The sequence below is a fragment of the Pseudorca crassidens genome, chromosome 1, assembly GCF_039906515.1.
Source record: "Pseudorca crassidens isolate mPseCra1 chromosome 1, mPseCra1.hap1, whole genome shotgun sequence".
Taxonomy (NCBI): domain Eukaryota; kingdom Metazoa; phylum Chordata; class Mammalia; order Artiodactyla; family Delphinidae; genus Pseudorca; species Pseudorca crassidens.
Genome location: NC_090296.1, coordinates 43,437,444 through 43,725,801, shown reverse-complemented (window position 1 = coordinate 43,725,801; position 288,358 = coordinate 43,437,444). Strand labels below are relative to the sequence as shown.

At 40.8% G+C, this 288,358-nt stretch overlaps 2 protein-coding genes and 1 non-coding gene across 7 annotated transcripts; 1 reads left to right on the top strand and 2 right to left on the bottom strand.

Moving 5' to 3' along the window:
- Positions 1-79,262: 79,262 nt before the first annotated feature.
- Positions 79,263-215,931, bottom strand: ARMH4 (armadillo like helical domain containing 4). Of its 3 annotated transcripts, XM_067734660.1 has the most exons (8): positions 215,815-215,931; positions 204,937-206,329; positions 196,058-196,312; positions 193,711-193,920; positions 168,120-168,335; positions 87,214-87,245; positions 80,243-80,377; positions 79,263-79,999 (listed from the first exon to the last, which is right to left on the bottom strand). In XM_067734660.1, exons 2-8 carry the CDS (start codon positions 206,270-206,272, stop codon positions 79,931-79,933), a joined length of 2,253 nt encoding a protein of 750 aa, XP_067590761.1. In that variant the 5' UTR covers positions 206,273-206,329; positions 215,815-215,931; the 3' UTR covers positions 79,263-79,930. The 3 variants fall into 3 exon arrangements, with proteins under 3 accessions (XP_067590761.1, XP_067590764.1, XP_067590769.1); XM_067734663.1 differs by lacking the exon at positions 87,214-87,245; XM_067734668.1 differs by lacking the exon at positions 168,120-168,335.
- Positions 215,932-256,207: 40,276 nt separating this feature from the next.
- Positions 256,208-280,854, top strand: ACTR10 (actin related protein 10). Of its 3 annotated transcripts, none has more exons than XM_067734653.1 (13): positions 256,208-256,384; positions 258,520-258,592; positions 260,484-260,566; positions 261,820-261,928; positions 263,568-263,675; positions 265,913-265,980; positions 266,250-266,293; positions 270,543-270,578; positions 274,216-274,295; positions 274,375-274,448; positions 276,992-277,073; positions 278,516-278,717; positions 280,027-280,854. In XM_067734653.1, exons 1-13 carry the CDS (start codon positions 256,308-256,310, stop codon positions 280,206-280,208), a joined length of 1,218 nt encoding a protein of 405 aa, XP_067590754.1. In that variant the 5' UTR covers positions 256,208-256,307; the 3' UTR covers positions 280,209-280,854. The 3 variants fall into 3 exon arrangements, with proteins under 3 accessions (XP_067590754.1, XP_067590750.1, XP_067590758.1); XM_067734649.1 differs by having other exon boundaries at positions 256,209-256,384; positions 266,250-266,329; XM_067734657.1 differs by lacking the exons at positions 260,484-260,566; positions 261,820-261,928 and having other exon boundaries at positions 256,209-256,384; positions 266,250-266,329.
- A 4,531-nt stretch (positions 280,855-285,385) lies between these two features.
- On the bottom strand, positions 285,386-285,458 carry TRNAK-CUU (transfer RNA lysine (anticodon CUU)). The gene has a single exon. It is a non-coding gene; the product is annotated as a tRNA-Lys (tRNA).
- Between the last annotated feature and the right edge of the window lie 2,900 nt (positions 285,459-288,358).

Here is a 288,358-nt window from a genome sequence, read left to right as displayed (position 1 = left end):
TGGCTACAATTATGGACAGCATATAATAAAATGTGTCACACTCACAGCTGAATAGAAATCATGGATATAGATTAAACAGAAGCTCTGCGTTTCTGAGGCAATACAGATTTCATCCTCTCTACCATGGGAAAATGACATTCCCCCATTTCCCTGCTGGTATCGACCTCAGAAGGTCAATGAAGCAAAGTTCTTTCCTATTACTTTTGGAGTTTCGTGCAGTACGTTTGGTATTTCATTCAAAGACCCCACAGATTGTTAGGTTCCCTACAGCACAGAGCCCCTAAGCTGTGAGGAGAATAAAGCTAGTTACTTGGTCTCCTTGTTTAATCAGTGAGATACCTTTCCCTCTTGTATGCTGCGTCTTCTCTTACTAAAAATAAGAGAACAACACTGATGCCAGTCGGTTGAGTGGCTAAGTCAGCCAAGAAGGGTTTGACAGAAGATTCCTTTCTGCTCTGGCACAACGCCATTTATTTGAAAAGGTAGCTGGAGAGCATCTCTTCATTGAAATCAATGCAGATTGCTTAACACAGATATTGACAAAATGAAATAAAACCAAATGGGAAAAAAAACTTGGGGATTTTAGACCTAGATAATCAATCTACATCCATATTTTTAAGCACACATATTTGAATTTTTTTACACAAATGCTGCTAAAACCTTCCTTTTAAAATTGCATTAAGGACAAAGCACAACATGAATCAGGAAGAAATTGCAGCAATTATCTCTCCTTGAGTGCACCTGAAGCAAGAAATAAAGTCTTGGCATGAAAAGATAATTAAAACACCTTAACAATTTGAGCAGAATAGGTCTGTTTAAAGAACATGATATTTTGCCCCAGTCACTAGGGGTTTACCCTCACTCTTCATCTATATTATTTTTTTATTTCTATAAATTTAAAGCAAAGTCCACTTGCATGAATTATGAGGGTCACTGATTCATTCTGACCAAAAAATCAACAAAGAAGATGAATTTAATGGGTGGGAGCTTTCATGGCCAAGTCCCAAGTGAGCCAGGCTCCATGCTTTGAGGCTTTAGGGTGCCCTTATTAACCAATTTTCAGGGAGGCTCAAGCCTATAAAAAAAAACCTTCCTTCCTTCCTGCTTTTCCCTTAGGAAGGCCTTTTCTTTTTCCCACCCGAGACACACAGTAGTCTTGACCCCCAACTTCACAGGCCGGTCCGTCTGCCAGAATGCAAACATTCGCCTGGGCAAGATTTTCCTAACAGGGACATCCATCCTCCATCTGCTTTCACTGCCCGGCCAGGGTCACACTCACACACTGCATGAAGAATCTTGGCACACAGTTACACTAGAAATGAGAAGATTCCCGAGACATGGAAATTATTATCATATCATCTCTTACCAGACACTGCAGTGACGCTTTTCTTTGCTTAAATCACCACGTCTGCACAGAAACCGAGCCGGATCCTCCCGGGATCTCTGTTGCCCTCTAGTTAGTTGTTGGATGTGTTTGATCACTGCGAGCAACTCTTAAGCAATGAAAATGCTGTTCAAGCACCGCAGCAGAAAAACACAAGCTGGTCTCAATTTTCTCTCGGGGTCAATATCTTTCAGGTGGGCTTTTCCCAGTTTCAGCCCTCCCTCCATAGATTGTTGTGGAGTGCTGGGGAAGAACATGTTGCTACAACTCCCCTAACTCCTGCCTCTGCCACGGGGGCCTGAGGAAGATTGTATCAGTGGCAGGCTGGCCTCTAGACCCTGAGGCGACAGGTGGGGATATTTCCCCTGCCATTCTCTCCCTCACGCACTCTGAAGTCACACTGGCCTCCTTTCTGTTCCTCAGACACCCAAAGCTCATTCCCACCTCATGGCCTTTGGAACGCCCTGCCCCCAGCTGGTCTCATGACCGGCTTCTCTGGTTCCTTGGATCTCGGCTCAGACGGCATCTCCTCAGGGAGGCTTTCCTTGCTCACCCATCTAAACAAGCAATCCCCACTTCTTGGGTTAAGTATCCCAGAAGCAAACTCTGAGACGCGGGTTCACATACAGGTGATTTGTTAGGGATGCACCGCCTGGGGAAACCAGTGAGGGAGGGGCAGGGACACAGGATGAGACATCAGAACAAGCCAGCCGAGGGTGTGAATTGAGGCAGAGTCCCGGCCTCAGCCTGATCCCACAGGAGCTCTGGTGTCCATTAGGCCTGAGAGTTTGCCTGGACTCATTGCAAGGGAGCTGGGCTTGCACACCCCTGCACCGGTCAGTCATTGGGTAAAGCTGGCTGGAGAAGAGTCCTATGAACAGAAACGCCCAGCACTCCTAGCTCTTGCGCCTGCCTACGAAGTGACTCCAGAAACACAAAGGCAGACCTTTGAAGAGAGTCCCGCGTGCGGGCTGTGTGAGGGCAAATGCTCAGAAGCAGGGCATGGGCACACAGACCCAGCAAATGCGCCGACGGCATCCACTCACCCTCCAACCCCACCATTCTCAAATACACAGCCTTGCTTTATTTTCTTAAGTGCCCTTAGCGCTATCTGAGATTCTCTTGTTTATAAACATGTTTACTTACTGTCTGTCTTCCCAGCGAGAAAACGGTCTCCATGAGAACAAAGATCCATCTGTCTTGTTCACTGCCCACCCCCAGGGGTAGAACCAGTGCCTGGAACACAGAGGATGCTCAACAAATATTTGTTGAATAAATGAATGAACCAGGCTGACACACTCTGACATGCTACACAACAGCCTGGGACCCAGAGGAGGCACTAACCCTTGGACTCTGTCCTGGAAGTCAGAGGGAAACTGTGATAGAGTGAAATAAGCACAGGATCTGGAGTCCATAAACTTGGCTTTAGTAGCCATGTGAACTCAGGCAAGTGAGGCCGCTATGCCTCCTTGGCCCCAGTTTTCTCAGGTGTATAGTAAAGGCGAGTGTCTACAGACTTAACTACAAAGATATTCGTCACACTGTTGTTTATTACAGCTAATCATTGGAAAGAGCCTGAACATTCAACGCTGGGAGATTAATCATACCCACACAATAAAATACAAAAGAAACCACAGAAATGATGCCATGAAAATACTATTTAATGACATGCAAAGATTTCCAAAATATATTATTAGGTGACAAAACAGTGCCCTCCAAAACAGTATATACAGTACAACTTTATCTTAATGTATTTTATGTGTTTGTTTCAACATACATTAAAAACTAGAAGAATATACATTCAAATATTTATAGTGGAGTGAGTGGAGAGATTATGGGTTATTTTTACTTCCTCCTTTCATCTTGTCTATGTTTTCTGAACTTTTCAAAGTAAAGTATATTACTTTTGTAAGTGGAGAAAGTTATTTTTTAATTGCTTTTTTATAATACCAAAATAATCTCCAAGCACTGTTCCAACCTTGTTTATTCTTAGGAGAACAGTTTGTGATGCTGTGGAAAGAACACGAGACAGGTTCTAGTTCACCCTCTGATCCCTGTTAACCAAGTTGCAGGGGGAAGGGTGATGGGGAGGGTGGACAGTGGTTAGGAAACTTTGAAACATGCATCTCTCTGGGTTCAGCTTCCTCATCTGTAAAATCAGCACGTCTAACAGATGTTGCCTTCAGAACACGAAGATGTACATTGCATAAAAGAGCAAGCAGTACACATGTTATGTCCCACAGTTCATGCTCCCGGCATAGAGGGACTACTGGCTCTTTGGATTTGAACTTAGTCATTCTGGCTGACTCTGTTACAGTAAGTACATAGTAAGAACTCCTGGTCAGAAGGACCCCATAGGATGAGGCATTCTAAGCACGTGTCACCTGCTTGAACACAGCAGTAAAATGTTTGTTGTCCCCTAATGGGGCCAGGTCCTCCCTAAAAGCTCCCTCATGGGTAACCAATAGCAGAGCTGTTGCTCTTACTTGATCAATTTGTGACTGAGAGTTGAGTGCAGAAAGTCTGAGGCTGATAATTAATCACCTCTTTTTCTTCTCTGACTTCTGAACCAACTAAGAAAGAGACAGAAAAATAATGGAGGATCAACTTGTCAGTCTGATTACTCACCAGCTTGATGACTGATACGGAGAAGAGAACTGGGGTCTGGAGTCACAACTGGGCTTTGAATCCTTTTCCCTGAGCATTGAATTACCAACCCCTAATCACAGAGACACAGTGCCCCAAGGGGAGCAGTCTACAGGAAGGAGCGGCAAGACGTGCTTCCGAAAGAGAAGAGGGAGACTTGGCCCACGATTCACACCCACTTGCCAGTCTCAACAACCATATAGGATTGGGGAGGAGTGAGTGAGGGTGATAGAGAGAAGGTCAGAACTTACCTTTCCATTATTTTCCTTCTTGGAGTCAGATGTTCCTTCTTGAAATAGAATGTAATCTCCCCAAGGATTTCTCTATTTTGTTCACTGCTGAGTCCCAAGTCCATAGATCTCAGTAAATACCCACTGAAGAATGAACGAATAGAAACATGAGAACTAGGGAATAGGATTTTCCCTAACAGTAAGTTCTTTGAAATTATTTCTACAGCTCAACGAGCTATCCATTTGTTCAGTTGAAAGTACTAGATATAAAAGAGCGGCATTGTCTGTCCTTGTTGAAGGGGGTTTTGGTGGCTTAAAAGAGTGGTCAAAGCACCCAGTACACACACTGAGGGGTCTTGGAAAGACTGTAGGAAGAAGCTCATTTCACCCCCAAGCCATTAAACTGGGTTCTACTTCAGGATTAGGCAAAAGATAACAAGTTATCATATCTTCCAGACCCCACTTTTCTCATTCACAAAATGGCCCCTACTAGTTTTACCTTTCTTAGAGTCTAGATAACAAAGACTAAGAATGGGTATTCGTAGAGTGGTGTACCTATCCAATCAGTTCTAGGGTTCATATCCTTACAGTTCAGGTGGTGTCCTATTTATTGTTATTACTAATACTTTACCATGCCCATATATACTGTTTCTTCCAGGGATTTAAACCAACTGAACAAATTTCTGTACAATCATAATAATTACTAATTCATTCCTGTATTCCAAATGCTTTGCGCTAGTTTCACGAAGAAAAAAAATCCAATCTAAAATTAGGATTTTGATTTTGAAAGTAATGATATTAAAGCCAATTCTTAATATCAAAAACTGATTTAGAAATAAGTTTGAATTAAATCAGCAGTATGTGTACTTGGAAAAAATGTGGAGAACTATGAAAGCACCTCTGCAAAGATTTGTATATTAAGTTTCAATTTTGTTCTTTACTGTATCTCTGAATTACAGACATGCTGAATGCAGACCTCAATTTCAAAGGACCATTTTTAAACTTAAAGAACATGACCATGAAACTACCAGCTAGAAGTAGGCATGGATCAGATGTATTTTTCTTTATAAAGGCTGTTACAGCCAGACAACGGGGATGAGGCTACAGAGACAGAGTTTAAAGCTCTTATAGAATACAGGCATATTTATAATGGTGTCCTCCAAGTTAATATTCTAAATCAGTTGGAAAACATCCTGCGATGTGACTTTTATGACCCAGAAAATAGCTCCCATCTCTAACCCTTCTGCAAAAACTGACAGCTCCGTTGGTTCAGATCTTCTTTCATTACATTAGACCAGTGTCTCTCAGTTAGGGGGGGATTTTGAGTCTCTCCTTCCCCAGGGGACATTTGGCAATGTCTGGGATATTTTTTGGTTTTTAGAAATAGGGGAGGGTGTGCTCCTGGCATCTGGAATAGAGGCCAAGGATGTTGTTAAGCATCCTACAATGCACAGGACAGTCCCCTACAACAAAGAATTATCTTTCCCGACGTGTCAATAATGCCATGATTGGCAAACTCTGCACTAGACTCTTTTTTTAATAATTTTTTTAAATTAATTAGATTATTTATTCATTTATTTTTGGCTGCGTTGGGTCTTCGTTGCTGCACGTGGGCTTTCTCTAGTCGCGGCAAGCCGGGGCTACTCTTCGTTGCGGTGTGTGGGCTTTTCATTGCGGTGGCTTCTCTGTTGCGGAGCACGGGCTCTAGGTGCGCAGGGTTCAGTAGCTGTGGCACGCAGGCTCAGTAGTTGTGGCTCACGGGCTTAGTTGCTCCGTGGCATGTGGGATCTTCCCGGACCAGGGCTTGAACCCGTGTCCCCTGAATTGGCAGGTGGATTCTTAACCACTGCACCACCAGGGAAGCCCTGCACTACACTCTTAATATTGAGCAATCTTCTGGATCTCTGCTGTGGAATGACTATGGGGAGATCCATGGAAGAAATACGTCTTCTGTTGAGCCTTAAAAAGATGGGCGTGATTTGGGTAAGTGGAGGGCCATTCCAGGAGGAAATTTCAATGGAGAAAAGGGGGTCCATATGCAGGCACATACTTGAAATGTTGAAGGAACACTGTTCAAGCCATCCTATCTTAAACGGAGAGCCCATATTGAGATATGATGAGACATGACACAGTGATGCTGGATTTGGGAAGACCTTAAGTGTATAACATTAAAGAATTGAGCTCTACCATTATATTTAGTAGTGTAAAATTGACACCTCTAAAGTAGGAAATGAATATATATTTTACCCACTTTCGAAATGCAGCTGCCCTGAACCAGGTCCAGGAAATTCAGAATGTGTAGTCCAGTTTAGATTTGAAAAGACAGAAAGGTCACTTACTAGTTTATCATAAATAACCAAATATACGAGCCCAAATGATAGTAGTGATGGCAGAATTAAAAGAAAGGGACAAGAAAAAAAGGAGATATCACAAAGAATGAAAGATCTGGCTCTTCCTCTGAGAGTTTGGTGACATGGTAAATGAAGGAATTCGGAGATGGGAAGCTGGGACTCTGAGAACCAGGAATATACTGAAGCTGAAGGTCTGGGCAGGAGCGGGGGTCAACAACCAGACAGGTGATAAAGGGTAAAGAAGTGCATCTGAGTCAGAAATCAGAGAAATGCATCATCACGTCAGATTCTAGCTAGGCAGACAGCAATAAATTATCGTCTCCCCAACATCACATGCACATTCTTCCTTCGGAACCTTTTCCCATTAAATTCTCATCTGTAATGCTCTCTCCCCTCTCTCTCCACTTCCCAATAAGACCCACCTTGGAGGCCAGCTAAAGAAAGACACATCTTTCGTATTGATGCTCTCCTTGTCACCGCAGAGCAAGAATACAGAAGATGGTCCAATATTCAATCTTGCATGGTACAAAAAGACATCAGCCTGAGGAGACACGAATATTTACAGATGAGAGATACAGCCTAGAACACTGTAGAGCAGGCAGGGGCAGAAATCCAGCAGCCAAACAGTTCAATACTAAGAAAACCCAGATGCCAAAGACAGGCAGCCAGGGAACTCTCAAGCTGACAGAGGGGAAAACAAAAGGGTACAATAGGAGGTCATGTTTAGTGACAAAGAGGGGAAAAAATGTCAAGGGGAGTGTGGTGAACAGTCCAGTGGGATGCTGTGGTCTGCTTGAGAACATGACCTGCAGAGTCAGACAGACGAGGCTCAGAGTCAGCTCCCTGGTCCACTTACTGTGAGATCACCAGCACCTCACTTAACTTTCCAGAGCCTGTTTGCTGCATTGTAAAACGGAGAAAAATATGTCCGCTCACGGGACTGTTGTGGTTACATAAGATGACTGATGAGATGAGATGTGACTAAATGAAATCAAATGATACATATGCAGTTGGAAAAATGTTTCAAATTTATTAAGGTGATTTTCTCTTTTGCCTTTGATGACACAGCCTTTGTCCTAATCCACCGCTTCTCAAATTTTGATGTTCACACTTACCACCTGAAGATTTTGTTAAAGTGCAGATTCTGGTTCAGTGGAACTGGGTAGAGTCTACGTTACACACTCCTGACAAACTCTGCTAGAGATGCTGCTGCTGCATAGGTCACACTTTAGCAGCAAGGCTGCAGGGTGCCCGAGGCATTCGACTGATGGGGATTTGTTGCAGGTGAAGGTTTGTGACAGAAGGGATGCAAAAGTAAGACTGAGATAATACTCAACTTCTGTTCTTCAAAACTAGGACTCTGCAATAAGACCGTAGATGTGTAAGCAGGTTCAGGACTAGACCCTAGTTTTATGTAAATGGCGTCCAGATTAAAGAGGAAGGGGAGACAGCCAACTTCATTCCAGGACCAGAGGACTGTGGGAAGAGGAAGCTGGAGGGGAGTAGCAGAGCAAAGTGGGGAGATGCATGCTTCAGGACTCCTCTCTCCGGGCTTTACCCCAGAGAGGAAGAGGTGCATCCAATGAATGAGGGTAGTACTGAGGGAAAGATTTAGCTTTCCCAAGCTGCTCTGGAATTCCATGTTGCTTTGGTAGGTTTCTACGACAGCTGAGATCCTGCCTTGGAAGCTATCCAGGGAGGATCTCCATGACAGTGGTGAAAGACTCCAAAGCCGACCTCCTGAGCTGGGACCAAATGGGGGTTACAGCAGATCTCAAAGGAGTTTCTCAATCAGCTAGACTGGAGGGAGACTAAGCCAGCCAGGGAAAAGGACCACAGGCTGCCCAGGGCAAGAGAGAACAGCCACGGACTTTAGCCACCTACGTCACCAGATCAAACAGGTGGACAAGGGACATTGGCCAGGAGGCCAGAAGAGAAAAGGACATTCCCTGTAAGGACCCTGGTTCTTCCATGTTGCCCTGGGGTTACGGAAAGCTGCCCCTCCCTGCATATCCCTAGAAAAGAAGCAGCAGAGAGAGGTTCTCTGAGAAGCTGAGCATTTTAATCCAACAAGGACTCCATGCTACCTAAGGGAACTATTTAATTGGACGAAGTCTGAGATTGATTTGGACAGTTATATCATTTGAGTTGGGGCTTGAAAAGAAGGCCAAACTTCTTAGAGATAAAATAAAGATATTACATTTTTCTCTAAACAACCAAGTTATACAGTGAGTTAAATTTACAACCACACTACAAATATATAAAGTACTTAGCAACGTGTCTGCCATATAGAAAGTGATCAATAAACGGTAACTAGGTTAAACAGGTTAAGTAAGAACTAAGAAAAGGCCACTGGATCTGCCAGTTAAGAAGCTATCATTCCTTTTTGAGAGAGCAGTTTCAGCAAAGGATGGGGATGAAAAGTGGCCACAGAGGATGCTCATTCTGACCATGAAAGCCATGATGGCCAACATTCTACAACACTCAGCACAGCTTTCATTTTACGTAGAGACCAGAAGGGGTGTGAATTGAGTAAAGATGAAGCTGACCTTCCCAGGTCAAGGCTCAAGATTATCATCCACTGAGTGGAAGTAACCCTCAAGGGAGTTTAAATCCTATTTCCGGAAATTGGCTCCAAAGCAATTTTCTTGATGAAATGGGTTTTTTGCTAAGTGTGAGATGGCAGATAAATATGAAAAAATGTTACGTATTCCAAAGCGATAGCCAAGAATTCTACCTTTAAAAACAATCCTTAAAAGATTAGTTCATTCTACTTACCCCACAATTGTGGTTTTAAAGACGAGGCTTGCACCACCCCACAGTCTTGATTTTCTCAAAGCTCTCTCATCTTTCTTATCTCAGATAAAGGCTGCTTTCGCACATGCTCCCAGGCATAGAGGTTTTCTGATGACCAGTCCATAGTTCTGCTACCTCTCCCTGAGCGGTGCAGGTCATTTATTCATCAGCAGAGTAGTCACTCCTAGAGAAATTGTGAAATAGGGAGGCTGGTCTTACCACCACACTTATCTCTCTGGGATCATGCAAGCTCATTTTGCCATCTTTCCAACCTCACCAATACACAAGGCCCTCAGTCCATCCCATGATTGCCTAGGTGCCTCCTCTCCCAAATTCTCTTACACAACTGCTCCCCTTCCCCAAACTCAAACCGCGCCCAAGCCTGCCCTTATCTTTCTTTTCTTTCTCCTCCTCTCAAAATTGACTAGTCCTTTGTTCTGTGATCTCAGGTCCCACTCCCTTCCAGGGACAAGCTGATAATGTCTTTCAGATGACCTGGCATCATTATTCCTAAGTAGCTTTGGTTACCTTGTCAAAATACATAATATCACATGAAAAGATGCTGAGCTTGATTATTCATTAGGAAAATGCAAATCAAAACCACAGTGAGATACCACCTCATACCTACTAAGATGATTATCATCAAAAATGTGGAAAATAACAAGGATAACAAGTGGTGGCGAGGATGTAGAGATTGGAACCCTTGTACATTGCTGCTAGGAATCTAAAATGTTACAGCTGCTGTGCAAAAACAGTTTGGCGGCTCTTCAAAAATTTAAACATAGAATTACAATATGACTCAGCAATTCCACTCCTAAATATATAACCAAAAGAATTGAAACTAGGTACTCAAACTAGTACTTGTACACAAATATTCAAAGAAACAATATTTACAATAGCTGAAAGGTGGAAACACCCAAATGTCCACCAACAAATGGATAAACAAATTGTGTTAAATCCATACAATAGAATACTGTTCAGCTGTTAAAAAAAAAAACGTGAAGCACTGATACAGGCTACAACAATGTGGATGAACCTTGGAAACATTACACTAAGTCAAAGAAGCCAGACACAAAACTCACATATTGTATGATTTCATTGGTATGAAATATTCAGAATAGGTAAATAGAGACAGACTGCAGAGGGGAGTCTGGGGGAAAAGCAGAGTAAGGAGTAACTGCTTAATGACATGAGGTTTTACTTTGGAGCGACAGAAGTGTTTTAGAACTTGATAGAGGTAATGGTTACACAATACTGTGTATGTACTAAACACCACTGGATTGTTCACTTTAAAATGGTTAATTTTTGAGTTATTTGTAGTGAGGTGGATGGACCTAGAGTCTGCCATACAGAGTGAGGTAAGTCAGAAAGAGAAAAACAAATACCGTATGCTAACACATATATATATGAAATCTAAAAAAAAAAAAAAAATGGTCATGAAGAACCTAGGGGCAAGATGGGAATAAAGACACAGACCTACTAGAGAATGGACTTGAGGATATGGGGAGGGGGAAGGGTAAGCTGGGACAAAGTGAGAGAGTGGCATGGACATATATACACTACCAAACGTAAGGTAGATAGCTAGTGGGAAGCAGCCACATAGCACAGGGAGATCAGCTCGGTGCTTTGTGACCACCTAGAGGGGTGGGATAGGGAGAGTGGGAGGGAGGGAGATGCAAGAGGGAAGAGATATGGCGACATATGTATATGTATAACTGATTCACTTTGTTATAAAGCAGAAACTAACACACCATTGTAAAGCAATTATACTCCAATAAAGATGTTTAAAAAAATAAATAAATAAAATGGTTAATTTTACATTAGGTGAATTTCACCTCGATTTGTTTAAAAATGCTCATGTGAGCTTAAGACCATTAAAATGTAACCCAGAGCGAGAATACACGGCCTATAAACATCTTGAGAATAGAGGTTATATCTCATATGATAATTTTTTTTTTTAATACGCTGAGGCACTCTCGTCTATATTGCTTCTTTTTGCCTTGCAGAAAGAATTACCATGCCCTCAGTTCCTGCTGCAGCCGCCAACAGTTTTTGCATACCACTGACAATATTAAAGACACCACGTACGGGAACTGAGTGCCATTTTCAAGTTACCTAACTGTCGTCTATACAGCTGCTATTTACTGAAGACTTCGGCAAAGAGCAGTGGGATTCTCACCCTATTCCTGATGTGATTTTTAATTTCCCGCTATTCTCCAATCTCCTTTCATCAAGTCCATTCCTCCCATGCACGAGTTTGTACCCTTTCCAAAAGGAGAGACCTGATGTCACGTGCTGTGATAGCTATGATTTTTCCTGCTCCTGTATTTCTTTCTTTCTCTGTTGTAGCTAATAGCTTCACCGCATGGTGCTTCAGCCTGGCAAACAGCAGTGCCTGTTCCAGTGAGCTTCCTCTCTGTCCCGCTCACGCTGCCCTGGGTTACTGTAGTTTGCCATAATGCAGCAGGATTCTTCCCCATCCTGCCACTTCCCCGGCTCCTCTTCTTTCCCCACTGCCTCTGCACATCCCAGAGTTGGGTGTCCCAGCCCCAGTGTCTGTACGCACCATAGACAGACCCAGATGAGCTTCTTCCCTAACATTAACTACCAATGCTGGTTTTGATTCTTAAATCTTGGGAACGTGCCAGATTTGCTGAAGGATATTGGGGACGTGAATATCCCCAGTGGTTCTTCCTGTCATGGAGTCCTTGGTAGCAACTCCCTTCTTCCTTCCCTCTGGGCCTTACTTCCCTTCTGAGAGGGAACTGACGATAGGTTCATAAACACCTGGTTTCTTTCTACTCTCCTGGACACACCGATGGGCAAGTCAACAGGCAGCTACCACACTCACGATGGCTCCAGCACATGACTCAGCACATTTCCTCTGATGCACAGCTCACTCCCCTTCCCAGATGAGCTCAAGGTACATTGTCCTCTGCACAGACATCCCCCAAGCTCCGCACCAGTTTCTGTCTCACTCTTGTGGTGGCTGCAAAGTCAACACTGTTTTTGTTCCTCCAGAGTCATCCCTCTGTCGCCAAGTACCAGGCTACCAATGCTCGTTCTTCTACCTCTACTGAAGCAAGTATTCGATTTCTACCAAGAAAACGTGAACACAAATATTCCCAGATATCCATAACCACAAACAAAGCCTCTTATCAGTGTCCTCTCACATGCATACATATGAGTTAACCCAGTAATTTCTCCCACGTTGAAAATATAGCTTTTCTTCCTGAATAGTCCTATCAAGCTCTCCCATTCTTGACAAACTTTTACGTATTTCTTGTTTCCTAATAAAAAGTATCCAAACTTTCCCCCATCCCCACTGCTTGCATTTCCCTCACTCCTCTCTTCTTAATCAGGGCTGCCTACCTTCTCATCTCACATTCATTATTTACTCTCCAAAACTGTGCTTTTTGAGGCTTTTACAACACACCACCCAGCTAAGGTGGCCACTTGCTGAAAGCCATGCATCTACAAATAGGTCATGAGTTCATGAATTTCCAGAGAGAACAGTCCAGAGACCATAAAGCTACTATTTCTGCTTTGAGTGAATGAATTGTGAATTCCCACTGTGATACAAAAGGATGATTAAGAGGCAGCTGTTGTCATCACGGTCCCTTTAGTAGGTGAGAAAACTGGGTTCAGATAAATGAAGTGCATTGTCCAGATGTTCAGAGCTGATAAATGGCCGACTGGACCTCAACCCCCAGGCTGTGGACATAACCATGATGCCAACCTGCCATTATAGCCAAGTTTTCCTGCCCCAATTGCAGCCTCACCAACAAGGCTGTCGCTAGTAATTTGGCTTCCTTTCTGGCTTTCCTCAAGGTTTAGAATCTACTAAGCAGCCAAAAAGAATATTGGACTACATTTGACCACTACATTTCTCTCTCTGAATTAACAAACTGGCATCTTCTAAATTAAAGGAACAGAAAGTCGATTTATCCTAATCTTTAAAACTTTTCCAAAGTATTTCTGCCCATTGACATCCAAGACAAATGAGTTTTACTTCAAAGTCTCTTTTTTTAATTTAATTTTATTTATTTTTTTATACAGCAGGTTCTTATTAGTTATCCAATTTATACATTAGTGCGTATATGTCAAAGTCTCACCATATTCCAAAGCTCTTTTTGTATGTGTTCTAGTAATTCCTCGCTGCAATATGGTATTTAGTCATTCCTCGTTACACTGCTGTATACATTGGAGTAATGAACGCTGGGTACCACAGCAGCTCTGAATTACAAAGGCTTATTTCTCTCACATAGGATGGTATGATGCAGAGCCCACCTGCTCTCCATCCTGTAGCTACTACATCTGGAATTTGTGACCTTCGAGCTCACCACATGCATATATTTAAGGACCAGGCCTCAGAGCAGCTTGAATCATTTCCAACAATATTCCATTGGCCAGAACCTAATAACCGGACCCCCAAACATACAAGGGAGGCAGGAAAATGTACAGAAGCACATGGATATTTGAGTACAGACTCTGCTATAACACTTCATTTATGTTGAGCACAGAAAATTGAAAGATACAAGGAAAGAATAAAAAAGAAAAAATCTCTAATCTTAAATCTCATTCACTGAGACTGTTAAATTTTCCAGGCATTTGTATATTTATATATAGATACAGATATATAAAGGATAGAGAGAGAGAAAGAGAGATGGTATCACATCAAACACAAGCTCTTTTTTTTAAACATCTTTATTGGAGTATAATTGCTTTACAATGGTGTGTTAGTTTCTGCTTTATCACAAAGTGAATCAGCTATACATATACATATATACCCATATCTCCTCCCTCTTGCATCTCCCTCCCACCCTCCCAATCCCACCCCTCTAGATGGTCACCAAGCACGGAGCTGATCTCCCTGTGCTATGCGACTGCTTCCACTAGCTATCTATTTTACATTTGGTAGTGTATATATGCCCATGCCACTCTCTCACTTCGTCCCAGCTTACCCTTCCCCCTCCCCGTGTCCTCAAGTCCATTCTCTATGTTTACATCTTTATTCCTGTCCTGCCCCTAGGTTCTTCAGAACCATTTTTTTTTTTTTTAAGATTCCATGTATATGTGTTAGCATATGGTATTTGTTTCTCTCTTTCTGACTTACTGCACTGTATGACAGACTCTAGGTCCATCCACCTCACTACAAATAACTCAATTTCATTTCTTTTTATGGTTGAGTATATTCCATTGTATATATGTGCCACATCTTCTTTATCCATTCATCTGTTGATGGACACTTAGGTTGCATCCATGTCCTGGCTATTGTAAATAGAGCTGCAATGAACATTGTGGTACATGACTCTTTTTGAATTATGGCTTTCTCAGGGTATATGACCAATAGTGGGATTGCTGGGTCGTATGGTAGTTCTATTTGTAGTTTTTTAAGGAACCTCCATACTGTTCTCCATAGTGGCTGTATCAATTTACATTCCCACCAACAGTGCAAGAGGGTTCCCTTTTCTCCATACCCTCTCCAGCATTTATTGTTTCTAGATTTTTTGATGATGGCCATTCTGACGGGTGTGAGGTGATACCTCATTGTAGTTTTGATCTGCATTTCTCTAATGATTAATGATGTTGAGCATTCTTTCATGTGTTTGTTGGCAATCTGTATATCTTCTTTGGAGAAATGTTTATTTAGACCTTCTGCCTGTTTTTGGATTGGGTTGTTTTTTTGATATTGGGCTGCATGAGCTGCTTGTAAATTTTGGAGATTAATCCTTTGTCAGTTGCTTCATTTGGAAATATTTTCTCCCATTCTGAGGGTTGTCTTTTGGTCTTGTTTATGGTTTCCTTTGCTGTGCAAAAGCTTTGAAGTTTCATTAGGTCCCATTTGTTTATTTTTTATTTCCATTTCTCTAGGAGGTGGGTCAAAAAGGATCTTGCTGTGATTTATGTCATAGAGAAACACACGCTTTTGGATAGTTTGATATCATCCCACAGGTCTGTGAGGCTTTGTTCAATGGAGCAATATATATATTGGTAGGAGAAATGTTTTCTTAAAAAAAACAGGCTATGTTTATATATATATATATATATCCATATGGGATATTGATAAAATAGGCTGTTTTTTAACAAAACATCTCCCATATCAACGTATACATCAACATCACTCCATCAAAATTATTTATTTATTTTTGGCTGCGTTGGGTCTTCGTTGCTGCACACGGGCTTTCTCTAGCTGTGGTGAGCAGGGGCTACTCTTTGTTGTGGTGCGTGGGCTTCTCATTGCGGTGGCTTCTCTTGTGGCAGAGCACAGGCTCTAGGCACACGGGCTTCAGTAGTTGTGGCACACTGGCTTAGTTGCTCCACAGCATGTGGGATATTCCCAGACTAGGGCTTGAACCCGTTTCCCCTGCATTAGGCAGGTGGATTCTTAACCACTGTGCCACCAGGGAAGCCCCAAAATTCTTAATTACCATATAACCTTCCATTTTATAGTTATCCCATAATTTGTTTAAGCATTTCCCTGTTATTTCCCATTTAAATTTTTGCCAATTTTTTTTTTTTTTACTGTTATGGACGATACTGTATAAGCATCCTTATAAATACACACACCTTTGGGAACTTGTTACATTAGGTTAAGCCCCTAGAAACAGAACTGCTTGGCCAAAATATATTTAGGTTTAGATGCTCATTATACATATTGCTGAACAACCCCATACAAAAGTTATACTGATTTACACTCCTTTATAACTTTTAAATCATTTCAACCTGTTATGGTCCTATGCTCTATGAATGTTTTGTGACTTTGTGACAATGGCTTCTATCTTGTTATTATTCAACACTGTAATGTTAAAATGTTACTGACAGCATCCTTCAGTCAAACACTCATGGATGGCTGCAATGGAATAGCCCTGCTACATCCTACCTCTCTCACTGATTACAACTCAACACTGGATGAATACAGGAAACTATTACCTGGGAACTCTGGAAAGTAAACCAGAACAGGCATATTGGGGAGGGAAGTCAAAATTTAAAGAATGATCAGTATAGTGGTGAGTTTCTTAGTTTTGGGGGGTTTTATTCTCCTTTATCTCCTGGTTTTGACCTGAAGTCAGGCTGAATTGGGGAATCGAGGAGTAGGCGCAGACAGCAAAACTCCTGAGAGGAACCCATTTTCCTGGTCAGAGGATAGAGAAATGGGTCCTGTGAGAGCTACAGAATGTGAGGGGAATCCCTATCTCTTGAACTTATTTTTTCTCTTCCAACCCTGCCAAGACCAGCCTGCTGCAGGGATGGTGGTGGCCTCAGTGCAGCGCCTAAAATCTCTAAGGAAAACCTGACTCTGTGGAGAGTAAAATCAGCAAACAGGGCATCTGTGTGCAAGGAGTGTGAGTGGGATTCTCCTTGCTATTTTTTCTCTCTTTTACTTCCGCACATCACCTGCAAAGGCGGGCCACGTCATACAGAAGTGCATAACAGCATGGGAGACTCAGACTCTGAGAGAACCCCATCCTCTGGCCATAGGAATTGGGAAAAGAGATGTCAGAAGCCAGAGAGGAGAGAACTGAAGAACGGGATGCCCTGCTTTTGTTTATAGACCAGCACAAAGCACTGGCTCCCCACCATGCAGCATGTGTGAGGGACACTCATAAAGAAGCAGAGTACAGACTCTAAGAACTAAACTACGATATAAACCACCACCCAAGTCCCAGACTAACCCCTGAGTGGCCCAAGCAAGAGGCAGACTCAAACAGCAGAGTTAAGGTTTTGAAAACTAAACTGACATTACTCCCAATAAAAAGAGCAAAGGAAATATGAACAATTCTCCAAGGAAAAGATAATCAGCAGATGTCATCCTGAGCAACTATTATAACTCTTCTCCATGAGGTAGAGGTAAACACTCTTGAACTGAATGTGAAGATAGATTTCTCAGCAGAGATATGGAAATGATTTCTTAATGGAGAATTGCAAACGAAAAATATGCTATCAGAAGAAAAAAAAATGCACTGGGTGTATTTTTAAGTGACAGAGGAAATGACAGAGGAAAAAGTCAGTAAACTTAAAAATGGATCGATTGAAATTATCTTATTGGGAGAACAGAGAAGAAAAATTTGAGGAAAAAAGAAAAGAAAAGAAAAGAAAACATTAACAAAGCCTCATGGACCTGTGGAATGCTATCAAATGGTCCAGTATGCCTATCGTACTCCCTGAAGGAGAGAAGGCACTGATGCAGAAAAATATTTGAAGTAGTAATGTCTAAAAAATCTCCAAATTTGGCAAAGGCACATATTAAAACCACAGTGATATACAATTGATCTTCATTACTCATAGATTCTGTATGTGCAAATTTACTGACTCACTAAAATTTATTTGTAACCCTCAAACCAAAATTCACAACGCTTTCACGGTCATTCATGGACATGCACAGAACAGCGAAAATTTTGAGCCTCCCGCAGTGCTCATCGCCAGCTGAGATCAACCTCTTAGAGGAAAACATAGGCAGAACACTCTATGACATAAATCACAGCAAGATCCTTTTTGACCCACCTCCTAGAGAAATGGAAATAAAAACAAAAATAAACAAATGGGACCTAATGAAACTTAAAAGCTTTTGCACAGCAAAGGAAACCATAAACAAGACCAAAAGACAACCCTCAGAATGGGAGAAAATATTTCCAAATGAAGCAACTGACAAAGGATTAATCTCCAAAATTTACAAGCAGCTCATGCAGCTCAATATCAAAAAAACAAACAACCCAATCCAAAAATGGGCAGAAGACCTAAATAGACATTTCTCCAAAGAAGATATACAGACTGCCAACAAACACATGAAAGAATGCTCAGTATCACTAATCATTAGAGAAATGCAAATCAAAACTACAATAAGGTATCATCTCACACCATCAGAATGGCCATCATCAAAAAATCTAGAAACAATAAATGCTGGAGAGGGTATGGAGAAAAGGGAACACTCTTGCACTGTTGGTGGGAATGTAAATTGATACAGCCACTATGGAGAACAGTATGGAGGTTCCTTAAAAAACTAAAAATAGAACTACCATATGACCCAGCAATCCCACTACTGGGCATATACCCTGAGAAAACCATAATTCAAAAAGAGTCATGTACCAAAATGTTCATTGTAGCTCTATTTACAATAGCCAGGACATGGAAGCAACCTAGGTGTCCATCATCGGATGAATGGATAAAGAAGATGTGGCACATATATACAATGGAATATCACTAAGCCATAAAAAGAAACGAAATTGAGATATTTGTAGTGAGGTGGATGGACCTAGAGTCTGTCATACAGAGTGAAGTCAGAAAGAGAAAAACAAATACCGTACGCTAACACATATATATTGAATCTAAGAAAAAAAAGAAAAAAAATAGTCATGAAGAACCTAGGGGTAAGACGGGAATAAAGACACAGACCTACTAGAGAATGGCCTTGAGGATATGGGGAGGGGGAAGGGTAAACTGTGACAAAGTGAGAGTGGCATGGACATATATACACTACCAAACATAAAATAGATAGCTAGTGGGAGGCAGCCACATAGCACAGGGAGATCAGCTCAGTGCTTTGTGACCACCTAGAGGGGTGGGATAGGGAGGGTGGGAGGGAGGGAGATGCAAGAGGTAAGAGATATGGAAACATATGTATATGTATAACTGATTCACTTTGTTATAAAGCAGAAACTAACACACCATTGTAAAGCAATTATACTCCAATAAAGATGTTAAAATACAAAACAAAACAAAAACAGGAATAATATTCATAAATAAATTTTTTAAAAAAAGAAAAGGTGACTCTGTGCACGCTCATTTCAAGCCTCATGCAGAAGTGGCCAGAGGACTAGCCGGTTGGGGGCAGTGCAGTATACAGCAGGAAGTTCTGGCTCTGGGGCCAGCTGGACAGGGTTTGTATCCCAACCTAGCCTGTACCTGTTAGTGAGGTAGCCTCAAGGAAGTTACTTAACACCCCTGAATCTCCCATTCCCTTTTGTAAAAAAGGGAGGGAAGAAGGGAGGGAGGGAGAATCTACCAGGATGAGTTATTTTTCAGATTTAAGATTAAAACCTATGTAATATATATGTACGTATTTCTCCTAGGACCAATGGTTCAATATCTGCTAATTCATTATTTGCAGTGACTTCATAGAATTTAACTACTGTGAATAAGGAGAATCAACTGTATTAGTCACAAAAAGGAATGAAGTATATGTTACAGTGTGGATGAACCTTGAAAACATTATGCTCAGTGAAAGGAGCCAGTCAAAATGTATATATGGTTCTATTTATATGAAATGTCTAAAATAGGCAAACTCATGGAGACAGCAAGTAGATTAGTGGTTTTCAGGACCTGTAGGTAGAGGGGAGTAGGAAGTGACTAATAGGTATGGGGTTTCTTTCTGGGGTGATGAAAATGTTCCAGAACTAGATAAAGGTGATGGTTTCTTACTTTTGAATAAAAACCACTGAATTCTACACTTTAAAAGGATGTTTTGTGGTATGTGAATTATATCTCAATTTTTAAAACACAATGGTATTCCTCTACACAGCTATTAGAATACCTAAAATTTAAAAATTAAAAAAAAAAGGAAGTGCCAAGTGTTGACAAGGATGTGGAGGAATTGGAACTCTCATATACTACTGGTGCAACCAATTTGGAAAATAGCTTGGTAGTATTCTGTAAAGTTAAACATACACCTAACATACAACTAAGCAGTCCCACTCCTAGGTTCATCAAAGTGAAACTAAAAGCTATGTTCACACAAAAACCTATATGTGAAGGTTTATGGCAGCTTTATTTGTAATCGCAATAATCTGGAAACATTCCAAGTGACCCTCAACTGGGAAATGGATAAAAAAAAATTGTGGTATACAGAGCTAGAACAAATAATCTTAAATTTTATATGGAACCACAGAAGACCCAGAATTGTCAAAGCAATCCTGAGGAAAAAGAACAAAGCTGGAGGCATAACCCTCCCAGACTTCAGACAATACTGCAAAGCTATAGTAATCAAAACAAGGTGGTATTGGCACACAAACAGATATGTAGATCAATGGGATGGAGTAGAAAGTCCAGAAATAAACCCACACACCTACAGTCAACTAATCTTTGACAAAGGAGGCAAGAATATACAATGGAGAAAAGACAGTCCCTTCAGCAAGTGGTGCTTGGATAGCTGGACAGAACTTCAATGAAGTTCGAACACTCCCTCACACCATACACAAAAATAAACTCAAAATGGCTTAAAGATTTAAATGTATGACATGACACCATAAAACTTCTCAAAAAGAACATAGGCAAAACACTCTCTGATGTAAATTGTAGCAATATTTTCTTAGATCAGTCTCCCAAGGTGAAAGAAATAAAAGCAAAAATAAACAAATGGGACCTAATCAAATTTATAAGCTTTTGCACAGCAAAGGAAGCCATAAACAAAACAAAGAGACAACTTACGAAATGGGAGAAAATATTTGCAAACGATGCAACCGACAAGAGACTAATATCCAAAATATACAAACAGCTCATACAACTCAAAAGAAAAACAAAACCAACCCAATCCAAAAAAAGGATGAGAAGAAAGGAGATGGGCAGGAGGAGAATAGCTACCATTTAATGACCACCTACTCTGTGCTGAGCTCTGACCTATGCACTTTATAAACAATATTTTAGTATTTTCTATGGCATATGTGCTGCTGGTTGTAACCCTGGGTCATTTTAAAGATACAGAAAAAAACTGTTTTACTTTAAGAATCATGAATTTTTAGTTAGAGTATATTTATGGCTTTTCATTCATGGTGGTAATATAGTTTCCTTTTTAAAATATTTATTTTTCTTTAGGTCAACCTATGGCAAATCTTAACTAGCAAAAATCATAAAGGCATGAAGTTTAGGAAATCCAGTATTATCTCTTTAGATCTCAAAATCACCCAGCGTGAGGAAGGCAGAATTAGACCCAGGTTACAGAAGAGGAAACTGAGGTTCCAAGAGGTCAAGTAACGCTCTCAAATCACACAACTACCGATAGAGTCAGAATTTAATATGAGCTCTGTCTGACTACAAAATATATGGCCCTGTCAGGTGACCTTTTCACCCAAGGCCCCCCCCAGCCATGACAGATGTGATCACATTTGTGGTAGAAAGCCATGAGGTACACTGTGTGAAGATTTAAAACACTGACTTGAGTCAGCCCTTACCACCCACCAGTCCTATGACCTTGGACAGGTAACTTACCTTCCCTAAGCTTCATTTTCCTTATCTGAAAGTGGGGTTGCTAATACCTGCCTGGTACATCTGTGATGAGGATTTGTTATTAAGAGCTTATAAAGTGCCTGGTACATACAAGGTGCTCCATAAATGTTACTTACGACTGCTATTGTTACTAACATTAATAAGACTATTCCAGGCTATTAGACGGAGGCTATGGACATTCCTGGTCATGCCAGGCTTAGAAAATGAGCTGGGCTGAGGCTCCATCTTGGAAGAGGACCTCAGGGACTCCTGCTGAGAGCAGCTGGGAAAAGCCGGATCTGACCAGGAGTCCTTCAGGCACTACCCAGAGACAGGAGAGTATGGCCAGGGCTCTGGAGCCAGTCTGCCTGGGATGAGTTATTTAACTTTTTTGTTCCTCAGTTTCCTCATCTGTGAAATAGTAGTAATAACAACACAGCTGACCCTTAAACAACATGGTTCCAACTGCACAGGTCCACTTATGCTCGGATTTTTTTCACTAAATACGTACTATGGTACAGCATGATCCGCAGGTGTATGAACCTGCAGGTACAGAACCACAGATATGGAGGAACCCCGAACACAAAGAGCTGTAAATTACCCTCAGACTCTAAGTTATACACAGACTTGCAGCTGTGGCAGGTGGGGGGATCAGCACCTCTAACCCTCGCATTGTTCAAAGGTCAACTGTAGTTACCTCATGAGATTATATATATTAACTGTGTTGACCCAAATAAAGAGGTAAACTGAGGCAAGCTCAAAAAGATAAGTTTATTCAGGAATAGCAGAGGAATTGCAACTTGGGACAAGCAAACAGTGGCAAGCTACAAGCAAGTCCGTTGAGGGTTTGGGGCAAGTTGTATTGATGGGCAGGGGATGTGAAGAGGGAAGAGTTCAGTTAGAGTCAGTTAAAATCAAAAACAAAGCAGACCAGCCTTGAAAACTTCCCACACAGACAAAATCGATCCAGTCACACAAAACTCAATTCAGCCCACATTGTGAGACCAGCCCAATCTGGGTTACTTCCTGTTCAGGCATCTGGTAAAACTCCCCAAGGTTGATATGAGACAACTTCTGATCAACCCCTCCCCCATCATCCAAGAAAATTCTGACACTATCAGTTTTCTGTAACTCAGGCATTTATGGGAAATCAGTCACTTAGTCCTTAAATGTTATATTCCCAAGGGCACATGTGTGAGATTCTCCACTTGATATCCCCGGTTCTATTTTAGACTGAAATTCTTTCACAACTGCAAGTTAATAGGCAGCACATGGTAAAGAGTTATGTGTTAGCTATTTTTACCAGGTCCTCTTTTTGCTCTGCAGAAGCTGGCGGTTTGGGCAATGGTGTCTGCTCAGAGGACCCTGGTGCTGGACCAAGACTTCAGTGCCCGAAGACCCCCTTGATATCCGTTGCAGGCATAGCTGATCCTGGTCAGCCGTAATAACACTGCCCCAAGAAGCACCAACAGCCTTGGGGCTCACTGAGATGCCACCAGACAAAGGACTCTGCATCCGGCCTTCATGTCCAGAAAGACATTTCTTACGTCCCCTTTGGTTCCCTCCCCTTTTCAGGAGACCCACCTTCTGAAAAATGTTTGACCCCAAACATTCCTTAATTACTCCAAGTCTCTCTGTCTTTTCTTCCCCCCTATCATTCTGCCGATGTCTATCCAGGAATACTTAAGAATGCTCAAATATGAGAAACAATGAACACAAACTGAATCAAAAAACCTTGAGTAGAGCTTCCGGGACGATGGCAGAAGAGTAAGACGCGGAGATCACCTTTCTCCCCACAGATACACCAGAAATACATCTACACGTGGAACAACTCCTACAGAACACCTACTGAATGCTGGCAGAAGACCTCAGACCTCCCAAAACGCAAGAAAACCCCCACGTACCTGGGTAGGGCAAAAGAAAAAAGAATAAACAGAGACAAAAGAATAGGGACGGGACCTGCACCAGTGGGAGGGAGCTGTGAAGGAGGAAAGATTACCACAAACTAGGAAGCCCCTTCGCGGGCGGAGACTGCGGGTGGCGGAGGGGGAAAGCTTCGGAGCCACGGAGAAGAGCGCAGAAACAGGGGTGCGGAGGGCAAAGCGGAGAGATTCCCGCACAGAGGATCAGGGCCGACCGGCACTCACGAGCCCGAGAGGCTTGTCTGCTCACCCGCCGGGGCGGGCGGGGCTGGGAGCTGAGGCTCGAGCTTCAGAAGTCGCATTCCAGGGAGAGGCCTGGGGTTGGCGGCGTGAACACAGCCTGAAGGGCTAGCCGGGAGGGAGTCCGGGGAAAAGTCTGGACCTGCCGAAGAGGCAAGAGACTTTTTCTTACCTCTTTGTTTCCTGGTGCACGAGGAGAGGGGATTAAGAGCGCTGCTTGAAGGAGCTCCAGAGACGGGCGCGAGCCGCAGCCAAAAGCGCGGACCCCACAGACGGGCATGAGACGCTAAGGCTGCTGCTGCCGCCACCAAGAAGCCTGTGTGCGAGCACAGGTCACTATCCACACACCCCTTCCGGGGAGCCTGTGCAGCCCGCCACTGCCAGGGTCCCGGGATCCAGGGACAACTCCCCCGGGAGAACGCACGGCGCGCCTCAGGCTGGTGTAACGTCACGCAGGCCGCTGCCGCCGCAGGCCCGCCCCGCACTCCAAGCCCCTCCCTGCCCCTGGCCTGAGTGAGCCAGAGCCCCCGAGTCAGCGGCTCCTTTAACCCCATCCTGTCTGAGCAAAGAACACACGCACTCCAGCGACCTACACGCAGAGGCGGGGCCAAATCCAAAGCTGAGCCCTGGGAGCTGTGAGAACAAAGAAGAGAAAGGGAAATCTCTCCCAGCAGCCTCAGAAACAGCGGATTAAAGCTCCACAATCAACTTGATGTACCCTGCATCTGTGGAATACATGAATAGACAACGAATCATCCCAAATTGAGGAGGTGGACTTTGAGAGCAAGATTTATGATTTTTTCCCCTTTTCCTGTTTTCGTGAGTGTGCATGTGTATGCCTCTGTGTGAGATTTTGTCTGTATAGCTTTGCTTCCACCATTTGTCCTACGGTTCTATCCGTCCGTTTTTTGTTTGTTGGTTTATTTTTTTCCTTAATAATTATTTTTTTATTTTAATAACTTTATTATATTTTATCTTACTTTATTTTACTTTATCTCCTTTCTTTCTTTCTTTTTTCCTTCCTTCCCTCCTTCCTTCATTCCTTCCTCCCTCCCTCACTCCGTCCCTCCCTCCCTCCTTTCTTTCTTTCTTTCTACTTCTACTAATTCTTTATTCTACTTTTTCTGCCTTTTACTCTGAGCTGTGTGGATGAAAGGCTCTTGGTGCTGCTGCCAGGAGTCAGTGCTGTGCCTCTCAGGTGGGAGAGCCAACTTCAGGGCACTGCTCCACAAGAGACCTCCCAGCTCCACATAATATCAAACGGTGAAAATCTCCCAGAGATCTCCATCTCAACACCAACACCCAGCTTCACTCAATGACCAGCAAGCTACAGTGCTGGACATCTTATGCCAAACAACTAGCAAGACAGGAACACAACCCCACACATTAGCAGAGAGGCTGCCTAAAATCATAATAAGTCCACAGACACCCCAAAACACACCACCAGACATGGTCCTGCCCACCACACCAGAAAGACAAGATCCAGCCTCATCCACCAGAACACAGGCACTAGTCCCCTACACCAGGAAGCCTACACAACCCACTGAAACAACCTTAGCCACTGGGGGCAGACACCAAAAACAACGGGAACTACGAACCTGCAGCCTGCAAAAAGGAGACCCCAAACACAGTAAGATAAGCAAAATGAGAAGACAGAGAAACACACAGCAGATGAAGGAGCAAGGCAAAAACCCACCAGACCTAATAAATGAAGAGGAAATAGGCAGTCTACCTGAAAAAGAATTCAGAATAATGATAGTAAAGATGATCCAAAATCTTGGAAATAGAATAGACAAAATGCAAGAAACATTTAACAAGGACCTAGAAGAGCTAAAGATGAAACAAACAATGATGAACAACACAATAAATGAAATTAAAAATACTCTAGAAGGGATCAATAGCAGAATAACTGAGGCAGAAGAACGGATAAGTGACCTGGAAGATAAAATAGTGGAAATAACTACTGCAGAGAAGAATAAAGAAAAAAGAATGAAAAGAACTGAAGACAATCTCAGAGACCTCTGGGACAACATTAAATGCACCAACATTCAAATTATAGGGGTTCCAGAAGAAGAAGAGAAAAAGAAACGGACTGAGAAAATATTTGAAGAGATTATAGTTGAAAACTTCCCTAATATGGGAAAGGAAATAGTTAACCAAGTCCAGGAAGAACAGAGAGTCCCATACAGGATAAATCCAAGGAGAAATACACCAAGACACATATTAATCAAACTGTCAAAAATTAAATACAAAGAAAATATATTAAAAGCAGCAAGGGAAAAACAACAAATAACTCACAAGGGAATCCCCATAAGGTTAACAGCTGAAAAATCAGCAGAAACTCTGCAAACCAGAGGGGACTGGCAGGACATATTTAAAGTGGTGAAGGAGAAAAACCTGCAACCAAGATTACTCTACCAAGCAAGGATCTCATTCAGATTTGATGGAGAAATTAAAACCTTTACAGACAAGCAAAAGCTAAGAGAATTCAGCACCACCAAACCAGCTTTACAACAAATGCTAAAGGAACTTCTCTAGGCAAGAAACACAAGATAAGGAAAAGACCCACAACAATGAACCCAAAACAATTATGAAAATGGGAATAGGAACATACATATCGATAATTACCTTAAATGTAAATGGACTAAATGCTCCAACCAAAATACACAGATTGGCTGAACAGATGCAAAAACAAGACCCATATATTTGCTGTCTACAAGAGACCCACTTCAAACCTAGAGATACATACAGACTGAAAGTAAGGGGATGGAAAAAGATATTTCATGCAAATGGAAACCAAAAGAAAGCTGGAGTAGCAATTCTCATATCAGACAAAAAAGACTTTAAAATAAAAACTATTACAAGAGACAAAGAAGGACACTACATAATGATCAAGGGATTGATCCAAGAAGATATAACAATTGTAAATATTTATGTACCCAACGTAGGAGCACCTCAATACATAAGGCAAATACTAACAGCCATAAAAGGGGAAATCGACAGTAACACAATCATAGTAGGGGATGTTAACACCCCACTTTCACCAATGGACAGATCATCCAAAATGAAAATAAATAAGGAAACACAAGCTTTAAATGATACGTTAAACAAGATGGACTTAATTGATATTTATAGGACGTTCCATCCAAAAACAACAGAATACACTTTCTTCTCAAGTGCTCATGGAACATTCTCCAGGATAGATCATATCTTGGGTCACAAGTCAAGCCTTGGTAAATTTAAGAAAATTGAAATTGTTTCAAGTATCTTTTCCGACCACAATGCTATGAGACTGGATATCAATTACAGGAAAAGATCTGTAAAAAATACAAACACATGGAGGCTAAACAATACACTACTTAATAACGAAGTGATCACTGAAGAGATCAAAGAGGAAATCAAAAAATACCTAGAAACAAATGACAATGGAGACACGATGACCCAAAATCTATGGGATGGACCAAAACCAGTTCTAAGAGGGAAGTTTATAGCAATATAATCCTACCTTAAGAAACAGGAAACATCTCGAATAAACAACCTAACCTTGCACCTAAAGCAATTAGAGAAAGAAGAACAAAAAAACCCCAAAGTTAGCAGAAGGAAAGAAATCATAAAAATCAGATCAGAAATAAATGAAAAAGAAATGAAGGAAACAATAGCAAAGATCAATAAAACTAAAAGCTGGTTCTCTGAGAAGATAAACAAAATTGATAAACCATTAGCCAGACTCATCAAGAAAAAAAGGGAGAAGATTCAAATCAATAGAAATGAAAAAGGAGAAGTAACTGACACTGCAGAAATACAAAAGAGCATGAGAGATTACTATAAGCAACTCTATGCCAATAAAATGGACAACCTGGAAGAAATGGACAAATTCTTAGAAAGGCACAACCTGCCAAGACTGAATCAGGAAGAAATAGAAAATATGAACAGACCAATCACAAGCACTGAATTTGAAACTGTGATTAAAAATCTTCCAACAAACAAAAGCCCAGGACCACATGGCTTCACAGGCGAATTCTATCAAACATTTAGAGAAGAGCTAACACCTATCCTTCTCAAACTCTTCCAAAATATAGCAGAGGGAGGAACACTCCCGAACTCACTCTACGAGGCCACCATCACCTTGATACCAAAACCAGACAAGGATGTCACAAAGAAAACTACAGGCCAATATCACTGATGAACATACATGCAAAAATCCTCAACAAAATACTAGCAAACAGAATCCAACAGCACATTAAAAGGGTCATACACCATGATCAAGTGGGGTTTATTCCAGGAATGCAAGGATTCTTCAATATACGCAAAACAATCAATGTGATACACCATATTAACAAATTGAAGGAGAAAAACCATATGATCATCTCAAAAGACGCAGAGAAAGCTTTCTACAAAATTCAACACCCATTTATGATAAAAACCCTCCAGAAAGTAGGCATACAGTGAACTTTCCTCAACATAATAAAGGCCATATATGACAAACCCACAGGCAACATCATCCTCAATGGTGAACAACTGAAAGTATTTCCACTAAGATCAGGAACAAGACAAGATTGCCCACTCTCACCACTCTTATTCAACATAGTTTTGGAAGTTTTAGCCACAGCAATCAGAGAAGAAAAGGAAATAAAAGGAATCCAAATTGGAAAAGAAGAAGTAAAGCTGTCACCGTTTGCAGATGACAGGATACTATACAGAGAGAATCCTAAAGATGCTACCAGAAAACTACTAGAGCTAATCAATGAATTTGGTAAAGTAGCAGGATAAAAAATTAATGCACAGAAATCTCTAGCATTCCTATACACTAATGATAAAAAAATCTGAAAGTGAAATCAAGAAAACACTCCCATTTACCACTGCAACAAAAAGAATAAAATATCTAGGAATAAACCTACCTAAGGAGACAAAAGACCTATATGCAGAAAATTATAAGAAACTGATGAAAAAAATTAAAGATGATAAAAATAGATGGAGAGATATACCATGTTCTTGGATTGGAAGAATCAACATTGTGAAAATGACTCTACTACCCAAAGCAATCTACAGATTCAATGCAATCCCTATCAAACTACCACGGGTATTTTTCACAGAACTAGAACAAAAAATTTCACAATTTGTATGGAAACACAAAAGACCCCGAATAGCCAAAATAATCCTGAGAACGAAAAATGGAGCTGGGGGAATCAGGCTTCCTGACTTCATACTATACTACAAAGCTACAGTAATCAAGACAGTATGGTGCCAGCACAAAAACAAAAAGATAGATCAATGGAACAGGATAGAAAGCCCAGAGATAAACCCACGCACATATGGTCACCTTATCTTTGATAAAGGAGGCAGGGATGTACAGTGGAGAAAGGACAGCCTCTTCAATAAGTGGTGCTGGGAAAACTGGACAGGTACATGTAAAAGTATGAGATTAGATCACTCCCTAACACCATACACAAAAATAAGCTCAAAATGGATTAAAGACCTAAATGTAAGGCCAGAAACTATCAAACTCTTAGAGGAAAACATAGGCAGAAGACTCTATGACATAAATCACAGCAAGATCCTTTTTGACCCACCTCCTAGAGAAATGGAAATAAAAACAAAAATAAACAAATGGGACCTAATGAAACTTAAAAGCTTTTGCACAGCAAAGGAAACCATAAACAAGACCAAAAGACAACCTGCAGAATGGGAGAAAATATTTGCAAATGAAGCAACCGACAAAGGATTAATCTCCAAAATTTGTAAGCAGCTCATGCAGCTCAAAAACAAACAACCCAATCCAAAAATGGGCAGAAGACCTAAACAGACATTTCTCCAAAGAAGATATACAGACTGCCAACAAACACATGAAAGAATACTCAACTTCATTAATCATTAGAGAAATGCAAATCAAAACTACAATAAGGTATCATCTCACACCATCAGAATGGCCATCATCAAAAAATCTAGAAACAATAAATGCTGGAGAGGGTGTGGAGAAAAGGGAACCCTCTTGCACTGTTGGTGGGAATGTAAATTGATACAGCCACTGTGGAGAACAGTATGGAGGTTCCTTAAAAAACTAAAAATAGACCTAGCATATGACCCAGCAATCCCACTACTGGGCATATACTCTGAGAAAACCATTCAAAAAGAGTCATGTACCAAAATGTTCATTGCAGCTCTATTTACAATAGCCCAGAGATGGAAACAACCTAAGTGTTCATCATCAGATGAATGGGTAAAGATGATGTGGCACATATATACAATGGAATATTACTAAGCCATAAAAAGAAACGAAATTGAGCTATTTGTAATGAGGTGGATAGACCTAGAGTCTGTCATACAGAGTGAAGTAGGTCAGAAAGAGAAAGACAAATACCGTATGCTAACACATATATATGGAATTTAAGAAAAAAAATGTCATGAAGAACCTAGGTGTAAGACAGGAATAAAGACACAGACCTACTAGAGAATGGCCTTGAGGATATGGGGAGGGGGAAGGTTAAGCTGTGACAAAGCGAGAGAGAGGCATGGACATATATGCACTACCAAACGTAAGGTAGATAGCTAGTGGGAAGCAGCCGCACAGCACAGGGAGATCAGCTCGGTGCTTTGTGACCGCCTGGAGGGGTGGGATAGGGAGGGTGGGAGGGAGGGAGACGCAAGAGGTAAGAGATATGGGAACATATGTGTATGTATAACTGATTCACTTTGTTATAAAGCAGAAACTAACACACCATTGTAAAGCAATTATACTCCAATAAAGATGTAAAAAAAAAAAAAAACACCTTGAGTAGTCCTACCAGCCACCCGAAACAGGAAGTGAGAAAAGGATCAAAGACACTGGCAGGAGAAGTAACTTTATTTAGGGTGGCCTGATTCCTAGAGGGAACTGGGAGATTTACCCTCTTCTAATTCTAGCAGTTCTCCCGGTTGGTAGGCAGATGATCTACAATAGAAGAAATCTAGGAACACCTGGGTTGGAGATAGGGAGTGCTGGGAAGAATTAGGTCGACCATCAAGGAGATGGTCCAGGGTCGCCCACAGCTCCTGACGTGAGCTCAGTCTCACCTCCGCCCTCCTGGTCCTCCACCATGAACAAGTATATAAATGAACTGGGGGGGTCCCTGGAGATATACTGCAGGCCTTTCTGTAGGACCCTGAGCAAGCGTGAAGAGTGGGTCTTCCCTCCAGCTGGGAATTAGCGTGGGTGGAGGCGAGGTGGGGCTGCAGTCCCGACACAGACTCGGCCGTGAGACGCCTTGAGCAGATGAGTCAGCTGCATCTGTCTCCCATTCGGAAACAGACACTCAATTTGCTGGCTGCTGGCACTTGGGCTGGGCCCTGGGCCCCATACTTAGTGAGCTGTGGGTACCAGTCTGGTTTCTCTGTAACTCATAAAAATCTGCATCAAGACTAAATACCATCTCTAGGAAAGCAAATTATTTTTCATTATTTGTTGGCTTACTGGTGGGGCATTGAGTCCCAGAAGAACAGCGAGGACATCCAGAGGAGAAAGAGGAAATTCCTGGCAGGCTGCATTGTAGAGAACAGAGCAGAGCCACAAAGTAAACAGGTCCCAAGGAGAGAGTGCTGAAATTAACTGGCTGTTCCGTGACACCTTGGGGCAACTGACACTCCTTGGGACTTTTCCTCTCTCCAACAATTCTTCTCCCCACTCTAGTCTGGCCTCCTCATGTCAGCCAGAGACATGGTTTAAACACTAAAACTAGATTTGATCATGTCCCTTACCTACTTAAACCTCTCAGGGCTCTTGGATAAGAGTACAAGGTTCTCACCATGTCTATCAGCCCCAATCTCCAGCGTCGGCTTCCAGTGTGCTCCTCTTGCCCGTCACTCTTTGTCTAACCACACTGGCTTTCTCCCACAGAAGGTGCTGCCCCAGGATCTTTGCACGTACATGCTGCTCTCTCCAGTTGGAATGCTTCCGCATGTTTGTCAGGTTAATTCCTTTGCCTTCTTCCTATCTCAGTTCTCCCTGCCTCACATTCTCCTGTTCAAATACCCTCATCGCTCCCTGTGTGTTTCTTTCTCAGCTCTTACCGGTGTTGTACATAATTATCAGTGTATCTGTTTAACATCCGCCTTCCTCCAGGGCCCTGTAAGTTCCATTAGAGCAGAGACTTGAACACAGATGCCTGAACAGCAGATGCCCAGCACAGGTAGATGCTTAAGAAATATTTCTGAGGAAATAACTAATAAAGGAATGAATGGATTGATCGATCCACCAAAAGAGATGGCAGGACTTGTTTCTGGTTGTACAGCTGGAATCCAAACTCAGTCCTGTTTAAGCCAAAGCTCATGCCCTGAACAACTATATTTTTTACTAGCAGTTTAAAAATTCTTTGAATTTATGACTTTATTCTCACATTCCAAGGTTCTCCAACAAGAAGAAAAATTATATCATAGAGTTAGTAGAAAAGCATCAAGTGGGCCAAGTGTCCAGGGTTACAAGAGGCTGGAGGTCTGGGTGGCCTGTTGGGATGACAAGGAAGGGAGGAGAACCAAATGGAGACCACTTCCTGAGGATGTGGCCTGACTTAGGGCTCTGGGGGCAGCTCTAAGCCCAGGTCAGTCCGTGCAGAAGGCCCTGTGGGGCTCTGGTCAGCACACGAGTGGCTGGGTCCCAGACTCCCATCCCTGCCCCATCTATAGGAAAGGGAGCCCATTCCTGCCACCTGACCAAACTGTCTAACCCTATCTGACTCCTGGATGCCTGTGATGTACTGGGCATCCCCTGGAGGAAAGCAAAATGTACACAGTCCTAGGCAGCAGCCCCAGGGACTAGAGAGTCATTAGATCAGTTGTTGATTAAAAAGCAAGAGGAAACTTGGGAATCACCTAGCAGTGCTTCTCTGTAAAAAGAAAACTTCTGTGCTGGTCTGTCTCCCAGGAGAAATTTTAGAAAAAGCTCCACCCATCCCTTCTAGATACACACCTCCCTACCCTCCCTCTGCTGCTGCAACCTGTGTAAAATCTCAGTTTCAATTGCTCTTCTGTTCTTGTTTATATGTTGCAATCCTGCAGCAGGCTACATGCCAGAGGCTGAGGGAGCAGAAACACACGGGGCAGTCTTTTTTGCCCACTAAGTAGGAAGAAAAAGGGAAGGAACGCATATACTTTCCAGTGCTGTGTGGACTGCTGCGTGCTGCCGGGTGATCCAAGTTGCACGAATCCCAAAGGAGAACAGAAGGGAATTGCTCTGAGTCCACTCCTTGCTCTGGACCTTCTCACTTGGGTGAATGATGTTCTGCAGAAGCCCTGCCATCTTTTCAAGTTAAAACTCAGGATTAACTCCTAGCCTTGTTTGTTTTGGGCGGTATGGATTCTTCCAGCCCCTCCATGGGGATGATGGCTGCTGGACAAGGGAGCCAGTCCAGCCTACAGCTGGTCAGCTGTTCAACTCTTCTCTTGCTCCCCACACGTGGCTTGCTGGCCTCTAACACTGACTTACCCGGGGCAAGACTGGCCAACGCGGATGGAGCACAGATGGAGCCTTGAGCGCCAGTACAGGGCAGGGGGCGTGCCCTCCTCTAGAGCCTTTTGCTCAGAGCTCCTCCACTCAGTGGTCCAGCAGCAGCTTCTTGAGAGCAGCCCCTGAGGCTGGAGACTCACTGGACAAAGGGAATGAAGGGACACAGGCTCAGTAGCGGGTCCCTCAGTGCTGCTTCCTAAAAGGCAGAAAAAAGCAAGCTGTCACCAAACAGAAATGAGCCATCTGACTTCTACCAAGCGAGTCAGCCTGTCAGTAGTCAGCATTCACAGAGGGCTCACAGCAGACACACAACCCCTGGGCACCTGGAAAAAGATAAACAGCCCATGGCCCATCTTGAGGGTAGTGGGCTGCCCACCCGCCCAACCCCTAGAATTTTCGTTCTAGCTCCTCCTTAATATACAGCATTGTTGTGCAGGAGCCATTGTACTTGAGTATTTACTAGGACAGGCAGATTTGGAGGGAGATCTCTTCTCCTCACTTGAAAGAGTTGAATTACTGACTTGGTATATGTAAATCTCAGAGACAGAGCTTTGGGAGGAGAGAGGAAGTGAAGGGGTCCCGGTGGGTGGATGGGTCCCATTTTTAACAATCTACTAACCTCCCACAGCCACCAGTGTGTCCAGCTTCTCTGCAAAAGTAACGAGGAGGAGAAGAGCAGAGGGGGACAGAGGCGAGCAAAAGATGCACCTTGATTGTGGCTTGAATCTCTCCCCCAGGAAGAGAGATTCTAGAACTTTGGGAAAATCAAAGAAAAATGAAGTAGAAAACAAACTAGAAGAGCAAAACTTTGTACAAACATATTCATCAAAAATGACAATGAAGGGCTTCCCTGGTGGCACAGTGGTTAAGAATCTGCCTGCCAGTGCAGGGAACATGGGTTCGAGCCCTCGTCCGGGAAGATCACACATGCCGCCGAGCAACTAAGCCCGTGCGCCACAACTACTGAGCCTGTGCTCTAGAGCCCGCAAGCCACAACTACTCAGCCCGCTTGCCACAACTACTGAAACCTGCGCGCCTAGAGCCTGTGCTCCACAACAAGAGAAGCCACCGCAATGAGAAGTCCGCGCACCACAACGAAGAGTAACCCCCACTCTCTGCAACTAGAGGAAGCCCGCCCGCAGCAACAAAGACCCAACACAGCCAAAAATAAATAAAATAAATTTTTTAAAAAACAGCAATGAAAATGCAAGACCCCAGTTTAGGAAAAATGAGTTACAGCTATAAGCACAGTGAAGGATTTGAATATGTTTCTCATACTGTGACTATCTCTCATTCCATCTGGACAAATATATTCTTTATATTTGACAGATGATGTTCTCCTATAATTAGTTTTTTCACTGACCATCAATAAGTCAAACAAATTTAGACTGTTTCAAAGGTATCATGTTGGTCAGATGTAGATCGTGATAGAGTTTGAATATTAGATCATAATGCTATTAACTTTTTTCTTAAAATAAGTGACTAAATGCATTAACAATTTATTAATAAAAAATCAAAGCTCTGGCAGAAAAACTAGAACCTATACTTTTTTTTTAAATAGATCTTTATTGGAATATAATTGCTTCACAATACTCTGTTGTACAACAGAGTGAATCAGCCAAATGCATACATATATCCCCATATCCCCTCCCTCTTGAGCCTCCCTCCCACACTCCCTATCCCACCCCTCTAGGCCATCGCAAAGCACCGAGCTGATCTCCCCGTGCTATGCTGCTGCTTCCCATTAGCTAGCTATTTTACATTTGGTGGAGGACCTATACTTCTACACATGTGAAAACAACTTTTCTAAGTAGCCTAATCATTAAGCAAACACCAAACTTGGAAGTTTGTCATGGAGTCAAGAAGGTTAAAATGGTGATTTTCAAGTTCTTTTCTTCCTATATCTGACCTCACTATACCTAGCCTACCATTTTCCTAGGGGAAAGGAGCCTTCTCTATTCTCGCTGGAGGAAGCACTTGTATAGAATTCCACATGTTGGTGCAGAAACACAGCACGGGATGCGTGTTAAAGGCTGCTGGGTTGGGAAGGCAGAGGGGTCTAGAATCACAGGCAACCACAGAAATGAAATTACAGGCCAGGGAGCAGGTCAGGGTTACTGTCGTTGGACAGGGGTCTTTGTATAGACATTCTCAGCAGGTATGTTGGGATAAGAGGGAGTCACCAGGCTTCCATGTGCCTCCAGGTATCTCTTAAACTTGTCTTCCATAATGAATAATGTTTCCTGGGGAAAAAAATCACTATTTTAGATTAAGGTGCTATGGCCCCAAGAGGCCTCAAGAGGTGCATTAGTTTCCTTTTGCTGCTGTAACAAATTATCACAAACCCAGTGGCTTATACCAATATAAACTTATTATTTTACAGTTCTATGTGTCAGGAGTTTGACAAGGATCTCACTGGATTAAAATCAAGATGTCAGCAGAGTTGCATTCCCATCTGGAGGCGCCAGGAGAGAATCCATTCCCTTGCTTTTTCCAGCTTCTAGAAGCTGCCCACGCTCCTTGGCTAGTGGTCCCCTCCCTCCATCTTCAAAGCCAGCAATGGCAGTTTGAGTCCTTCTTACATTGCATCACTCTGATCTCCTCTTCCACCTCACTCTTCTACTTTTAAGGACGCTTGTGATTACACTGAGGTCACATGGAAATCCAGGATAATCTCCCTGTCTTAAGGTTCGTTGATTAGCAACCTTAATTCCACCCACAACCTTAATTCCCACTTGCCATGAAACATAACGTAACAGGTTTTAGAGATTGAGACATAGGTGTCTTTGGCAGGAAGGAGGGCATTATTCTGGCGACCACACCTAACACACAGATTTGTTACCTAGGATAGATAATAATAAATTAAATTACAAAATAAGTTAGCTGTCACCCAGAAGAATGCATGAACTTGAGCTCCTGAAGATGAAGCCAGGTACATTTTAATGAAAAAGTTCATCTCATTGAGTACATAAAGGGCTGCAAGTTCTAATGGGGACCTTATGCTTAGTGTGAGGATGTGAGAAATAAAACAGAGTCAGTCTATAGACCTACTTGCCCTGTTCTTTATTTCATTTTTTAAGGATGCACAAAGATTCTTAACCTGGAGACACTTGAACCACCCACTCCAAAGGCTCTCAGTACCTTGGCAACCTGGTTTCCTTCCCCCCAGAATGGTATCCTTTTACTTCCTAATCTCTGGGCAGATGAAGAAGAAAAAGGATATAGGACCAGGGCAGGCCTTGAAACTAACACTTAGCAGCAGCAGTAACTATCAATGGGGCTCCAGCAATGCTTCTCAATGTATAGCCCATAATCTACTTGCGTCAGAATCCTCTGACCCTCGGTTTGGGAATGGGATCCAGGAATCTGCATTGTATTTATTTATTTTTTCATGGAAAGGCATTTTATTTTAGATATAGCAGAGTGTATATATCAATCCAAAACTCCTAATCTATCCCTCCCCCTGCCTTCCCCTCTGGTAACCTTAAATTCATTTTCTAAGTCTGTGAGCCTGTTTCTGTTTTGTAAATAAGTTCATTTGTATCATAGGAATCTGCATTTTAAAGAGATCTTTGGAGGTTCTGATGCAAACTAAAGCTTGACAGCCACTATTTTAAAAGTTCCCAGATCTATGTGTAGCCTCTCCCAAACTCTTAGCAGCATCCATAAATTATTTGCCTAATCAACGTTCTATCCCTACTGTGATTCTCAGACATATATTTTCATCAGTTTGTTCTCCCGCCTGGAGAGAAAAGCAGAGAGAGCATAATATTTCAGTGTAGGTATATGGTCTATAACTGAGAATTTGCCAATATATCTTAAATGTTAACCAAGACGAAAACTGATTGATGCATAATTCATTAGTGGAACTAGCAGACCAAAATGTTTTTCATAATTTAACAAATGACATAAACTATTAAAAATTGTAAAAGAGACAGTGTTGATTTATGCAGATTGATCCTGGCTGTGAATAAATATAGTACAAAAGGAAAATAATATTGTATCTCTCTGCCAAACTACTAATAACAAGCAACTTATCTGGGGAATGGAAAACACACTTCCTCGAAATTGAAAAAATTTAAAACAGTTCTAAAGGGGAAAACAAAGCAGAAGTCTGAGAGCAAATTTCAGATTGGTGTTTTTCATTAACAATTAAAATAAATAAATGTTAACAGCAGTCTGAATTATTACCCTAAATTAAAAAGAAGAAAATTTCAGTTTTATTAAGATAATATTTTCATATGTAACAATCTTTTCCTTTCTTCACTTTGAATTTCAAATGTGAATTATTTTTGTAATCCATAATCAACCCACTAGGTGACTTTCTCTGAGAGAAGACAAATAGGTTGTCTTAGTAATTTTTAACTATGTAAGTATTACCAAGTAAATCTATCATGTAAAAATTAAAATAACATTACTACCCACCTCCTAGAGTAATGGAAATAAAAACAAAAATAAACAAATGGGACCTAATGAAACTTCAAAGCTTTTGCACAGCAAAGGAAACCATAAACAAGACCAAAAGACAACCCTCAGAATGGGAGAAAATATTTGCAAATGAATCAATGGACAAAGGACTAATCTCCAAAATATATAAACAGCTCATGCAGCTCAAAATTAAAAAGACAAACAACTCTATCAAAAAATGGGCAGAAGACCTAAACAGACATTTCTCCAAAGAAGACATACAGATGGCCAAGAGGCACATGAAAAGCTGCTCAACATCACTAATTATTAGAGAAATGCAAATCAAAACTACAATGATGTATCACCTCAGACAGGTTAGAATGGGAATCATCAGAAAATCTACAAACAACAAATGCTGGAGAGGGTGTGGGGAAAAGGGAACCCTCTTGCACTGTTGGTGGGAATGTAAATTGATACAGCCACTATGGAGAACAGTATTGAAGTTCCTTAAAAAACTAAAAATAGAACTACCATATGACCCAGCAATCCCACTACTGGGCATATACCCAGAGAAAACCATAATTCAAAAAGATACGTGCACCCCAATGTTCATTGCAGCACTATTTACAATAGCCAGGTCATGGAAGCAACCTAGATGCCCATCAACAGATGAATGGATAAAGAAGATGTGGTACGTATATACAATGGAATATATCTCAGCCATTAAAAGGAATGAAATTGGGTCATTTGTAGAGACGTGGATGGACCTAGAGACTGTCATACAGAGTGAAGTAAGTCAGAAACAGAAAAACAAATATCGTATATTAATGCATGTATGTGGAATCTAGAAAACTGGTACAGATGAACCGGTTTGCAAGGCAGACACAGAGACACAGATGTAGAGAACAAACAAATGGACACCAAGGGGGGAAATGGGGGGGGTGTGGTGGGGGGGAGGGTAGGATGAATTGGAAGATTGGGATTGACATGTATACACTGATATATGTAAAATAGATAACTAATAAGAACCTGCTGTATAAAAAAATAGATGTAATTAAAAAATAATAATATTAGTGAAAAAGCTAAAGTCCCCTTTGACCACATCCCCAGGTAATCCAGTTCCTCCTTCCTCTCTCCAGAGATGAGCACTGATATCAGTTTGCAGTGTATTCTTCCAGATCTTGTTCTTTGTGTTTACATGCATGTACATGGACCCATGAAAAGCATTCAGAATTGTTTTGAGCATTTTTACATAAATAGTATCATACTGGATACATTCTTCTACAAGTTGATTTTTTTTCACCAGCTGTGCCTTAGAGCACTCTTCCCATGTTTAGTAGTAGGAGCTTTGTGCCAATTGTTGTTCCAAATACTGATACATATTCTCTAATTTAATCCTCACAGCAACCCCTTGAAGTGGGTACTATTATCATCATCTCACAAACTGAAGCACAGAGGTGAAGAAACAAGCTTCCACAGTCACACAGCTTGTAGTTGATGTAGAGTTAAAAATTATAGCCCCAAATATTTTACATTACTCTTGACCAAAATTAAGTTGAGACAAGAAAACATCAGCTTCTCAACATTACTAATTATTAGAGAAATGCAAATCAAAACTACAATGAGGTATCACCACACACAAGTCAGAATGGCCATCATCAAAAAGTCTACAAATAATAAATGCTGGAGAGGGTGTGGAGAAAAAGGAACCCTCTTGCACTGTTGGTGGGAATGTAAACTGACACAACCACTATGGAGAACAGTATGGAGGTTCCTTAAAAAACTAAAAATAGAACTACCAGAGGACCCAGCAATCCCACTACTGGGCATACATCTGGAGAAAACCACACTTCGAAAAGATACTTGTACCCCAATGTTCATTGCAGTATTATTTATGATCGCCAAGATATAGAAGCAACCTAAATGTCCATCCACAGATGAATGGATAAAGAAGATGTGGTACATATATACAATGGAATATTACTCAGCCATAGAAAAGAATGAAATAATGCCATTTGCAACAACATGGGTGGACTTAGAGATTATCATACTAACTAAAGTAAGCCAGAGAAAGACAAATATTATATGATATCACTTATATGTGGAATCTAAAAAAATGATACAAATGAACTTATTTACAAAACAGAAACAGAGTCACAGACTTAGAAAACAAACCTGTGGTTACCAAAGGGAAAAGGTGGGGGAGAGGGATAAATTAGGATGTTGGGATTAACATATACACACTCTATATATAAAACAGATAATCAGCAAGGACCTACTGTATAGCACAGGGAACTATACTCAATACTCTGTAATAACCTATATGGGAAAAGAATCTGAAAAAGAATAGAAATATGAATATGTATAACTATATCACTTTGCTGTACACCAGAAACTAACACAATATTGTAAATCAACTATACTCCAATATAAAATTAAAAATTTTTTTAAAAAAGACAACATCAGCTTCAATAGCAGGAGCCTTCAGATGAAAGTGCTTTCTGAATACAATGCAATGAATTAACAATTAGACTTTTTTTTTGCTAGGTAGGAAGGAAGGTTAGTAAATATTTAAATTCCAGTCATCATAAAGGTGAAATAAATCTATAATTATTTTCAATATTGACAGCATGCATTTTAAATTGTTAGTCTGTTTGTTATAAAAGGCAAAGAGCTTTAATAAAGCCAAGGACTTTGACTTATAACCTTGAGATCATGAATGCTTATTAAATATAAAAATACACATTTGTCAGAATGTTTATTATAGAAACTGTCACCCTGACCTCATGATGATTTTCCCACTGACTCTGACTCCATTGATCTGGTTCTAATGAACTCAACGAGTGCAGACCCACTTTAAATTAGGAGCATAGCTACAGGCATCCTTCCATTTAAAAATTTATTTTATGAGTAAAATAAAATGACTCCAACATATTAAATTAAAATCACAATGCAGAGTCTTCATTGTCTTCAACGTTGAAGAGCTGTTTCCAAACACAGACAGTCTGACTCCAGAGCTAAAACTCTTAACCACTACACAATGACACAATGATATCTACCTCACTCTTTTTACTTGTTGTGTAATATACCACGGAATGAATTACCAGTTTATTTGACCACTCACCTACTAGTAGTCATTGACGTGGTTTCTAATACTTTGTAATTCATAATAGTGCTGGAAGTACAGTGTGCCCTTTTTTTTTTTTTTTTTTTTTTTGCGTTACACGGGCCTCTCACTGCTGCGGCCTCTCCCGCTGCGGAGCACAGGCTCCAGACGCGCAGGCCCAGCGGCCATGGCTCACGGGCCCAGCCACTCCGCGGCATGTGGGATCTTCCCGGACCGGGGCACGAACCCGTGTCCCCTGCATCGGCAGGCGGACTCTCAACCGCGCCACCAGGGAAGCCCCAGTGTGCCCAGTTTTCTACATGCCTCCTTGTGCTGCTACACAAGTATTTCTCCAGAGCTGTGGTCCTCCACGTGTGGTCCCCAGACCAGTGTAATTGCCATCAGCTGGAATTTATTAGAACTGCAGTCTCAGGTATGACCCCGTGCATTCTGAATCAGAAACTCTGGGGCTGAAGCCTGGCAATCTGTGTTTTACACTTAAAATTGAGAATCGTCTCACTAGAGATACAGATAGCACAACTGCTGGAACACAGGAAACCCCTTATTTGAATGTCAAAAATTAAACCTCCCCAAAGAAGCAAATGTAAAGATGAAATGTCAGAAACATTAGGATTTTAATCTGACTTTTTGGGAATCTCTTCCCGGAGTTAGGACTCCATTAAACTTATCTTAAAAAGAAAAAATCAAGACTGGGGCTTCCCTGGTGGCGCAGTGGTTGGGAGTCTGCCTGCCAATGCAGGGGACACGGGTTCAAGCCCTGGTTCGGGAAGATCCCACATGCCATGGAGCAACTAAGCCCATGCACCACAACTACTGAGCCTGCATGCTACAACTACTGAAGCCCAAGCCCCTAGAGCCCGTGCTTCGCAGCAAGAGAGGCCACCACAATGAGAAGCCCAGACACCGCAGCAAAGAGTAGCCCCCGCTCACCACAACTGGAGAAAGCCCAAGCACAGCAATGAAGACCCAACACAGCCAAAAATTAATTAATTAATTAATTTTACAAAAATAAATAAATGTAGCATGGTATCATGGATGGAATCCTGGAACAGAAAAAGGACATTAGGTAAAAACTAAGGAAACCCGAATGAACGGGTGGAGTTTCGTTAATAGTACTGTACCTGTGTTGGTTCCTTAGTTGTGAAAAACATATTGTGGAAATGTCAGACGTGAAAAATAGGAGAAACTGGGTCAGGGGCACATGGCAACTCTGTACTACCTTCACAACTTCTCTGTAAATTTAAAACTATTCTAAAATAAAAGTTTATATTTAAAAATAAAATTTTTTTAAAATCAAGACTAATTTCAGAACTCAAATATGTTATCTAACAAAGCATGGAATTAGAAAAGTAAATTTGAAATTAAAATTTATATTCAAAAATTCATATAATGATAAGACGATCTAGAAAGATTATATTCTGAGAAGGTCTGACACATGAAGAGAAATAGCCCACAAAAGTTAAACATCTTTTCCAAGTTCACTGGACTGGTTAGAAGCACAGTGATGATGAGAGCTTTGAACCTTAGCCCTAGACCAGCACGCCAGACATTGTATCACTCAGTATCATGCTTTAATCAAAGAGACTCCTTAAGAAAGATTTTACCACAAACTTAGAAAAACTTAATATGTAGATTATCCTGAAAATAATTTAGAAAGGAATAAAAACTGGTGCTTATTCTAGAAGAATGACACCAAAACCAAATGATTCCCATATAAGGAAGATGTTACCCAAAAAGTACCCAAGTAAAGCTAATCATGAACCTCCTCAATGAGATTCTCGCTGTCTTATAATTTTGACAGTTTTGATTGCAAAATTAAATGTTTATTGATGTGTAATATTATAAACGAAAGGAAAATTCTAAAATGTACCTACATCTCTAATACACTTTCTTCGCATTTCTGTGCAATCTACCAATCCCTATACATATACATTTATTTTTATCAAGTTGCAATTCAGGGCACACAAGTGTTCTGCATTTTTTTATCTTAAAATATTTGGTAAGCATTCTTCCATATGTCAATGTTACTAATATTCATAGTTGATTTATAGCTGTCCAGTAGCCTATGACATATGCCATAATTTACTTGGACATATTTTTGGATCTGTAACTGGTCTCATATTTGTTTTATATTGTAAACAATGCTACAATAAAGTTCTTACATATATTTTCCTTTCCACTTTTGAATTATTTCCTTTGGCTAAATTCCAAAGAACAGACTATAGAGTTCTGAGCATGGATATATTTATGGTTCTTGACCTGAAATACCAAACCCACTCCTCAATGTTTCAGCAGAATTTTCACTGGAACCCCAACAAAAGTTTCACACCAAGTACTCATTCCGGGGGGGTGGGGGGAAATTAAATCAGGTTAGTGTTATGGGTCTAATTTAAATGGGCTAATATTCATAGTTTTCCTTATTTGAAGCCTGGTTTCTTTTAAACTAAAAGAAACTTTTAGACTAAAATGCCAAGTAATATTATAATTTTAGACTAAAAGAAACCAGACTTCAAATAAGGAAAATTACAACTATTAGCCCATTTAAACTAAGCCCCAAACACTAACCTGGATTCACGCTCTCAATTATTTACATTTCACTGGAGCTCAATACCAAGACTCCTTCTTAGCAACGTAAGAAAATATAAATATAAAATGGATATACAATATCTGACTTTAAGAGCTTATAAAGTAGTATAAAATTTGATTAATTTACTTGGAAAAGCTTCATTTCTCAATTTTTCCACCTGCTAAATGGGAGGAAACATATTTACCTATCTTGGAGAGGGAATGTAAATAAAAATGAGATGAGACTGGTAAGTAAATACTCTTACTTTATTAAAATGCAGACTGATTACTTTTAAGAAATTTAAGTCTAATTTCTACAAAGAAGACATACAGATGGCCAATAGGCACATGAAAAGATGTTCAACATCAAATTATTAGAGAAATGCAAATCAAAACTACAATGAGGTATCATCTCACTCTGGTCAGAATGGCCATCATTAAAAAGTCTACAAATAATAAATGCTGGAGAGGATGTGGAGAAAAGGGAACCCTCCTACACTGTTGGTGGGAATGTAAATTGGTACAACCACTATGGAGAATAGTATGGAGGTTCCTCAGAAAACAAAAAATAAAACTACCATATGATCCAGCAATCCCACTCCTGGGCATATATCCTGAGAAAACTCTAGTTCAAAAAGATACATACACCCCAATATTCATAGCAGCACTATTTACAATAGTCAAGACCTAGAAGTAACCTTATGTCCATTAACAGATGAATTGATAAAGATGTGGTATATATATATATATACACATATATATATATGTGTATGTATACCCAATGGAATACTACTCAGCCATAAAAAAGCATGAAATAATGCAATTTGCAACAACATGGATAGACCTATAGATTATCATATTAAGTGAAGTAAGTCAGACAGAGTAAGACAAATATCATATGATATCACTTAAATGCAGAAACTAAAATATGATACAAATGAACTTATTTACAAAACAGAAACAGTCCACAGACATAGAAAACAAATTTATGGTTACCAAACGGGAAAGGCAGGGACGGATAAATTAGGAGTTTGGGATTGACAGATACACACCACTGTATATAAAATAGATAAACAACAAGGAACTATTGTATAGCACAAGGAACTCTATTCAATATCTTGTAATAACCTATAATGGAAAAGAATGTATATATATATAACTGAATCACTTTGCTATACACCAGAAACTAACACAACATTGTAAATCAACTATACTTCAATGGGGACTTCCCTGGCGGTCCAGTGGTAAAGAATCCACCTTACAATGCAGGGAATATGGGTTCGATCCCTGGTCAGGGAACTAAGATCCCACATGCCACGGGGCAACTAAGCACACGAGTAGCAACTACTGAGCTCACACGCCTCAACTAGAGCCCGCATGCTGCAAACTACAGAGCCCATGTGCTCTGGAGCCCATGCACCACAACTAGAGAGAGAAAACCCGCATGCCACAACTAGAGAGAAGCCTGCGACCCACAACAGAACATCCCACGTGCCGCAACTAAGATCCGACGCAGCCTAAAATTTAAAAAAGAAGATCAAATATAACCGGAAGCCATGGAATTGCCATCAGTGACAGGATGGTGGTCAGGTTCTGAGGTCAGGTTGCTTCTTTTTTTTTCCCCCCCATAGGAAAAGCCCATTTTTATTACAGAATAACTTTAAATAAAATAAATTTAATGCATATCCAATTTTATAGGGGCTCCTGGTGAGTCAAAATCTTTCATCTGAGAAGAAAGATATGTTTTACACTATGACTCTTGCTTTCTCTTCAAGGAGCCCCCAAAATATGTTGTCCAGCTTGCGCAAATACTAAAATAAGTCCTGAACTGACTTAAGGAACCATTGCGTAAAATGTATTCTGTATCTTACATCATTGCCTCCATGTTCAAAGCTTAAAAGACGGACTCTTACAACGGACTCACAGACATAGAGAACAGACTTGTGGTTCCCAAGGGAGGGCTATGTGGGAGGAATGGAGTGGGAGGTTGGGGCCAGCAGATGCAAACTAGTGTATAAAGAATGGATAAACAGCAAGGTCCTACTGTATTGCACAGGGAACTGTATTCAATATCCTAGGATAAACCATATGAAAAAGAATATTTTTAAAAAACGAATGTATATACATATATGTATAACTGCATCACTTTGCTGTACACATGAAACTAATACAACATTGTAAAATCAACTACACTTCAATAAGAATTAGAAAATGTAAAATTAAACAAGAGGGAATCCTAGGGAAGCTGAGGCTTACGCCCCTGGGAGTTAAGACACCCTGTTTTGCTCTCTTGCTGCAGCTCCTGTCCCCACTGTCCTGAGCAGCCAGTTTGGACAGCGTCTGGTGGTGGTGGCAGGGGAGCTGATGGTCAGTGTGGGCATGGATAGCCTCCTTCTCACAGAAGGTCTACCACGTGTATGTCGCCATTGGTATCATCTCCGGTAAGTGTTTCTCCTGTGCTCACACGTTCTCCAGAGACTTAGTTTCTAGAACAACGGAGGGGAAGGAGGGAATCAACTCCAAAGTGTATTTCTTTCTCCTTTTCTCTTTTTTCTTTAAAATTAATAATGCCCCAGATCAACGGTTAGGTTGTTTCTTTTTAAAATAGCTGAAGCTGGTTCATATTACTTGCAATCCAAAGAGTCCTAAGTTAGAAAAGGTCTAAATGTAGAAGTCTATCATTAGGGATCATGAAACTATTCCGGCAGTTCTCACAGGCTGCAAGGCCAGGAAATGAGTATGGTCCAGCTGGCTGTCAAAAGCTGGGACTTCAAATAGCCAACAGGTGTTACAAATTGAAATGCTGACCTAGACCAAGTTCAGGCCTCCCTCAGAAACAATCTTCCAGAACCAGAAAGGGCCTGGGTTCAGGCTGACAGTCATATATTCTGGAGGGATTTATCTCCAGAGTGAAGTTCATCATTTACTTATTCAACAAATATTTTTTATGTACCTTGTATGAATCAGACCCTGTGTTAGGTGCTGGTAGTAAAATGGTGAACAAGACAGAAAAACAGCCTCTGTGTTCATGGAGCCTGTATTCTAGTGAAGGAAAAACAAAAAAAAAGTAGTTGGGAGGGATAAATTGGGAGATTGGGATTGACATATACACACTACTATATGTAAAATAGATAACTAATAAGGACCTACTGTATAGCACAGGGAACTCTACTCAATACTCGTTAGTGGCCTATATGGGAAAGAAGAGTGGATATATGTATATGTAAAACTGAATCACTTTGCTGTACACCTGAGACTAACACAACATTGTAAATCAACTACACTCCAATAAAAATTTTTTAAAATAAGGAAATAAAGAAAGTAAAATTGTGGTTAAGTGCTAAGAAAAAATAAACAAGAAGCTAAGATGGAAAAACAATGGGAGAATCTGTTTTAACTATGATGGTTAGGGAGGCCCTGGCTGAGAAGCTGGAAGCTAAACTGAGAACTGAAGGTCACGAAGGGACAATTCTGTGAAGGTCAGCAAGGAACATTTCAGGCAAAGGGAACAGCATGAGGTAGAAAAGAGCTCGATGTGTTCCAGAAACTGGTGCAAGGCCCTGGTTGGATTATAATGAAAGAGGGGGTCAAGGTGCATCAGACGTAACGAAATAGGCAGAAGCCAGATCATGTAGCAGTTTGTAGATCATGGAAGGAATTTATATTTTATTCTAAATATAAAGAAAGGATATTGAGGGTGTTTAGCTAAAGAGTGACATTTTTAAGCAGATTGGTGTTACGTGGAAAGAGATTGGAAGGAAATAGAAGCAGGGAGTTCTGTTAGGAGGCTATAGCAGTGGTCCAGATAGGGGATAATGGTTTGGACAAAGAATGTGGCAGCAGAGATGGAAAGACGTGGAGAGATTCAAGTCAAATTTTGGAGATGAACTATAAGAATATTCTGTAATTAAATAGTAAGTAGCTTTAAAAGCATGGAGAAGAGAGGACCACCTCCAAGCATTGTGTTGAAGTAGAAAGGAGGCTTAACACCTTCTCATTTTACAGAAAAGGAACAGAGGCCCAAAGGATTGCAATGATTTGTTCCCAGGTACTTGGCTGATCAATAGCAGAGCCAGGGGGCTTCCCTGGTGGCGCAGTGGTTGAGAGTCCGCCTGCCGATGCAGGGGACACGGGTTCGTGCCCCGGTCCGGGAAGATCCCACATGCCGCGGAGCGGCTGGGCCCGTGAGCCATGGCCGCTGAGCCTGCGCGTCCAGAGCCTGTGCTCCGCCACGGGAGAGGCCACAGCAGAGCCAGGATCCAATCGCAGTGTCGTGGCCTTCAGCCTAGTGGTCTCATTTCCCTCCCTTCTCCCAGAGCAGCCAAAGCACCCTCGGGGCCCCAAGCAGGGGAGTCAGAGCAGGGTGCTTGCAGAATGCCACATTCATGGCACGTATCATCCTCTCCATCCTCATACCTCTGGATGCCCTGGTCGTGGGGAGGCCTAATGGGTCCCTGCCCACCACTGTAGACAAAATCAGAGCACTCAGTTTTTGACATGGACATGGAATACAATGATGATGGTGATGACCAACTTTAGTTCCTTTAACTTAACGCTTTGCACATACCAGGTCATTTAAATGCTTACAACCACAATTTGAGATAGATACTATTATTACACTTATTCCCACATCAGTAAAACAAGACACAGCGAAGCTAAATGAGCTGTTCCCTAAGCCACAAGCAGATCACGCATTGTCCCTCGGGCTGTCCAGCTCCCACACCCAGCCCTGAACTGGGGAGGCTTCAGGCTTCTTGTTGCTCTCACAGCATCTGTTCTGTTTTACTCATATTACCTGCTGTGTAGTGGTGATATTTTCCTTTTTAGCTACATGCCAGGAAGTTTTCAGTGGGTGATTATATGGGAATAATTAGTCTTTATGTAAGCACTGCCTTGCAGGATATGAAAGACATAACTTGCAGGCAGCCAGAGAACCCAGGAGGATGCTTGTAATCACCAGGTTTCATTCTCTCCAGGAGTCATTATGGAGTTCAACCACAAATCACTACTTCAATAGGGTTTACACACCTTAGCTTCTTCTCAAAATTATAATAGCAATTTTCTAGGGAAAGATTATGGATGAAGGGGCAGACATCCTGTGGTTCTCTTTCCATGCTGGAGGTTTCTCATCAGGAGTGGAAGTCAGATGCCATTTCCTCGGGAATCAATGTCGTGGTCTAGCCAGAGCCCTCAGAGCCACGGGACACTGGGGCTGGGAGGGACCTTACAGAGTCTTAATTTCTTAACTCAGGCTCTTTTGTTTATATATAACAGGAGCTGACTTCAAACCACCTAAAGCAGAAAAGGAGATTGGGGCATTTCATGGCCCCAAGAAAGGAAGTGCAAGCAGGCCTCAAGTAGGACTAATGCCTGGAAGTGAAAGTTATCAGCATTCTCTCCTCTTGTTCACCAGAAGCTCAGTGGTGAACGGAATTACAAAGGTAACAGCAAATCTTCAAAATATGTGTGCACAAACTTCCCCAAAACCCTCACTACCTCACCATCCCCCACTATCACCTCTGCCACTCTTCAAGCCTGGAGACTACTCTGGTTGCCTACTGCTGTGTAACAACTACTCCCAAAAGTTAGTGGCTTAAAACATCAATCATCTTATTAAATTTCATGATTTCATGGGTTGGGAGTCCAGGCAGGACTCAGATGAGTAATTCTTCCTTTCCATGTGGTTTCAGTGGAGGTCACTTGGTGGTAGCCAGCCAGCAGGTGGGCTTGCGTAAGGGCCCGAGTCAGCTCCACTCAAAGGTCTGGCGTCTTGGTAGTGTTGGCTGGAAGGCTGACCTCAGCTGAGACTGTCAGCTGAGCACCTACCCATGGCCTCTCCGGCATGGTAAACTTGAAGAAGTCAAATTTCTTACATGGCAGCTCAGGGCTCCCCAGAAACCCAGGTGAAAGCTGCAAGGCTTCTTTTGATCCAGTCTCAGAAGTCTCAGAGCAACACTGCTACCACATTGTATAGTGAAACAAGCCAGCTCGAATTCAAGGAGGAGCGAATTAGATTCCACCTCTCAATAGGATTATTAATTAATTTGTGGCCTTCTTCAATCTCCCACAGACAGGTTGCTAGGCAAGCTTCCACAATACTTAAATAGTTACTGCTTGCTTAGATCCAAGGGGTAAGATGAATGAGAAGTGGAAACAAACATCTGATCAGTGGTTTAGGGGTACTCAGCAGATGTGCTGTGATGTGTCTTCTCCTCTAGGTGGCTCAGGTGAGAGACCTGGCGCCCATCAATCCTGCTCAGTTCACCAGCGGGAAGCAGGTTTGAAGAAATGATGAGGAGGGGCTTCCCTGGTGGCGCAGTGGTTAAGAATCCTCCTGCCAACGCAGGGGACACGGGTTCAAACCCCGGTCCAGGAAGATCCCACATGCCGCAGAGCAACTAAGCCCGTGCACCACAAGTACTGAGCCTGCGCTCTAGAGCCCACAAGCCACAGCTACTGAGCCCTCATGCTGCAACTACTGAAGCCTGCATGCCTAGAGCCCGTGCTCTGCAACAAGAGAAGCCACTGCAATGAGAAGCCCACACACCGCAACGAAGAGTAGCCCCCGCTCGCCGCAACTAGAGAAAGCCTGTGCACAGCAACGAAGACCCAACACAGCCAAAAATAAATAAATAAAATAAATTTTAAAAAAAGAAGTGATGAGGGAAGGATTATATGTAAAGAGAAGATAAGAATATTATACCTACTTCCTAGGGTTGTGAAGACTGAATAGATTTATATATGCAAAGTGCATAGAACAGTGCCTGGCACACAGTACACTCCCTATTAAAATTCTTCATCATCATCACTACGCATGATGAGCCACAGGAAAACACTTCCTCACCTCAGCTGGACATCAAAATTTAAGTCCTCAGAGGCTAATTTTTCAGGATTATAATAGAAAGCAAAGGAAGAGAAAGAAATGTGGTTTACAACATTTGACTCCATTTGTATGCAAATTATCAATGGTCATACATCCAGGATTCTCAAAGTTATTGTTTTATTTTAACGTGTTATCTAAGCTCTCAGGTGCCTGTCCCTACATGAATCACAGAAATGATCATATCACATAAAAAGTTGGTGATGACTGTGACCATTTTGTGACACTGACCACTTTTCTTTCAGTTCCCAGAGTCCAGGCTTCCCCTCTACCAGCCATCAACAGCTAGGGCTGGCCTGATGTCAAACCTTATCTCCGTCAGTAAGATGAAGTTTCTGCTTCTAAGAAAGTGAACTTACTGGGCTCCATCTTTAGGTTTTCAAGGCCTCACAACCTCCCAGGTGCCTTGGCATCGATATTCATTTCTATTAAAAAGACCACTGGTGTGAAAAAGCTTGTGTAGTACTTTTATGTAACTCAGGGGACACTGATGTGGCAGCACACCTGGAGCTGAGTCTAGTATGCTACTAGGATGGTTCCTTGAAGCTTGGACGGAATAATGACCTCCAGAAAATGAGGAAATGCCTTGGCACAGTGCTGATAGGATCAGAAGCCTCGGGAAAGTGGGGAACAATATATTACATGAGACCTGAAAACCCACCAATTGACTATAACCCAGGACAGCCCAGAGACACTCCCTTCATTAAGACAACAAAGAATGCATTGCTGAGAGGGACCCTGAAATATTTGAAAAGCTTGGTTTAGCTGTCCTCTGAAGGTCACTATTAAAAATGGGAGAGGGCTTCCCTGGTGGCGCAGTGGTTGAGAGTCCACCTGCCGATGCAGGCGACACGGGTTCGGCCCCGGTCCGGGAGGATCCCACATGCCGCGGAGCGGCTGGGCCCGTGAGCCATGGCCACTGAGCCTGTGCGTCCGGAGCCTGTGCTCCGCAACGGGAGAGGCCACAGCAATGAGAGGCCTGCGTACCGCAAAAAAAAAAAAAGGAGAATCTACCATTGAGCTGGACTCCATAGAGCAAGTAGAACTAAGAGGATTATGGAATGGCAAATGGCAGTGCTTAATTATCAGAGGCAAGACGGGTGTAATTATTATACTGGCCAGCAAGACTTGGAGTGGCAGTCGGGATGCCTTGAACACCAGGTATCTGTAGCAATCATAGTGTTGCAAGGAGTGCTGATAAATGGAGAGCAGACCAGAGTACTACTTAACTTCCATAACCAATAAAATGAAAGACCCAGAGAGCAGAAACCTGTGTAAGTTGCAATAAGGCAAAACCATGGTCCCTCACCTATTTTCTAAATCTAAATCAGTATAGAAGCCCAGGACCGATGGATTTAAGAGGAGGCTAGGTCCAGTTGAGGAAGGTATCAACAGCAACACTGTGAGTATAGAAAATATTTCCCCAAACCTACCCTCAAAGGTGCATGCGTCCATTTGCTAGGGTAACTATATACTGGGGAAAGAGGAATATCTAGGTCTGTGCTACCTGAAATGCAATCACATTCCTATAGATAGAGCAGGGATAGAGGGTGTATGGAGGCCAGAAGATAGATGGAATTTTATTTGTAATGTATAATTGGGATTGATATTCTTAATAGCTGGCAGAACTTCATATTGATTCCCTGACCTGTGGAATTAGAGCCAGAATGATAGGAAGAGTTATATGAGTGCTTATTCCTACACCTAGCCAAGATAATAAACCAGAAGCAATGTCACATCTCAGGTGGAACTGCAGAACTTAGAACCATCGCCAAAGACTTAAAGCATGTAGGAGTGTCGATCCCCATCAAGTCACCTGACTGTCCCCAGCAAAAACCAGGTAGGTCACGACAGAGGACAGCAGACTACCACAAACTTAACAGGGTGATGACCCAAATTTCAGCTGCTGTATCAGACATAGTATTTCACTAGAACAGATCAACACAGCCTCTGGCATTTGGTATATGGCCATTGATCTGGCAAGTATATTCTTCTCAATTGTTATCAGGAAGGAAGATCAAAAGATGTTCTTTTTTTTTTTTACATCTTTATTGGAGTATAAGTGCTTTACAATGGTGTGTTAGTTTCTGCTTTATAACAAAGTGAATCAGCTATGCATATACATATAGCCCCATATCTCCTCCCTCTTGTGTCTCCTTCCCACCCTCCCTATCCTACCCATCCAGGTGGTCACAAAGCACCAAGCTGAGCTCCCTGTGCTATGCGGTTGCTTCCCACTAGCTATCTATTTTACGTTTGGTAGCGTATATATGTCCATCTCACTCTCTCACTTTGTCACAGCTTACCCTAACATGAGAAGGAAGAGCAGGGCTTCCCTGGTGGCGCAGTGGTTGAGAGTCCGCCTGCCGATGCAGGGGACGCGGGTTCGTGCCCCGGTCTGGGAAGATCCCACATGCCGCGGAACGGCTGGGCCCATGAGCCATGGCCACTGAGCCTGCGCGTTCGGAGCCTGTGCTCCGTAATGGGAGAGCCCACGACAGTGAGAGGCCCGCGTACCGCCAAAAAAAAAAAAAAAAAAACCTTTGAGTTGAGTTAAATTAAGGAAGGAAAGTTTGGAAAGGGGGGCTATAGAAAGTTAGACATGAGTATCAGAGGGGATCAGAGGGAGTTATGGAATCTAACTTAAGTTTGAAGATCCCAGGATAGCTGATTTGTGCTTTGATTCCTGTTCAGAATTTTGAAAGGTAGCTGTATCATGGATGTGTCCTTTCCATAAGTGCATGGGGTGGAGGCAATAGAAATAGACCCAGGGATAACACAGATATTGGAATTAGCCAACAAGAACTTTAAAGTAGGCACGTATCTGATATACTTATACTTTGGAACAGTGGCAAATAGCTTAGCCAGTTGTTCAGAAACTAGAAAGGGGTGAGACTGAGAGATAAGAGACAACGAAGTTCATAGAAAAGGCATGTGGATAAACCTATGGAAGTGTACAGATCTTTGTATTTCTCACTAATGCCCATTGGAGAGCACCATTTCTGGAGACACATGCTCCATGCTGGCAGGGATGAGTTCTCTGTGGGGTCAAAAAGACAGCTTCCCTCACCAAGGCTGGTCTGCTATTCACCATTAGAAGCTGACCTGCTAGCAAAAATGCCTGACACAGAGCCCTCTATAAGGCAGCATCCACTTAGCAGACTTGAGAGCCTCTTAGTTGCATGGGACCACTTCTACCCTAAAAGTGGCTGTGATTTGCCCATAGTAGAATTGACATACTCTGGATAGGGGTTTGCCCTCCTACCCACAGTCCCTTTGCTAACCCTACCAACCAAATATTTACAGTATGTCTGCACAACATTGCCTCAGATCAAGAACCCCAAACTTATGATAAAGAAGTCAGGCTGGGACTTCCCTGGTGGCACAGTGGTTAAGAATCCGCCTGCCAATGCAGGGGACACAGGTTCGGTCCCTGGCCCGGGAAGATCCCACATGCCGTGGAGCAACTAAGCCTGTGTGCCACAACGACTGAGCCTGCGCTCTAGAGCCCACGAGCCACAACTACTGAGCCCACGTGCCACAACGACTGAAGCCCATGTGCCTAGAGCCTGCGCTCCACAGCAAGAGAAGCCACAGCAATGAGAAGCCCGTGCACCGCAACAAAGAGTAGCCCCCGCTCGCCGCAACTAGAGAAAGCCTGCGCAGAGCCATGAAGACTTAACACAGCCAAAAATAAATAAATAAATAAGTAAAATTAAAAAAAAAAAAGAAGTCAGGCTAATGTGTACATGGCCATGGGATCTTCTGGTCTTACCACCACCTATTACAACGATATAATGGCTTGTTTGAGCTGAGCTAAGGCATCAGCTCAGGGGCACTCTCCTGTGGGGCTGGAGCAATGCCATCCAAAATGCTGCCTATGTGTCAAACCAATGGTTGACATAATAGCTAGAATACACAGGTAGAGGAATTAAGAAATAGAAATCGTGTGGCCTCTTTTACCACATTTGTAACCGAGCAGGACCCTATGAGGCCTTCCCAGAAGAGACCCTCACCCATGTCCTCCACTGGCCTTTTGTCTGTGGAAAAATTTAGCCAAAGAATAAATTTAATCAGAGAAGTGAAAAATGCAGAAAGAAAGGAAAACAGTCAAGCAAGACAAAAGAATAATACTTTAGCCATTAAACAAAGTCAAGGACCTTTAGTTCTTCCTCAAGGACTATAGATAATATTCTGAGCCATGTCCTTTGAGCTGATTTGCAGGTACTGAAATCCCCACCAGGTGGAAGAAGTTAACTGTATGCTGCCCACAAGCACCCAGACCCCAGATGGGTTGAAACAGAGGTTGATGAAGCTGATTCCCACTTACCTCACCCCCAGCCCACCAGAAGAATGTCCTCGAGCTGATCACACCCTGCTCCTTGAACACTGTAAGACCCCTCACTACCCCCTCCAGGCTGGGACACAGTTTTGAGGGCCTTAGCCCACTGTGGCCCCCTTTGCCTGGCAAAGCAATAACACTCTTCTTTTCTACTTCACCCAGAACTCTCTCTCTCCGTGATTCTATCAGCACTCGTGAACAGAGGCTGAGTTTCGGCAACATATTCACAGTGACCCATTTATAGAATTTGCATTTCCTCACCCTGTAAACCTAGGTTCTTCTAAAATGTACATCCTGATTCCCTGGGTTGGAAATGAGGAGACACAGTCAAGTTCCTCTGACTTTGAACCTGAGACTACCTCTTGGTCATTTTAGGCTCCTCCTGCCTGTGGATTAACAGACGAAGAAAGGAGATACTCTACTGGTGGAGATAATTAACCCTGATTACCGTGAAGAGCAAGGATTTCTACCATACTATGGGAGCATGTAGGGGTATGTCTGGAATCTAGAAGATTCACCAGAGAATCTCCTGTAGCGTTAATCAACTATGATATTGTGAATGGACAATTACAAAAACCATGGCTGGACAAGGGTAAATCAGATAAGAGCTCAATTCCTCAGGGATGAATGTCTGGGTTATCCCACCAGGTAAGCAACCTATACCAAAAAAAAAATATGATACAAATGAACTTATATACAAAACAGAGATAGACACACAGACATAGAAAACAAAGTTATGGTTACCAAAGAGGAAAGCGGGGTAAGGAATAAATTAGGAGTTTGGGATTAACATATATACACTACAATATATAAAGTAGATAACCAACAAGGGCCTACTGTATAGCACAGGGACTATACTCAAAATTTTATAATAATCTATCAGAGAAAAGAATCTGAAAAAAATAGGTATATATGTATGTATAACCGAATCCATTTGCTATACACCTGAAACTAACACAACATTGTAAATCAACTATACTTCAATTAAAAAATAAAATAAAATAGAAAAAGAAAGAAAATAGTAAATGTCACAAGTCAGGGTTGTAGTTGTTTTTCCAGAGAGCTGGCTGATAAATGTTTATCAACACATTAATGCTTTCTTTCTGTCCTTCTTCACTCTCTCTGTGCCTTACATCTGCTTCCTCCAATTCCATTACCAAATAATCTACTTGCACATGAGCCTTTGTATCAGGCTCTGCTTTCACAAGCGTCTCGGCTAAGACAAATATCTACCTCATAGTGTTGTTAGGAGATTTAAATAGGATCGTATTATAATATGACGATGGGGCTTCCCTGGTGGCGCAGTGGTTGAGAGTCCGCCTGCCGATGCAGGGGTTACCGGTTCGTGACCCGGTCCGGGAGGATCCCGCATGCCACGGAGCAGCTGGGCCCGTGAGCCATGGCCGCTGGGCCTGCGCGTCTGGAGCCTGTGCTCCGCAATGGGTGAGGCCACAACAGTGAGAGGTCCGCATACCGCAAAAAAAAAAAAAAAAATGTGGTATAATATGACGATGGCCAAGACTGAACAGCCTAGACCTAGAAAAATGTGCCCACCTTAGATGGTTTTACTTTCCTCATTGTCTCTTAAGGACCATGAGACAAAAATACTTGGAAATTCAACTGCCAGACAGACTGAGGCAGGACAGGTGGGTGTTAGGATAGAAGAAGGACTTCCTCCAGTCTGGTGCCTGGACAGGGTGACTTGGAGAGTTTGAGAGACAAATGTTCTGGCAGTGTCCTACAGAGGAAGGCTGGGCTTGCAGCATCTCTGGGCTGTTAGACTGTTCTATCCTTCTGGCTCCTCTGTTAAGTACTATGAAGCTTGAACTCCACCCCAACCCAGGAGTGGCCCAAAGAACCTGAGCTGATTCTTTGGTCCTGATGGAGGGCTAATTTTCAAGCATAGCATGTGACTGACTTTGAAACCCCTTCTGACTTTTTTTTCCGTGTTATGTAGGCATATGCCTCAGGAAAATGGCTAGATGCGTATGTGTATATGTATGTGTTTTTAGGCTGAGTAAGCAAACTATATCCCTAAAGTTGCGTTGTCCAAAATGGTAGCCACTAGCCACATGTGACAATTTAAATTTAAATTAACTAAAATGAAATAAAATGTTAAATTCAGTTCCATAGTCAACTAGCCACCTTTTAAGGGCTCAGTAGGAAGTAATTACAGGAGAAGTGACATCGAATCATCAAAATGGTGAAGATGATGTGAGTTGATGGATATTTTAACAATCCTTATTAAACCTAGCAGTAATCATCTTTGATATGTATGTGTATTAAATCATAACATTGCACACCTTAAATTCACAAAATGTTGCACATCAATTATCTCTCAAAGCCGGGGAGAAAAAGAAAAAGAAGTAATCAAGTGCTCAACAACCACACAGAGAGAGAATACTTCCATCATCACAAAATTATCTTGTACGGTGCTGTGAAAGAGCTGTAGCACTTGGAACCCAGGTGTAGGGCATCAGGGAACAAACAAAGCTGAATGTATCAATGGGGAAGAGGTCTCTCCTCTCTATTCCCTGCACTTGGAACGCTGTTAACCAACCTCTGAACTCCCTTCTCCCACTGAAGCCCGGGAGAACTGCCCTGGCCCTCGGGACCACCAGCGACACCTTGTGGCAGCAAAAGCAACAACCGTTAAAAAGATACCCTCTCCCTGGGGACCTGAATTGAGTTTCTGGTTTTCTGTCCTCTGAGCACATGTAACCAGAACCAGCCCATTATGCCTGAGAGAGATTATACATGTATTATCACTTCCCATGAGTGGTGACTATGCTAAATTTTTCACATGTATCTTCTCGTCTAATCAGAACAAGAACCTTATGAGGTGAATGTTTTTGGTATTATTCCCATTTTAGAGATGAGGTAGCTGAGGCTCAGGGAGACTGATTAATCTGAAGTCATTAGTGGTGGGACTGGGAAGAAGGCTGCTCTTGTGCTAGTCGATTGGATTTTCTAATCATGTAATTTGAGTATTAAAAGGAATGTGAAGGAACAAAAAAGGAATGTGACCATATTTATCCCCAAAATGGCACCATTGGATATAGCATGTACAAATACAGGGCACAGGAGGGATATTGCACGTGTAAGTTTTCTTTCTCCAAGCCTTCGTCTTCCAGGGGGTCTGCTTTCTCATTAAACTTTTATTATCCTCAGCAGTAAATCAGTCTTCCCTGTTCACAGACTCCTATCCTCAAATGAATGCATTCAAAGACTATACTTCAGCAAGACTGTACATTATAGGAAATAAATTCCATTAAATTTGAAATCATAAGTTTGCTACCAAGTTATATTACACCGTATTTATGAGAGTCAAAGCCTATCAGTGCTAGGTTCATACGGCAGCCATTTCAGAGCCTTTTTACAAATGTATAACAAAGGAACAAAATTATAGCATTACCTGCAAAGGTTTTTCAAGGTCTCCAACTGCCAATTTTTTTTTTTTTTTTTTTTTTTTTTGCAACTCAGACATTGACTTCTGTTGCATGTCGAGTGTGCTTTTTGTGAGTTTCCACCACCTGTCAATCATTGAGTCCTTAATTAGGGCTCTTCCAAGGAGACTCTGACATCCCAGAGAGTGATGCTTCCACATGGCTCCTTGCCCTCTTTCCCAAATCAAACGCCGCGTCAGCAGACACGGTCAAAAGAGAAGCTTGCTACTTCTTGGAAGATGTTTTAAAGGGCAGATTTTTTAAGTGTGGGCGGGGGAAGTGGAGTGTGCGTTGGGAATGTTGAGTCGTCGGAAGCAGGGCAGTAGAAGCATGGGGCGCCTGAGAAAATGGCTTCCAGAGCCCCACTCCAGCCAGCAGCCGCTAAATGTTGTTCTGATGATTTTGTGAGGGTAAAAAAATGATAGGTGTTGCCTCCTGGGAAGTTGATGCTCAGCAAAAACAGAGCCGGACGCTGCTCAAAGGGCTTCCAGGCACCAGCTGGGTCTACAGCTACTCAGCTTCCCAACTTTCCTGACGAACCAGCATTTTTGTTTTGGGCAAGGACTGTTCCAAGTAGCCTCTGACTCAGAAAAGCCAACGAGAGCCAAGGGGAGGGATGTGAACAGAAGCAGAGGGCAGATGGAGCTAGCCAGATCGTGAGAGAGAATTGTCTGTAGTGGGAAGGACGTGGTGCTAGGACTCGATGCAGCCTGCTTTCTCATTTGAATGATTCCCTTGTTTCTGGAGGACACAGTGGATACTGGAAAAGTCAAAGCAGTGGGTACCACCCCAGAGATGTGTGATCCTCACCCCAACAAGTCTTTTTAGAACGTTAACTCAACCAGCCCTTTCTCTCTCTCTCTCCATTTGTGGGAAATAGATGAGTGCCAACCTTCATCCCAGCGCTGTTCAACAACTCCATTGCCTGCATTGCTGTGGCCCTGCTGCTCCCAGGATTGGGAGGGGAGGGACAGGAGTCTTCCTGTCTCGGCATCACTGTGGCTGCCACCTCTTTGCCACTGCCTCTGATCTTCACGCTCACAGATATTTCTCCCCTTGACAGGCTTTTTCCCACCAAATGTGACAATTCTCTCAGTCAATTTTAGATGTCCTAGAATCTTATTGGGGTCCTCAAAAACTAGGGTGACCATATCATTTGTGCCAAATTATTTATGCTTTTGAGGGTGAGGGGGCACTATTAATTAGTATGCCAGGGCAACAGGCGTAAACTGGGAATGTCTCAGACAAACCGACAGACATTCATCCTTGACTAAAAGAGTCCCTTTGAAGTGTGAGGTTTATAACCACCTCTGTGGGGACGCTAGGAGGGACAATGTATGGGACACCGCTTTGGGGTGCACACTTTGTCTGCTTTGGTGAGCTTCATTCTGAGCCCAGAAGCTTAGCCTAGTTCATCCGGGTGGCAGGGTGATTCCCTACCATCCTGGAACTGTCTTCCTCTCCTCTGAGGAAATAGGAGGCCTTCGCCTTCCTGCCTTTGTCCAAGAGCCTATCCCTATCTGGGACCTTTCACCCCAGGGTCCCCTCTCCTTTCTCAGGGGGCCCAGCAACCCCCCAGGCAGGTAGCTCTCTGGTGGGCACGATTCCTACTGCTGGAACCACTGCCCCAGCTGCAGGGTGGCCCTGATTTCCAGATCCAGAAGGGGGTTACAAGATTTGTCACTTCTCGGTGGGAGAGTCAGGCTGGGAGACACAGTATGAGAGAACAGATTCCCAGGAGAGCTTGATTTTAAAGAGATGACAGGATCTGATTTTTTTTAAACTTATTTTACTGAAGTATAGTTATTTGCAATTTAATTAAATTTCCTAATTTCTGCTCTACAGAAAAGTGATTCAGTTATACATATATATGATTTTTCATATTCTTCTCCATTATGGTTTATCACAGGATATTGAATGTAGTTCCCTGTGCTATACCATAGGACCTTGTTGTTTATCCAAGGATCTGATATTTAGATCAGAAGCTTCTGGGCCCTATTTCTGGGAAAGGCAAAGAGCAAGAAGACTGAGTAGAAGAGAGTAAAATTAAAGTTTATACATAAAACAAAACAAATGAGAGAAATGCCAATCAGTGAAACACCTGACCCTAGAAATATACAGGTTTCTTTTCAACTTTTCTGATAATGGAGATGAGAGAGGGTGGGGGTCTAGCAGAGGACTTACCAATTTTTCTTGACGTGGGGAATTAAAAGTCTACAAGCGTTATTTCCAAAATGTAATGAAGCAAGAATTCAAAATGGAATTTCTTGCCATGGTTTCAGCTATATAAAAACCATCTAGTCATAGGAGCAAGAACCAGAAGGGAACAAGAAAAGTGAAATATTCAGATTATAGGAGTGAGGGGAGGGTGAAGGTGGCTTTCTCTATTTCCTTTCTTCCTATTATAGCAGCTATAACATTAAGAATAATTCAACTGAATGCAGCGGTCACAGGCCTTACAGCAGAGGCTCCTGGCTCCTCCTGGGTAGGAGCTCAGCTGCAGGAGCATATTTCCCAGCCAAGTGAGAGCCAGAGGGTAGGGCTGGGTCTTGGGGAGACACCCTGGCCGTGTGATAGGAACACAACCAGAGCATCCCCAGTATGCGACCAGACACAGACCCACCCACTCCTGCCCACCAAAGCCGAACCAGCTTCCTGTCTCTCTCGGGCCATCACACCAGCCAGGAAGGACTGAACCCTCAGTGACCTATTTCCTTCCAGGACCCAGGCAGAGCCAGAGTGACTTCATCTTACATTGGGAGACAAGGTTGATCAGTCAAAGCCTTCTCTGGCTGAATCTTACTGACGTTGACAAATCTATTTCTTGATTCATGCTACATCTTGAGTCAAACTCTAGTCACTATCCGAACGCTGGCCTTGATTCTATTTTGAGCGTGAAGACAGTAGCTGAAATTTCGGTGACCTTTTCCATGTAAACCCAAGTAGAATTTGTGGGCTCGGAAAGGGTTTGTGCACTTCATAGACATCTATGTACTTTAGGTTCTTCAAAAATAGAGATAATAAGTAATAGCTCACATTTTTAAGTACTTACTGTGTACCAGGGACCATGATAAGCAATTCCTTACATGGTCTTATTTACTGGCTCCCTAGGATGTCATGTCCTCCCTGCTTCATCTGCTCCAACTCCTACACAACTACCAACTGATGAGCTCTGGGAAGAAGGGACAATAATTATCCCCACTTTGCAGATGAGGAAAGAGAAGCTTAGATTAAGAAATTTGCCCAGGGTCACATTCAGTACTGGGAACCAGGTCTTTGGACTCCAAAACCTGCACTCATAACCAACATACTTATATGCCTTGAGGGAAATAAATGACCTGTGGTCAATCAGCAGCATGTTTAAAGTTTTCTTTTTTAATTGTTTATTCTAAATCTGAAAGGAACCAAGAGATGATTGTTGTACATCTCCTTTCTTTAAAGAGAAAACTGTTGGAACTTCTCTGGTGGTCTAGTGGGTAAGAATCCATGCTCCCAATGCAGGGGGCCTGGGTTCGATCCCTGGTTGGGGAGCTAGATCCCACATGCATGCCACAACTAAGAGCCCGCATGCTGCAACTAAGACCCGGTGCAGCCTAAATAAATAATTTTTTTTTTTTAATGTGGAAACTGTCATCTCTGGGTCCCTGAATTAGTTCAGGACCAAAAGAATAAGGTACTGTGATTGGACGGGCGAGGTTCTGGGTCTGCTGGTGGCGGGGGTGGAGGAAGATTCCACAGACCCACAGTTTGTCTTATGTTTGTCCATGAGACAAACGTGCTGGGCAGCCCCAAGCCATAGCCACCTGAATCTGCAGTTTTGGCCAGTTCCAGACTCTCCATGAACACACCACTTCATCCTTCCTTGGGGAAGCAAAGTGATTGTCTATCCCCACCCCTGGGACTGCTCACCCCAGAGAGCTCGAGTCTATAAATAAAGCTGGTCACCTCCACCAGACAGGCTAAGCCTTCATCTAGCTTGACATATTGAATGTCAGCAAGGATGAAAGAAGGGTGAGGAAGAAGAGAGGGCTGCTGCCACTCCTCTGACTCAGCGCATTACTCACCAACAGTGACTAAGTGGCTACCTGTGCTCTGACAGAAGCCTACCTAGCTTATTCTGCAACCAGGAGCCTTCTTGACCTAGAGGGTGAAGCCTCTTGGAATGAGGATTACAGTCCCCAAAAGCAGTGTCCCTTCCTTGCAGCCTAAGTGGTTACCTTTAATGGAATAATAACAATAGCTAACAACAGTGGAGCATGTGCTGTGGGCCAGACACCATGCTCCGAGTTTACCCAAGCAGGAACCTATGGGACCTTCCTGGGACAGATCCCACCCCCATATCCTCTGCTGTAGTTCCTCTCTGAAGTACCTAGATAAGAGTATCTCATGCATATTTCCTGAGTTTTTCAGATGCTAAAAAACACCATCAAATGGAAGAAATTAACTACTTGATGATCATGAGCATCTGGGGCCTAAGGACTGATCATGTGAACCACCCTGTTACCTCGACACCAGCCAGTCAGAGACGTGTGCACGTGCTGATCACATACCCTGCAACCTCCCTCCCTCACCTCGCCTTTAAAAATGCTTTGCTGAAACCCTTCGAAGAGTTTGGGGTTTTGGGGGGGGCATGAGCCACCCGTTCTCCTTGCATGGCCCTGTAATAAACCTTTCTCTGCTCCAAACTCCAACGTTTCAGTATTTTTTGGCCTCATGTGCACTGGGCACATGAATTTGTGTTCAGTAACACAAGCCCTACATGTACCATCTCATGTAATATTTACAATGACCCTGGGAGGTAAGTGTCCTTACTATTAGCATCCCATTCTACAGATGAGAACATTAAGGCTTACTGAAGCTGGACCAGTAATACTGTTTGACTCTCCATACCTGTTCTGCTCCCTGCTCTGCACTGATTTGTCTGGCCTCTGTGACTGCATCAACAGGGCCTTTTTCCCCTGTGGTTCCAGTTGAGTTGGACCAATGGCAGGCACTGAACTGAGACAGGAAACCAGCAGAAGGGAGGTGTGGGCATTTATCCCCCCTCCTCATTCCTGCTGGACTAGCTTTGGCAGTGGCCCCTGGACCACAGCTCTGGTCCGGTGGTGTGGGCCCCACCCTAATATGGCCCCCCCAGGTTCAGGTAACTCTGTTCCTTTCTCTTCTCCCTTCTGGCAGGAAGTTGACCATGGCTCCCCCTGCTGTTAGCCCCTGGGGGCTTCACCATCCATCCCTGGTTACCTGAACCTTCCTCAACCTGGGGTTGGTGGAGGGGCAGAGGGGAGGGTGGCTCTCTTTGTTAAACTCTCTTCAGTTCAGTTCTTTGAGTGTACCAGCTCCTTCCTGCCAGGGCCCTAGCTGAGGCAGACACTGAATTTCTTGCTCAAGTTAGCACAGCTCAATATGGTAAAGCTGGGATTAGGAATCCTGGCAGTCTGACTCCAGAACCCACATGGTAAATCACTATCTACATTGGTGAAAGCACCAAATAAGGCTACCAGTGACAGGAGAAAGAGAGTCCAGATCCTGATTTCCAATCCTTTGTCCTTTGCCAGATGCTGCCATTTAGACAAATATGGTTCATAGTCAGAGCTATGTACTGGGCCTTGCTTTCTCCCTAGACTATCAAGGTCACCCCAATTTCTCAGAATGGGCAGGGCCACTGAGAATGACCTGTCCAGAGGCCTAAGAACCTAACAGCGGAAGCCTTTCTCTCACCCAGGCCAGGCCCATCCTCCCACTTGTCACCCAGCCGTTAGCCAAACTCGATCACCCCTGTGGGAGCTGGATGAGTTACAGCATACCACCTGCCCCTCTGTGGTCCTCCCCCTGTTCCACACCCTGTGGAAGTCAAGTCCAAATCACCTCCAAGGCTCTGGTGAGTCCCATTGTCTCCCTAGCTCTGAACTCTGCCTGCAGCTGAAATAACTCACTTTATGCCTCCACGCTCCATCATAGAGCCCAGTTGGTGTTCTGGGTCACGCTAACCTAAACATGAAACTTGTTATAGCTAAAACTGGCCAGACCAGCTCGGTCTCCATCACCTTATGCTTCACTTGCACGTCTTCTTTCCATATGTTTTTCTTTTCTTTCATTAATGATTCCTTTGCACCTTATTGCTTAAAGTAAATCACTTGTTAGTTAAAGCTATGTCAGGCACCTGGTGTTTTTCCCCTTTGAATCACTCCCTAACACTCCTTTTCTTTGTAAGCACTGTTCATTCCACAGAGAAGATCACAGTACGATAACCCCGGAGACCACCAGAGCCCATCTCTGGACCTCTCGACACCAGCCTTGATGGTTTTGAAATGTTCCAGGAGCAGAGAAGAATGTAGACCCCACTCCTGCCCCGATCCTTATCAAGAACCCTGTCTTGAGCTTGTAACACTACAAGTTTTACTCACTGAACCCTTTCAGGGAGGACACAGTCTTGAGGGCACTAGCCTGCCGTGGCCTCCTTTGCTTGTCAAAGAGATAAAGCCACTCTTGTCTCCGTGACTTTGATCTGGTGCCGTTGTACAGGGTCCGAGATTTCAGTAGATTTCACTTAGTCCTGGGTTTGATTTTCACAAACACTTTTCAAAAGGCATGTGTATGTTTAATAGACTTTCCACTGAAATAACAAACAACTGCAACTAAGCGTTAAACATGCTTGTCTTTAAAAGACCTTTGGACACTCTCCCGCCATGGATTTGTCACTGGCTGCTTCTCCCCACACGGAACCCAACTGTCTACTGTCTTGCCCTCTTCTCACTGCCTTTTCCTCATCTTTTCAAGAATAAAAAGCAGGGCAGTTTGGTTTTCTTTGCTGCTTTGGCGCCTGCACCCGCTTCAACAGAGAGTAGATTTTGAACGCATTTCCTTTAACAAAGCTCTCCCTGCATAAGAAAAATTCTGGGAACAGCTGCTAACTCAATAGTCACTGTGTCACACACCAAGGTAGATGGTCACCTCCATAATGCAGCTAGAAGCTGCCTCACCTGCACTGTGCAGACAAGAAGTCTGGGGGAAAGATACATATGGTTTCACTTCCAGCAAAGAGAGTCAATGGTGAAGCATCTAAAGGCACAAAGCACCGTAGGGGGTAAAGGGCCCAGAATTCAGCCTAAAGACTTTTGGGGGGCCTCTCTTTTCCATTAACTGGGTGTAATCAGGCCAGTGATGTCATCTTTCTGAGCTTTCATTCCTAGTAAACTTGAGAACCATCTACTAAAGCAGTGGTTCTCAGAGTGAGGTTCCTAGACCAGCAGCATCACCCGGAAACCTGTTAGACATGCAAATACTCAGACCCCACCCAGACCTCCTGAATGAGAAAGTCTGGGAGTGGGGGCCCCTGTGCTTTAAGAAGTCCCCCGGTGATTCTGATACAGGCTCAAGTTCGAGAACTCTTGTGTTAAATCAACTTTCTACCATCTGATGTAAAAGCATTTTTCTGGACCATAGATTCCTAGCCCTGGATGCACTGTAGAATCTTCAAGAACGTTTTAAAGATACTGGTGGACAGCACCTAACCCAGACCAATGAAAGCAGAACCTCGGAGGATAGGGCTGGGGCGGGTTAGCTCCAGCCAAGTTTAGAAACACAATGCTAAACTCCAGGTAGCTATTCAAATATGAAGTGTCGTTATTGTGATGTTTTTCTCCCAAGCCTGTGGCCTTTACAGCTAATGGTCTTGTCTTCTAGTCAGGAAGAGGGTCGGGGGAGAGGGGAACAGTCGTATTTGAAAGTGATGGAATATTTTATAGTATCTGAAACTGATCCATGACTGACCACTTCTAAGGCATGTGACTTAGGCATGAAATAGAGGTTGGCATTTTCTACACGATAATTTTAAAGAAACATGTAGAGGTCTAAAATCAGCTGAGTCAAGCATATACTTACCTCAGCATCCTGTTCTTGATTAATAAATCTGGAGGAAAAGAAGCTCCTTTGAAATGAGCCATATTGAAAGAAATATCCTTATAGACCACGCCAAGGTGAGCTCCTGCTTGCCTGTCGTTACAACCATGTCAAAATTGCTGAGTGCAGCTTCTGTCTGTCCCCTCCCACTGCAAGCAGACAAGATATGTGTTTGAGAACTATCTCAAACTTTCCACTCTCTCGCCTCTTCTCTCTTCCCTCCACTGCCTCTTCTCTCTGGTCACCAACTGGCTGGGGGACTCAGGCTAGCCACGCCATCTTTCTGAGCTTTCACGTCTTCATCTACTAAATCAGTGAGTCTCAAACTGCAGGCCCCAGACCAACAGAATCAGCATCACCTGGAAACTTGTTAGAAGTGCAGAGGCTCAGGCCCCAGCAGACCTACTGAATCTGAAACTCAGGGGGCGGGACTCAGCTGTCTGTGATTTAAGAAGCCCTCAGGTGATTCTCAAGCATAGGTTAAGAACTATTGTTCCCTAACTTCCAGTTATAAGTCCTGCGGATAGCTTGTACAGCACTGTGACTCTAGTTAACAATACTACATTGTGTATTTGAAAGTTGCTAAGAGAGTAGATCTGAAAAGTTCTTATCACAAGAAAAAATTGTAACTATGTGTGGTGATGGTTATTAACCAAACTTATTGTGGTGATCATTTTGCAATAGGTACATATTGCAAATCATTACGTTGTACAGCTAAAACTAATACAATGTTATTTGTCAATTATTAAAAAAAGAACTATTGTTCTCTACTGGTGGTTGCCAAGGGGGAGGGTGTTGGGGGAGGGGGAGTGGTAGGTTGGAGTTAGCAGATGTAAGCTTTTATATATGGAATAGATAAACAACAAGGTCCTACTGTGTAGCACAGAGAACTATATTCAATATCCTATGATAAACCATAATGAAAAAGAATATTTAGAAAAGAATGTATATATATATATATATATATAACTGAATCACTTTGTTGTACAGCAGTAATTAACACAACATTGTAAATCAACTATACTTCAATTTAAAATTTTTTAACTTAAAAAAAAAAAAGATTGTTCTCAAATATTGTTATGACGTTCTTCTCTCACAAACTTCCTTGTATGACATCATTTGATGGCCAGTTTTCTTGCCAGATGTCCAAAGCCCTCACACTCTCTTTACTCCCCTTCCCTGAAACATGCAAAGTTCTTAAGCTGTTTGCCCCTCTTCTCTCTGCCATGATTGCTCTTCCCAGTGGCTTCTTCACATCTCTCAGGTGACAGCACTCTACAAAATAAGGGCATTATTACCATATATTATTATTTTATTTGCATATTTTAATCTATCTCTTCCCTAAAATGGGAGCTCATGAAGTAGGGACCATATCTATTCGATTTGCTGTATCCCCAGAATTTATCTTACTGTGGCCAGCATGGCCAGAACTGTCCAATAGAACGTTCTGTGATGATGAAAATGTTCTACATCCACTCTGGCCAATACGGTAGCCACTAGATACATGTGGCTACTTGGGCACTTGAATAAGGCTAGTATGCCTGAGAAACTGAATTTTAATTTAATTTTTATTAATTTAAATTTAAATAGCCATGTGTGGCTACTCCTAAACATAGTAAACAGCATAGTTCTAGGCACTCAAAAAAAGTGAAAGTGTATTTCTTTTTTTTTTTTTTTTTTTTTTTTTGCGGTACGCAGGCCTCTCACTGTTGTGGCCTCTCCGGTTGCGGAGCACAGGCTCCGGACACGCAGGCTCAGCGGCCATGGCTCACGGGCCCAGCCGCTCCGCGGCATGTGGGATCTTCCCGGACCAGGGCATGAACCCGTGTCCCCCGCATCGGCAGATGGACTCTCAACCACTGCGCCACCAGGGAAGCCCTCATTTTCATTTTTGAATGAATGAATGAAAATGTATTTCATTCATCCATGGATGAATGAATCCCGTATCAAAAGCACTAAGAATGCTATTTTTTTTAATTTGCCACTATTGGTAAAAATATATTCATTGACTTTGACTCATACAACTACCTTGCCTGCCAAAAACTTGCTTTTTACTCTAGGTAGGAACTATCCTTTCCATTCCAATGAAATTATTCTCAAGTTATCACCAGTGATCTAGTAAAAACTTTTAGCCGGGAATGGGAAGAAAAATGTAGAAACTAGGTATGTTAAGTTGGCCTTGAATGTAAAATTGAATTATTCCTTTCATAGGCGCTTTGGGGTGTAGAGACCAAAAGAAATAATCAGTGGTCTCTTCCTACCTCTGATGGACTCTGCTTAGAGCCCTCACAAGGCTGCCTATAAACTCGAGAACAGCTGAGGACAGAGGAAATTGGGTCTGTCCTCTGTCAGAGGAGATATGAATGGAAGGAATACAATCAAAAGTATTTGTATTACAACTCATCTTACAAAGTCACTTAACCTCTCTGAGTCTCAGCTTCCTGCTGTATAAAATGGAGATAATAATGCCCAACTCACATGACTGTGTCAAACACTTGGCATGCAGAATGCATTAGTTCTCTTCTTTCACGGCCAAAACTTTAACAAGTCCAAGAGAGTTCTCTCTAGTGGAAAGGTTTTTTTCTCTCTCAAATATCCCCGCCTTCTGTACTTTTTGAACATGGCCTTCATTGAAGCTTATCCTGACCCTGTTTTTACTGTTCCTTTGTCTTCAAGACTCTTAGGTACATAATTTTACACTTTGGGGAATATTCATCATTATTTTGGTTAGTACAGGCTGGTTTGACATACTGTAAAATCCCCTTTATCAGATGTACTGGAATATACCCACACCCGAAATAAACTTCCTTTTCTTTAAAATAAAGGAGTTAAGCTAAAAATGAGATTCAAGGACTCTTCCAGCTCTAAAATCACTATATCCTCTGGTTACAGAGTTTCTGACAAGGATGCATGTGGCCTAAATATGTCATCTTCATTATTAGAGATATCATAATACTAAATTGGGTTCTGATGTCCTGAAATACTCCTGCAGTTTAATACCAGATCACAGTGTGTTTTCTTGCTTTGTACCCCCAACTCGTCTACTCTCTCTCTCTCACTGTCTTTTTTTTTTAATAAATTTATTTATTTTTGGCTGCTTTGGGTCTTTGTTGCTGCACACAGGCTTTCTCTAGTTGTGGTGAGCGGGGGCTACTCTTCGTTGCGGTTGCAGACTTCTCATTTTGGTGGCTTCTCTTGTTGTGGAGCACGGGCTCTAGGGCGCGTGGGCTTCAGTAGTTGTGGCACGCAGGCTCAGTAGTTGTGGCGCATGGTCTTAGTTGCTTAGTTGCTCCGCAGCATGTGGGATCTTCCTGGACCAGGGCTCGAACCCATGTCCCCTGCATTGGCAGGCGGATTCTTAACTACTGGGCCATCAGGGAAGTCCCTCTCTCTCACTGTCTTAATCTGGGTTTTCCCCAAAACAGAAACTGAGACAAAGCCCTCGATGAAGTAGTTAGTTTGAAAATGTGATCTCAGGGAACAGGAGTATAGGTGGAGGATAGAAGAGTGAAAGAGGGAAAGGATTAGCCGGGACGCATCATCAGGTTGGCCACTGTTATGGGTGACTAGCTCCCACTCCCACCTGATTTCTGAGGAGCCTTATAAATTGCAACTCCAAACTGTCTGCCTGTGAGAGGAAAAGGAAAGCATTTTTCCATCCATCCCCCTTTGACTGGCCAAGGGTGGCCTCACACATGTCAACTCCCTCCTACCTGTGAGTTGCACATGCCTGAGCGCTGATCTGGTTCCCATGGTGTGGTGTCAGGACACTCTGGTATGAGATAAATGAGAGGCTCACAGCACGAGGCTGGTCTCTGTCAGGCTGCACCACACAAAGCTGCCTGAAGCCTGCACAGAACTGGTGACCACAGTGGTGGCAGGAGCAAGAGGATTTGGAGCGTTGCCCAGGAGGTGTCTGACGCCATCCATTTCTTGCACTTTGTTGTGCCCCCGTCCTTTTATATTCCCTGTGTCATAGATAGTCCCCTTCAAGCTGGCCGCCAGCCACAATCTCTGCAAAAACATTGCTGCTGTTGCATCTGATCCCAAGACCATAATAATCTTCTTCATCTTCCCCCTCCATCACCCATTCAGACTTCTCTCACCCTTGGCCAGCATCTTGGCGGGTCTAGGTTGCTCGCTTGGAGGGTGACCTTGAGTATCAGAATTTCAGCAGAATACACAGGTGAGAGACTCCTGAAACACTCCCATAGAGGCATCTCTTAATCTTTCACAACATTCCCTGTGTTGATAATGGACTGACCTGAGCCTGTCATTTTCTTCATTTTCTTTTTCTAAAGCTTCCAAAGTAGTCTAAAATCCCAGCCACCTCAATTCTTAAAGTTACCAGAGCTCCCATACTGCTTAAGGACCACAACTACCACACAACTCAATACTTTGCCTCTGCCTTCACCCCATCCCAATCCACCATGGGTCTTAATAATTGAGACGCTGCTGGCCAGGTATCACCACTCCACCTCCCACCAACAATGGGGTCCTTATTACCTCTGACCAGTGAGCCCGCCTCAAAATTCCTGTCCCAACTATGGCAGCCTGGGTTCCCCGAAAGCAGAGCCTGAGACAAAGTATTGCGTGCAGATCGAGTGAAACAGGGAAGGAAGAAAGCCAATACAAGGATGAGTTTTCAAGGTGCACTGCAATGGACAACGGGTGATCCCTCCTAAGGAAGATTCTGAGGAGTTTCATGAAATGAACCTGAGAACCTGCTACATGAACAACAAATGGTGAGAGCATTTAGCCATTGGCTTCCATCCCCACTGATTAAGACCTACCAGGTTAGCCTTTCTGCATTTCCAGGCTGTACATGTGTGAATGCCAAGCAAGGCCCCAGAGTAATCCATTCCATGATATCAGAGCAAACCTGAGGTGCTGGCAGGTTGTACCTGCTCACACTGGTGGACATCTCTGCAGAACTGATGCTGCTGCAGTGGCTGGAATAAGAGCTGGGATTTGGAGTGGTACCACGGGTGTCTGATACACTCTCTCCAGGATGTCCTTAGGTCCCAGTTTGCCCAGGACCAGCCCAGTTTATGTCTGTTGTCCCATCATAACTATTAATAGTTTCCCCTTTCAGTCTCTTATGTGTCCCAGTTTAGACATAAGGATATGCTCACTTAGAGCTCCCTCCCTCCTCTCTCTCCCTCCCTCTTTCTCTCTCTCTCTCTCTCTCTCTCTCTCACACACACACACTTTGAAAAACCCAAGGAAATAATTTCCACTATAATAATAATTGATATAAAAATACTAATTAAATTCAAAAGACTTGACCTGAATCAACCTTGAATCAATAAGTGTGTTTTTTTCCCAATATTTCTCACAATACTACATATTATCTACACTCATGGTCTTACTGTCTAATTATAAAAGCTTACCATTCTGCTTCAGTGGCAAAGGCAAAGAGAGAAAAGCCTTCTCTAATCCCTCTGGGCACAAGAATATGACACTTGCCCACCAGCATTTGCTTATGGAGATTTCTCTTCTTTCAACTATGTTTTCATTTATATCATATGGAAGTGTCTTGAGGTAACTGGGCAGTCATTGACAATGACATAGACAATGACATGACATAGACAATGACATGCCAAAATGACAATGACATGCCAAATAAATGTTAATGAGAAAAAAAACAGCTTGTTCCTTCAACTACAGCTGGAGGATTTTCACGAGCTCTTTTCTTTGTCTTTAGTCCTTTTAAAACAACCGTGAGAAATTGTAGCTATAGGGAGGCAACAAGATAGCATGTAAATTATAAAAGCATGTCTATATAACATATCATAACTACATATAAAAAATATTGGAAAAATATAGACTAAAATGTTAACAATGGTTATCTCTGGTGGTGAGACTGAAGTGATCATTATTTTCTTCTTATGCTTTTCTGCATTTCCTCAATTCTACATTGTTGCCTTGAGCCCTCCAGAACCGAGCCTTGTGTTAATACAGCAACCGTGAAAAACTTGCTTTATTTTTCCTGTGCTAAAGAAGATATACTACTTGATGATCATCCATGACAACTGTCAAAAGGTCACAGAAATACTCAGAAGGGACATGGAACCTGCATTGTTCATGAGATTCTTCAGGCTGCATATCCAAATCCCAGCATCATCTTCACATGGTCCAGCCTTGAGAGAAGCTTCTTGGTTTTGTTTTCAAGAAAAACAAGATCCTAGGGGAGCAGGGCAGGGGTGGGTGGGGAATTGGATAAAGGCGGTGGAAAGGTACAAACTTCAGTTATAAGATAAATAAATACTGGAGATGTATTGTATAATATAACTATAGTTAACCCTGCTGTGTGGTATACGTGAAAGTTGCTAAGAGAGTAGAGCCTAAAATTTCTCATCCCAAGGAAAAAGAAATGTTGTTAACTATATGAGGAAATGGACCAAACTTGGGGTAATCATTTGGCAGTATATGTATGTCAAGTCATTATACTGTACACCTTAAACATATACAGAGCTGTGTGTCAACTATATGTCAATAAAAGTAGAAAAAAAAGATTAGAAAGCAGTTCCATTAAGTGTATAAAATTAGTTATTATGAATAATAAATGATTTCATTGCCTAAAAAAAAGAGAGGGGCTTCCCTGGTGGCGCAGTGGTTGGGAGTCCGCCTGCCGATGCAGGGGACGTGGGTTCGTGCCCCGGTCCGGGAGGATCCCACATGCCATGGAGCGGCTGGGCCCGTGAGCCATGTCCGCTGAGCCTGCGCGTCCGGAGCCTGTGCTCCGCAACGGAAGAGGCCACAACAGTGAGAGGCCCGCAAAAAAAAAAAAAAAAAAAAAGAGAGAGAGAGAGAGAAACAAGATCCTGAGTTTTGGTCTTCATATCAAAGAATAAGAAACTCTCATGTTAGTCTTTACAAGGAAAGGGAGTCAGTCAGATCCCAGATAATAACCATACATGGGACGTACCCAAAGTAACATAATCACCTAAAGGGATTTGGAGGGTTTTCCCAAATGTTTAATTAAGTTTTACTAAATTCAAAGTTCTTTACTTGGAACCTACTATTAAAAGTTACAAAGAATGACCACATATGTACACACATTTTGTAGAAAGTTAAAGCTGCCTACACAATTTTTTTTTTCCCACACATTTTTTGCAGACTTGTAGGTTATTTTTCTCAGGCTGCATCTGCTGGGATAACACAGGGTCCGTTTCTCTGGAAGGTGGGACACTGGACTCCAAGATATCTACAGGGCCTCAGAAATGCCAGGACCCTGGTCAGCTTCAACCATTGTCTTTTCTCTCATCCCTAAAATTCTAACGAACCCCCAAGTTCCACTGCTTCCCCACCCTGAACACCTCTGGAACCCATCCTCCCCCTTCCACGTTCACTCCTGCAGCCTTGGTCCAGGCCACGGTCATCTCTCACCTGCATTGGTTCACCAGCCCTTGACCCTAACCTTGCCAGTCTAGCCTTCCCAGGAACTCAACCCTGATCATATCACTTCTCAGCAAAATACCCTTCCATGGGCTTCCCTGGTGGTGCAGTGGTTGAGAATCCACCTGCTGGTGCAGGGGACACGGGTTCAAGCCCTGGTCCGGAAGATCCCACATGCCGCGGAGCAACTAAGCCCATGCGCCACAACTACTGAGCCCACGTGCCACAACTACTGAAGCCCGCATGCCTGGAGCCCGTGAGCCGCAACAAAAGAAGCCACCGCGGTGAGAGGCCCACGCGCCACAGCAAAGAGTAGCCCCCGCTCGCCGCAACTAGGGAAAGCCCGCGTGTAGCAGCGGAGACCCAACAGAGCCCTAAATAAATAAATTAATTAATTAATTAAAAAATACCCTTCCATGACTTTCTAAATACCCTCAGAATAAAGTCCTAATTCCTTGGCATGACCTAGCAGACCCTTCAGGATCAACCTCATATTTTACAGTGTATGTTCCCACACCACCAACCCCAGCCCTCACTTCCCTAGTGTCCCCAGCACTCCAGCCATACTTAACTACTCCATCTCTCACTGCTGGCTTTTGCACACATGGTTCTCCTGGCTGGAGCATTCATCCCATTTTCCCCTTTACCTGACTAACCCCTACTCCACCCTCTAGCCTCAAGTTTGATGCTACCGGTTCTGGAGAAACATCTCTAACCTTGGCAGGGTTAGATGCTACTTTTCTGGATCCCATGTGTCTCTCTGATGAAATGGCCCATTTACTTCCTCTCCCACTAGTCCATAACTCTTTCTGGACTTTTCATGGACTGTGTCTTACTATCCTTGTTCCCCCAGCTCTTCACACACTGCCAGACACAAATAAAGGCATTCAGTAAATACTGATTCCATAAGAAGCAATAACATCACAGGGCTCTTGGTTTACCAAATATAGACTCTCTAACCATCCTCACTCCCCTTGACACAGACCTTTGGGATTTGATCAGTTCCATAAAGAACCATTTCAGATTTCTTCTCCTTTCCTTTATCTCTTACACAAAGAAAGAAATAAGGAAAACTGATCATTGGAGGTTTTGTTATCAAGATTCCTTTTTGGAAAAGGCTTGAATCAGCTGGTATCCAAATATCTTTCTGTTTTGGAAGACTGTGCTTATACTTTCCAACATGTATATTTTGGTCTATCTGTTCATGAAAAAGTCTGAAACTTTACAAACTCTACGGCTGTGCTGTGAGGCATAAAATTGGAGAAACATCTCTAACGCAATTGGTTCCTTCATATCACTGTGAATTAGGAAGAAAATATTGAGATGCACAGGACACTGGTTAATAAAAACCCAGTTTTCTGACCTGATACCAGGTTCAGATTTTTAAGACCAGAGCAACTGACCTCTCTGCCCACCTCAAAGGCAATAAAATCATCCAAGAGAGTGTTCCATTTGCCTTCCATTCTGCTTGCTCTCTGTTCCCTTACCTGTGAAACATGAGAAAAAAAGAGGATTTCCCCCCCTGCAATTAATTCTTCTGTTTCGACCCCTCAGTTCCTCCATCCTTATCCCACAAAAGATTCACTTCTCAGCAAAATCTGTCTTGAACTTTGGACCTGGAGACTACAATATTAGGGTGAGAATTTATACACTATATTGTAAATTATTAATGGTTATTTGTTTATTGCTCCTGCTGCTTTTTGAAGAGGGAAAGCTATTAAGATCTTTGCTTTACTCAGTGGACTATTTGAGAGGTTTTTAACCCCAATATTTCAGGTGTGTTTTTAAGCAAAGTAGAACAAAGGAGTATGTGATCTGTTTCTTTGTTCTTTTGCTGCTGTTGACTGGGGAAAATTTTTCTTCCTTCCTTTCTTCTTTTTTCCTTCCTCCCTTTCTCTCTTATCCTACATACACATAATAGAAAGTTGAGCTAATTAATAGGGAGTTAGATACCCAAAATAGGATAATGCCCATGCATTTATACAGCTAACAGTGGCTTACACAATAAATGCCGATGATTCTTTCCGCGTGTAGAATTTAAGCCACAGAATTATGTCTCCAGCTATGCTGACTGCCAAAGCTGATAATTATCAAAGCAAATAATTAGATGTCTCTCCTCGGTCCACCCCCAGCTTATCAGTCTAATGGCTGCCTCCCCAAAAGAGGTATGTATGTTATGGGAGGTGCTAAGTGTACAAATAAGGGGCTTTTAGTAAAAGTCAACACTATTATTTTGTTTTCAAATTATTTCCTATTCCTAGAAATTCATATTCAGTCATTCACACTTTGCATAATTAAGAAAGATACTTAACTGAGCTTAAGCTTGTTGAAAGTAACCAAGCTCCTTTCATCTCGCTGAACTTGGATTTCAATTCCCTCCCATCCATGTCCGCTCTACCTAGGGCATGGAGAGGATGGAGACCTATAGATTCATGTGGATTTATGGCCCCTTCCCCTGCTAATGGTCTACCTCATTTGCATTCTTCTCCTCACTTGTCTTTATCATTTTCCCAAGCAACGGTGCATTCAGAACTTCAGCCTCCTCTAGCACTTTCTAATGTTTTGTGCCATTTTTATACCTGCTTTGTATTATGATTTTTCTTCCATCTTCTTCTGCCCATAGTTATTCACTTGTAACTGTATCTTCACATACTCTAAAAAGCAGAGTAGTTTGGTTTCTTTCTTTTGGCCATGCCGCACAGCTTATGGGATCTTAGGTCCCCATCTAGGGATAAAACCCATGCCCCCAGCAGTGGAAGAGCAGAGTCCTAACCACTGGACCCCCGGGGAACTCCTGAGATTTTTTTCCTTCAGTTTTAAACCTACCTTTGCAGATTTCCTTGTAGTCAGAACAAAGCCTATGTTGCCAAAAGGCCACGCAGCTGAAACCTTGTGCCAAATAATATATCCTGTTCCCAAAAGCTGCTTTTTGGCATCTGGTAGAAACATTATTATTTATATCCACAGAAATCACGATGCCTGTGGAGGATTTGATGCTTCTCCCCCAACTCGTGGATGTGACCTCACTAAAGGCTTTCATCTGGGCTCCACGTGAAGAAGGTATCTTCATGGAGAGAAGCACCCGGCATCTCCCTATGACAGTTTGACTTTGAAGTCTTAGCCTTTTTTAAAAAAAATAAATAATGAAATAACCAGTTTCAGTTTAGGAAGGTGAAAAATTTGGGAGACAGGTGATGGTGAGAGTTGCACAGCAATGTGAATGTACTTAGTGCCACTGGACTGTTCAGTTAAATAGGGTTTAAATAGCACGTTTTATATTATGTGACTTTTACCACAACAAAAAAATTTTTTTAAAAAAAGAACCAGCTTTTATTGACCATGCTAAATCTTACTTTCAATATGTTCTAAAACTGTGCTTTAAAATTTTTCCCCACATTTTTGACCCGTGTAAGAGATACAGGTACTTTAAGAAAATGTTTCTGCAAGACCGCATCTGAGGCAGTTTATGAGCTGAAGCAAGGCTAAAGCACTGCTAAGGGAATCTGTTTCCCTGGGATACTAATTAACTCCAAATATTGCATATAAATTAAGCCAGCAGCTACTGAAAGAAGCAACTTACAGGAGAGGAAAAACTGAAGAGGCTTAAAAGAAAGGTACTGTCTTCTGATTAGAGAAAGACATCAGGGGCACAGAAGGAACCCTTCTCTAGCTGTTCCAGCATTCCACCCTTTCTCTAGAAGCTTCTGCCGTTTTCTCTTTCCTCTTGTTTTCCTTTCTCCACTATGGCAGCTGTGATTGATTGGATAGCTGACTGGGAAAAGGGTCTCTCCCCAGGGGCCTGCTCTCCCTGTCTCCCTAAATAAGGAAAAGCTGTTCTCTGCATAGAGCTCTCCTAGCTGTGTTCTCAAACTTGCCTGGACAGGAGACTCCCAAGCTCCTGCCCTGGAGATCCTGATTCTGTGGGTCTGAGAAGGGGCCTTGGAATATGTATGCTTAACAAGCATCCCAAGCAATGCTTTGGGGCCACAGAGTTTGGGAACTACTGCCTACCCCCCTGAGAATAAGACACAGACCCTGCCCCTGCAGTGGGACACCTGCCGTTCTGATGGGATCAGTTCAGTTCAGAGCGGAAGGAGTTAGCAACTGAAGCTGCAGCTATCAGCACCGCCAGCTTAAATATTTAAGGTTAGTCGTTAGAATAGAGTTGACTGTATGTCTGTCATCGGTGACTTTATTATACTATAGTTTGAAGGTTACCTATTAACCATGGTCTAGTTAAAACCACAGACTAAGAGTAGCCTGAGGTGTTAGTGGCCATGAGTATCATCTACATGATGCTGCATGAAGCGGCCTATTGTGTTTTCCCTGCAAACAGCTTGTCAAGAACACAAAGGCAGTAATGCTACATTGTGCTCACCTCCTCCTAACCTTAGAAACACTTACAGCAAGGGGCTGCTCTTGGAAAGGGCAAACGTACCCTATGCAGTATCAGGATGTCTCTACTCATGAAATTACAAATTTCTGGAGAGTCATGATTCTGAGTTCTATTTTTAAAAGCTGACTCTGAGCTTGTGTGTCGATTGCTCATGTCTATTTGACTGTACAGAGCTTTTCATTTGTCTTGATCAATTTCACCCATTTGCCTATATCTCTTGGCAAAAAGAAATAAAATTACTTGATGAAAACATTCCTGTAAGCCAGCTATCCTTCAAGAATGAATTCAAGAAAGAGTTCTCTATTAGTTCCCTAGAGGTGATACTTAAAGTTATGTGATTATAAGGAAATAGCTGATGTGGGAGAGGAAAAGAATTTGTGTGCATAAGAGAGAAATTAGTAAGACGTCGTTCATTTACCAAAGACAGAAACTTGTATGACATGTTCCTGGACCAAGAAGCTATTTCCTTAGAACTCTGGTTTTAAAGAAAGACTCTGAAATGTTATTGGTTCCTCCAAAGTATGTGGAAAGGGCATTGAGCTGAAGATAGGGGTGCGTGGTTTTGAGTCCATGGGTCTAGTCCTCATTCTTCCTGGGTATACTTTTGGATAATCATTTCACTTCTCTGCTTCAGCTCTGTCTTCAGTCAAATGGGAGAATAAAAACATACCTCCTGGGCTTCCCTGGTGGCGCAGTGGTTGAGAGTCCGCCTGCCGATGCTAGGGAACACGGGTTCGTGCCCCGGTCCGGGAGGATCCCACATGCCATGGAGCGGCTGGGCCCGTGAGCCATGGCCGCTGAGCCTGCGCGTCCGGAGCCTGTACTCCGCAACAGGAGAGGCCACAACAGTGAGAGGCCCGCGTACCGCAAAAAAGAAAAACAAAAACATACCTCGTACGTCACACAGTAGCTATTAGAAACAACTGTGCAGCTTGCCTTGAACACAGCAGAGCAGGTTCCAATAAATGGGAACAAGTTCTCCATAGCGTAAAGCACCATGGACAGTATTATTAGTAACCTTTATTCTTCCACGCAAACGAGCCAAGCCTTTACCCAAAAACTCTACTTCCTGAAAGTCCCAAATACCTAGATGCAAAAGACAGGGCAAGGAATTACATTCCAAGGGAAATGAGAAATGATCTAACACAGTCCAGCATCGCCCAAAGTGAGATGCCCTGAGACAGGCTGGTTTGTTCATAAGTTCCGTCATGTGCCAGGACTCTAGCCCCCGAGTCTGCTCCTACCACAGAATGTGTTTTTTCTAATAAAGCCAAACGAGGACCCATGGCAGCCCAATCATTGCATGGCCAAGACCACAGATGCAGAAAAGCAACATTTTGAATAATTCAGAATGGTAGCCACACAAGCACGGAGCCAAGTGGCAGAGATAGATGCTCTGGGAGCTTATCTATCCTCCTTTTCCTCTTGATTTCTTCCTCATTTCTTCTTGACAAAGTGAATGATACACATAAAGGACGTCTCTTAATGATAAACATGTAAGAATCTATTGACAGGTCTTTTGGACTCAATTACACTATTTAAGAAAGCAAGCTTACATTAAGACCGAGAGTCAATTTAATGCATTATTTCTAGTGCATTTTTTCTTTGCCAAGAATAAGAGGGAAGGGGAAAAATAATAAAAACCAGGAGACAAGTACATAATGTAAGGTACAAACAAATCTATATATATCCTAATGTGCTGAGAGGTCTTCTTGATGAAAAGATTTCACTCCGAGTTGCTGCTAGTTTTGATGCAAATGTAGTATGTGGCATGGCCCACGAGCCTAGGGATTCAAGTAGGTAGAGCAGTCATCACAAGTTCTTCTTTGTTAAGATTTCTATTTCAGAGTCGAGAGTGCCTTGGCAGCAATACTTGTTATACTTCAGCGCACGTAGTCCAAACCAAGGACAAGACAATGTCGAAAAATACAAAATATTTACCTAACCTAGCAACTCCTACTGAACACACGTATGCTGCATATTTACGAGTTGTAGCCCGTAGTTGTGGAAAGTTCACTACAGAATAAAAACAAATACTGCAAATTACAGTTCATATACAGCATGCCTTTTCTGCTCAGTACACGAAAAATCTACTCCCCAGCAGATAATGAAACTGATGGCCTGACAGCCCCAGCATGGCAGAATGTTGTCCTCTTTTTTTTTGCCCCCAAATAAAAAATAAAATCATAAGATCGTTGACTCTTCCAATTAAATTCCAGTCCAATTCAAAATTCATCTTCAGAGCTGTCAGCTAAGAGCATCACTCGATCTTGCATGCTGTTGAATTCTCTCTGCTGGGGAAAGAAAACAGAGAAGCATTAAACTCCTTCTGCCGCAGAGCAAAGCTGAGGAACAGGCCCCCTTTAAAAGACACGTGAACAAACCAAGCCGAGGCAGCAGCTGCAGCAGCTCATCAGAACCACTGGGCACATCAGTCCCATTCATGCATCATTAGGCCCCGTGTGCTTTATTAAGCAAATTAGAAAAGCGAAGGATGTTCGGAAACTGATTAGGTTTTGCTGTTGTTGATTCCATACCTTTCTTTTATGCCTTTTGAAGCCATTTCGCCTTCGGCGATTCATAACCTTAATGCTGTAGAGCGCTCCCAAGATGAACAAGGCTCCAGCTATCCCAACCCCCACGGGCACCAGCATCCCAGACATATAGCCAGCCTGCACGGGAAAAGAAACACACATTAGGATGCTAAACAGACTGCCGCCCTGGGTTTCTCAGCTCTGCTGGAGGGCAGCAGGTTTTTAGACACTTTGAAATCTCCTGTCTGCTTTGTTATAAAATAGCACCTGGAATAAAGTTACTTTTTAGAGAGAAGGCAACAGAGAGAGAGATGTGCCTATTTTGGGATATTTCAAATACGCAGAAGAAGTACTGAATAAATCAGCCAGACCTAGTGGCACCTCCAGCCACTTGCTTCTGCACATTTGTCAACACCAGGTTTTGGTGACAGAAATATAATTTGTATTAAAGATGGATGAAGTAAGCCTCTGAGAATGCCAGGACTATTAAAATGCTATAAATTGGAAACAGCAGTCTGAGTCAAGCTCCAGGGGGAGTTGAAGTGCCCAATGGAACACTGTGCTTCTAAGAGGGCAGAAGGAGGGCCTTGACTTTGGTAGTCCCTGTCTCACAATCTTAGCTGCGTCACAGTAAGAAAGGAAAGAGGGATGTGCTTGTATGGGAGTGAAAAGTGAGAGTTTCTGGAGACAGCAGGGAAGAGAAGGACCTGCAAAGGAAAGAGGAAGTATGTTAGGTGTTGGAGCCCAGGCAAAAAAGACAAGGATGAGGAGAGAGTTGCACAGAATGTGGATGGCTTTGTTTATATGAAAGAAAATATCTGCCCAGTGGACAAGGCCAAAGTTGAAGGTTGGGAGGGAATTCTGAATGTCCCCAGCCCCAAAGAAAGAAAGTGGCAGAGAGGGGCACAAAGATCACTGCTAACAACACTGGTACTTCCAAAAGAGCCTGGAGGTTTCAAACGCATGTGGGTCTCCGACATCCCCAAGGTGTTACTATGGATACTTCAGTCCTAAGAGAGCAGCGTGATCTCCACACATCCCTGGGCTTGAGTAAGTAGCTCAGGACCAACCCAAGTTCAAGGTAAGGCCATCACCCTAAGGGTACTCCCTGCATCTTGGCCAATAAGACACCTAAGGGATAGAGGTGGATGAATAACCAGAGCCTTTCATAGAGGAACACGACACTGGTTTACCTTCCACGATGGCCCCTTCTAGAAGGCTACCCAGAAAAAAACCATAAACAATTATCAATTTTAAAAGTACTATAATAAGTACTTTTGATAGACATTATTTTGTGGGGGAAAAACCATGAGTCTGTTCACTTATTTGACTATTTCTAAAAATTTTAATATAGCAAAAACTATTTCCAGTATCTTTCAGAATGAGGCCCAAACAGAGAAGGACAAAAAATAAAAGTTTTCTAACAAGTGTCGAAGTAAGCAGGCTATGATGCTTTCCCCACATTTCTAGAATTAATCAAAGGGACAAGACCTTACAAAACTGCAGCATCCTCTTGTACAAAGCCAGCTCGTTCACTGGTTTTGTTTTTCAGAATCTTGAGTTAGAGACGAATGTGGAATTTTTTCCATTAATTTGAGAACATAGCATTGTTCCTCAGCATACTAAGTGTTTTTCCCCAAGAAACAAAGCTCAGTCATTTTCCAACAAATTAATATGCTTTACAGAAACCCAAACTTTCTTCTAGATCTACGAAAGGCTTATAAAAGTCTGTAATTTTCCATTGCTCTCACCAGAGCTATGAATTTCTTTTTACATCACCATTCCCAGTGCATGGAAATATACATATATGTTGATGTATGATAATTTTAAGCACAGTAGATTAGATTTTACAGAGCTTTACATTCAAAGGATGATATTTGAACTTTTGGAAGCTCAACTTGATCAACCTCTGAGTGGGTCTCCTCACACTATGTAACTCAACCCCACACCAAAATATGAATATTACAAAATGTGTCACTTTTTGCATGTTTCTTATTTACACATTGAGGCTTCCCGTTTCGAGAGCTTTAAATCATGTAGACTTCACAAAAATTCAATTAATCTCTCTCCTCTCTTTATTCCTCGTGTGTGTGTGTGTGTGTGTGTGTGTGTGTGTGTGTGTGTGTGTCATCTGCCTGTGCCTTGAAATTACAAGTACATTACAAGATGGGAATAAAGCAACCTACTCTCTTCAAATATAATTTAACCATCCCTCATACGAAACTGACTAATTGAAAATAAGCTCTGTTTTTAGAATTGCCCATGACTTGTTTCCTGTAGAAATGAAAACAAATAAGACACGTACATATTAAGTTATAAATTCTGCCTAGCACCTTTTCTCTGTTCAGAATTATTGGACATGCACATTCCTCCACACGTAACTTGCCGAGAAGAACACAACTGTATCTGTGCATATTCCAACCCAGAATGCATAACCTGAATCTAATCATGAGGAAATGTCCAATAAACCTAAACAGAATATTCTATTTTTTAAAGCACTGTATTCTTTAAAATATATCAGAGTCATGAAAGACAAAAGATGGTTATGCAAATGGTCCACATTAAAGAAAACTAAAGAATCCTGACAACTAAATGTGTTACATGACCCTAGACTAGATCCTGTAACGGAGGAGAAAAATGAATTTATAAAGGAGATTTGGGGTCTGTTAACCAAAAGACTGAAATCTAGGTGCCAGAACAAAGTATGATATCTATGTTAAATGTACTCAAGCTGATAACTGTATTATGGTTTGCTAACAGAATATTCGTATTCATAGGAAATACACACTGAAGTATTTGGTGTAAAAGGACCATGATGTACGCGGCTTTCCTCAAACGGCTCAGAAAAAAGGAGCAGAGGTAGAAATGGGGTAACGTGGGAAGAATAAGTGCATCTGGAGAAAAGGAACAGGGGTATTCTTTGTACTATCCTTATTCTTGTATCTTTTCTGTAAATTTGAAATTATTTCCAAATAAAGTTTGAAAATTAAAAAATGGATTGTTAAGATAAAATTTACTAGATATAGCTTTTTTGTTGTTGTTGTTTGGTTGGTTTTGGTTTGTTTGCTTTGTTTTATATTTATGAGAAAGGTATCCTTCCTTCTCAGGATACTGTATTTGTTCAGAAACACTGGTTTTCAAGAAAACGATAAGAAAACCATATGATACACTGTACTGCCTAAAGTCTGCTGAATTCAGTACCCTTATGATGTTTATTCAACAGTGGTTCTCAACCTGAACATGCATCAGAATCACCTTCAAGACTTGTCAAAACACAGATTGTTGGACCCCTTTTCCCGAGTTTCTGATTCAGTAGGTCTAGTGAGGGACCTGAGATTTTGTATTTCTAACAAGCTCCCAGGTAATGCAATGCTACTGGTGCAGACTATACATGAGAATGGCTGTTATGGAATATAGGCTGGATCATCCATTTTCTGCATTATTTCCTAAAGCTAGAAGAAATAGAACGACCCTGGTGATATAACAACAGGGCTGGCCTGTATTATACAACTAAAATGTTGATGCATCTTCAATTTTGAGAAACAATATAGATGTTGAAAAAATACATCAGTAGGTAGCCAGGTAAGGATTTGTCAAACAAGCATCACTAACTTGGACACTTAAACAGGAAGAAGGTTAATGATGGAATGAGTATAGGGACTGTCCCTTGATAGCCATTCGCCCCTTCTTCTAGAGCAATAGAACCTTCCATCTGGGCTGGGCACAGAATAACGATTACTTCTCCCTTCCTTCTATGCAGCTGGATGTGACCATGTGATAAGCCTCACTAAGGAGACGATACATTAGTGACACGTGCAACTTCCAGAGCATGCTCTTCAAGGGGGGAGCAGAGTCTTTACCCACCCCCCCTTTAAGAATGGCAGAGTGCCTTTATCTTCCCTTTTAAAGGGGGAGGGATATCTTAGCCTCCCTTTTTCTTCCTTCCTTCTGGCTAGAGTATAGACCTAATTGCCATCCAGGACCACGAGATGACCTTGAGAATAAAGGTCACAAGTCATGGAGCATCAAACAGAAGGAGGCTGAGCCTTCAATGTTGCTCCTCACTAACCCCTGATTGCTACCTCCAGACTCACAAATGAGAGACAAACAAAGTTCTCTCTTGGTTAAGCCATTGTCATTGGTGGGGGGGGGGGGGTTGTCTGTCACTCACAGCTGATCTTAATCCTAACTAATATAGGAAGACTAAACAATAACAACAAAGAGAATAATTCAGAACTTTTTAGAACACCTACCACCCTTTCTAGAGTCCAGCTAACTAACAGGGAAACCAATATCAGGACCAATTAAATGAAGCTAAACTGAGAAGATGTTCTGGGTTGACTGAAGAGCCAGTTAAATATGTAGTTTAGCTTTCAGTTCTAAGGGGCTCTGTGACTTTCAACAAAACGGCAATAGTTTCACTCTCAAATAGTTTCTGAAGATAATGACTCACGAGACTTTTATAGATGATCGCTAGCTAGCTAGACATATGAAGAGAAAGAGGGAGAGGGGGAAGAGAGGAAGCGAAAGGAAGGAGGGAGAGAGAGAGAGGAAGATATGTATACCTATATTATATATGTATGTGTGTGTGTGTGTGTGTGTGTACACACGTATGATTGTATGTATCAAGTAAGTGTATAATATTTCACTCCCAGAGGGAGGCGACTGATTAGACTGAGTCCCTCCAAGAAAAACTCAAAATATGAAGGCAAGTACAGCAACATGGATGGACCTAAAGATTATCATATGAAGTAAGTCAGAGAAAGACGAATAATATATGATATCACTTACATGTGGAATCTAAAAAAAAAATGATACAAATGAACTTATTTACAAAACAGAAATAGACTCACAGACATAGAAAACAAATTTATAGTTACCAAAGGAGGTAGCGGGGGGAGGGGGAAGGATAAATTAGGAGTTTGGGATTAACATATACACACTACTATATATAAAATAGATAATCAACAAGAACCTACTGTATAGCACAAGGAACTCTAGTCAGCATTCTGTAATAACCTATATGGGAAAAGAATCTGAAAAAGAATAGAGATCTATATATATGTATAACTGAATCACTTTGCTGTATACCTGAAACTAATACAACATTGTAAATTAACTACAATTTAAAAAATGGTTAAATTAAAAAAAAAAATGAAGACAAAGCATAAAGCAAGTCAACCCGGTGGGAGTTTCAACTATTTTTCTTCCAATTTTTTAAAACTAAAACATAACTGAAAAAATGCTACAGAATAAAATGAAAAGAGGGCTGGAAAAACTTCAGAATAGTCCAGAAAACTGAGGCCATACATAAAATTATTTCTCTTGGTGAAATGGAGCAGGGAGAGGGTGCCAGGTCTTTGAGACAAGAAGGAATGGTCCACAAGAAGAGAAAATACAGCCTTTCTCCAAAGCTACACAGATTTCTAAATGGAGTGGTGAAGCTATATATACATACAGGTAAGAAACTTTGCAACAGCCAACTTCAAAACAGGCTACATGCCAACATTTGTTTTCTTAAGTCTATTTTTTGTCCATTTTTGTAATTCAGAAGGATATTTTCTATAGAAACAATGATATACGGACTCCTAGATTAAACTACCAGAGCCTATTTACTTTTCATTGTATTATATTTTCCCCTGAAAAATAACAAGAAGCATTATGAATGTAAATATATTCAGTTCTAAACTTTTGCGCTTCTCTTACCCCAAATCTTGCTCAGTCCTCTGATTACACCTCCCTTAGACAACTGGACCCACTGTAGATACCAAAATGGCCTCCACTGATGTCAACAGGCTTAAAATTCTTCAACGTCACTTTTAATACATATGGACATAAAATAATCTCATTCTCAAAAACTATATAGGCTAAATTTTACTGAGAAGCAGAAAAATAATAGTGAGAAGAATTAATATAATTATACAATTTTAATTGTAGTTGAATGTTTTCTTTTATCCTTTAGCATTAAACTGTAGCAAAATAAATATTAATCATTCAAATATGGGGGAACTGACCTCAAATAATAAAAAAAGATATGAGATACCATCAACAGATGTATATTCTAAGAAAGGCGAATTGGAAGTAACTCCTATCTGGCAGTTGAAACGATTTCCATTTAACTAAACCCCCAGTGAAATCTGAGCTGGCTTATAGTAATTGGATCTGACACAGACTACAGCAAGGAGTTCAGAATTCCACCAATATTTTTATGAGTAATTCCAGTTTGAAATTACAAGGTACCAAAAATGAAACCTTAGAGAGTGTTGAAAATTAAAAGAAAATGAAAAATATAAACCTGGAAGGAAGTTAATATTGTCAGTCACAAATGTTGATGGCAGAATTAATGCAAGAGAGGAAAATATTTCTCTATAGTTGGCCATTCCAGATAGGTCAGCTCATCACTCAGCAGTGGCACTATGATAGACTACATAAAAGTGAGCCTAAGGAGAGTACTTAGGTGTTCAGGTGTTTTTAATGCCACCTCCCACTATGGTTTAAGGATGCCCTTTTCATCACAAAGTTTTATTCTTAAATCAAGTCCATCAATTTATGTCCTTGGGTCACAAAAATCAATGCCTTCCAAAATCCAAGGTATTTCTTCCTCATATAGGAAGATCAGGTTTAAAAGATCCTTGCATTGGGACATGAACTGCACACTAGAATGGGATTACACTCCTGCAATTCCCTAAAAGGAACTCCACCTTGACATGTAAATGGGGTTACTCAGTTGTACATACCAGGAATTACATTCCATAAGTATGAATGGCACTCCAAAGAATAAGGCATCCCTTGTATTATACAGACCTTAAAGGGAAGACCTCCTTTCTTGCTGGGCACCTGGAAGTGGCCCTGTATCTTTGCATAGATTACCATAATCAGAATAATGAAATAAAGCTCCATTACTCTCAAGATCTTGTGCTTGACAAAGCCATGCCCTCTAAGATAAATGCAAAGGAAGAAAATACTTCTCTTACCTTGTCTTTTAGTTTTTCCATCCAGCTTCTCACTACAGAAAATAAGAAAAGAAAATGTAAATAGCCACCTTTCTACTTATAGTTCATTGTGTTAAATTCATTTGGTAACTTACTTATATTTCATATATTAAGTTAATTTGATACAATGAAGGTATTATTGTATGAAATACAATAATACATAATGAAATACAGTGAATGGGTCAACAGTATTAACATAATGACAGCGATAGTCTTATTTTTATTCTCATTCATTTAAAAATACAAAAAAAAAAAGAGCACAAACATATCCCTCACATAACATTAAAGGAACAGAGAATATTTTTGCTTGCTAAATGTATTTTCTATTATTTTGGGGGAGGTCTGGGAGAAGAGAGAGGAAAACACCTTCAGAATACCAAGTTTACTTCTAACCTGACATTTTCTCCTTTTTTTTTTTTAATTTTTTTTTTTTTTTTTTGACCCACTGGGCCCTTGGCAGTGAAAGCGTAGAGTCTTCACCAGTGGACCGCCAGGGAATTCACATTTTTCTCCTTACCTTTATTTCTCATCTTTCTCAGTTTTTAAGCTCAGTGGGAATTCTGCACTTGAATCAGTGTCAGAGAGCAAAGGTAGGAATGTGCACTGGGCAGGCCAGGGCTACTCAGCTCTTACTAAAAGTAGTCAATATTTTAGGCTCTGCAGGCTGTACAATCTCTGTCACAACTACTCAACTCTGCTGTTGCACTGAGAAAGCAGCCATAGACAGTAGCACATAAGCAAGTGCGTTTGGCTCTGTTCCAATACACTTTATGTATGGACACCAACATCTGAATTTCATGTGATTTTTTTATGTCACAAATATTTTTCTTTCGATTTTTTTCAACCAAACAAAAAATTGGAAAACATTCCAATGGGCCGTATAAGAACAGGCAGCAGGCCAGATGTGGTCACAGCCTGTTGACCCCAGGCATAGACATATTTTACTCAAGAAGCTGGTGTCTCCATTTACTATCTGACTTTAGTAATAACATATCTGACAACAGTGATGACAGCTAACGTGTGTACGGCTTTACCCCTTACAGAGCATGTTCGTATGTACTGCATCATTTGATAGGCAAACCAATGACAAACATGAGAGTCAGGTAAGATGATGCTCAGGGGAAAGAAGAGGAAACTGAGACTCAGAAAAACTAATAGCATTGCCACGGTTAACCAGGGAGGAAAGAGCCACTGGAACTCCAACCACCATCTGATTAACAACCTACAGGAATAAGGCTTCCCAATTACCCATTTCTTTTGGTGATACCACTGCTGTTTTGCTCTCTCAGGTTGAAGATGTGGAGATAGATACCTTTGGCTCTTCTATCTCCTTCAGTCCCCAGCCTCAATCTCTCATGTCAAGACCTTGGAGGACAAATCTCAGATTTGTCCTCCCCTCATAGCTCCTTCTGTCTCAACTGGGATTCAGGCAAAGACGGTGGTGCTCAATCAGAATAAAATAAGAGTCAAGGGAAGGGTAAAGTAAGAAAGTGCAGGCCCCTCAAGAACTAAGCCATGGATCAGTGATTCTGGGAGTGGTTCCATGGAGAAGTGAGGTCAACCACTGATTCACTGAGTGACTTTGGAGAAATTAGCAAACCTCTTGGATGCTCAGTTTCCTCATATGTGAAATGAAGATGGTAATACTTGTCTTATGAGATGGCTGTGAAGATTAGAAATAACATGTGCAAAGTGTCTAGTACAGAACTTAGTGTAGAAAACCAAAATAAGAAACCTGGAATAGGAAGGGGAAAAGAAAGACACGTGAAATATGAGTATTGTGTTAACATGGCTCAACTAAGCCCAAGATATAAAGTTAAAGTCAAGCAAGAGAATGCTTCCAACTCATTCATTCGTTCAACAATATTTACAGTGCACAGTGTGTTGGCCAGTCACTGTGCTCAACACCGTATCAGTAGAAGATATGGGGACCTAATTCCAGTGAGAAAAGGTTAGGACATCAGGTCTATAAGACATGGATGACAAGCAGCAACATAGGGACTGAGAGAGTGAGGGACAGAGCAGGAGAGCCAATTACTGGGGCACACAGCAGAATGCCAACCTCAGAAGCAAGATGTCCAGAATCAGGGAATCAGCTGGATATTACGTAAAGAGCAAAGCAAAAGAGAGGTGGGAGCAGGAATGCTGGTGTGAGGACATCATGGAGGAGGTGAGCAGGGGCCGGCTGACTACCTGTCGACGGCAGCCCAGGGGTAGATTGGAGAAGAGGGAAAGGAGGCACAGATGGCGCCAAGGTCTGAGGCACTGATAGGTTTTCCAACTGTAGAAAATTCATTGCCAAGAGAAACGTTTTAACTTAAGCCTTATCGAGCCAGATCTCATTGACAATCTGTCCAGATCTTAGGTGCTTAAAGTAAATTTCCAAGTCCTGCTTTGGGTGCTTCTTAAGGCAGTCATTCTTCACTGGGGGAGGGAAGGCATATTAGCATGGGATGTGCATATGTGCACAGGTAATCTGAAAGAGCACATTCGATGGATCTAGTTCTGTAGTTTATAATAGGAACTACAGAAAGAGAGCTGGGCAAACTCTACTTGGCTAGTGAGAGGGGTGATACACTAGAGATAGTGAGACAGTGTTTGTGGGGACATGGGTCTAAACAAGGTTGAGAAAAAACTGCTCTTCAGAGTATGTGAGCTTGGCTGTGTTTCTCCAATTAAGAACATGCGTCCCCAATAAAGATGTTAAAAAAAAAAAAAAAAAAAGAACGTGCGACCACTAAGGATCACACCTTGTGCTTCTCAGGCATCCACCAGGGTTCTTGACACGGTATTAGGCAATAAATATTTTTTCCTTCTTTCAGCAAATATATATTGCTTTTCAATGAGTTCACAACTTTTGAGTAAACACGATTTTCTTTCATGAAGATTCTATAAACTGTTTTCAGCAAAATGTTCAAGGTGGTGTAAAAATAAATCTAACACAATGATGGTTTTGAAACTTAATAGAAATCAATAAGGAAATACAAAAGCTAGAAGAGAGAATATTGAAAAGATATTTAATAAAAAGAAAAGATGATTCTTTATGAAGAGGAGAACCAAAAACTGCAGTTTCTTTCTCTTTTCAATAGAGAGACATCACACTGATGAAAGGGGTATGAATTGACACAACTTTTTGGAACTGCATGGAGAATTTGCAATTGATATCAAAAGCTTTTTAAAAAGTTTAAAATTTTTATCAAAAGTTCCAGTTGTAGAAGCAATGTACCTTAAACAATTAATCATGGATACGCATAAAAAATTTTATTTCAATGCTGTTCACTGAATGGAACAGCAGGAATGGTTTAAACACTTTCAAAAGGAAACAAAACCTTAGGCTATGCCTACAGAGTGAAATATTATACAAAAATGTAAATTATTTAAAGAAAAATAGTGACATGGTGTTCGCATAATATATTACAAATGGAAAAAACATAAAGTATGTATAATGTGAGTCCATGTGTGGATAAAAATGTTATGTGTGTAATTGAAATGATGTACTTCAAAATGTTAACTGAAGTCATCAGTGGGTTGTAGAATTATGGATGACTTTTATTCCCTATACAGTACTTTTAGGATTTTCCAAATTATTTCTAATTTTTAGTACTTGTAACATTTAAAAAACATATCTTACCCCCCAAAACCCCTACAAAATTCTGTAAACATTTGCAACTGGTGGTTAATGGTAGATTGCCATAGTGGGGAACATGAGAATGTGAGGCCCTTCCACTTGGTTAATTCCTCAGCCCACAGCTACAGATTCATTCTAATCCTACTGGTTCTGGTTTGTTTTCTTTCTTGAAATTTTACTGATGCAAGTCTGAAAGTGTAGCAATATAATCATGCCTGTGGTCTCCTTCTGTACAGAGAGAGGTAAATGTGGGCAAAAAAGTAGACAGGGATTATTAAAAGCAAAAAAAGTAGACAAGGATCATTAAAAGCAAGTTCTCCATTATGCTCACCAGTGTCCTCTTCTGTACAGGAGTTCCAGGAGCAGCAATTAGCCCTCTCCTAGCTTATCTACTAGAAAACAGGGAGGAGGGGGAGAGTAAAAAAGAAATTGCAGATAAAACATTTCCATGTATCTTGTCAATTATAAGTATGGTTGGTTTTCAAATATACTGTGGCTGAAAAGTCTCCTAAACTGCTAATTTACAAGGGTATTGTTAATTTTCATTTATTTCCAATAATAAAGTTTTATTAGCTATATTTATCCCAGGCACATATAAATTCCCTTTCACGAAAGGGGGAAGGTGTACACCTGACACGGTCCTGCCCACCAGAAAGAAAAGATCAAGCCTCAACCACCAGAACACAGGGACTAGTCCCCTCCACCAGGAAGCCTACACAACGCACTGAACCAACCTTAGCCAATGGGGGCAGACACCAAAACCAACAGGAACTACGAACCTGTAGCCTGCTAAAAGGAGACCCCAAACACTGTAAGTTAAGCAAAATGAAAAGACAGAGAAACACACAGCAGATGAAGGAGCAAGGTAAAAACCCACCAGACCAAACAAATGAGAGGAAATAGACAGTCTACCTAAAAAAAATTCAGAGTAATGATAGTAAAGATGATCCAAAATCTTGGAAATAGAATGGAGAAAATACAAGAAATGTTTAACAAGGACCTAGAAGAACTAAAGCACAAACAAACAATGATGAACAACACAATAAATGAAATTAAAAATTCTCCAGAAGGAATCAATAGCAGAATAACTGGAGCAGAAGAACAGATAAGTGACCTGGAAGATAAAATAGTGGAAATAACTACCGCAGAGCAGAATGAAGAAAAAAGAATGAAAAGAATTGAGGACAGTTTCAGAGACCTCAGGGACAACATTAAACATACCATCATTCGAATTATAGGTGTCCCAGAAGAAGATGAGAAAAAGAAAGGAACGGAGAAAATATCTGAAGAGATTATAGTTGAAAACTTCCCTAATATGGGAAAGGGAATAGTCAATCAAGTCCAGGAAGTGCAGAGAGTCCCATACAGGATAAATCCAAGGAGAAATATTCCAAGACACATATTAATCAAACTATCAAAGATTAAAAACAAAGAAAAAATATTAAAAGCAGCAAGGGAAAAACAACAAATAACATACAAGGGAATCCCCATAAGGTTAATAGCTGATCTTTCAGCAGAAACTCTGAAAGCCAGAAGGGAGTGGCAGGACATATTTAAAGTGATGAAAGGGAAAAACCTACAACCAAGATTACTCTACCCAGCAAGAATTTCATTCAGATTTGACAGAGAAACTAAAACCTTTACAGACAAGCAAAAGTTAAGAGAATTCAGCACCACCAAACCAGCTTTACTAAAGGAAATGAGAAAGGAACTTCTCTAGGCAGGAAACACAAGAGAAGGAAGAGACATACAATAACAAACCCGAAACAATTAAGAAAATGGTAATAGGAACATACATACTGATAATTATCTTAAATGTAAATGGATTAAATGCTCCAACCAAAAGACAAAGACTAGCTGAATGGATACAAAAACAATACCCGTATATATGCTGTCTACAAGAGACCAACTTCAGACCTAGGGACACATACAGACTGAAAGTGAGGGGATGGAAAAAGATATTCCATGCAAATGGAAATCAAAAGAAAGCTGGAGTAGCAATTCTCATATCAGACAAAATAGACTTTAAAATAAAGACTATTACAAGAGACAAAGAAGGACACTACATAATGATCAAGGAATCAATCCAGGAAGAAGACATAACAATTGTAAATATTTATGCACCCAACATAGGAGCACCTCAATACATAAAGCAAATACTAACAGCCATAAAACGGGAAAGCAACAGTAACACAATCATAGTAGGGGACTTTAAAACCCCACTTTCACCAATGGACAGATCATCCAAAATGAAAATAAAAAAGGAAACACAAGCTTTAAATGATAAATTAAACAAGACGGACTTAATTGATATTTATAGGACATTTCATCGAAAAACAACAGAATACACTTTCTTCTCAAGTGCTCATGGAACATTCTCCAGGATAGATCATACCTTGGGTCACAAATCAAGCCTTGGTAAATTTAAGAAAATTGAAATAGTATCAAGTAACAATGATATGAGACTAGAAATCAATTACAGGAAAAAATCTGTAAAACATACTAACACATGGAGGCTAAACAATACACTACTTAATAACCGTCAGATCACTGAAGAAATCAAAGAGGAAATTAAAAAATACTCAGAAACAGATGACAGTGAAAACACGATGACCCAAAACCTATGGGAAGCAGCAAAAGCAGTTCTAAGAGGGAAGTTTAGAGCAACAATCCTACCTCAAGAAACAAGCAACATCTCAAATAAACAACCTAATCTTACACCTAAGGCAATTAGAGAAAGAAGAACAAAAACACCCCAAAGTTAGCAGCAGGAAAGAAATCATAAAGATCAGATCAGAAATAAATGAAAAAGAAATGAAGGAAACAATAGCAAAGATCAATAAAACTAAAAGCTGGTTCTTTGAGAAGATAAACAAAATTGATAAACCATTAGCCAGACTCATCAAGAAGAAAAAGGGAGAAGATTCAAATCAACAGAATTAGAAATGAAAAAGGAGAAGCAACAACTGACACTGCAGAAGTACAAAGGATCATGAGAGATTACTACCAGCAACTATATGCCAATAAAATGGACAATCTGGAAGAAATGGACAAATTCTTAGAAAAGCACAACCTTCTGACTGAACCAGGAAGAAATAGAAAATATGAACAAACCAATCACAAGTATTGAAATTGAGACTGTGATTAAAAATCTTCCAACAAAAGTCCAGGACCAGATGGCTTCACAGGAGAATTCTATCAAACATTTAGAGAAGAGCTAATACCTATCCTTCTCAAACTCTTCCAAAATATACCAGAGGGAGGAACACTCCCATACTCATTCTATGAGGCCACCATCACCCTGATACCAAAACCATACAAAGATGTCACAAAGAAAGAAAACTACAGGCCAATATCACTGATGAACATAGATGCAAAAATCGTCAACAAAATACTAGCAAACAGAATCCAACAGCACATTAAAAGGATCATAGGGCTTCCCTGGTGGTGCAGTGGTTGAGAGTCCGCCTGCCGATGCAGGGGACACGGGTTCGTGCCCCAGTCTGGGAAGATCCCACATGCCATGGAGCAGCTGGGCCCATGAGCCATGGCTGCTGACCCTCGCGTCCAGAGCCTGTGTTCCGCAACGAGAGTGGCCACAACAGTGAGAGGCCCACATACAGCAAAAAAAAAAAAGGATCATACACCATGATCAAGTGGGGTTTATCCCAGGAATACAAGGCTCTTCAATATACACAAATCAATCAATGTGATGCACCATATTAACAAATTGAAAGGGAAAAACCATATAATCATCTCAATAGATGCAAAATAGCTTTTGACAAAATTCAACACCGATTTATGATAAAAACCCTCCAGAAAGAAGGCATAGAGGGAACTTACCTCAACATAATAAAGGTCATATATGGCAAACTCACAACGAACATCGTTCTCAATGGTGAAAAACTGAAACCATTTTCACTAAGATCAGGAACAAGACAAGGTTGTCCACTCTCACCACTATTATTCAACATAGTTTTGGAAGTTTTCACCATAGCAATCAGAGAAGAAAAAGAAATAAAAGGAATCCAAATCGGAAAATAAGAAGTAAAGGTGTCACTGCTTGCAGATGACATGATACTATACATAGACAATCCTAAAGATGCTACCAGAAAACTACTAGAGCTAATCAATGAATTTGGTAAAGTTGCAGAATACAAAATTAATGCACAGAAATCTCTTGCATTCCTATAAACTAATGTTTAAAAACCTGAAGGAGAAATTAAGGAAACACTCCCATTTACCATTGCAACAAAAGGAATAAAATACCTAAGAATAAACCTACCTAAGGAGACAAAAGATCTGTTTGCAGAAAACTATAAGACACTGATGAAAGAAATTAAAGATGATACAAACAGATGGAGAGATATACCATGTTCTTGGATTAGATTAATCAACATTGTGAAAATGACTATACTACCCAAAGCAATCTACAGATTCAATGCAATCCCTATCAAACTACCAATGGCATTTTTCACAGAACTAGCATGAAAAATTTCACAGTTTGTATGGAAACACAAGAGACCCCGAATAGCCAAAGCACTCTTGAGAAAGAAAAACAGAGCTGGAGGAATCAGGCTCCTGCACGTCAAATTATACTACAAAGCTACAGTAATCAAGACAGTATGGTACTGGCAAAAAACAGAAATACAGATCAATGGAACAGGATAGAAAGCCCAGAAATAAACCCACGCACATATGGTCACCTTATCTTTGATAAAGGAGGCAAGAATATACAATGGAGAAAAGACAGCCTCTTCATTAAGTGGTGCTGGGAAAACTGGACAGCTACATGTCAAAGAATGAAATGAGAACACTCCCTAACACCATACACAAAAATAAACTCAAAATGGATTAAAGACCTAAAGGTAAAGTCAGACACTATAAAACTCTTAGAGGAAAACACAGGTAGAATACTCTATGACATAAATCACAGCAAGATCCTTTTTGACCCACCTGCTAGAGAAATGGAAATAAAAACAAAAATAAGCAAATGGGACCTAATGAAACTTCAAAGCTTTTGCACAGCAAAGGAAACCATAAACAAGACAAAAAGACAACCCTCTGAATGGGAGAAAATTTTTGCAAATGAAGGAACAGACAAAGGATTAATCTCCAAAATTTACAAGCAGATCATGCAGCTCAATATCAAAAAAACAAACAACTTAATCCCAAAATGGGCAGAAGACCTAACTAGACATTTCTCCAAAGAAGATATACAGATTGCCAACAAACACATGAAAGGATGCTCAACATCACTAATCATTAGAGAAATGCAAATCAAAACTACAATGAGGTATTACCTCACTCCAGTCAGAATGGCCATCATTAAAAAATCTACAAACAATAAATGCTGGAGAGGGTGTGGAGAAACGGGAACCCTCTTGCACTGTTGGTGGGAATGTAAATTAGTACAACCACTATGGAGAACAGTATGAAGGTTCCTTAAAAAACTAAAAATAGAACTACCATACGACCAAGCAATCCCACTACTGGGCATATACCCTGAGAAAGCCATAATTCAAAACGAGTCATGTACCAAAATGTTCATTGTAGCTCTGTTTACAATAGCCAGGACATGGATGCAACCTAAGTGTCCATTGACAGATGAATGGTTAAAGATGTGGCACATATATACAATGGAATATTACTCAGCCATAAAAAGAAACAAAATTGAGTTATTTGTAGTGAGGTGGATGGACCTAGAGGCTGTCATACAGGGTGAAGTAAGTCAGAAAGAGAAAAACAAATACCGTATGCTAACACATATACATGGAATCTAAAAAAAAAAAAAATGGTTCTGAAGAACCTAGGGGCAGGACAGGAATAAAGACGCAGATGTAGAGAATGGACTTGAGGACACGGGGAGGGGGAAGGGTAAGCTGGGACGAAGTGAGAGAGTGGTATGGACTAATATATACCTCCAAATGTAAAATAGATAGCTAGTGGGAAGCAGCCGCATAGCACAGGGAGATCAGCTCGGTGCTTTGGGACCACCTAGAGGGGTGGGATAGGGAGAGTGGGAGGGAGATGCAAGAGGGAGGAGATATGGGGATATATGTATATGTATAGCTGATTCACTTTATTGTACAGCAGAAACTAACATAACATTGTAAAGCAATATTACTCCAATAAAGATGTTAAAAAAAATGTTTAAAAAAAGGGAGGGGAGGTGTATAAAAAAATAAAATTCAAAACAAAGGGGGAATGGATGGGAGCCAGAGGATATCAGGATTTGGGAGAGCTAATAATTATTGAGCATCTGGCAAAAAAGCTTGCAAGGTAGGTATTACTATCCCCATTTTACAGATGAAGAAAACGAAGCTTAAGTAAAGTGCTGAGAGCCACGTAGCTAAAAAGTGGCTGAGCTGGAATTTGAACCCAGGCCCTATGGCTCTAAAGCATATACCTGTTCAGCAGGCCAGTGGGTCACTTTGGGGAGGGGTGTGGGCAGGTGGTCCAGGGTGACCATAACAGCACACAGTAGGGCTTTTTCAAGTTCTGGGACACAGTGTGTATCTGCTCACCTCTGTTAGTCCAGCTCCTTCTTTCTCTACATTCTCCTCCCTGTCTGACAAATGTTCTCTCTCTGCCTCTACATGGGTCTCCCACTATCTCTTACTCTATGCCTCTTTATATCACATTGTAGTCTGTATCTCTTTCTTTTCCTCCCTTTTTAACTTCTCTGTCAGACCCTGTCTATCTGCCTATCTGTATGGCTCTGTTGCTTTCTGTATGTATCTGTCTTTTTCTCTCCCTCAACTTGCCCAGTGTGTTTGTGTTTGTGTGTGTGTCTTTGCATGAGGATAAACTAGACCTCCTAGCTCCTTCTTAGCCGTAGGATTTTTCCAACACAGTCCTGTGTGCCAGGGGTGCTCTCCATTGGGGAACAACAGAGCTAAATGGCAGAAATCCTGAAAGTTTAAAACTCAGAATGAGCAATGCTGATGATACTGACTATGGGATCAGAGTACATAGTGACGTAATGGAAAAAGACGGAATACAGAAAGCAGGAGCAGATTCCTAGGGGGATGATAATGAGTTTCACTCTGAATATGTGGAGTTTAAAGTATCTATACAACATCCATGGGGATGTTTCTGTCGGCAGTTTAAAATTGGGATATGGAGAAACCCAGGCTGAAGACCAAGGTTTGGGATTGACCAGCCTATTGATAGAAGTCAAGAGCAGAGAAAATCGCCCTGGAGTATGGAGTATATATTAGACAGGTTTCTCCAGAAAAGCAAAACCAATACAAGATATATATATATATATATATATATATAAAGGGATTTATCATAAGGAATTGGCTCGTGCAATTATGGAAGCTGACAAGTCCAAGATCTGCAGGGTGAATTGGCACCTAGAGACCCAAGAAAGTTGACGTTTCAGTTCAAGTCCAAACGCAGGAAAAAAAACCAGTGGCCCAGCTCGAAGGCAGTCAGGGAGGAGGAATTCTCTCTTGCTCAGGGGAGGGTCAACCTTTTTATGCTCTTCAGGTCTTCAACTGACTGGATGAGGGCCATTCACATTAGGGAAGGCAATATGCTCTACTCCGTCTACCAATTCAAGTGTTAATCTCATCCCAAAACACTCTTACAAGCACACCCAGAAAAATGACCAAGTGTCTGGACAGCACATGGCCCGGTCAAGTTGACACATAAAATTAACCATCACAGAGGAAGACTGGACAAGACCGAGGGCATAATGCCTAGGAACCCCAACATTTAAAGGTCATGCAGAAGAGCATGGGCCAGGAGAAGACACAGCAAAGGAATGGTCAGAGGGGCTCAGAAACCTGAACTGTTCGTATGAAACAACCCAACAGACCTAGTTCCAAGTGGTTATGAGGACGTTTACACATTCCGTGATCAAATCCTTTGTCCAGGTACAGCCAAGCCCACTGGTTGTGCCCCGGCCCCCTGCAGAGGTGCCCTGAAGACCACTCCCATCCTGTGCAGGCTGAGGGTTTCTCTGCCTGAGGGCGTCCATCCGTCATAGGAGCCTGCATGCGGGTGGCTAGAAGCACCAAGGGGGAACTTCCCTGGTGACGCAGTGGTTAAGAATCCGCCTACCGCAGTGGTTAAGAATCCACCTGCCAATGCAGGGGACACGGGTTCGAGCCCTGGTCCAGGAAGATCCCACATGCCGCGGAGCAACTAAGCCCATGCGCCACAACGACTGAGCCTATGCTCTAGAGCCCTCGAGCCACAACTACTGAGCCCGCGCGGCACAACTACTGAAGCCCGCACACCTAGAGCCCATGCTCCACAACAAGAGAAGCCACTGCAATGAGAAGCCCACGCACCGCATCGAAGAGTAGCCCCTGCTCGCCACAACTAGAGAAAGCCCGCGCAGCAATGAAGACATGACACAGCCAAAAATAAATAAATTAAAAAAATAAATTTAGAAGCACCAAGGAAATATTGTCCTAGAGGCCATCCTCAATCAATGAGGCCTGTGAGTTGGTGGATATATTAGTTTCCTATTGCTGCTCTCCCAAATTTAACGGCTTAAAACAACACAGATTTCTGATCTCATATTTCTGGAGGTCAGAAGTCCAAAATCAGTCTCATGGGCTAAAGTCAAGATGTCTGCAGGGCCGGTTCCTTCTGGAAGTTCTAGAGGAGAATATGTTTCCTTGCCTCTTCCAGCTCCTGGAGACTGTGGCCCCTTGGCTCATGGCTCCTTCATCTATCTTCAAAGCCAACAGCATAGCCCCTCAAATCTCTAAGCTCTGCTTCCTTTGTCGTATTTTCTTCTCTGGCTCTGACCCTGCTACTTCTCTCTTATAAGGAGAAGTATCTCTTATAAGAAGATTATTATGATAATCTCCCTCTCTCTAGGTCCTTAACTCATTCACATCGGCAAAGTTCTCTTTGTACGGTAACATATTCACGGATTCCACGGGTTAGGATGTGGACCTCTTTGGAAGAACCATTATTCTGCCTACCACATCAGGTAAATCCCTTCGCTTTCCTCACCCCCGAGGTGTGTTCCACACAGCTTCTCAGAGAATCCCCAGCAGCAAGGAGACCCTGCAACAATCCACTCATGAGCATCACCCCCTTCACTGGCCCCCCACCCTCCCCGTCTCACTTCCCTTGCCGCGCTTCCTGAAGTCACCGTCTTGCTCTTAGGGCGAATGCAAACCAAGACACTAGTCTAATTCTGCCAACCACATAGGCAGGCCCGCACTTTGGCATATCAACTTTATTCATTTTGTACATTAAAACAAACTCTCGGAATAAACAGAAGTAAAAAAGCAAGGAAGACAGGCGAGCTGGCCAAGTTCAAGGAAGAAGCCATCTCCATTCATGTACATTAATTCTAATCGAAGGACTCCAGGCTACCTCAATTTTAAAAATGTACCCCTTCCATATAGCATTGTGCAAGGTGTCGTTTATGGCTAGTTCCACTTGCATTCAATTTTGAGAGGGTTATAAACACAGTCTCTGTAATAATCAAAATTTCAGCATCATTTACATCTTTCAGTAAAGTGGGAAACCTGATTTTTATCTCAATCAATGAAAAGAGAGATGTATGTTCCACCTATAAAAAATGAAACATCAGTACACAGTCCTTTGTTCAAAGCATATGTGACTAAATTTCAATTATGGTGTTTCTATAGTGTCAAGAAATAAATGGAGGGGACTTCCCTGGTGGTCCAGTTGTTAAGGATCCACCTTCCAATACAGGGGACGCAGGTTCGATCCCTGGTCGGGGAACTAAGATCCCACATGCCGTGGGGCAACTAGGCCTGCGCACACAACGAAAGATCCTGCGTGCTGCAAATAAGACCTGATGCAGCCAAATAAATAAATAAATATTTTAAAAAGAAAGAGAGAAAGAAAGAAATGGAGACCAGTTCTTTTTCTTCCTTGATATTTAATCATAAGTGCCTCTTCCAGCCCAAGAAACAAAGATTTTTTCCAACTTACATAACACATTTGAGAATAATAAAACTTACAAAGGTTTAAATGTTGTCTGCATGTTTTTTAAAGAAACGAGTTTTTCCAGCTATAGATTATGCTCTAATGATGCTATATTTACCTGCTTTAAAATTACACAGAAACCATATCTATAATTATTTGCTCCTCACATAATTACAGAACAGCAAGCTTCTGATGAATAGAATGACCTACTTCTTTGCATAGGGCTAAGTGAGCAGTAATGGTGCATCTAAGAAGCAATTAATTCTGAAGGCTCTGCCCGATACTTACCGAGAAGGGTGCAAAGAGCCCAGATACCCTAATCTCTACTTTCAAGTAATATTAAGGACGTCTTTAGTTGACAGCAAACTTAGGAATGACACTAGATACCTACTGGGGAGCTGCAAAGAAAACATCTTGTAATCAACTGTACATCTTCTTGGGGTCATTTATTAATGATAACCATACTGACAAACCATAAACTGCATGTATCAACTGTATGATGAGAAGGCTGTCGTGAACTACAACTACATGAAGTACATGGTGCATTAATGAAGAAGAAACTATCCCTCCATGTGTGCTTCTTTCTCTTCCCAGAAAAGGCAAGCATGATATACAACATTGCTCACAAAGGGAAAATACAACTTGTCTAGGCCCCTCTCTACACCCAATTGCGAGGGATAAAAAACAGAAACACTGCACTTTGTCTAAGACACACTTGAAAATTCTCCTGAGCACTGAGGTTTCTGATCTATGGTTTAACTACTCGACAGCAACAAGGCCACACTCAGGGGACCTGAAATTCTCCCCAGCTCACTCTTACAGCTCTCTCTTCACATCTGCACTACCCAATCTTCAATCCCTTGGTGAAAAAGAAGAGTTTGGTCTTCATACTTTTTTTTTTTTTTTTTTTTTTTGTCCACATCTCACGGCATGTGGGATCTTAGTTCCCCGACCAGAGATCAAACCCGTGGCCCCTGCACTGGAAGCGCAGAGTCTTAACCACTAGACTGCCAGGGAAGTCCCCATACTTTATTTTTAATAGAAACTTTACTGCTTCCCAAAGTACAGCCTCATCCGGCTTCCAGCGCAAAGTCAAGTCTGTGTGTGTTGTTGGCCAGATGCACTGAAACTAACCTTTGCCATCTCAAGGTGTAGGTGAGGCTGTCACAACCATGAAGTCCATCAGGCCTGCATCTGCAGTCCCATCTATTCTCAATGGTATGTAAAGTGACAGACTGCTTCAGCTTCAAGACAAGATCCCCAGGCACTCCTCCTCTTTACATAATTTTTGGGACTTCCACTGATAATAGCCATGGCTTGATCATAGGATGACGCAAAGGGAAGGTTGGCTTAGTGACCAGGTAACCCTGAAGTCTCACGTTTGCTGATGATCCTTATGTAAACTTTCTGACACGATTCTACTTGATCACCATGAAGCTCACTGATTTCCTAGTGCCGTGGCTCAGCCAACAGATCAAATCAATAAGAAGTGGAGCGCTAATTGAATGAGTACTAAAGTGGTTTTCAAGGTAGCTTTGGGGTTTGTTTCCAAAAGTTCCATTTACCGGTTCATAATGCAACACGCCTCACAATGATGGGCAAATACGAAGCTGCACTCTCAAGAAAAATGAAGGCAAATCTTTGGCTAAGGGCCCCTGAGTATCGCAGTTAATATAAAAGTTTCCCTGAGCCCTTGATCCTCAGGAAAAAACCTAAAGGCCTCGCCAGACCACTATAAGACAGCAGGAGGACGACCTCCGTCCCCACCTTTCCCCTTTTAAATCCCTTATGCAAACTTTGCACACACTCCCTGGGAGCAGCTGTTCAACATTTTATTAAATGGGGAAACATTTTATTGAAACAGTGGAGTCAATCTCAGTGTCCTTATTCTTTAATCATTTCAAACATACTTCTATTTCGCCAAGTTCTTGAGATGCTAACCGTCCTGTCTGTTATGTCTACTTACTTTCCTTCATGCTGGGATGTTTCCTTGTGTGATCTGTAGTTTCTCACGGGGACGGATTTTTCAGTGGACACTGTTTTCCCCTAGGAGTCTTGGGCAGCCCGCATTGCAGAAGTGTCACTACAGATGAGCAGTTTCTGTTTGCTTGTGCTGAACCCAGGAGGCTCACCCACCTGGAACAGTGCTGTGCGTTCATTTCTGAGTTGCGGGTTCTTGCATGATGAAGGTAGGCCTGGGGCTTTCGTGTTTCTCTCCCACCAGAGCCCCTTTCGGTTTCCCTGACTTGAGGCGGGTATTATTCCATACCCCTTTTCACCAAGGAGGCAGCTTTCCCAGAATGTCTTCTTACCCAGGGGTTTTAGTTCCTGTCCCCTGCCCTACCCCAGCCCAAGGTCATGTCTCTTGGCCCAACACTGGTGTTAAACTCCACCCCTCATCCCAGCATCTATAGGTGGTCTCGTCCCCCCTTAGACGCCACAGCCTCCGCTCAGGAAGCTACCGCTCCAGCCTTAAGCTGCCGCCCCGGCAACAACAGCTTTCCCTTCCAGCCCAGTTGCATATTTTACATTTTTGTTTTGCTTTAGGCAGAATTTCTCAGTTTGCAACAGGAGGTGGAAATCTACACTCAGTTACCGTGCTGCTGGAACTGGAAGTCGGCTACTGGGACTGGAAGTCGAGACTCAACTTCTAACCAGGCGTTTTCGCTTTTTTATTTATTGAGGTGGAACTCACAAAACCTACAAATGACCATTTTAAAGTGTATAATTCAGTGACATTTAGCATATTCCCAATGTTTCATAACCATCACCTCTATCTCATCCCAAAATGTGTTTTATCAACCCAAAAGGAAACCCCCTGCCCATTAAGCAGTCACTCTCCATTCTCCCCTCCCCCAGCCTCTGGCAACTACTAATCTACTTCTTGTGTTCATGGATTTACCTATTTTAGATATTTCATGTAAATGGGATCATACCATACGTGACCTTTTGTGTCTGGCTTCTTTCACTTAGCATAATGTTTTCAAGGTTCAACCAGGTTGTAGCATGTATACTAATGGCCAAGAAGCACATGAAAAGATGCTGAACATCATTAGTCATTAGGGAAATGCAAATCGGAGTCCCAGTGAGACACCACTTCACACCACTAGGAAGGCATACTGAAAACAAAACAAAACAAAAATTAAAAGAGAGAATAACCGTGTTGGCAAGAATGTGGAGAAATTGAAACCTCACACACTGCTGGTAGAAGTGGAAAGTATGCAGCCACTGGGTAAAACAATTCATCAGTTCCTCAAAAAATTAAACATAAAATTACCATATGACTCAGTAGTTGCACTCATATATAAATTTCCAAAAGAATTGAAAACAGGTCCTCAAACAAATACTTGTCCACTAATGTTCATAACAGCACTATTCACAATAGCCAAAAGACGGAAACAATCCAAATGTCCATCAGCTGATAAATGCATAAACAAAGTGTGGTATATACATGCAGTGGAATATTACTCAGCCATAAAAATAAAAGAAATACTGATACTTGCTACAACACAGATGAACTTTGAAAACATTGTGCTGAATAAAAGAAGATGGACACACTAAGTGATGGAAGATGAGGTAAAGAAGCTATGTGGGTCCTCCTGGAAGCTGGGTAGGTGCCACAGAGAAAGGAAAAGGTAGAACTTATATTCCATCCACACATACTCGACTCATCATGCCTCAGACCCCACATGATAACCACCGGCTACACTCCCTACTAGAGCAAATGCCCAACATTATGCTCAAGCCAGCCTACCTAAATGACTAGAAAACAGCAGTCTCCTCTCAAAACAATTTCCCACTTAAATTATTTACTTCTCTGGAGTAATCACAAAATGTACCAAGTCAACTGCTAGGCAAGAAACACAGGAATCAGAAGCAAAGTCTTGGGTAGGTTTTTTATTTGATATGTTTTCTTTCAATTAGAAGAAGAAGCCAACATTTACTGAGTATCTAATAGGTACCAGGTACTTTGTCAGAAAACATCTATAAAGCCTTGTATATTCGTGAATTACTGCAGTTATGTTTAAAAGGGAGGAAGAGAAATTGAACTGTATTTTTTCAACAGACGTAATTAAATCCCAAAGCTCTGAGCATCAGTTAGACACTAGAAATAAAATCTGATTATCTCGTAGACTTGTTTCCATACAAACACTTTTATGAGTTGCCTAAATACACATGGCCCTGAATTAGCCATCAACCAAAATGGATTTGTTTTTACCTAGTAACAAACAAACCAGGAACCCATTTACAAGTTTCTTATGAAGAAGCAGCCAGAAACCTTTCGTTTAATAGGCAATATAAGCATCTACATTTTTAATGATGTTTATTTTCTTCTTAATGTAGAAGTCTAAAGGCCATCAACGCTGCAGCAAGTAACAAATGTGCACTAAGAGAACCTAACCAAACAACATCCACTTTCTCCATGGCCCAACATTATAGGCAAATAGTTTTCCAAGATTTGTGTGAGGTTTTATGTTCACACAGAGGCATCTGCAATAGACTTTGGAGAGAACTGCAGCTACTATGAACATCTTAACTCTAAGAAAGATGTTTCCACAATTGTAACGCAGTCTGTGATAGATTAACAAGTAGAGATTCAAGACCCACTCATTCACACAGAGCCAAAAAGAAATCAAACAAGAATAACTTGATTGTCTTACTTGACGTTGTTTTCTCCCACCATGTACTTCCTAGGAGGCTGCCATCTTTTTTCATCTTAGTGCCACAAAGGCTTCCCTTGTTTCTTTCCAAGTAATATTCTTGAAAGGAAACTGATCACATCACTCCCTGTTTAAAACGCCTTCAAAGCTTCCTCTTGCCTTTGGGGAAAAGTCTAAACGTCTTCACATGGCTCACAAGGTCTGTGTGATTTCAGCTCTTACGAGTTAAGTGTGTCTCACTGTCAAATCTTCACACTTTAACCTCTGTCTCCACCTCCTCTTTTCCCAACTCACTCCTCTCATTCTTCAGGCTCAGCTTAAAGGGCACTTTTCAGGGAGGTCTGTTCTGACTCCTACACAGGTCCCTCTCCTGGGGCAGCCAGAGCCTCCTGTGGCTCCCATGCTGTTACTATCACATGGCACACGGTAATATAAGCATAACTGTTCTTGCTTAATGGCTGTCCTTCCTGTTAGTCGATTAAACTCTCTGAGGGAGGGGGTGCCTGTGTTGCTCACTGCTGGAGCTTCAGCACCACACAGCACCTGGCATGCGAGGGACACTGTTGAATTAATGAATCATCTTCCACAGTAACATACTCTCATGAGGACTGGGGCTACTGCTCTCATACACTTGGAGCGAGGTAAAGGATAATTGGGATAATACAATTAAAATGGTTCTACTGGTACTTCCCTGGTGGTCCAGGGGATAAGACTCCACGCTCCCAATGCAGGGGGCCTGGGTTCAATACCTGGTCGGGGAACTAGATCCCACATGCCGCAACTAAGAAGTCCACATGCCGCAACTAAGACCCGGTGCAGCCAAAATACATAGATAAGTAAACAAATGTTTTAAAAAATAAAATAAAAGGGTTCTACCGAATACTGTCTGCAGGAGGGGTTCTTAACCATTTCTGTGCAATGGACTCCTTTGTCTGTCAGAGAAGACTATAGACCCCTTCTTGGAATCATGTTTATAAATGCATAAAATAAGATGTATAAAACTCTCAAGAAACAATTATATTTAAATCCCATTATCAAATTAGTTTTTAAATTTGTGACACAACAGTAAATATGCCTTTTTACTCTCTCATTCAATAAGAAGATCAAGGGATGGGTCTAATAACCACCATACTTTCAAAGTAATGATGAGCATAACTGACATATTAAGATATCTGTGACAACCATAATGCTGATATAAAACTATCTGTAATATTTATTGGTGAGAAAGACACAGTTACTGCTAATACTACTATGGCTACTGGCTCCACTCATGATTAGACAAAATACTAAAATTCAGTTAGTGAAAATAAGGATGTAGTTTTTACCGTCCAAGTTCATGCACCCCTAGAGATCCTCGTGAAAGCCATGGAATTGCCTGCTTAGCTCTCCTGCTGCAGGGAAGTATGGGTTACCTGCCCCCCACTTCTGGATCCACCACCACAGTGTGCAGTGTGCATGTGTCCCCTGGGCTGCTCTCAGACACTGGCTGGGCATGAGGTGGGTACTGGTGCAGGTCCAGGCCTGTGGGGCAGAGGGGTCCTCTAATGGGCAACTTGGGCTCAAGAACTCACAATCAGCCTGGCCAAAACATTCTCAGAACTGAGCTGTCATCTGCATCCTTTCCTACCAGTCCTCCTTCCTTCCACCTCTCCCTTCACAGAAGTCAGACCTGCACTGCAATCTGAAAGCTCTCCCAGCCCACCCCTGCTCTCTTCCCTTTATCCTTCCCTGGTGGCCTCCCAGTAAATCTCTTGTACACATAATCCCATCTTGACTCTGCTTCTCAGAGGACCTGAACTAACCATCCCTTTTAATCTAAGAGAAAAAGAAAAGCCTATTTAACTGATTTTATTCAGATCTGATTATTCTGAAGATATTTGGACACATTGCTTTTATAACACTTCACCAATATCTACTACCTGATTTCAGAAAAGGACTTTATAGAAAGTTTTTAAACCATTTCCCATAAACTCTTCAGCCTCTAAAGGAAGGGCCATATCAGGTTAAGGCCAAGGACTAGCCTCCCTGAACAGATGACAACAGATCAGTAAGAAGCCTGGAACAGGAGGAAGAGGGCTGAGACCTGCAGCCAGCACAAAGACTTTTTTAAACAATATAATTTGAAGTAAACACAATGTCAACCCATCAGAATATGCTACTTCTCATTTTTTTTGTTTTTGGCGGTACACGGGCCTCTCACCGCTGTGGCCTCTCCTGTTGCAGAGCACAGGCTCCGGACGCGCAGGCTCAGCGGCCATGGCTCAGGGGCCCAGCTGCTCTGCGGCATGTGGGACCCTCCCAGACCGGGGCACGAACCCGTGTCCCCTGCATCGGCAGGCGGACTCTCAACCACTGCACCACCAGGGAAGCCCCTACTACTTCTCATTTTTGAGAGCCCCTCTGACTCAATACTATGGAACGCACCAGAACTCCACATACACAATAGAGAAGTTCATGTACTGGATGGCTAGGTATAGTTAGAATTGCAGAGAAGATGCTGGGAAAACAGGATTGTGAAAAGCAAATTTTAATGCAGAAGTGAGAAAAAGACTTTATAGCACAGAGCATTTCTCTTCCCCATGCTTCACTCCTTCCACAAAGGATTTCAGGTATGATAATGACGTTAAAGGTAATATCAGGGGGGCTTCCCTGGTGGCGCAGTGGGTTAGGGTCCGCCTGCCGATGCAGGGGACGCGGGTTCGTGCCCCGGTCTGGGAGGATCCCGCGGAGCGGCTGGGCCCGTGGGCCGTGGCCACTGGGCCTGCGCGTCTGGAGCCTATGCTCCACGACGGGAGAGACCACAGCAGTGAGAGGCCCGCGTACTGCAAAAAAAAAAAAAAAAAAAAGGTAATATCAGAACCAAAATAGAGAATAACACACCAAAAAAAGAGAAATGTAAATAAGCACAGAAAAATCAAGATGAGAGAAATAAACCTAAGAGTGAAGTTTCTAAGAGCTTATGGGGAGAAATAGATTCTTAGCACCCAACGTTGAAACCTGGAACACATTTTCTCACTGAAACCTTTTCTGGTGCGTTGGTTAGATTCTGTAGGACCCTTAGAAGAAATTCTGCTTCCAGTACGTTGTGAGCTAAATCCGCAGTTATGGTTGCCCCAAGGACCTCACCACGACATATAACATGGTTTCTAAGGGGTAATGCCCTCTGCGCTTCAAATCAATTTGGGGAAAAGAATTCACTCAGAAATATCTCGTGTTAGCCTACGTAAACAGAAAAATAGTGCTATGGGTTAAATTGTGTCCCCCGCAAAAGATATACTGATGTCCTTACTTCCAGTATCTCAGAATGTGACTTAATTGTACATAGGATGCTTGCAGATATAATTAGTTAAATTAAAATAAGTCATACTACAGCAGGATGGGCCCTTACTCCAATATGACTGGTGTCCCTATAAGAAGAAGAGAGAGATACAGAGAGAGGAGAATGCCATGGGAAAACACAGAGACCCACAGGGAAAAGATGGCCATGTAATGATGAAGGCAGCGATTGGAGTGAGCATCTCCAAGTCAAGGAACACCAAGGATCCCCCAGAACACCAGAAGCTAGGAGAGAAGCATGGAACAGACTCTCCCTTACAGCCTCAAGAAGGAACCAACCCTGCTGACACTGATTTCAACTTCTAGTCCCCAGAACTGTGTGCGTTTCTCTTGTTTTACGCCACCCAGTGTATGGTACTTTGTTATGGCAGCCCAAGGAAACTAGACCTCCCTGTCCAGCCTGCCTGCCTCTGTCACCACCAACTTCCTGATCTGTAAATCTCACAGTAACGTACCAGGTTCCATAGGGCTTGATTCCATGCCAAAGGTGGACCAACGCTTTTGGAAACTGGAACCCTGGTGGCAAACTCAGCCTGTTGATGCTCTCTATAGACCCAAGTCTCCTCTTTGTTCCTAGGGAACGATTTGCATGCTGAGATGATCTAGTTCAATTCTGGCCTCAATACATTACACTTAAATTGTACTTTTCTTCCAGAATACTTATGAAAATTGCCTCATGACTTCTCCCTACTCCCTTGTGCAGTAAGAAAGGAACAAGTAGCATTATCTCAATTTTGAAGATGAAGACACTGAATCCACTGAATCCTAAGAGCAATCCTTATGAATGCTCTTCATTAAGACTACGAAGAGTATTGAGAGGTCATCGGTTCCAAAGAGGCCCAAACCTGTTGCTTAGAAGAATCACCTGAGCAACTCAGCAAAGATAGATCCACACGCCCAGCTCAGCAGCTCCAGGACACAGCCCAAGAGTAGTCTGTACTTTTCTTTCTTTTGGCCACACCATGCAGCTTGTGGAGTCTTAGTTCTCTAACCAGGGGTTGAGCCCATGCCCTCGGCAGTGAGAGCTCAGAGTCCTAACTACTGGACCACCAGGGAATTCCCCAAGAGTCTGTATTTCTAACAAGTTCCCCGAGGAATTTTTTTTTTTAATAACGTGACTAGCATGATTTGTGAACTGGCATTTGGGACTCACAGACTGGTCTTGTCTTTCTCAGGTTTGAGGAATATATGGCAGTGCTCACAAATTATTTTTATTCTAATGTTACTTAAATAACCACAACCCCAAGACTAGGTTTAAACCTCTAATCCTGACAGCTCTTTTATATGACTGTAAAACCAAAACAAATTCATAAAGTAAACAGAATCCCAGTAAAAATCCAAATCGACACCACCAGTCGCTCTATGGCTACTGCACTGACTGTTGCAGGACTGGTCCCTGACAGCATAGCAAGCTCAGGCCACACGTGCTGTAGGAGACTCCATCCCCTCCCCTCTTCTCTCCAAGAACCATGGCCGGGCTTGCCTGCCGGCCTCAATGTCGTGGCCTTCGCTGCATGAGAACGTCATCATAAACACAAAGCAATCACGCGGCACGCTCAGCTCTGAGGAATCACCCAAATAATCCAAAATATGCTTATCTTAATGCATTCACATTCTCATCCAAATGCAAGCACAAGATTTAAAGTTTCTCATAGTAAACTTGTGGACTTCCCTTTGATAAACATCAGTCTCATCCATCTGCCCTCCTTCCGGCAGAGTCAGAATTCAGTGGATGTGGGTTTCAAGTTCTTAGTAACAGTTAACACTATATTGTGCTCACTGTATAGCAGACACACTGTTCTAAGCCTTTTACATGAACTAACTTGTTTACTCCTCATATCAACCATGTAAGGCGGGTACAACCGTTACCGCCACTGTGCAGATGACAGAACTGGGCAAGAAAGAGTAAGTAATTTGCCCAAGATCACCCAGCTTGTAAGGGCCAGACCTGGGATTTAAACCCAGGAGGTCTGGCTCCAGAGCCTGTGCTCTTTACCACTAATTACATACACTTTCAAGTAAGGTATTCATATTCCAAGATTAATAGTAGAGTCTGACTTCTCTCTACTCCTAACAAGTAGGAATCTGAGGCATTGGTTCCAGGTTGGCATGAGTTGCATTGACTAGGAACTTGGGTGAGAGGTGGGAGGTTGCACTGCATAGAGATAGAAACAAAGGGCCTCAGGGACTCACTGGGTCAAAAAGCCAAGCAAACCTCCCCAAACAGGCATCCATCCAGAAAAGCTGGCTAAAGTAGGAAAATCTGGGCGAATAACAATAGGAAACCAAGGAAACCAGATGAGTGAGCAGGTCTGAAGCAGAACCAAACAGAACTTAGAAATATTCTCTAAGCAGAAAAGGGAAACGTCTGCAGCCTTGAGTGGGACAGGAAGATGTTAAAGTGGCCAATTTAGCTGCAGTAGAATTCTGCAAAAAAGAACCCCAGTCAGCTGAGTATGAGCTTATACATGTTGCCCAGGAGGACTGCTCACAAGAGAGGTAAAGGTGACACTGGGATCTCTGGAGAGTTGTAATGAAAGCTCACAGCAGGAAAAACCCAAGGCTCCCTCCTCGAAGCAATTGCATCTTTTATCTTGTCATCTGCCAGGTGTTTAAATGAACTTTGCTAACTAATACTTACTTCTCACATTCTAAAAATATAAAGACATCAGGCTGTATCAAGTTGCTACGGACTCAATGACAGATGAAGCAAGAAAATTAAATAGCATGCTTTTCAAAAAACTTATTTGGACATAATTAATGGGAGGCTGCCTTAAAGGAAAACTGGGTTTGTGTGGTGATGATAAAAGATATCCTTGTCATACTGGCCAATATGGCTTTTTCCTGCCCTTCAAATTATCTGAACGTTCACCTTGGCAGTCAGCATTTCATGCCTGTCTGCTCCTGGAGAGGTCTTGGCACTTCTAATAGAAGGGGCACACCAACAACAAAAAATCACAAGGAACATGTTGGAAATGAGAAGAACTGAAAGAAAGTAAAAAGAATGTGAAAACCTAACAAGCAAGAGGAGAAACAGTAGAGAGACATATGACATATGGAAGCTAGAGAAGGGAGAGCAAAGTAGCCTTTTTAAGTGACTGATTGACATTGAGTAAGAAGAGAGAAGGTCATTCAAATGCAATTTGGAAATGCTTTGTGCCCATCATTAAACCTTTTACTTCATAGATAAGAAAATCAACCCACTGGACTTTAGAATAGCATTCATAAGCCTCACTGATGAGAGAGAAAGAAACTTAAGGAAAATCAAAGAAAAACTGTGCCACAGAGAATAGACGATCTTTTACTGCTGCAACATATATGTATTTGTTTCTGAACTACAAAAATGTCATAATCATAGATACTCACATTTCACATTTTTTTCAAAGAGCCTCTCTCCCTCTCTCCCCGTCTGTGTCAGCAGTAAGTTTTAGGTATGATGGTTTCACATCAAAAGTAGCATTTATCTTATGGTACAAAGTAGAAGCAAAGATGTAGACCCAGAATAACCAAATGCCTTTAATCTGATAAGCCTACATTGATTCTCTGTTTTGACTCAATTTAACAATTTATTAAGATTTTTCTGTGACCAGGCACTTGCTGGAGGATGACTAAAAAGATAACTAAGACACAGTCCCTGCCTTCAGAGAGCTTATATCTCACAGGAACGACCTCGTGAGGATGAATAACACAAGTGGTTAAGCCCCCATCATGGCAAGAATGGCTGTCACAAATAATGAGTGAAGGCATTAATTAAGGAGTGTTTTTACTACTGCAAAAGCTCAGGGAGAGAGCTTAGTTCCCGCTGAGGATTTTCAAGGATGATGACTTAGTAACATGAGGTGCCACAGAGTAAGCTCACCCTTCCGACAGCATAAGCACCTTCACTGTAGCTCTAAAGTAGAAGAACAACACTTATTTTAAGTCTCAACCCTGATTCTGAGTCTGATCCCCTTATGATTCAAAGTTCCCATGGCTTAGAGAGTGAATGATTCTATCCAGAGGTATTTCTGGTAAAGGCTTTGGTATCCATCTAGGTTCTCACATAGAGCATCAAAACAACCAATTCGAACCTGGATTTCACAGTAATTTGTCTACATCTCAGGTCCCACAGCATGACATTCATGTTCTAACTGTTGGCTTCAAGTGCAGCATTTTCCAGATGGTTTTCCTCTCTGTTTTGATTTTTCAACCGGCAAAGTAGCTGCCATTAGTATAACACTGTCCAGCCCTGCAGATGAAGTAACATGGGGAGGAGGGAGACAAAACAGACCCTTCTCCGAAGTCTGTGGAGGCTGAAATACAGCTCTTGGCTGCTTTACTTGCGTTCAGTTCAGTCTAAGCAAGTCCAAGAAGGACCATATTCCTCAAAGCCCTGTCTTATAGTACTCAAACCTGTGCCTTCCTCTCTCTCTCTCTCCGCATTGGACCTGGGTTGAGCCAGTGGCAAACAAATCAACCACGTGAGTGCACTCTCCCACAGTGAGCAACCGATCAAGGGAAGAACATAAGGAGACCAGGCACAGACACTGAGACCTGAGGTTACTCCTGGGCAACAGTCCTGGGGGCGAGGGAACAAGCTGCCCAGCTGAGTAACCAGAGAAAGAAGAGCCCAGCTGTTTCCCTGGTCTTGCTTTGTGTTGAGTTTGCTTCTTTCTTTTGTTTTTGTTTCACTGTTGCTTTTTTTAAATTGTGATTAAACACACACAAAACATAAAACTTACCACCTTAACCCTTTTTAAAAGTACACTTCAATCGTGTTCCACATATCCAGATTGTTGTGCAATGGATCGCCAGAACTTTTTCATCTTCCAAAACTGAAATCTATACCCATTAAACAACTCCCCATTTTCCTGTCCCTCAGCTCCTGGCATCCACCTGCTCTTGGTTTTTAATGAGAAGGTAAGTTTACTTAGAAGGAGGGAACAGAGCTGGGTAGGGTGGCATTAAGCTCCTCCACTTCATAATAATATCAACATTATGTGACATCATGTCACGAACAGCAATGAAATAGGAATAAAGGACATTAATTAAGGATAATTTTACAAATAAAGGAAAGATTCCTGGTTTGTTGTTCTGTGTATACCATGAAGTCAGGCAACATCTCTTTCAGGGATGCAGCTTTGGCTAATCAGACACCCATAAAGGATCCAAGGTTCTTGAATCTAATAATATTTATTCCTATGCTCCTGCCAGTGATCTACAGCAATGCAAAATCTGTGGCAGCTCAGCAAACAAATAATGCAGTTTGAAGATCAGCACTAAAAGATGACGCTAAAACTAACCAAATCCATGTCTAGAGCCAATCGATAACTTCAGAAAACACCAAATTAATCAAACAGCCCCTCCACAGTAAAAAAAAAAAAAAAAGAGAGAGACAGAGAGAGAAAGAAAAAAAAAGAAAGTCATATATTCTCAGCAGCGTCAGGCTCCCTGGGATGGATCTGGCCAGGAAGGTGACAGATGCCACAGAACTTTGACATAGAACCACCCTTACAAGAGGGCTGCACTCATTCTACTGTCCACACATCCTAGCACGCCACTGGTCCAGGCCAAGACTACTAAGTGTTCAATTGATGCCAACATCCAGCTCAGGTATGATTATAAAGTTAACAGTTCTGCCAAAGAAAACAAATAACTAGACTTTCATTGCCAATATATTCATATAGATAACATTTATGGAATAGAGAAAACTCTTTAGCCTCTCCACAACTTTTGATAAAATGGGTCATCATTTGTTACAGCAAATAATCCATGTCCTTTTCAGTCCAGGGCATCACCACTCTGGATTTAAATGCTCTTTCTCTGAATTCAAAAGGTCTATATGCAACTGATGGGAACATACTGTATAGCACAGGGAACTCTACCTAATGCACTGTGGTAACCTAAATGGGACGGAAGTCCAAAAGGGAGGGGATATCTGTATGTGTATGGCTGATTCACTTTGTTGTGCAGTGGAGGCTAACACAATATTGTAAAGCAAACATACTCCAATAAAAATTAATTTAAAAAAAAAGAAAAAAAAAGGTCTATATGAACTTCCTCCTTTGGCCTCTGGAGGTCCTTCTGGGCTCCACCGTTGGCCTTCAGCCTTCGTTCACTCTACATCAGGAGACAAGGTGACACCGGCCTATTGCTTCCACCTGAGTTTCATAGAGCATTCTTTAAAAGACATCCTAGGCTTGACTACATAGTTAACAACTCAAAATTAAACACACTAAAAGAAAGAGAAAATTCTAGCATATTCTAAGCCTGAATGTTCAAAACTATTTTCAACTTCTCTATTTTAGTCCAGCCCACTATCAAAGTTCTGATACACTATCTAAAAGTTGTCTGCTCCCCCAACTGCCCTGACCTTATCCCAGGCCTTGGTCATCTCCCACTCAGATTATTCCCAGCATCCAAGGCTCTCCTTCATTTGGACCCACCTGCACTTTTCCACCCTCCCAGATACAAACCAAGCTCCAGCCAGACCAGGCCCTATGTCATCTACAACCCTGTCCCCAGCTTCTCTAACTCTCATTTCCTCCGTAAAACTTTTGGTCATTCTTATACCAACTAACACCTACTGTATGTTTACTGGTTTCCAGCCCTGTGCTAAATATTTTGCACATATGCCATGCAATTCTCAAAACAACTCTACTGCCGTGCCCATTTCACAAAGGAGGGAGCTGAGGAAGTGCTAGGTTCCTGGGGGCATTCTACAAATACTTAATGTGAACTGTCTCTTGATTTCAGAGCTTAGCATCTAAGCATTTTCAGACCTGTTGTTGGTCGGTTCACCTGCTTCTCAGCCGCATTTTCAGTCCTCTATCTTGAAACAGTCCTTTCCTTTGGCTTCTATGACACCACGCTTCCCCTCGCCTTTCAGTTTATTCCTCCTTAGCCTCCTTTGGGGGTTTGACCTACTCTATCTCATCTCTGAATTACTAAAGCTTCCCCAGGTCCCATTCCAGGTCACCATCCTTCTCCCTCTAAACTTGCTCCCTAGGCAATATCATCTACTCCCATGGCATCAGTTACCATCAAATACTGAGGACTACAAAATGGACAGCTCCAGCTCAGCTTCTCCTCTAAGCTCCAGACATATCTCTCCTTCAAGTGCTTTTCATGTACCTGAAATTTAACCTGTAATCTCTCCCTCTCCCCACACTTACTCTGCCCCTAACTCGGGTCATACCCTGGTCTTCCCCATCTCAGTAATGACACCACTACCCACCCAACTGCAACAGCCAGAAACATATGGGTCACCCTTACACTTTCCATCCTCCCTCCCAAGATCCAATCACCATGAAGACCTTTTGATTCTCCCTCTTAACTCACTCTGAATCCATCCATTTTCCTCCCTGTCCCAGCAAAAGCCAGCTTTCCTCTTGCCCAGTCGATTGCAACAAGCTACTCATTGGCTTCCCTCATCTGCTCTTGCTCCCTCTCTACTACATTGTCACTCTCTACATAGCGTCCCCTAGCCATCCTGCAGCCAGAGCGACACCTTTAGAATTCAAATAGCACATTAGAACCCTTCCACAGCATCCCACTGCTCACAGGATAAAATCCCACATCCTTACCCTGGGAAGCAAGGTCTTGCAGAGTTGGGTCCCTATTAGGTTCACTAGCCTCCCTGTACTTCCTCTTAACTCCAGGCACACCTGCTTTCTCACAAGTCCTCAAATACTTCTTCCTGCCTCCAGCCATTACAATTCAGTTCCCTTTCCCTGAAATGCTCCTTTCTCAGCCCCTGTTCCCCCTTTCCTATGCGCCTGAATTCACAAATACATTGCCCCAGGAAGGCTTCTCTGATCCCCCTCAGGTCAGGACCCCTGCTATAAGATCTCTGGCTACCTAATCTCCTTTATGGTACTAATCATAATAGTAATTTAAAGACTGGTGATTGCTTGATTAATGTCTGTTCCCTTCCCCTCACTGAAATGTAGGTGTCATGAGGGCAGTCACTGTGTCTGGGAGCATGCTATGTTGTCTCTAGCACTGCAGGATTCTTACCTAAGTTTCCATAACTTTGATTAGTTAAGAATGTTGACATGTTTCACAGGTCACATCAGTCACCATCCTGATGTGACAACCATGCATGTGTCTTCATGTAATGGTTTTCATTTTTCTATGCATACACTGTTATAAATATGTTATCATATCCTAGACTGTAAGCTCTAGAGAGTCATAAAGGTTTAGCTTCTTAGAGCTGGGATGCTAAGAAATTAATACTGAGAATTAATGCCCTCAGTACTTCTCAAAGAATGTTGATCCTACTATCCCCATTTTACAGTTAAGGAAACCGAGACATTAAAAAGCAAAATACCTCAGACGAGGACACTCAGTAACTTTTGTTGCGCTGCGTGGGCTATTTGCTGTGGTGCATGGGCTTCTCTCTAGTTGTAGCGTGCAGGTTTTCTCTCTCTCGTTGTGATGCTTGGGCTCTAGAGCAGGTAGACTCTGTAGTTTGAGGCCTACGGGCTCTCTAGTTGAGGCTGGTGGGCTTAGTTGCCCCATGGCATGTGGGATCTTAGTTCCCCGACCAGGGATCGAACCCACATCCCCTGCATTGGAAGGCGGATTCTTTACCACTGGACCACCAGGGATTCTACTATCCCCATTTTACAGTTAAGGAAACCAAGACATATAAAAGCAAAATACCTCAGAGGAGGACACTCAGTAAGTGGTGGAGCCAGGAGTCAAACCCTGATCTGTCGGCCCAGAGCTCATGGGCTGGGAGAGCACATCAGTGATGGCAAAGCTAGGCTGTGACTCTACCTGTAAAGTGGAGGATGGAGCCGAGCAGGTTTGGTGTGAATGATTACATAACCCATTTCACTTCTCACATGGAGACTGGCGACACATAGATTCTACAGCATTATCAAGGCCAGTTTCCACTCCTCTCAGTGTCTATGTTGGCCAACTGAGCGATGAGAAAGGCTTTGAAACCATACTGAAATATGCAATGAAGACTTAGCTACCTACCAGGTTAATATCTATATGGCTTCCCAACGACATACCATCCAAGGACATTCTTTTTCTTAAAAAAAAAAAAAAAGAATTTGGGAATGTCCCTTAGCAGTCAAGCTACCAAAGCCTGCAGTATTACATACAGTGTGTTGGTGATGGTTTGAACACAAAAATACCACACTGAAAATTTGGATAAAAATATAATTATTCATGCCTCACCACTTACGTCCTTTGATTTCATTTGGGTTTTGTTCAGGACAAACAAACACACTCATTACTTCCCATCTGTCCTGGGTCAGGCCATGGAGCTACCCTCTCCCTTGGACCTGGATTTCAAGAAATGCACAGACCACGCTGCCACTGCTAAATGGAAAAAGTGATGGAAGCCTGCGTGACTTCAATCAAAGTGGTGGCTGTGTCTTCCCGGAGCCCTGAGGATGCTCAGGCCGTGCGCTAATGCATACATCAATGGAGAAGAAAATAAATAAAGCACTATGAAAAAAATATTTCCACTGTGATCCTCTATGGGGCCATGTTTCCTCTCATATATTAATTCTGATAGAGAAAGCAACAAAATATGTCCCAGGTCAAACAGATATACTTACTATTTGGAACAAAACAAGCATCCAGTTAAACTTGTCAATCATTCATTTAAAAAATAGTTTAAGGGCTTATGAAATACATGACAGTGTGCTAAACTCATAGGAGAAAGTGAGGTGAAATAAATAGGGCTCTTCCCTGGGTTTCAGGATCTTATCATCTTAAAGGGATCATATATGCAAATAACTTGACTATGAGGCAACATAATGACCTCATATTTAACTAGTAGCAGAGCATCTTTAAAGTGCCATGTTAATAGGAAATATTCCTTACATCCTTGCTCAAAGCTTGAGCCATGGACCAGCATCACAGCATCCTGCAGGAGCTTGTCAAAAATGCAGCATCTGGGCTTCCCTGGCGGCGCAGTGGTTGAGAGTCCGCCTGCCGATGCAGGGGACACGGGTTTGTGCCCCGGTCCGGGAAGATCCCACATGCCGCGGAGCGGCTGGGCCCGTGAGCCTGTGCTCCGCAACGGGAGAGGCCACAACAATGAGAGGCCCGCGTACCGCAAAAAAAAAAAAAAAAATGCAGACTCTCAGGAGCCACCGCACACCTACTGCATCAGAATCTGCACTCTTTTTTTTTTAACATCTTTATTGGAGTATAAGAATCTGCACTTTCATCAGATCCCCGATGATTCAAATGCTCCACACAGTTTGGAGAAGCACTGCTTTACATTATTTGGCAATTCAGTCACTGTCCACCAGTAACAACTTGATGGTAGCCGACTTCAAAACAGGGACTCAGATTTTTATAGAATAAATGCTTAACTCACTATTTTTAAAGTGAATCTCTGAGGGCTTTGTTTTAGAATTTAAATGTACAAAATGTGATTCAAAAGCTTAGCAAACTGTATGGCCCTGCATTTTAATATCCTGTGACTACTCAGACCCTTGCCTGAAACACTAAAGGATTTTAAAATATAGCTCTATTCCGAGAGGTGAGAATATTTTCTTTTAAAGCTTCATATGTATGAGGTTGACCTTGCAGAAGCCACTGGAGGAGATGGAAACTTTTGTCCAGATATTCAACCTGACGATAAAAAAACTTTTAGAGGGAATGTCACTGGAGGGAACTGAGATGGGATTCCTCCCAACTTCAGAGCTGCTGAGTCACAGAATCATAAACTGTGAGCATAGAAAAAAAAAAAAAAAAAAAAAAACAACCTTAGAGGTTATTCTCTCAGCTCTGCTTCATTCCCAGAGAAAATCAGTCTGCAGTACTTCATAGCTACAGTTTCTTCTTCCAATGAGTTCCCAGTGATTTACATTTGTCAACCAACCAATCAGCCAACCCATAAATATTTTTTGATCTTCTGATACCTGCAAAGTGCTGTAGGGACAGAAAGACATACTTGTTCCCTTACAAAGCTCATAGCTTCATGAGATGGAATAAAAGCTCCTAACAAAGTTGCAGGAGTTGTGTGCCATGAGATGCACAGTGAAGAGATGCTTAGAGGAGAAAGAGATCCCTTGAGATACGGGTCAGGGAGGGCTTCACAGCGCTGGAAGGAACCTTAGAGCTCATCAATCCCAGGTCTTTCTTCCTACTAAGGAAACTGAAGTGCAAGGGGTTAGGTGCTTTAGCCAAAGTCACGATGCAAGTCTCTAGAAGAAGTAGAGTGAGAAGCCCAGGCTCCTGACCAACGACTCCTTCCACCGTGCCACACAACCCCTCAGCACTGTTGGCTCCCGAGAATCAAGCTCGAAGGCAAAGTCTGCTGGCTGTCCACCAAAATCCATCCTCCCCTTCTTCTATAGCCACGGAACCGTACCTGGCATGTGCTGGCCAGCTGCCCTAATTTTCCATTCTTTTGCAGTTAGAGCTGGCCCTGTGACTAAGTTGCTGCCAGTGAAATGTCAGTGAAAGTGACATGTGTGACTTTGGGGCCCAGAAGTGCCTCCTTCACATTCTCCTTCTCCTTCCCATCAACTGCATCCCCAACACTGACAGCACCCTAGTGGATGTCAGTGCAGCAACTTAAAAAGGAACCTGCATCCCTGAATCACCCATGGAGCAGAACAGCCTGCCAACCTGGAATGCTCACTTTGGGCTCCATGTGAAAAAAGCAATAAACCTCTCTCTTTTTTAAGCCACTGAATTATCTGGGGATGTTTTTGCTATAACAGTTCAGACTTACCCTAAGCAATATAGTCTATAACTGATATAACCAAAGTAGGGTTCAATGAAATGGTGTAAAAGCTGTAATAAGAAGTCTGATACTTTCCTACTTTAATAAGAAGTTTCTTATGGTTACCAAAGGGGAATGGGGGTGAGGGAGGGATAAATTGGGAGCTTGGGATTAGCAGATACAAACTACTATATATTAAATAGATGAACAACTAGGACCTACTGCATAGCACAGGGAATTATATTCAGTGTCCTGTAATAAACCATAATGGAAAAGAATATATACATATGTGTATGTGTGTGTGTGTGTGTGTGTGTGTATACTTATATATATTTATATATGAATCACTTTGCTATACACCAGAAACTAACACAACACTGTAAATCAGCTATACTTCAATAAAAAATTTTAAAAACAAAAAAGAAGTATTGCTTTGCATTAGCTCAGTTCCTGGTATACATGGATGGAGATACAGAAAGAGATTTTATTGGGCAGACAGACATGTTATTGGGCACTTACCAGGTACCAGACAATTTGTTAAACAACTTACATGCACATTAGATTAATCTTCACTACAATCCTCTGAGCTTAGTACTCTTATTATCTTCAATTTACACATGAGAAAAAAATGCAGCTTAAAGGGATGAATTAAGTCTATAACTAGTTAGTGCTGAGTAGAATTCAGACCTAAGTATGACTGACTCTACAGCCGGTGCTGTTTCCTAAAATGTTATATTCCGTGTGTGTGTGTGTGTGTGTGTGTGTGTGTGTGTTGACAGACAGGGATCAAGTGAATAAAATAAGTGTGGCAGCTAGATGTGGCGACCAGAAACACTGGATCAAGAGACAAGAGGGCTGGATTTTTACGAGTTATAGTTCTGGCCAAGCTATTTAGCTTCTCAGGGCCTAAGTGTCCTCTAGCGTTAAATGTGTTACCTGAACCAGATGATCTTTAAAGAAACAGCTCTAGCAGTCTGCAGCAGACGTGCAAAGACCCAGCTATCATTCACGCACTACCACCTACATGAACAGTCTTTCACTCTCAAATCTGAACCGAGCAGAACACCTTGCTGGAGAAATAGGGGTTGAGCAGGTCTGAAAGCACAGGATAGTACAAAAGTTTAAAGAAATATAGGGCTTCCCTGGTGGCGCAGTGGTTGAGAGTTCGCCTGCCGATGCGGGGGACACGGGTTCGTGCCCCGGTCCGGGAAGATCCCACATGCCGCAGAGAGGCTGGGCCCGTGAGCCACGGCTGCTGAGCCTGCGCGTCCGGAGCCTGTGCTCCGCAACGGGAGAGGCCACAACAGTGAGAGGCCCGCATACCGCAAAAAATAAATAAATAAATAAATAAATGAAACAACCACGGTACACCCATAAACTCAAATGCGTGGAGTTTCAGAGTGTCACAGGTCATTGCCCTAGCTCTTGTTTAAATCGGGTTCTTCATTTTTCTTCAGAAAAGTTAGATAGTACTAATAACTGTCCCAGAATGGAAAGGTAGGAAAATCAGCTCTTTTCTACCATTGTTTTTCATTGCAGCCTTGCTCAAAAAGCAGTAAATTGAATCACTTTGCTATGCACTTGAAACTGACATGTCATTGTAAATTAGCTATACTTCAATTTTTTTAAAGCAGTAAATTAAAGAAGTAAGCATAGGAATACTCTATCATAGGCCATAGCATTTAAAGAGAAGAACTGGGAAGAGTCTTAGGGATAAGCCCAAAGGACTCATGCAAGTGGTGACTGATTCCTATAGGAGGAATCTTTAAATGCTGAGTAACACGGTGGACAGAGGTAGAAAGAGCAGACAGTTTAAAGTGGAGCACATAACCCATCGTAGAGACACAAAGAGAAGGCTTTGTGGGATATAAATGATCAAAACAAGAGAGCTGCATTAGCACAGGTTAAGGCTGGGAGTCTTCAGCAACCGGAGAAGGCTGCATAAAATATTTAAATGACCTTTCCAGAGTTTCAGGTTTCCCAGGGTACGTATAAATCTGGGAGGTCGCGCTCTTGGTGGACCCGCTGAATGACACTAGGCCACTTTACCAAACACTTTGTCCCACCCTAGACAGTAAGGTCACTGTAGAAAGGGGGGCAAGATTTCAGAAGCGCCATGGCAAGGATGCTCAGTCTCATCACAGGGTGAGCTCTAATTTTAAAGTCAACATTTATAGCCAGGCTTTTACTTAAGTATGCCTTCCCAAGGTCTAGGGAATGCAGATTCAAAATGTCTCTTCAGCTGCTGCCTGTGGAGAGGACTCCAAATAGTCTGTTGGAAATGACTCAACTAATGTTTAGAACACTAATCATCTCAAAAGTACCCTGTAAATGCCAATTCACTCACAAAAAAAATAATGCCACTGAAAACGCTCTGAAGCAATAACTCTCTCTGCATAAGGCATTTATGGGGAGTTAATGACCAACTGGAGTCTATGGACTTTGACTAGAACCAGAAGCTATTAACTCATAGAAAAAAGTTTACACTCTCTTGATTTTTCCAAAGGTAGCATCCTTCGATGTGTGTAGAATATAAAACCCCAGAACCTGCATTATATGTGAGTTCTCTGGTAGCTATGAACAGCCTGGTGGACTCCCTTGTGACCACAGCTCCAGATTTCAAGCAATTGGAAAGCTAAGTAACAGGATCTGTCAGGAGGATATTTACAGTTTAAGCCATGTTGTCAACACACAGAAAACAAAGTAAGATTCAGACCAACTGAAACATAAAATGGTCCTAGAATCTGCGAAAGGAAAAAATGCTTTCAACGTCTTTGTATTAAGTTCATTGGATTATAGCCCATTTTAAGCAATATTGAATTCGGTTTTGAATCTTAATACGACCACAATTTCATCTTCAACTTTTCCTGAGCTATGTCGCATTCACTCTTTCATTCGTCTGCCTACATTGAAAAGACTGAGTAATTCATCTCTAGAGCCTCCTAAACAGGGTAGTAAAAGCAGCATTGATGAGTCAGCTTTGCAGTTATTTCCTCATAACTCTTTGTCACTAATAGGGAATAGCTTGTTCTTGGCTTTGTACACCCTCCTGCACAAATTTGCCTCTTTATTTTAACTCCAACAAACTCGTGGAAGGCAATTTGGTCCTAATTCTAACAGAAAAATTGACTGCCATCAGCAAAGACTGGTGAAGGTCTGGTAGAGGTATAAAGCTTTTGAAAATATCTTTTCCTTTTAATAACTAATAGTCCTCCAAAACCGTGGCTTGTTCACTAGAAACTGCAGCATTTGTGAGTCTTATATCCAGATATTGCCAACAAGGAATAACTGGACAGCCATGACATTGATCTTGTAGATTATCCCTATAGAACTGTGTCCGGTAAATCTGTATTAAGAGATGTGAAAATAAGGCAACCACACGGAGCATTTCTGAGTCAGAATATCATTTTCAAAATACCTTTCCGGGGCTTCCCTGGTGGCGCAGTGGTTGAGAGTCCGCCTGCCCATGCAGGAGACACGGGTTCGTGCCCCGGTCCGGGAAGATCCCACATGCCGCGGAGCGGCTGGGCCCGTGAGCCATGGCCGCTGAGCCTGCGCGTCTGGAGCCTGTGCTCCGCAACGGGAGAGGCCACAACAGTGAGAGGCCCTCATACCGCAAAAAAAAAAAAACAAAACCTTTCTGGCAGAAAAAGGTGACTGCTCTTCAGAGCAATGAAGACCAGGAAGAACCGTATCTCTAGGGCATTTGGGGCTGTCAAGGGACTTTTCACAGAGCTCGTACAGCAAATGTACAAAGGGAAGATGTTTTCAGAGTGCCCAGATTCCCGGACTTCCTCCGTGTGTTTTTCTAATGGTCACAAGCAATAATGGACATGCATCTGTTAGCTTTATTTTCCCTGGCTCTCCCTCTCCAGGTCTTCCCAGCTGGGACCACTGTTGCACCTTGGCCTACCTCAGTTCCCAAGGTAATGGTGGCAGAGACAGCCTGCACCAAGAGCCCATGCTTGAGCCCCTCTGCCCTATTTGATGAGGCTTAGAATTAATTTACATTCCAAATTTCAGGCTGTACTCCCACCCGGAGAGGTTCCTCCATGACTAGCCTGGCCCAGAGCAAGCTTAGAGAAGAATCTAGCTCATCCCTCTCAGCCCTTATTCCCTAGCCCTGTGCTGGCTCAGTCCAGAGGATCCAAATTCTCAATTCTGATTGATTGCCCAGTCTAGGACCAGAGACCTTCCCCAAGCCCCAGCTCACCGGCCAGGCCCTAAAATCCTGCCTGGTTTATGTCAATTCCTCCTCCAAGGCTCGTTCCTGACATCCTACCTCCCAGAATCCAATTCTCATACCTGTAGCCCACCTTTCTGTGTAACACCACACATGAACCACTTCTGGATTCCCCATACTGGCTGCCTTAGAATCAATCATTTCTGAAATCAGGCTGAAACTGTTGATTCCCATCAGACATCATGTCTGGTTCCCCTGCTATCCCTCCAGAGCCAGAGTCTGGTTTCTTCAAAAGGAGACTGCTTCTAAGAGATGTAGAAGAAAGCAAAGCCATGGCACCTGGTAACCACTGAATGTAGAGGCTAGTGAGATTAAAACGGCAAATATGACCAGTTTCAATGTGGTAGGACTTTTCCCAGCTCCTTAAGAATATTCCACAGATCTATCTCTGCATCAAAAGTTGGAGGGTGGACGGGGGCAGGGCTGCTGCATTCCATTTTTACTTCAAGTACGTAACTTCCCTTGGTGCTGTGGAGGACCCCAACTGCAGGGCCTTACATGGCAGCTTTAAACTAGGGGGTCAGAGGATGAGCCAGAGGTGGAGGTCCAAGTCATAAGAATCCAGCTTACACTGGGCCCTCTGCTTATATTATCTCACTTACTCCTCAAAAATGCCCAGTGAGGTCAGACTAGCCACATTTTATTTAAAAAAAAAAAAAAAAACCATTAGGGCTCAGAAAGGTTAATCTGTCCAAAGTCACTCACTTTAATAAGTACAAAGCTGAGCATTGAGCCCAGATCTGTTAGGTTCTAACCCTTGGGCTCTACCCACCAGCCACAGTGTCTTCCTAGGAGAAGCTCAGCCAGAGGCAGGGAGGATGACCGGAAGGCAATGGAAGACAGAGTCAAGAGAAGAAAGAGGCCAGTAGAGCCCAATGCTGCAGAAAGGCAGCGTAAGATCTGAAAAGGGACGACATATGTGGCAAACGGTATTAATGGAAATAAATGCACATTAAGTGATAGTTATGTGCTAGGAACTACACTAAATGCTTTGGCTGTATTAACTCTTTTAAGCCTTACAACAGCCCCCAGGATAGGCTCATTTTATTGATAAACACAAACTAAGACACAAAAAGTTTAAATAATTTGCCCAAGTTCATACAGCTAGAAGGGAGTGGAGTTTGGACTTGAACCCAGTCAAGTGGGCTCCAGGGTCTGTAGGCTTAGCCCCCCTCCTGGGAGGTTCCTGAAGACCTCAGCAAGAACAATTTTGGGAGGGGGTTGCAATCCAGCCAATATGCAACCTGGCTATGAAGGGAAGGAGGCAAAGAAAGCGGGAGCTCAAGGGGGAATGTGTTCATTTCCTAGGGCTGCCACAACAAAGTACCGCAAACCAAGTGGCTTAAAACAACAGACATTTATCTCTCCATTCTGGAGGCTACAAATCCAAAATCAAGGTGTTGATAGGACCATATTCCCTCCAGAGCCTCAAGGGGAGGATTTTTCCTTGCCTCTGCCAGTTTCTGGTAGACCTAGCTGTTCCTCGGCTGTGGTAGCATCACTCCAATCTCTGCCTCAGTCTTCGCATGGCTCCTTCCCTGTGGCTCTGTGTCTCCACATGGCATCCTTGTGCGGCTGTGGCTGTGCCCAAATTTCCCTCTTCTTATAGAGACATCAGTCACATTGGATTCAGATCCATCCCAATGACCTCATCTTAACTTGATTAAATCTGTGAAGACCCTATTTCCAAATAAGGTCATGTTCACAGGTGTTGGGGGTTAGGACTTCAACATATCTCTTTTTTTAGGGGGAAGGATGCAATTCAACCCATAACAAGAGCCACGGGTCCAAGGGGAGGATTTTTAAAGATAAAGATGGGAAAGATGATGTGTGTGCTCTTTCAAAATAACATTTTATTAAAGATCAGTAGGTAGGTCATGGCTCTTTCCAAACGAGCAGAAAATCTGATTATCTGCATCCCAAGAAAGGCTTGCCATGCCTGGCATATCATTTTTAGTATTCTGCTTTAATTTAATGAGTTGGAGAAGGACACAGCCTCATAGCTTTTGCCAGGAATATTCTGGTACAAGCCATCTATCACAACCTCCCCAGCTCACGCCTCCCCTGATCAATACGAAAGCAGAATTGATGTCCATGTCAAGCTGCACAGTTAACTCTCAGTCACACAGACTGACAGAGGCAAGCAGTTGTATAAACACTAAACTAACAAACAGAAACCTTCCACCTGGCTGGAATTTGGTCGGTTTTTTAATTGACATTTTTCTTAGGCAATTTAAAAAATTAGTTCATAATCCCTCAGTGTATATCAAATGGAAGTAGAAGTCCAAGGAAGTAGCCTGGAAATAGCTAGATTAGCAAAAGGAAGCCAATCTGGGAGCAAATGGTCCGTGTAGATAATTCTTACACTTTTAACCAGAGATTAGCTATACTTAAATAGCAATAGTAGGTTGGTCCAACCATCACAATATTGGCATCAAAATTTTGGTTTAAACAATTCCAGAACAGGATTAGTAATCTATAAAGAAATTGCCACTCATAACATTTATGCATTCATTAACTTTTCCCAAAACGTTTGTTTATTACTCACTCCTCCCTGACTAGTTTAGCATAATATCCTAAGCATGAAAATTTAGCTAAACTCTAATTAAAAACACCTACAAAGAATGAGCAGGTAGTAGCTGTCAAAGGGTTTATAATACCAAGAGACATCTCTGATTCTCACTATCTTTGCCCTTTAAGTTCACAACCACTGTATTCACTACAGTACTGGAAGCAAAACGACGAATCTGGGCTTCCCTGGTGGCACAGTGGTTAAGAATCCGCCTGCCAATGCAGGGGACATGGGTTCGAGCCTTGGTCCGGGAAGATCCCACATGCCGTGGACCTACTGAGCCTGCACTCTGGAGCCCACGAACCACAACTACTGAGCCCGTGCGCTACAACTACTGAAGCCCACGCACCTAGAGCCCCATGCTCCGCAACAAGAGAAGCCACTGCAATGAGAAGCCCCCACCACAACGAAGAGTAGCCCTCACTCGCTGCAACTAGAGAAAGCCTGCTCACAGCAACAAACGCAGCCAAAAATGAATAAATAAAATTAATTAATTAAAACAAAAAAAGAATGACGACTCCTAACTGAGGAAGCAGACATCAACATTATCAAAGGGCAAGAGTGCTCTTAAAACAGACACATGACTATTTATACACATGGATACTGCTCTATTCAAATAAGCAACTCAAAGGCTACCATTTCTTCCAATAATACCAATTATTACTCAAAATTACTTTTTGAGAGAATCCTTTCCTATGATTACCACCAGAGCATGTAAAATATTCTTCTGAATTAATTTATTAATTTTGAAAATTCTTATACAGTGCCTGCCATGTATGTGATACTGTGCTAGGTGTCATAGATTTTGAAAGATTCAGGAGCAATTCAGGGAAAAATCAGACAAACGATACTGTTGATCAAGCAGAGTCATGTCATCTGGGATCCAAAAATGTTTCACAAAAAGTATGTTGCTAGCCAGAGTATAGTTCACTCTTTATGCATCCAGTAGAACCCCTCAATGGTTCAGGAATTTCTTCAGACTAAGTCGGGCTGACACTGGACCTTGGAGGATGAATTTTTAACAAACAATGCCACTGATTTAAGAGAATCTATCTGCATTGCCTCATTTGTGATTGCAGCCATTCTGTTCCCTCAAGGCTCCAGGAGACACCTCCAATCAAGCATTTAGGTTGAGCCCATCAGGCAGTATCACCATTTAGTATCTTCCTCAAAGACTGTCATTTTTCCCAGTTTCCCTTGAGAGATCAAACCAAATGGTGAGTCACTGTGGTTTCTAGGCAGCACTGCAAGTATTCAGCATACTCTGCACAGAAGTTCTCTTCATACCCCCGCTGTCCTTCAGAATGAGGCTGTTTCTTTACCTAATTTACTCTTCAATGAAGGATGGAAATGAACTAGCTCTAGAGAAATGCAAATCAAAACTACAATGAGGTATCACCTCACACTGGTCAGAAGGGACATCACCAAAAAATCTACAAACAATAAATTCTGGAGAGGGTGTGGAGAAAAGGGAACCCTCCTACACTGTTGGTGGGAATGTAAATTGGCACAGCCACTATGGAGAACAGTATGGAGGTTCCTTAAAAAACAAAAAATACAGCTACCATATGATCCAGCAATCCCACTCCTGGGCATATATCCGGAGAAAACCACAATTCGAAAGGATACATGCACCCCAATGTTCATTGCAGCACTATTTACAGTAGCCAGGACATGAAAGCTACCTAAGTATCCATCAACAGAGGAATGGATAAGGAAGATGAGGTACATATATACAATGGAATATTACTCAGCCATAAAAAAGAACAAAATAATGCCATTTGCAGCAATATGGATGGACCTAGAGATTGTTATACTGAATGAAGTAAGTCAGAAACAGAAAGACAAATATCATATATCACTTACATGTGGAATCTTAAAAAATGATACAAATGAACTTATTTACAAAACAGAAACAGGGGCTTCCCTGGTGGCGCCGTGGTTGAGAGTCGCCTGCCGATGCAGGGGACGCGGGTTCGTGCCCCAGTCCAGGAAGATCCCATATGCCACGGAGCAGCTGGGCCCGTGAGCCATGCCCACTGAGCCTGCACGTCCGGAGGCTGTGCTCAGCGATGGGAGAGGCCACAACAGTGAGAGGCCCGCGTACCGCAAAAAAAAAAAAAACAAAAAAAACACAAAACAGACTCATAGACTTAGAAAACAAACTTATGGTTACCAGGGGATAAGGAGGGTGGGGGGAGGGATAAACTGGGAGATTGGATTGATATATACACACTACTGTGTATAAAACAGATAACTAGTAAGAACCTACTGTATAGCACAGGGAACTCGACTCAATACTCTGTAATGGCCTATATGGGAAAAGAGTCTTTAAAAAACAGTAGATATATGTATATGTATAACTGATTCACTTTGCTGTACACCTGAAACTAACACAACATTGTAAGTCAACTATATTCCAATAAAAATATATATTAAAAAAAAGAAATGAGTCACTCTGCCAGATATGAGTGACTGGATGACCCATTTATATAGCAATATGGTTCCGCGTTACCCCCACCTCCTAACACTTGTGTCCTTGAGTGTCCTGATACTCCTCTTGAGCATGGGCAGAACCTGTGATTTGCTTCTGACCAAGAATATGGTAACAGTGATGGATGTCACATCTGTGACTATGTTACATAAAACTGTCATGTATGTCTTGCCCAAAGACCTTCTCCCTTGTTGGCTTCAATGAAGCAAGCTGCTAGGCTGTGAGCTATGGTGAGACCCATGTGGCAAGAAACAGAGGGCATTCCCCAAGCCAACAGCCAACAGAAACCTGAAGCCCTCAGTCATACCACCCACAGGAAATTGAAATCTGCCGACAACCATGTGACCTTGGATGCAGACCTTCTCCAGTTGGGCCTTGAGATGAGACCACAGCCTCAGCTGCTACCTTAAAGCTAAGATCCTGAAGCAGAAGACCTGAGCCATGCCTTGCTCTTAACATTACTTCATCTCCACAAGCTTTCTCACCGTGTTAGTAGTCTTGCTTGTTCATTGACTTCACATAAAATGACCAGTAATTTGTAAACATTCCCAGGACAGTTCTACAACTGCCAACAGCATATATGTTTAGTGGCCAATCCTGATACCGGTGTCTTAGCACCTATAAACATGTTATAATATGCCACAGCCAGGCCCGTGCATTCTCTGCCTTCACAGGTCAGGTGAGAAGGCCTGTCCTTCAGAGTTACCTTCGGGAATAAACAGGGAATCCAAAAAAGGTAAATCCAGAGAGACAGAAAACAATCTAGTGGTTTCCAGGGCTAGGGGAAAAGAGGAATGGGGAGCGACTGCTTAATGGGTCTTCTTTTGGGGTGATTAAAATATCTTGGAACTAGATAGAGGTAATGGTTGCACAACATTGTGAATGTATTAAATGCCACTGAATTGGATGCTTTAAAGTGGTTAATGGTTATTTTATGTTATGTGAACTTTACCACAATAAAAATATGTTTATATAAAAAAAAGAAGTAAACAGGGAGAAGTAGGGACCAAGAAGGCTATGAAAGGTTCAGAGAAATATTTTTTGAAGTGTAAAGGCAGGTCAGTCCAGGGACTTCCCTGGTGGCGCAGTGGATAAAAATCCGTGCTCACAATGCAGGGGGCCTGGGTTCGATCCCTGGTCAGGGAACTATATCCCACATGCATGCCGCAACTAAGAGTTTGCATGCCACCACTAAGGAGCCCATGTGCTGCAACTCAGGAGCTGGCGAGCCACAACTAAGGATGCCGCCTGTCACAACTAAGATCTGGTGCAGCCAAATAAGTAAATAAATAAATAATAAAGATAAAAACAAAGGCAGGTCAGTCCGGTCATTTTTCCATGAGGAAAAAATCAAAAGCAACTCTATACTATTTCCAAATACTATACTCATGGACTCTAAGAGGTCACTGATGATAAGATTTACCATCGACATTAAAAATACACATTTAGGGCTTCCCTGGTGGTTCAGTGGTTAAGAATCCACCTGCCAATGCAGGGGACACGGGTTCGAGCCCTGGTCTGGGAAGGTCCCACATGTTGCTGTGCAACTAAGCCCATGCACCACAACTACTGAGCCTGTGCTCTAGAGCCCTCAAGCCACAACTACTGAGCCCATGTGCCACAATTACTGAAGCCCACGCGCCTAGAGCCTGTGCTCCACAACAAGAGAAGCCACCACAATGAGAAGCCCGTGCACCGCAACAAAGAGTGGACCCCGCTCACCTCAACTAGAGAAAGCCCACGTGCAGTAACAAAGACCCAACGCAGACAAAAATAAATAAATAAATTTATTAAAAAAAAACAACACATTGACTGCAAGACTTATCCATGATTTTAGAAGCATTAAAATGCAAAAATCATTGGTATTAGAATCAAAGGAAAATACTATCACAAACAAATTAAACATGGTTGCTACTAATCTAAGCAGATACATTTTACTGGACCAATTTGCAATGTAATTTAGAATACACTGAAAAAAATTTTTTTTAACTTTAATGTCAACTATGGGAAAAAAATGCATAGAAAAAAAAGACTGGAAGATAATAGGTCATTTGTTTCCTCTGAGTAAAGGGATTGTGGATGAGTTTTCCCATCTTCTTCAAACACTTCTGAAATGTGGCAAGATAGGGTTTCCTTTCCTTTCATCGTCTTTGTGCCTTCCCATCTTCCCCTGGTAGGAAGAGGGCCTTCTAGCCTCAGGTACCAACATTATGCATTGAGAGGGGAAAGTGATGGCAATAGAGAGGGTGGTTTATCTAGGTCAATATTTTCCTCTGCAAACTTCATTTAGTCAACAAAAATATATCGAGGGTCTATTACATGGCAGGCATTATTCTAGACACCAGGGAGATGACTGTGAATACAAAAAGCCTCTTGACTATGGAACTTCCAACCACGACCATAGGGTACAGCTGGAGCCCCAGCAGGAGAGTGATAAAGAGGAAGGGGTAGGAGACCAAAAGAGAGGGACTTCTGGCCACTCATGTGAGGAGCGTCAGCACTGCCTGAACGGAAACCGAAGGAAATGGTAGCAAAATGTTTGCACCGTTCTCTGGCCTCCAATTATTTTGTGGTCTGCTCTAAACAAAGCTGCTCTCTGGTGTACAGAGCCAGAAGCCTGCCCAGCTGTTCCTGGGCATGAGGCCAGGATTGTATATTTTATCCAAAATTTTTGCTTTGAGCATATACTGCTTCACAATCACGGTAAACAAACAAAAATGAATGAAACGGACTACTATTAACCCCCACCTTACTCCTTGTAACCAACCAAGCAGGTGGTTTTAGAAGGGGTCAGGTCATTATCTGCAAAAATAACCACCTTATGAAAATTTCTTATTTTCTTATAAAATAAGAAATCCCAAGAGAAACTGAAATTTCACCTCAAGTAAAGAAACAAGAGAGAAAGAATAAGTGAAAGAGAGTGTCACATTTCTCTTTGGAAAGTGCCGGCTTTTTCTGAATGCTAATGGATACTGTGTCATTGAAACATCATTTAAGTGGTCTGAATTATTTTTGTTTTCAGGATGATAATGGATGTGGCATAGGGGCTAGAGGACTAAAAGGAAGCAAGACTGTGAGACAAGCAGATACTGAAAAAAGATCTTGTGAAAGCTTTTAGTTCTTTTTATTATTCACATATCTGAAAATGGTATGTCTGCAAATTCATTATAAAAATCAACTTTCCAAGTTTGGAAACGACGTGGTGGATTATCAGTTCACTCCTCCCCCTCCAAGAAAACCTTCAGCTGCTGATGTTTTTGCATTAAAGGATGGATTAATGTTTCTACCTTAAGCTTTGCATATTGATCACTACTGACTGACTGTAGTAATTGCCTACACTGAGGTAGGCAGTAGTCTTGAAAGATGTTCCTCGCTTCTCGGAACATCACGTCACCATGCCTGTCATGATTAGATAGCATCATATTTGCCTTGCTCAGCTGAAACTAAGACGTTTCACCAGTTTTAATGATGCCTACCTGACAACCAGTTCCTTTGGGAATGAGCCTAATGATCTGTCATTGACCGACACAGAAGTAGATTTCAGAGAACCAAGGTAAGAGGCAATGACAAGTTGTGTTGAGCAAACCACCCTTGTTTCTCAGCCAGCTGGCAAAAGTGTTACAAGACAAGTGTTCCAACTCTTAGATTTGAAGTCATACAGCCAAAATAAAGTTATCAACTCTTACAGCTTAAGGGGACCCTAAAGATCTAGTCCAAAGATTCCCTGGCCATCAGGTAAGGATCTACCTGCAGATGTCAACGCCTTCCCCAGAAGATCAAGCCAGTTGTAACTTCCAAGTTTCTTTTTTCCACAGTTACTGTCATTTCCACTGAGATGAGCAATACTGTAGTTACCACTTCTATCCATGCATGTATGCACGTACATTCATCCATTTATTTCAGTCAATCAAGAACCACTTACTGAGCTGCTAAAATGTGCTATATACTATGACAAGGCTTAGGAATACGAAGATGAATGAGGCAAGATTCGTTGCCTTCAACTAGCTCACAATCCTATGAGGAAGACAGGCATTAACAAATACAATGTAACACTATCAGCAAAGAGAAGTACAAGTATAAACAAGGAAGTAATCAACTCATGGAAATTCTCCCAAATGAGATATCTGCATCAGGTATTGCAGAATGAGTAAGCATTCCACAGACCAAAAGAGAAGGGGAGAAAGGAATTCCAGACAGAGAGGCCTGGGTATGCAAAATCTTAGACACATGACAGACCACAGCACGCTAAGGTTAAGAAGCGTTCAGTGTGGCAGGGATGTGAAGTACACAAGGCAGGAGCAGAGGTAGCAGTAGGTAAGGTTATAGGCTGGCAGGTTTGAGGCCAAAATGTGCACAGCCTTAAAGGCCATGCAAAAGAGACTCGTATTATCTCATAGGTAAATGAGGTAGCCAACACAGGTTTTAATTTCAGTGGGACTATGCTGTCTTATTCAAACTGACTTTCTCAGAACCTGGCCTAACATCCTCTCAGAATATAAGTATCTGTTCAGTGGGGTTGCTGCTGCTACAACAGACATAATCGGTCTTGTGTTTTAGAAGGATTTCACTGAAAACAGTGTAGAGATGGACCAGAAGTGGAAGAGACTGTAAGGAAGGAGATCAGTAAAGAGGCTCCTGCAGTGGTCTGGGCGAGAGAGGATGGCAGCCTAACAAAGGCGGGATGGCAAGAAAGGACGTGTCCAATAGCCACTTAGGAGGAAGAACTAATGGGACTTTGCTACCAACTGGATGTGGGAATTGAGTGAACAGAGAGGAATCAGAGATGACACCCTGATTTCCAACTTAGACAATGAGTGTTCCCAAATGGCTTGTTACCCCTATCAGCTCAAAGAGGAGGAAGAAGTCAACAGGATCCAGATCACAGGTGGAAGTGTTAGACTTGAACAGGGGGTGAGTCACCTCTTCCTTTGAGTCAAAAAGGAAGGCAGACCCAATACACTGGAAGTGAGGACAGAGGAAAATTAAAGGGGCTGGCCTTCCCTGGTGGTCCAGTGGTTAAGACTCCACTCTCCCAGTGCAGGGGGCCTGGGTTCGATCCCTGCTCAGGGAACTAGATCCTGTATGCTGCAACTAAGACACAGCACAGCCAAATAAATAAATAAATAAATAAATAAATAAATAAATATTAAAGGGGCTTCTATGTAGTGATCTCAGATCCATTCAAAGCCCCTTTAGGTAGATGAAAAAACTGAAGCTCAGAGCAATTAAAAGACACCCAAGACCACACCATACTTTAGAAGCAAAGCCAGAGCAATATAAGAGGTTTCCCCAGGGCTCCTCCCATGATATTACAATGTTTCCTTTCACAAATTAACATACTATCAAACACTTTAACTTCCTGAATATGGAAATGGCAGAGGGCACATGTAAGTAAATTAAGAGAACTTGTGTACAGCTATGCCTTTCACTGTTCTGCTCAGCTCTTGGCAATCTGTTTTATGAACTGTATACTGGAACATTTGTTTTCTTTATTCCAAGGAAAATAGTTGGAAAGATCAATAGATATAGTCATACTAGCCTTGAGGCCATGGTTTTTCTAATGTGAAAAATAAATGTTTTTTGAATGAATTAAATACAGATGAGTGCAGACCACACAGTTAAGTTTAAAAAAAAAAAAAAAAAAAGCTTAGTTTTGCAATTTCTTAACTGAAAAAAAGGCAAGAAAAGTTGTTACTGATTCACCACAACACATTTCCGCTGTCTTTGCAATACAAATTTTTGAGTCTCTTTAAAAGGAGGCATTCAGATTTACTCACTTGTTTTTATTCCTCCAAAAGTCATTATCTGGGATTCTTAATAAATTGAATTTAGAGTTTCAAAATGTAATTCATGAGTCACTGGAGATACAGCAAATATTGAACAGAGTAACTTCATGTTCCTTGTCAATATTTCTTTCTTTATTATCTGCTTAAAATGTTCGAGATCTAATGCATGCTCAGTGCTTCCCTCCAGCCAGGTCACATAACTGTTACCAAAGTAGCTCCCAGTTGTGCTTTAGGCTGACTTCAAACCCTAATGGAGTGTGAAGCTTTTCATTTAATCCATACACCCCAGTGTGGAGTGAATGTAGAAACAAGGGAAAGACAGACCACTTCAACATTCAGTTTTACCTTCCAAGTATCACACACCAATAAAATAATCAAGAGTATCTGTCAAAGTATCTGACATATAAAAGGCACAACGTTTTCAATATCTCAAGGGAGAGGTAATGACATTAATTAATTAATTAATTTTTTAAAATTAATTAATTATAAAAAATTAATTTTTTAGATCTGTCAAATTATCTAAGTACCATAAAATCAGGAAGGAAGACATTTTTCTATGTATTTCAGATGGTACTGATAACAAAGGAGATAAAATGAACCACAAGAACCCGTGAGAATCTTAGAGTGAAGAAATCCAGGTGCTGGCTTTCTAATTTACACCTTGATGTATAATATGGGCACCTTCTGAAACACCATTTTATCTCAGAGACCATCCTGACCCCTCCACTCAGGTCCTCTTGTCGTCTAGTTCTTTTCATCTAGTAGTTGCCCTGTGATAACACTAATCTTTTTTTTTTTTTTTTTTTGGTATTGCCTCTTTAATTGCCTGTCTTTCCCACCCGACAGGAAGCCAGACTGTCTGTACTGTTCCTCATGGTAAGTCCAGACCCTGGCAAGTACCTCAAACACCATAGGCACCTAGTATTTCTTGAATGAATGAATTGGTAAACGAAAGAAACATGGAATGGAATGGTTTGCTGAATCAACTTTTTTTCTGAAAAGATTTGCCCATAGCTGGACACATGTTACTAAAAATAATAAACAGTAATATATTGTAAAGGATTTGAGTTCGAGGTGGAGAAGAAAGCTACATGCTCAGTAAATTTTAAAAGCTACTAGTACTCCTTTCCTTTTTCCTCTAATACAATCCTTTTGGCCAGCACTTTCCTGGAGCTTTAGTTGACTGCAGTGACATCTACTGACAAGTCAGAGGAAGAGCCATCTTTTCACATGCTGGTCTCAGGTGGTGCCTGAGACTAGACCCCAGGGCATTCACTCAGGTGTCACCCTGTCGTCCTGCATAATGATTCTTACAGAATGTTATCTCCATTTTACAGACAGAAGACTTGAGTGCATATTTCATTCACATATCCCACAGCAAACCAGGGATAGAGCCCTCAATAACGGCTCCTGGCTACAACGCCCCTCAATGCAGCCTTGCCGAATGAGGAGGGGGACGACTGTCACACAAATGCCTCCCTAGAGGAAACAAACCGCTAGCGTACCTCCTCTGTATCTGAAAACTACCTCTATGTCTATATTTGTCTTCAAGAAATTCCCACCCTTTTGAGAATTTGCCCCATAAAAATGTGGCAAGTCCAAACTAAATGAATGGTGAGGAAAAAAATCAGGAAACCTAGAATAGTAAAAGGAAACATCTTTATGCCATTTTGCAAAACTAATATAACCCTGTTATTTTTCTAGTGCCTCTTGTTCACTTAAGAAGTCACTCTGGGGACTTCCCTGGTGGTCCAGTGGGTAAGATTCCATGCTCCCAATGCAGGGGGCCTGGGTTTGATCCCTGGTCGGGGAACTAGATCTCGTATGCATGCCGCAACTAAGAGTTCTCATGCTGCAACTAAGAGTCCGCATGCCACAACTAAGATCCCACGTGCCACAACTAAGACCCGGAGCAGTCAAAATAAATAAATAAATAAATATTTTTTTTAAAAAAAGGAAGTCACTCTGTGTTAGCTCATCACTAAATCCAATCTGCTGCTTATGCTATATAAAGAAGAAAAAAAAATACTAGAGACAGCATTGCTTGTGATTACAGCCAAACATATCCCAAGTTATACACTCATATGCTTACAAAATTCCAAATCTTACACAGGACTATGTTGTCTAAAATAAAGTAAAAAGTCAAACACCACCCACCCCAAGCTGCTGTCTCCTCATCAGGTCATTCTGTCCTCTGATGCTCACTCTGGTGTGTGCACATCCATGCTCAATGCCTTTGAGCTCTAAAGCAAGTATTATCCTAGCAAGCAATCTACCATTGCTTCCTCTTAGCCTCCTTGCTTGATCTCAGAAAGGATGAACTTATTGACTTAACCAGAAAAAAAATCATCTTTCTAAAGCTGCAATCTACCTTTAAACAGACTTTTTTCTTCAACTTGTGCTTAGAAGACATAAGATAATGTGACGAATACTATGTGGGATTTTCTGTTTCAGCAGATCAAAGGTAAAGGACATTGGAGAGGGAGAAAGTGACCTGGAAACCCCAGATCTAGCTTCTCTGCCAACTAGCTCTGCACTTGGAACAAGTTATGAACTACCCTGAGCCTCAGTTTTCTCAGCAGTAAAGTGGGGATATTAATGATTCTCTGTTTATATCATTGTTAGGACAAAGTGTGTTCAAACGTTTAGTAAACTCTAAGAGGGCCATACAAATTTAAGGAAATGTTATCTCTTAAACCTCCAAATCGAATGATTGAGGAGGTTCTATTATACTTTCATATACCTTGATAAACAAGAGGACTGCAGAATTTAAGATTGCAGAGGACTCTGAAATTGACCTTACTTCAAACTTTTGCTTACGATGAAATAACTGAGGGGATAACTCATAAGGACAACCTCCTGCAGGGCAGTAACCCAGGTCTCCTAACTGCCAGCTCATGCTCCTTCCAGGCACCGTCCTCGGCGGTCCCCACCGAGGCCAGTCTCCCATCCCACCCAGCATGGATCGTCTCCTCTCTAGAATATTGTCATGTGTCCTGTTCTGCACCCCTCACGTAAAGAAACGTTCCTACCTGATTCCAGACCACTCAGAGGAAACTTGGAAAATAAAACCTATACGGAAAGATCAATGAATCACAGATTATTCCACTTAGAGAAGAGAAAGCTGTGGAAGAACTCCATAAGTAGCATGGTTGCAAATGTTCTTCATTTCCACTGAGGACCAAACAGGTGGGGATGGCAGTGATATACTGGTAAATGCTTAACAACCAATTCTCCTGAGAAAAGGTGTGTGTGTGTGTGTGTGTGTGTGTGTGTGTGTGTGTGTGTGTGTGTGTGTGTGTGTGTGTGTGTGATATAAAAGCATGTGTAGCACACAATGTACAAATAGCCATAAGAGGCATAATATTCTTTATTGTAAATCTTATACAGCCAATTGATTCTTACAGAATGCTTTCATTCTTTTTTTTTTTAACATCTTTATTGGAGTATAAATGCTTTACAATGGTGTGTTAGTTTCTGCTTTATATAACAAAGTGAATCAGCTATACATATACATATGTCCCCATATCTCCTCCCTCTTGCGTCTCCCTCCCTCCCACCCTCCCTATCCTATCCCTCTAGGGAGTCACAAAGCACCAAGCTGATCTCCCTTTGCTATGCGGCTGCTTCCCACTACTCATCTATTTTACATTTGGTAGTATATGTAAGTCCATGTCACTCTCTCACTTCGTCCCGGCTTACCATTCCCCCTTCCCGTGTCCTCAAGTCCATTCTCTATGTTTAAGTCTTTATTCCTGTCCTGCCCCTAGGTTCTTCAGAACCATTTTTTTCTTTAGATTCCATATATATGTGTTAGAATACGATATTTGTTTTTCTCTTTCTGACTTACTTCATTCTGTATGACAGCCTCTAGGTCCATCCACCTCATTACAAATAACTCAATTTCATTTATTTTTATGGCTGAGTATATTCCATTGTATATATGTGCCACATCTTTTTTATCCATTCATCTGTCGATGGACACTTAGGTTGCTTCCGTGTCCTGGGTATTGTAAATACAGCTGCAATGAACATTGTGGTACATGACTCTTTTTGAATTATGGTTTTCTCAGGTATATGCCCAGTAGTGGGATTTCTGGGCTGTATGGTAGTTCTATTTTTAGTTTTCTGAGGAACCTCCATACTGTTCTCCATAGTGGCTGTATCAATTTATATTCCCACCAACAGTACAAGAGGGTTCCCCTTTCCCCACACCCTCTCCAGAATTTATTGTTTGTAGATTTTTTGATGATGGCCATTCTGACTGGTGTGAGGTGATATCTCATTGTAGTTTGGATTTGCATTTCTCTAATGATTAGTGATGTTGAGCATTCTTTCATGTGTTTGTTGGCAATCTGTATACCTTCTTTGGACAAATGTCTATTTAGGTCTTCTGCCCATTTTTGGATTGGGTTGCTCGTTTTATTGATATTGAGCTGCATGAGCTGCTTGCAAATGTTGGAGATTAATCCTTTGTCAGTTGCTTCATTTGTAAATATTTTCTCCCGTTCTGAACTTGTCTTTTCCTCTTCTTTATGTTTTCCTTTGCTGTGCAAAAGCTTTGAAGTTTCATTAGGTCCCATTTGTTTATTTTTGTTTTTATTTCCATTTCTCTAGCAGGTGGGTCAAAAAGGATCTTGCTGTGATTTATGTCATAGAGTGTTCTGCCTATGTTTTCCTCTAAGAATTTTATCGTGTCTGGCCTTACATTTAGGTCTTTAATCCATTTTGAATTTATTTTTGTGTATGGTGTTAGAGAGTGTTCTCATTTCATTCTTTTACATGTAGCTGTCCAGTTTTCCCATCTATTGAAGAGGCTGTCTTTTCTCCATTGTATATTCTTGCCTCCTTTATCAAAGATAAGGTGACCATATCTGCATGGGTTTATCTCTGGGCTTTCTATCCTGTTCCATTGATCTGTATTCTTGTTTTTGTGCCAGTACCATACTGTCTTGATTACTGTAGCTTTGTAGTTTAGTTTGAATCTGGGAGCCTGATTCCTCCAGCTCTGTTTTTCCTTCTCAAGATTGCTTTGGCTATTCAGGGTCTTTTGTGTTTCCATACAAATTGTGAATTTTTTTTGTTCTAGTTCTTTGAAAAATGTCATTGGTAGTTTGATAGGGATTGCATTGAATCTGTAGATTGCTTTGGGTAGTAGAGTCATTTTCACAATGTTGATTCTTCCAATCCAAGAACATGGTATATCTCTCCATCTGTTTGTATCATCTTTAATTTCTTTCATCAGTGTCTTATAGTTTTCTGCATACAGGTCTTTTGTCTCCTTAGGTAGGTTTATTCCTAGGTATTTTATTCTTTTTGTTGCAGTGGTAAATGGGAATGTTTCCTTGTCTTCTCTTTCATATTTTTCATCATTAATGTATAGGAATGCAAGAGATTTCTGTGCATTAATTTTGTTTCCTGCTACTTTGCCAAATTCATTGATTAGCTCTAGTAGCTTTCTGGTAGCATCTTTAGGATTCTCTATGCATGTATCATGTAATCTGCAAACAGTGACAGCTTTACTTCTTCTTTTCCAATTTGGATTCCTTTTATTTCTTTTTCTTCTCTGATTGCTGTGGCTAAAACTTCCAAAACTATGTTGAATAATATTGGTGACAGTGGACAACCTTGTCTTGTTCCTGATCTTAGTGAAAATGGTTTCAGTTTTTCACCATTGACAACGATGTTGGCTGTGGGTTTGTCATATATGGCCTTTATTATGTTGAGGTAAGTTCGCTCTATGCCTACTTTCTGGAAGGTTTTTATCATAAATGGGTGTTGAATTTTGTTGAAAGCTTTTTCTGCATCTACTGAGATGATCATATGGTTTTTCTCCTTCAGTTGGTTAATATGGTTTATCACATTGATTGATTTGCATATATTGAAGAATGCTTGCATTCCTGGGATAAACCCCACTTGATCATGGTGTATGATCCTTTTAATGTGCTGTTGGATTCTGTTTGCTAGTATTTTGTTGAGGATTTTTGCATCTATGTTCATCAGTGATATTGGCCTGTAGTTTTCTTTCATTGTGACATCTTTGTCTGGTTTTTGTATCAGGGTGATGGTGGCCTCGTGTAATGAGTTTGGGAGTGTTCCTCCCTCCGCTATATTTTGGAAGAGTTTGAGAAGGATAGGTGTTAGCTCTTCTCTAAATGTTTGATAAAATTCGCCTGTGAAGCCATCTGGTCCTGGGCTTTTGTTTCTTGGAAGATTTTTAATCACAGTCTCAATTTCAGTGCTTGTGATCGGTCTGTTTATATTTTCTATTTCTTCCTGGTTCAGTCTCGGAAGGTTGTGTTTTTCTAAGAATTTGTCCATTTCTTCCAGGTTGTCCACTTTATTGGCATATAGTTGCCTGTAATAATCTCTCATAATCCTTTGTATTTCTGCCGTGTCAGTTGTTACTTCTCCTTTTTCATTTCTAATTCTATTGATTTGAGTCTTCTCCCTTTTTTTCTTGATGAGTCTGACTAATGGTTTATTAATTTTGTTTATCTTCCCAAAGAACCAGCTTTTAGTTTTGTTTATCTTTGCTACTGTTTCCTTCATTTCTTTTTCATTTATTTCTGATCTGATCTTTATGATTTCTTTTCTTCTGCTAGCTTTGGGGATTTTTTGTTCTTCTTTCTCTAATTGCCATAGGTGTAAAGTTAGGTGGTTTATTTGAGATGCTTCTTGTTTCTTGAGGTAGGACTGTATTGTTATAAACTTCCCTCTTAGAACTGCTTTTGCTGCATCCCATAGGTTTTGGGTCATCGAGTTTTCATTGTCATTTGTTTCTAGGTATATTATGATTTCCTCTTTGATTTCTTCAGTGATCTCTTGGTTATTAAGTAGTATATTGTTTAGCCTCCATGTGTTTGTATGTTTTACAGACTTTTTCCTGTAATTGATATCTAGTCTCATAGCATTGTGGTCAGAAAAGATACTTGATATGATTTCAATTTTCTTAAAGTTACCAAGGCTTGATCTGTGACCCAAGATATGATCTACCCTGGAGAATGTTTGTTCCGTGAGTACTTGAGAAGAAAGTGTATTCTGTTGTTTTTGGATGGAATGTCCTATAAATATCAATTAAGTCCATCTTGTGTAATGTATCATTTAAAGCTTGTGCTTCCTTATTTATTTTCATTTTGCATGATCTGTCCATTGGTGAAAGTGGGGTGTTAAAGTCCCCTACTATGATTGTGTTACTGTTGCTTTCCCGTTTTATGGCTGTTAGCATTTGCCTTATATATTGAGGTGCTCCTATGTTGGGTGCATAAATATTTACAATTGCTATATTTTCTTTTTGGATTGATCCGTTGATCATTATGTAGTGTCCTTTGTCTCTTGTAATAGTCTTTATTTTAAAGTCTATTTTGTCTGATATGAGAATTGCTACTCCAGCTTTCTTTTGATTTCCATTTGCATGGAGTACCTTTTTCCATCCCCTCACTTTCCGTCTGTATGTGTCCCTAGGTCTGAAGTGGGTCTCTTGTAGACAGCATATATACGGGTCTTGTTTTTGTACCCATTCAGCCAGTCTATGTCTTTTGGTTGGAGCATTTAATCTATTTACATTTAAGATAATTATCAATATGTATGTTCCTATTACCATTTTCTTAATTGTTTTGGGTTTGTTATTGTAGGTCTTTTCATTCTATAGTGTTTCCTGCCTAGAGAAGTTCCTTTAGCGTTTGTTGTAAAGCTGGTTTGGTGGTGCTGAATTCTCTTAACTTTTGCTTGTCTGTAAAGGTTTTTATTTCTCCGTCAAATCTGAATGAGATCCTTGCTGGGTAGAGTAATCTTGGTTGTAGGTTTTTCCCTTTCACCAGTTTAAATATGTCCTGCCAGTCCCTTCTGGCTTGCAAAGTTTCTGCTGAAAGATCAGCTGATAAGCTTATGGGGATTCCCTTGTATGTTATTTGTTGTTTTCCCTTGCTGTTTTTAATATTTTTTCTTTGTATTTAATTTTTGATAGTTTGATTAATATGTGTCTTGGCATGTTTCTCCTTGGATATATCCTGTATGGGATTCTATGTGCTTCCTGGACTTGACTGACTATTTCTTTTCCCATATTAGGGAAGTTTCCAACTATAATCTCTTCAAATATTTTCTCAGTCCCTTTCCTTTTCTCTTCTTCTTCTGGGACTCCTATAATTTGAATGTTGGTATGTTTAATGTTGTCCCAGAGGTCTCTAAGACTGTCCTCAATTCTTTTCATTCTTTTTTTTTTAATTAATTAATTTATTTTTGGCTGCATTGGGTCTTCATTGCTGTGCTTGGGCTTTCTCTAGTTGAGGCAAGTGGGGGCTACTCTTCTCTATGGTGAGTGGACTTCTCATTGTGGCGGCCTCTCCCATTGCAGAGCACAGGCTGTAGGCACACAGGCTTGGTAGTTGTGGCACATGGGCTCAGCCACTCCACAGCATGTGGGATCCTCCCAGTCCAGGGATCAAACCCGTGTCCCCTGCATTGGCAGGCAGATTCTTAACCACTGCACCACCAGGGAAGTCCCCATTCTTTTTTCTTTATTCTGCTCTGCAGTAGTTATTTCCATTATTTTATCTTCCAGGTCACTTATCTGTTCTTCTGCCTCAGTTATTCTGCTAATGATTCCTTTTGGAGAATTTTTAATTTCATTTATTGTGTTGTTCATCATTTTTTGTTTGCTCTTTAGTTCTTCTAGGTCCTTGTTAAATGTTCCTTGTATTTTCTCCATTTTATTTCCAAGATTTTGGATCATCTTTACTATCATTACTCTGAATTTTTTTTCAGGTAGACTGCCTATTTCTTCTTCATTTGTTTAGTCTGGTGGGATTTTACCTTGCTCCTTCATCTGCTGTGTGTTTCTCTGTCTTCTCATTTTGCTTAACTTACTGTGTTTGGGGTCTCCTTTTCGCAGGCTGCAGGTTTGTAGTTCCCATTGTTTTTGGTGTCTGCCCCCAGTGGCTAAGGTTGGTTCTGTGGGTTGTAGGCTTCCTGGTGGAAGGGACTAGTGCCTGTGTTCTGGTGAATGAGGCTGGATCTTGTCTTTCTGGTGGGCAGGACCGAGTCCAGTGGTATGTTTTGGGGTTTGTAATCTTATGATTTTAGGCAGCCTCTCTGCTAATGGGTGGGGTTGTGCTCCTGTCTTGCTAGTTATTTGGCATAGGGTGTCCAGCACTGTAGCTTGCTGGTCGTTGAGTGGAGCTGGGTCTTAGCATTGAGATGGAGATCTCTGGGAGAGCTTTTGCCATTTGATGTTACATGGAGCTGGGAGGTCTCTGGTGGACCAGTGTCCTGAACTCAGCTCTCCCACCTCAGAGGCACAGGCCTGACACCCGGCCGGAGCATCAAGACCCTGTCAGTCACACAGCTCAATTTGGTACGAGGGATGCTTGCCAGTGAATTAAGGTGCGAAAGAGACACAAGGCATAAATACCAAAGGTGTTGTGTGTGGTGCCAACTCTCTGGTTCCACCCTTTCATTAGTTTCTGCCAAACTTTTCTAGCTGTAAGTAACCTATGGTTGCAACTCATCTATGATTTGACAAGTGGAGTTGCACCCCATCCCACTAACTCTTTTCTCAATACATTTACTGTCATTAAATCTGATGTGTAATCTACTGTTCAGCTATTCCTCATCCTGATACAAATTATATTCATTAAACTGAAGCCACTCTCAGCTTTGGCATTAGACACAACACACTTTTTATCTGCATTATTAAGGTTTTTCTCCATCACTTTAATTCTAGACAATCAACAGAACAGTAAATCAAGCCCTGATTTCTAGCATTTGCCCATTTCTATGGTATAATTATTCCCACCATAGCCAATTCTAAGTTATCAATATGACATCACTGAATGCAGAGTTGGGAAAAGAGACACAGCAGACCACCATTATATAGCACTTCCACCATACAGACACAATAGATGTAAATAACCTCAAGAGCACAGAGAGAACTAAAATGTAGTAGAATAATTAGGAAATGAAAAGTTTTGAGTATGTTTACTTCTATTTTTAATATAATTTATTTAAGTTTAATTTTACCTTATTAACTAAATTAAATTTATTTAAATGTAAGTTTAATTTATATAATAATAATTTGATTTTTAATAATGGCTGGATTTAACAATTGGTTTACAAAATTCCTGAAACTTTAACAATTGGCTCTTGCAATTCAGTAAGTGCTAGCTCCAGCATGGGGCTCCCAAAACTGTGAGAGGGATTTGGGTTCATACATTAAGAGCAGCATTTTCATAGAGCAACCATATGATCCAGCAATCCCACTCCTGGGCATGTATCCAGAAAAGATAAAAACTCTATTTCAAAAAGATACATGCACCCCAATGTTCATAGCTGCACTATTTATAATAGCCAAGACATGGAAGCAACCCAAATGCCCATCAACAGATGATTGGTTCAAGAAGGTGGGATATATATATATACAATGGAATGCTATTCAGCCATTAAAAAGAATGGAATATTGCCATTTGCAGCAACATGGATGGACCCAGAGAATATCATACTAAGTAAAGCCAGTCAGACAGAGAAAGACAAATATTATATGATATCACTTATATGTGGAATCTAAAAAAATAATACAAATGAATCTATGTACAAAACAGAAACAGACTCTCAGACACAGAAGACAAGCTTATGGTTACCAAAGGGGAAAGGGATTGCGGGAGGAGGGGGGGGATAAGCTAGCAGTATAGGACCAACAGCTACAAACTACTATATATGAAATAAACAAAAAGGATTTACTGTAAAACACAGGGAACTATATTCAATACCTTGTAAAAACCTATAATGGAAAATAATCTGAAAAATACATACATATCTGAATCACTTTGCTGTATACCTGAAACTAACACAATATTGTAAATCAACTATAATTCAATTTTTAAAAAGAGCAGCATTTTCACAACCAAATAAAGATGTGGGTTTAATTCTTGGCTCTGCCACTTGTTGAATGTATGAACTGGATCTTAAATTTCTTCATAGTTAAAATGGAGAAAACATTACTATCTCTTAGGGTTACTGGGAGGATTAAATCAGGTTTTCTGTAAAACAATGAAATTAGAGCATTTTCTCAGGCCATATACAAAAATAAATTCAAAATGGATTAAAGGGGCTTCCCTGGTGGCACAGTGGTTGAGAGTCCGCCTGCCGATGCAGGGGACACGCATTCATGCCCCGGTCCGGGAAGATCCCACATGCCGCGGAGCGGCTGGGCCCGTGAGCCATGGCCGCTGAGCCTGCGCGTCCGGAGTCTGTGCTCCGCAACAGGAGAGGCCACAACAGTGAGAGGCCCGCGTACCGCAAAAAAAAAAAAAAAAAAAAAGAATAGAACTACCATATGATCCAGCTATCCCACTTCTGCATATTTATCCAAAGAATACAAAAACACTAATTTGAAATCTATATTGCATTATTTATAATAGCCAAGATATGGAAACAACCTAAGTGTCCACCAACACATGAATGGATAAAAAACATGTGATGTATAGATATACAATGGAATATTAGACATAAAAAAGATGAAATCTTGCCATTTCTGACAACATGGATGGACCTTGAGGGTATTATCCTAAGTGAAATAAGTCAGATGGAGAAAGACAAATACTGTTTGATTTCACTCATATGAGGAATATAAAAAGCAAACAAACAGGGCTTCCCTGGTGGTGCAGTGGTTAAGAGTCTGCCTGCCAATGCAGGGGACACAGGTTTGAGCCCTCATCCAGGAAGATCCCACATGCCACGGAGCAGCTAAGTTCATGCTCCACAGCTACTGAGCCTGTGCTCTAGAGCTTGCGAGCCACAACTACTGAAACTGCATGCCACAACTACTGAAGCCCACGCACCTAAAACCCGTGCTCCTCAACAAGAGAAGCCACTGAAATGAGAAGCCTGCACACCTCGATGAAGAGTAGCCCCCACTTGCCATAACTAGAGAAAGTCCACACACAGCAACGAAGACCCAACACAGCCAAAAATAAATTAACTAAATAAATTTTTTTAAAAAAATTTGTAAAAAACAAACAAAATAAATGAACAAACTAAATAAAAACAAACAAGTAGATATAGAGAACAGAGTAGGGGTTACCAGAGGGGAAGGAGTTGGGGGGAAGGCAAAGTGGGTAAAGAGGATGAACTGTATGATGATGAATGGAAACTAAATTTCTGGTGGTGAGCATGCTGTAGGGTGTACAGAAGTATAAATACAATGTTGTACACATGCAACTTATGTAATGTTATAAACCAATGTTACTTGGATTAAAAACAAAAAGAAAAAATATGCAACCCAGTAGGATTGAAAGTTGGTCCTAGGGAAGCTGACCAAGAGAGCAAGAGAGCCACCACCTGATAAGAGGAGACTTGGGAAAGGGGAACTTGAAAGAGCATCACCTGAGTGCCCAGGAGTCACGTGAGAGCGACTGCTGCCTGCCTGCAGACCAACTGCCCTGCCAAGAACACACTGCTGAACCCAGGCTTGAGCCGCTGGATCCTCCTGTCAGGGCCACCTACCAGGACTTTGTTTTGTCTGCATCAAGGCCTCAGCCTGACTGGCCAGCAGCAGTGATGTCTGTCCATGCCGTAACCTTGCTTAGTCCCCTCTGAATACCCTGTGAGCTCTCCACACCATGGCCAATGCCCCAGACCATTCTTAAGCCCCATGAGGGCCCCACAGAGTGCGTGGTAGTGTGTATCTGGTAGGCACACAGAGCAGGGGGTGGGGAGGCTGAAGGAAACAACCTAATGGCCCCTGAGCTAACCCACTCTTAGCCATTAATGACACATTAGTTATAAAAGGTTTTGTTCTCTATAAGGATAAGTAAGATCCAAAGATTTTCAAGAGTGACAACTGATGCAACAATGTCTCAAAGTGAAAAAAATGAGGTCAAGAGCAAGAGTGGATACACTGGCCTCCAAGAATACTCTGTATGGGTAAAAATTATATCCTAACTTACAAATGGAGAAACTGAGGCTGAGAGAGGTCAAATAATGCTCTCAAGTTCGCCAAGTTAGTAAGTGATACAACCAGGGTTTGAATCCACATTTTTCTTTTTTTTTAACACCTTTATTGGAGTATAATTGCTTTACAATGGTGTGTTAGTTTCTGCTGTATAACAAAGTGAATCAGCTATACATATACATATCTCCATATCTCCTCTTTATGACTCCACTGCTCACACACACACATCTTCTGAAATCCAAATTCCTCTTGAAACCACATTGGTCTTTAAAATTCCACCCTTTTCTTCTTCATCAGGTTCATTTTTAGTTGTACTATCATTTTAGTTAACAGAAATTTTTAGGAACTAGTACCAATCATACCAGTCTTGAGTTGTGTGCCATTTAGAGTTAATGAACAGAGATAAGACTACTTTCTTAGCTTCCTGATATTTGCTTTGCTGAAGTCCAGAGTACGGTTAAATAAGCCCAGCAATCCCTCCTACCTTAAGATGAAATGGACATTGCCTCTTACATTTCAGCTAGCAGTTCTGCCTTGTTTGGATTTGCAGTTCCTCTTGTCTCCTTCATCTTCAGACTTTAAAACCGTCACCAGGGCAAGACAAAAGCTTAGGAGCTGCTCTGCTCCCTGTCACAACTTCATGTGACCACTGGGAACTACATGGGACCTGGCACTTGTTTAGTGGTCTGAATTTTTTTTTTGCCACACTGCTGACTTGTGGGATCTTAGTTCCCCGACCAGGGATCAAACCCAGGCCCATAGCAGTGAGAGCACTGAGTTCTAATCACTGGACCACCAGGGAATTCCCAGTGGTCTGAATTTTGGAAGGATTGTTCACATCTTCCACACGCCAAGACCTAGGAGACATCACTTCTGCTTCTTTCTATTTTTATTCCCATTTAATACTCTATACCTAGCCTCAACCTAGGAGGCTGTACTGTCACTGAGGTTACAGCTACCTTCCTACACAAATGTCCTTCAAAGCACATCTGCTTCATTGGAAGAAAGATGCCCTTCTGTAGCAGTCACTGCTCGTGGCCTAGCCAACAGCCACTCACTCCTTTGTTGATAGAACCACAATTCTATCCAAATATCCCCTCTTTGGTGCAGGATGTGGATTCTGACTCATCTAAGCCAATAGTAAGCAAACCTTTTCTATAAAGCACCAGACAGTAAATATTTTTGGCTTTGCAGCGCCATAAGGTCTCTGTTGCAACTACTCCACTCTGATGTTGTAGGGCAGCAGTCCCCAACCTTTTAGGCACCAGGGATCGGTTTCGTGGAAGATGATTTTTCCATGGATGGGGGTGGGGAGAGCAGGGGATGGTTCCGGCAGTAATGTCAGCAATGGGGAGCAGCAAATGAAGCTTCACTCGCTCACCCTCCACTCACCTCCTGCTGTGTGGCCCGGTTCCTAACAGGCCGGACTGGTACCGGTCTGCGGCCCGGGGGTTGGGGACCCCTGTGGTAGGGTGAAAGCAACCATAGGCCATAGGTAAAAAAAATGGGTGGGGCTGTGTTCTAATAAAACTTTATTTAAAGAACAGGCATCAGGATGAATTTGATGTATACTCTCTTGACCCCTAGATTAATGCAATGGGACCACTGTAGTTCTATTTCTTTTGCTAGTGATTGGTTTAGACATGAGCACATGATATAACTACAGACAATGAGAGATGAAGGAAGACCTTTGAGCAGCTTTTAGGAGTCTTCCTTCTTTTAAAAGATAGTAAGGAAGAGATGATCCCTCTTTTCTGCTGGCCATTATCACATCAGGATGTGATACCTGGAAATGTCACAGCCATTTTGAGACCATGGAAATTTGGGAGCCATTCTGACCTGTGGGACACCCAGATGTTCCCCTAAGTGTGAACAGGGAACAATGATATCTACCTATGAGAGCTAAATGATGCAAAGTAAATCAAACGCTTTGCAATATGAGTACAGAGCAAGCACCCAGCAACAACTGGTGGTAATTTTACTCTACATTTATGTGCCCCTAAAAATGCTATGTAAAAAATTTGAAGAAGTATGTACTTTGATGTTTTTTCTCCCAAGAGCAGGGCTGGATTTGCCCTGTTCTAATCTGCTCTGACTGGGACTCTCCCGTGATAAATGGCACATTCACGTGGCTCTTCTTTAGGATTCAGCCTGTGATCCTTACCTGAAGGGAGCTGGGGAGTGGCTTCCTTGGCACTTTGCTCTTACGAGCCACAGGGAAGTTCTAAAATTCCAAACTTCTTATAAGCACAGATAATAACCATGGAAATGATCTGAGTAGCTGGATTCACAGTAAGAAGACCTGTCAGTAAGATTATACACACTAGCCAAGAATGGCAGAGTCCATCCTCATTCCTCCTCTGCAGTAGGTAACAGCCAGGTGGTTTTACTTTTGAGGATACTAAGGCAGAGACAGATGAAATGCCCTTGTCGCTATCATTAAGAGTAAAAAAATAATAATAATAAATTAAATAAGTAAACACTTTAAAGCACAGCCAAAACTAACTAGTCTAAGGATCTAGAAAATTCTGTCCTTAATGGAGGACAGAGAGGACCAACCAACTGCAGCTTTAATAAAAGCAGACACTATAAAATTCTAACTCCTTTTTAAAAAGACCTCTAGACCTCTTAATCTCCCAAGTAAGGCTTCCTCAACTTCCCATATAAAAAGTATGCCCATTGGCCCCTTGCCCCTCACAGTGTGATCCACAGACCAGCAGCATAGACATCTCCTGGAAGCAATGCAGCATCTGAGACCCCTCCTCAGACCTACTGAATCAGAACCCACATTTTATCAGGATCCCCAGGTGATCTGGATGCACGTTAACAGTCAAGAAGCACCGCACCTGCTTTTTCCTAAGGATTACACTCAGCTGTATAAAATGATTGTTAAGACATTCAGGACACAGAGAAGTTGGATATAAAATTGCATGAGGCTACTAAGTCGTACAAAAGACTCACAATTTCCAAGTTCACATCTTAATGCTACTGCCTTTATACTAAATGTCCTGAAAATAGTCATGTTGTGAGTTTTTCTTTCCTAACAGAATTCCATAATTATCCTACCTGTTCCAAAAATTAAAATATATAATTAACCTGGGGAAAAATAACCCTTAAAGGCAAAAATATAGGAAAGACACAGAAACCTTACCTACAGCTTGAAGAAGTAATATCTGAAAAGTGAAAAACTCTGATCAATTATTTGTGTTGTCTCTAAGACAGGCAATCACTTTAAATCTCCTCACACTACACTCTTTAAACCGAATGGTTAATGGAGTGTTGGGTGGACAACCACTGGGTCATGCTGGAAAAAAAAAAAGAATGAATCAGCAAAAGCCACTAGAAATCCTTGTCAGATTTTTAAATAATTCAACTATTGCACTCTCAAGAGCATCTAGGTCTTCCAATTTGTGCTGGGCAGTGGATTCCCTCTCCTTACCTATAGTCTTACTGGGAACTCCCAATGTATACAAGCTCCTTGAGAAAATACGGAGGAAAGGACAGAACCCAGGAGTCTTTCTTACCAGGTCCCTTGCCTTCTCTGCCTGTTGAAGTCGACCTAACCTTCAAAATCTCATATAAATGACCTTCTGCTTCACTTTGCATGTATATACCTACACATGTAAAGTTACAATAACCCTATGAGCTAACAGTTATGATGCCCTTTTTCAGAGTTAGGAAAACCAAGGCTCAGAGAAGTAAAAGATTTGTCCAGAGTCAATGGCAGCAAAGAGAAGACTTGAATTCAGGATGTCGTGACTCCAAATTCTAGGCTTTCAACTGTCGCCCTGCATGTTGTCTCTAATACTTTCCATGGTTCCCCTTGGTTGAAACTACTATTTCAGGACTTCCCTGGTGGTGCAGTGGTTAAGAATCCGCCTGCCAAAGCAGGGGACATGGGTTTGAGCCCTGGTCCGGGAAGATCCCAGATCCCACGGAGCAACTAAGCCCATGTGTCACAACTACTGAGCCTGCGCTCTAGACCCCCATGAGCCACAACTACTGAGCCTGCGAGCCACAACTACTGAAGGCCACACGCCTAGAGCCCATGCGCCGCAACAAGAGAAGCCACCGCAATAAGAAGTCCGCGCACCACAACGAAGAGTAGCCCCCACTCGTCACAACTAGAGGAAGTCCACACCCAGCAATGAAAACCCAAAGAAGCCTAAATAAATAAATAAATAAATAAATAAATAAAATTACTATTTCACCCTTATGTACTTTCAGAGCATTTTTTTCCACAGCATATGTCACTTCCTGCCTCACATTATAGAGTTTCGTCCCCATGACTCATATGCTCCTGGAGAGCTGACACTGTGTTCTGTTCATCACTAAGGATCTAGTAATAATTTATAAATAGAAAACTGAGTTTTCCTCAGTTCTCTGGGGTTTGCCTTCCTAGAGGAAGTGTCCCTGGAAGCACACCCCTGAAAATGCAAGTGGTCACCAAGCTGGTTTTGATTCAGCTAAGTTGCAATAACCACCATGACCACCACCACCACCATCTGCCCCACCTTCATCCGCGTGGGGTCACATGACTAGTTTTCACCAATAGAATCTGAGTGGAAGGAAAATGAGTCCATTCCAGGCTGAGGAATTACAAGCAGGCTTCCCTAAGTTTCCTCTTTTTCCTGCCTCCTGGCTGGATGCAGAGGATCCACTGAGGTCACATAGGCCCAAGAAGATAGTGGAGACACTTGGTGGAAGTGTAACTAGTGACAGTGGAACTGTGAAGAGGGGAAGTAATAAATCTACTGTTAAGCCACTGAGACTGGAATTGTTTGTTACAGCAACTGACCTTCCCTGACAGATACATCCCCATTTATCCAAAGTCTACCATTCAGTTCTTTCAGTTAACATGTATTCTTTTACAATAAAATGCTTCCAAACAAATTAAGTCTACAAGGTATTCTTTGAGATAAGGAAGACATTACTGAATATTCTTTTAATAGAGTGTTGGAGCCCCTGAGAATTATCTGATTCCCTTTAGGGCTCTGAATCACCTTTGGACTCTTTCACAACTCTTTAAATTGCAGATAACTGATAGCCATACAAATAATTCTTCTCTAGACGAGAAAATTAATTGTCCAGTGGAGAAACAGCCCTCATACCTCGGAAAAAGTCTGTCATGCATCCATTTGTAAATTTTTTTGTTGTTGTTGTTTAAAAGTTTGAGTTTATTTGACAATACACAAGTGATTTGCAAATTTTATGGTTTAGTTGGAGCAAAATTTGAAACAGTCCTTGACTCCACGTAAATTTGTGATTCTTTGATCTTTCCTTTGAACAAGTTGTGGCATCCGCCTGGTTCCTTTATTAATTAATAAGCTTTTAAAAATCTTTGACACATGTTCATTTTATATCAAGAATCATAATTATATCTTCTTTAAAAATATATTTTTGGGGGCTTCCCTGGTGGCGCAGTGGTTCAGAATCCGCCTGCCAATGCAGGGGACATGGATTTGAGCCCTGGTCTGGGAAGATCCCATATGCCGTGGAGCAGCTAAGCCCATGCACCACAACTACTGAGCCTGCGCTCTAGAGCCCGCAAGCCACAGCTACTGAGTCCGTGCGCCTACAGCCTGTGCTCCCCAACAAGAGAAGCCACCACAATGAGAAGCCTGCACACCGCAACAAAGAGTAGCCCCCGCTTGCTGCAACTAAAGAAAGCCCACGCAAAGCAACAAAGACCCAACACAGCCAAAAATAAAATAAATAAATAATAAATTTATTTTAAAATAAATAAATAAAAATAAAAATATATCTTTTAACAACTATGAATTATTGATGGTCCCTCAAAGTCTTTAAACCATGTTCTTAAAGAAAGAGTGTTCTGATATAGTGAAAGGGATTAAGAGAAGACTGAAGCCTCTTTGGATCCCAGGGTAGTCCTGGGTGGCCACTACCAGTGCTGAAAGGAAGGGTGGAAAGCGAGGATTATAAGGATGATGACCAGGGAGAAGGAGGAAGAAAATAGAACACAACAAACTTCCCCCGCATCATGATTTTTTCCATGGTTTTCCCCTACCTCCTTTTCATTAGTGGATTAAGTAAATGAGTTGTTTTTAGAACTATCTGTGGTTTCTGTGGCTCAGCCCTGAATAGTAAGGCCTACCTAGCAACAGCTCTTCACTTTAGCTCTGTGTGCATGGCCTCCATCACCCACCTGCTTCCCACATGGCAGGGCTCAGAAGCCCAAGGCCGTGGTCCTGCAGGATGTGCAATACTTTATCAAGCTTGTGATAAACAAGGTGGTAGTTACCCTGGTGCCTGTGGCTGACTTCATATCAAACCTTATGCTGTTGGAAGCTGCCGACATTACTTGGAGCATTTATCCCCAAGGATTCATCAAAGCCATCCTGTTCCAAACAGTTGCTGTCCTCTTTCAAGAGGAGCAGCTTGAAATTCAAATCCCATTATTTCAGAAAGATTTCAGCCCTGCAGGAAAACTTAGAGGTGGAAAGCATAAATCACAATTCCCTCAGCTGTAAACAGTCCTCTGTTTTAAATTCTTTCCCTGGGTCTTGATAATCTGGATGTTTGTAAAGTTTATTTTAAAGATTCTTCACATGAATTGAAACTGGGCATTCTTTGTTGGACACATATCTATATTTTGTGCCAGATTCTGTGGAAAAATCTTTCTGTCCAACAGAAAATCAGAAAAGTTCTTAGTTGGAAAATCAGAACTCCGTGGTCGTTAATTCTCAAATGCTGAAATGAAATGAACTGGCTGACTTCAACCTCACCTGATCACTAAGCTAAGCTTTGAGGATTTAGCATCTTCTTTTTATGATCTCAGTAGAGAGCGGGAAATTACTGAATTGCTCTATTTTCTGAAATGCAAAAGTTAAGTGCATTCTTTCTCTGATCCAAATTAAGGAAGACAAATCAAACTGCGGAGACTACAAATATTCCAGATTCTTAACCCAGCAGACCTATAACATTTGATTAATTCACTTTAGCATCATGTAACTTCAAATCAAGAGATAAGGACACTGTTTTCACTACTTTCTCAATTTTGTTTTAACATAATTGGAAGCTTTTTTTTTTTTTTTGTGGGTACGCAGGCCTCTCACTGTTGTGGCCTCTCCCATTGCGGAGCACAGGCTCCGGACGCGCAGGCTCAGCGGCCATGGCTCACGGGCCCACCCGCTCCGCGGCATATGGGGTCTTCCCGGACCGTGGCACAAACCCCTGTCCCCTGCATCGGCAGGTGGACTCAACCACTGCACCACCAGGGAAGCCTTGGAAGCTTTTTAACATCATCTTTGTTTCCTTTCCTCTGTATTTTTCAAAGAGGACAACTTATACTCAGTTTCTTCATTTCTGAAATTTTTTTGCAGTCCTCTCTGTATTTCTTGTTTAATTCCCAGAAGAGCCTACTAGATGTTTTCATATGTTACTAATTCCCCAGCTGAGCCTATGAGTGCATTGTGATTACAAAGAAATTAGTTCGAAGTACTCTCCTCAGATATAATGTGCCTTATTAATGTTTATATTAACTGTAGCTGATGAAGAGATTATTTTCTGGCTTAGTTCCAAGAATCCTTTTCTAGCTCTCCAAAGGAAAAGTGAGTGCTGAATTTTCACATAAGAAATTTATTCCTAATGAATGAAATGTGATTTTTTTTCCAATTCTCTAATTCAATATAGTTTAATCATGAAAATACAGATAAGGGCTTCAACTTCTGGAAAGCATTACGTCTATTATCTCACACAGATCATTAACAGAAATAAAGATGAATGATGTGAAGCTGAGATATTTGGCTTTAGTTCCAGAAGGCTCTTCCTAAATCAACAAGTTCAAATTTACTTTTTTTTTAAACCTTTGATACAAGAACCTACGATCCAGGGCCTTTTAAAGGGCCTTAAAGACATGAAAAGAGAGAAATTTTGTTCAAACCAGAACCCTAAAACATTTAAAATACTATATTATAAGTTTCTTCCAGCCAGAAGTGAGATACAAAAAGACAACTCAGTTCTTTGACTCAGAGAAGCAATGATCCAGTGGCAAAGCGAATCAGGTTTAATAAATTTCTCACTTCCATGTAGATGATGCTATGGCTGCTTTTATTCTTCGGTAGAAGCTATCAAAGGCCTAATCGCTATTAAGGCACCTAATTAGCTATTTGGAAGTTTTTAAAATGATTGATCACTACGAGAATGCAATCATTTGATTCTCATCTGATTCAGATTCGAAGGTAATGAAGGTAGCTGGCCCAGCATTTTCAAGGTCTGCTCATTAAACGGTGTAGAATCACTCCAAGCTCATTCTAAAAACCCATTCTAAAATGTTAGATTGCTGCCCACAAAAAAGAAAAGGTAGTTACTCGACACAGTGCAGGTGTTAGCTAATGCTATGATGGTAATCATTTTGCAGTATATAAGCGTATCAGATAAACACGTTGCGCACAATGTTGTGTTAATCAATACAGCTGGAAAAAATAAAATAAAACATTAGATTATGTTCCAGAAAAAAACCTAGGCTCAAAATGTTATCTATGGCCGATGACCTGAAGGCATGCTATAATTAGTTCATTACTAAAGGCTTTGTAGATGTAAAAACTATTTTGAAGTAAGTAGAGAGAACCAGAGAAAGTTAAGATCACATGAAGTCCTACCTGTCATGTGATATTTAAGTTTAATCTCAGTTATAAGCATTATGGGGAACCCTCAGCACCTGATCAGTTACCATTTTTTCCACAAATCCAAGTAACTCCATTTAACATGCCCCTTCCCGTCCCATCCCCTTCAGGTCCAGCATGGCTACCAGCTGGAAGAGAACCCCCTTTTAATCAATCAACAGTACTCAACGCTGAGTACTAGATATTGTGCACTTCCAAAAAAGTCCTAAGCAAAATGAGATGGTGGAGTGGAAATGAGCCCTACTGCCGAGAACGGCTGGGGGAGTTTCACGGGGGAGGACTGAGTGGGAGTTAGGGTTGCCAGGAAAGGCTTCAGCGAGAGCCAGGGCGGGGGGTGGGGGCAGACAGACAGAAAATGGAGAAGACCATCCCAGGAAAAAAGAATAATGGTAGAAAAAAAATGCCAGGTCCGGAAATGTCTGATGCATGTTCTGGTGACAGTGATTACAGCCCGCTGAAGGCAGAGGTCTTGGACAAAGCAGTCGAGAGAAACGAGGAGGGAAGACAGACCCCAGACAGACCCTGGAGGTCCTTGAATATATCAGGGGTGTATAAAAGAAACAAATACACTTATAAGAAATGCTTCCTACCCATGAACTGTTGAATCCCTGAGTTACCTGATGAAAATCTCTGATTCCTTGATTTTATATTCAATCTCTCCTTCACTTCTGCTGTGGTGTATTTTTAATTCGCACCACCAATCCTCTGAATTTCAAAAATAGCTCTGGCTTCCTGAGGCCAGTTTGAGAGGTTGGCAGTTCTTTGAGATCACACAGAACCTACTACTAAAGTACTGGAGAGACCCAGCGGCACAAAGATCAATGTTTTAACAACGAAGACTGATTTCCCTTCCTCCACACAGGAACATCCCCAGGGAAGGTTTATGAATAGGGGAGTTAGCTGCAGATGGGGCTGTGGCTGCCACTGTGCTCTCCACTAACTCTGTTCTACTAGTTTCCCTCATTAGCGTTTGAGACTTAGAGTTGACTCCTCACTAGTTTTCTCAAAAGAAATCTTTGGAGGAGAATAAGGGAATTTGCAGTGTCCCACAGCTGACTTGGGCAAAGGGAACTCTGTGTGTGTGTGTGTGTGTGCGTGTGTGTGTGCGTTAATGATCTGAGTTCTACCACTCTTGGAATTAATGAATTTCAAAGCCTCAATTCCAGTCTGCCTGAAATTCTTGGTGCAAAAGTCCTACATATAGCTGTGAAAAATCATTAACTGTCAGTCCTAAAAAGAAAATTTAACACAACCCACAAAGTCATCCATGCCATCAATCCTTTCCTCCTTCCAAATGACTTAACATTTCCTATGCTGAAGGAATATAAAAGTTTGACTGTAGCCATTATACATAATTGCTCATCAGAAGTGTCATGAACACCAAAATGAAAGAAAAAAACCCAGAATACATTACATTCTTTTTAGGCCAGAACCTGGTCTTGTTTAGCCTTGGCCAGCTATCTTTTTGATTTTTGGTTCAAGACAGGTGTCCTCAGAACATATCTGCGAGCACGGTTGGAAGTGGGCAGCAGGAAGGAAGTCTATTCACTTTTATGTATTTAACCTACTTATAACCTACCCCAGGCTAAAAAGAGGATTTATGGCTTCTAACAAAAATACCTACAATATAACAGGTTAAAAATAAATAAATGGAAAACTCAGGAAATAAATGCATTTAAAACCTAAAATCCTGAGTTTGTCAGATTTTTCACCACAGGCATGGGGACAGATTTTCTCCCCTAGAAATCTCCAACTACTGCTAATCTGCAAGTAACCAACAGCTCAAATGGAAAGATCTATGAAGAAATGATTTCTTGGACTTGGAAGGCATCCTGCTCTGCAGACCTAACATCCCTTAAGCACTCATTCTCCTGAGGTGGGGAGAGGCAGGGATCGCCTCTAATTTAAACTTTGGCATCAGTGTGTCCTGTCTAATGTGGAAAAAGGAGGTCTACACCCGAGTTCTGCTCCTCTTGTCTCAGAAAAATAATTCAGTTCTTTCCAAAGAAAGAGTAAATGGCATTACTCTTAAACCCAGAAACCCTGGGTACCATCTGAGGACAGGAAGGAACTCCAAGTAACTCCAAGGCAGGTGCCTACTCAAGGAAACTCACATCTGGAGATGCTCACTCATTCCAGATGCAGAGGTCAGGGTACAGACCTCCATGGTATAGATTTAGAAGTCTGTCATGTTGAGGCAGGAGGCAGACAGGCCCCAGGTAAGACACTTACAGCTGGCCTCCTGTTTACATTTCATGAAGCAGGAAAAAGCGGGCTTCAGGCCAGACACTCACAACTAGCCTCCTGTTTACATTTCCTGAGATAGGAGATAGGTGGGCTCCAGGTTAGGCATTTACAGTCAGCCTCCTGTTTTCACCCCAAAATGGACGTAACAACTGAAACAGGGTAAAAAGCCAGGCTTTGTCTCTTGTGGACGCCTTAAGATAACAGTTGTGGCAGGAGCAGAGAGAAGCCAGACCTTGTTTGAGTAAAGGATCAAGAGGCCATATATTTCCCATCCTTGGGGCAAGGGAGACACTACACATGTGCAGAAAGGCTCCTTGCAGGTCAAAAGTCAGGGGACAATGCCAGGCCACAGCGAGACTTGCTTCTCCCAGACGCCTTCACGTCAAGATCTATCTTGGCTGAAAGGTGCGTGCGCACCTAAGGGGAGGGTCCTGAGACAAATTAGCCAGGGGGGACAAAACAAGATGATTGGCCAGAAGGAAGACAAAGACCTGGAAAACTGCCCTTTTATAAAGAATTTAAGTATTTCCCAAAGGCGCGACTCTCTCTCTGAGTTTGCCCGTGCATCTTTCCACATGTACTTTGCTTTTCCAATAAACTTTTTACTTTTCTCTTTACCTTTTGCCTCCTCACGTGAATTCATTCTTGACAAGGCAGGCAAGAATTAGGGATCCAGGCCCTAGCCACTGCCCCCTGTGGTCTAGTGGTTAGGACTCCCGGTCCGGGAACTAAGATCTTGCTTCCAGCTACCGCTCGTGCTGCATGCTGCAAGCTGCCACTTACTGCTACGTGCATCCGAAATCAACGTGACCATGGGCTTTCTGGAAAAACTAAACCACGGATATTGACTTTAATCTCAATATGACTGTAAAAAGCTGGATTTTTTTTTTTAAGGTACACTAATCCAATACACAAAAGATCATTACAAGCAATGTAAATCTTTACTAATGGAGATTCAATTCATAGAGCACAGAACACTTCTGACAATCCTCTTTCTCCAGCCCCTTCACAAACAGAAGCTGCCTCACCCCAAGGGAACAACCAGCAGACCCAGTCTAGGGCCGCTGTGCTCCGTGGGTGGGACCCAGGTATCAGTATCTTGTGTCGCTCTCCAGGGGGTTCCAGCCAAGAGTGAGAAGCACTGGTGAGGGGGCTTTAGCCAATCTGCCACTCACATCGTGCTGGTTACGTTGGATTAAGGTTTCTTTCCTTCTCCTTCCTTACACATATTTAACCACGTTAGCCCGGCAACTTCCTGAGCAACCTCATGATACACAGCTTAACACGTTATATGCCAAAATACACTCACATTTGTTGCAGTGAAGAGTTGTTTGAAGTCTCACACTTCCCACTATCTTTCATGGAGCATCTTTTTCTTGCTGTCACAGCCCGTGTTGCACTATATTTAAGTGTTCAGTCTTAGCTACATGTTAAGTGTTCTAAAAGAACAAGAAGGATGATGGGGAGAAGAAAGAGAAGAGCTGACACGTTTGAGGACAAAGGCTCTGACTTTCTCACAGACCAATGCTCAGTTTCTCTAAGGCCGAACCCCCTCACCTTTGCCTACAGTTCATTCTATCTTTCTACCAATTCAAAACACATTCTCTTTCTTTCATATTAAAATCATCCTAAATCACCAGGTAATGAACCTGATAAATAATAATAAATCCATGATAACATCTTATGGGTTATCCTATCCAGACAGCAGATCTGCATTTTTGTAAGGCCTTCTCAAGATATATTATTGCAATCCAAAGGAAGGCTCTTAATATTGAAGAGTAGGCACCATGTTCAAACGGGGAGGGGGATATAAATTAGAGATCACACAAGCACTCCCAAAGTCACACCCCAAAGATGGCTGCCCACTCAAAGAAACGCCCGGTTGTAAATGATGATTCAATTCCCCACTGTGTAATCGCTCAGCCACTGGCCTCACATCTATAGAACCATTCTCTGCTCCATGGCAATTTATCTCTTTACAGGTCAACCTCTCACTCTTTCCACAACATACAGCACATACTTAGCTCTATGAATGTCTGGTGAAAAACTAGAAACATGAATGCTCTTCATTCTTCTGCTTTCCACAAACAGCTCTATACTGTTAATTGAATACTTACCATGTTTTTTAAAGACCTCCAGAGAAAAATATTCCACTTCCTAAATCAGGAACCCCTCCCAATGTTAGATGCAGGCTTTTGAATAAAACGTAAAGACAGCTATAGTAATTCTGCCTTAACTAATTGATGGCTTTTGGAAGCCTTATCTATTCAGAACATCAACCAAACCATAAAGTGGCCAAAAAATGGTCTCTTCTTGGAACAATACCACCACCCTCGGGCCCTCATCCAGAACTCATGAATTCAGAACATATTTAAGATAAATATATTAGTTTAACAAGATTAGTCACAGGATTCTTGGAAGATAAAAGAAACATGGATAAGAACCAGCCACAAGAGAAGTAAACAGAAAAACACAGAAATCATAGACAGGTATAGTGATTGACACACGCCCCCATCCATTCCACCAGTCATGTGATCACATTCCCCTTGCCAATGATTGTTTAGAAATGAGCATGTGACCTAATCCCAGCCGATCAGTGGTGAGAATTCTACTGGGGGATTCTTGGAAAGTCTTCCTCTCTCCTGAGGAAGAAACACAGTAAAAAGACAGTCCTCTTCTTTGTCTGAACAATGTCTTGTCTAGGTGTGACATCTGAAACTCCTTCAGCCACTGCAACTGTACGGAGGCCAGGCTGGGGCCAAAGTGAACATCCCAAGGAGGACAGTGCAGCAAGGTGGAAAAACATGAGTCACTGATGACAGCTGAGCTACTGAGTCAACTGACCCAGGAGCTCCATCTCTGGACTTCTTGTTTTCAGAGAAAATATATTTCTTTACTCTTTAAGTCAACTTAAGGTTTCTGCTACGTATAGCTAAAGGCATCCTAGCAGATACAGAATGCACAGAGGAAAGAATCACCAGACATTAATTACATTGCAAATGTTTAAACATTAAAATGGATATGTTGGGCTTCCCTGGTGGCGCAGTGGTTGAGAGTCCACCTGCCGATGTAGGGGACACGGGTTCATGCCCTGGTCGGGGACGATCCCACATGCCGCGGAGCAGCTGGGCCCGTGAGCCATGGCCGCTGAGCCTGCACGTCCAGAGCTTGTGCTCCACAACAGGAGAGGCCACAACAGTGAGAGTCCCGCATACCGCAAAAGGAAAAAAAAAAGATATGTTGACTCAACTTTGCCCATATTGATTTTATACTTTTAAAAGAATAATCGTGTGATTTATTATAGTGAAAGGATAAGAAGTGGTGTGGGGGGTCACAGTACCTGCTCTCTGTACAGGTTCTCACCAGTAAATCTGAAAATAAACTTGTTAAAAAAAAAAGAAAATAAACTTGTTAGATCAGAAAAGAAATTGATTCTGCATATGTAAATAAAGAGCTTCCTATATGCTACTAGCACTTTACCAATCAATGCACCTCAGTCATAACATGGAACTTTCACTCCTGATTCTCTGTCCCCTGTGGTTCAGTCCACAATCACACCTCCCAACAGCAAGATCAAGAAATTGGGCTCTCTCTCTCCAGAGCTTTACAGGCAATGTGTATGTGACAATACAGAAAACAGAAGTGCACAGAATTAAGCCATGGATCTACTGCTTTGCCTCAGAAAGTCATCTAAGTTTTCTGCTCTTGTTACTTCACAGAAAATGAAACGATAATCTATTCAAAGAGTATGTATTATTTTTAGCCAATCCCAACTACCCACTTCAATCTGTTCATTTTTAAAGGTTTCTATGGGTTTTAGCATTTGCTTTGGAACACCATTCATATTGTAAAATAGGATGTGATAGTCTATAAATAAAAATAACCCACTTAAAAATAGGAATGAATAAGATGACCAATTAAAGTATAATTATATTAAACTGGATTACTTTTTAAAGGTCTCAATCTTTGCATTTTTAGTGATTCATTAAGAAAAAACTATAGTTAAGTTTACAACACTCACACTCAGACTACAGCTGCCACGCAAGCTCTACTTCTAAAAGGAAGCTGCTCATGAAATACTTATTGAAATCTGTATTAGTTTCCTATTTTTGCTGTAACAAATTACCACAAACTTAGGGGCTCAAAACAACACAAATTTATTACCTTACAGTCCTGGAGGTTAAAAGTCTAAAATGGGTCTTGAGGGACTAAAAATCAAGGTGTCAGCTGGGTTGTGTTCCTTCTAGAGGCTCAAGGGGAGAATCCATCTGCTTGCCTTTTCCAGCTTTGGAAGCTGCCAGAATTCCTTGCTCATGGCCACATCACTCTGACCTCTGCTTCTGTCATCACATCTCCTTTTCTGACTCTGACTTGATACTTCTCGCTTATAAGGACACTCGTGATCACACTGGGCCTTTGCAGAAAATCCAGGGTAACCTCTCCCTCCCAAGATCCTTAACCTAATCATATCAGCAAGAGCCGTTATTCTTGGTACCACAAAATCCATCACAAATAGGGGAGGTTTCCCTCTATTGCACGTGACCTGAGAACATTTAGGAAACTGTATCAATGAACATTGATCCAGAAGTTGTCACTTATTTTGAGTTACTAGGAAATACTCCTGTCCCTCCAAGAAAAAGTTGGTGAGCTAATAAAATCCTAGACCCAGACACTACTACTCCAACCCAGTCTTCCCACAGTGGAAAAAAAGGAAGGGCTTGAAAGATTTGTTCCTTATTTTGGTTCCCACGAAAACTACAATGCTAAAAACATGTTGGCAAACTGAAGATATCAGGAAAAGAAGTGAAAGTAAAAGGTAGGAGACAACCAGGAAAATGGTAAATTTTATTAAAAGGAAAAATCTGATATGAAATAAAAATTCAGGACTTGGGGAAATCACTTTAAAAAGCATAGCAAATCACTAAATTGGTATCACTAATTTAAGAAACCTTAGCCATGCATGGAGGCTGGAATCAGGAGGCAGGACAGGGGGACAGTAGGGCTATTTGTCCTGTGCCTCATACCCTACACACCTTAAAATGTAACTGCTATTAGCCAAAAACTGGGGAAAACCCAAATGGTCATCAACAGGTGCCTAGATAAACAAAATGTGGTATATCCATACTATTGAATACTACCCAGCTATAAAAAAGGAACAAGTTACTGATACAGACCACAACATGGTTGAATCTCAAAATCATTTTGCTAAGTGAGAGAAGCCAGGTACATAAAGGCATGTATTATATGATTCCGCTTATATAAAATTCTAGAAAATGTACCCTAATCTGTAGTAATATAAGTAGATCGGTAGTTACCAGGGATTGGGGACTGAGAGAGAGACAGACTGCAAAGGGCATGAGGGATCATTGGGGGGACAAAAGGGAAGTGATGGAAATACTCTGCATTTTCAGTGAGATGGAGGCCACATGAGTGTAGCCTCCATCTTGACAACTGTCAAGACTCGTCGAATTGCATACTCTGAGCGCAGTTTATCGTATATAATTTATACCTCAATAAAGTCAATTTTTTAAAAATTTGACTCTTCTTCAATGGTAAATTTGTGTTGAAAAAGGCTAGAGCCCAAATGATCATGTTACCCTTGAATTGTAACCACTACAGATTTTTCTAAGATTCATAGCCTCTCCAATTGCTTATAATTATCATAAATGGTAAGCCAACTTCCTAAGTGGGGAAAATTGGATTCCTGGACCACAATCCAGGAATAGATGCCATATGGCCTCCATAGAGTACCTCTGTACAAAAGCAACCCTCTCTCCAGTAAAGGGGTACAGTCCCTAAATATTCACCCAATCCATACTTAAAAGACTGTCCAACTGTCCATGATCCTTCCGTATTATAAATCCACTACCTGAGGAGTCACTTGATGTGTAGATTTTTGTCTCTGTGTTTAACCTCTATAATAAGTTACATTGGTATTTTGTATTTTATTTTATTGATTTCAACCAGCTCATGTAGAACAGGTGCATTTCAGACTAAATATTTATTCACATGTTCCCAGGCCAGTGTTTGTGTTTGTTTTATAATATTTTGATATATTTATAAGCTTTTAGCAGTTTCATTTGATACGTTTTTTTTTGTTTTTCGGGGTTTTTTTTGCGGTACACGGGCCTCTCACTGTTGTGGCCTCTCCCGTTGCGGAGCACAGGCTCCGGACGCGCAGGCTCAGCGGCCATGGCTCACGGGCCCAGCCGCTCCGCGGCACGTGGGATCTTCCCGGACCGGGGCATGAACCCGTGTCTCCTGCATCGGCAGGCGGACTCTCAACCACTGCGCCACCAGGGAAGCCCTCATTTGATATGTTTTTAAAGTAATTACTGCCCAATTACATGCCGGATTTGTTCAGGAAATAATTAAATACATAAATGCATAAATACAGCGTTGTATGCACATGTATGATACCTTCTGCCTGTCCAGTGGAAGTCCATCCTTTATCACTTCCTCTGCTTACCATAAGCCTATTCCACAGGAAATCCGAGGTACCTTTCAACTACAACCTTTATGCCAACCTAGAGGGTGATAATCCCAGAATAATTTCTCAGTCGCAGACTTCTTCCCTGAATTCAAGACTCAAAATCGAAGTCCATCCTGGACACCCCACAGGCTCCTCGTATTCAATGTGCCCGGAACTAGCTCATCATCTCCCCAATACGCCAAGTTCACGTCACTCTCTCTATTCTCTCTCTTCATCAGAGATATCACTCTCCACCTGTTCGCCCAGGCTAAAAACCTAGAAATCATCCTCAACTCTCTTTCTATTTTTCTTCATCCCCCCAAATCAGTTAGTACCCGTGACGAAAAGCTCTCAGGTTGGCTCCTTTTTCTTCATCCCACTTCCTCTGCCTTAGTTCACGCCTTCGTTTCTCACATGGACATTTCACTGGTCTCATAAGCGGCCTTTCTCTCTCCCCAGTCTCACGCTCCTCCCCTGTTCCTCCACTGCACTATCACTAGAATGGTTTTCATAAAGGACAAGGGAAAGCCTCTTGGCAGTCACCGCTCTTCGTGATGCATCCTTGTTTACCTTACCTTTCCAGCCTTGTCTGCTGCTGTATCTCCTAGAGCTTCTTTCTACCCACTTACAACGTTCTTTGCCAACCCATCTGTATTATGCCATGCTCTTTCATCCCTCCAATGCCTCTGTGTATGTTCTGTCTTTGACCTCTTTCTCCTGCAAGCTATCTCCTATTTATATATCCTTCAAGTGACAGCTCTGAACTCTCCAAGCTACTCTAAATGGCCCCCTTCTACATTTCTGCTCTGGCCTCCTATAACTCTACTTTTATTATAGAATTCATCCACCCTGCACTGAAGCCTTTACAAGTGGGCTCTGCTCTAATCAATAAAAGGCACTGCCTTGTTTTCCTCTGTGTTTCCAATGCCTTGCAAAGGAACATAGTAGGTGTTCCATTTTTTGGATAAATTAATTAACCAAATCTAAAGGACAGCTCGTGAAAGAATTCTATAACGTTAGAGAAGACAACATTAAAGATCCTTATGCATGTTTCCTTAGTTGTAGAGATTAGGGAAAGGATTCCCCCTTTGACTGCAAACCTTTAAAGGTTTACCAACTTCAGTCTGAGCTTTGAAAAAAGCGAGAGAGCTTGTTTTAAACTACACAATCGTGTGATAAACAGATGATGCGACTTTCCCACTCCATACTCATTTTAATGCACTTATCCTTCCTCATCACTAATCTGAAAGAGTTTTCATGGGAGGAGAGGAGAACAATATTTAAGAAATCATATGTAATAAGATTCTGAATTGGAAGTTTCAACCGAGGCACCAGGATACACTAGTATGATATTCCAGAGCGAAGTCGAAGACCAACATCCCAATTTTCAATGAAATACTCCAAACGCTGGTTATATGACCCTTAAATCTAACCTCTGCTGTACTTAAGGTATAAATGGGCCTTTTAAAAACTAAAAGAGTTTCAGGGAGGAGACTTCTTTGGAGAAGAGGTCACTTGCCCTCAAGTCAAGAGAGTGAGGCCTCAAAGAATCACCCAGAGCTTAATAGCCTCTCTCCAGAAAAAGATAAGAGGAGACAGACAGAGGAACGTCCCTGCTGACAGGAAGAGAGTGTCAGAGTTGGGGTCAGCCTGCATCCGCGGAGACGCTCACCGAACATCCAGGCCAGGCACAAGAGAGAGTAAGCTTGGAGCTGTCTGGACACTAACTGCTGAAACAAGATTGTATTTGATGATGAAATGCAACCACGAGAACAAGCAGAAAAGTCATGGGACGGCTGCAAGCTCACCCAGAAGTGAAGGAAGGATTTCCCCAGGGAGGAAATTCTAAAAGGACAGAGGATGACAAAATCCATCTGTTTTCCGACTCCAGTCCGTTCACGCTGCTTGTGCAGCTGACTGGTTACACACAATTCCTCCCATTTTGGAAGTCCTCCCAAAGCCGACAGCTGTCCTCCAGCTGGGAAGGAAAGATGGAATTCCTTCCAAAAATTAGGTAACTGTGCTCTTCGTGGGCAGATGGAGACTGTCTGGAGCCTGAGTATTGAAGAGCATAAATATAAACATAGTGAAGAAAGAACTGAGAACCTTTTCCCAGCTGAAACACCCATAAACAGAAGATCCATTTTGTTCCATAATCTATGCCAATGAAGGAAAGCTGTCACCTAAGAAAACTAAAATGAGGGGAGATGGGAGGGAAAGAAACACACATGACTCTTACCCAGGCCCTGACTCTGCTGTTCCCACTCGATGGTGTCCGGCACCTGGTAGGTGGCTCCCTCCAAAGAGACCACGTTTCCCTGCTCTAAGCCAGGCTCCTGAGACGTGATGCCAGGGAGAGTAAACCCAGGCAGCTCGGTGTCACCACCCAAGGTCTCATCCAGGGAGTCTGCATCTTTATCCTCCTCATCTTCTTCATCCTCATCTTCTTCTCCCTCTAGGCAAGAAGAAAGCAAAGGGAACATGAAGAAATACAGTGAGTGCATACAAATGCATCTTTTGAAATGACCCAAACACTACAAAACAATCATGACTGGCCTTTTCACACAAATTGTATAGCTAAAGTTGAGCAATACGGGCTTTGCGGGATTACATGCCCACCGTATTCTCACATTTTGAACTTTCAAAACCACAGCTGCGTCAGATGATTATCACGCATCATGTTTACTGGGAGTCAAAGTTCAGGTAATACGGATTTTTGTTAAAGCCATATTTATACTTACAAGGGTAGGAAATATCCTCTTCCTGTTTTCTGGAGATCATTAAAGATTTATCTGTTAGAAAGCACACTGAAACACTAACAGAATTTAAAAGGAGTGTTCCAATCTCTTTCTATCTCATAATACTAAACAAGAGAATTATTATGTTGGCACAGTTTTCTTTCTGTTCTTCTTCCACATTGGTGAGTAGAACTCACAACAGGGTTAAGTGAGAGGTCCATAAATCCACACCTGTATCTGTGCTCCTTACAGAGGAGTGACCCAAGAGACGGGAAACCATTACATCAACGTTCTCCATACAATTCTAAAGGGGACTGGGAAATGAAATATTGATCAAGGACAGTCAGAAAAGCAACACATGAAAAAAATCATTATCATTACCATCATCATAAGAGTTAAATTCACAGCGTGTCATCTGTGATGCTTCAAAAAGTGTTAGATTAGGAAACATAAGGCCCCCAATTTCATTTTATTTCATTAATTTTAATTTTCTAGGAATACTTTGAGCCCCCACCCACATCCTGAAGGCACCTCTGAAGCCCCGGACAAGGGCGCACAAAATCCACTGAAGGCCTTTTCCTTGGTCTCCCCGTTGGCTCTGAACACAGTGGTGACTGCAACAGGGAACGCTCTTTAGATGGTAAAGAGGAGAGGGAGGTGTAAAGCCACCCAAGAATTCTGAGACTTTCCTTTTCCTCTTCCAGACAATTTTCTCCACATATATCCCTTTTCATCTATCATTTACAGGTTTTCTTAACTTAAAAAAATATTACCTCTAATCTTTCTCATTCTTATATATCCTTTAATTTTGTGGGCCTTAATACCTGTCACTGTTCCAAAAATTCAACAAATATTTATCAAACACCTAGTTCCAGGCACTAGGGATAGAGCAATGATGTCTCTGCCTTGATGGAGCTGATATGTCCCTCAGGAGATGTACAGCAAACAAAGAGATATACAAATAGATATACAATACGTTACACTCTGATTAAAACCAGCAAGAAGATAGAAAATGCCCAGTACTACTATCATAGATGGAGAGATCAAGGAAAGTTCTTCTGATAAGGTAAAGTTTGAACAGAGATCGTAACAAAATAATGAATTCTCTTGTTTCATTTAGGTCATTAAACATTCCAAGCAGAGGAGAACAGGGGGAGCAGCAAGACCAAAACCTTGAGGCAGATGTCTGCTTGCTGTGTTCTAAGAATGGCAAAGAAGACTGGGCTGGGGGGCAGGAGGGACAGAGAGAATACAGGAAATGAGGGGGAAGGGGTAGGCAGGGGCCACATCTAACATATATTTATAAAGAATGACTCTGCTGTAGGGCAGAGTATAGGCTATATCAGAGCAAGAGACAAAGCAGGGAGACCCAATAGGAGGCTATTTCAAAACCCAGGGGAAAGGGAGAGCAGTGGTCAAATCTGGGATGTAATTTGAAGACAGAGCCTCGCTGATAATTACAATGTGCGATGTGGGAGGAAGACCCCACTTTACTGAAAATAGGAACGAAAGAATAAAAAGCAAAATCAAGAATTTTATTTGAGATATATTAATTGTGTGGTGGCTTGTGCCTATGACATACAAATGGAAATGTTGGAAGTCTAAGGAAGGTCAAAGCTAGAAATAAAAACCTAGGAATCATCGACCTATTAATTATATTTAAAGCCTTGGCACTGGCTGAGATCACCAAGAGAATGAGAGTGGATGAAAGCGAAGTGGTCCAGCCCAAGCCCTGGACAATCGAACATTTAGAGGTTGGCCAGCAGAGGGAGATCCAGCAAAGGAGACAGAAAAATGACCACAGGTGGCAGAAAAACTAAGATTGAAGGACTGAGTAGCAAACTGAGACTCTGGCTTTGACATTTGGGAAGTCATTAGTGACCCTGACAAAACTTGTTTCCTTGGAATGGTAGGGACAAAAGTCAGACTGAAGTGCTTCCAAAGAAATTAGGAAAATGGAAGTAGACACAGCAAATAGAGAAAACACGAGAAATTTTAAAAAGAGAACAGGGACATTAGGGGGTAGCTGGAAGGAGATATGGGGTCAAGGGTAGGTTCTTAAAATAGGAGCTACTAGAATTTGCTTGTAATTGATGAGTAAGATCTGGTAGAGAGGGGGAAATTGATGACGCAGGAGAGAGGGGAGAGCGGCTGGAGGAATGTCCCAAGAGATGAGGTATAATGGAGAGGTTACACACATGGACCCTGGAGCCACACCAACTTATTATGGCTGCGTGATTTGGGGAAAGTTACTGAATTTTGGTGTGCCTCAGCTCTCTCACTGTAAACCTGGTATGAGTCCTACCTCCCAGGGCTGTTGTAAGGATTACATTAGTTAATACATCAGGTACTTAGAACTAAGCCTGGCACGTAGTGGCCACCATATAAGGTTGGCTTCTTTGCTATTACAGAGAGGGGAGGGGGCCCAGTGCACGGCCTGCTCAACTACATCCTCCGCCGTAGCAGGCACAGGTGCCGGCGGGCGGGTAGATTTGGTGGTGGGAATACGTGAAAGTTATCATATTTCTTTTCTTAGTCAAATAAAAAACTGGAAAGGAGAAGAGAAATGGTGGTGGTGTGAAGCAACAGGAAAAAGTGTGGAATAGTCATCTTGAAGAGTCTGTGAGTGAATTCTTGGGGAAAATGAGGTAGGACTGCCAGGCCATCCTATGAGTTCACATAAGATATGATGTCATAAATTTAAAGTAAGGCGTGTTAAGATGATTGTGTGTTTTTCTTCAGCCACATTCAGCTGCTTGGGTGCAGGAATGGGTGGAGGGGTAGAGTAGGCAGAGACGTTTAATCAGAGTCAAGTTTTGCTAGGAGAGCTCAGTTGGGGAGGGGGGAGGAAGAAGCAGTTGATTGTGTCTGGGCATCTAATGTACAGCATGGTGACTATGATTAACAACACAGTATCATATACTTGAAAGTTATTAAGACAGGAGATCTTAAATGTTATCACCATACCAAAAAAAATGGTAATTATGTGAGGGGATGGAAGTGTTAACTAACCTTACTGTGGTAATCATTTTGCGATATATATATATATTGCAAAGTGCAATATATATATATATATATATATATATATATATAGCAAAATGATTACCATGTGTGTATGTATGTGTGTGTATCAAATCATCACCTTAAACTTACATATGTTATATGTCAATAAAATCTCCATAAAGCTGGATGGTGGATAGAGAAAAAGTAACAGGGTCAGATTATGGAGAAAACTATCAAGGATCATCAAGACTATTTGACAATTTTGCTGACCTTCCTCCTATAGACAGAAATTTGTCATAGGCTAAAAAGAACACTTTATTATTTTTAAAATGTTATAAATCACTTTTAGTTATGTTTCCTCTCCACAAACCTAAGAGGGTTGTACTAGATGGAATAATTGGGACAATGTGATACTGATCCCCTAAGAACCGCAAAGGCGAAGCCAGAGCTCCGAGCCATGGATTTCCAGCTCTCATCATTGAACCATTGTCCTCTGACCCAGCGGTCCCCAACCTTTTTGGCACCAGGGACCGCTTTCGTGGAAGACAATATTTCCACAGACCGCGGGGGTTGAGGGGAGATGGTTCAGGCAGTAATGCGAGTGATGAGGAGTGATGGGGAGCTATGGGGAGCGATGGGGAGCTATGGGGAGCGATGGGGAGCGATGGGAAGCAGTGGGGAGCTATGGGGAGTGATGGGGAGCTATGGGGAGCGATGGGGAGCTATGGGGAACGATGGGGAATGATGGGGAGTGATGGGGAGCTATGGGGAGCGATGGGGAGCGATGGGGAGCGGCAGATGAAGTTTGGCTGGCTCGCCCGCTGCTCACCTCCTGCTGTGCAGCCCAGTTCCTAACAGGCCTCGGACTGGTCCTGGTCCATGGCCCTGGAGTTGGGGACCCTTGCTCTGACCACCACCAACCACCAAGGACAACTTCTATTTGGTCCTCAATGTGTTCAGTTAGTTCCTCCTCTTTAAAATATAGAGCTAACTACGTGATCCAGCAATCCCACTGCTGAGTACATATCTAAAGGAAATGAAGTCATTGCCCTGAAGAAACATCTGCAGCCCCACATTCACAGCAGCATTATTCACAATAGCCAAGGTATGGAAACAACCTAAATGGCCATCAATGGATGAATGGATAAAGATGTGGTATATACTTATAAATATTTATATGTATTATGCATATTATATAATTTATATTATACCCATAAATAGGTGTAATATAAGTATATTATAACATAAATGGAATATTATTCAGCCTTTAAAAAAAAAAGAAATCCTGTCATTTGCAACATGGATGAACCTGGAGGGCATTATGCTAAGTGAAATAAATCAGACAGAGAAAGACAAATACTACATGGTATCACTTATATGTGGAATCAAAAAAAAAAAAAGAAAAGTCTAACTCATAGAAACAAAGAATAGAAAAGTGATTGCCAGGGTCTGCCGTTACAGGTGGAAATAGGGAGAAGTTGGCAAAAGGATACAAACTTTCAGTTATAAGATGAATAAAGTTTGAGGATCTAATGTATAACATGGTGACTACAGCTGAAAACACCATATTGTACAATTGAAATTTGCTATTAGAATAGAATTTAAATGTTCTCACCAAAAATAAAAAAGGTAAATATGTGAGATGATGAATGTGTTAATCTGATGGTGGAAATCCTTTCACAATGTATGTGTATATCAACCCACCAGCGTACACGTTAAATATCTTACAATTTAATTTGTCAATTATACCTCAGTAAAGCTGAGGGGAGGAATACAGAGCTATAAAAATAATGAAAGGGACCTCAAAAGTCATCTTCCTCCATCTTTTTGCATCCTGAGGAGAGGGCAGCATCTATGCAAGTCTATGCAAACAAAATGTTTGCTGCCTTCACAATGGGATTTGGAGGACCTTGCTCAGGTCAACGTGCCTCATGTCTCACAATCTCTCCCACACTCACCCCCCATGGTAAAGCCTTCCTTCTCCTCCCTGCCCTGAAATGCCCGACATGAGATGTCTAACTCCAAGTCAGACAATAAAACTGAGGAATACTCTCTCCAGAAACACATGATTGAGTAATATACAATTATTCAATTGTATATTGAGAAAGGGAAAGGAAGGACCCTGTCTGACGTGTGGGGTGAAAGAGGAAAGTCTTCTCCTTGTCCCAGCAACACTGATCTTCAACACAAAGAACTGTATAAGGTTTACTAGTTGTCACTTTTAATACCTGAGCAAGCCTGGGGAGACAGCTATAGAAAAAGGAAGTTTCAGAAACTGTGCAGAGAAAATAGGAGGGAGACAAGCCTTACAGGAGTGAGAGTTCTCCTTTAGTCTAGTTTTATCCCCTCATTATCTTTTTCTGCCAGGGAATTTTCTTATTTTTTAGGAGGCTACAACCATTTTGTAGCTGTTAAACATCTTTAGTAGAATGTCACCTGTACCCTGCTGCAATTTCCAGTAGAATGTTGACTACTATTACAGATCAGTAACAAAAACAGGTATGATAACCTTTCTAATATTAGCAAAATAAAGTATTTTACAGCAGTTTGGCCCAGAAAGGTGAAAAACTATTGGATAAAGGAAGGACAATCTTGTCCTCTGCTGTATCACCAGTGACTAACCCAGTGCCTGGCAGTCTGTAGCTCTCAGTATTTGTTGAATGAATGGATTGATGGAGGAATGAGCAGTCAGTGAGCTAGATCCAGGTTTTTAACAACTGGATCTAAGGAAACACACAATAGCATTTAATAAGCAATTAGTAACACATTCCTCTGAGTAATCTTGCGACAAGCACAAAGGCAACATATCAAATGGACAGGTACAAAACAACCCAGAGTTGTATGCATGCTTCTTCCACTAATAAAAACTAAAGAGAAAGTCATCTGTATTTAGCCAGTCTTTCCATAGTTGCATCTAAGAGAAATAATAATGTTATGAACACCTCTGAACATAAAGGACAATCACATGAAATAATCATTCAGCAAATAAAACTGTGCCAAAAACAGTAACAGGATCCCCGACTCAAAGAACTGAAACTAAACGAAGAACTCATTCAAATAACACTACCAGGTTATATGTTAAAGGCTATAAGGTAATGCTTTCTGAATTTTGTAATTTGGGGTTAAGATAAACCCAAATTTTATTTTCATTTATCTGAATCCCAAATAAGCATGCGGATCAACATAAAACACACACGCACCATTATTCCATACAAAGATAGCACAGAAAAAGAAAAAATGAACCTTTAAAAATGCTCTTGGTTTACCATTTATAACAGATACACCTCATATATCAACATCTGGCGACAGTGATCAGAGACTGAAGTTATATTTGTCCTGAGAATCCCTAAAGAACACTGCAACCCAGGAAGGGAAGGTTCAGAGAGTTCAGCCTAAGAAGTTTCTTCTAGTCATGTCCCCTGGAATGGAAAGTGCATCCTCGTAACTGATGCTTCTTCTTCCCAGGTTGACTGGACACCGATTACTTCATAAAACCAAACAATAACGCTGACGCTAACAGCAATCAAAGGAGCAGTCATGATGGTTTCTGAGTAACCACCTCCCGTGAGAGGCAAAATCCTCCCACCACTTCGCACTGCTCTCGCTCCCAAACACCTGACACGGATTACATAAAATCCCCTGGTCACTCGTGCTGAACCAGCATCTGCTCAAGGCATCCCACTGAATTCAGGATGCACAGTCAGGCAATGACTAAAGCTACTTGCTGTGGAGTTAATGGATTTTTCCGTAGTACTCTTACCAAGATCAAGTCACTGGCTCGCATGTCCAATGTCAAGAATTCTGACACCTAACAATAGTGAGAAAACCGACTTAGGTGTCAGCCAAAGCGCCTACACAGGTGTTTGGACATTAGGCAGCTCAGCCTGCAACAGGGTCTAGAACATGGTTTGATTTCTGATTGATGGGCTTGAGGTGAACTGAAACAGTTAAAATTAAAACCGTAAAACATTAAATAGAGATGCCAGGTTACGTGCCACATGGCCAAGAGATGCTTGATCATATTAAGTAGTGTGGCAACAGCTCAAACAGAGAAATGGCCTGTTGCAAGTGGCAGGAAGAAAAAAAAAATATGTCTAGACAGTATCATCTCTAAGCCAATTTCATGTGTCTGGCCACTCTCCGACAGAATCTCTTCACAGCTGTTTCATAACCCATAACAGTACCTTGTACTTACATGGGGCTTTTCTTCTGAGGAAGTCAAAATGCTTTGCAGGCATTATTCTCCAAATGTACACAGTTGGCTAAGGAGAGCAAGTTTTATAAGCTCTGTATTACTTACAGCCTACTTCGCTGGTGATATAACTGCCTCGGGTGCTCAAATATCACAGCAGAGCCTCAAATGGGTTTGTTAAACCCCAAATTTTGACTCTCTAGGTCAGGCCTGTTTTCTTTATTTACTGCAAACATTTCTGCCTAAGGTTACCAAAACCAAGAGTTTTCATTTTGTTCGGGACCAGGGCCATGATCTTCCCAACAAAATCAATAGAAGATATGGGAGAAAGCTTGCCCTGTGGTCTGGGCCCGAGTAATCTGGTTCTGCTACAAAGTCCAGTTACCATTTAATAGGCAGTTCCCACCAAAGATGCTCAGTTTCTCGCAATCCATTTTTATCACAGTTTAGACATTTTAAGATTTCCAGAAGATAGAGACATAGCTAGCATTCCTAGAGTATTGCTAATGAGTCCAAGGGGAACCCTTGGTTGAGAATACGTCATCCCAACAATATGAGTAGGAAGGACCCCACCTGTAACACTTGTTCCCCAACATGACCTCTCTATCCTTGACTTATAGGGAGAACAGGCTCCTGCCTGTACTTTCTGTCTCTTTAGAATAGCAATGATTAATTTGAATCCTTGTCTTTACCTATTTATTCATTAGGTTTCAGGGTCAAACCTCTCTTTTTCTTTCCTTCACAAAGTTTAAAATTAAATCTAAGGTACACCAATTAGGACACGTGAAGAAGAGGAAAGATACCATGAAAAGAAACAGGGTGAATTCTCTGGGAAGAGGCTAAGCATGAGTCTTTCTCCCATTTCCCCTGTAAATGGAACGGCTGTGACACATCCAAGTGGAGACTTTTAAAAGAAGAAACACTTGTTGGCAAGTGTTTTCCTGGGAACCCCTATACAATATAATCAAGAGCCACTGTAGCAAAATGGTTTCACACATAAAGAGCGACTGAAGTACGAGGGATGGTACTGCCTTAATTTTCCAGATTTATTTTTAACTTTGGCTTCAAATCGGATGCAAAACTTAAAGGCCAGAGAAAAAAAAATTAAACTTGTTTTGAGGAGAGGAAGCAATTCTCCAGCAGATGGCTCCCTGAGATCGAAAGGGATTGAGAAACCCCAGAAACTACTGAAATAATGACCAAAAAATTCAGCAGCTTACAATGTTCAATTTCATTACCTTTTTTTTTTTTTTTTGCGGTACGCGGGCCTCTCACTGTTGTGGTCTCTCCCGTTGCGGAGCACAGGCCCCGGACCCGCAGGCTCAGCGGCCATGGCTCACGGGCCCAGCCGCTCCGCGACACGTGAGATCCTCCCGGACCGGGGCACGAACCCGTGTCTCCCGCATCGGCAGGCGGACTCTCAACCACTGCGCCACCAGGGAAGCCCTCATTACATTTCTTAAATCTTAAATATTTCTGCCAACTAAGTGCTTCTACATTTTTATCATGTAATATTAGATATATACAAGAGAATATGTATATAATATTTCTGTTATTAAGCATAATAATGAAATCACCTCCAGAGAACTCATCATTCAGCTAAAGAACTGGAATATTACTACTGTGGCATCTGTTTGCATATTCCTCTATCATCTTAACCACCTACTTCCCCTGAACACCATAAAAAATTACTGAACGATGAATCACCTTGCTGTACAGCTGAAACATTGTAAATCAACTATACTTCAATTAGAAGCATGTAATGGGGAAAAAAATTACTGAATGTTATATTCTGGGACTTTTTTTCCACTCAAAATTATGACTTTAGGTTTCACATATCTAACAAAACACTGGTTTGTTAATTTCATCAATTTATGGTATTCCATTTTGTAAGCATGTCACAATTCATTTATTTAGCTTCATGTGAATAAACTTTTGGGTTATTTAGTTGTTGCCAATTTTTTTGCTGTTACGCATAGTACTGTTATGAACATTCATATATGATCTCTAGTGGATCTATTCACTGGTTTCTCTAAGGCATATTCCTAAAAGTGGACTCGCTCGGTCAAAAGGAATAGAGGTGTTGAACATGCTAAATGATGTCTAGATAGATTTCCTTAGCTCCACATCCTCACCAACCTTTGCTACTGTCAAACTTTTTCTTTTCAATCTAGTGTGTATAAAATGATGGGTCAGGGCTTCCCAGGTGGCGCAGTGGTTGAGAGTCCGCCTGCCGATGCAGGGGACACGGGTTCGTGCCCCGGTCCGGGAAGATGCCACATGCCGTGGAGCGGCTGGGCCCGTGAGCCATGGCCGCTGAGCCTGCGCGTCCGGGGCCTGTGCTCCGCAACGGGAGAGGCCACAACAGTGAGAGGCCCGCGTACCAAAAAAAAATCAATCAGTATAGTGTAAAGCAACTATATGCCAACAATAAAAAAAAATCAATTGGTATAATTCACCGTATTAACAGAAAAACCATATCATCATCTCAATTCCAAAACACAGATTCGGAAAAACCATTTGACAAAATCCAATATCCATTAACAACCAAAAAACAAAACAAAACGAAAAAGTTTCAGCAAATTAGAAGAAGGCAGAAACTTTCTCAATCTGAAAGAGGACATCTATAAAAATCCCAGAGCTAACACCATATTTGGTTCCCTTGTATTTACTGTCATTATTGATATATTTGAATTTGTTCCTTTATTTGTTCCCACTTTTTCTATTCTTTTCCTTCTTGTTGTCTCACTTGCTGTCTCTTGGTGCTACTCTCTCTATAATGTCTTCAAACTGATCTTCCTGTTCACTAACTCTCTCTTATTGCATATTTAACCATTTAATTATCAAAGGTTTTTCCCCAACAATTCTATTTTTATTTCTAAATGCTTTATTTGGTTCCTTTTTTTTTTTTTTTTTTCATTTTTGGCTGCATTGGGTCTTCGTTGCTGCCCACAGGCTTTCTCTAGTTGTGGTGAGAGGGGGCTACTCTTCGTTGTGGTGCTCGGGCTTCTCGTTGCTGTGGCTCCTCTCGTTGCGGAGCACGTGCTTCAGTAGTTGTGGCGCATGGGCTTAGTTGCTCCACGGCATGTGGGATCTTCCCGGACCAGGGCTCAAACCCATGTGCCCTGCATTGGCAGGCGGATTCTTAACCACTGTGACACGAGGGAAGCCCTATTTGGTTCTTTTAAAAAATCTGCTGGGTCATTTTTGTTAGTTTCTTATTACTTGCTCATTTTTGTGATTTCATCTTTTCTTTCCTTCAACCTTTTATGCCATGGTTATTTTGTATTCTACTCTGATCATTTTAGTATCTAAGGTCCTGGATAAGGAGTATGCCACTCAACTGTTTGACTTTTCTGCTGACTCTCAATCATGGCTGTTTGTTTTCTTGTTAGTTTATTGACCTTTTATTATGAGACCCTATTTGCCTGATTTTAATCTGTGGGTAAACTATGCATCTCTATTGCGCATGCTCTTTTCCAGAGAGCATTTACATCTGTTTTGTAGGGAGTCAGGGTGTGATATAAACCTGGAACTACTTTATTCCCCTTTTAAAGATACAGACTTAATGTGGAAATTTCAATCTGGGTCGCTCTTCTTGCTACAAGTCCAAATGTAGACTCCTAATATTACTACTGTCCTAGAGTGCCTTTACCTTTCCAATTTGTTTGCTCCTTACAGCTCACTTGTTGGGTTTCAGCTCACTTTGGGATGGATTGAGCTAAAAAGTACAGTCTTTGAAGATTTTTCTGACTGCTTGCAATTCCATTAATGTACTAAAGCGTGTGTTTCACCCAAGATCTAGGCATTTCGCTATGGTTGGGTCTGTCAGAGTCTTCATCAGAAGCTGAAATCCAAACAATGAGCCTTCCAAAAGCAACTATATCATCTACATTTGTCCAATAAGTTGAGTGAGAGTGCTTATTGGCTTTTCAAACACCATTTTCAAATTCCAAATTTCAAACACTCATAAGAGCATCTGTAATCTGGGGTGCATTTTTAAATTAGATAAAATTTCAAATGTTATTGTCTATTAAATATTCTGCTTTAAACATCTGTTTCTTTAATTCTCTCTTTTCAAAATCTCCTCACAGTGATTTTTTAAAACCTCCTATATTAATCTATACAAATTTCTTGAAAACATTTTACTAAAGTTCAAACTTCCCAATAACTCTATAATAGTAAATATAATCATTAGAAACTTCCTCCATTCTATCCTTAACAATATTCAAAAGGTACATACGTGAGAAAATTTAAAAGCTTGAGACAAGATAATCTGCACACTTCAAACACCCCTTGAAAGATATTTTAGATTCAACCCACATTTCAGATAGATGTTTAAAATTTTTGTTTAATTTAATATTACTTTCATTAAATTAGAGGATTCTGCTCTTGATAATGTAATCTCCTATATCTTGTTAGCAAGCTAAAAATATCAGTCTACATAACTAACCTCACATTTACTGGTCATTACATAATCCCTTTTCAGCCTTGACCTCATATAATTGGTGTTCTCCATTATCTTCTATAAATCCTGCCCCAAATTAAACTGAGTTATCTTAATAGAGAGAGCCCTAGAGCAATAATTATAAGTTCTCAAGTCTAGCTCCTGTTCATTAAACAACTCACTTTGGATTCAGATGACAGACTCTTATGTATTTCCCTTTGGAAAATGAGACTACAGCAATATTGCTCTATTTCTCAAGGGTGCTGTAAAGAGAAACATAAAAGCTTTATTATTATTGTATCTATAAATTCTGAGCCATCCAGAATAACGCCTTTCTCTGCAGTAACTTAGTAGTCTTAAAGGGATATTTGCTTTAAGCAAACACAGGCAAAACTTGTGTTTAAGAATCCACATACACTCAAAAGATAAATCATGGGTTGGTTAGGCTGATTATTGATTTTGCAAAAAATACCTATGAAAGTAGATATCCCTTTTAAAACATGACTCAAGTAATTCAAAATGAGGTTTACGTATTAATTAGCGGAAATGTGTTTTATCATACCTGTGTATATTCTTGAAACCAGAGATCCTGTCTTATTCGTCTTTGTGCCCTACCCCCCCAGGATCAAGCATTGTGCTTTGCAAAAAATAAGCCCTCAATATATGGTGACTGAACAGAAATAAGCTGAACAGAACTTTAATTCATTATCTTCCTCCACAAAATAAGTAGTAATGCCTTTATAGGACTCCAATATAATTTTTATTAATTTATATTATGTATTCACTTCAAATGAGTATAATATCAACTTTTTAAGGAAAATCCACCTACATGCTTCTGTCACCCTGGGGAGAGGGGTGGCCCACGGGGGGAAATGATCTTTGTACAAATTAACTCCAATAATGTTTCTAGAGAAGGATCTCCCTCCTCCTCCCTTACCTTTTCTTCCTTCCCTCTCACTCTGGCTTCTCAAAGTGGGTTTAAAGAATCATTTAAGTTTACTGAGTTGCCTTACCTGACTAAGTGCAGGTATCAGTATGGATTCCAATAAGAAGGAAATGAAATAATGTTCAACCCCACAGTGGGATGCAAGAAATCTAAGCAAATTCCTACCAGAAATAGATTTCTAGCAGAAGGTAGTTGGGAGCCACTGCTTTGTTCACATAAAAAGTGCTCAACTTCAGGCCCAAAATAAGCACTGGATTTAAAACAATAACAAGTACAGCGAGTCAAATCAAAACACATCAATTAAAGAAGATAATGGTCCTAAAACCATCCACTACATCGCTGATCATCACTTGCCCAACACCTGGTACCTACAGACACTAGGGACACAAGGGCAGAAAGCTCTGACTCTGCCCTTAAAGAGGTTCGGAGAATTCAGTTAAGAGCACAAACTGATGATCAATGGCTGGGAAGACAGATTCATTTCGGTTGTGATACTAATAAAAATGAAATAGGATAGGTAAACACTAGAACTGATTTCTGACACTTTAAAAAATCAGAATATTTCATATAAAAATGGGAATTTTCAGCTTACCTCGGAAGAAATCTGAGATCTAGCATCACTGAACTCACATTCTCCTCCTTGCAACCATATCTGGATCTGTCTGGATCAGAGGGAGTGTGTGCTCTCTCCTGAAACACACCACTCCCTACTGTCTTAGGCACCTTCCTCTTCGCTCACTTACACTATCTGCCTGGCCCCTGACCCATTGGTTGCATGCAGAGGATGTGAATATTTCACTATAACAATGAATACATAATAATACTTGATCACAATACATAATTTTAATTGATAAATGATATTAAAAGTTCATATTTATTATGTATTTACTCTATGTCATGCATTATTTACTATACACAAGCTCTCATTTTACTTCATAATAGGAGACAGGAACACCAATATCTCTGCTTTACACAGATGGAAAAACTGAAGCCTAAAGAAATTAAATAGTTTGGTCAATATCACAGTGCTTATTCATGATGAAGCTAACACTTAAACTCAGGCATGTCCATTTGAGACCATAACCACAGCTATTTTTTTACTGTACTACTCATCAATACAGGCTGGGTGGTCTGAGAAGCTTCATAAAGAAGAGATATACAGAAGACCAAAAAGCACATGAAAAGATGCTCAACGTCGCTACTTATTAGAGAAATGCAAATCAAAACTACAATGAGGTATCACCTCACACCGGTCAGAATGGCCATCATCAAAAAGTCTACAAATAATAAATGCCGAAGAGGGTGTGAGAAAAGGAAACCCACCTACACTGTTGGTGGGAATGTAAATTGGTGCAGACACTATGAAGAACAGTATGGAGGTTCCTTAAAAAACTAAAAATAGAACTACCATATGATCCTGCAATCCTGCTCCTGGGCATATATTTGAAGAAAGCCATAATTCAAAAAGATACATGCACCCTAATGTTCACTGCAGCACTATTTACAAGAGCCAAGACATGGAAGCAACCTAAATGTCCATAGACAGATGAATGGATAAAGAAGATGTGATATATATATATACAATGGAATATCACTCAGACATAAAAAAGAATGAAATAATGCCATTTGCAGCAACACGGATGGACCTAGAGATTATCATACTAAGTGAAGTAAATCAGACAAAGACTAATATCATATGATATCACTTATATGTGGAATCTTAAAAATGATACAAAAAAATGATACAAATGAACTTATTTACAAAACAGAAACAAACACATAGACTTAGAAAACAAACTTACGGCTACCAAAGGGGAAAGGTGGGGGGGAGGGATAAATTAGGAGTATGCGATTAACATATACACACTCTCTATATAAAATAGATAACCAACAAGGACCTACTGTACAGCACAAAGAGCTCTACTCAGTACTCTGCAATAACCTATATGGGAAAAGAGTCTGAAAAAGGAATAGATATATGTATATATATAACTAAATCACTTTACTGTACACCTGAAAGTAACACAACATTGTAAATCAACTATACTCCAATATAAAACAGAAAGAAGGAAGGAAGGAAGGAAGGAAGGAAGGAAGGAAGGAAGGAAGGAAGGAAGGAAGGAAGGAAGGAAGGAAGGAAGGAAGGAAAGAAAGAAAGAAAGAAAAGAGAAAGAAAGAAAGAAAGAAAGAAAGAAAGAAAGAAAGAAAGAAAGAAAGAAAGAAAAGAAAGAAAGAAAGAAAGAAAGGGAAAGAAAGACGACTTTGAGCTGAATGGTTTCTGTCTCTCCTTCCTGTCCTCTTTTAACTTGAACTTCATAGCCTTCTGTTTATAGAGTAGCGCAGCACTGAGTATTGTTTGCTATAGAATATGACAGAATGACTCTATACAGGTATATTTCTTGTATAGCAAGAACAATGTGATATTGCCCAGATGTGAATCATGACAGGCTTTTAACAGAGATGGGATTTCCTCTAAAGAGTGGGATGTACATGGTGTCAATCATGATGGTTATCTGGCTGTCAGCTGCCTAGGGATTGGAGGTGTGTCCTTCAACCTGGAAAGCAGGACAGACAATATGTAAGTGGAGTTGGGGATTCCCTACTTGGTGGTGGGCCCTAGAGGAAATTTACATCTTTGTCTTGGCTATTCCACATGGGAGCAGGGATGGGAAGGAGAAAATAAGTTATCCTCAGAACAGGAAACAAGCCAAGAGTTGTGAAGCCAGAAAGCCTAGCAAGGTGCCTGAAAAACTGTTCCAGAGCTTTGGGTACCAAATATTAAAAACCTTCTCAGACCATGGAATGAGTCGAGGCCTGGGAGTCCTGGAAGCTCCTTAGCTAAGGTACGATCAGAGAGAAATGTGTACCTCATAAGCCTAATTCATTTTGTTTCTTTTATTTTCTTGGTTCATTTGCTTTGTGTTCCCTTAGGTTGGAGCCAAGTATTTTTTAAATTTCTACTAATTTTAGTTGAAATAAATGAGAGGGTTTTCATCTATGCTTGAGCTGGAGTTTTAACAGGAAGTAGGGCTCCTCAGAGAGCACGTGAGGCAGATACCTTGAGAAAACCCAGAGGGAGCAATGTTGGGCCCCCACTGCACAGCATGCAGGATCTTAATTCCCCAACCCGTGTCCCCTGCTGTGGAAGTCCTGAGCCTTAACACTGGACTGCCAGGGAAGTCCCTCTTTATATTGTTTTTATAGAAGTTTCCACAGAATATTTTGTCTGGAGATATCAAACAATTAGAAGGGGACTTCCCTGGTGGCGCAGTGGTTAAGAATTCACCTGCCAATGCAGGGGACACGGGTTTGATCCCTGGTCCGGGAAGACCCCAAATGCCACGGACCAACTAAGCCCGTGCGCCACAACTACTGAGCCTGTGCTCTACAACCCTCGAACCACAACTACTGAGCCCAAGTGCCACAAGTACTGAAGCCGGCACGCCTAGAGCCCGTGCTCTGCAACAAGAGAAGCCACCACGATGAGAAGCCCGCGCACTGCAGCAAAGAGTAGGCCCTGCTCACCACAACTAGAGAAAGCCTGCGCACAGCACCAAAGACCCAACACAGCCAAAATTAATTAATTAATTAATTAATTTTTAAAAAAACAATAAGAAGAAGGTAGAATGGCTAAAGAAGAAGAAACACAGGTAAATGTAGGCAGAATCAATGTAAATCTTTCAAGACAAATTTAATATTTCCAAGGGTGAACACTTTTAAAATCTTGTAAGGCCATTCAAATTGATGCATTATATTTTTCTTCTAATCTTTTCCTTTGGGGATATGTGTGTATTTTAATAATAAAAGGTAGTCTGATGCCAAAACAATTTCATGGTTATGAGCACAGCCTGATAAAGTGCAGTTGGTAATATTCTTACATTATTTTATACATTGTTAAGGTTTTTAATTATTTGTACTCCGATGCAATAAAATTCTCAATGATTATACCAGTAAAAGGATAGTTATATCTAGCCTCATATTGAAAAATCGTATTTGAAAAATCATGCTTTTAAAAATGCCTTGAGGGGCTTCCTTGGTGGCACAGTGGTTAAGAATCCACCTGCCAATGCAGGAGACATGGGTTCGAGCCCTGGTCCCGGAAGGTCCCACATGCCGCGGAGCAACTAAGCCCGTGCACCACAACTACTGAGCCCGCGTGCCACAGCTACTGAAGCCTGCACGCCTACAACCCGTGCTCCACAACAAGAGAAGCCACAGCAATGAGAAGCCCATGCAAGGGAGAGTAGCCCCCACTCGCCACAACTAGAGAAAGCCTGCGCACAGCAACAAAGACCCAATGCAGCCAAAATAAATAAATAAAATGAATAAATTTATTTTTTAAAAAATGCCTTGAGGGCTTCCCTGGTGGCGCAGTGGTTGAGAGTCCGCCTGCCGATGCAGGGGACACGGGTTTGCGCCCCAGTCCTGGAAGATCCCACATGCCGCAGAGCGGCTGGGCCCGTAAGCCATGGCCGCTGAGCCTGCGTGTCCGGAGCCTGTGCTCCACAACGGGAGAGGCCACAACAGTGAGAGGCCCGCGTACCGCAAAAAAAAAAAAAAAAAAAAATGCCTTGATTTTCTGCAAACATCTAAAATGTCTTTGAAATCTCCACATCCTATTGTGCAGTTGCAAGCTGCGTGCTTGCTTTGACAACTGCAAGAACCACCACACGTGGAAAGCCCTGCTTGGACCACTCCTCACAGGGATTGTCAGTCCTGGAGTATGAGCCCAGATGAAACACTCAGAACCAATCATCTTGCCTAGGATTCTGAACAATCCCCTCAAGAGAGACCTGGTACAGTTTCCTATAAATCATATATTGTTTGGCCTGAGGCTGAGCACCTGGCTGCTGCATCTAAAAACTATTCTTAAGAAATAATTTACCTCAGTAATAATGTAGTGGGACTTCCCTGGCAGCACAGTGGTTAAGAATCAGCCTGCCAATGCAGGGGACACGGGTTTGATCCCTGGTCTGGGAATATCCCACATGCCACGGAGCAACTAAGCCCGTGCACCACAACTACTGAGCCTGTGCTCTAGAGCCCGCAAGCCACAACTACTGAGCCCACGTGCCACAACTACTGAAGCCCATGCACCTAGAGCCCATGCTCCCCAACAAGAGAAGCCACCACAATGAGAAGCCCGTGCACTGTAATGAAGAGTAGCCCCTGCTCGCCACAACTAGAGATAGCCTGTGCACAGCAACGAAGACCCAACACTGCCAAAAATAAATAAATAAATTTATTTAAAATAATAATAAGAATGTAGTACCTTTGCATGGTGATGTACAGTAACTAGGCTTATCATGGTGATAATTCTGAAATGTATAGAAATATCAAATCCCTATGTTGTGCACTAGGAACTAACCTAGCCGGTCAATTATACTTCAAAAAGAAATGAACAAACAAACTCATAGAAAAACAGATCAGATTTGTGGTTACCAGAGGAGGAGGGTAAGAGGATAGAAAACTGGAATGAAGGCTGACAAAAGATGCAAACTTCCAGTTATAAGATAAGTAAGTAGTAAGGATGTAATGTACAATATAATTAATATAATTAGCACTGTTGTATGTTATACATGGAAGTTGTTCAGAGAGTAAATCCCAAGAGTTCTCGTCACAAGGAAAAAAAATTTTTTCTTTTATTTTGTATCTACGTAAGACGATGGATGCTCACTAAACTTATTGTGGTAATCATTTCATGGTATATGTAAGTCAAATCATCATCCTGTACACCTTAAGTTTACACAGTTCTGTATGTCAATTATATCCCAATAAAACTGGAAGAATAAAAAAGAAAGAATTCATCTAATCAAAAAGCTAAAATTATAGAAACATGCTTGATCACATGCCTATAAAATAATTGAATGGTAGTGTGGTATGTATGATATCTAAAGGATGATTCACCAACCTTTAAAATGTTTTCCATATTTTTCGATATCCTATGACTTATTTTTTTATAAATATCAAAAGAACAACACACACACACATACGACTCCCAAGAAGGGGCTCCCCTGGTGGGGCAGTGGTTAGGAATCGCCTGCCAATGTAGGGCACATGGGTTCAAGCCCTGGTCTAGGAAGATCCCACATGTCACGGAGCAACTAGACCTGTGCACCACAACTACCGAGCCTGCGCTCTAGAGCCCGTGAGCCACAACTACTGAGCCCACGTGCCACAACTACTGGGCCCACGCACCTAGAGCCCGTGCTTCACAACAAGAGAAGCCACCGCAATGAGAAGCTCGAGCACTGCAGTGAAGAGTGCAACTAGAGAAAGCCCATGCGTAGCAATGAAGACCCAATGCAGCCAAAAATAAATTAATTAAATAAATAAATTTATTTAAAAAAAAAGACTCCCCAGCATAAATATCAATTTTTTATTTCTCTAGGCTGGGGCTAAGTTCTCTCTCCTATCTCTCACAGTCCTTTTTCTGTAATTGTTTTATGATACTTTCCCACCTTCTACCTTGTGTGTCTGTTATTTATGTATTTATCATAACTTCTACTAAAATTTACACAAGATCTACTCTCACTTCTTTTTGTTATCTGAATGACCAAATACTTGCTAAGTGTACACATAAATGAATGAATAAACAAAACCACTGAATATGTACAAAGCTAAATCCTTTTGTCATCATGAGCCGTTATATAAAATTTCCTAAGTGTCTAAGAGTGAGCTTTACTAAGCAGTGTAACTTTCCGGTGCTGGGCAACAAAGATGCAGGAAAAAAAATGGGAAGAATCGACTCTATAACAATGCTTACTTAATTGTGACCACACCAATAAATAAATTCCCTATGATAAGAAAGCACACCAGAAAACTTAGAGTGAATGTCAGTTATCTTTCTTCAACAGCAGAATTTGTAGCAAAGCTTTATGGTAATACATCATAATATTGATTCTAAATATTCTTTGAAATACCACTGGCTATGTGAGCATTAGCAACAGACATGTGATGACCACTCCGAGAGCTGAGTAATTTACTGTACTAGCCTATAGAACATACAGGTACTTAAGAACAGAGACCTATCATAAATGCCAGAGAAAGTATGATGATTTCAGGACAAGCCAACAAAGTGACTTACCATAAGGGGTAATCAATGACTGAAATCATTGCCTCTGTTATTGATGCAAAATTAAATCCAAAGCATTTTCAAGAACAAAAGCCAAAACTTGTATCCATTCTTAACACACTCAGAGTAAAAATTAGAGTGAACATCCTTAACTTCATACTACAGTATCATAAGTAACAGCGGACAGTTCAAATTTCCAACCCTCTACTGGATCTTTAATATTATGTCCACATAGCAGCTCCCAAAGGTAAGTCACATAAACTTGGCTTCATAAACATGGACTTGAGATGAGATCTTTGACTACACTTTCTCATTCATCCATTCTAGCTGCCTCCTGAGTTGAAACATTATATGAGAATTGAGAAAATAATAAGAAAATATTCTCTGAAAAGGAGTGCATATTGGGAAGACAAAAAAAATTGATTTTGTGAATTAAAGTGCAGTTGAAGAGCAAACACTTCTCTCATAAAAATTACATGGGCTCTTAAGAATCCTCAATGGAACTATTGAAGAAAAATATCTGAGGCTTCTCCACAAAGCCACTTAAAGAATGCATTTCCCAATTCATTTCTGATTGACCAATAAGAGATAGAAACTAAGCACCTTTTTTTCAGTACCAATTAGGAGATCACACAGCCAAAAAATATCACTCAGTCATCTGAACAAAGGCATACTTTTCAAACACGGCTTTCTCCTGAAATCCTTATCTATTGAAATTCCTGTTATTGTAGAGAGAATCCTAGAACAGAGACAGAACTGAGAATTCCAGATAAGAAAGGAGAGATAATATCACTGTCTTTCAGCAGAGGAAATTAAGAGATGCTGAAAATGTATATGGGACATGCTCTCAGAGGACTGTGGAAAAAACATCCATGAAATTAAACACACAGATGTGCACACACACACACTCACGAAGGGAGGAAAATTGATGTCACTGAAATAGATTAAACAACAAATGACAGAAAAATGACAGCCTTCTGCCCCATGTGTGCTACCTCGCTGGGAAAAGATGTCAAAAATACAATCTTTCAAAACCTAAATATAAGGACATCCAAAATGGTCTTCGAAAAACAAGGGCAAAATGGTCAGAAAAGAGAAAATTGAAGTCAAATGATATATTTGGTCTTATTTTTTTAAAAAATCAAGATATTAAAAAAATTAAACATGACTTTCCTGTTGGATACTAAGAATTTAAAACCTCTTTATATGTTAAAAAGGTAATATGCTATATGTTTATATATAACGTGTCATATGTAAAAAAAAAAAAAAAAGGTAATTCCCAGGCATGTCAATAACCCTGTAATACACAGGCACTTTGAAACAGATGAGGAAATGGGAGTTGTCTGGAATAACGGCACGGGATTTTACAGCCCCACCACTCAGTCTATTATTCCTATAGAAACACATTAAATAGGACCAGTCAGATCGAGAATTCACATTCTCCAGATCAAGGACACTAGTGTTTCTTCTTGTCTTGCAGAAAAGCAATACATTAACCCAGGCTCATCTTGAGAGAGCCCAAGCAAATTCACCCTGTTCCCAAGTCTGTCCGGTCAGCACCATGGGGAGCACCAAGTGGTTTCCCACCTCTCACAGCTGGAAGGCCCGGCTATTGACTTCCAAACTTTAAGGGAGAAAGTGCTGGGGATGTGAAGAAGGATTACCAACACCTTAATCACAAGATCTGAGACACCTCCGTTTTTGTTCTCTTACCTCCCACACATTCTTAGGAACCTAGTACCTGGTACAAAGAGACCCACAGTAGATTTTTTTTTCTGAGTATTGAACTGTTAAAGCCATAACCTTCCACCCTACAGAATTATTGCTACAATGTTACAGCACAGATGAATTTCCATCTTCTGTGGAAATATAGGAAAGGCAGAAATAAGTCTGATTTGTTTAGAGTAAATAGATATCTTCATTTGGACTTCTAAAATTCACAAAGCAGAATTACATTCAGTAAGAAATATCGAAGGCCTTAGTCCATTTGATATTAGTATTAAAATATTTTAAAGACAGTTAGCCCAAATGAAAGAACTCCAAGTAAGTTTTCATAAGCAATCAGAAATTTTAAGTTGCCGTTTTGGAGCAGAGGAAGATATTAACATTCAACCAAAAAGGACATCAACCTAAACAAAGATCATGTCCAAAAATAAGATTATGCAACACTGTTAATCAACTATACTGCAATAACAATTAATTTAAAAAGAACAAAAATTAGCTTATGTACATATATATGTACCTGTATATATATACACATATATACATATACATGTACTTTGCCATTACCCAATTTTTGAATTAAAAGTTAGAACACTTTGTCATGTTTATATTTCAAAGATGCTGAATACAGCCCTAGTAGAGTTATGCCTGAGATAAGTATAATGCATTTTTTATCATCCTCAAAGCATTTATTCCCTAAAAAAAAAAAAATACAGACAAGTAAAGTGTATCAGGCAAGGTGACAGATAAACCATTATCCCTTCAAAAATCAAACTGCATTTTTGCTGACAAGGTAAAAGGCATACTGAAATAGGCACAAGGCAGTATGCACTTATAGAAGCAGGCTTTCTTCAATGCCTGAGAAATATAAACCACACCAAACTTCTCCCACTCTACCAATGCACATCTCTCAAGTGGGCGTTCCGGAGGCAGAGCAAGTCTGCCTTCAGAGCCAGCTGGAAAACTCCTCAGAAGCAGACCTCCTATTACAAGTTGAATTGTGTTCCCCCAGAAAATATGTTTAAGTCCTAAACCACAGAACTTGTGAGTCTGACCTTATTTGGAAATAGAGTTCCGGCAGATGTAATCAAGCTCAGATGTAATTATCGGGGTGTGTCCTAATCCAATGGCTGATGTCCTCATAAGACAAGGGAAATTTGGGCACAGAGACACAAAGAGGGAAGAGGTGAAGATGGAGGCAGAGACTGCAGTGATGCTGCCACAAGCCAAGGAATGCCTGAGGCACCAGAAGCTGGAAGAGGCAAGGGACGATCCTCAATCAGAGGCTTTGCAGGGAGCACAGCCCAGCCTACAACTTGATTTCAGACTTCTAGGCTCTAAAATTGCAAGAGAACAAATGTCTGCTGTTTTAAATCACCCAGTTTGTGAGACTTTGTTATGGCAGCCCTAGAAAACTAATACACTCCCTTAGTCATTATGTTGTAGAGACATGAAGGAGAAGACAACAAGACAGGGTACCACGCAGATACAAATTTTAGGCTCATCTGGGACATTGACTATCCCTTAAAGAATAAACATTCAGAAATTTCCACAAAGGTTCTTGCTCCTTGGGTGTGTGGTGTCTAAAAGGGGCAGGTCTCTTGTCCATATCTCACTGAGACAAATACCCTATTCTCTGGAGAACTGACATTTGTCAACACATCAGACACAGAGATTCAAACTTGAAAGGTAGATAACTTGACATCACACAACCTCGTTCTAAGTAAGAATAAACTATCTTCCCCTGGGTCCAATGCTATGGAAGAATTAAAATGTTTCATCCAGTCAAAGCCTCAGGCTGCACTTACATTCCTGGACAAAGTGGAAAAACATGCACTGAAAATGGAGGCCTCCAATACATCCAGGAATCTATCGATTTATCGATTTAAATAAGTGTAGTCACTCCTGCTTTAAGAGGACTAGATAGACCAGCATAAAACTAATTGCGACATTATTAACATATACGAATTAAATATAAATTGTACTCCCCGGTATTTAGGAGAAGAGGTGTGCTCATTCAAAATCTTGTCTTAAGCCCAACAACATAGCAGAAAGAATATTTTTAAACCAAAAATGTCTTTTCATAAGCCTTGACAAGGATCATAACTTCGATCAAAACTGACAAAATATATTCTCAAAAAGAAGCTGGAATTGAGCTGTGTAGAAGAAAAGCACTAAAACTCTAGGACATCTTAGGCAAGTTAAGAAAATTCTCACACATCTCAATATAACTGCCACCATCTACTAAATTTAGAAAAGTATTGCAGTTTCACAAGTATGGATTATTCACAAACACAATTTTTTTCCTCTGATTAAATGAGCCCTGCCGGGTAAAGCTGTCATCTCTAACTCAGGTTAATTTGGGGAAACCTGGTCTTTCCAGATGGCATCAAGGAGAGCAGACAGCTAATATGAGACTACATTCCAAGTTTTTATCTTAATGTGGAGAGCAAGAGCTGCTGGCCTCTGAGCTCGCTTTGATCCATTTCTTAAACCAGCACTCCATGGAATTCACATTCCTCCTAAAATGTCACATTTCTCCGCCAGAAAACTACCAGCATTACCCTGAAAGTCTGCAATACAGCCTGCTGCAAACCTGGTTGAACCACCTTCTCTGTTACAGAGTAGACAAAATATAAAATAACAGCACATCCTATGTCTTTACTGAATCCAACACATGGCTAATTTAGTGCCCAAAAGCTTACCTGTCTTCCCGATTAGTTTAAGAAACAGCACTACAAATCTCTGGGCATTTTGCAATCCAGCCAGGAGCTGTTCACCTGCCAAAATGCTGATTAATTAAACGAACTTTCATTATATTTCCCGACTTCTCATTCGTGGATGTGCAGCTGTGCTCCAAGCATCTTTTTTCATGCTCAAAGCCAATGTCTTGGAAAGTAAAATTTGGCAAAAATTTCTCAGCCTTAACAGATGAGGAGACTGTCTATCTCCAAAAAGTGGAACATCTAACCCAGAGACGTAATTAAGGGAGAATGACCCAGCGTTAACAACCAGAGCAGTGTTACGAAAATACAATTCACATTAAAACTTCCACCCAAGAAAATGTGGTGGGGAAACTCAAGTTTTCCATTAAACCAGTTTTCTCAATTCAGCCTGCACACTGAAATCATCTCAGGCAACTCTTGAAAAATGTTGATGCCAGAGTCCATCCCAACTGAATCAGAATCACTGGGAGAAGGACTCGGTCATTAGGATCCTTTCAAAGCTCCCCAAGGTGATTCTAATGTTCAACTGTAATTGACAAGTACTGATGTAGAGCAGGGGTCAGCAAGCTTTTTTGGTAAAGGGCCATCTCATAAATATTTTAGGCTCTGTGGGCAATTAGTCTCTGTCACAACTACTCAACTCTGCTGTTCTGGCACAAAAGTAGCCACAGACAATACACAAATGAACAAGTGTGGCTGTTAATTAGGAACACTGAAATTTGGATTTTATAAAAACTTCTACATGTCACGAAATACTATTCTTCTTTTGATTTTTTTCGATCGTTTGAAAATGTAAAGACCAATTTTAGCTTGCCATACAAAAACAGACGGCAGGCTGGATTTGGGTGGGCCATGGTCTCCTGACCCCTGATCTACACTACACACAGAATATACTTATCCTGGATCTTTTCTCAAAGACAACAGTTGCTCAGTGACTCACTGAATCTGTTCCAGAAAAGATCCCCTTCAAAGCATGGATACCTTCAGATTCGAGTTGGTCCAGACCATAGGAGGCAGCTGTATTAACATAGCTAATGGATGGAGCAGCAGTTCTCTCGGAAGATGCCTCAGGATCAGCAAGCGCTGGGGAAGTGCTAGGTGCTTCCTCCATTATCCCAGGGGGCGTCACTGGAGAACCCACAATTGGTGTGAACAACTCCTCATTCGGCCCTGTGACTGTGTCCATTAGGTCTGCCAAACACAAGAGACATGACCCAAAGATGATCAGTATGGGGAATATATACACGTGCTTTACTTCTTAAGCAAGAAATGACGAATGAAGCCAGTATTCTTATATACAGTAAGTTTGGCACTTAGACCAGCTCTTCCTTCCCACATTGTACCAATCCAGCCACCGGAGGCAAATACTTTATCTTCCAGGAAAATATATTATCTCAAATCAGAACTTTGTTTTCAAATGTTAATCTCCCGTTTATTCTATTAACAATATTATGGATTTTGTGGGATTTTATATAACCTATTACCAAAGGTAGAAAATTTAACAAAAATGTATTTAAATATACCCCAAGGATGACTTTTAAAAATCAAGTCAAAGAGTAAAAGCTTAGATCTGTGTCTGCAATATGCTCAATTTTAAAGCAACCAAATTTAGCCCCAGATATTCCCAAATCTAGAAACTCTAGAATAGTAGTATTTTGTAAGCTTGGTGGATCATCAGAATCTCTTGAGGTAATTTTTTAAATGTCAGTTTTCATGCTTTCTACATATCCCAACGTACCGAATCAGAACCTCCTTGGTGATGAAGCCTGAGAAACTCTTTGTGAAAGCTCCCAGGATATGGACCCACAGATTCTCATATACATTGCTGTTGGCAGTATAAATGGAATCAACCACTTTGGAAAGCAGTTAGGCATTGCCTCCTAAAGTGAAATATTCATATGCCCTATTGTCCAGCAATTCAGTTCCTAGGTATACCCAAGAGAATCTCCTACACACGTGCAATGGAGACTACGTAAAAGAATATTCATGGCAGCCGTGTTCACAATAGCCAAACCTGGAAATGACCCAAATGCAAATCACTAGAAAAGACTGGATGAAGATTGGGTGAATAAACTGTGATACATTTTCATAACGGAATATTGCAAGCAGTCAAAGCAAAAGAACTATGGTAAGTAAATACAGGCCTTAGAATATTAAGTAAAAAAAAAACAAAGTCCCAAAAAGGCTATCCACAGCACAATACTGTTTTGATAAAGTAAAAAATCTAAAAGTTTTAAGTGTATAATATCAGGAGTACATACAGACACGATAAAACTAAAAGAAAAGGAAGTCAAGGAAATGATGAACACAAGATTCAGGTTAATGGTTAACAGAGGAGGATGGGGTTTAGATGGGAAGGGTCATGGGGTTACCTGTAGGTTACTGACAAGATCCTAAGGGGTTTTTTTGCAGGGGAGGCCAGCAGGCAGGATTAGAAGGTATTTATTACATTGTTAAAGATAGTTAATAAATAAAAGTAGGATTTACTTAGACCAACGATGAGACAGAGACATGAAGTCCAAAAATAATAACTAAATAATAATAATAATTTTTGTATTCTCAGGTGATTCTGATGATCACCCAGATTCCAAAACTTCACTGTCCTTAAGATATCAGAGCACCTGAGGGCCTCCTACATAGAAAGTACTTTTTATACATTATTCAAAATCCTTAAAATAACCCATAAGACAGGTAGGCATTATTTAAAGAGGAACAAACCAAGGCTTGGAGACATTAAGAAACTTTCTTGAAGCCACAGTGCTAGTGAGGGCGGAAGCTGGGATTCAAACCCACGTCTTTGTTGGTTTCACCCCCAGGTCCTTGCTGGTTTCACCCCCCTGGCACCTAGCAGCCAGACATGTCAAACTAGGAGAGAGTTCTCAGGAGGCTTGGGCTTCGTGGGCCTAGGATATGAGCCACCAGGAGATTTTACTTGGGAACTAACCCCTTGTCCTTTAGCTGTGCCACACCTCTCCAAAGAAGAAAGAGTTCACCTACCTTTCCTGCTGAAAAAATATACTTCCAGGTGAGGGGTGTGTGTGTGTGTGTGTGTGTGTGTGTGTGTGTGTGTGTGTGTGTGTGTGTGTGTGTGTGTGTGTGTGTATGTGTATTGTGTGTATGCGTGTGTGTGTGTATGCGTGTGTGCTGTGTGTGTATGTGTATGTGTACGTATGTTTGTGTATGTGTGTGTGTGTGTGTGTGTGTGTGTGTGTGTGTGTGTGTGTGTGCACCTTGGTGACAGGGCCATCTGCCTCACTCATTCTATTCCTCATCAACTCAGAAAAGATCCACCCCCAAAACACTGAGCACAATTCTCTCCCTTACAGACCTTCTACAGCGGGAGTAATTTCGAAAGACAGAGGGACGGCTGTCGTTGAAACCACAGTGGCCAGAGGCTCCCATCTTCTCGACAGCTGAGTAACACCAGGAGCATCAGCTGTGGCAGAGGGCAACTCTTTCCCTCCCTCAGTCTCGACATCTCCTCTGGTAACCTCGAGGGTAGAAACCTGCTGCTCTTGCATCACTGAAGATAAAGTGGCTTCTGCTTCTTGAACAGCTGTTGTCATCTCTTGAGTGATGATGCCTTAAAAGGGAGGAAACAACATTTTTAAATACACTAAATCCCTATACCTGAAAAAGTCACTATATAATTAATAATTAAAAACAAAAAAGCAGACAGCCATTTCAGGGAATGAGAAGGGAGAGAAACAAACTGCCAGGAAATAAATGTTTTCAGTGTTGCTGTTTTCAGGAGTCATGAATCAATCTAAGACAGAGATAAAGATGTTAATATAAAAAACAAGAGAATAACATTTAAAACAAAACAGGAAAATCAACAGCTGAGCTCCCTTTTATGAATATCAACATAATCAATTTGTTCAGAAACAAATTATACAAAACTAAGTTCAAAAATGCTCAGAGGCAGGGACTTCCCTGGTGACACAGTGGTTAAGAATCCACCTGCCAATGCAGGGGACATGGGTTCGAGTCCTGGTCCAGGAAGATCCCACACGCCGTGGAGCAACTAAGCCCATGAGCCACAGCTACTGAGCCTGTGCTCTAGAGCCCGCGAGCCACAACTAATGAGCCCGCGTGCCACACTACTGAAGCCCGCACACCTAGAGTCCGTGCTCCACAACAGGAGAAGCCACCGCAATGAGAAGCCCATGCACCACAATGAAGAGTAGCCCCCGCTCACCGCAACTAGAGAAAGCCTGTGCACTGCAACAAAGACCCAATGCAGCCAAAAATAAATAAATAAATAAATATTTTTTAAAAAATTGTCAGAAGCACTTGTGTATATTAATTTTCACATTTGCATTCCTGAAGGGGAACAGGAACTTGACATTTTGAATTAAAGGAATACTAATTACAATAACTAATGTTTACTGAGTTCTTATTATGTGCCATACACGCAGTGCTAAGTGCATGATGGGCATTACCTTTTTTTTTTTCATTTATTTCTGCTCTGATCTTTATGATTTCTTTCCTTCTGCTAATTTTGGGTTTTGTTTGTTCTTCTTTCTCTAGTTCCTTTGGGTGTAAGGTTAGATCGTTTATTTGAGATTTTTCTTGTTCCTTGAGGTAGGCTTGTATAGCTATAAACTTCCCTCTCAGAACTGCTTTTGCTGCATCCCATAGGTTTTGGATCATCATGTTTTCATTGTCATTTGTCTCTAGGTATTTTTTAATTTCCTCTTTGATTTCTTCAGTGATCTCTTGGTTATTTAGTAACGTATTGTTTAGCCTCCATGTGTTTGTGTTTTTTACGTATTTTTCCCTGTAACTCATTTCTAATCTCATAGTGTTGTGGTCAGAAAAGATGTCTGATATGATTTCAATTTTCTTAAATTTACTGAGGCTTGATTTGTGACCCAAGATGTGATCTATCCTGGAGAATGTTCCATGTGCACTTGAGAAGAAAGTGTAATCTGCTGTTTTTGGATGGAATGCCCTATAAATATCAATTAAATCTCTCTGGTCTATTGTGTCATTTAAATCTTCTGTTTCCTTATTTATTTTCATTTTGGATGATCTGTCCATTGGTGTAAGTGAGGTGTTAAAGTTCCCCACTATTATTGTGTTACTATCGATTTCCTCTTTTATAGCTGTTAGCAGTTGCCTTATGTATTGAGGTGCTCCTATGTTGGGTGCATATATATTTATAATTGTTATATCTTCTTCTTGGATTGATCCCCTGATCATTATGTAGTGTCCTTCTTTGTCTCTTGTAACATTCTTTATTTTAAAGTCTATTTTATCTGATATGAGTATTGCTACTCCAGCTTTCTTTTGATTTCCATTTTCATGGAATATCTTTTTCCATCCCCTCACTTTCAGTCTGTATGTGTCCCTAGGTCTGAAGTGGTTCTCTTGTAGACAGCATATATTTGGGTCTTGTTTTTGTATCCATTCAGCAAACCTGTGTCTTTTGGTTGGAGCATTTAATCCATTCACATTTAAGGTAATTATCGATATGTATGTTCCTATGACCATTTTCTTAATTATTTTGGGTTTGTTTGTGTAGATCCTTTTCTTCTCTTGTGTTTCCCACTTAGAGAAGTTCCTTTAGCATTTGTTGTAGAGTTGGTTTGGTGGTGCTGAATTCTCTTAGCTTTTGCTTGTCTGTAAAGCTTTTGATTTCTCCATCGAATCTGAATGAGATCCTTGCCGGGTAGAGTAATCTTGATTGTAGATTCTTCCCCTTCATCACTTTAAGTATATCATGCCACTCCCTTCCGGCTTGTAGAGTTTCTGCTGAGAAATCAGCTGTTAACCTTATGGGAGTTCCCTTGTATGTTATTTGTCGTTTTTCCCTTGCTGCTTTCAATAATTTCTTTTTGTCTTTAATTTTTGCCAATTTGATTACTATGTGTCTCGGCGTGTTTCTCCTTGGGTTTATCTTGTATGGGACTCACTGCGCTTCCTGGACTTGGGTGGCTATTTCCTTTCCCATGTTAGAGAAGTTTTTGACTATAATCTCTTCAAATATTTTCTCTGGTCCTTTCTCTCTCTCTTCTCCTTCTGGGACCCCTATAATGTGAATGCTGTTGTGTTTAATGTTGTCCCAGAGGTCTCTTAGGCTGTCTTCATTTCTTTTCATTCTTTTTTCTTTATTCTATTCCACAGCAGTGAATTCCACCAGGTCACTTATCTGTTCTTCTGCCTCAGTTATTCTACTATTGATTCCTTCTAGTGTAGTTTTCATTTCAGTTATTGTATTGTTCATCTCTGTTTGTTTGTTCTTTAATTCTTCTAGGTCTTTGTTAAACATTTCTTGCATCTTCTCGATCTTTGCCTCCATTCTTTTTCCGAGGTCCTGGATCATCTTCACTATCGTTATTCTGAATTCTTTTTCTGGAAGGTTGCCTATCTCCACTTCATTTAGTTGTTTTTCTGGGGTTTCATCTTGTTCCTTCATCTGGTACATAGCCCTCTGACTTTTCATCTTGTCTATCTTTCTGTGAATGTGGTTTTTGTTCCACAGGCTGCAGGATTGTAGTTCTTCTTGCATCTCGGGCATTATCTTATTTTATCCTCCCATATGTACTAAGGGGAGGTAGGTACTAATATTCTATGGAAGCCATATATCATAGTGGCCAAGAACACAGGCTCTAGACCCAATTTGCCTGGGTCTCAATTCGGACTCAGACACCTAATATCTGCATGACCTTGAACGAATTACTTAATTTCTCTGGGCCTTGAGCTTCCTCAGTAGTAAAATGGAAATAATAAGAGTATCTATCTCATAGCATTTTTACAAAGATTAAATTAGATAACACATGTAAAATAGTACATGCCCAGTGCTTCATAAGTATTCAATAAATATCAGCTATTATTACCTCATTTTACAAACAACTTAGGTGTAGAAAGGCTAAGGAACCTGACTAAGGTTACATAGTTAGGGCTCTTAACCACTGTGCTAACTGTGCTTATCCCATCAACAGATGAATGGATAAACACACAGACACACAGACATACACACACATACACAGAGGAATATTATTCAGCCATGAGAAAGGAAATCCTGCCATTGCCTAAGGAACAACTTGGAGTAGCCTCTGTAGAAGATCTGCACTTGCTTTTAAATCATAAAACAGAATGAAACAGACCTGTGGGGTATGACGTATCTATCAGAAGTCCACTTTCTTTACAACATTATAATCCACTCAAATACATTATTAAAGACTATTTATAAGGGTTAATATTTGCCCCCTTCCTAGGGAGGGGCTATGCTGGAAATTTCAAATACTGAGCCACTGTGAAAACTTAATTTCTAGAAGACTCTGTTATCTCTCTTTTTTTAAATACTAATCCTAGATACTTAGCACATTACCAAGTCTGGTAAATTATGCAATGAGAAATAACATTCTAGAAATAGGTGAAAAGGTTTTCTCAAAGTTTTTATTAATGACTTCATTGTTCTTCCTATTACTAAAAATATTTTTCCTCAGAAACAATTTATTTGCTTTAAAATAGTGTTTGGATGTTTTTTGGTACAAGCAGTTCCATTTCTTGGTCTCCAAACAGTTTGGACTATTTTTTCTTTTAACTGGAGATTTTTACATTTGATGGATTGATATACCTGGTTATAAGACAACCTTACTTGTGCTTCATATTCATATTTGCTCTTTGTGCCATTGTTTAAGTTTTTTTCTGAAAAAAGATCACACATCTCTTGAGAGATAGGATTCATTGCCCTTTTTGTATCTTTAGCACCTAAGACAATGCTATGTTTGTCATAAAAAGATAATATATAGTTTTATCATTTTAAGCAGTATGCATTCTCCATGTTGCCCTCATTTTTGAAAGCATAATGAACACTTTTGAGAAAAAATATGTCAAAATAAATGTTCACTCTATGCTCATAGTTTCATGAAACAGCAAGAAATATCAAAAGGGCATGGTATGGCCTTCCCTGGTGGGACAGTGGTTAAGAATCCTCCTGCCAATGCAGGCGAAATGGGTTTGAGCCCGGGTTCAAACCCTGGTCCGGGAAGATCCACATGTCATGGAGCAACTAAGCCCATGCACCACAACTACTTAGCCTGCGCTCTAGAGCCCGCGGGCCACAACTACTGAGCCCACGTGCCACAACTACTGAAGCCCGCGCGCCTAGAGCCTGTGCTCCACAGCAAGAGAAGCCACTGCAATGAGAAGCCCACGCACCACAATGAAGAGTAGCCCCTGCTCACCGCAACTAGAGAAAGCCCATGCGCGGCAACAAAGACCCAATGCAGCCAAAAATAAATAAATAAAACAAATAAATTTTTTCAAAAATGGGCATGGTATAATACTTTGAATAAGTGACTGCTGTTAGAGAAAGAAGAGTGAGAGCTAGAAATAGTAATGGGAATTTTTTAAATAACATTCAGAATTTCTCCACATCTCTCATTCTTCCCAATTCCTGTAGAGAAAAAATATATAATTATTATAGATTGCTTTTAAAACCTGATCTTCAAGTGAAACAGCTGAAGAAACAGCTGAATCAGAGAACTGACTATAATCTCAGGATCCTCGTCTGTTCATAATACCCAAAAATGCCAAGAAATTATTTCATTCCCTGAAGAAGAGAATGTCTTAAGTAGTCCCTGGGCCCTAAAATGATTGGCATTTGAGGTGTTTACTTCTTTTTTTTTTTTTTTTTTGAAATTTAAGGCATTTTAATGGAGTAGAAATTAAGAGTTAAAATTCAGGACACCCAGGGATAAAAGTCCATCTTCCAAGTATTGGAAGCCACCCCCAGTTCCTTGGCTGAATTTCCATCATCAGCTATTCACATATATCCACCCCTATTCCCTCTTTCTTTTCCAATGATGAGTAAAACACACAACCTGCACCCCCATCACATTTACAGAATTCCTGTATAAAATTTCTCTAGAGCCTAACCTGCAGGAGTCAACAAATCTGAATACAGCCAGTAGGTTCGCTGAAAGTTCACTTCAAGAACGTGGTAGGATAATGCAATGGGTTGGTCATGACAGTTCATCAGTCACAGTTACCAGCCCTGCAGGGGGTGAGCCGAGACCTTAGACACCCCTCTTAGACAAATAAGGAAGGAAGGCCCTTAGATTTAATTTTGTCTTCCCCATTTCCAGATGGAGAAACTGAGGCCAACAGATTGGAAAAATTTTAATCAAGCTCAGTTGTGAAACCAGCTGACCACATCAGTGTGACTAAATCTTCTTGATTGATTAAAATGTCTTAATGGGCAGAACAGTTCCAAAGTCCCTCTGCCAATGCAACCAGGTGTCACTGGCTTCGTTCAGAAACTAATGACTCCAGTTTCTCCAGCTCCTTCAGAAGCTCCTGGGATAAGACACAATCCAGGATATTTCTGAAGCACTCTTTTGACAATGTCACTCTCTGGGGGGAGAAAAGGTGAAAGTTATCGCCCTCCTGGGGGCTCCACAGACTGTAGTTGTCACATATCCCTCCCTCCTTGAGGTCACTAGGATCAGCATTTGTCCTGGGCAGGGGCTTTGAGGTCATTTAATGATCTTGAGAAGGAGACTCAAGGAGGAAATCCAAACCTGTTCTGCAAAAGTGACCTTTCTTAAAACTAGATTGTGTGGGATTGAGTGGTTTACTTCTCAGAAATACTTGTAATCACCAGAAAATGGGTAGAAAAGCTTTTTGGCTATTCTCTTACTACTACTGTCAATAATCTCAATTTTTCACGTTATTTTTAACTCTACAAAACAACAAAAAAAGTAAAGTTGAAAGGAATTATTTGACCGTTCCTCTCTCTACCAAGAATTTTTAGAAGCTTTTTGATTAATTTGGACAATGCAGGCAGTCGGATTAGATAATTCTAGTCTGAATGGTTCTCTATCTTCATTTAGTCATTCAATGAACAGATATTTACTGAGCACCTACTATGTGCCATATATTGTGCTATGTGCTGGGAATTAAAAGAAGTTGCCTGTTAAAAGACTGTAGTTAAGTAAGGCAATTATGACTAAGTAAGGAGTATATTCAATAATCAAAAAAAACCAATCAATTACCAAATTCATTTTACTTTTTTAGGCTGTATTAATGGAAGCTAATGCAAGTCTAGTACATAAGAATCATAGATTCAACTGTGCAGTGAATAATCTGGAACTACATGATTTAATGCTCCAGGAATATCTTAAAGTGTAATGAAGAACTGAAATAAACTTCTTGTTTGGTCATATTTAATATCTGCATGGTCATGTGGACCCAACTCTCTTAATAGAATTTAAAAACCAACTTACAAAACATTTTCTGGAAGCTTCTATGAAAACTTCCAGTATACTTAGTCTTACAGTCTTTAAAAAATGAATTGGAGGGCTTCCCTGGTTGCGCAGTGGTTGAGAGTCCGCCTGCCAATGCAGGGGACACGGGTTCGTGCCCCGGTCTGGGAAGATCCCACATGCTGCGGAGCAGCTGGGCGCATGGGCCATGGCCACTGAGCCTGCACGTCCAGAGCCTGTGCTCCGCAACGGGAGAGGCCACAACAGTGAGAGGTCTGCGTACCGCAAAAAAAAAAATTAATTGGACATGTAAAATTAAATCTTTTATCGTTTTAATTCAATCTCCATAACACTTTCTAAAACATATTATTAATTTGATATTTTCCATTAGCTGGAGTAACAGCTGTACATATTCCAAAACAATTTGGAATGAGCATATGCACATTACACTAAGTCTTTCCCTCCCTATTCTGTTATCTCACCAACTACACACAATAACAGAAAAACATCATCCTTCAGCAACAAATGCAAGGATTGTCAGCTCATAGCATTCACAGATGTAGAAGCCACGAGGAAGTAGAAAGTGCAGAATCAAGCCAGCAGAGAGGATTTATCTGTACTGGTATTTTTTCCCCCTTATTTCTAGAAGAATTTCTTTTTAGGAAAACAAAGTCAGAGAACTCATATGGTTAATACTATGAAATAAATATTTACCTAAGGCTTTTTGGTAAGAAATATCAGGAATGTGAGTACTTTTTACAACAATGTATAAATAAGTATCCAACATTGTTGAGTATATCATTTAAACATATAGCTAATTTTTTCACATCTTCCTGTAAATATACACATTTTCATAATAAAACGTTTAAAAAATATTAATCTATATCAGGGTTTTTCAGATATATATATATACACACATATATATATTTTTTGGCTCAGATATATCTTGGTTGCTGTGCACTGTAGGATGTTTAGCAACATCTTGGCCTCTACCCCCTAGATGCTCTCTACTGTGATGACCAAAAGTGTCTCAAGAAATAGGTAATGGAGATGAAGCGGTACAAACTTCCAGGTGCAAAATAAATGAGTCACAGGTATGAAATGTACAGTGTGGGGAATATAGTCAATAAATATGTAACATCTTTGTATGGTGACAGCTGGTAACTAGACTTATCATGGTGATCATTTTGTAATGTATAGAAACACCGAATCACTATGTTGTGCAACTAACTAACTAGGAACTAACACAGTGTTTTAGGCCAATTATATTTCAAAAACAAACACACTCATAGAAAAAGAGATCAGATTTGTGGTTACTAGAGGCAGGGGATAGGGGGAGGGGAAACTGGATGAAGGCAGTCAAAAGGTACAAACCTCCAGGTGTAAGATAAATAAGTACTAGTGATGTACAATATGGTAAATATAATTAACACTGCCATATGTTATATATGAAAGTTAAGAGAGTAAATCCTAAGAGTTCTCATTACAAGAAAAAAAATGTTTTTCTATTGCTTTAATTTTGTATCTATATGAGTTGATGGAAGTTCACTAAATTTATTGTGATAATCATTTCATGTTGTATATAGGTCAAATCATTATGCCACACAACTTAAACTTACACAGTGCCATATGTCAATTACATTTCAATAAAACTGGAAAAAATGTCTCCAAACATTGCCAAATGATTGGCACGGGGGTGGGCACAAGGCATGACGCAAATTATTCCCATTTGAATACCACAGGTCTATATGCAGGGGTTATATTTGGATGTAATTTTTATGAAAAATGCATTTTTTATTTATTTACTTTTGCTTTTCATTAAAACTTAGATAACTTACTTCTAAATTGTCACTTTAAAAAAAACATAAAACATCTAAAACATTACAACGTTATGTGTCAACTATATGTCAATTAAAAAATAATAAAACCAAACAGAAACATTCCAAGTTAAACAAAGCTTATTTTCCTTTTTTTTCTTTCTTTCTTTTACCTTTAAATGTATTTCCCAATGGCTGATATGCCTCAGACTCATATTCTGAGATGGAAACAGTGGTCTCTAAGAACAGCATGGCATTGCTCTCCTTGGTGGATTCCATGAAGTCTGCAGTATTTTGGACCAGGTTTTCCACAGAGACTTTCATACCTTCCACTGGACTTGTGGGAGTAAAGGAACTTTGATCGGTGAAGGCAGATGACCTCTCATCCCCACGTGCTATTAGCAGGGCTGTTCCCCTGTGTGCTTCCCCTTCAGGCAGCTTCAGAGCCACATCTGCAGCCTCTGTCAAAGTTTCGCCCCCTTTCATGCCTTCCATACCATTACTGGTTGCTTGGGTTGTCTGAGATGTTTCCTTTCTCACCTGAGTCTCTGTATTGTCTCCAAGCTTTGGGGTCTTTATCTGGCTTACACTCTCTAATTTGGTGTCATCCCACTCAACACTTACGACGGAGACAGCTGGAACAGCTATGGTGACACTCACTGTGACTTCTGGGGCTCGCAGCAGGCTGTCAGTTTCTGGCTCAACACTCAGGGTGGACTCGGAGGTTGCGAGCCAGTGCTTGGTGGCAGTAGCCTGGGTATTATCAGCTGTCATCTGGGAAGGCTCAGCGCCTGCTGTGGGCTCAGCACCAGGAAAAGAAGTTGTCTTATGCTCTGGGTCTGCTTCAAATTTCTCAGTCCTTGGACGGGTGGTTAGCATCTCTTTAGCATTCACATAGGATAAAGGTGAATGTCCCAGACTAACTCCTGCCTGATTTTCAGTTGCAAACAATTGATCATCCACATAGTGCAGAAAACCTTGTGTTGCTTCGGTGGTCCCTTCCACAATGGGCTGAATGATGGTACTACGGGAGGATTCCTCCTTCTCATCAATATTCAGAGAAGCAGTTGGAGTGATAGGGTTGGTTAACATGGCCTTGGAAAGTCGGCTTTCGGGAGACATTCTCTCTGGCTGGCTGGAACCAAACACTTCTTCCCCTGCTGAGATCACTGGCTCAGTAGCAGTGTAAACGCCAGGGCTATCAGGCTGCGTGAGCCCAGCTCCTATAGGAGGGGTTTCTTTGTTACTAGGGAATACTTTACTTAACGACATTGTTGATGGTCCTGCTAACACTATCATTGGTTCTTCAGAGACCAGAGTGTACTTTGAAGTAATGGAGTTATTTTCTAGGTCATCTGTGTTCAGCCTCTCAGACTGCCCTTTTTCTTCATGAACAGGTGCTATCTCCCTTCTTTCCACATTGGGGAAGGCCAGACATTGTGTGGCAAAGCCGAGAAGTAGAAGGCTACAGAAAGCCAGACAAATGTGCAGTACAACTGGTCTGCTCATAGTGGAAGAGAAACGTGCACATAAATTGGTAGAGTTGACAATTCCAGTAATTGAGTCCTGCAGAAAAATAAAGCATATCAAACTGTCATATAAATATGTTGTAAATAAGCCCCTTTAAATTAAACTATAAGTAAAATAATCTCCTTGACTCCCAGCTCAGAGACAGTACGTAGGAGGGAATGTTCTATTTCTTTGTACCTTTGAGACGCGGATAACCCAGTTCATTTTTCCCTGCTGAATTTTCAGCTGACTTAACTTGAAGTTCTCTAGCAAAGGGTACACGTAGTTACTAAGTTCATTGTTTTTTAAATACCTACTTGAAATAAACTACCCTGGAAGTCACATTTGTAATATTCTCCCCAATTCTTCTATTAATCATGGAGTCAAATGACTACAGAAATAGCAACACATCCAGGAAATAAAAAGTAATTTTAACATTTATTTACATCACTTTCACAGAACCTTTTAAGTATGTTTTAAAACTTATTAAATATCATCATAAAATACTGAATACCAGTTTCATTCAAGAGTTTTTAAAGTATATAAATGACTTTCAATCAAAATTTATCTTTAAAATACTTAAATTGTTTTCTCTGCAACAACTATAAAAATTATAGGTAAAACCTTCATGTCTCAAAAAAAAAAGATTAGAAAAGGTAAACTAGTTAAACAATGTAAACAAGTGTGTTTTTGAAAAAAACTTTTTTAAGAGAACCAAAACACATTTTAAATTAGCAGTCTTTACTGAATGCACATTATTGTAAGATTAAGATTTATTGCATTTTTTTACAAACTGCTCACACTCTCATGACAACTAAAATTATACCAAAACTGCTAATTTCCCCCCAAACTTAAGGGTTTTAGGTCTTATCTATCCCATCATCAGAAAGTTCTTAGATACTGTGGGTTTTCTAGAAAATTAAACCTAGGAATGAAAATTCTAAATCTAACTATAAAGACCTTATCTTTATAAAAGTTATACTTTTCCTTTCTTCCACGTCTGATCATTAAACTGTCTGGGTTAAGCATGTGATGTACACACATCAAGTATAAAAATTGACATTTTCGGGCTTCCCTGGTGGTGCAGTGGTTGAGAGTCCGCCTGCCGATGCAGGGGACACAGGTTCGTGCCCTGGTCTGGGAAGATCCCACATGCCGCGGAGCGGCTGGGTTCATGAGCCATGGCCGCTGATTCTGTGCATACGGAGCCTGTGCTCCGCAATGGGAGAGACCACAACAGTGAGAGGCCCGCGTACCGCCAAAAAAAAAAAAAAATTGACATTTTCATAGGGTCTTCTTCCCCTTAAGGAGTCTGAAGCTTCCACATGTTACCCCATTCAGTCTTACAGGTCCTTTTGAGATAGAGAAAAGGTCACGTGCTCAGGGCATAATCTAGACAGCTGAAGAGAAAAAGAAGGTTGAATTTTTCTACATGAGGAAAGAGGAATCCATGAATTCGGAGCTGAGGCATCTTGCTCAACTATCAGCGGCACATGATTGAATTATCTTGGAAGCAGCTCCTCCAGCCCCAGTCTGGCCTTCAGATGACTGCAGCCCCAGCTGCTATCTTGACTGCAACTTCTTGAGAGACCTTGAGTCAGAACAACCCAGCTAAGCTACTCCCAAATTCCTAACACACAGACATGGGATGAAATAATAAATATTTATTGCCACCAAGTCGGGGGTAATTTTTTACAAAGAAATCTTGAATCCACAGTTCTTTGGGAGAATACAGGAATGGGAAGATGTCATGAGATGCCATGTGCAGAAAAGGAACAGCATATCAGGGATCATAAATTTAGAAGCAGAAGAAAACTGAAGCCAGAGATGACTAGGAGAAATGTAAGCCACCCCACCCAAGAATCCTCAGAGATGGTGAAAGGGATGCTACATATCCTCATATGTAGGATGAGAGGTTGAAGCAATTGTATTTAAATATTAAATTACGTACAGGTAGCTAGCATTATTTTAAAAGGAGAGAATATGAGAAAGATATCTGAAAAAGAGGGAATAGCATGTGAACATTCTGGACATTAGTTATCCCCATACTTTGGATGAGCCATAAAGCATCCCAGTTCATAGCCAGGTAACCGAATTAGTAGCAGTATTTGGCCTGCTGCCTCTATTTTCCTTCCTTAAAACAAAAACATATGATAGCTGTAAAGCAAGAGTGCTCACAGTTGATGAAACTACACCTTTGATTTCTGAAAATACAAGCTGAACTATAAACTACATAGTCAAAGATACATAAAAGCTAGAGAACTCTCTGGTTCATTTCTGATCTGTTCAGAGATCTGCCCTTTCCTATACGAATATTTCTCCCATTCAGTGAAATCTTACTAAATACCCCAGGAGATGGAGAGTGTGGCCTAAAAGTTGGGTCTCCATGACCCCATCCTTCTGGATAAAAACCTGAAAAAGACAAGCCATCATGAGTGGCAGTGGAGTTTAGAGGGGCATAGACAGGCATGAGAAAAATGAATCCTAGCTTTTTTTTTTTTTTTTTTTTGCAGTACGCGGGCCTCTCACGGCTGTGGCCTCTGCCATTGCGGAGCACAGGCTCCGGACGCACAGGCTCAGCGGCCATGGCTCACGGGCCCAGCCGCTCTGCGGCATGTGGGATCTTCCCGGACCCGGGGCACGAACCCGTGTCCCCTGCATCGGCAGGCGGACTCGCAACCACTGTGCCACCAGCGAAGCCCAATTCTAGCTTTATTGTTGTTAAAACATTCTATGTGATACTGGACAAATAGCCGCAGTTTCTCCTTTGACAGAATGAGGAGTTAAACAAAATAATCTTTGAACTCCTTTCTATCTCCATGATTCCATTTTCATATTTTATCTATAGAACACAAAATAAAAACACAAATACTTTCATTTTCCCACAATTTTGCCATCAAGTAGGCAAGGCACCCAAATGATTGCACAAATGCTTCACATTTTATTTATATGTTCTGGAGTCATGTGAACTGAGAGGAGAATTTTACGAACAAATCAGATTTGGAGGGTAGTGGGGACAAACAATAAAGATGTAATACAACCTCTACTGCCTTTCCAAAACAGATTTTTCCTTCAAGGTTTCATTTTCATCTACACCTTGAGCTTTAGAATTTTGGGGTGAAGGAATTCTGCCATTGTTCTAAAAGACTTTCCTTCTGGGCTTCCCTGGTGGCGCAGTGGTTGAGAGTCCGCCTGCCGATGCAGGGGTCACAGGTTCGTGCCCCGGTCCGGGAGGATCCCACATGCCGCGGAGCGGCTGGGCCTGTGAGCCATGGCCGCTGAGCCTGCGCGTCCGGAGCCTGTGCTCCGCAACCGGAAAGGCCACAGCCGTGAGAGGCCCGCGCACCGCAAAAAAAAAAAAAAAAAAGACTTTGCTTCTGTAATGAAGTGTCAGCCACCTGCTTTCTAAATCCAATTACCACAGAAAAAGTGGGGTGAATTGCAAGCCTATATTCTATGTCTGCATATTGCAGCCATATGCTCCTTCTCCCCACTATTCAAAGCGACGCCTGAACTTTAAAAGAAGCAGAAAAGACAGCCTGTAGGGACGGCAGCAGGGAACACGTCTGCAATTCAGATGAATTGGTAGATGACCTTCAAGTTCCAGGTCTTTCTCTGTCTCTCCAAGCACAGAGCAGGTTCACATAGCCACTCCCATGAGTTTGGTGTCCTTCGCTGGGAGCTGCATGATGTTAGAGAATAAATAAGGAAAGACTGACCCTTGTCAATTCAATGACAATATTTCAACCTAAACAACCATCTGCAATCACATTTTTTTTTTTTTTTTTTTTTTTTTTTTTTTGCGGTACATGGGGCTCTCACCGTTGTGGCCTCTCATGTTGCGGAGCACAGGCTCCGGACGCGCAGGCCCAGCGGCCATGGCTCACGGACCCAGCCGCTCCGCGGCATGTGGGATCCTCCCGGACCGGGGCACGAACCCACGTCCCCTGCACCGGCAGGCAGACTCTCAACCACTGCGCCACCAGGGAAGCCCTGCAATCACATTTTGAAGGCTCTAGGCCTTTTCTTTTTTCCTCAACATTGTCTCCTGTCCCTGGAAAATTGCCTGGCACAGAGGAAATGTTTAGTAAATACTGGCTGATGTCTATAGCCCTGCCTTGCTGGAGGAGGTGGAGGGAGGGGAGATTTCATTGCTTATTAGAAATTGGGTCTTAATTATCTTAAATTAACTCAAATATCAGAATATTTAACAAACAAAACATGTCTCTAACTTCTTTACACTGTGACTTTCGAGGCTCCTTTCTCTTCACTATATCCGTCAGTGCAAATTAATTCAGATAAACGAACTCTCACCCAGTTGCTGATAGTGGACATTAGCTTCTAAGAGCTTAAAAAGCATCTCTTTCTGAGCAAGTCATAGCACTATGTCATTCGCTATCAAGGTATCCTAATGGCTTGGCAGTCCTCTGAACAATTTACTGCATTTCTGCCACCAGTGAGCAGATAAGCTGTTCTGTCAAGCCTTATCTTGGACAATCTTAAATAGATACAGTCCAGAATCTGTTTCTTTGTCAAGTCTAGGCATATTCAAGTTTCAAAGACAAATGAAAGGCAACATAAAAAAATATCGCCTTAGCCGTCTTGTTAGACTTAATAATCAGGTTTTTTCAAACACTTGGTCAATATTTTTCCAACTAAAATGTATGCTGCCATTGTTCAGTGTGTTACCAAAATGCAGACACAAAAGGGAAACAGTGTGTTCAATCATTCTCTTCAGTGACAAAGCTGCTTTTTTCAAAGCAAGTTGAGTTTCATGTATAATATATAAGGAACATGAGCATTGCCCTAAGGGTACTCAAGACACAGGAGGCCTGTAGAGTATGCCAAAAAACTAGTGACAATCTGCCTGATATTCTCCTTTTGGGGGGATAAACACAAATACCTTAAACAGCTGATGTGGAGTTTGGGGAAGAAAGCTGCCTTAGATTTTCTTTGTCTACTGGATGGTACTTGGATGCCACCTCAGACACACCATCTTCATCTAAACTGCGGTGTCATCTTGAACTCTTCCCTCCTATATATTCCAGATTCACAACCTCTGTGGATCCTTCCCTCATAATATCTCTTGGAATTGTCCCTTCTTGGGGACACTGGATTGTCATTATTTTAACTGCCTCTGACTGATGATCCTGATCAGACTCTCTCCTCTCCAACCCATTTCATACAGTCCAGAGGGTTTACTCTTAAGAAAAAAGATGACAATAATCAATCAAAAATGGCTACCATTCAGGGGATGCCAAGTGTTTAACTGTCTTATGCAAATTATGTTATTTAATCCTTTACAACAACCTAATGAGATAGGTGCTACCCTTATCCTTTCCTTTTTTTTTTTTTTTTCTTTTTTTTTTTGGTGAGAAAACTACCATCTCACAGAGGTTAATTAACTTGCCTGGGTGATCATGTCTGTCAGATATCAAGTTTCCTGCCTTTGCCACTGCAACCCTCTGCCTTCCCAAAACACATCATTTAATGACCCCAAACATACAATTGCCAAATTCCACACCTATAATGCAACCCCACACCACCAGTGCCCGGTACAAACACCATCGCTAGTTGTGTATATTGCCCTCTTATGTGCCTTACTCATTTCAGCTTCCCAAATTTTGCTCATGCCATTGCACTAGCCCAAATGCTCCCTCCTTCTTCCTTACCCCAGGTATCCAAACCCTGGTCCCATAGGTCACATCCTGTTTACTAATTGCTGTCACAAAACTGCCTGGCCCGTTCTCTTCCCACCCTTCTCCTAGCTTCTCCAGCACAAATCGTCATGTCTGTAAGACTTATCACCTCAAATAAAATTATGTTCTTTGCATGCAAACACTAGTCTTTCAGCTTCCTTTGCCATATAATTGCTAATAATGGTAGACACATAGGAGAGGTGTTCAATAAATATTCAGTGGCGTAAAGTGAATATAAATAACCATTTAAAAATGCGAAAAAAAAATGGGCTTCCCTGGTGGCGCAGTGGTTGGGAGTCCGCCAGCCGATGCAGGAGACACGGGTTCCTGACCCGGTTGGGGAAGATCCCACATGCCGCAGAGCGGCTGGGCCCATGAGCCATGGCCGCTGGGCCTGCGCGTCCAGAGCCTGTGCTCCGCAACAGGAGAGGCCACAATGGTGAGAGGCCCGCGTACCGCAAAAAACCAAAAAAAACGCGAAAAAGAATGTTCAGAATCTCTATTTTATACTGTACGATGTTCAATGACATTTCACAGTCTATCCATGTCTAACTGTACGTTTTGTTCATCACCTAGTCAATTTTGGCTACTTATCCAGTGTGTGATTTTAATAATAGTAATAATTTCTGTATTCTCATTTCTGCTATATTTTAGGTTTTCAGAGTGTATTTCATTTAAAAGAGAGAGAGAGAGAGAGGTCACCAGGAACAAGGGACAAGTTTCAGAGCTTCAGGTTAATTTGCTTCCCAATTCCCCTTCACCTTTCAAAATCCAATTCGTAATTCTTTGATTGATAATGGGAAAAGAAAGCTCTTTGCCTTCTTCGTTTGTGTCTTAATAACCTTTCCGTTTTGTGTTTTTCCTGATCCTCAATGATAATTTCATCACCGTCTTATTTTTTCTGTTTTTAATCCTTAAGGCTCTCATTGCCAAGCCTAACTCATTTGCCTGAAGCAGAGCTTAGCAAGACTCTGACCCTATTAACCCAGCTGTGGCACACAGCATTAAGGTACCCCATTTGTGATTCACTACTATTCACTGCTATTGACTACTGCTACTTGGCCTGATATATTGGCTTTAAGATGATCTGACCCCAGTCATCCTTCACTATAAATTAAGTGCCTGGAATGACAGATGATCCTCTCAGTAGCATGTTCAACCACAGTGGAAGGAGGGAGAATAGAGTAACCACAAAGAAAAATCATAGTCCCACAGGAGAAAAGTGGCATCGTGCTGACAGGGAAGAGGATAAGTAGGCTGGGGTCAAGACGATTACTCTGGCAACTGCCAGCAAAGTGCTTTGCCATTCCTGCAGACCACAACTAAATTCTACGTATCAAGCCCACAAGCTTTATTCTCTACAATTTAGTGATGGAGACAAATGAAGATATCTGTGTTTATCACTCCCAGTGGATAATCCTATCCCTGGTAAAAGAAGCTGGACTTAAAGCTGGCTTCGAGTTCCAACTCTACCTTGGGCAAATCACTGAAACTCAGTTTCTTCTTTGCAAAATGGAGATAATAGTGCCCATTCCGTTCTCTTCAAAGGTGAAAGACCAACAAAAGTGATAATAGACATAAAAATGGTTTGAAGAAAAAATGTTTTAAGTATCATACAATTTAAGACATATTATTGTGGTATTGCCATTCATTCCCCTCAAAATACAGAAATATGAGCAGTCTGAAACATCCATAACATCCTTTTTCTCCTAAGCTATTTCCATGGAGCTTCCCCTTTCAGCTTTTCATGTTGACCAGATGACCTGGGAATTGTCTGTTTGCAGAATTCCATCCTTATCAATCTTGGTCAACAAGCTCCTGTCCATCCATCATCCAGTTCTTTTCAATGACCCAATGGGACACTTCATTTCTGTTCTCTGTAGTTCACAAACCTCATTTGCTTGACAAAATCTCTAAATACTAGCTGGCATTTAAGGAGAAAGTAATCCCCAGGTAGACATTTCACGGAATAAGCATAATCTCTAACATTTCAAGCTGAAACTTGATTCAGATACTTTTCTTATAATCACCAAGTAAACACAATATGAAAAAACAGGACTGACTACACATCTTAATTAGAGAGTGAGCTTTCATTCTACAGAGATTAAACGCAGGTTCTCTCTGAATAGCCAGCTTCCCTATGTGAGAATAAACAAATTCAATGAACAAAAATACAATTCGTTACACAAGTTTTCAGGCAAACACCTGCTGAATAAAAAGTGAAATACACCTTTGGTTGACGAGTAGAGATTCTCCATAGCAGGTAAGCCCATCGTCCGCATTTTGATCCTATACTTATATTTATCATCAAACCATTTCCATAAAACCAAATTATGATATTGAAAGGTCTAGCAGGAAATGCTGAATATAATGTTAAGAAGCCTCCCATGAAAACAAAGACATCCACATCTCCCTAATTGGCTCTGTTGCTGTAGCTACCTTAGACTTGCTGAGTCTTGGGAGTTTTGTGAATAAATACAACCAATATCAAGTCTGCTGCATAAGTGCTTAGTTCATAATATGACAAATATAGCAACTCTACCTTATTCATAAGAGTAAGTCAGACTACCCTTAAATCTACTGTGTGTGAATGTTCTGATACTGTGAAATCTCACCCAGTTTTGAGTTTCTTTCAGTAGATGCTACAGTGGGATTCTGCCGGCAAGTGAGCAGAAAGTGGGTCAGTGACTGACTCCGTAGGTGTTTAAACAAGACTCCTTGGAGCCCAACAGCATCACTTGTGATGAAGGAAATTCACAAAAAGGAGGGGAGACATGCAAATTATGGCCACACACTTTGCTCCCTAAGGAAAAAAAAATCCTTCAGAGTTCTATGGATGGTTTTGGGAACCACTCCCTCTTCCCCTTAAGTTTCAAACTAAAACTTCCATAGAAAGAAAGCAGACTCTTTAAAGCAGCCTCTCTCCTCCCCTCCACAGCAGCTCTACACTGAAATGAGGTGCCAAGAGCCTGGCAGATCCTCGGCATCAGCTTGGGAAGGCAAAGATTTCTTATCTTTGAGAACTCCAAACTCTTGAAGGCTCTATATTTTGTGCGCCCGGCCGATTTTTCGCCAGCCAGGCTCTGCATGTTGGGAATGTACACAGGTCGGGTTCTGTCAGTGACCGGGACGCACATGCGACATCTGGGCACCTCCAGGTATCACCTTGCAACCATTCTGGAGTCTAACCCGCAGGCCCTCTTTCCAATTAAGTGACCTTTCCAAGGAGCATGCTCCTGCCGTGTCGTGGGGGACCGGTCAGGGTCTGAGCAAGGAGGTTCCGTGACATCCTTGCGCTAAACACTCAACTGTTTGTTTTCTGCAAAGTAACACAACACATTCCGGTGGCCACCACAGCCCCCATTAGCTCCTCGGCTGCTCGCACTGACTGGCATCGGGATCATTGCAATCGATGCTTTAAAAGGAGCAAATCTTAGTCTGCGGGAACTTCTCTACCACCGCTGTGAGACTGAGAGGGGAGGGAGAGAAGAAAGAAAAGCCCACACAAAAGCTGCCAGCCCTGCAAGCTCCGCCAGCACAAAAGGCCCGCTCGCTGGTGTGGAGCCGTGAGGCTGGGCTGGAGCGAGGAGACAGGCCAGTCCTCCGAGGCCTGCACGCCTCGCCCCACGCTCCCGGAGCTGCCCCCGCGCCCCCCGCGCCGGGGCAACGCGCTCTGGCGGGGGCGCAGGGCGCACACCTGGCGCGCCCCGGGCTGCCGCGCTCCCCGGGCTGCACAGCTACCGGGGCGGACCCGAGCCGCCAGGGGCTCCGGCTCCGTCTCTGCCCGGGCGCACGGTCTGCAGCCGCGGTCGCCCGAGTGGCAGAAGCCTGGCCCGTCCTCACCTGTGCGCCTTCAGCCGCGCAGCGCGCAGAGGAAAGCTCTGGTGCCCGCGCTCGGCATCCCCGCGGCGGCCCCTGCAGCGGTGGCGACTCCCTCCGCTGTCTGGGACGCCAGGGGGAGGGCGCTTCGCTTTGTTGCTTATTCATGAGGCCGCGACTGAGGCTGGGGATTGGGCGGCGGGAAGATGTGCCCGCCCCGGCTCGGCGAGCACGGACAAGAGGGCCGTCGCCCCGCGCCCCTCAGCGCCCACTTCCCCGCCTCCGCTCCCGCGATGGGGATGAGGCGTGGGGCCGCGCGGGTCTTACCAGCGTCCGGGCTCCTGCGACCCCTTCGAAGCCTCCCTGCCCTCCTGCCCCGCTTCGAAACCTGGGCTTCTGCGGCAGCTCTGCCTTAGTGCCTACAGAGAAGAGACCAGGGCACCGTTTTCTCTAGAAGAGCCCTAATTTCTCTGGTCCGTGACTGGGGCGAGGGGCGTAAGTTGGAGGCCGCTGGTTGTTCCTTGTGAAAACTGTACGGCTTAGCCCTCAGCCGTGCCCCTAAGTAGGACCCACTAAAGTAGCCCTACACCAAGTGTTCCCTTCTCAATCAGAGAAGTCGAAAATAAGGAGTAATAAGAAGGACTGTTTCTTGAGCCCTTACTCCTGCCGGGCACAATGCTAGGTGCTTCACTCAGTACCTGCTTTTAATCTACTCAACATCCCTCAAATATAGATATTGGTAATCCGCTCAACTTAACAAAGCAGGAAGTTGAGGTTGAAGGCTGTGCAAGTTGCCCAAGGTTTTATGGCTAAGGTGGCCACCAGGAATTCATGACCTTCGTTCTTGAGTTTCTCAAGGACTCAGTTTCCTTTATCTGATCCTCCTAATTTTGCATAGAATCTAAAGACCCATTCTAGAAGAACCCCACAGCACTTTACATTTGCAATGCACTTTCCACATACATCATCTCTTGTACTTATTAACTCCCTTCTTTATAATAGCTTAGTCTGCTTTGTAGCTATTTGTAAACATCTTGAAGTCAGAGCAAGGTCTTGTTCACCTTCGACCTCCACATCTAACACAATGCACAACTATGCACTATCTTTCCTACTCCACCTCTCTTTAAAATATATTATGTTTGTATTTCCAGAAAGCTAGTCAAATAGGTGTCAAATGCATGTGATTGGACTGAATCTGTAAGATCTGTTTTTGATGTGTATTCAGTGTAATACAATATAATACACTGTACTGTGACCAGGCCTTCTACATGGATTCAAGACCCACCAGATGGATAAGCCACACATCCAGCTGAACCAAGATGTGTTTCAACATTTTATTTTCTGCTTCTGCTGTTTCTGTGCCCCCCTCCCTGGGGGCTGGGAGGCCAGCGCTTGTGGTTCAGTGCAGAGCCTGGGGTCCCTCAGCCCCGCTGGCTCTTCCCTTTGCATAGTGTGCTGCAGAGCCTCCTCCACCCTCCTTACCTCCACCGACCACACTCCAGCTGGGCCAGGGCTGGAGGGGCCTTGTGATGAGTCCCAGGAGTTGCCCTCATGCCTGGGAATGCAGGGACGTGGACCCGGGGGTCAGAAGTCTGAAGCTTCCCATCTACTTCTTTAAGGCCACTGCAAGTGAAAGATGTAAAATGTAATGACGTTTGGGCTTCCCTGGGGGCGCAGTGGTTGAGAGTCCGCCTGCCCCTGCAGGGGATGCGGGTTCGTGCCCCGGACCGGGAAGATCCCACATGCCGCGAAACAGCTAGGCCCATGAGCCATGGCCGCTGAGCCTGCGCGTCCGGAGCCTGTGCTCCGCAACGGGAGAGGCCGCAACAGTGAGAGGCCCGCGTACCGCAAAAAAAAAAAAAAAAAAAAAGTAATAATGTTTTCTGGCCATGAGACATGACTTTTGTTAAACAACAAGGAGGTGTATGTGGGTGTGGGTTCACGTTGAAAGATAGTAAATATTCTATATAATGAATATAGCAATATATACATCAAGGATTTGGGCTTTTGGTTATTGATTGCCTGGTGGATTGTTTAAGAAAAATGGGCTAGCAGCTGTTGGATTTTCACTCAGAAGCATGTTCATTTATGTAGATGCCACTTTAAGCTTGATCAGAATTAAATGTGAGATTTCTTATATGGAAAAAACATTTTATTTTCATGTCAGTTTTTTGAAATTCAGACCGTATCTCATAAAAATAATGTTATATAGTGTGGTGAGATTCCCAGCTAGACTGCAAAATTGATTCTATTTGACCCAAATGCAGTTAAATAATAGTACTAATAAAAAACAACAAAATCAATCAGGTGGACCAAAGGACCAAGCAGAATAGGAGAAGCCAGCAGGAGAAAGGGATTACAGCTCTCCATGCATCTAGAGCCAGCCCTACACACAAACTTGAAATATTCAGTTTCTTTGACATCTTCCTGGCTCTCATTCTGCATCTCTCTCAAACATCCTAATGTTTTTCTTAGAGACCGTAATACTCTTAAGTCCCAACTATAGAACTCCACTTCCCAGACTGCCTTATTCTCAAAGTTTTCCATTCTCCCAAATTACCTTTCTCCCATAGTAGAATTCCTATTTCTCTTTTCCTTGATACAAATTATTTCAGCTTGCAGTTAAAATGATCTTATTGGAACTCATTTATATTAGTCCTTTATCCTTCCCCCAATGGTTTGTATTGCTTTAAACAACTCTGATTAATGCAATTTATCTCAACAGCTGCTGTTGGTACGTGGCAGTGATAATAAGATCCATTCTCCCACCCCAGCATATACACAAATTATAAATCAGGAAAAGTCACACTCTAATCAGTAAATCTACGCACTATGAATGTTATTAGCCTTTTATGGGTAAAGCAAGAAATCGTATGTGTACATTCAGAGAATTTGGGAACACCCAAAATTCCAAACAATGTAACAAGGAAGGAAGCTCAGGAAGGCAGTTTTGGTGTTGCCAGATTTAGTAAATTAAAATAGAGAATTTCCATTCAGTATTTGGGACATTCTTATGCTAAAAATTATTATCTGAAATTTGAATTTGACTGTATTTTATCTGGTAACCTTTGCAGTATTGGGTCATTACCTGGTCCTGGTTGGTAAAAACCTTTTTGTCTGAAAGGTTTTGGTCCCATGAAGAACTGGATAACCAGCCAAAGAGCCAGGAGTGGACAATATCCCTGCAAATACCACCCAGAAGAGAGAGTCTTGGTAATGAGGACCTGAGCATTGTGGTGTCCGTGGTAAGGCTATCACTAAATTGGGTAGAAATGCTCTACAGTTTATCAACTAGTTTTCTTTACCAAGTACCCAGTAATCTACCTGACAGCTTGATTCCACATGTGTGTTGCTTATAAGGCGCTGCTGAAATGAATGTATGTGAGCTGGATTGTGTGTGTCTGTTTGCAACCAAGGTAACATCACCAAGGTAAGTACCACTTAAGGGCTCACATTAAGGGCTCTTGAAAACCAGCTGGCAAGACTTCCCAGACTCTGCACCGCTGTTTCCTGAGGATGTTTTTTTGTTTGTATGTTTTAGTTTGTTTTGTTTTGTTTTCGTTTGAAATTACACCAGCGGCAAGCATGTGAGGCAATAGAACAAAATGAATTGAAAGAGGCACACGAGAAAAAATTCTTCTTGGAAGGCTGAGTTTCCCTGGAATCTCCTCAAAAACATTTCCCTCAACTTTCTGAAAGTTCCTTTCTTTCAGTGATTTTCCCTCCCTTTATTTTTGAACACTTTAAAACTCCTGCCTTGGGGCTTCCCTGGTGGTGCAGTGGTTGAGAGTCCGCCTGCCGATGCAGGGGACACGGGTTCGTGCCCCGGTCCGGGAAGATCCCACATGCCGCGGAGTGGCTGGGCCCGTGAGCCATGGCCGCTGAGCCTGCGCGTCCGGAGCCTGTGCTCCGCATCGGGAGAGGCCACAACAGTGAGAGGCCCGCGTACCGCAAAAACAAACAAACAAACAAAAAACTCCTTCCTTGGATTTTGTTGTTCTTATAAGCTCCCAAGGCATCCAACAAAGAGGTCCAGCGATGGAAGAAGGACAGGAGCTGCTAGAGTAGTGGTCATTTGCATATTGGATATTTTGGTTCTCACTGCAGAAGACCGTCTTATTTTCCTGGCCTTCCTAAAAGTTTATGAACACGAGCTATGCAGCATCTCCCAATATTCTCTGCCCAGGTGCTCCCTGACTCTAATTCTCTATTGAGGACTTTCTGTTTGCTTTTAATTTTTTAAGTTGAAATTCCTAGAAGTAGACTTCAGTATAAAAGAGTATTGCTAAGTATACTCTACTCACTCTGGGTATTCAATAAATATTTGATGGTTGTGGTGATGATGATGTAGTAAATAATGGTAATAATGTTAGAATAAGCTGTTTAAATTCTGATACATGTTTTCATTGCATTCAAAACCCTCAAACAGGGGACTTCCCTGGTGGCACAGTGGTTAAGAATCCTCCTGCCAATGCAGGGAACATGGGTTCGAGTCCTGGTCTGGGAAGATCCCACATGCTGCAGAGCAACTAAGCCCATGTGCCACAACTACTGAGCCTGTGGTCTGGAGCCCGTGAGCCACAACTACTGAAGCCTGCACGCCTGGAGCCCGTGCTCTGCAACAAGAGAAGCCACCGCAATGAGAAGCCTGCACACGGCTCGTTGCAACTAGAGAAAGCCCGCACGCAGCAACGAAGACCCAACACAGCCAAAAATAAATAAAAATTAATTGATTAATTAATTTAAAAAAACAAAAGACCCTCAAACACTTGACAGACTTATTTCAGTACTAATGAGCTTAGATTTTTACCTTATACTAAATTATGTCTTCAGTATGCCGTTTACTGGGAAGACAAGTAGGTAGAATAAATCCAATAATAAAATGGTTTTCTTTAAGCAAACTTTTGGAACAGCAGAATTTTTTTGAAGTATAGTTGATTTACAATGTTGTGTTAGTTTCTGGTGTACAGCAAAGTGATTCAGTTTTACATATTATATATATTCATATTCTTTTCCATTATGGTTTATTACAAGATAAGGAACATAGTTCCCTGTGCTATACAGTAGGACCTTGTTGTTTATCTATTTTATATATCATAATTTGTATCTGCTAATCCCAGACTCCTAATTTATCCCTCTCCCACCCCCTTTCCCCTTTGGTAACCATAAGTTTGTTTTCTACGTCTGTCAGTCTGTTTCTGGAACAGCAAATTTTTATACACTGTAGTTGCTTTTAACTGTCAACACAAAGTCCACAATATTTACCTACCTTAATTATTTAACTCTTATTATACAAACACCCGGATGAATCTTCTTGCTTCTCTTCTTTCCCCCAAGAAACCTACTATAATTGTGGAAGCAGAATATTATATGCTTTATAATCCCTTCTTTTTAAAATCTGTTATTTTCTATATTCCCTTATTAAGTGTCAGGTTTCTTTAGGCCTTGAACTTTCTGATTCTGTTTTGACAAGTGGAATTTTGTCTGTTGCCTTGAAAAAGCAAGATAAGAGAGGAAAGAGCTACTGATGCAGGTACAAAAAGAAAATTTCTAACAGTACAGCCATTTAAAAAGAAACTTTTTAGATAAAGTCAAGGCTGAAAACATTTACAAGAAGGAAATCTTGTCTCTCTCTCTTTCTCAGCCATAAATCATGTCCTTGTGAGACTGTCGGTAAAAAAAAAAAAAAAATTAAGAGATTTGAACATCAAAGGTCTAATGTCTCCTGTGGAGTATACCCTTTAATCCTAAATGAATTGGTCATCATGAATAACTCTATTCAAAATGGCATCTATGGGCTTCCCTGGTGGCGCAGTGGTTGAGAGTCTGCCTGCCGATGCAGGGGACACTGGTTCGTGCCCCGAGCCAGGAGAATCCCACATGCCGCGGAGCGACTGTGCCTGTGAGCCATGGCTGCTGAGTCTGCGCGTCCGGAGCCTGTGCTCCACAACGGGAGAGGCCGCGGCAGTGAGAAGCCCGCGTACCGCAAAAAAAAAAAAAAAAAGGCATCTATAACTCTAGAAAATATATGAATTGCCTTTTACAATGTCAGACAAAAGAATTTAGCTCCATCTTTGTCTCTTTTTTTACATGCCTAATGATAAATAAATCGATGACGTCAATAGATTCCTAATATTAAATAATGAGCATGAGATATTTATTATTGACATATGGTGTATATACCTACTGCCTATGTTGCAAAGAAAAATTTACTCCTTTCTGCCTCTACCAAGGACAGAATTAAAGAAAATGGCTTTACCGGGAACGGCAAAGCTCAGGTCCAAGTAACCACTCTTGTCAGAGAAAGTTCTTAGAGATGGGAATAGATTAGTGAAAGAGGTTATATATTCCCTTTTGTTCTAGGTTTCTAAAAAAGGACGAATTTTATGCTGGCTGGGTTGGAGGTTTCTGGCGAAACCCCATTAGCTCACTCAACAAGGAAATTATAGGAATAGTTTTAAGTGTGGGAAAACTACCAACTATATTAACTATGGCTAACCACATTGTTGTTTATTATTTGCTTTCCAACAAATGTTGCTTATTTTACATTTTAAAAATATGATTTGGGTATTAATATCACACTCAGGATACATTATATCAATCTGCAGCACACTGACAGCAAAAGCAGAGAACAGGATATGATGAAGGGGGCATCAATACCATTACAATGAAGATGTTCTTGAGACTCATAATCAGAATAATGCCAACAATTTGAACATTTTGAACATTGGTTTACTAAGCTTTAAATATGGCATGGACATCAGTGCAAAAAAAAAAAAAGACTCTCCTTCAGTATAGCACTCAACCTCAAGCTAAATTCCTTGTCCTTATACATTTTGGCTAATTCTTCTGGCTAACCTGTCTAAGAAACAGCAGAATTGAGTCTGTGTTTCATAGTCATCAAGCAATAAGCAGCACATCACTTAATGTGGGCTATGCATTTATTTTGGCATTGAGTTTAGCTCCATGGTTAATCAATCAACAAGGGTTTTTGTTTTATGAAAAGAATGTGGTTTATGTGACGATATCTAAATCGGACTTAACTTTCCTCACAGATCTTCAGTTTAGCTGAGAGAAAAAGTTTATACACACATTACGAATAATACATAATATAAAATTTCCTCATGTGCTTCTAAAAGTGGCACTGATTTTTATCATCTTCTTTCATGATACCACTACAGAGAGGAAATCTGAGAAAGCCTACGCGGAAAGTCCATGTCCTGATACAGTTAGTACATGTGTTATGTAACCATTTCCTCTCTCCCCCTAAAACTGTAAGTTCTCTGAATTAAGACAGTGTGTTTTATATAGTCTCACATGTCCCAAAACACCTAGGCAGTGCCTTACTATTCAAAAAGTATTTGTTGACTATTTCATTACGGCCATAAGCCCATTACCAAAATAAACAGGGTAACGCCCATCAACTTACAACTATGAAGCAAGAACTAAATACTACTAACCAAAAAGGAAGTTTGACCAGCTTCAGAATGAAATATATTAACCTCATAAAAATTGGGAAGATATATTCCATTGTGAGTGGATTTGAGACTTAGGATTTAATTATTTTTTCCATTCTGTGTGAAAGGGTTATTCTGTGCCTGTATATGTCTTGTCTGAAACCAGAGAACTAGGCCAATTGCTACATCAAGTCCCCTTCCTACTACAAGTCTGCAATCCTTTTCATTGGTAAAGTTCACATTCATTTAAAGAGAAGTTGCACATGAAAACAAGATATACCCTGAGAATAAGATTAAAAAGAAGAAAAAAACTGCTTCAAGCTGAATCTAGAACTCATATTCTATCCAGGCCCAAATCCCTTGAAATAGCCAGAGTAGTAGGTTTTGTTTTATTTATTCTTCGTTATGACCTACTATATAAAGGAGACATAAAAGATGCATTTTGCAGAATGAGTTCAAAGCAATTCTTCCATAACTGGTGTACAGAAATAGCCAAAGGGAAAAAAATTTTCTTCAGAATCAGAGTGATTGAAAATATGTCGCATACAGAAAAAATTACTTACTTTTGGACTGGTCTAAAGTGTGAGGCATCACCACAAAAGAAGAAATAAATTTGTCCCCAAAAGATTCCCAGTAAAGATAAATGGGATGATCATGTGATGCTCTTTCTTTTCTCTTTTTACTTTGAGGAGCTTTCTATAAGTGGTTTCCAGGCCTAGTGACATGTTTTGTTTTCATTCCATTTCTCTCTTTGTAAAAGGCATTTTAAGGCACTTACCACTGCCAGCTAATGTTCATTTTATGACATTTTTCTCCACAGTCATCTTCCACAGATGAGCATTTTTCACTCAGATCATATTCTGCTTAGTTCATCAAAAATATAAAACTTCTTTTTTTCCCTGTCAGACTTCATTTTTCCTGTAAATTCTATTTCTCTGGTCTTCTTTTATATATCATACCTCTCTGCTTGTTTCCTAGATTCCATGCTGCTGCTTTTGAAATGTATTGTCTTCTCCAGCATGTATATTGTTCCTTGTTTCAAAGATGCAAGCCTGGGCACTTTGGTCCGATCCTTTTTTGTGTCAGCGTCTTGAATCCCAGTTTACTGCTGCGTTTGAAGCTGCCTCGAGGACTAGAACCAAATCCCAGGTGATGCAATGCCCTGTTCATGAGCAGTTTTACAGACCCATTCCTTTGCCCAAGGCACAATCTCAGCAATTGGCTCTACGTGGGAGGGGGAAATGTGGCAGGAAGGGCATCATAAGCAGACAATAAAAAAAAAAAAGATACGGGAGGGCTTCCCTGGTGGCGCAGTGGTTGAGAGTCCGCCCGCCGACGCAGGGGACACGGGTTCGTACCCCGGTCCGGGAAGATCCCACATGCCGCGGAGTGGCTGGGCCCGTGAGCCATGGCCGCTGGGCCTGCGCGTCTGGAGCCTGTGCTCCGCAACGGGAGAGGCCACAGCAGTGAGAGGCCCTCGTACTGCAAAAAACAAAAGGACACTGAAACCGCAAGAGGTTGCCCGATACCAGCGGAAAGCCCATGCAGGAATCCTCAGCTCTGGATTTGTAGCCCAGGGCTCTTCCTCTCCTATACAGGCTATCTTTAGTGGCATGGTCCTGTTTCAAAGTGGGAGAAACATGTTCAATGGCTTAATCGAAGATTTAGCTTTACAGTGAAGCATCATAATATATGTTGACACCTCTGTGCCTGGGCTCCTGTTCTTTCCTCTGACTTGAACACTTTTGTCACCTTTCTTCTTTGGCTGACTAAGGATGTTACTCTTCTTCAGGACTCAACTGGAGCATCGCCTCCAGGAAGCTGTCTCTGATAACCCAGGCTGGGCTAAGTGCCCTTCTTCAGGCCCCCATCACACCTGGGCACACCTCTGTCGTAGCACTCAGGTTCAGAATAGCTACTTCTCAGGCACCCAGTCTCTGCATTGGTGCTGTGCAAAGTCTGCTTCCTGCATCCCATTCCAGCCTCTATCACTTTCCCGGTTGTATTCTCCCCTTACCCTGTATCATACCCTTGCCCATATTCCCCCTCAGTTTGTACCACTCCCCCACCTGTATGCCTCTCAGCTTTTGTCCTCCCAGCCTATATCCTTCCCAACCTACATACCCTCAACATATTCCCCTGCCAACTAGTAGTCATCCCAGCCTGTATCCCTCCCAGCTTGCATCCCCTCCCACCTGAATGTGCCCTAGTTGCGTCTTCCCCAACAGACTGTATCTTCTCCCATATCCCTCCAGCCTATATCCCCCTGTGAAAGGAAGAATTCTACCAATAAAACACCTCCAAAGATGCCTGGCCCCTGAAATGCACACACCTTCTCCCAGTTATTCAATCAAACTCTAATTTAGGTGCTGCTGTAAAGGGATTTTGCAAATGTAATTAAGGTCCCAAATTAGTTGACTTTAAAATAGAGAGATTATCTGGGTAGGCCTGATCTAATCACATGAGCCCCTTACATCTGAGTCTAAAGGTTGGAGACAGAGAAATGAGAGATGTGAAGCAGGAGAGGGCATGTGGAGAGGGCCTGATGGCAAGGATCTACGGGTGCCTTCCAGTTGCTGAGAGTGGCCTCCACCAACAGCCAGCAAGAATGGGGGGTCTCTGTTCTACAGCCACAAGGAACTGAATTCTTCCAACAACGACGTGAGCTTGAAAGAGGCCCCTGAGCTCCAGAAAGGAATACAGCCCAGCCGACACCTTGATTTTAACTTTGTGATACCCCGAGTGGAGAACTCAGCCTCACCATGACTGAACTTCTAATAAATGGGTGTTGCTTTAAGCCACTAAATTTGTGATAATTTGTTACACAGCCGTAAAAAAGTAACACAACCAAGCCCTGCCTCTATCTCCCCAGTGTGTATCCCCTCAGCCTATACCCCCCAAGCCTGAATTTCCCCAGGATGTATCTCCCCAGCTTGAATCATTCTGCAGCCTCTTTTGCCCCCCTGCCCCAGCATGGATCCCCCTGGCCTGCGTTACTCCCAGCTGGTACCATTCCCCAGCCTGAATGCTCCCCGCCCACATACACACAGCCTGTCACATGCAATGCCCTCATCAATGCAGGCACACACACACGCACACACACACACTGGTGTCACTACCAGCACCGATTCCTATGCACAGCACAGCACCCTAAGTGATTCAACCCAAGGAACACACCAGTCAAATCCACAGTCCACATTACCATATAGAGATTTTGTCTCCTTTCCAAGACCAGTGAGCAGGGCTGGGCATCCCAAAAGCAAAACTGTAGTCTCTCCTCCTTTGCTCCCTTGAGTCTCAAGCCAGTCGTGAGTAGACTGTCGGCCCCACTTCCTAAGCTCTGAGCTCTGCACTAGTTTCTCCAGCACTCTAGAATCGGAGGGCCCCTACAGGTGGCCAAAGGTACTCCATTTCCAAAGGAAATGAACTGGGCCTCAAACCCACTGGCCAAAATCCTTTCATCCCTCCTCTCTAAGGCTCTGAAAATCCCTTTCCTTCAGGAGTATTGCTGACATTCCTTCTTTCCCTGTATTTCCCACCTCTGTTCCAGGGCCAAGCATTGTTTCCTCTCCTTCTGGACTTTTTTTCCATTTGTGCTATCCCACAACTTACATTTGCAAGATGGTGCTTTTCTCAGTCATGTATTCCTCCATAATATATCATTGTACCTAAACCAGAACTCTCTCTGAGGTGGTTGGGATGAGTGGCATAAGTTGCTAATACTTACCTTCAAAAAGCAAACATTAGGTGAAGAAGATGGAATATCAGCATAAAAGGATAAATACCTTTATAGATAATAACCCTACGAGGCACAGTTATACTCTTATTTCACAGATGAGGAAATTGAGGCTCAGAGAGGTTAAGTAAGTTGTCAAAGATCACACAGCAAGCAAGCAGCAGAGCTGAGATACCAACTCAGGAAGTCTGGCTCCAGAGCCCATCCTCTTGCCTGCTCCACTGAACACTTACTAGGTGTGAGGATCACTGTGCTAAATAGAGTGTGTGCACGATTTATGTGACAAAGGAGAAGGAGAGAAAGCAGAGAGAACTGTGTGCTAAGTTGATAGGGAAATTTTCCACAGAGAAAGTGGGGCTTGAGCTAGCATGACAGGAAAATTAGGACTCAGGGTTACAAGGGTAGGGTGTTCAAGTCGGGGGAGTGGGATGAACTAGACATAGGAATGAGAACATGCATTTTCTGGTACCATAATTTGCATAGGGAAATCATGGGAAATAAAGCTGGAGACAAGATTGTTGCTGCCTTGAATGTCAAGGCAAGGAATCTGGCCTTAGTTACAAGGCAAAAGGGAAGGATTCTAAGCAAGTGATTCGTGAGAAGGGTGGGGCAGCTGAATATGGTGACTGACTGGACTTGGGAGATGAAAAGAATTTAAAAATTTTTCCAAGGTTTAGTGCTTGCGTGTCTAGAATAATTTTAGTTTTAATAATAGAAATTGATTAAATTCTATTTGGAATTGAAATGTACCTCCTTATAATAGTTACACATATGATTGGTCTTTAAATTCTGCTGGGATGAAGTTGCATTTGCCCTCTCCATAAAGCAATCCAGGAAAATTTTGTATAGGACCAGACATATATGAGGAATTAACAGTATCATCAGAATCCTGTAGATGCTCCTTTCCTTATAGAAAAAGTCAAAAACTCCAGCTACACTATGGGCATTTTGGCAATGACCCAGTTGCCTTCAGGGTAGTATCGCCTAAATAGAATGACTGAGGAATTCAGTTCTAGGGGTTTCTTTCTTGCTCTGTATATATATCTAGCTGGTGAGAAGTGGGTTTCTGTTGGCCATGAGATCAAAGCAGGTCTAATTTGAGGGTATAGAAAATATTGCTGGTCAACAGGTACAGATTGCAGGTCATCACTGTATACTCTCCAGCTTTTTTAAGATACTTCAGTGTTGTACTAATGAAACGGTTTGCAGGGCAGAAGTTGAGACACAGATGTAGAGAACAAACTTATGGACACCAAGGGGGGAAAGCAGCGGGGGGTGGGGATGGTGGTGTGCTGAATTGGGCGATTGGGATTGAAATGTATACACTGATGTGTATAAAATTGATGACTAATAAGAACCTGCAGTATAAAAGAACAAACAAGCAAACAAACAAAACAACTAATACTAAACTTTCTTTCGGTTATTTGTATGGAAATCTGTTAATATAAATGTTTCAGACTTTACATGAAATTTCTAAAAATCTTATATGTTCTGGTATAATGTTATAAGTCATAATTCTAGTTATTACTTTAAAATATATACCTCAGAAATAACTAAATTTCCTTGTCAATTGCATTATTATGAACTTTCATCAAATCTTTAACTGTGGTCATTTTTAAGTCTTTTGTCATTTACAGACAGTTCTGGGCGTACTCTGATGCTTTTGCAAATATGTTCCTATAAAAGGGTTCCCATAAAAGGGTTTCATCTTCAAGGAATTCATGGAAAAGACTCTGACAAGTACAGGTTTCTGGTAACTGACTATACTGTTGAACTGAATGAATAAGCATTTTCAGAACTCTAATGGAAAACTGATGAACTCATAAAAGTGCTAACAAAAGATCAAGATAAAAAAAATTAATTACATGGGACTGAGTGAACTGATGGGGATGATTATAATTTTTGTGACTTTCTGTTTGAATTAAAAAGAAATCCCACAAGGACTCAGAGGCAAAAAATATACAAATCAATTTTCACTGCAAAGTAAAGGAGCTGTTACAGTGGAGGATTACTGTACTGAATGTCAATATTAGGACATAGTATGAGTGTGAAAAAAAAAGTTTGTTGAACTAAACTCATCACGGAACTAATAGAATTTTAGAATTTCTGAGAATGCACACCGCAGAAGTTTTCATATGTAATTTGAATATGTCCATTGAGGCAGATATGCATCCAGGTGCAGGGACTTATGTATTTGGAGTGGATCAGAGAAAGGGTAGAAATGAGAAGGAAAGTGTAGGAGATGTACAAGCCCTGTACAAAGTAGCTCAATACTTCTTTAAAAAGAAGACAGCATTGAGGAAACTCAGTCTTAAGGAGATTTACATAAGGCATTTTGAAAGATAAGAAGGGGTTTTTTGGGGGGGGAGGAGTTGGTGGGTTTTGTCTCATTATCTAATTCTATTTAGAGATTATATGCAGATAAAATGTTCAACTAAATTGAAATTTTCCCCACACCAAAATACATTTTTTATAATATAATAATAAACTAATTATGGAACATAAAAAAAGATACTTCAGTGTTTTTAGGAGTTTTTAGATACCTCACTATTTTTAGGAGTTTAGTTGCAATGAACACGCAACTTAAAAGACGTACGTTTTCATGCACAGAGTGAATTAGCAGTAAACAAGAACGGAAAGAATGTGAGAAAAAATACCTCTTGTTGGTGCTGGGACACACTGTGAATACTCAACAAACCAGGAGAGGAGCCAGGTGTGCTCCAATACTGCACAGGAGAGTGAACTGAAAGGAAAGGGAGCAGTGGAGACCTGCAGCTGTCATGCCTCTCCCCCCAGCAACCTGCAGGACAGTCCAGACCTGCAAGATAAAGCCAGAAAGCAGAAACTCTAGAGCCAGCTCAGTTGAATCCTAGTCTTGCCATCTACCAGCTGCATTTTCTGTGGACAAGTTACTGTACCTCTCTGTGTCATATTCTTATCCCGCCCCCGAAAAAAAGTTAAAATAATGTGTTACATTAAATGCCATCTGCAAAATACCTCTTAGCAAAGCACCCAAAACATTGAAGAGGCCCATAACTGTTAGTTCCTTTTCTCTTCCCCTCAGTGGGCAGCAGGAAGGAAGCAGTGGAGGTAATGGGATTTTCCACCAGGCATGTGGGCAGGGCCCAGGACCAGAATCCAAGACAAGGCAAGTCCTGGAGAATAAGGCTGGGGCTGGGTGCCAGTATGTTGGGGACACAACTCCACAGCTGGCATACAGCTTGCTGGGATCGACCTGCAGAGTCTGTTCACGGATGTTCATGGGAAGGTGAATGAAGTCAGAAGTGGGCCCCAGGGAAGGCACCAAACACCTGGAGATGGCGTGGAAAAGAAAGGGAATTTAAACGGAAAGTATGTGTGTGGAGGGAGGGAATGGGAGTGAGGAGGGATTGGGGAATAGAGTGGGGCTTACAAAGTGCTGAAGGTTGAGTGTTTTCAATTAAAAAAACAAAAAACTAAAATCTGAGCCAAGGTAGGAAAACCTTTGTCCTGAGACCAAGATTCAGGGACATTCTCCCCTGAGAAAACTGGTGAGAAAAGGACAGGGGTTTGGTGACAGAACAAAGACCCGGTTATGGAACTGGGATAGAAAATGGGAGCAAGGTGAGAGCTGGGTGACAAGATCAGATCAGGAGGAACAGTTGACACCTGGTGCTGAGTCACTGTGACCTGGGGCTGAGTCAGCAGAAGACGGACCCTCTGATTGGTCCCCAGGCTTGGGGGCACAGATGGGAGTCCAGAACCCTTGCTGTGAGCCGGGACAGACTGTGAGAGCAGGAACTTGAGCTTGGTACTAAAAGGGCAAAGATTCGATGGAATGTTGCAGTCAGGTTCTCTCCAGGCAATAGCAAACGCCAAATTCTTTTCACTGTTTTTGCCTCTCACTCACCTGAGGGGAACCTGTTAAAAATGCTGGTGGTCAGCCCTCCTCAGACTTAACGAATTAGGATCTTTATTGGTAGGGACAAATCAACTGGATCAGGTGAATCTGATGGACACTAAAGTTGGAAACCCAGAGGTTTAGATTCTAAACTTTAGGAGGACAATCTTCCTTACCTTGATTCTGAATTCTTGTATTTGTCTCTCCCCTCACTGTCTCTAGAAAGTAACCAGCTTCTAATAACTATATGTAGTTCAGACTGAGGTAGGTTCAAATAGGTTCTTTTTGGTGTGGTAAAATATATATAACATAAAATATGCCATTTTAACAATTTTTAAGTGTAAAATTCAGTAGTATCAATTATGCTGTGCAACCATCGCCACTATTTATTTTCTTTTTCATCACTCCTAACAGAAACCCTGTACCCATTAAGCAATGACTCTCCATTTTCCCCTGCCCCAACTCAGCTCTGGTGACTCTTATCCACTTTCTGCCTCCACAGTTGTGCCTCCTCTAGATATTTCATGTAAGTGGAATCATACAGTATTTGTATCTGGCTTCATTCACTTGGCGTAATGTTTTCAAGGTTCATACGTGTTGTAATATGTATCAGAACTTCATTTCTTTCTATGGCTGAAAAATATTCCATTGTATAATATGTATATACCACATTTTGTTTACCCATTCATCTGTTGATGGACACCTGGGTTGTTTCCACCTCTGGCTACTGTGAATAATTCTTTTTTTTTAATTTTATTTTATTGAAGTATAGTTGATTTACAATGTTGTATTAATTTCTGCTGTACAGCAAAGTGATTCAGTTATACATATATATATATGTACATTCTTTTTCGTATTCTTTTTCATTATGGTTTATCACAGGATATTGAATATAGTTCCCTGTGTTATACAGTAGGTCCTTGTTGTTTATCCATTCTGTATATAGTAGTTTGCATTTGCTAATCCCAAACTCACAATCCATCTCTCCCCCACTCCCCTCCCCCTTGGCAACCACAAGTCTGTTCTCTATGTCTGTCTGTTTCTGTTTCATAGATAAGTTCATTGGTGTCCTATTTTAGATTCTACATATAAGTGAGGTCATATGGTATTTGTCTTTCTCCGACTTACTTCACTTAGTATGATAATCTCTAGGTCCACCCATGTTGCTGCAAATGGCATTATTTCATTCTTTTTTATGGCTGAATAATATTCCATTGTATATATATACACCACATCTTTATCCATTCATCTGTCGATGGGCATTTAGGTTGCTTCCATGTCTTGGCTATTGTAAATAGTGCTGCAATGAACATTGGGGTGTATGTAACTTTTTTTTAACATCTTCACTGGAGTACAATTGCTTTACAATGTTCTGTTAGTTTCTGCTATATAACAAAGTGAATCAGCTATATGCATACGAATATCCCCATATCCCCTCCCTCTTGCGTCTCCCTCCCACCTTCCCTATCCCACCCCTCTAGGTGGTGGCTACTGTGAATAATTCTTCAATGAACATTAACATGTATCTGTTTGAGTCACTCTTTTCAGTAATTTTGAGTATATACCAAGGAGTGGAATTGCTGGGTTATATGCTAATTCTGTGTTTAAAGTTTTGAGGAACTGCCAAACTGTTTTCCACAGAAGCTGCACCATTTTACATTCCCACTAGCAATGTACTACGGTTCCACTTTCTCCACATCCTCAATGACATTTGCTGTTTTCCATTTTTTTAATTATGATCATCATAGTAGGTGTGCAGTTATATTTCGTCGTAGTTTTTATTTGCATTTCCACAGTGACTGATGATGTTGACATCTTTTCATGTGTTTACTAGCCATTTGTATACCTTCTCAGGAGAAATGTGTATGCAACTCCTTTGCCCGTTTTTAAATTGGGTTGTTTGTCATTTTGTTGTTGAGTTGTAGGATTTGTTTATATATTCTGGATTTTAAACCCTTATCAGATATACGATTTGCAAATATTTTCTCAAATTCTGTAGGTTGTCTTTTTCACTTTCTTGATTTTTTTTTTTTTTTTTTTTTTTTGGCTGCACTGGGTCTTTGTTGCTGTGCGTGGGCTGTCTCCAGTTGCGGCGAGCGGGGGCCACTCTTCACTGCAGTGGCGGGCCTCTCATTGCGGTGGCTTCTCTTGTTGCGGAGCACAGGTTCCAGGCACGTGGGCTTCAGTATTTGTGGCTCACGGGCTCTAGAGTGCAGGCTCAGTAGTTGTGGCACATGGGCTCAGGTGGTCCGCGGCATGTGGGATCTTCCTGGACCTGGGCTTGAACCCGTGTCTTCTGCATTGGCAGGTGGATTCTTAACCACTGCACCACCACGGAAGTCCTCTTGATGTCTTTTGATGCACAACAGTTTTCAATTTTGATGAAGTGCAATGTATCTACTTTTTATTGTTGTTGCTTGTGCTTTTGGTGTCAAATTAAGAATTCATTGCCAAATCCAAGGTCATGAAGGTTTATCTCTATGTTTTTTAAGAGTTTTATAGGCTTTGCCCTTATATTTACATTATTGATCCAATTTGCATTAATTTTTACATATGGTATGAGGTGGGGTGGTTCAACCTCATTCTTTTGCGTGTAGAAATCCAGCTGACCCAGAACCGTTTATTGAAGACACTGTTCTTTCCCTATTGAATAGACTTGGCACATTTGTCAGATTTATTGGTCATATTATTACTGTTTAATGGGTATAGAGTTTCAGATTTGCTAGATGAAAAGAGTTCTGAAGATGGATGGTGGTGACGGTTGCCCAACAATGTGAATGTACTTAATGTCACTGAACTGAATACTTAAATTGGTTAAGATGATACATTTTATATTACATACATTTTACTACAATTTTTAAAAATCAATTGGCCATAGATGAATGGGTTTATTTCTGAACTCTCAATTCTATCCCACTAGTCTATCTATCCTTATGCCAAGAGCACACTGTTTTGATTACTCTCACTTTTAATAAGCTTTGAAATTGGAACATGTGAACTACTCCAATTTTGTTCTTCTTTTTCAGAATTATTTTGGCTTTTTGGGTCCCTTGCAATTGCATATGAATCTAAGGACCGTCTTTTCCATTTCTGCAAACAACACTTTTGGAATTTTGATGGGGATTGTATTGAATTTGTAAATAGGGATATTGCCATCTTAATGATATTAAGTTTTCTAATCCACGGATACAGAATGTCTTTCCATTTATTCAGGTCTTCTTTCTTTCTACAGTCTTCTTCTTTCTCTCTACAATATTTTGTAGTTTTCAGTTTGGGTAGGTTCTTAAACTATAAAGTTTTTCTTCCCTTGCTTCAGTATGACACTCTTTAGATCAAATAAGAAAGGAATAAAACTTACAGGAAGGCAGTCAGTATTTCCTTCATTTTGTTTGCACCCACCCATGAGAAGAAAAGACTTATAGATCACTCAGTATTAAATGAGCATTTATTGACAATTCTTTCTATTTTGAGCCCTGAACTAGGTGCTGGTTTCCATAAGTTTAAAATAGTATGAGTATCAGGTTGAAATCCAAACACTGATGGTATAATGGGAAATACTATAAAGCAGCCTTGGACAGAAAGCTGAGGGAATATAAACAAAGCAGAACTACGGGTTCTGCAGAGGGGGGTTGAGTTAGGAGAGGTTTCAGATAGAGGATTTGAATGTGAAGTGGAATTTTGCCAGCCAGAAAAGGGGAAGGAGGAGGACAACATTTGGGGAAGAGAATGTGAATCACAGCATGAGGCAAGGCAAGTTCAGGAAATGCTAAGCCTGGTTACTGAGGGTTGTATGTGGTGGGAGAGGGGAAGAAACATGGGGCTAACAGAGAGGTAGACATGCCTCACTCACCTGTGGTTAGTCAACCAGCTTGCTCATTTGAACAAGTGTAAAAAAAATCTTGAGGCACATTATCTGTTGATGTATTCCTTTCAAAATAAGATGATGCATTTTAAAAGTGAGACATAGAATAAAAGCTGTTGAGTAGATAATAGTATTTTTATCAATGTTAATTTCCTGATTTTGATACTTGTACTATGTTAGGAGAGAGAATGCTCTTAGGAGGTACACACTGAAGTATTTAGGGGAAAGGGGGCACCATGAATGCAACTTACTTTCAAATGGTTCAGAAAAATAATATGTTTGTATATAGATAGAGAGAAAATCATAAAGTAAAAGTGGTAAAATGCTAACAGGTGGAGAATCACAGTGAAGGGTGTAGAAGAGCTTTTGTACTACTCTTGCAACTCTCTTACAAGTCTGAAATTAACTAAAATAAAATCCCCCCCAAAAGTAATGATGTCTCTCTTCTCTATAATACAAACCGAGTTCTGAAAAAAAAAGAACAATTTTTGTTTAAAATGTTTTTATACACATAGAAAATGTCTGAAAAGACACCAAACTACCTATCAATGACTACTACTAAAGAGTAGGAATGGGTTGAGAAAAGGAGGATTTAAATTTAGTTTATACCTTTCAGTATTGTTTGAATATTTTATCAAGAGCATGTATTAATTTTATAATTAAAAATAAAACCACAGAAGACATCAAAAAAAACCTGGGGGGGGGTAATAATTAATGACTGAGGGACTTCCCTGGTGGTGCAGTGGTTAAGAATCCTCCTACCAGTGCAGGGGACACGGGTTCGAGCCCTGGTCCATGAAGATCCCACATGCTGCAGAGAAAGTAAGACTGTGTGCCACAATTACCGAGCCTGTGCTCTAAGAGCCCGCGAGCCACAACTACGGAAGCCCACGTGCACCTAGAGCCCGTGCTCCGCAACAAGAGAAGCCACCGCAATGAGAAGCCCACACACCGCAACGAAGAGTAGCCACCGCTCTTTGCAACTAGAGAAAGCCCACGCACAACAACGAAGACCCAACACAGCCAAAAATATTTAAAAAAAAAAAAAAAAAGCGTGTCATGTGAATGTTTAAAAACAAAAAATTAATGACCGAGGAACACTTCTCCATTGTATGATAATAGGGAGGGGGTGGTAATAAAAGATATTTTTTAAATAAAGAAAAATATATATCTTACATAAATACATAAAAATCAACAAATAGATGTGAACATATAAACAACTGTTGGTACTTAATGAGAAAGATTTTTATGTCCCTGAGAAGCTTTTCTTCAGAAACTGAGAGGTCAAATATCTTACCACGTTGTTCTCCCTGTCCAATGCTCCATTGACAAGGAAAATCAAAGAAACTCTCAATAATTTGAGCAAAAAGCCTACATTTTAATACTACTGCCTACATTTTGCCGAAGCCAAGGTTGTTTTTGTTAAGGATGACTTCTATGGGCTGACAAAGAAAAAACAAAAATTACTGCCTGTTGTAATTTCCTTAGCCCACCCACATGATCAAACTGAATTAAGCACTCATTAAAATCGAGCACTTAAAAGAGAGAGGGATTTCCCTGGTGGCGCAGTGGTTGGGAGTCCGCCTGCTGGTGCAGGGTACACGGGTTCGAGCCCTGGTCCGGGAGGATCCCTCATGCCACGGAGCAGCCGGCCTGTGCGCCACAGCTGCTGAGCCTGCGTGCTGCGGCTGCTGGGGCTCGCGTGCCTGGAACCCATGCTCCGCAACAAAAAGAGAGGCCACCGCAATGGGAGGTTTGCGCCCGGCGACGGAGAGTGGCCCCCACTCGCTCCCTCTGCAACTAGGGAGGGCCTGCGCGCAGCAGCGAGGACCCAACACAGCCAAAAATAAATAATTTTTTTTTGAAAGAGAGAGAAGTTTCATTTAGGATACGTATATATGAAAAGGGAAATATAAAAATGACACCAATAAAGCCAGTACTCAATTTCCTGCTTCTGGTCCCAGAATAGAAAGACCACCAAGTCATGCTTTCCCCAGGGTTAGAAGCGGCTGACAACAGAAGTGATGTTGATGAAGCGCCCTAAACCAAGGCATGGATTTGCCCCAACTCTCCAGTTCAAGAGAGGGCCAGAGGAGTCAGGTAAAGTCTTAGGTCATCATCCTATGAGGAATATCAAATGCCACGCTCAGAAGCTTCAGATGATCAGGGCTCAGACCTTTTATATGCTTTTATACTGTTGTCTCCCAACTAATTTCTCCCACTGCTGTACACCATTGTCATGGTCCCTCAGCCTCAAGGGTACTGGTGCAAGAAGCAGAGTCTTATCTGTTAATACTTTGGGTTGTTAATTCCCAAGACTCAGCAGAGGAGAGGGTGGCTTGATTGATCTATCTTACTTGTGATTCTTTTAATAAATGAGGACATTCTTCTGACGGGGTTCTTTTGTATCCAAGTACAATGTTATCTTTTTTGGCTCTTGATATATTTTGAACTAAACTATGCTCAGTGTATAAACTCTGGACATGAATGTGACCTAGGTTTTTCTTCTTTAATAAAAGAAAAAATTATAGAAGAAAACCCCCAATCACAGGTTGAAAACTACCTCACTTTTTAAAATTCTAAATCCCAAATTTAATGATCACAAATTTACCTTTTAAGATATATACTCTACAGCTTGACATTCATCTATTTATTCAAAAATTATTTAGTATCACTATGGTTCTGAATAAAACATATTCCCTGCCTTTAAGAATCATATACTCTAATAAACCATTTTTTTTATTTTTAAAAAGAGGACAAAAAGAAATCACCTAAATATATCATATCATCCTATCAGATAATAGATTATTTTGGGCAAGTTTGCTGAGTGACACACACACACACAAAATAATACAAACTGGCTCACAAAGAATTGTCTTGTATTGGTGGCAATAAATTCAACTTCATGTTGCACTACACTGCAGGTAGGCATCTAGCCATTTTGTATTTTATTCTTCCCTGAGATAACTTTATTTTAAAAGCCTTTAATTTGTCTTAATGTGTATTCTGAACCAGAATAAATATTGGATAGTATTCTCACTGAAATATTACAATGCAACAGAAACCAGTTTTGAGTAATCACAACAAAAGGAAGCTCATGTGTTTATCTTCCTTAAGTTAGCCAGCTAACCATTCTTTTAAAAATCTGGATCTCTCTATTCTTTCTTTTCAAAAATATATATCCCAGGTGGGCAATATAAAATAACCACATGAGAAGGTCTTCAATAGCAATCACTGTTATAGAAAATTACATTAAAATAATCATGCGATACCATTTTCCATCTATCAAATAGGCAAAGACTAAAAAGACAGATTATACCTTGTGCTTGAAAAGGTGAATGGGCAATCTTCTTTACAATTGGTGGGAGTGTAATTGGTACAACTTTTGGAGATGCATTACAGATACATAAAGGATATATCTATCTGTATAGACATATATTGATACGGACCTTAAGCAATTCCACTTATAGAAATTTATCCTATAGATATACTTGTCCATGTTCACAAACATTATATATTTATTTTCAAGGATGTTCATTGTAGCTTTTGATAATAGTGGAAAACTAAAAATAACCTACATGTCACCAAAAGGGCTCTGCAAAAAAAAAAAAAAAAATCCATGAAAAACTATTAAACTATAGTTATTAAAAAGAGAGAGGTGAGAGTATATTACAGACTTAATTAGATTTCTAAGGTATATTATGTGAAAAATAAGTTTTAGAACCAATGATCACATTTGTATAAAACAATGTGTACATATCCACACATATGTGGGGGGAAAGGGCACATTTTGCTTGATATATTTCTGTACAATATGAATATTTGCCAAGAAAAAATGTTAATAAAAGATGTTTGTATCCTATGGACTTAAAGTGGTTGAATATTGTCAAAAACTACAAAGCATGTTTGTATTTTTCCAGAAGAATTAAATTACAGTTGGGGGGGACAGTTGTTTATGTGTTTAAAGCAAAACATCTGCCAACTGTATTTAGTTTGACATTTTTTTCATGTCCTGCTTACCAAACTAGAAACAAACACTGAATCATAATTAAGATATAATTAGAGGGCTTCCCTGGTGGCTCAGTGGTTGAGAGTCCGCCTGCCGATGCAGGGGACATGGGTTCGTGCCCCGGTCCGGGAAGATCCCACATGCCGCGGAGCGGCTGGGCCCGTGAGCCATGGCCGCTGAGCCTGCGCATCCGGAGCCTGTGCTCCGCAACGGGAGAGGCCACAACAGTGAGAGGCCCGCGTACCGAAAAAAAAAAAAATATATATATATATATATATATATATATAATTAGAAAGAAGTGCTACCCCAGAATGATATGCTTAATGATGTATTTGCACTGTGGTGTACGTTGATGTGTAAATGCAAAAGAAGACTATAGCCGGAAAGAAGTGTGTAGGTTTAAGCAACATGATACCCACTGAAATAACCCACTTCTAGTTAAGTTTTCTTCCCCACTGCCTTCTCTCATACGCAAGAGGGAATAATAATCCAAAAATCAAAGTATTTATCTCTGGGAAGTCTGAAACTAGATGCTGATTGTGTTTATAAGCCAGCTGGCAGCAGTCAGAACAAAGGTCAGAATGAAGAAAGGATCAAGACAACTTGCTCCCTTAGAGCTTACTAGGATAAACCTCTTAGTAATTTCCTTCTTTGTAGGCATTTTACTGTGCAGGAGTAATTTAGAGCAACAACTCTGGACCTCTCCTCTGAAGGTAAGTTGGCTTGCCTTCTTGAGCTATTATAAATGAAGGGAAAAAATTACAGGCTCTGTTTTATTAATTCATTATATCCTTCATTCATTCATTGTTCTATGTATCATTGATTTATTTAAAAAAACATTTATCTAATACTTTGTATGTTCAGTTCAGGGAATACAAAGTTAAAAAGCCATTCTGGGGGAATTCCCTGGTGGTCCAGTGGTTAGGACTGCGTGCTTTCACTGCCAAGGGCCTGGGTTCAATCCCCGGTTGGGGAACTAAGATCCTGCAAGCTGCTCGGCACGGCCAGAGAAAAAAACCATCCCTAGACTCAAAGTAGATACTAAAGGTAGATAAAAGAGAAAATGAGAAAACAACATAATAAAAGGTTCATACAGAAATGGAACCCCAAGTAGGGGCACCTAAGACCCAGGGGAGACTTCCCAGCAAAAAGGATGTCTGAACTAAGTCCTGAAGGATGAAGACCATCCAGAGAAGAGGGAGCAGTGTACAGCCACAGCAGTGAACTGAAAAAAAACACAGCACATTTAGGGAAGTGCTCATAGCTCAGGGCGGTTATTAGAGTTCTAAGAGGGGAATGGTGGGAAGACAAGGCCAGGGATTGGTGAGCTGGGGTCAGGTCCTGAAGGATTGTGATCACCATATGAGAAATCTAGAATTTGTCCTAATGGTTATGGGTTTTAAGCAGGAGGATGACATGATCAGGGTTGGGTTTTAGGAAGATCTCTTGGGCAGCAGTGTGAGTAATGTGAAGGAGCAGGACAATGTTTAAGATAGAAAACTTGCAGCAACATAGGAAAGAGATGATGAGTGGTTTTGGTCTTTAAAGAACATACTAAACGACAGATGAGGACACCAGTCCTCTGGTTGGACCCTGAGGCCCTGGGAAGAACTCTGGAGGACAGTGCTGAGGCAGTTTATGGAAGCGTTTGACAGTGATGGTCGGGCCTTTGGAGGCAAGGCCTAAGACAAGGAGCGGTACTTGTTATACAAGGTGGGCCACTCGTTTAAGGCCATGGAGGTTACTTCCCTGGAGGACATTTCTTCTCTCTGCCCACCAAAGAGTCTGAGATTATTTTTTTTACTCCTTCCGGGGGAAATCCCTCAAGGTCCTGAAGATCTTGTCCATTCTGAAACACACCCAGGGCAGTAAATGAATGAGGCTGAAGGAATTTGCGGCCACTGGGTTGATCTGGCAGAGTCCAAATGCCCCAAGAGAGCCAAACTATCATCCATGGTGCCGTCATTCTGACCAAGCCGCCTTAATTCCTGTGGGATGAGGCAACTGAAGGGAGAACAAAATCAATAAGCACTTTGCTCTTGCCAGGTGACATACTCTTTGCAAGGTGACAGGGTGCAGGGTCTCATTAGGGGTGCATCTTGTTCTTGTTCCTAAAATAACTGACACTATCTCTCTGCTCTTGTGCCTAAAACACTGCTGCTAATGGCGGATGTGGATAACTGCTGTACCTCTGCTAAAAGCTGCACTTCTATGGGCAACTTTGCTAAAGCCATCTTTGATGCCATCTCCAAGTCCTGCAGCTATCAGACCCTGAACTCTGCGAAGAGACCATATTCATCAAATTTACCTCTCAGAGATTTACTGATCATAAGACTCAAGTGACAGTGCAAAGAACCCACAGAATCCTCCTATGGCTACCATGTTCGGTTCTTATAGTACAAGCAAAAGTAAAGAAAGAGTGAGAGAGAAAGATGATGAAGATCTGATTAATCTGAGCTACTACTAGTAGTAGTAGTAAGGATAGAGAGGAGGTAAGACTGAGATATACAAGAAGGAGAAATCAGAGGACTTCATGACTGATTGAAAGTGGGAAGTAAGAGGGAGGGAGAAGTTGAGAATGACTACTTTGGGTTTTGGCGCCTGGAAGGTCTTTCAGAATGATAAGAAAAGTAGGATATGGGGCCACTTTTCAAGGGATTACAAATAGTTAAGTTTTGGGACATACAGAATTTAAGCCAGTTGAGGGACATCCACAGAGATCAGCAGATAGTTGGATAATACAGCTTTTAAATTCAGGCAATAGAACTGGGCTGAAGGTACAGATTGTTAGAGAGTGGGTGGGGTGGGTGGACATGAGTATAAGATGGTAAATGAAGCTGTGGAGGAGAATGAGATGACTCAGGGAGAGTGTGTAGAGGTGAGAAGAGAAGTGAGCCAAACATAACGATTCTCTAGCCAAATGGTAGAGAATATGTATTAAGAGGTAGATAGAATAACAGAAGACTCCAAAGAAATACCCATAAAATATGTTAAAAACCAAAACAGGGCATCATTGTAGAAGCTAAGAGAAAAGAAAGTTTCAAGAAGAATTGTTAGTTGTGCCTATGATTTACTTAAAGCTAAAGCTTTGAAGTACTAGGACCCCCGATTCTTTTTTTGTTTGTTTTTGTTTTTTGGCCACTCCACTGGCTTGCGGGATCTTAGTTGTTCTCCGACCAGGGGTTGAACCTGGGCCCTCAGCAATGAAAGCACCGAGTTCTAAGCACTGGACCACCAAGGAACCCCCTAGGACCCCTGATTCTAATTTGTTTCTATGGAAAGCACCCTTGGCTTTATAATGATCCACTTTTTGATGCAGTTCCCAAGAATGTGTCTGGGAAAAACAGGAGCTTACACAGACTCATTTTTTTAATTGATAAATTCTCTCTGTTAATTGATAAACTAATAAATTACACATGTTTATATTTGTGCATTCTGTACATGTTTATATAAGTTATAAATGGAGGGAAATCTTAAGTCTTAAAAGTATTAACAGAATTTTGAATATACAATAAAATGCCAAAGCCAATTCCAAAAAAAAAAAAACAGTTTGAAAACTTGCAGAGAAGTTATATATAATAGGTTAAAAATTGAGATGTGTCCATTGGATTTAGCAACCAAAGAAGTCACCGATGTGTTAAGCAATAGCAATCTTGGTCATGTGGCAAAATCTAGAATGCAATGAGTTAAGAAAGGGAAGGGAAAAGAAGGTATAAGGCTGTTGCTAGAGAAGAAGATAGGTTGAGGGAGGGTTTTCTTTTTTGGAAAGATGCTGATGGGAAAGAGAAGGAGGCAGGCAATTGAGGATGCATGGCCACCGAATAGGTTGGGGAATGAGGTCTAGAGCCCAACTGGAGGGATTAGCTTTGGATAAAAGAAGGGAAGCCTCTTCCCTTGTGATAAGAAGAAAGCCATGCAGATATATTTCTAAGGGACATCCACCACCCACCAAAATTTTTTGATACAAAGCTTTTTGGTGCTGGAATTCCAAATCAGATGGAGAGTAGGCATTCACAATGTTGTAAGAGGTGACAAGCAAACCCTCTCCCTGGGTCACCCCATTCCACAGCTTTGATAACTGCCACGTCTCACATGTTTAGTAATGTCAAAAGTAGAGTGAAAACCAAGTCCTTAGTGCTGCTTAGTTGAGGTATAATTTACATACCATAAAATTCACCAGTTTTAAGTGTACACTTAAATGATCTTTAGTAAATTTACCAAATTATGCAAGCATCACTGTTACCAAACCAAACTTGGGTCAGCTTGCCCATGCACAGTAAAGCCAATCTACTGACACCGGGATTGTGGTGAAGGAAAGTGCCTTGTTTATTGCAAGGCCAACCAAGGAGTATGGACAGCTAATGCTCAAAAGACCCAAGCTCTCCAATGGATTTGAGGGAAGGGGTTTTAAAGGCAAGGTGAGGGAGAGGGCTGCAGGATGCACAATCAGCTCATGCACAATTCTCTGACTGGTTGATGGTAAGGTAACAGGGTGATGTCACAGGGATTAACATCATCATAGGCTCCAGCCAGTCTGGGGGCTATGTGTTCATGGTCATCAGGCAGTTAGCTTCTTCCATCCGGTGGGGGCTTTAGTATCTGTAAAACAACTCAGGAATGTGTGTCAGACACTGTTATCCATGTCCTTCAGGGAGGAACTAAAGATTCTGTGACTCTACTGTATGGCTGATCTATTGTTCAAATTGTTACCAGTTCTTCTGGCCCAACTGCTATCTTTCGTTACTACATGTTCACACTATTCTAATCATTAACTCTTGAGCCAGCCTTTTGTGACTCAGGGGAGGCCTGGGAAACTAAAGCTTTTCTACAAACAAGAGGCAGGCAGAGGACGGGGGTGGGGGGGGGGTGTGTGTCTGTCCTGGGAAGGCACCATAGATTCCTCCTTGGTTACATTACCATAATCCAGTGTTATAATATTTCCATCACCCCAGTAAAATCCCTAATGCCCATTTTCAGCTAATCCCCATTCCCACCCCAGCCCTAGGCAACTACAAATCTATTTTTCATGTCTATAGATTTGCATTTTCCAGACATTTCATATAAATCATACAAAATGTGGTTTTTTGGCTGGCTTCTTTCACTCAGCATAATTGACTTTTAGGCTCATACGTATTGTAGCATTTATCAGCAGTTCATTCCTTTTTATTGCTGAGTAGTATTCCTTTGTGTGGCCATACCACATTTTGTTTATCTATTCACCAGCTGAACATTTGCTGCTTTGCTTTTGCTTCCCCCTTTGCCCCTGAATGACAGAGCATAGGCTGACAGTTTTCTCTTCATTCTTTCAATATGCCTATTCACAATTTTAGAGAGTGTGGCATATCAATTTTCCTAAGGGTGTGAAGCTAGGCTTTGCCAATTTTTGGTGAAGGATAAAGCGATTTTTTGGGAACTGGTGAGGATAAAGACGTTATGATTAGACCAATGCCTTACAAATATTTCCAAACCACAGACAATTGTGACAGGATGTATACCTGCCACAATCCACAAGAGGATACCTCACACACTCCGAAACTGCTGCCATTACAATACAACAGCACAAAACAATAATGACAATAACAGTGATGGCCACCACAATAAAACCTCCCAGGAAATAATGGGAAGAATGATGCTATTTGGGGGGAATCCAAGGAGAAAAATTACATCAGTTATGCCAAAATAGGAATAAAAATGTTGTCCTAATATAAACATTGTCCTATATGCACTGACGTCTGTGGACAATAAGCAACCTTCTCAGAACATACTTTGAGAGCTGTATGTACAGCCTAATGGTGCACTTGAAGGTAAGAATTATCACTAAACGAATACACATCCCAAGAAGTGATTCAATCATTTTGTATTTTTTAGTTTTTTTTTTAACTTCTACTTTTTAATACACAAAAGTATACAAACCAGTATAAAAAAGCCCCCGAGTAGCTATCACCCAGGCCCAACAACCACCAAACCATGGCAAATCTGCCCCATCCACAAGTTAATTCTGCCCCCCATATTATTTTACAGCAAATTTCAGGCATCATATAATTTTATCCATAAATATTTCATCATGCAACTCTACAAGAGACTTTTTTTGGAATAACATAACACAATACCATGATCACATCTAAAATATTATAATAATAATTGCTTAACATAAATTTTCTAGTCATTGTTCCTGTAATGTGAATTTATAACTTAAAGCAACAAGCCTAGATGGCAAAACAACCTCTATCAGATAAAGACTTGAAGAAGAGGGGCTCCATGCATGTCTTGATAGAATACACATGGTAACATTTCTTCACATTGCCAAGTGATCTTGTCGGGCTGGGTTTTAAAGGACAGAAGGGAATGCAAAAATAAGCTTGGAAAACGCATGCCATATGGACATTAAAGAATTACTCTCCTCTTTTGGGTATGAAATGACTAACTATTTGCAGCTAAAATGTGTGGGCTCTTTTTCAGAAAATGGAATATCTTTCCCTCACTGAGCATATTGATTAGAGACATAATCTAGACTGTCTGGGAATAGTTTCTCTGTAGCAGAACAAATCACACCCTTCAATACACTGTTTAATTTTAGATATATCTTGACACATTTATTTAAATATTTTGGCTCTGGATTTTCTTTTCCTTTAGGCGTGCCTGATGTCCGCATTTAAAATTTAGCTGTCATTTTTCTCAAAAGGTTGTGTGGGGCAATAGGAAAAGCAATTCCAATTTGTCACATGTGAGCAGTATGATCTTATACAAGTTACTTAACCTCTCTGAGCGAGATTTTTTTTTCCATTTGTTGGCCAATAAGGATTTTTGAGGATTAAATGAGATAATGAATTTAGGATTATGCCTGCATCAAGAAATCAGAGCTATTGTTAAAAAAAGAGGAATTTTCTACAATAAAAATGTATAATTTATCAAAAGTTCCCCTATGAGAGTTTTTCTTTAGCAGTATTATTTCTTACTGATTCTTCAACAAAATCATAATGTTACTACGCATGGATCAGAAAGCCAAGAAATAATTTACATTGCCTCGAACGTTAACAAGAGCTTAGAGTAATAGAACTGTAGCTGATAGACACTCTCTTAAATCATTCTATTTTGAATCTATTTTTTAAAATTAGGTCAATTCAACCATCTTTATCTATTCTAACCTCTCAGAATAAAATATCAAACTTTTCTGTTTGAAACTAACACAAAAATAATGGGAAAGACCAAAAAAGTCTAATTCTCTCATCTTAGAGACAATATCGAAAATTCTACATCCTTAGGTTCTATTCCAAACCTGACCCTGGCCTGAAGTATGCATGTGAGGAAACCAGAAAACTTCCATTTTTGTCCATCCATTTGTAGGCACAGAATGAAAATCATTTATAGTAGAATATTAATGAAATAGGTTGCTAGTTCAGCAAATACTTCTATGCTCAATGTATGGCTTATGAAAATCTGTATTAAATGTTCAAGTCAACTTTCTCTGCTTTTACAAGTTTAAATATGCTGTGGGTAACTGATTCTGTGATTGATGGTTTAGGATCTTGCCATGCCTCATAGTTAGCAATAAATCTTCATTATGTAGTTCCTCAGAAATGAAGAGTGTAATAAATCAGCCCAAATGTGTCCTGACCTTAACACAGTTCCCGGTACTATTCTCTAGTGAATTACTTCCCTTTAGTAAAAGGGGACACAACACTGTAATTCCAGCTCATTGTAAGCTCTGATTCATTACTTGAAGTTTTATTACAATGTGTCATGAGTATTCATGAAATGTGGCATGAAATATTCTTTGAGAGGTCAGCTTCAAAAGCACTATTGTGGTCAATCATGTAGATGGATAGCTACATACTGAGTTTAAAGCAGTTTTCTATTGTCATTTGCCAACCAGCTACAAGGTGAGCTGGGAGCAGTTCAGCTGGCCACTTTTCCATGTCACTGTCATCCATTTAAAAAACTAGTGAGTGCCTACTCCATAGTCAGTCCTACGCCAGATGCTGGTCTACAGAGGCCCTGCTCTCCGGGTGAAGGCACAGTAAATCAGCAATCGCGTTACAGTAATAAGTGTTAGTCACTTATCAAATATTTACCCAGAACCTACTATATGCCAGGTGCTCTGTTAGGCCACTAGGGAAACAACAGTAAACTAAGCAGACAAAAATATTTTAATGTGCTGTAATGTGCACAGGATGCCATGGAGACCCAGATAAGAGGATCTAAATAGACTAATAGCACAGGGGTCAGGGAAAGCTTTTCAGAGGAGGTGATACTTCAGCAGAGTTTGGAAAGATAAAGAAGAAAAGACATTAGATAAAGAAGGCATTCTAATTATGGGAGGTGTGAAGTAGCAGGATACATTTGGGAAACCACTGGCAGGTTGATATAGCTGCTGCCTTATCTGAAAACAGCAGAATATCATTGAAAGACTAAGCAAAGAGTGGCATGATTGTATTTGCATGTGAGAGTGCTCACTCTGCCTGCAATATAGAAAATGGACTGTGTGTGGAGAGGATAGAGAGACCAATTAAGCAGCTGGTGCCATGATCCTGATTGCATAAAAGACTGAATGAGAGGGGCCTAGGAGACTTCTAGGTTTCTGGCTATAAATGCAACTACTTGAGTCATTGGTGCTGATGAAAACTCTTCTTCATCAACTAAAAATTGGAGGGCTTGTATAGTGCACTCAAGAAGCCTAAGATTAGGTCACCTTCCCAGCCACTCTGGACCCAAAATTGGTTTCTGAGTTAAAGAAGGTGAGTTATTCCTGGAGACATAAGTGATTGTTAGTTTTGAGGAGGGCTTTGATGACTAAGAATAAACAGTTTGTTAACATGGGCAAGAGCTAGTTATCATTTTCATTTTGGTGACATAACCTGCAGAAGTAGTTGAAAAAGAGGTTAAAAATAAAGCTACAGGGACTTCCCTGGTGGCGCAGTGGTTGGGAATCCGCCTGCCAGTGCAGGGGACACAGGTTCGAGCCCTGGTCCGGGAAGATCCCACATGCCACAGAGCAACTAAGCCTGTGCGCCACAACTACTGAGCCTGCGCTCCAGAGCCCTTGAGCCACAACTACTGAAGCCCGCGCACCTAGAGCCCATGCTCCGCAACAAAAGAAGCCACCGCAATGAGAAGCCCGCTCACCGAAACTAGAGAAAGCCCGCGCGCAGCAACGAAGACCCAACGCAGCCAAAAATAAATAAATTTAGAAAAAAAAATAAAGCTATATTATGAGAGCTGTAATTATGATTACATCTTGTACTTCAGAAAGGATTAATTAGGAGGCACTAATAAAATTAGAACTATAAACCTCTCTTACCATGTAACTTTAGTTGACTAAATCGGAGTATTCTTTTTCTAGCACAGTGCTTGAGAAAACAGCTCTAAACTGTGATCAGTGCCTTATTACAATTTTACTGTCATTAAATATAAAATTACATCTTTTCCCATATGGATAACATTTTTTTTTTTCCTGCGGTACGCGGGCCTCTCACCGCTGCGGCCTGTCCCGTTGCGGAGCACAGGCTCCGGACGCACAGGCCCAACAAGCCACGGCTCACAGGCCCAGCCGCTCCGCAGCACGTGGGATCCTCCCGGACCGGGGCACGAACCCGTGTCCCCTGCATCGGCAGGCGGACTCCCAACCACTGCACCACCAGGGAAGCCCATGGATAACATTTTAAAGGCAATTTGTCACATATACATTATTATTCCCTAATTAACGGTCATCATTTCTCTCATGGACTCTTGCAATAGCTTGCAAATTGGTTTCTCACCACAGGTCTCTGTCCCCTCCATTTCACCCTGGTCTATCCCACTTCAGAATAAGTGAACACAAACTGATCAAAGTGAACACAAAGCTGACATTGTATTTCCCTTACATATTTTGAATGGTGACTAATAACTATAAAGCCCAAACTCCCCAGCATATTAGTAAAGGGCTTAAGATTTGGACCCATCATTTCTTGTCAATAGACAGCATATTACTACGCCTCACCAACTTTCTTAGACTCATGCCATGTGCAGTTATCTCAACCTGGAATGTCCTCCCTGTAGCTCTAGATTGGAAAACTGCCACTAAGCATCTAGAGAGTTCACATATTATGTCCTCCATTATGTATGCCCATTCCCACCTCTCCTGAAAAAATATCAAGTTGCTCCCTGGTCTCTGCCTCTAACTACCATGTTCATCCAAGCATTAGCTTTTATCAATAGTTTTAAAAGTTTGTTTTTGTCTGTAAATGTGACTATAAGCCCCTGAGGCTAGTAATTTTCTTTTACATTTGTACCTCCAGTGCCTAACAGAGCATCTGCTTGAACTCAAGAATGGATAAATGAACATCTCCCTGAAGCTGCCCTTCACCATTCCCTAGGCAGTTAACTGGTCCCTTCCTCTGTCTTCCTTTAATACTTACCATATTATCGCCAGTATGGTACAGTACTTATTACTTTATATGTCTATCTCTCCAATATAGTCTATGAGCTGAGACCATTTTTTATTCTTATAGTTTCTGAACCTAGCACGTAATAGGCCCTCAGTAGGTACTTATTAAAAGAACGAAAACCTTGAAAGCATGCTCCTCAAACTTGTGGGTTGCAATATATTTAATGTTTAATGTCAGACTCTTGATTCAAAAAGATTTGGATTGAGGGAAGACTGCTGCCATGTCTGCTGCAAACAGTGGGGTGTTGCTCCAGGACCTTGCTTCAGACATATGTCTTACATTTCATCCCTAGCCTGAGCAAATGAAATCTCCTTGAGGACTGGGAAGCAACAATGGCCTCACTGCAAGATGAATCTAACTGTTGGGTCTACAGTGAGATGCTGTTGTCATCCTCCTCTGGACATCCATAGAAAATTGACCCAGGTAACGCGACCATGTGGGGATGACTGACAATGGGGGGAAAAGACAAACCACTTTCCTGTTCCGCAAGCCAGTATGTCAAAAGAACCCCCATCGGTAAACGTTACTGTACACATCACACACTTTGCCAAGGTTACTGCTCACGAGCCCCCCACCCTCACCCCCACCCCAGGCTATGTTGTGTGAAATGGAATAGGCTGGCTTTTGGACACACAAGTCCAACTAGCAGGATTAACTGTTTTTTGTTTGGAAAGTCATATAATTGGTCCACCCCTAATAGCACCCAAAATAACATGGGATGCCAGACCTGTACTCTGACTGCTGACTTCTGGCTAGGCCGCCAGAATGTTTCTTTTAAAGCTGGGCCTTCCCCTCTCCATGCAGGTGCCTCCGGGTTTGTGAAAACCCGGGCGGCACTTACCTTCCTTATAACTGGACAGGACACTGCTGCCATTGACTCTCCATTGACCTGGTAAGCAACTGGCTCCAAGATTTGCCTATATCCTGGCAAATGACTGTTCTTAGCATACTGGGTATCTTACTCTTGATAGCCCTTGGCTGCTGCTGTCTGGATTCTATTTGTGGTATCTGGTTGCAGTGCCCCTCTATATACCCGACCCAGGGATATCTCGGAAGAGGGCTGGACCAAGACTGTAAGGGTCGTGCAGGGTATGTAAGGGTGGAGGGTATGGTCAGGCCTGCCGAAATGGTTGTTCTCTTGCTCCCTGTATATCCCCCGCTTGACCAGTCCCTGCTTCACCTACACCCTACTCCCCTGACTGACCTTCCCTCTTAATCATAGAGCCTAATCAGTAAATGCCTAGTACTTGCCCCTAGCCCCAGCTAGTGATTGTTCTAATCTTTAGATCAGAACATCTCCAGCAAGATAACTGGGCTTCCCGGGTGACGCAGTGGTTAAGAGTCTGCCTGCCGATGCAGGGGACACGGGTTTGTGCCCCGGTCCGGGAAGATCCCACATGCCGCGGAGGGGCTGGGCCCGTGAGCCATGACCGCTGAGCCTGCGTGTCCGGAGCCTGTGCTCTGCAACGGGAGAGGCCACAACAGTGAGAGGCCCGCGTACTGAAAAAAAAAAAAAAAAAAAAAAAAAAAATCCTGTTCTCCACCAAGATAACGTATCAAAGGGGTGGTGAGGGGCGTGCTCCTCTGCTGGTTTCCCTGGTAACAGATGAGCCAACCTGATGTCAATTTCCCCTATAACTGGTAAACATCCCTTCCCCACCCCAGGGAACAAAGACTATTGCCATGTCTTGCATGTCCTGCCCATTGCAGTCTGCTGCACATGTTGGGGTGTTGCTCCTGTACCTTGCTTCAGACATGTAAGATCCCCCCCATCCATTAAACCATCGATGTCTCTGTTGCTGACTCGGGCTCTTTTTTCGGTCTTGAGGCTGGGTAAGTACAGAACCTGCAGGCCTGTGGAGTGCAGCCCAACAACAGTGAACTCAGGTGATCTGTCAATTAGTAGGCGTCAATCCCATTTGTGGAAAGTGAAAGTAAGAGTATGTGTGAGATGGAAAAGATTCAGAAAAGGATGAACGTGTTTATGGAGCACAAAAGAATAGTTACCAAGGTATAGTTGGATTGCCAGATATATTAGAAAGTTACTGGGATTTGTGATTCTGTATTTAGATGAGGATCAATATTCTAATAATGTGCTTCATCTGAAGCAGCCACTGAATAGGGAAGAATTTTGAGTCACTGGGATTGGTATCTTGATCAGGATATATGGTAAGAAGTCAGATAAACTTATGAATCATTTGTCTTAGTAAAAATAGGTTTAAATGAGTAAATGGGGATTAAATTAGGCAGTAAGAATGAGGAATGCTAGGGGCTGATGGATGGAAAGTGGGGACAATGGAATATCGGAGTCCCATGTGATAGGAGAGCTTATACATGGGGAGTGATCCTGTGAATGAGTTGGAAGTAGACAATGTTGGGGTTGCTGGATGTGGTCTCTGATTATTGATTTTATAGGTCACATTCATGGTGAAACCTAAGTGTGGTATGTATCCCATTTTTAGAAATGTTAAGTTGGAAAACAAAGCAAAATTTGCACTACAGCTGTAGCATTGTCTAACCATGTAATTTTGTGATATCATTCCTTCCAAACCTTTGTTCACATTATTTGTTAAATAAACCACATCAGCAAGTTTTTTTAATGAGGATTAATAAAGCAAATATATGTAAAAAAGCAAACTGGATTTTAAAAATATGATATGGAATGGCTGGAAAGATGAAACAAAACTTGCTAGATTAAATTTAACAGAAAGAGGGGACTTCCCTGGTGGTCCAGTGGTTAAGACTCCACACTTCCACTGCAGGGGGCGCAAGTTCGATCCCTAGTTGGGGAACTGATATCCTGAATGGCATGCGGTGCAGCCAAAGGGAAAAAAACAATTTAACAGAAAGAGGTCTAAAGCTCCAAATTTAGGTAGACATTAGGTTTTCATTTGCCAGGTGAGAGAGAACTGAATCAACAGTATGATATGACTGAAAATAAAACAAAGAAACCTACTGCTACATATTAGTAGAGAATGCAGCTGGAGCAAGAGAGTTGAGCCTTATCATACCATGAGCTCTTCAGACATATCTTCGATATTGTGTAATTTATGGGCCTATACCAAAATAGAGAAACTCCAGAAGTAGGTAAATGGGCTCATAAGTGGCCTGAAAACCATGAAAATGAGGGATAGAGAGGAATAGGAATGACCAGCTTTGGGGGAAAAAAAGGTAGGAAGAGCAGGGGAGAATACTCAGTATTAGCCAAAGGGATGAAGATTCCAGTTCAACTTAGTTTAGGTTATTAGTGCTTATACATCTACCTCATTTTGCAAGTGAGGAAGGCGTTATGTTAAGTGAAATAAGTCAGACAGGAAAAGACAAATACTTTATGATCTCACTTATATGTGGAATGTAAGGAAAACAAAACAAAAACACCAAACTCAAAGAAAAAGAGGCAGAGTGGGGGGCGGGAGGGATTGCAGGAAGATGGTTAAAAGCTATAAACTTCCAGTTATAAGATACATAAGTACTAGGGATGTGATGTACAACATGATGACTGTAGTTAACCCTACTGTAAGATATATAGGAAAGTTGTTAAAAGAGTAAATCCTGGGACTTCCCTGGTGGTGCAGTGGTTAAGAATCCGCCTGCCAATGCAGGGGACACAGGTTCGAGCCCTGGTCCGGGAAGATCCCACATGCCGCGGAGCAACTAAGCCCGTGCACCACAGCTACTGAGCCTGCACTCTAGAGCCCGTGAGCCACAACTACTGAGCCCATGTGCCACAACTACTGAAGCCCATGCGCCTAGGGCCCGTGCTCCTCAACAAGAGAAGCCAGCGCAACAAGCAGCCCAAGCACCGCAACGAAGAGTAGCCCCCGCTCGCCGCAAGTAGAGAAAGCCTGCATGCAGCAACGAAGACCCAACGCAGCCAAAAATAAATAAATTTAAATTAAATTAATTTAAAAAACAAAGCAAAACAAAAAAGAGTAAATCCTGAGAGTGCTCATCACAAGAATTTTCTTTCTCTTCTTTCCTTTTTATTGTATCCATATGAAATGATGGATGTTAACTAAACCTATCGTGGTAATCTTTTCACAATATATGTAAGTCAATCCATCATGCTGCTTACCTTAAATTTATACAGCAATATGCATCAATTATTTCTCAATAAAACTGGAGAGGAAAAAAAGATTCAGGTTTCCTAAGGAACCAGGATAAATCTTGATACTAGTTACAATTATCTACTCAGGCTGACTGATTGGCGAAGAAGTCATCATTCCATCCAAAGGAGAATCAGCAACCACCAGGGCACAAAAACAAACAAACAACAAACAAAGGAGGAAACTGAAGCCCAGAGAGTTTAATGGAGTTGCCTGAGGTCAGTAGGCTAACTAACAGACTTAGGACTTAAACTCAGGTTCATATACCAAGCTGCTGGAAGTTGGGTTTCTTTAAAGTGATTCTTATCCTTGGGACTTCCCTGGCGGTCCAGTGGTTAAGACTCCACCCTTCCAATGCAGGGGGCGAGGGTTCGAAAAGATCTGGGAACTAAGATCCCACATGCCGCACAGCGTGGCCAAAGGAAATAAAAAAGTGATTCTTATCCTTACAGCATTTTCTTTTTTTCTTTCTTTTTTTTTTTTTTAAACCTCTAAGTGTATTAGCAAATGCATTTTCAGTATCTTGTAGATCCCAACCAGTCATGAGTTCTCTGTTCACCCCTGGAACCATTTGAGGAGATAATTCTCATCAGAGATGAACAGGAAAGTCTTGTATTAGGTTAGAGTTTAGACTTGAAAAACTCTTATATCACTTCATATACTAGGATTGTAAAATTCTACGATAAGATATAATTACTTTAATTAATATATAACTACATTATAACCACGCAGTATAGTTTTGGTCCTGGAGTCAGACTGTCTGGGTTCGAATTCCTGCTCTGCTACTTACCATTTTGAGAGGCCTTGGGCACATGATTTAACCTCTTTCGCCTTCAGTATCCTCATTTGTAAGATGGAGATAATAATACTTAGTTCATAAAGTTATTGTGAGAAATGAATGGGATTATATACAGCAAAAAGCTAGCAAACAGAACTCAACAAATATTAGCTCTAGGTATACGCAGGGGAGTAAAATTATTAAAAGAGAGTGTATACAGTAAGAAGAAAAGAGGTCTGAGGGCAGGGCTGTGGAGAACATTTAGTTGTGCTGGGTTGCACAGTATTCTCTCCATTTCTTGGCCACTGGGAACCTTAAAATATGATCTTTTTTGGAAATAGAGTCTTTGTAGATATAATCAAGTTAAAATGAGATCATAGTGGATTAGGATTGGGGCCCTAATCCAATGACTGGTTTTCTTTTCTTTTCCTTTTTGGCTGCATGGCCCAGAATGCGGAACTTCCCCAACCAGGGATTGAACCCACACCCCCTGCAGTGGAAGATGGAGTCTTAACCCGGAAGTCCTGGTTTTCTTATAAGAGGGAAATTTGGACACAGAGAGCTATGCAGAAAGAAAATGTTGTGAAAACGCTGGGAAGAGAACGTCATATGAAAGCACAGAGACACAAGACCAGGTGACAACAGAGACAAGAGACTGGAGTGATGCATCCACAAACAAAGGAAGACTAAGGGTTGCCAGCAACCACAAGAAGCTAGAAAGAAGAAAGGAAGTATCCCCCTAGAGCCTTCACAGAGAGCATGACCTTGCTGACACCTTAATCTCAAACTTCTAGCCTCCACAACTATGAGGATACATTTCTATTGCTTTCAGCCACTCTGTTTGTGGTACTTGGTTATGGCATCCCTAGGAAACTAATATAGCTGGTGAGCAGTCAGGGAAAACACAGAATGGATAATAATACTTTATAGTTTCAAAATACAATGTCAATTGATCCTCGCAACTACCTTGAAAAGTAGCAGGACAGTTTATATATAAGTAAATGGATGATCAAAAGTATTAGAGACTTGACAGAAGGTGGCAGAAACAGAATTTGAGAGATGAGTCCTGTTCCAACACTCTGATCCTAGTTAGCAAAATGCTTCATCCTTTCTCAACCTTTCTGAAGTTTCCTTTCCCATTCACAACTCCAACATCGTCCTCTTACCTCTGGCAACTCAATTTCAGGAAGGCCACTGATCAGTGAATTCTACTAACGTCACATTTACCAAGCTTATGCATTGCATAGCTTTAACTCTTATTATAGAAGGACCTTATCCTTCGGTGGGGAGGTTCAGGCACGTACAGTAGGTAAGAAAGACACACTGGGGAAAAACAGGTCATTCCCCTTTCTACAGTCATAGAGACAAGGCACCAACCTACGCCACTGACTCCAGTTTTCACGGGCAATTTCAGCAGAAAGAAAACAGACCTAACCTAACTTTTCTCAGGTTACACAGTTCCTCAGTTTTAGAGTAAACAGGAACCCGATTCAATGTTCCTTCCATTAAACCACCTTGATTGTTCCTCCACAGACAGATTTGTAGATGCTACTGCTTTCTTCTAGATTAAAATTAACTTTCAGCAGAATGACCTCCAAATAAAAATTTGTACGTGTTCTTTTCTAAGGCATCAGTAGTACAGGCTTTGAAATCATAAAGTCTTGGGGTCCAATCCTGGCTTGGCGGTGGGGCACTGGGAACATTACTTCGGTTCAAACACGTAAGGAGGTAACACCTACTTCCGATATTTCTTGCGAAGAATAAATGATAGGCAAAACACCTGGCACAGCAAATTTTGTCCCAAGACTGCAGGAATCAAAGCTTTTGGGGTTGTGACTTCTCTCAGCGTCCTCTGCAATGGACAGGTTCAGCGATCTAACCACAGAAGCTCTCGAAAGGACCCCAGCCCCTGCGCCACTTGAGGGCGTGTCCGAAGGGAAGGACCCAGGGGTTGACTCCGCCCCAACTCGGGGCACCCGGCGCGCCTGATCGCCTCGGTCCTCTGCATCCCCCGCATCTAGATCAGCAGCTGCCTGCACCCGTACCTTCCTAGTCCCCGGGACGCGAGCTCCTGCGAGGGTTCAAAGCCCGACGCGGAGTGAGGCACAGCCAGGGACAGCCCGGGCCCCGTGCGCCGCGGCCACGCGAGGCCCCCGCCGTCGCCACCACCTGCGCGCCGTCGCCCCAGCCCCGCCCCCGAGAGCCGAGAGCTGTTGGCAGCCGAGGTCTGGCTACGCCCGTCTCATTACCGGCTTGTTTACTACCATGCCGCTGTACGAGGGCCTGGGGAGCGGCGGAGAGAAAACGGCGGTCGTGATAGACCTGGGAGAGTCTTTTACCAAGTGAGTGGCCGCGGCGCCAGCTGCAGTCGTCCCGAGGGGAGGGCGGGTAGCCGAGCCCCAGGCCCAGCCCGGGTCCTCGTCGCAGGCTCCAGAGGCGGCTTGTTCCGTCTCCGCTTCTTCCCCCAGGACCCGCAAATGACGGCCCTTGTTACTTACACCGTGGGCGATGCAAATCCCGGGAATCCGGTGGAGCGGTCAGGTTCTGACTCCTGGAGAGGCCCAGGAGGCTTCGGGAAAGTTGCCTTCGTTGTTGCCCCGGTCGTCACCCCAAACTGAACGGACTCTTTGGGGTCATCTATGCAGGGGATGACAGCGATGACCTAGGCCCCGCTTATCTGGCTTTATCTGCTTAGGGAGGTGGCAACCGAACTGTAATGCTTGATGACGACCTCCGTTATTAAGCATTTATTGAAAAGAGATGCTATTGGTGTTGGAAATTCAAATATGTTTAAGGCAGGGCTACTGCTTCCCAAGAGTAGGAAGTCGAATTAGGAAGGCTGAATGCATGAAAAACTGAAACCCTATAGATAATTCTCTGGAGAGTCTTCGTTGCTCCCACCCACCAACTCTTAGATTAGGAAATTTAACATTTTAAAAGGCAACTTGTAAACACTAGAGTAGTGGTTTTCAACCTTTTGGATGGCATAGATCCCTTTGACGACCGAAAGAAAGCCACAAATACACAAACCTTAAAATATTTGCACACAATTTCAGGGGTTGGTGGACCATCGCAGTGGTCCTTGGACTCCGGATTGAGAGCCCTTGTACTGCTCTCAAGAAAAAGGAACGTGACAGCCAGAATTGCATCTTCTATCTGAAATGGAAACATTTGAAAAAATTTTGTATGTCTCTGAACAGTGCCTGACATGTAGTATGTGTTTAATAACTATTTGTTGAACAAGTGGTCAAAAGAGCCTATTTAAGAATTGGAGGGAATTCCCTGGTGCTCCAGTGGTTATGACTGGGCATTTTCACTGCCGAGGGCCAGGTTCAATCCCTGGTTGGGGAACTAAGATCCCACAAGACGCCCAGTGCTGCCAAAGAAAAAAAAAAAAAAAAACAGGAAAATTGGACTTCAGGTGCTCCAGAATTGGATTAAACATAGTCCTTGGTTCATGTTATTCTCTTACTGTTCTAAGCAAGATGCTCCCATAATTATATATTTTTATTTATTTTTAAAGGTTTATTTAAATACCATAGTAAGTACCTTGAGGCTGACACCCAAAGATAATTATTTTAGGTATGCTGTGGAAATGAGAAATGGAACTACTATATAGGAGGACGGTTATTGACAAAGACAACAGGAGGGTGATAAGATGAGTTTGTGCATCCTGGGGAATTCGAGGAGCACTGGTACAAGTCAAGTAAACATGGGGATGTGACTAAAAGAAGATGGAGAGAGCTATTTGGGAATAGGAGGAGAGCAGTACTGAAAACCAGACAGGACAAGGAAAGATATTAAGACTAAACTTACATGGCAATCCTTTTTAACAACATTTTTAGCAAAGTTTTGTTTTACATGAAACAGAAATGGAAATACTTAAATACTCTAGAAAGGAGAATAGTTTTTTAAAAGGGATGAAATATTTTATGCAATTTAAAAAATGATAGCAGTGAAGACTAACAATATGGGCAGAATCTTATTTTATGAATTCATGATGTGTGAACAGTGTGATTATAATTATGTCACATATGCATAGTTTAAAAACTAGACCAAAGGAAATGCATCAATATGGAAGCTGATATTAGAATGATGGAATTATGAGTAACATGAATTATAGACATGAAGTCAGATAGTGGAGTACAGATTCAGGACTGTAGAGATGTGTTACCTAAAATTCAAGTAAAATTAAAAACAGAAAAAAAAGTAAATGCGACCCTAAAATAATACACTGGTTTATTTCACTGTCACTAATTTGAAACAATTTTATTTTTTATCTTTAATACATAATTATGAATAGATGGTATTAACTTTTCCTTAGTTTTTTTGTCCCTTTGAATACATCAGAGATGTTTCTAGTTGTTTTTGTGACCACTACTTTGAAAAAAAATACAGAAAAACTTGTTTCTGTGACAAATATATAAAAAGAATGTTATAATAAGTTGAATTGTTTCAATTTTCTGTTTATTTGTAGATGTGGATTTGCTGGAGAAACTGGTCCAAGATGCATAATTCCTAGTGTGATAAAAAAAGCTGGCATGCCTAAGGTATTTTTTTTATGACAAATTAGCAAAATAAATGCTGTACTGTAAAATATTTTTAAATGTGACTTTAAATAAGATTGATTAGAACAGTGCTAAATGTATAGCTTAGACTGTATTCCAAGAAAACTTTTTTGATTCTTTATTTAGGTTTAATTTTGCATACCGTAAAATTCATCTATTTTAAGTGTGCGATTCAGTGATTTTTAGTAAATATATCACGTTGTGCAGCCATCACCACAGCTCAGTTTTAGAACATTTTTGTCATTCCAGTAGCATCACTAATGCCTACTTATAGTTAATCCCCATTCCCACCCCGAGCCCACCACGGATGTTCTTTGTCTTATAGATTTGCTTTTTCTATTTAATGTATATAAATGAAATTATATAACGTTAAGAGAAAGTTTTTGAGCTCAATAAAATAATTGCCTGAGCCTTGTAATGTAATTATGGAATCATTTTATTCTTACCCTGTTCAGAATATGAGCCAGGTCCTCATTTCTTTATCTGTAATTCAAAAGACCTGTGAAAAACACAGTTTTTAAAAGCAAGTCTTGCCAAAGTTAATTTTGTAGAGTAGGAATTGTAGAACAATAGAAAGAATAATTTTACATGCCATAAAATTTGCCTGTAAAATCAAATACAGATTTTTCTACCGTAACTTAATATTTGCATTCCTGAAAAACCTCTTCTTGATAGCAAACAAAAACAGGTTTTGGGGAAAAGTAGGTTGGGGTAGATTATTTAAAACCCATGAAACTTTGTAATCCGAGCATTAGAAAAACAAAAATTAATACCTCAGGAAAAAATTGGAATAGCTTTGAGTTGCGATTGAGTGTGGCTGGAAACTCTCTTGGGGATATTTAAAATAAAATGAAATAATTGAAACTGTTGGTTGGTGGGTGCTGAGACAATGCAGATATAAAAATGAGCTCTGAGCCTCTCTGGCTGTTGTTAAGGTGGGACCAGGAAGAAATGCAGCCCAATAAAGAGTCTTGAAGGGGTCCACTCTGTTACGGGAGCCCCTGGTACACGGGATCATTTAAACTTTTTAAAAATAGATCTGAAAGAATGCTGATTTGTGTGACCACTGAGTTGATGACTTTCTTTACCTTGATGAAGGTTATAACTCTGCTGTCATCATTTCAGCTCCTCTTGCCTAATATGAACTGTACAACCTTCACATCATATAGACATTATTCCCTTATTTAACAAATATGAGCATATTTGTTTTCATAAAAGCACATATTGGAGCAAGATACAGTAAATGGAGCCCTTGTGATGTGTTAGTGTTGACTTAGCACCCATGGTTTGGTAGGGTTTACTTTAGTGCTAATGATGCATGTTTTCATTTTTGCCACACATATTTATGAGCTGTTTACTTTGTTCCTGGCACTGTATCAGTTGAAGGAGGATATATCATAAGCAAGCCAGAAGTAGTTCTTGCCCCATGGAGTTTGTAGTCTAATGGGAAGGTAGACATTTTACAAGTAATTAAGTGGGGTGATGCTACAAAAGAAAAAGTGTCAGTGCTTTGGGAGTAAATAACAGGGACTGAACCAAGTCTGGAGTATTTGAGGAAGCCTTTGATGCTTTTTAATTGATGCTGCTTTTTATCGGTGATGCCAAAATAATGTCAGATGGAAGAAAAATGTGATGAGTACAGCTCTTTACTTACTGTGGACACAGATTTTTATTCCATAAACCAAAACATTTTGTCATCTTGGACATGCCAGTTCTTAAACATTTCTGATTTAAGTGATTAATCTATATTTGATGTTTGTATCTATTCTCAATACAAATTGTTTAGAAAATCCATTAGAAAAATAAATAAGCATGTTTTAGTTTGAGATTATTTTATTATTATAAATTAATAAATCATTTTAATTTTTTATAGCCTATCAAAGTTGTACAATATAATATCAATACAGAAGAATTATATTCCTACCTAAAGGAATTCATCCACATACTGTATTTCAGGTAAAATGCAATTGTGTTTCCCCCGCCCCCCAGCTTTTCCTAGTGCCCATCCTACTGATATGTGGTTGTATTATTTCTAATGCAAAAAAAAGGTTAATTTCCATTGCCATTTTAACTTTCTTATTTTCGATCTTTTCAAAAATATATTTGAAGACTAGGAAACTAGCAAGCATAAGGAAATATTGAAAATAAGTCAAATGTCTATTAATAAAGAGGATTGGATAATTTAATTATTGTACATCCATATAGTGAAACACTATATTGTCATTTAAAAAGTTCTGTATCTATATGTACTGATACAGAAAGATGTCTTAGATATTCTGATAATTGAAAACATGTTGCAGAACAACATCTATGGAATGAATATTTTTGTTAAAATATATGCGTATACATACACAATAATGAAAATCTATAAACTGCTGTAAGTGAAAGTTTCTGGGTAGTAGAGGTATATGGTATTTTTGTATTTTCCAAGTTATAAGCTTCTATAACATTTGGAGTCTTGTGAGCATATACTACTTTTGTAGCTTAAAAAAAGAAAATATCTTTTTAATGGCTCAACTCAGTATTCATAATAGGCTATAGTTTTTGTTTTCTGAGATAAACGAGTTAATAGATGTAAATTTCCTGACACAGTACATGGCACGTAGTAAGAGTTCAAAAATGTTATCTTTCTGTGGCATATATATTGATATATACCATGGAATACTACTGAGCCATAAAAAAACCCCGAAATTTTGCCATTTGCAGCAACATGGATGGATTTGGAGGGCATTATGCTAAGTGAAACAAGTCAGACAGAGACAGACAAACACTATATGATATCACTTCTTTGTGGAATCTAAAAAATACTACAAACTAGTGAATATAACAAAGAAGCAGCAGACTCACAGATATAGAGAGCAAACTAAGGGCTACCAGGGGCAACATAGGGGTGAGGGAGTGGGAGGCACAAACTACTGGGTGTACGATAGGCTCGGGGCTGTATTGTACAACACAGGGATAGAGCCAATATTTTGTAATAACTGTGAATGGAAAATAACCTTTCAAAACTGAATAAAAAATTTTAAAACATTTAAAAATTTAAAAAATGAAAACGTGATCTTTCACAGATAATAAAATGAAGATGTCTTTTTGTTGTAAAGCTTCTTAAGTGAAGGTGGTACGATTTCTCTAATCTTAACAAGTTGCATTATGTACCAAAATAAATACAAACTTTTATTTACTTTTAAAACAAAACTATCACTTTTCAGGCATCTATTGGTGAATCCCAGAGACCGCAGAGTTGTGGTTATTGAGTCGGTATTATGTCCTTCCCACTTCAGAGAGACACTCACTCGTGTTCTTTTCAAGTATTTTGAGGTACCTGTTTTTTATGTTGTTGTTTTTAGTACGTACTCAAAGCTTAAACTAAAAGGTCCTCATTTTATTTCCTTCATTGGAAAGAGGAATTGGATGACAAAATAAACTGAATCCTTTACAAATTGACCGTTTATTTTCTTTCTTTGTGTGGTTACTTCATGCGTAGTAAGCATTTCATCTAATACTTAGATAATTGAAGGTTTCTTTTTATTGCTGTTTCCCTTGTTTGTTTAGTTTAGTACAGGTTTTAAGTTTGGGGACTTCTTTCTGAAATTAAAAGTTATATTCTGTGCTGTGAAGTTGATGTTTTTCTTCCAGGTCTTTTCTAGTTTTCATTGTTTAGTTATGCTGACTGTTCTAAATTCTCCAATTCTTTCATTTTAGGCTTTAAATTCCCCTTAAATGGAGTATTCAAATAATGTCTCCCATAGAGTAAGTGGGCAGTGCCAGGAGTGACTCTTATATCTTGATATTAGTAATATTACTTGTAGCTTTCATTTTATAGGAGTCAAGATTATTTTAAAGACCAAAATTATGTCTTAAATGATTATATTTCATAGTAGGCTAGAATCTTTATTATTTAACTTTTAAAAAAAATCTCTGCCTTAGGAATTTAGAGTTTTTCAGCAATTTAGAAGAATGTATAAAATGTGTATAGTATATAAGAAATTAATCACATGTAAATGTAATTTTCATACATTCTACTGAACACAAAATATATCAAAAATCACAATGTATTTATGAGATAAGGGCAGATAATATTTCTAAGTTATAATTTAGTAAGACAGGCACAGAGAAACAGGTTACATACCCTCCTGTACTTACTGATGTCACTAATTCAGGAATTTGGTTTGCAATAGGGAGAACACAAAACACAGCAGGAAGTCACTTTAGCTCTTACCTGAATAAAATAGATGATTTTCTGTATTTTTACTTGAACTTAGCATTTTAGTTATATTTATGTTAGTATGCTTATGTGGTGTATAACCAGAATACCTGCTGTACTTAGATAAAGGAAATATAGCCATTATTTTGTTTGCCACTTGGTTATTATGGACTTCCATATTTTGACTGAATATTTACCTGATATTTGGGATGTCACCAGATCTGGCAAATTTTCACTGAAAAATGTCACTTAGAGCTAAGGATTTTTGTAGTTCTTCAATTTAATTTTAACTGCTATATTATAATATTTTTAGAATATAGTTCATATTGTGAACTTTGTGAATGAGGACAATCAAGAATTCTTCTTCTCTATTTCTATTTTGATGATAAAGGCATCTCTTTATTTTTTAAATTTAGCATCTTCCTTTGAATGTATGTTTCTGGACCTCTTCTTTTATCCTTTTCAGTTTTCCCTCCAAAAGAGAACTGAATTAATTAAAATGCTTCATAATTGTCATTTCAGAATGAAAAGACTTAGAGAACTTAAAGAGTGTTTCTATTTGTTACAGTGTATTTTGTTTATTGTGTAAATTCAAATAACTCAACTAATTCTTAATTTAGTGCCATAAAATGGTTGAGTAGGTATCATAATTATGAATTTTTTCAAATATATTTGAAATGTAAGGGAAACACCTTCAACTACTGACATTCATTCTGGTTTTGTTGTTGTTGTTTTGGATTTGTTGTTTTCTAGGTTCCATCTGTCTTGCTTGCTCCAAGTCATCTAATGGCTCTTCTTACACTTGGGATAAACTCTGCCATGGTCCTGGATTGTGGATATAGGGAAAGCCTGGTGTTACCTGTATCTTTTTTGTAAACCAGCTAATTTTGCAGTTTTTACTCTACTTTAGAATAATTAGGCTTATTACAAATTGTTTTTGTTGCATCAAGCTATTTTGGGTTATCATGTACAAATATGACATATATGGAAAAAATTCACAGGATTGTGAGACTTAAATTTACTTTTTGTAGAAATTGTCATTATGACTTGGTCCCAGTATAAACTCCAGAGATCAGACCTATTACGTTCAGTTTTTAAGAGGAATATCCGCTAATTAGGATGTGTCAAAGAAGATGGGTAGGATAGTCAAGTTCTAAGAAAAGATCATATGAAGAATAACTGGAAACAGAAATGAAAAAGTTAGGGACTTCCCTGGCAGTCCAGTGGTTGAGACTTTGCCTTCCAGTGCAGAGGGTGCGGGTTTGATCCCTGGTTGGGGAGCTAAGATCTGACATGCCTCACGGCCAAAAAGCCAAAACATAAAACAGAAGCAATATTGTAACATATTCAATAAAGACTTTAAAAATGGTCCACGTCAAAAAAAAAAAAGAAAAAGAAAAAAAGGCAGATGTAGATTAGTGGTTACCAGGGGCTAGAGGGAGTGTAGAATAGGGGAATGAAAAGTAAATAAATAAAAATAAAAAAATTTAAAAAAATAAATGAGAAAGTTAAATCAAAAGTTAAAACTTAAATGGCAACGTGAAATCTGCTTTCAAATAGCTGAAGGGCTCACTGTGGAAAAGTAAATAGATTTTTTTTTTCAATCTATTTCCTGAGGCTATGATGGGGGCAGTATGACAGCTAAGCTTCTTTCTAGTTGTATGATTTTGGTCAAGTAGCTTAATCTCTTTTGGGCTTAGTCTCCTCATCTGTAAAATGGGAATTATAATAATTCCGCCTCATAAGGGCATTGTGTATCTTGAGTGGGATAATGTATGTAAAATATTTAGCATAAGACCTAGCACGTAAATTGCACAGTAAGTGCTGTAGTTTTTATATCATTTGCCATTAGGAAGAACTCCCTAGTAATTTAAGCTGTTCCACAATGGAATTACTGACTATAAACTGGTCCATTCCCCATCATTATAAGAATTTAAGTAGAGTATAGGTAAACATCTCTTAGAAATGTTACAGTAGACATTTGCTACATTTGAAAAGGAGTTTGAAGTACATAAATGCAAGACTCTTGCAATTTTGAGACCTATGTGTGTATTTATTAGAAGAAGTACTCATGGGAAGGAAATCAAGAATCATTAGCTCCTAAAGAACTAAATTAGGCAATAGCTTTTTTAAATATAAAGTATTTTGTATGTTAGTCCCTGCAACAAAAGTATTATTCTCTTCATTATATGATTGAAAGTTGAGATGGTAGTTGACCCAAGTTAATATTAAGTGTATAGCCAAGATATAAACCCATGTTTGTCTCCAAAGCCAGTGCTCTTAACAATATACTTTTTTCTTTTTCATAAATAATGTACTTATGAAACATCAGCAAAAACAATATATAAAATAAAGTAGCAAACCCACAGTACAGTATTGTCCACTGTCCTCTCAGCTCTGATAGAAATACAGTGTGAGACATACGTAATTTAAAATTTTTCTAAGAGCTACAAATTTTAAAAGTTCAGGGGCTTCCCTGATGGCACAGTGATTGAAAGTCCGCCTGCTGATGCAGGGGACACGGGTTTGTGCCCCGGTTCGGGAAGATCCCACATGCCGCGGAGCGTCTGGGCCCATGAGCCGTGGCCGCTGAGCCTGCGTGTTCGGAGCCTGTGCTCCGCAACGGGAGAGGCCATTAGTAGTGTATTTTATCTAGCCCAATGTATTTAAAATACTATCATTTCAATATATAGTCAATATAATAAATTATAATGAGATATTTTACAGGTTTTTTTTTTTTAATTACTAAGTTTTCTGTGTTTGCTGTGGAGGTTATTCTTACAGCACCTCTCAATTCGGACCAGCCATATTTCAAGTGCTCAATAGCCACATGTGGTCAGTGGCTACATTGTTGGACACCCAAGCTCTAACGAATGAATTCTGTGTGTGTGTGTGTGTGTATATATGTGTGTATGTATATGTTTAACTGTTTTCTTTGGAGAAGGAAAAAGACTCTGATTTTTCTGTAACTCTTTTTAAAAAAAGAAATAAGAATTTGCCAGCCAAGCTGATTTAGAACAATAATGCAGAGGTGAAGAAAATACTGAGGGAAACACATTTTACCTCCTAAAATAGTAATGCCCTTGACTACCTTATAGATATATGAAGGAATCCCAGTACTAAATTGTTGGGGGGCACTCCCCCTAGGAGGAAAAGCCCTTCACAAGTAAGTTTCTTGGCATTTAGCACATTTGCTTCACCTGTGCCAAAAAAATGCAAATTTTTTTTACAGTGATCAATAGAGGACTTGTAGTATGGACATTTAATGTTATTTATTCCATTCTTTACTAGCCTTGAGTATATTCATCTTTTAAGGGTAAAACCACTTTTATTTAAAGCATCATGATCTGTTATGAAGTAAAAGTATTAAATAAGAAAAGGATATCAGTTGCATTATTGTAATTCCAGTAACTTTTTTTTTTTTTTAATCTTCAGGGAGTTGGAAACTCAACTATTGGAACAATGTACTGTTGACACAGGTGCTGCTAAAGAACAGAGCCTTCCCTCTGTGATGGGTAAAATCATTATAAACTTTGAGTGGTTTACATTCCCTTTTCGTTCAACTCATTTCCCCCCCCCCATTGCATAGCTATTCTCTTTTTCTCACATCACTCTGGTGACATGGTTCCAATTATAAGGTCATCATTGAGCTGTTAATCACCAAATCCAGTAGTTGAATTTTATTCATTCTTTCCAGAACTTTTGACATTATGGATTATCATATACTCTTTTTTAAAAAATTTTATTGAAGTATAGTTGAATTACAATGTTGTTAATTTCTGCTGCATAGCAAAGTGACTCAGTTATACATATATATACTTTTTTCATATTCTTTTCCATTATGGTTTATCACAGGATATTGAATGTAGTTCCCTGTGCTATACAGTAGGACCTTGTCGTTTATCCATCCTATATATAATAGTTTGCATCTGGATTATCATATACTCTTTTTTTTTTTTTTGATACGCGGACCTCTCACTGTTGTGGCCTCTCCCGTTGTGGAGCGCAGACTCCGCAGCCATGGCTCACGGGCCCAGCCACTCCACGGCATGTGGGATCTTCCTGGACCGGGGCACGAACCCGTGTCCCCTGCATCGGCAGGCGGACTCTCAACCACTGCGCCACCAGGGAAGCCCTGTCATATACTCTTGTTATTATCTCTTCCCTTGGTTTTCAGGACTTTTCTTCCTTTATGGTTTTCTCTTATTTCTCCAAGTATTCCTTCTTAATTTCCTCTGCTCTTGCTTTCTCTGCTGATATTCTTCTAGCGGTTTATTTTTTGTTCCTTTTTTTCTTCCTACTGTCTTTTTAAAAGTGATCTCATGTGTTCCCGTAACTTCAGCTACATCAATATGCCGTTGGTTCTTAAGTGTATCACTGGGCCCAACCCTTCTTCTAAACTTCATATTCATAATTCCAATTGATTATTAGATATAAACTAGGCATCCCTCTCGGCACCTCAAACTTAAGACTTCCAGAAGTAAATACATTATCTCTTTCCCTAAATTCATTTTAACAAATCATGGTTAGATAAAGATAATATCTTACTGAGCTCCCATTTTAGATAACTGGGAGTTTATCAGTCCTTTCAATTCTCCCTCAGAAATCTCTTTTTCATCTCTTTTTTTTTCTGTCCTCCACAACACAGAACATCTGAAAACAAAAGACGTCAACTAGGCCCTCATTGCTTCTTGCTTGGATTATTACAGGAGCCTGCTTTTTGGACCCATTTAGTCTATTTCACACTGTTAGCAGGAATAACTTTCACAAAATTAATCTGATTACATTTCTCTTTTGCTTGAGAATTTTTGCTGGCCTCCACAGGTTAAAACCCAAATTATCTGTTTGATATGCATGTTTCTTCACAATCCGACTTTATTCTACCTCTTAGCTTTAACTACTAAACTCAACCCTTTGCACCTTATTTCAGCTACAGTAAATTTCATACATCTTCCTGGCACCATTGTTCTTCAACAACCCTGTGCCTTCATTTATACTGTTTCTTTACCTGGGATGTTTTTCTTTACCTATTTGGGTTTTTGATCCCTCTACATGACTCAACTGAAAGATCATCTTGATTGTGAAACCTTCCTCATTTTCCCTAAGCAGAATAAATTGCTCCCTTCTCTGTTACACCCTCAGCAGTATTTATTATAGTACATATAACAGCCTCATTTACCTGATAACTGTTTCCCTCAATAGACTTTGAGAATCCGTGTCTTATTTATTTTTCAAGTGCCTGGGCACTGAATAAATGTTGGAAAGAGAAAGGTGGGTTGTTAGGACATTTATCCTTGCATATATTGTTTTCCTGTTCTTCTTTAGGTAGGTAAGATAATAGCACATTCTTCATTCTGTAGATCAGATTATTATTTTTCTATTCCAGATAAACTTTGTTACCTTTTTAGTATATCATGATGACAGTTAGTTAATAAAAGATATCCAAAGGTAATAAGTTTAGTGTAGCATCCCAAGTTTGTTTTCTTTTTTTTTTTTTTTTTTTGGTGGCCATGCCACGGCATGCAGGATCTTAGTTCTCAGACCAGGGATCGAACCCATGCCCCCTGCAATGGAAGCGCGGAGTCTTAACCACTAGACCGCCAGGGAAGTCTCCCAGATGTTTTTAATGAAGCTCTTCACTAAAACTATGACATTTCCTTAAAATTCTAAACTGTATGTTCTTGGACACCCCTTTCTTTAACCAACTGTCTTGGGCTGTGATTCTAATCTTTCCCTCTCATATGCCCCAAAAATCTTGAGTCTGCAATCCTAATAATTGAGGAATTAAATCATATCACTGTTTGCTGAAGGATCCACTTAGGAGGATCAGAAATGCAAATGTATTTTAAATATCTCTTGTCAAGGTCCTTAGCAAAGATTAGATATAAGTCTTACATATACTGGGATATCCTTAAGTGAACTTTGAATGAGCCTCTTTCATTTAGTATTTAGAACCTAGTTCAAAAAAGAATGAATATACTACCTTAAAACTTACAAAGACTAACCTAAGTACATTGATTTGAAAAGTGTACGGTTGAAAAGTAAATTATATATAAAATATTATACTTCTTATTTCCTTAATTAGCTGAAATTTAAATATGATTTTTCAAAGCCAGAGCCAGTGAATGCCTCTTATTTCTACTCCTCATTTGCAAAGTTTAAATGGCTGTGATTATTCCCTAAGATTGAAAAGTCCCTTCCCAAAGCACCATCTACGCCCAGCTAAAATAAGCCCTTTATTTTGAAGCCTGCCTTCCATGTTGCCTAAAGAAAACTGTTTTTCGTATTACCAAATGTCTCTGGCACATGTTGGAATTTATTTGAATATTCCTAGAGAGAGTTTAGCACATGTGAAAAGTTACGGTTTTTAGCACTTATTCTTAAATTTGCAGGTTCTTATAATCTAGTTACATTTCTCTTATCTATTCATAGCCAGGTTTAAATCATTTTGGAAATCTTTATCCCCCTGTGAGATAAATTTTAACATTTAACAATAGGAGTCTTCAAACTTTTTGATCACACACTGACCGCATAGTAAAAAAATTTTGAGCCTGTACCTGCAATACATATTTATGTCTATATTTATTTATAAACTATATGTGTATCATTATTACTATATTACAAAACACAGAGGTAAGAATTTGGAAAGGACAATATAATAAAGGTAAAATAATAATTCTCAAGTCATACTTACTAATGGTAAATTTTTTTTGCTCCCTCTCAGAAAAGCAATGTGATTAAATATTGTTTATTATTTTTAAAAAGTTATGGCTTAACATTTTGAAAGTGTGGTTTTAATTTTATCTTAATTCTTAGTTTCAGTAGCTGTCATAACGTAAAGATGTAGCTAACAAGATACGTAGCTCCAGATGGAAGAAGTGCCTGATTACCCTTATTAAATCATGATTCCTTTTGTAGCTATAAATTTCTGTCTTCATTGATATAATTTGTTCTTACAGGTCAATCAGAATATTCTTACATACTTAACAATGAGTTAAAAATTCTGAGTTTAGAAGATTCTAAAGTTAGAAAACTTTGTTTCTGAGTCTGACTTGGAAACCTAGATTTATTGGCAACAAAATCACATAACAGTGGTAACATATGCAAATACTATCTTCTAAAGTCATCCTGTATTATATAGGTTTCTCTGAATAGCTACTTTCTCACTCATTTTTTAAAATGTCACGTTTACCTTGAAAAAAATTAAAAGTCTGTGTGTGATCCTTTTTACAAATATGTATTAGGTTAGCATGTCACTGACAGTCATTTATTATCACAGAAAAGGTAAGCAAACTTGAAACTTCACTTTTTGTAAAAGAAAAGTAAATAGCTCATGTTTAAGCCCTACCATTTCTTCTAAGTACTTTAACACAGATAACCAGCAAATCTTTTTATGGTAGAAAATATTTTCTTGGTCAATTCCTATCTACTGCCAATTATTCTATGATATTTTTAAGGTCTTATTTTTATCAAATTTATGAGTATTAGTGACTTTCTTCAGCACCTTGTGCACATCTGGCTTCAACTTCCGTGCTTTGGCTTGGCTTCGAATGCTGAAGTTTCTTCCCTAAAAGCAAAGTTGATTTTTTTATTTGGCTTTTAAAAAATTATGGTACTTTTAAATTTTTTTTTAGGTTGCTGAAATGGAAAATGGAAATGTGAATGCAATTTTACAGACTGTTTCTGCTTATAAAGTTCTGTAGTTCTAAATAAAAATTTCTGTTTTAGGTTCAATTCCAGAAGGTATCTTGGAGGACATTAAAGGTAAACTAAGTTCCCATTTTTGTCCCCTTCATCATTAAGTATTCATTTGGAGGGCAAGTGTTTCTAAGTATTTACACAGATATAAAATATATTAAATTCATAATGTAATATCCTAAAAATATTTAACATTTAGGCTATAGAATAACGTAAATAAAATATTGGTTTTTCTTCAGATTTATGGAAGCTTTTGGTATTACTTTTTTGTTTTGGCCACACCATGTGGCTTGCAAGATCTTAGTTCCCTGACCAGGAATTGAACCCAGGCCTTCGGCAGTGAAAGTATGGAGTCCTAACCACTCGACCACCAGAGAATTCCCTTTTGGCATTACTTTTGATGTATTATTATTATTTTTTATTTATTTTTTTATTTATTTTTTTTTTTTGCGGTACGCGGGCCTCTCACTGTTGTGGCCTCTCCCGTTGCGGAGCACACGCTCCGGACGTGCAGGCTCAGTGGCCATGGCTCACGGGCCCAGCCGCTTCGCGGCATGTGGGATCCTCCCAGACCAGGGCACGAACCCGTGTCCCCTGCATCGGCAGGCGGACTCTCAACCACTGTGCCACCAGGGAAGCCTGATGTATTATTGAAGTAACTTCTCAATGATAGAGTATAGAGAGTTACTAGGGAATTAGTAGTTTTCACAGTATGAATTAACAGTTACATTACTTATGAAAGCCACTGATTTTATGTTGTTTAGCATTTTTTTAAACTCTAGTATTTTAAAGGTCATTTTTATAAGGTCAGTCATTTTACTGACTTCAGAAATTCTACAGTTGGGTAAAGTATATTAGATTCACTTTAATAAGATATGTTACTTCTCCTTTGCTAGAGTGTATTTTTATGATAATATTTAAATTGAGTTTTCTGGTATTTTGATTCACTAAAAGGAAAAGCAGTTAAACTATAATGTAATGTTCTTCATTACTGAAAGTGTCATGTAAAATTAATACTCTAGAATATTTAATAGAGAATTAGACAATAATGGATTTTAAAGTTAAATGGGACCTGGAGATAATCTGGTACAATTGGGTCCCTGAAATATCAGTGTCACACAATAGGTAGGGTTAGACCTAGGGCTGCAAAATGGATCTTGTTCTTCATTATATTGCTTACTTATGTTGTATAATTATCTAAAATCTCTTCAGTTATTATAAAATTTCAGTCATTTGTACATGCTTATTGCAAAAGCTCAAATAATACAGAAATATCTCAAGTGAAATAAATAGTTTCCCTTTTGTTCTTCCAGTCCTATCCCCCATGATGTAACAGTTGATAATTCCTTGGAATGTTTCTTTCCATATAGCTTCCATCTTGTGAAAAGATGTTCAACTTTCCCATTACCCAGGGAAACATCAGATTGGCAAAAATTTGAAAGATAGACATTTAGTATTCGTGAGATTATGGGAAAATTAATATATTGCTATTAGTAAGAATTGAAAATTAAACTCTTTGGAAAGCATTCTGACATATATATAAAAATTGAAAAGTGTGCATCCTATCTAAGAGGGTATGTTGAATGAAATTTGGTGACTTCATAATAAGGAATATCATATAGCTTTTATTTGTTTTTTAAAATATTTATTTATTTAATTTTTGGCTGCGTCGGATCTTAGTTGCGGCACACAGGATCTTTTGTTGCGGCGCGTGGGTTCTCTCTAGTTGTGGTGCACAGGCTTAGTTGCCCCTGCATTGCAAGGTGGATTCTTAACCACTGGACCACCAGGGAAGTCCCACCATATAGCTTTTTAAAAGGAGGAGCTAGATGTATTGATTTGGAAGGATATCCATAATGTATTAAGGGAAAAAGCATGTTGCTGAATAATATGTACAGTAGGAACCCGTTTCTATTAAAAACAAATATGCAATACGTACACATACTCTTGCCCACTCATTTATATTAGTTACTTATGTAGTACCTACATTTTTTTCAATTATTTTAAAATCCTTAAGTGTAATTTATCTGTTCTTAGATTTTTAATTCAGTGAATTTGGTTTCCTTAAAGAAGAACACCTTCATATGCCAAGTATGTAAGATGTTGACGTCTAAGTATTTACCTTGCTTAGTTATGAGGACTTAAAGTATAAAATATGTAAGTAACTTGAGCACGTAGCTTACTGTCTAGCATATTAGCATATTGTAAACTCTTTTTTTTTAAATTGAAGTATAGTTGATTTACAGTGTCTCAGGGTACAGCAAACTGATTCAGCTTTATATATTCTTTTCTTTTTTTTTTTTGGCTGTGCCATGCAATCTATGGGATCTTTGTTCCCCGACCAGGGATCAAACACATGCATTGGGAGCACAGAGTCTTAACCACTGGACTGCCAGGGAAGTCCCCAGTTATATATATTCTTTTTCAGAATCTTTTCCATTATAGGTTATTACAAGATTTTATTGAATATAGTTTCCTGCGCTATACAGTTCTTGGCATATTGTAGATTCTTAACAAATATATTTTGAATTAGTAAATGAAAAGAATTTTGTATAATATATGTTTATGTCAGCATGTTTTGCAAGTCATTAACCAAATCATTAGATTTCTTGCTCTCAACATCAATTTTTAAAAATTAATTAATATATTTATTTGGTCTTCATTACTGCACATGGGCTGTCTCTATTTGTGGCGAGCAGGGGCTACTCTTCGTTGCAGTGCACTGGCTTCTCATTGCAGTGCCTTCTCTTGTTGTGGAGCACGGGCTCTAGGTACACGGGCTTCAGTAGTTGTGGCACGCGGACTCTAGAGTGCAGGCTCAGTAGTTGTGGTGCACGGGCTTAGTTGCTCCGTGGCATGTGGGATCTTCCTGGACCAGGGCTGGAACCCATGTCGCCTGCAATGGCAGGCGGATTCTTAACCACTGAGCCACCAGGGAAGTCCCTCAACATCAATTTTGTCTCTACTTGAAAAAATTTTTTATTCCTTACCTATTTCTGAAAATAATTTGCACCCGCTTATTATAAAAGGTACTTTGCAACAGAAATAATCTTTAAAAGAATAAATGTTCATAGTGAAAGAAAAGAAGATATAGTGTGCAAGAGGGAGAAAATTATCATGCCAGAAAACCCTAAACTAAGGAGTGTTACTGTAACTAAGACCAAAATTTAGCTTTGTGTTCTGACCAACCAACATTTTTAAAAAAGAATAGGATAGATAAGTAAGATTAGATATAAATCAATCTGGTTCAAAGAGATATGCTGTTCAATTAGAATGGCTACATTTTCATGATGCTAAAATTTATTTTTATTATGGTACTCTTTATACAAGGAATATCAAAGAACATAAGTTTCCTCAAATATGGTTTTGTTTTTTTTTAATGTGGCTTTGTGGAAGACGAACATGGAACATGTCTTATGATTCCTCAGTGAATGAAAAGTTTTTTATATGTGTATAAATTGTCATAAGCTAACTAAAGACGGAGATGGTTTATAAAATTGGAAGGAACAGATGATTAACATGTCCACTTGAATAGAATTGTTTTAACTGGGACATTGATTCAATCACAAACCATAACAACTAAAGACAGACAGTTTGTAAAATCGGAAGGAACAGATGATTAACATGTCCACTTGAATAGAATTGTTTTAAGTGGGACATTGATTCAATCACAAACCATAACAGTGTCTCCTTTTCTTTTAAGTGCGCACTTGCTTTGTTAGTGATCTGAAGCGTGGACTAAAAATCCAAGCAGCAAAATTTAATATTGATGGGAATACTGAGGTAAGCTAAAAATAAATGTATATTCTTTTTTTCAGAGGTTGTAATTTGTATACTTATGCTTATGATACTTATATTTCAGCGTCCCTCACCACCTCCAAATGTTGACTACCCATTAGATGGAGAGAAGATTTTACATGTCCTTGGATCAATCAGGTTAGACCTTAATTTTTATGAGCAAATTAATGAACTGAAATAAATTTTTGGCCTGAATATTTGTATAAGCCTTTAGTATTGTTGATTTAATAATTATGTGTTTTTCATTAAGCCTCATCATTAGTGTTTATTTTTATTATTCGACTTTTTAATGTTTTAAAACTTAAAAAAAATTTTTTTTCTGTTCTTCAAAGTAATTCAGAATCAACCATTAGTTGAGATGGAGAATAAAGTATGATACTTTAAAACAGGATTCATCAGACTTTTTCTGTAAAGGACCAAATGGTAAATACCTTAGGATTGGTGGGCCATATGGTCTCTGTTGCAGCTACTCAGCTGTACAGTTGGAGTGCAGAATCAGCCATAGGCAATGTGTAAATGAGTGAGCATGACTTGTGTTCCAATAAAACTTTATTTGCAAAAACAGACAGTGGGCTGGATTTGGCTTGCAGGCCATAGTTTGCTGACTCCTGCTTTAAAACATTGTCTTGTTAGAAAGAATGCATTATTCCAAATATACTAAATCTTTAGGAGCAGTTAGTAATTCACCTTTTTATTATTCATTATTCGGTCTGATGATGCAATATAAGTTGTCAAGGACTTACATGATTATATTGGTAACAATGTAATTTTTGTTTATACCCAAGCTATATAAAATTTGTATTATAAAAGTTTCATCTGTAAAATATTAGATCAGAAGATGCACAGAAAAGAATTATATAAATATAGAAGATCCTGTTAGATTTTGAGATAATTAACATAGAGGTTGAGATACTAGAAGGATGAACATAAATATACAGATGTTAAAGATAGTAGGTTGGGGAAACAAAAAAGTCAGAATGTAACACTTTTTGGTAGTAAGTTTTTATCATTTTACCTTTTAGTTAAGTTATATTCACTAATTTACTACGTAAAAATTTCTCCTGATTGTTTAGTGGAGCCCAGAATAAGAGAAGAAAATAAGTGTTTATTTTCTACCATAATATTTCATTGCTTAAGTGATAATTGTTAAATTATGTCATTTCAATATCAAATTAACTGACAAAGATTTGGAAAAAGAAAACTGATGCTTTGTGAGTATTTAGCTCAACTGGTAGAAGCAAAAGTACGCAGGCATAGAGGCAAGTGGCTAACTAACTGTGAGTGAGTGAGTGTTCAGCATACTGTAGACCTCAGTATACTGTACTAATAAAATCGACAGTTAGGAAGTAGGTTGAATATCAGGAAGAGAATTTTATGTTTTGAAAAAGATTCAAAAATCTTTAAAGTAGTATGCATAGTATGGTCCCAGTTTTATTTTAAAAGATATTGTATGTATATGTATAGCTTTATATTGCATTGGTTAGGGTTCAGTTTACCAGTTATACAAACCTGAAAATAGTGGCTTCAACAAGATAGAATTTGTCTGTCATTTAAAAGAAGTTCAGAGGTAGATAGTCCAAGGATGGTATGATAACTGCTACCAGTGACCCAAGCTTCCTTCCACCTATCATCTTTGAGGTGTAGCCCTTGTCCTTGGGGTCCAGGGTAGTTGGTAAAGTTAGCTACTCCATCCGTGTTTCAAGCATGCAATCCTAGGAAGGAAAAGAGAAAAATGCTTCCTCTCCTTTTAAAGTGGACTTCCTAGCAGTCCCACATACTACTTTTGCCTCCATCTCATTGTCCGGTACTTAGCTATATCTAGCTGCAAGGGAGGCTGATAAATACAGTGTTTCAACTGGGGAGGGGCATTGTATCCAGCTTATAGGAGTTTTATCTTTTTTTATTTTCAAATAATTACAGATTCACAGGAAGTTGCTAAGATAATATAGAGAGGTCCCATGTACTCTTCACCCAGTTTCTCCCAATGGATACATCTTATGTAACTATAGTACAATATCAAAACCAGTAAATTGGCATTGGTGCAATGTGTATATATTGTTCTGTGTAATTGTATCACATGTAGATTTCCATAATCAGCACCACCACGATCAAGATACAGAACTATTCCATCACAACAAAGATCTTCCTTGTGCTACCAAAAATAACCCTAATAGTTCTATATCTTTTAATTTGAAAATGAACAGGCACATGAGTATTTTATTAGGCAACTAGCCATCTTTGCCATGTATTGTTTTTAAAAACAAAGAAATACTTTGGGCTGGGTGGGGGAGGGTCTTGTTTGGTTTTAAATCTGTTGTATCACTACTGATCTGCTTGTTGAATTCTACCAACTATTACAGAATTTCGCTCCTTTTCTGTTATTAGGTTTAAGGTGGACAAAATATTTGTAAATCTATACATAATAATAATAGTTATAGTTAGTACTTAGGGAGTACCTCCTATGTGCCAGGCACTGTTCTATTAACTCATTGAATCTCTATCACAACACCTGTGAGGCAAGTGCTATTATTTTTCTCATTTACAAATGCAAACACCTTGTGTTTTAACCATTACTCTACATTAATATAGTACTGGTACCTAAAAATATGTCAGTAGAACTAATGGTATGTACTATGTCATATTATGTGATGCCAACAAAACACTGTTTTTAATCTCATTAGAGATTCGGTTGTGGAAATCCTTTTTGAGCAAGATAATGAAGAGAAATCAGTTGCCACTTTAATATTGGATTCCCTTATGCAGGTACTTTTATTTTGTAAAAGGTTTCAATTTATGAATACAGCCCTTTACAGAGAAATTTTAAAAATCATATTGTCTGTATTTTTAATTTTAGCCATTAGTTACATTTTTTAGCTTTTATGTGAAGTTTTATAGTTAATGAGTTTTACTTTGGCACTTATATATGGTACCCACAACATTTCAAATCCGGGATAGTACGTTCTATAGACACATCATGCATTTTTTCCATGACAACGATAACAGATTTTTATTTTGTACCTAGTATGGCTTGTAGTTTCTTCAAATGTAGGTTTGTGTAGTATTAAGTTTTTCATTCCACAAGGTATATGTCTCTTGTTTAATGACTGTGGGACCATAGAACTATAAAATACTATCACTTTGGGAGATATTGTCTACCTCTATGGCTCTACTTGAGGACTTTATGAAAAACATAACATCATTGAAGGACTGTAACATTCCTGATGCTTAGAGAGAACTGATGTGGAAACAATTTTTCTAAGAATGTTACCTTCCCACTCGATAACAGGCTTTGGATATAGTGGATATAGTACCTTAGAAAAATCAGGTTTCCACATGTTTTCCTTACTAAAAGAGAAATGAAAAGTTATTTCTTCTCATGTTCTTTGCTCAGCTCAGTCATTCTACCCTGAAAATGAGAATACTCCCATATTACTACTATATTCCCTGTGGAATTTAAAAGTCTACACTATAAGCTTTTTAAATCTTTAAGGATTTATGTAAGTACATGATAATATTATCATGGGGTTTATTTGCCACTTGAAAAACTCTTGTTAAAGAAACCTTGCTGTAGCCCTTTTTGAGGGGTGGGATGAACTAGGAGATTGGGATTGACATATATACGCTAATATTATAAAATAGATAACTAATAAGAACCTGCTGTATAGCACAGGGAACTCCACTTAGCTGTACAGCAGAAACTAACACAACATTGTACAACAATTATACCCCAATTAAAAAAACAAAAAGATAAAAGGGCTTCCCTGGTGGCGCAGTGGTTAAGAATCCTCCTGCCAGTGCAGGGCACACGGGTTCAAGCCCTGGTCCGGGAAGATCCCACATGCCGTGGAGCAACGAAGCCCATGCGTCACAACTACTGAGCCTGTGTGCCACAACTACTGAAGCCCATGCACCTAGAGCCCGTGCTCCACAGCAAGAGAAGCCACTGCAATGAGAAGACCACACACTGCAATGAAGAGTAGCCCCCGCTCGCCACAACTAGAGAAAGCTCACACACAGCAGCGAGGACCCAATGCAGCCAAAGACAGATAGATAGGTAGATGAATAGATTAATTAATTAAAGAAAAGAAACCTTGCTGTGGCCCTTTTTTGTAATACAAATGATCACCTAATAATCTGTATATTTTCTTAAATTTAATGAAGCATTATTTAGAGTTAATTCTTTTTTTCTTTCTCTTTAATAACAGTGCCCAATAGACACTAGGAAGCAACTAGCAGAGAACTTGGTAGTCATAGGTGGCACGTCTATGTTGCCAGGATTCCTCCACAGACTACTTGCAGAAATAAGGTATTTGGTAGAAAAACCAAAATATAAAAAAATACTTGGCACCAAGACATTTCGAATTCATACTCCACCTGCAAAGGCTAATTGTGTAGCCTGGTTGGGAGGTAAGAACTGCTTTTTTTTCTTTTTTGTTTTTGTCTTTGTTTTTGTTTTGTCCATACCACGTGTCTTGCGGGATCTTAGTTCCCCGACCAGGGATTGAATCCAGGCACTCCAGCAGTGGAAGTGTGGAGTCCTAACCACTGGACTGCCAGGGAATTCCCAAGAATTTCACTTTTAAAAATAATGATTATATAGTAATTGGTTCCTGAATGACATTACTAATGGTTATATTAGAACAGATGATTCATTGTTCAAAATTGTGTACTTAGTAAACTAATAGAACTATTAAATAATTTTCTTTGAACATTTACTTTTCCTTAAATTATTAGTTTTCAGAATTATATACTTATTTCTCTTATCATTTGCACTTCTATTTTTTTTCAGTGAACTCTGTCCAATTAAAGTCATCCCGCATAATGATAGTGATAGCTATGCATTTATTTTAATTATGCTACCATTGCTTAAAACCCTTGTTTTAATTCCTTACAAAGCTAATTTGTGAGCCATATATGAAAACTGATCTCTTTATTTTATAATTACACTATATTTTGTGACTGAGTTTATTGAATGTTTTAGGAAATGATAGTTTTATAGTTTTATTGAAATACGGAAATAGCCTAATAAAGAGATTACTTTGAAGAGCGAACAATCATAGATGTGTATATTTGTGTTAAGTTCTGATATGTGTCTTATGATGCAGTTACAGCTCATAGGTATCAGGATCATTTAGAGAGAAAAAACAAGTCTTGAGATTTAAATTGATACGTATTATATTTCTTATAAAGTAGAATTTGGTCAAAACGTAATTTTGATCTAGGAAGAATGGATTTGGTCACTAAGTTATTTTTTTGAAACTGCCTTGTGGGTCTTTATAAGGTCTTCAGCATAGACTCTTAGGATACTATGGTTGGCTTATTGAGTTTTGCACTGCTGTTTTTTTACTGACATATAATCTTAGAGTGTGGCAAAGAAAACTAAGATTATTATTTCTTGTGTTTACACAGAGTTGAAAATACTTTCCACCTTACTCTACCTCACTCTACCTGCATTTAAACACAGTAATACTTATCATTTTCACTATAATCTAGTTTAGAACATTTAAGTTAGTTTCAACACAGGAGTTATGGCTTAGCCTGTTTTTCAAAATATAGGATATAGAACAACTTAACCGGAATTAATTTGAAGACTGTGAATATGCATTATTGAATTTTACCTATTCTCTCTTGTCTTATAATGAAGTGGATGTATGTGTACATAAAATTTTCCAGTAAAAGTTTTCATATCAGCTATAAAAATATGTTTACCACACAGGAGCTATTTTTGGAGCACTGCAAGACATACTTGGGAGCCGTTCAGTCTCAAAGGAATATTATAACCAGACAGGCCGTATACCTGATTGGTGTTCTCTTAATAACCCACCTTTGGAAATGATGTTTGATGTCGGGAAGGCTCAACCACCTCTGATGAAGAGAGCATTTTCCACTGAGAAATGAAAGTTTGATTAAAATTCAGCTTTGCTTCTTTTCAAATATCAATTACAAGCAAACTGTACAAAGTATATAGGGTGGTGTTAGAGATGACTTTAGTAGAAGTGCAAGCGTTTCTGTAATTATACTTCACATTAGTATTTAATCATTTTGCCTTTGGTGTAATGGTAGAATGGTAGCTGATGCTTATTGAAATTAGTTGTATTTATATCAATAAAATATAGTAAAGCAGTTAATTTTGGAAGTTTGTTGCATAGTTCATTTTTCAAAAAGAACAAAAACATTGTCCCTCCACAATTCACATAATCTGTCCTGGGCATTGGAGACTTCATTAATTTCATTGTGTTCAACAATTATTTTATTTAAAGAATAATGTTACCTTTTCCAGTTATTTCAAGTATTAACATGGGTCTGTGTCTTAAAATCCTTTTGTTTTGATGTTTGTGTCCATGTTATAATTATGCTACTTTTGGGCTGAGAATGTTGGGTAGCATAGTTAAGCATTTGGTAAGGAAAATGGGGAAATGTTCACTTTTTAACTTTACAGTTTATTTTATGAATTGCTAAGAAAAAAGATATTTCATTTTTATGCGGAGATACTCATTTTATGCATTTTTATGAAACTGCTATATAAACATGTATTCATAATGTCTTTAATCTTTTGTGCTTTTTATCTTCTAAGGCAGGGGTTCTTTGAAATATGTACTCAGTCATTATTTAATTTTTATTTTTGTTTGTTTTTCTTCCTTTGTTTTTAATGAACTGCCTCTTACGAGAATTTTGCTGGTTTCATTCTTTCTAAATACCTATGAAGATGGGAAATATATGCGTACGTATGCTCATAGTCCTGAAGACCGATTATGAATTTATACATTTTCTAGACTATATATCCCAAGTCCATTTTTACTCATAGTTCAATCATTTTGATTGTCCTTTTTCTGGATCCTTCCTACTTTTGCTATATGATTTATGTATGAAGATACCAACACCAAGTCACACTTGAAAGAGCTGGTTCCTGGCATTAAGAACAGGAAAGGATTGGGGCTTCCCTGGCGGCGCAGTGGTTGAGAATCCGCCTGCCAATGCAGGGGACACGGGTTCGAGCCCTGGTCTGGGAAGATCCCACATGCTGCAGAACAACTAAGCCTGTGCGCCACAACTACTGAGCCTGCGCTCTAGAACCCGCGAGCCACAACTACTGAAGCCTGCGTGCCTAGAGCCTGTGCTTCGCAACAAGAGAAGCCACCGCAGTGAGAAGCCCAGGCACCGCAACGAAGAGTAGCCCCTGCTCGCCACAACTAGAGAGAGCCTGCGCGCAGCAACGAAGACCCAACACAGCCAAAAATAAAATAAATATATTAAAAAAAAAAGAATAGGAAAGGATTCATGTGTGTGTGTGTGTGCATGTGTGTATGTGTGTGTATTACTTTAAAAAATACTACTAGCTCTACTTTGTCACCATGTAATCTTACTTTAGTAGCCCCAAACTAAGATTCATTCAGTATTTATTGACTCTCTACTGCGTACCTAGTATAGTTTTAGATTCTATAACTGCTGCAACAGGAAGACATGGACCTTTGCCCTTAGAGGGGTTGCAGGTTAGCAGAAGTGGATGTGTACACAGGTGACGATAAACAGTGTGGTGTGTGCCATAAAGGGATCAATTGCTTATTGCTGATGTAGTTATTTCTAACCAGGGAGCCAAGGAAGCCTTCATAGAGGAGGCTTTTGACCTTGTTCCTGAAGGATGAGGAGAATTTCAATAACTGGGGGTTACTCCAGGCTATGTGAACTGAATTCTCGACACAAAATAAAGCATTGAGATGAAGCATTGCAAATTATAATTTAGGATTAAATCACAAAGAACTTGAAAGCCATATTAAACCAGTGAATAAAACTATGAAAATTCAGTTTTACCATCCAGTTTCCCAATATATTCATTCCTAAAGTGAGACCCCTCTGCCCTCTGGGATTTACTGCTTTCCACAGCACCCTTTCCCCCAAGGTAGTGATCTCTCTCATAAGCACATTATCTGTAACTGAGGCACTTACAATTTCACCTTGTATTTGTTTCTATACAGGTTTTATCTTCCTTTCTGGAATGTAAGTTCCATAAGAACAAAGCTCCATTTCTTAACTTTGAAACCCACCAGTGGGATGGCCAGGAATAGGTGTACTCATTGTCAGTCTTAAGGATTCAGTATTTTATTAACATTATCTCTTGTAGTAAACATAAAATTGTCTTTTGTAGAATTTGGATTATTTATTAGAAGATTTTCATTATTGAATAATACAAAATATAAGCTGAAATATAGCTTTATAGAAAGCTATAAAGCGGCAGACACCCAGTGGCTGAGGTTAAGGAATGGAGCCCTCTTTTAAGGGTTGAGTTGTATGCCCCAGAGAGAGATGTTGAAGTCCGAACTCCTAACACCTATGAATGTGGCCTTACTTGGAAGTAAAGTCTTTGCAGATGTAATCAAATTAAGATGGGGTTATTAGGGTGAGTCCTAATCAGGCACTGTGACTGGTGTCCTCATACAAAAAGGAAAATGCCATGTGAGACAGAAACACAAGGAGAAAGGATGTAACAGCAGAGGCAGAGATTGGAGTTAGGCACCTGCAAACCAAGGAACACCAAGGGTAGCTGATGACAGCAGAAAGCTAACAGAAAGAAGCAAAGAACAGATTCTTCAAGACAGCCTTTGAGAGCATGACGCTGCCTACACCTTGATTTCAAGCTTCTAGCCTCCAGAATTGTGAGACAATACATTTCTTTTAAGTAACTCAGTTTGGGGTACTTTGTTTATGGCAGCCCTAGGAAACTAATACACCCTTCTTAATTCACTAATTCAACGCATACTGACTGAACATCTGCCAGATACTAATTTAGGTGCTTGAGATACATTCGTGAGCGAAGATAAAGATCATGCCTTTGTGGACCAACATTCCAAGGGTGTGGGTGAAAGTGAAGAGAGGTAATAATAAAAGAAGATGATACCTTCTATAGAAAAAATAGTGTAGGATAAAGTGGATGGTGGGGTAGTTGCCAATTAGGGTGATTGTGGTTGGGCTTATAGCAACTCAAAGACAAATTAGGCAAGTGTGACATAATAAGAAATATATATTTGGTGTCTGCCCCTAGTTTCTGACACAGAGCTCCTAAAATCCTTGTCAATTCCTGCGTGATGGGGGTGTTAGGAGCATCTTACACAGAGCTTCTAAATCCCTTGGAATTTCCTGAGTAATAGGAGTGTCTTGTTCTAATGAGGCAACTCTTGGAGGGCTCCTGGATGATTTCTGGATGAGGTCTGGTCGCCAGAAAGTCTAAGTCATGATTAGAAACAGAACTTGGAAACTGATCAATAACTGATCATGCCTGTGTGATGAAGCCTCCATAAAAATCCCTAAAATACAGGGTTCACAGAGCTTCCAGGATGGCAAACATATTCAGGGGCTGGGAGAGTGCCATGCCAAGGAGAGGACGTGGGAGTTCCATGCTCCTTCCCCATACCTTGCCCTCTGCATCTCTCCCATTTGGCTGCTCCTGAGTTGTATCCTTTATAATAAACCAGGAATAAGTAAACTGTTTTCCGGAGTTCTGTGAGCCATTCTAGGAAATTAACAAACCTCAGGAGAGATTGTGAGAACCCCTGATTTATAGTGGGTTTGTCACAAGTGGGGAGGCCTGGACTTGGAATTGGCATCTCACAGAACCATTCACTTTAGACAAGTTGGTCCCTGTCCAACTCAAAACACCAAACATCATCCTCTCCTGCTAAATGAGTGACTTTACCAGTTTCAGCTTTATCCCTCCTTTAGTCTGTTTTCCCTATAGGTAAGATTTATTTAGATGATAGAATTGCCCTTGCTTTCTGAGAACACCCAATCCAAAAGGAACCCTCACTTCCTTAGACCCTCCGCAAAATTCCACAACTATAGCCCCAATCCTATAATAGGTTCTTTGTAACTCCCTCTTACTGAGACACCCCACAGGTCTCCCTCGCTGCAAGGGATTTTTTTTTTTTTTTTTTTTTTTTTGGCTGAAGGGCATTGTCAGGTTTAAGAGATGGGAGGAGAGGAATGTGACCTTAGGCGACTGTGGGGTAACTTACCCCAAAGAGGAACAGAGAAATACTGTAGAACGGTAGCCTGCAGGGAAACTAGGTCAAAGTTTTCGTTTTCTTTTAAGATAGAGAATTAACAGCATGTTTGTACGTTGAAGGGAAAAACCGAGAGAGACAAATGGGTCGTTTAGCAGGAGAAAAGCTAGTGGGTAACACGCCGAGTACAGGAACTAGTGCTTCAGGTAGGAGCATGCGTCCGTTCACCTGCAGGGTCGGGTGAGTGAGATCCTGGAACGTGCCTGGCTGTGGCGTGGACATTCTCTTCCTGATTACTTCAAAGGTCTCAGTGAAGAGGCGAAAAAGGCGGAAGTCCTGCCTCCCACAATATCTAATTGCCTATTCGAAATTTCACGTCTCAGTTCTTTTGTGCTTCTGTTTCAAAGAGCCTCCCCTCTACCGGAATATTAATTTCCCTAATACCTATCCAACTGTATGGTTAGATTCCAAATACAGTCCCACGAACAATGGGAGAAAACCTGATTGTGCCCTAGTTGTCTAGATCTGACAATAGAAGGAAACATTTCTCACTGTGTATTTCTCCACAAGACATTCCCCCACCTCCACCCCAGGACAAGCCCTATATTGAGAAGAAAAAAAGTAAAATAAACAAGAAAGGACTTTCTTCGAAGTCCTCCGACTCTCTAACTGCTTTTACATAGGATCGCTTGTTTTAGAAAAGCTGCCAATATTGAGGCTCATAATTTTGGTCCGATAGAATAAAACACTGCCCTCTATCAGCAATAATGCAGGTATGCACAGTAACACAGAAAATCAATTTCAACTTTAAACTGGGCTTTTCAGTTTCTTCTGTGCTTTACGGAGGAAGTAGGCGAGGGATCCGGGAGAGGAAGAAAAACTTGCGCTTTTAAGTGCGCAAGCGCAGTTTGAGAACTGTTTCGTTTGCAAACTGGTCTTTTTTCCGAAGATCTGGTTAATATTGACAGTACGTAAATTAATACGGTTTAAAAAACAAACAAAACCGTTCTTAATTACAGTGCTGTGGAGAGACCTCAAAATATTCAAGGGAAATTAAGTGCTATAACAAAAGGTGTCCTGCGCCCAACGTGGGGCTCGAACCCACGACCCTGGGATTAAGAGTCCCATGCTCTACCGACTGAGCTAGCCGGGCACTTAGATGCCACCTTTCTTTTTTCTTCTCTTGAAGGATTCAATTACATTTGATTTTTGTTTTCCTATAATTCTTTATTTACATTAAAAATTTTGTCATACTATAACCTCCAAATTCGTTTCTTAAATTCTTTGAAACAGTTCTTTAATTGTATTTAGATTTAATATTTTTTAGTGCGTGTGTATCCCAAAGGCTCTGAAAACACGCGTTTCTCATTACAGAATCACTGAATCTCTTTTTCTGAAGTGTTTTAAAATATTTACTGCCCAATACGTTATTTTCTTTACATAAACACGTATCAAGACTGTTCACTTTCTATCAAATGGCATAATGGATTCCTACAATTTTGGGCGCGGCATTAAAAAACAAAGTTTTTAATGAAGTTAGTTACACACGGAAGAAAAATGGAGCTTAGCTATTTTCCTTTAATAGGATCTAGTCAAGGAAAGTTAAATTGAGGAAGGGGATACTGGTTCAGTTAAAATAAGCCCTCTTTCCGATAACTGCCTGACAACTGAAAGATAGGACCCTGAGAGGTTGTCATTACCATCCATCTCAAGAGACAAGCTGAGAGGAAAGGATTGTAGAGACTGTGAGTCTTCTGGCAAAGAAAGTTACTTCTAGAAGAAAAGGAGAAGAACTGATTCTGACCAAATTATGACAAGCTGAGACAATGGAATAATCTTCTATGGAAATATATATATTCTGAGATACTAGTGAAGTTCTCTAGATAAGGAACTCTGCAGATTTCTGTGATGGGAGTGGTGTCTATCCTACTGCTCAGAACAGCAAGCTAAAGCCTAATTGTAAACCTGGGAGTAACAGAATCCTTAGGTTACTATCCCTGAAACCCTAAAACACAGTATTTAGAAGTTAAACACATTGCGCATCACATTTCCGAGCTGCTTAATTAACACATAATAATAAGGTATGGCATAAAATATGTTTAGATTCCTCAAAGTGCACCTAGGATTTAAGTAGAATATTTAAAATTTCCAAGCTTGAAATATTAATGCAATTATTCACCAACAATTTTTTCCTGCAGTTGCAAATTCTGGCTTATTTTGACAATTTTATAACTTGGCAGAATGTAACTGAATTTGTATTTATTTGCATTTTCAACACATTTATTAAGTACCTATCATGTGCGAAGCACTGTGTTATGTATTCTAATAGATGGAAGTATAAACCAGACTCTGATAACCAAAAATACCTTATCACCCTCCAAGAAAGACATGTAGATTACATACCGATTTTATATGCACTACTTCTAAAGTAATTTAAAGTAATTAAAACAAACACATCCATACTCACACCTTTTAAGTCTTCTAATGAATCAGGCAAACAATCACAAACCTTAGACCACAATTCAGTGTATTCTTCCAAGATACGAGATATATCAACAATCCAGCCCCCAAATAGGCAGTTCATCGAGTTCAGAAAGAGTTCCAAATTCATAATTATTAATCAATACACAGTAGGCATTAGACACTCAAATTGTGTTTATCACACACAAGCAGGAAAGTTAATTAAGAGTTTAACTGGATCCCTAAACAAGTTTGGAGTACTTGTAGTTTACCTTCAAGGTGAAGCCTCCTAGGACTATACTCTTCAGCTTTCTTCAGCACTTTCTTGGCCTACCCTGGACGAACTCAGGACCCTTCATGAAAAAATTGCAACTAGAATATTTCAGTGAGGGTTAGGCAAATTAAATGGCTAGTCTTCCAAGTATATCCAAATCCTTTCTTTATCCATTTGTTCAAGAATAAAAACTAACCTTTAATTATAATGGTTCATTAGCAGAAATTAGCAATTGAATTTCCTCTTTCTCTCTCACTTTCTACATCTAATTTTTCAGCAAGCCCTACACTTCTAAAATCCATCCACGTATTTCCACCTCCACTGCCGCCACTCTGCTCATTCTCCATTACTGCTTGCCCACCGGACTGCAATAGCTTTCCAACTAGTCTCTGTGCTTCTGTTCTTCCCTGTATTTATCATTCTTCACACAGAAGCAAGAGAGATCATTTAATAAATAAATTAGATCATATCATTCTGCTTAAAAAACTGCTGATGACCTCATGGTAGAAAGCCAATCATTAACTGTGGAAGGAATGACGGAATTAGAAAATCACCATTTGGCAACCATCATCATAATAATTGATTCAAATATGAATCATGGGATACTATAATTAGTGGGTGAAAGGTGAAGGAGTTGCAGGATATTTACATAGTTTCAAGGTGTTTCTTCAGAAGATATTTATTAATTACAAAGGGCAAAATTGAAACTATAGTGGAGAAATCTTAAGTGATCAAAGTTAACATCATCTGTAGTGGAACAAACTGACATCATGTGCCTCCTAATATAAGATTCTAATATGAATACAAGGTTACTTTTGTGGCATTCCTGACAAAGAATGCATCACCCAAATCTAATCATGAAAAAAGTCACACAAATCTAAACTGCAGAATATTCTACAAAGTAAATGTTTTGTATTCTTCAAGTGTTAATGCCATGAAACCTAAAGAAATATTAAGAAACAATTTTCCAGATTAAAGGAGACTAGAGACATGACAACTGAATGCAATGTGTGATCTTGGATTTTCTTTTGCTATGAAGGGCATTACTGAGAGATTTGCCAAAATCTAAATGAAGTCTGCAGATCAGAAAAAAGTATTGTTAATTTTCTAATTTTCATAGTTTTACTGTGGATATGTAAAATGATGTTCTTGATTTTGGGGAAATACACACTTAAGTGTTTAGCAGTTAAAAATGGCTTTCCAGGGGAAAGGGGGGGAAAAATGGCTTTCCATTTAAAATCAGATTAAAATTCAAACCACTACGAGGTCTGATCCCACTTCCACCTCTCTGATTTCACTTCCGGTCACTCTCCCCCACT

Bases quoted from the DNA above. Each gene is read 5' to 3' on its own strand.
- ARMH4 (XM_067734660.1), bottom strand. From the start codon at position 206,272: ATGAGCAGACCAGTTGTACTGCACATTTGTCTGGCTTTCTGTAGCCTT. The intron at 193,921-196,057 runs GTCTGTAAGGGA...TGTGTTTGGCAG, and splicing joins AATTACTCCCGCTGTAGAAG to ACCTAATGGACACAGTCACA. The intron at 168,336-193,710 runs GTATCCATGCTT...CTTCTTGCCTAG, and splicing joins GGACCAACTCGAATCTGAAG to AGGGAGAAGAAGATGAGGAT.
- ACTR10 (XM_067734649.1), top strand. From the start codon at position 256,308: ATGCCGCTGTACGAGGGCCTGGGGAGCGGCGGAGAGAAAACGGCGGTC. The intron at 265,981-266,249 runs GTAAGTTTCTTG...TTTAATCTTCAG, and splicing joins GGAGGAAAAGCCCTTCACAA to GGAGTTGGAAACTCAACTAT. The intron at 277,074-278,515 runs GTACTTTTATTT...CTTTAATAACAG, and splicing joins TATTGGATTCCCTTATGCAG to TGCCCAATAGACACTAGGAA.